Source organism: Streptopelia decaocto (genome assembly GCF_964273445.1).
Source record: "Streptopelia decaocto genome assembly, chromosome: 15".
NCBI classification, from domain to species: Eukaryota; Metazoa; Chordata; class Aves; order Columbiformes; family Columbidae; genus Streptopelia; species Streptopelia decaocto.
Window position 1 is genome coordinate 12126152 of NC_138670.1, and position 285153 is coordinate 12411304.

The following is a 285153-nucleotide window of genomic DNA, read 5'->3' on the forward strand; positions in this document are numbered from 1 at the left end:
ATGCAGAGTCGATTAATAGGATGGGAAAGCAACAAGTTATCTAGATTGCTTCAGTACAGTCCCTTGACCCTGATACGAAGATGCCAAAGACAGGAAACAAAGAAAGCAAATATGGTTGTGATGAGGCTTGATGTGAGAACCAAACCTGCATGAAGCCTCACATGAAAACGTTCACCTGCTGCAATTTTTTTTTCTCTAATGGACACCTTTGATGTGACACAGATATCCATACATGACTACTGGAAAATAGCCTTGATGTTCGGTTAAATTTTGGTTAAAAAAGCATTTTTTCTTAAGAGAAGCCTTGGCATGATAACATAGGGTTAAATGGTAGGAAAGCAAATAATTAGACTCCGAAGGGATTTACAGCAAAGAAACTCTGGAGAGGCCAGGATATCATCCATGGCTTCCCACAGGCAGGTCCAGCTAGCAGAGCACAGTCTAAGACCAGCTCACAGGGAAGTTTTGCCTGGGCCTCAGTGGGACACATGAAGCGTGTTGTTTCATGAATTTCTGCTGAAGATTCTCTAGTTTTACAATTCGTTCACTGAGTAGCTGCTATCACAGCCAGTGGGCCTCACACGGCTATCTCACTGGAGCCACAGCTGTACACTGCTGCTTTGTAGAGCAGGCCTTAGTAAAAAAATAATACACAGGAAAAGTCAATTTTCTATCTCTCTTCTAGAAGAACAGCAAAACATGGAAACAGTTCCATATTGGAAAGGGTAGTCTGCCCAATATCAGCAAACAGATATTATATTCATTACCTTTTGGGCACCCAAAACTGGACCTCAAAATCTGCCTCAGAGGCAGACACATCTAACCACCTTTAAAGATCTCGGTTACCCACCACACTGGGAAACACAAGGGCTGGGAGGCAGATGTGCACTCTTGGAATCCCACTGTGACCAGGATTTCTGTATTCAGTTACTGTCTCAACAAAGACATTTGTAAAATGAAGCTGTCTTCACCCTCCCCCTTCTCTCTTGCTGCATTAGTGGTATCTATTTTTGGTTGGGTTTTTTTTAAAGTGTTCCACTTAGAACATTTCGTTATGTTCTTTGCCACAGTGCTCCAGACCTCTGTGCTCAGGATGCAGGCAGAGTGTACCTGACTCCTTTTACAGAAAGCTGGAATCAGAAAGGAGTCCTCCTTGACTTACAAATTCCTGTCTTTTAAGTCTTAGCAAACTGAATATAAGCAGGGCAGAAAAACCTTGCTGATCTGGATGCTTTTATTTTGTGTAATCTTTTGTACATACCAAATATTATATTGCTTTAATTATTCTAGTGTAATTAAAATGGTAACATTCCTATTCACCTATGCACATGTACAGAGAATACTGAAGACTTATATTAACAACTATACCTCAACAGAAACTGTTATACTTTGGTACCAGTACAAGAGCATTTACAGTATAGTACATGTGCTACTATTTTATAAGGAAAAAAATCACACCCTTGTTCAATCAGTTTTACCTACAGAAAACCTCCATGCAGACAAAACCCTGGGAGCAGAAGGGAGTTGAGAGACCTTGTTTTCCTGCCCCTCCACCACCCCGGGACGTGCCGCTGGCTGCGGCTGTGATGAGGTGTGGGTTGCCCTCTAGTGATGCAATGTTCCTATCTTTGGAAATAACATTTTTGCTTCCCATGTGGCTTTTGAGGTCTCTGGACAAAACAGCAGTTTGTGGCGTAAGCAAAGCAAAGCAGTTAAAAGTATTAGCAATAATAGCACCACATCCTCAGCCGTGGGGAAAAAGAGGCGTTGTGCACATGTCAGTTGGCTGGTTTGAGTCTGCTTTTGTGACAGGACGATGTGGACCGAGGCTGCAGAAGGAGCCTCATGCACAGCAGCTTTATCAGAAGGAATATTTCTGTGACAGCTACCTAGGAAGAAAAAGGGACACTGAGGGAAGGGTGGCCTGAGCCCTTTTAACCTTTGGTTAATGACTGTCTCTGGTAGAAAGTCTTGTCTGGCAAGGTGCATTTAAAGATGGGCCTCTAATGGGCAAGAATGTAAGAGCAGAAGCACTAGGTACAGGTAAGAAGGCTGTAGATGAGGAAGCAGCAACCCAGTGCTTGAGTGGTCAATGGGGCACAGGCTCTAACTTCAAATCAGTCCTTAGTTGTTGGGGAATATATTTACACAAGGCTGTAGTTTCTATTTGTTTCTCATGCCCCTGATTTCCAGTAGACAGGTGATGCTTACATGCACTGAACACTGCCAGTCCAAGGCCTCAGCTCCTGTTCAGAGCCATTCTCCTGCTTCTCATGAACCCCACGATCAGACCCTCCACCTGAGCTTGGAAAAGCAGCAGCAATTAGGAAAAGCCTTTCATCATTCTGCAGGCACAGAATGCAAGTGACATTGATATACAACGGAAAGCGAGTAGGAAGCACACACCAGAGACGTTCTGCAGCACACCGACATCTGTGAGGACGCTGTCATTTCCCAGCAGCTAGGCAGGGATTCTTCAACAGACCCCCCAAAGGATACTAAGGAATTTCCAAACCGAGCTGTTACTGTCAGTACCAACTTCAGTAAATCCTAATTTCTTCTAATTGTTAAGGATCACAAGGTACTTGCCATACTGGAAGCGTTCACTCAGGTAAACCTGGCCAAATTTGAGTTAGCGTACCTATCTTCATGTTCAGCTGAGTATCTTCTTTTCTAGAGGTTTTAGAGCAGCTTAGAAGAGCCAGGCCCAAGGGGAACGGAGTGTGCCCTTGTACGGCTGGATCGGCTCCATCGCAATGATTCCATTCCACGAGAGGTCACTGCCAATCTGTGCCCTGTGCCTCTGCCAGGACGCAGCAGAGAATGGCTGCTGCCTCCTCGTTGGCACCAGAGCAGCATCGCTGTGCCAGACACAAACCAGAAGATCACTTCCCGAAAGGAGAGCTACGGCCAAGAGTCCAGCTGCACCGCCTTCAAAACGCAGGAAAAACACGGAGCATCAGAAAAGCACTGTGGAACACGGCAATTAAAGCTCATCTATACGCTAACCAGGATTAAGTCAGCTTTAAGACACTACAACCAAAGGAGATACTGTGCGCACAGTTTTGTGTTGAAATAATTGTCAGAGTAAATCAAAACAGATTTTTGTTAATTTAGTTCAAGGTGTAAGTAGACAAGCCCTTGCTTTTAGAATCACAGTAGAAGAAACAAATTAAACTTGCCTCCAAGATAAGCAGTAAATATTTTTATGTGCTCGGGATCCCACTGAACTAGACCTGAAATCCATCAGGCAAACTCTCTTACATTATACCAATAATGGCAAAAAACTTGGTGGCATTCATCATTTACTTTTAAAATGTCAAACAAGAATGCAAGAATGATAGCCCAGCAACATTGCTGCTGCTGTCAGCATCTCATTTAATCAATGGAGATGTTAATTCTAATAATGTCCTGGACTCCATTTAATTTTGATTACATCACTGTTTTTTCTCAAATTGTGCACTGCTCAGGTTTACAAATAAGTGCTTTGTATTTGATATTGTCTTTCTCCTTGAATTCTCTTGAATCTTTTTCTCTGCCACTTATACTTTTGCTTATTTGGCTGAGATTTGAAAAGCGAAAGCCCCATCTGCTCTGATACTGAAGATCCAACAGTATATTTAATTTTGAATAGCCATTTGCCCTAGATTCTTGGTTACGATTCTGCCCACGGATGATATTCACAGCATGCTAGTTCCATTGTCACCTCCTTTCCCCTAGACGTCAGTGCATTTCAGTGACACTATCAAATATGAAATACCGCTATTCTTGATGCATCTTCTATTCTTGATTTTTTTTTCAGCTCTTTCGATCTCCTACCATTTACATAGCTTCCTTTCTTTAATGCCAATAATCCAAGCTAAACTACACTGCGAGTCAATAGGGAAAATAGCGCCAGACTTTGTACAGTAAGAAAAAATAAATTATCTGGTGTCTTAGCTGTTCAGCAGCTTCTATGAAAGCAAATAAAACAATGTTCCTCATTATTTGAAGCATAACAGGCAATTCCTTTCAGGAGACAAGTTGCAGGTTATCGCTAGTGAAATTATATTTCTTCTTTAAGGGTCAGCAGCTCTTTTAGGGTCCTTCCCACCCTTCTCCACCCTCCATGAAATGGATTTTAAAACAGAAGATAGAAAAACACAGTCATTTGTCTTGATTGTATGAGTAAAATTATCCTCCAACATAAGCACACAGATATGCTACATTCAAGTTGAATGTGGCCAGAAGGGATGAAAATTAAAAAAAAAAGGAAAGAATTAAAATAAAAGCAAATGGAGAAATGGCAAACTAGGAAATACAGCTTTTAAAATAGCTCCTGTTGTGATTACAGGGCTTGAAAACCACTTGAATGCTTCTTCAGAGATGATAAACATTCTGGCAGTAATCTTGTGAAATTCAGGTCTGATACTTTTTTAATAGCAGATTGCTGAGTGTTTTAAATACCAGTTCAGTAATTAAAAGTCCAGTTGTTTTATGTAGAAGCAGATTAAGAGTGTTTCCATACTTGCTGCTTTGCCTCTAAAGCCAGAACGATAACGCTGTCAAAAAACAGGTGCTATTGCAACAATCTTCCTAGATTTTACTGGGACTTAAAAATTTATATCTGTTTATGTTAATATTATGTTAATAATATATCAGTTTTGCTAAAGACACATAAAATTTATATGTGATTTCCCAACACACACGAATGTATGAAAGTGGTCCCAAGGCTCAAATTCTGTATAATTGCCTCTGCGGCAGAGTTCATCCTTCTCACACAGGTACTATAACTAATTTATTACATGTGTCTTATGTCTGAGCTTGTCAGCACTTAATTATATCCTAGAGAACCAGCCTGTCTGTCCTGACAAACCACTGCTCTCCACGTTGCTGTTCTTATTAGGACATGGAACACTTGTAGCTTCACTTTATCTAACCAGTAACACAACAGCAAATCAGCTCGGGAGGGACCGAAGGCTCCTGGAAGCCCGAGCTGCCCCATGTAAATGGAGCATAAGGTTTGCAGCCACTTTTGGCGTTTCTGAAAAACAGCCGCAGCTGGGACTCGAACCTTTGGTTTTGCAACTGCTAGTCAGGCAAACTCACTCCAACCACCAGGCTGGAAACTGTATTCACACACGTACTTACATACACAGGCTCTTGTTTTTAAAGCATTCAATCTGACCAAAATTCATGTAGTTTAAGGCCAGTATAGGCCTTTAAGTAGCTTTATCTGGCCTTTTAAAATCAAGCAGCTGTGTTTCAGTCACTTACATAGTTGATCACCTCAACATGTGTTTTCCTAAAGTATATCTTTCCAGAAAGGCTTGTGGTTTAGATTCATAACAAAGTGCCAGTTTTCAGACCTTGAGAATCAGTACAAGGTAACTTCAGCTGAACGATGTAAAATTTCCAGTGGCTGCAATAATGCAACTTAAAATGTGCCATTTCGCAGAATTATTCTGGTTTGTTTTGTTTAAGCTTTTCACCAGTAACTATTTGACCTCACTTTTAGCAGAGTTTTGTGTGATATGCAAAGATAGGGTCAATCTGGCCATTATAAATGGTGCAGTTTAAATTAGACACAGTGAAGCACTCAGTGCAGGGCAGCACTACTTAAATTATTAATTGCTAAATATATTTTCACTCACCCACCTTTTTTTCCACTGCCACTATGGACACCCCACTTTTCCATTTTCATCACAAACATACCCACCCTTTGCTCGAAGAGCTGATCCCTGTAAAGCCACAATTTCTGTGCACTCCCCTCTTCCAAGGAAACACCAAGATTGTAGGGAGGACCAGTATGTTTGGGTTTGGATGCTACCTCTTACTGGGAAAAAAGGAAGTGGATATTCCCCCTTTGTGTGAAAAACCCCAGGCAGGCCACATACATGCAGGAACAGACACAAGAATATGCCTTGTCACATAAACTTCTACACATACAGCAGCACTGAACCTTTGAATAATTCACACAGCCTGAAAGTGGCTTAAAGACAGCACTTCTGGATAGTTTAATGTCTATGCCAATAAAACCATTGGTTGAGCTGGTCTTTTTAATGCTTTGTGTGCCTTGGATCACACTTTTACTACATGCAGTAGTGTATCTTTGAAGGCAGCAAAGCTTTTGGATTGGCACAGTTATAGTGCTGGGTGAATTGTAACATCCTGGAAAATCCCTTTTAAATGCCAGACTAGGACTTGGAACACGTCCAAGCATTTGCAGCAGGCACAGCAAAACAGCTTTTGGAATTTAGCCTCCGTACTATGCAGACACTTAAAACGGTATAGACACGTTCAGTAAAGCTAAGAGCACTTGAAGTCAATCAGCATAAAATAACCCGGGACACTGGATTAACTGGTGTAAGATTCTGTAGAGGGAAATTATGTGCTTGCCTGCTGGGCGAACAGGGGAGGGGAAGATTGCTTGGGAAGCCAAGCCTCAGGTTGATAATAAACACACTTCCAGCAATACCAATTCTTCCGCAGTGGCTGGATAGGGATTTCTGGAGGAAGCCTTTTTAACTAGGAGAAGTTCCAGCTGTTGTTTGCAGGGACTAATAGTCTGAGGATCCCAATTGATAATGAGAGCAGATCTCATTGTGCAATGTGCTGCTTCTCACGCTAGCGAGAGCAACCTCCTTGCTGGCAGCTCCAGAGAAGCTGTTCTAGCACCAGGCTGCCAGCTGGTAGGGAACTTTGGGATGATCCCCTGCCACCATTCTCGGCTCGAGCAGGAACCCTACAGCTACAAACTCATTGGGACCTTCCCCAAAATCCATATGCCTGTAGCTCTAAGTTCCTACAGATCCCTAAACCAGATCTGCCTGGTTATAAGTAGCTCATTTGCTTTTAGGTGAAGAGCAGCTACAAAAATTCAAGCCAAGTCCCTCAATGGCCTTTCCAAAATTAGCTTGTTTACAGAAATTAAAACTAATCCTGTTTTATATTAAATTTCTGAGTCCTGCAAATGAATGGTCAAGCTGTGGGCACTGCAGAGCAGGCTCAGGTTTTGTTACAAATAGCTATACAGCTTTAAAGCAGTCTTTGCCCTAGGAACGCCTCCCTTCGCTGTTATACCTTGTGTTACACTGTCATTAGCCAGCTCAGTGCTTTGAAGGTATATTGTCTGGTACACTTGGGCAACACTGGCAGGTTTTGCAGTGTCTTGCATTCTAGTTTTTATAAGTATTTCTGAATCGCACAGCTTTAAGAATTGTCTTTGCAAGTGCTAAGGTATGGGCTTATAACAAATAGTTAGAATTTATAGGGCTGCTACTGCCATGCTTATTGCAATGCAAAGTTAGTGATAAGAATGCGTGCTCTGCTTCCACGCCCCTTCCTGATACTCCGATGTCACCTTTATTTGTTGTTATCTTTGCAAAATGAGCCAGTATTAAAGTGTATCCCTATCCTTTGCTTTCTACCATCCACTCCTCAATGGCTGTAGCAATATCTTCAGGCACATGACAATCACTTCTCACGCATTCCTCTTTGTGACTTACAGTAGTCACCACAGATCATTTTCCAAGTGATGATAGAAAAACTTGCATTTCTCTTCTTTGATTAGACTAAGAAATGCTAGAGAGGCAGAAATGCTAGAGACACTTGGAAACATTTCCAAGAGTTGGCTTCTCTACCTGGCACAGATCATAGCTGTTTGGTGATTTGAGCCCTTCCCACACTTAAAACTTCAGCAGAGCTCAGCATCTGATACCTTGGGGCTCCTGTTGTTGCTGTTCATCGGAGATACTACCAAAAAAGACAGACTGCTTTAAGCCAGGTGGCACAAACTAATGGAAATGAGGAAGCCACAAACTCATTTACAGCTTTGAGAGCTTTGCTTAATACTTATTCACTAGAAGTAAATCGCTAGATACGAAGCCTTAGTGGTTTGTGATATTAGTACACAAATACATTTTAGAAACATATATTTCATCATCCATGACAAAATAACATAAGGATAACACTACAGGAAAAAGAAAAAGAAGTTGTTACATAAATTAAAGCACCCTTCTGTGCTCACTAAGTTTTATACAAATGGTCTACTGAGCATCTAGTATGATGCAAGCTTGTATTTAATGCAGTGTTAACTGATCTACGGTTGCATCTTGTGCAATTCTCATGTCCCAAAAAGGCTAAAATGCCAGGGTTTCAGCAGCGTGGAAGGGAAAAAGAGAAAAGCAAGCACGGATGTGATAGTGTGGATGAGCAACTGATGACAAATGGAACAATGTAAACCATTTCTTTACTGTGTTCTAAAAAAATGAAAGTTGAGAGTCATCAACTCACCAAGAACAAATCTGTTTTTCCCCAGCTCCTGGAAAAGCTCCTTTTTCTGTATAACTCTAGAACAGCTGTGTGCCACTGGGACAGAGAGGTTCTGTGATCCTATAAAGATGATGCCCAGTGGCTAAGGCACAACATAAGCCATGTTCAATATGAGAAACAGATCTTGAGCTCCACTCGTGAACCTGGGAAATCAATGCAGCGGGATGCTGTGTCCACAGATAAATAGATGTGGTTTATATGCAAGGCAGAAACTGCAGGTCATGAATGCACATGTCAAACCTCCATTTGTTGTGATACATCCTTTTGCAACTTAGGTTTTTGTGGCATTTATAGCTATTCAGGTGCCAAAAGCATGGGTAACATAAAAGATTAGATAGTGGGCAGAGCAATAATACTCTAATACACAGGCTGAGTAAGACAGAGACAAATCCCAGACTTATGGGAAACCACAGGTGACAGCAGATGAAAACAAACACTTGATGTGGCAATAGAGTATCCACCTGCTCGCTTCCACCCTGGCCCATGTACAGTGCTCCTAAGTGTCCTGTTTTGTGACAATTTCTGCTTTTCGGGTAGACTTTTTTTTTTAATTAGACATTTACATGGACTGCTGTTTCCTTAGAGGACATGGGAAGCTTGGAGCCCATCAGCATAATCAGCATACTGCACAGAAAATGTTTAGATTATTTTTGCTTGCATGCAGTATTTGACACATAGCCAAGTGAAATTTCATCTACTGAGATAAAGATCATCCCAGTGATTTACTTATCTTTGCATGGACATTACAAGCTCCATAGCTTTTATCCACAAATTTTGAAAGCTTATGGTCCATTTTTTCCAGGTCATTAATGAATATAAGATTATAATTTCAACAGTAAACCCTAGAATGCTCAATTGCTATTTTTGTTTCACTGCAAGATTCCCCATTCCCCATAGCTATTTTTCCTAATACTGCCTTTTGTGTTGAAACCATCCATTTAACCTCCTGTTCTAAGGGCTGTCATATAGTTGTTATCTTTGTGTCAAAACAGTGAAGATTCCAGACAGGATGTAAATTCATATTACAGAGTCCTCCTCAGTATTTGTCAAAGTTCTGGCTCTAAAAGGTCATCTGAAGATGTGTTCACAAAAAAAAATACTGTTGGCCAAACTTGGAAATAATTCAAGGGGTTTAGGCTTTAACTGGAAGCATTTACTTTTGAAGTAACGCAAAGGAAAGCCTCCAGAGCTTTTCCCCTTTTCCCTCCAAGAGAATTTTTAGGTCTTGACTAGCATATACAAACAAAAGATGATTGATTATAATATTCATCCTCTACCATTTGTTTCGTTTATTAAGCACTTGGGAAGCGGCAAAAAAATGTAAACCAAAATCAATTCCTAATATTTCATGTGCAAGAGAGGAAAATCTTTGTGTAGAATGCTCTGATAGTCCTATAAAAATGTTCTATCTGGAAAATAACAGCAGCTCTTTGGGAAAGGGATTTGCTGTTGAGATGACTGACTGCCCAAATCCTTTCTCAGAGTCCGTGATTCATACCTGTGAGCCCTCAGTTGGGAACTGAAGACATTGAGCCGACTCATTCCGTTACCAGCACACCACTAACAGGATATTACCCCGGAGTTTCACGGAGCTCTCTCGTTCTGTTGATGGCAGATGTTAGCACATGCTGACAGACAACGTGCAACTTCTCTTGCTTCACATCGCTAAGAAAGAGACTCCCACTGGGAAACTCTCTATACCTGGTACCATAAAGACACGAGTAAATTGTCAATTTTTATAACCAAAAAATCAATTTAATCCTCTTATGCTCAATCATCCTAAACTGGCAATGCTGCCCCATGCACAGATACTCTACAACCACCCACTCACACAGAAGAGCAGCATCTAAGGTAGTTTTTGCTGATGGACAGTTAACTACCTCAGCAATGGGACAAAATTAAAACTTATTTACGCCAAATACCGTGTCATTCTGAAAGATGCAATCCTGTTTACTCTTACTGCACTGGCAGCCAAGCTCCAACTGCCCCAGATGGAGCAGATTAATTCTGCTGCATTCCTCCTCTCTGAACATCATTCACTGATCGTGGCTCTGCAGTCCAAAGGCTTCGACTATCAGAAATTATGGTATTTATTAATTCTCATTCTACATTTAAGATTGGTGATAGCTTAAAGAGTACGGTTATATCTGTTACAAGGTCAGAGTCATAAAACAGTATGCACAATAAATGAGGCCAGCTGTGCTCATCTTGAATCCCGTGTCACTGGGGAAAAAAAAGTGTCCTCCAGAACGGAAGCACAAACCAAGCGTATGGAAAGCAGAATTGGAGAGACCACCGCAAAACAAGCATATTCCATTTTCCCTTCAGAGGCCTCCCATCTGGAACAGCACGGGGACGAGGACAGTTGACGCTGTTTGTGGCCCATTGCTAGCAGTAGTCTGCCATCTGCCGATCCACGCAGCTGTGTTTACAGCCTTCAAGGTAAAGCGCTCATCCATCTTTCCTCCTAGCCTGCTCCTATTTCAGTGCACGCTGGTACAGGAGGATATGAAATGCAGCATCTAGTCATCTCTGCTACAGCCAAGCAGAAGCCAAAACCACAGGATATCAAAGTGCAGCTGACCATTGCATTAGGATGCTTGGATCTCTGTCAAAAAGCCATTCCCCAAACTTACAGCTTTGAACCACAAAAAAACCAGACAGTTTACCCAAAAGCAGATTCCTGCAACCAACAGAAAGTGGTTATTGCTACAGGCCAACAAACTCTTGCCTTTCTTGGTACTGCTCAAGCTGCCGAGGAGTTCCAGCCTCTAGCAGAGTTAACCCCTTCTTCCCATACAGACAGTTCCTTCATTTGCGATGTGCAGTTATTTACTCCCCCCTGCTCAGAGCAATTCTTCCTGAGCACAAGTACTGACAGAGCATGTGGCAACTCCATTCGCTGCATGGGGCCAGCTGTACAATTCCATTATGCAAATGACAATGCCGATAATTAAAAGTGTTTATCAAGTAACCACAGAGGAACAGGGCGCTCCTCCATGACTAAGCTGCACTCTTCATCATCATGGGACTATATAACATGCCTATCTGTTATGTTTGCTGCAATTGTCTTAGGGGTTATCCAAAACACTAGCTTCCAGTCGGTGTTTTTCAAGGATATGAATGACTTTCATAGGATGTTGACAAAATAAGGGGTCTGGCATGTGCAATTTGGCATATAACAGCTGGAAATTAGTTTTAAAATCCAGCCTATTTCTCCTTTCTTTTCTAAAGAAATGCACTTTTGAAACACAAGAGCTTAATCTAGAAAAATAGAAGGACATGCCTGTCCAGGTCATATGCAGAAAAGAAGTTTCTATGTGACCTATTGTCATGTTGGTGTTTTCTTAGACCTCTTTCAAGAAAAAAGACAAAAACTTACAGAAAATTATAAATCAAGATGGCTTTTCAGTACCCACCAGCAATGTAAAGTCTAAAAGGAAGGAAGAATAGAATTAAGTACTAAATAAACTCTGAAACTGTTTGACTTTCACATAGGGATATAATATCACAGATTTTTCACTCACAGCCACTTTCTATAAATGGAATTCAAGGGCAAACTGATGTAGAATTCATCTGAATGGAAAAATTACAGAAAACAAAAACAGGAGTGAGTTCAGAAATTTCAGAGCAAAGAAACCAAAACAGGTCAACAAGCAGAGAAGTTCTGAGAGAGGGACCAGCCGGGGAGTCTGGAAAACATGTCCCATTTGTCCATATTGCCTGAGCAGTAACAACATTCATTTCACCCACCCAGTGACTTCATCCTATACTTGAGTAACTGGCCACCTTTGGAAGGACCTGAGGTTTTACTTCACATACCTATGAAGAACTATTGCCATGTCTTTGATTAGCTTTAAGGTTCCAGCTGTGATTTGACAAGAGAATAAAACTCTAACCTAGCAAGTGACTGGCAAGCACACCAAAAAGCTATCAGAGTGTAAAACCTGTTCTTTGTGACTCAGATTGTATTTAAACTGGCACCTCTGAAGTTCACCAAAATTATTTTGTCAAAAATGATTAACAATTTGCCAAAACCAAAACAAACTGAGTAATGCTTTTGATGATCCTGGTAAGACTCTTCAATAAAATGTTATGGTCAACATTTTACAGCTGTCCTGTCACCCAGTTGCCAGCACTTTAAAAATAACAAAGATCTAGATTTGATTTTTAATGAAGTTATTTTACCCCTTCCTTGCTACAAATAGTATATGCTATTTCCTATATTTTGTCTTTTTAGGGGGGTAAGAAGAGTGACAACACCAGCACAAAAAGTAAGTGGGAACCAGCCAAGAACAGATTTAGAGAGAAATTAGGAAAAGCTTTCCTAACCATCAGACAGATGAGGTTCTCTAACAGCTTTCCAGTTCTGCAGTGATGCCAAAATGGCACAACCATTTGTTAAAAGTAGTTAGTAAATTTACTGAAGACACAGTATGACCTTGATATCAAATGCCTAAACTTGATGATGTGGGTTCACACGGCCAGAGCAAATGCCTCATGATTCTTCTTCACAACCATGCCATGGGTCAGATATTTGATCCTGGGCATCTCACTTGACTTTCATATGGTTCCCTGTTCCATAAAGATCTTGGAGAGCTTCATTGGATAATACTTTAAGCAGGCTAGCACTCTTCAAGTATAAGCAACGTAAGAGAAAAACAGATTTACTTACATGTATAAACATCCTTGACTAGTGCTGACAGTTGTTAATTGCCACCTCTGTTATTTTTTTCTTCCCCTTAGAAAACATGGTCCTCAACATATTTTAGACAGAATTTATTGAATAATATTTTGAGGTGGGGGGAAAGAGAGAGAAAAGGTGACTGAAAATGTTGCAGTCAGTTGCAACTGTTAAAATGTGTCTCCCTGGCAGCTTCATTTGGAGGAAAAATATAATCTCCAGTAAAAGTGATTTATCACAATGACACATCTCAATGCAGAGCTCAGCAAGAGCTACTTAATACACACACAAAAATGAGAATGAGAGGCAGGACACAGAGGAGAATAAAAACCCTTGTTTTTCTGATACCTTCACAAATTACAGTTCTCCATTCCTCACAAAAAGGGCAGCTTTCTCACCGGGCTCCCAATCCAATGCTCTGTCAAATGCACATTAGCCATTCATGACTTTTTTAATTGAAAAAGATTTATTCTTTTACATTTGTTTTTATTCAGAGTGAGTTCAAAAAAAAAAAAGCATCGTGCAAAAATTTTGAGAAAAAAATACCAAAAATTCTAAAGGTTTAGGATAGCGCAGTATATGTCTCCTGATGGTGTGACTTGCTTGGTGCACAGACAGGACTGTTCAAGTGCTAAAATGAACCAGCAGTGTGAGACCAAAACATCCTCACAGCTCCTTTCCCCTCTGTGAAGGAGTTCATTAAAATATCTTCCCTTGCAAGATGAGAACTGGCCAGGTGACAACTCAGATTTAAATCATCAGATCCTGTCAAGGTTTCTTAAGAGGAAAAAACCACATGTGTAGCACTTAAAAGCTCAGCATCGTGCCAGCACCAAGAACCACTAGTATCGATCTACCTGCTAAAGAATGTCTCCATAAACTCACCTGCAGCATAATCCTCAAAACAAGGCCAGCTATTCAGTCTTGTGCCCTAAGCAAAATCCTACAAAGGAAGACAGTTCTATTTGGCATTGCTTGCTATAGGTAGAGCAAAGCCCAAAAGGGCCCGACAGAGCCTGACAAAGCCCAAAAGTGCTTGACAAAGCCCAACAGGCTCTGACAGAGGTGGACAGAGCCCAACTAATCCTGACAGGGCCCATCAGGGCCCGACAGAGCCCAACAGGGTCCAATAGAACCTTACAGGGTCCAATAGAGCCCAACAAAGCCCAACAGGATCCAGCAGAGCCCTTCAAAGCCTAACTCCTCAACACAGCCTGACAGAGCGTGGCAGAGCCCTACAGAGCCTGACAGAGCCCAACAAAGCTTGACTGGGCTTGACAGAGCATGACAGGGCCCAACAGAGCCCAGCAAAGCCTGACTGGGCTCGACAGGGCCTGACAGGACTTGAAAAAGTCCTACAGGACCCAAAAGAGCCCAACAGAGCTTGACAAAATGCTACAAAGCCTGACAGAGCCTGATAGGGCCCGACAAAGCCCTACAGAACCGGAAAGGGCTCCACAAAGCCACACAGAGCCCAATAGGGATCCACAAAGCATGACAGGGCTTGACAGGGACAGATAGGGCCTGAGAGGGCTCGACGAAGCCCGACAGAGCCTGACAGGGCTTGACAAAGCCCGAAAAAGCCTGACGGAGGCCAATAGGATCCGACAGAGCCTGACCGGGCCTGAGAGGGCCTGACAGAGCCCTTCAAAGCCTGAGAAAGCTTGATAGAGCCCAACAAAGCTCGACTGTGTTGACAGAGCCCAACATAGCCCAACAAAATTTGACAGAGCCCAGCAGAGCCAAACAAAGGTAGACAGGGCCCAACAGAGCCCTACAGAACCTGACAAGGTTTTACAAAGCCTGACAGGGTCTGACAGAGCCTGACAAAGCCCAGCAGAGCCCAACAGGCTTTAGCATCAGTGCTACACATGCTATAGCATCAGTGCATCCTGCTTTTAAATTAGCTCAGGTGTGGTTTAAACTGTAAAAATAAGGGATGCTGCAGAACTTTAGAAACCTGAGGACACAGTTCCCTTCAGAGATCAAATTTACGGATGTTCTATTCAACAGCACTTCCTAAAAAAAAAAAAAAAAAAAAAAAAAAAATCCTCAGTAGGCACAAACTCTTGTTAGTAGTTGCATTGGTATAAAAGTAGAGTCATTCCACTACCTTGTGTTCTTATCAACTTAAATTAAAAAAAAAAAAAAAGATTATTTATGCAGCTTGGTTCCAGATTTTCAGGTCTGTCAAAAAGAAAAGCTGGGGAAAGAATTAAAATAGCAGCAAAATTATGGAGGGAACACTGTTTTTGTCTCCTGCTCTACCAAGTACTCCAGTATAAAACAACAGAACCAGCACCAAGCAATAGCAGAACAGCAGAGTTTGTGGGAGTTCAGTAAAACAAAGCACACAGATTAAACAAGGAAATCAGTGAAGTGTCAGAAAAAGCTGCTACTTGAATACTGCATAAACATTTTTAATATAGTAATATACATTTATTTATTCAAATAAATCTTAAGCGATCAATAGCAAAACACAGATCAATTAAGACCTTAATGGTAAGCAACTGAAAACGACTACAGTTAGATCTGTTGCTGCCTTGTATACAAAATACCAAAAGAATTGCCCAACAGATGCAATAATAAACAAACTATCAAATGATGAAACAGTTTCCTGGCCGGGCTTTCTCTGCCAAATCTCTGCCTGGAGAGGACTTTTATGTCCATGTAATAAAGCCTCAAAATTATGGACTTACAAAGGAAACAGCTGCTTAACCATCATGGTAATGACTCTGGTCAGACTGCGGAGCACCCAACCTTGAGGCTGCAGCTCAGGGCACCCGTCTCGTGCAACACACGATGACACCAAGATGGAACTGGATTAGTGTCATTGCACAGAGCCTGTAGCTGACTCACCTGTATCAGTTGTCACAAGACAGGCTGAGGAACAGGTCCGAGCAGTGGGTTTGGCTGATGGTGTGACAGGTCATCCCAGGAAGGATTAAAGGCTGTGTGTGTGTGTGTGTGTTCAACACAGGCCATGTGGCACCAGCATAAGATAGAGTGGGATACTGGAGGTGACCCATTGTGGCCCATCTCACATATCCTACTGCTTGTGGTGGTTTTTAGCCTATACTGAGAGTTAGTGTGGGTCAGGTTCTTCTTCTACTGCCCTCCAAAGCTCACCCAGGTGCCACACTGAGAAATCATCTTAGGCTCCAAGGGCGGAGACCTTCCCTCTAACACCTGAATATTAAGGCTTAAATCATCATTGTTGCACTTCTGTCATCCCAAGGGCCTACAGACCTTAAATCAATCCTGAGCACACTGCTGTTCATCTTACTGATGAGTCTCATTGATCTCCACAGAGAGTGATGCTGGCCCATCTGCTTCAGTAGAACTGGTTCTACAAAGAGAGAGCAGTGTCCTGTCCGAAGTACAATATGTCCTCTAGCAGACATCATAGTTGGGGCAAATCTAGATAAAAACTAGTTGACTGCCTTTCTCGTGGTGATCTGGCAACTTGGGAGTGGTCAAACCTAGAAAGCATAAAAAATACCGCTTCCCACAGTTGCTACTTTCCATATTTATCTTGATCACCTATATAACTATGAATAGTCACAAAGACAACACTCCCCAAATTCTTATGCTCACATTATCCAATAGATGGAGGCTGAGAGTCCCATTACCACAGATCCTGCACTAAGTTGTGGAAAGCAGCAAAACAAAATAACAAAGTGCTTTGGCTTTCACAGAAGTTATTATTTTGACACATACACACCTGAGATAAAACCATCAACTATTTATTCAGCACCTGACAAAGGGTACCACTCACTAACAACATCTGCCATGTAATTCCGTACTGGCACAACCATTTTTGACTCAGCGATCTGCAGTGTTAATTGCACAGCATCACCTATAAAGAGCATCCACAGTGCACAGAAGTGTTTATTTATAAACTGCTCATTCCAGCTAAAAGAGCACTTGGGCTGTAAAAGTTGCTCCAACACTCATATGCACAATAGGGTGCTTTTAAACGTGTCAACTGTCAAATACATTTCCTGACAAAGTGATTGCTGATATGATATTAGATAATATCTGTATGAATGGAGCTGAGCATAGCTCGTAAGAGACCGGGACAGCAGCATTTCAGGCAGCAGACAACAGATTAGAGACAAGTGACAAGGCTGATCTCTGCAGCTGCAATTAACTGTCTTTCCTTCAGCCTCTCCTGCACAGTTCCAAAAGGGCTACGTTTTCCTCCTGCTGCTGAAGGTTGATTAGCAGTCAGGTGGGGAGAGGCTCTGGGGATGGCATGACGCATTAATTAAATCACTTCTACCAGCTAAGTGATGACACTTTGATTCATAGCAGAGCTCATTCAACTAGACGCTGGCATTTCCTGGGCACCAAGATGAGGAAAAGTCAAGCTGTGAAAGCAGGTGGGAGAAGAGGGGATGCGCACAGAAAGGAAAAAGAACAAAATGTGAAGTAAATACTTGCAGCTTGTAGAGACCATTTTCAAAACAGAGTGCTTGCAGAAGCACTGGGAATGACCATGAAACATGAGCTGAAAATTATTTAATTCATGTTGCTTATACAGAGAAGATTTCATTTTGTCTGCATCTATAAGAAAATCTACTTTAGGAGAGACTCTTGTAAAAATCTCTCAAATTAAACATAACATGCCTTATTTCATTACATAAGTCAGTACTATCTTCAGGTACAACAGCAGCAATCTCAGACAGAGAAGACACAAGTCTCCAGAAAGCAAAGCAGGACAGGGATCCAGGGACCAGTTTGAGCTGCTGCGCCCCAGCCCACTCCTGCTGCATTATCTGACAAGTCTGATGTCTCCTAAACACTGTGTTTCAATTTCTCTCTCTGCCAAAGGGCGATAATGTTATTTCACCAACCTTTGTAAAGGGTCACCTTTATCCAACTTTATCTATTTTGTTTAGGATTTTGACATTTGAAAAGGCTAACTTAAACAGTCTTCCTATTAGAAGGCTTCTCATTTGGTGACAAGTCTACATATTCTTCCTTGTGAACCTTGTGGTCAAAAATCAAATCTGCACAAGGGAGAAAATACTTCTACACTCTGGAATTTGAAAGAGGTCAAAGCATGATTAGCATCACAGCAATATTTCACTCCCTCTTCTGAGTCAAACATGCGTTGGTAATTCTTGGATTACTCTTTTCTTTGAAAACCTCAAGCAAGCATTTTAGAACACTTAAGATCCAAAAAATTCCACTATACAGGCCTGTGAAATTTTTCAGTGAGACATATCTTTTTTTTTTTTTTTTTTTTTATTCTGTGGGGTGAACATCACATTTATTTTTTTAATAAAAGCTATTTAAAAGATATGCAAATTTTTAGCAAGAATCATTTTGGACCTCTTAAACTACACCAGGCTAAATCTCATTTCATACATGGAGAGGGAACATTAAAGGAAAACATCAAACAGTAAGGCTGATTCAGAGGATGTATTCCTTTTAGTCAATATTGCTGTCTTCCTAGTTAACCTGTGTTGCTACAGCACACAATGGCCTCAGACGAGACTGAGGTCACGTCATGGTAGTTGCTTATAAGAAGATTTAATAAAAAGAAAATTCTTATTCACTAACCTTTCAGTAACAAACAACAACAAAAAAAAACCACGAACAAACCACCTCTACTGATATGGCTCCCCTAGCAGTAACCAGTAGCAAAATGACTGCCCTTATTGTAAATCCAAATTTCGATCACTAAAAAAACCTCATGAGCCTCTTTGTTTGAGACATGCATCACGTACATTTGTCTTATTAACTTTTACTTATCTAAATAATATTTCTTCTTTCAGCTCAAAGCCTTGCTGTGTCTTCTATACACAATTTCCACCTCTCAATACTTCATCTCATTTATAGGTGCGATTACTGTTACACTTGACAATACCTTGAACTTTCCTAGCATACCCCCTACGACCTCCAAGTGCTTTATGGCTAATTTATTGTGGAAGTCAGACGTGAGAGTTCCTATCCAGAAGCAGCACCAACACAAATTTGGATCATAAAGGAACTCTGTAGCAGACCACTACCTAGACCAACGTTTAACCAATATAATTTGTCCTTGTTAATGTTGTATAATTTATTTGAATTCTTTTGCATCATTGGCTCTTAATAACAAAAGATTTTATTTAACACTGAATTTGGTGTGTAGCCAGGTGGTGGCTGGAAAAAAGCTAGCTTGCTTTTAAATAGATCTACATGCATCTCCTTTTCATCATTAGAATAAATTTCCAGAGAGGTGAGCAGAGGTTTAGCTGCATGACTCTCATTAATGTTAACTTTATTTCAGTAATGAGGTGAAAGCACAATCACTGGAGCCAATATAATCAGAGTGATGAGACAAAAGTCTGCTGCTGTAAATGCTGCTGAAGATGGTGACACTGACAATATTGATAGGTAAGGAAAAATACATGTCAGTAGCAAAACGATGCAGAGAGAGTAAAGACCTTGCTTTTACATATAGCAGTAAAAGTTAAGACTGACAGAACTGTTGCACTGATGTGGATGCACTGACACCAGGCAGACAACTAACAGTCCTGTCCCCTTAAAAATCATTTAGGAAAGATAAGGAGGATTAACATGGTAGCAAAAAGGGAATGTTGAGATAAAAGAGAACAGCAGGTGTAGAAAATCAAAAGCTATTGGTGACAGCCCCAGAAGACAATCTCAGTAATCTATTGCACCAGAAAGACCTTATATAATGAAATGTGTGAGAGCCATCATGCCATTGCACTCCATTACTTTAGTTAATAGAATGATCTGAACAGAACAAGGCTAGGAAGAATTTTATAGTAATTAGCAAACCTGTTAGTGCTCATTTTTCTTCTGTGCAACACAGGAACAAAAGAAAAGCAGACACAGCTATTAAGGGAAACCGACAGGAAGGAAAAGTGGGAAGGCAGACAATGAGTTGGGTACCTCTGCAGAAATAAAAAATAAAGATTACTCTTTTTTTATTACAAAACTGGCATACAAGGATTTTTAGCTTTGCACTAAAAAAAAATATGCTGCCATATGAACACTACTAAATATATAGCACATAATCATCAACATCCAAGTACTACTAATAGAGAAGGAGCAGAGGAAACATAATGTATACATCCACTCCATATAATTCTTGCAACATTCAGTACCACTGTAAGTAGTTCAGTATAACTTCACCCAGAAACCACAAGCGCAGCTTTTTTAAAATCATGTGGAACTGATCCACTGCAAGCTGTTTGTACTGAATCCATGATTTTAACCTTATAGCTACAAATGAAGTGTATTTATAATGACACGAACAAGATGTGCCCTTTTCACTTGATTTCAGCATCTAACCGACCCTCTGAAGACTGGAGCAAAACTGCTCTGAAATCAGTGATGCTCAGCAGAGAAGCTGGGTGGTAAACCCTCTCACTTTTTGGATCAAGTCAAAACATATTTGGTTTTGCCATCCCAGTTTGCTGCATTGCCCTAGTCACTGTTATTGCAGATATCCAACCACAGCAAGCAGAGCCCTGATCAATATGTCTTTGTTGTGTGGCTCTGAATTAACTACATCTCACTTCCCTTTGACAGCGACACACATCACATGCAGCTGCTGCTTCCACGAGGAGAAACACGAATTCTGGAAAGCATATTCATTATCTGGTTGTTAAAAGCAACGGAGCATGCAAGCCTCACCCTGCCTGGGTTACCCGAGAAATCAACACCCCCGTTTGATTAAGTGACTGCCAGCTAGTCACCTCCTCACTCTAACCTTGACGTGGCAGGGCTGTGACAAGCACATAAAGTGTGTCATCACAAAATGTTTCCCTGATGCTCACAAATAGACGGCTTAATTTGTTTTAATAGCCTAGTCCTTGCAGCATTTCCACTGCAAACTCTGGTTTTGAGGACGGAATATATCAGCTCTTTCTACAAAATCCACCTGCAAAGCCAGCTGGCAGACAGCCAGGGAGAATCCTGATGAGGTCCAAAGCTCTCAGTCTTGATCCAAAATACAACACTCGATATATACCAAAGGAATTCTACCTCACCTCCTTCCACCATTTTTTCAGTTGTAGGACTCAGAATCAGAAAAAAAAATGACTTCATAAAAATTGCAGTTCCTTAACAGATCTTCTGTAGCTGAGTATTACTTGTATACCAAAAAAACCCTGAATGAATTTCCTTTTCATACACAGAAGCAACTAAAGTCCTTATAGGGTAAGGTTTGATTTTTATTTCACTCATCTTGTAGAAACAGCAGCGCTGTTGGTCACCAGCTCCTACGATATTTTCATGGATCTCATAATATTTGCTGCTTTATTTCCAGCAGCTCCAGCAGCTGCTGGAGTAAGGTGACCACATAGAAACCTCAGTTTTTACACAAGAAAGAAAAATGAAACCTCTACAATTGCAGAGAGGAACTCAGACCTTTGAAACTTCATTAGTCCATCTTCAGAAGATACACAAGCACAGTTTTCACTTACTTTTAAATTTATTTGGCTGTTAGGAGTGGACCAGTGATTGCTGAACACTAAGACTTAAAACTCTCAGCCTTCAACACCGCTGCTTGGGTCCATATATCACCAGTAAATCACCTCACTTCCACCTGCAAAGCTTTTATAAATAGGAATATGCATGATATGGATAGAACCCAGCCTGAATTTACAAACTAGCAGCAGAGGAAAAAAGCATGTTGAGTACTGAGAACTAGTCTTCCCAGGTGTGACTAAGCAAAAGTGATAATTGTTTATATATCTTTTTAGAATTACTTTTCAGCATCGGGCTGGGCTTCCCATACAGTGAGATGAGGGTTAACAAGCACAACTCATCTGGGCTCATTTTTGAAATAATAAAAAAATTTTAGGTAACTACTCAAAAAAAAAAAAAAAAAAAAAAAAACACGCTTGGCTGATCCTGGTGCCATTTTGGCATTACAACAAATAAAACTTTTCACAAAGAAAGATTGAAACCAGAAAGCGTATACACCTTTCTAAGTCATATTTCTCCTGCAAGTAAGCCTCACCTGCTGTGGACATCATAATCAGAACAAATGCCTTCTTTGGCAACCTAGGGATTTTCAGTAACTTTCAGATAAATTCAAAACTCTTGTTACTGAAAAAGTAACTGTATGCTTACCAAAGCAAACCCCACACATTTGAGATGCACTTGTCCAGCATTCAGGTCCAGGATCTGAGTTCTTAGGGACAAATGCAACATTAATTGGAAAATTCCTACTCTATTTCCAAGCTCAATTGAGCACAGGTGCCAAGAAACACTAGTTTTCTCTCCTGAAACTTTGGATGGGTATGCCTTTTAACATGCACTGAAACCATGGTAGCATGAAATTTTGCATAGATTCTCAATGCAAAGGGGGACTGAGACACTGGAAAGCTATGGCAAGCACAGACTAAAGTGGAGTGAAGGGGAAAAAAGGAGCAGAGAGATATCCCATTACCTGAAAAGCAAGAGAGAGTGCTACGCTACCTCTACTCAGAAAAGCAACTTTTCCTCCAAGAGGGAGAACTCCTACTATTCTATTTCAGCCTTCAGTACCCACAGCTGAGACAGATCCAAGGCAGAGCTGGGGAAGGGAGAAAAGGTACAGGGGCCTGAGGAAAGGAGAAGAAACAAAAAAATAAATAAAAGAAACGAGAGCAGTCAGTGAGCTGAGAGAAGATTAAACAGGTTTAGGGGTGGCAGGAGGTTAAAAAGCAGAACCACAGAATCTGCGGTGAGGGGATGGGAACACGGAGGAGGAAATGGGGCTGTGAGGGGCTGAACACCCCGAGAGCAGAGGTGACTGTGATCACCCGCCACAGGCCCCAAGCACGACGGACACGACCCTTGGGCAACAGGGAGGTTAAAACTTAACTACACATTAAAATACAGCCTAGTGCATGTTTAACAAAAAAAAAAACAAAAACAAAAACAAAAAAAAAAAAACGCAGCAGGCTCACTCAGCTATAGTCAATCAGAGGAAGCTTCTACAAGAGTGTAAACAAAACTACTGCTGAAAGAAAGCAGCACCTCAAAGCCTACAGGCGCTCGACTGGACCTCGACTGCCGCCTTACCTCGTTCTGCCCTGGCGGAGCCACCACTGAGGAATCACCGGGCGGCACCGGTGGGCAGCGGGGCAGAGAGCGCTCCAGCCGCGGCCATGGAGCTCTGTCAACAGCCGGAGACCGGCCTGAGAACCACGGGTGCCCTGTCCTGTCCGAGAGCCTCGTCCCTGCGTCCGATTCTTTACCACAGCAGCCACCTCAACCCAGGGCTTCCCTCACACCGCACTGGGCAGAACGGGGGAGCGTGAGGGGAAAAGGGCGGGAAGCGGCGCCGAGCGCGGAGGCAGCGCAGGGCCGGGGAGCTCACCCTGTGCCGCGGCATCTAACCCGCACCACGGAACCTCGGCTGTGCAGCCGCCCCAGCCTCGATGGCAGAGCCCTCCCCTCACACCTCCAGCGCCGGGCTGGCGAGGAGGAGCCTTTTCCACTGCCCTGTCAGAGCGCAGGGGCAGAGCAGCCCTGCTGAGGGCTGAGGAGAAGCCGCCATGATGGGTCAGCATGCTGGGCAGGACTCTCCCGTTCCCCCAATACTGTGAGAGACAGATTTTTTTCAATTATTATCAACAGCTGTCAATCAGGTTGCCCCAGTACCATGGCCATTTTCCCACATTAGTACCCAACAGCTTGAAAACAACAGCCCCCAAAGATGAGTTTATTTTGTGGGGCTGGGTGGCCAGCCTAAAAGTGCAGAGGTACTGAAAGTGCAGGGGTAATTCCAGATAGACACTCCACACGTTTTCCTGCAGCAATGTAATGATTTGTGTGTACTTTTAGGTTTGCTGCCTTTTGCCAAGAGAAATTCAGCTCTGGGGCCATCGCCAGCCCGGCTGCACAGACCAGCTTTATCCAAGTGCTGTGGTAACCTCTGCTGGCTGATCCTCGCTGTTACACCCGGTAAAACAGGCTGTGAGAAGACAAAAAGACATCACAAGAGGTATATTACGCTTGCTTATACTTTTGTGTGCATTTACTACCACATACGATTTATTTTTTTTTATTTAATGTGGTTTTTTTAACGCATCAGTAATTTAGATAAATTAGGACCCTGTTTTTCTGTGTATGAAAACGTTTATTTCCTCAGAAAGCACATTTATTACTAAGCAGCTCTGTGACTGTAGTTTGAAAATAATCTGCATTTTTCAGTTTGAATATGTGGATGCAGCATACCCAGTGTCATCCTACACAGCTGATAGATACATTTTTATGCATATGATAATGTTAATAGCTAAGGATGCTACTCTGTTTTAAAACAAACATATCACACCTGTAACTTATACCCAACCTTATCCCTGTTCTTCAAATGGTGATATTTCATATCTGTGTAAGACAGGTATTACTCATATCAATAGGTACATTAAAGCCCCCAGGTGAGCCTGTGGTCAGCAGCTGTAAGAGCTACAAAAGTAAATTGTCTTTTTACACAGAGGAGTTTAAAAATCTAAACAGATTTTGTGCGGGACAGGAACAGAATATGGACAATTGACATGTGATTCGCATTCACTGTCATTCCTGTTAGTGTGTCTTAACTCTGTAGGTTCATGCAGAGAGACAGAAAACCTGGGATAAATAAGGATAAATGAAAGCTGGGTTTTATTGGAAGCTTCCACTAAATTGGCAAGAAACCAGGTGTTTGTCCTCATTTTAACCACTAACAGCAGAAACAGATTAATTGTAATCTCATCAATGAAAAACCTAACACTGGCCTCCCATTCCATTTGCAATTACAGCTTGTGATCTTCTATCCCCTTAATTGAAACACAGCTAGAAAAGCTTCTACAAGGCAAGCTTTTCAACCAGAAATATTTATTTTCTCTACTCTGCAACTTCGTGTTATCTTACCATAGGCACAACAGCAGAACACAGCAAACATACTTCAGTCTAAAGGCATCATGAGAATTCTTGCTTAAGACCTATACTTCTAATTTACCAAGAACCATGATTTCCAAGGAAAAAAATCTGTGGTCTTCAAAGGGGAAAACATCAGGTAGACAGTATGCGTGTTTCTACAAGTCAGACCTTATTTGACCACAAATACTAGATAAAACTACCTGTTTAATTAGCCATGGATCAAAAATGAAGAACTAAGTACTTTCCCATCATTCCCTACAAGTTTTGAGGTTGGCATTTTTCCCCCGCTGCATATAGTTAACTGTTTGCCTCAGGTTATTAAAAAAAAAAAAAAGGGCTCTTATTAAAGCACCAATAATTTGCTGAACTCCATCTTTTGTGGAACTTGCTGAGTTAGAAAATTCCTTTTCACCTCCTCCCCCACCTCTCCTTGACTAGAACAACTGAAGAACAAATATCACATTATGGTGCTAGGTTAAAGGATCTAGGATGTTTGCAGTTTAAGAGACCAGCACAAGACAGAACAAATCCTAAAGCTCAAGCCTGTCCAGCTAAATGACAAGTAAAAAAGAAAAAATAAAGAAGGCATTTGCTTTTTAAAAGCATATCAGAACAAAGACTCATGTTTAGGATTTGCTGTGCTTAGTGCTTTCTATGCAAAAATTTATCACTAACATAGTTTCTTAGCAAGTTCTCCAAGCAATTGGAGCCTGAACACATACAGGAGATAAGAGTGAAGAATTGCCACTACAATGAGCAAGATTCTGAGAATGCAGAAACTGTGATCAGAACTCATCAACTGTTTAGCATTGGACTCAAGCCACAAGTCTGCTTTTGCCTTTTCAGAACTCCAGCCTGTCACAATAAGAATTTTAATGCAATTCTCCATGTACCATCCCAGTGGAGCGGTACAACAGATTCTTTCGAGGCCAGTGGCTCAAGTTTAAATTGAGCTAACGTAGCAGTTACTGCTTTGCCCCTCTGCCATAGATTACAGGCAAATACTATACCTGTTCCTCACTAATGTCAGCTGCTACCATTTCTCACTAGCATTAATATTCTTGTAAACTACAGAAATCAAGGAGTACACAACCCATTCAATTATCCCTAGCGCTGACCTCTGTGCAGATAAGCAGAGCTGGTCGCTCCATCAAATGCTCTCATTAAATCTGCTGCCAAGCACAAGTCAACAGCTTGAGGATCTTGTCTGTCTGACAAATAGAGATGTCAGGCAGCCACTGACAACCACAGGATGCCAGAGGGACGGACATCACTTAAACCACACAGGAGCATTACCAAGAAACACAGATTTGACATTTCTCACTTTATCTTCACAACATGAAGCAATCATTTGAATTTTTTCCCTCCTCAATCCACTTTTGCAAAGGGCCGGACCTGTCTGTGCACCGCTGAGAGAAGCATGTGCTTTTCTTAGATTGACATCAAATTCCCCAATTCCCTCTACTTGCTTACCTTTACTACATGTATTCAAATCAGTGCCCCTCCCTGCATTCTTCAAATTTGTCTTTTGGTACAGTTGTCTTGTAATTCAGGGAAAGACATGAGATCAGGCAGTATTTTGGAACACAGATAATTTTTTAATGATTTAACATACAGTACAAACACTAGTTGAACAGCTCAACAGCCAGGGAGGGAAGATGCAGTTTCTGTCCCACTGAACAGACAATGGTCACAATGCACTTCTGATCACATCCTGTTTTTCTAGAAGAGAAAGGGGCCAGGAATTCCCACTAATGTTGTCTGAATCAGGTTGGTTCTTATGATTTCTTACAACTCCTGCTTCAAGCAGCGGTATCACCTGCTAAGGAATTAACACCAAGTGGGAAAAGAAAGCAAGGGCAAGCCATCAGTGTCTTGATCTCATCAGTCACAGTGCAACAACGTGAAATGCTGGAAAACATCTCAGCAGGAATGCTACAACAGACCAACCTGATGGCCTTACCCAAGAAAAACAGTTATGAAGTGCTGGAACAGAGGTGAAGAATCTGTTTGACACTGAAAAGAGAAGTAACCTCTGCTACCCTCTGAAGGGAGCATGTCACACTGCATCTTCACGCTGTATCGTGTCTGCTGCAGCAAGTTGCCGTAGGATGGCAGCAAAGGGGAGACATTTTCAGCTGGATAAACTGCTAATGCCAAAGCTTTTAAGCTTTTGGAGAAACAAGATTTTTCAAGAGAATCTGCTGACAGAACCATTATCACACTTGATGACTTCTGGGAAAGAACAATGAAAACAATGCAAGTGGATTTTATCAGATGGCTGGTAACTAGTTCCTGTTTATATGATATGTAATTGCAATAGCATTCTCCAGATCTTTTGCATCAGGGAATTCTACCACTGTGCTTGTTTTTTGCTGGATTTTTTTTAAGCCTCTGTAGATTGTTTTATTGTGTTTAGGGAATAGGAAGTATCAGTTTAAACAAGCTAAGTCAAAATCACGGAGGAGATGAATAGGATAAAAACAAGAGAAATGAGGCTCTGCATATAGAAAAGAATAGCTCCATTTTGTCTAGTGCTTGGACTTTCCCCAGTGACTTGCAGGGTGAGCACAAATTTAGGCAGCATTTGACAGTTTCTCTAACCATCTTTTCAGTGTTGAGTGGCCTTAAGAGCGAGGCAGTTTAAACTGGAGCTTTAGAGAGTTAGGAGAACCAACCCCGTGCTAGTGCCATTCTGATCACACTGAAATTCCAGAGTAGCAAGTATGTCAAACACCAAACCAAACCCATCACGACTGTTTAAACTCATGCAACACAGTTGTCCTCAAGAAAGGGCTTGCACCGTGTTCTGACATTCTAATTACTTAATGCACAAGGACATCACTAAACTGAAATCCTAGAACAACTCCACCCTTTTGCCTCCTGCACAAACAGGAATGCGCTACATTTGAATTACCAAGGCCTGAACAAGTTCAAACAAATCTTCAGTGCTCCCTGTCAGAAAGCAGATTAGCAGAGAGCTGTTTAGAAGACTAAGACTCCTCTTTGAGGAAACTGTTGCAAAGAAACAAGGGAAGTGTTTAGAGGCAATAAACATCCCATCCCAGGCAGATCCCTGCTCTTCTGTCATGCTATGTGACTTTGACAGAATAACAACTCCATTGGAGTTCGGAATGCTTTAAACTCACTAAGAGGAACATGAGCACTATAGTGACAAATCCCCGTACAATTCCTTCAGACTAAGGAGGAAAAAAAACAGCCAATTTTAGTCAGGATCTAAAATATCCTTTCTACCTGACCTAACAAAACGGGGACTGAAAGGCATCAACAACTAGCCATGCAAAGCATCAATACTTGCAGCTAGGAATCCATATAAAATGAATAAATAATTCATAATTACATACACAGCATATACTGTGCATGGCAAGAAGTGCTCCAGAGAGAGAAGCGCAACAGGCATGCTTTACCCTCTAAAAGCAAAAATCCTCCTATTATTACTGTTACTCTGGAAAGTGTCTGGACTGCAGAGACACAATTGAACCACTATGTACAAAGCTACAACAGATTTTTTTTTTCCTATGATGTTTTATAGCCTAGATCAACTCTGTCCATCCTAAAATTTAGGGGAAGTATTAAAAGAATGTACTAGTACTCTAGTACAGTACTAGTACTCTAAAGCATAACAAACTGAAGAAGGATTCAATCCTGAAGAACTTAAGTCCCCTGCTTAAACCGTGCACCTCTGGGTTCATGCCCAGAAACAACGTAAGCCATTTACACCGAGGCTCCTTCAAAGCACCAGCTGCTGTCTTGCTCTTTTGGATTCCAATCTCCAGTTCCTTCTCTTTGTTGCTTACATCAGCCAGCTTTCAAACAGGCAGAAGCTCCGGGGGATATTCGCCATAACAATATTTTGCAATTGGATCTCTATAGGTGTTTTCATGCTGCACACTCTGTCAGGAAGAAGAAGAGAAGCTTTAACAATACACACATATTGAAACAATACATCCTCCCTTCACTGAGGGCCAAAACCCAGACTTTGATACATATGCAAAACACTTCCAAAATTCTTCTGCACATTAGAGTATCATCTGGAGTCAAACATCACCACACTCCTACCACATAAAAGGAAGTTGCTCTAATATAGCACTTTAATATTGAACTACACCTAGAACCTAATTTTCAAGAGGCTATCCAAGTAGGTAGGAACAGATTCGACATTAACAAAAAAATCATATACACTTAGGCAGTATTGTCAAATGCCCTAAGCAAGTTATAATGAAGGTCCTACTTGAGATGTGGGCATTTTTTTTTTGATAAAGCTAGAGTTCAGATACTACAGGTAAAAAAACCCCACTCCTTCAAATACATTTGGCACGATATCTTTTGTTTGCAATCTATTGCTATATTAAATACTCAAGCTGCATGACATCTCCAGCAGCACTTTTCAAGAGGGCCAATGCTTGCTTAGACCAAAAATTCTGGTAAAATAACATGGGTAACAGAAGTTCCCCACTCTTCTTAAAACACCAAAAAATTACAACACACTTTGAGTTACTATGCAGACGATTGTCAGCACGTGGCAAGTTTAAAGAGATAGCTCAGATAGCATTCTGAAGCTGCTGGGAACAACTCCCCCAGTTCTTACCCTTACAAGATCTTCACCAGTCATTGAACTCAGCTGGTCTCCTTTTAGTTAACCTGCTCTAAATATGCACTTTGCCCTTCATTTACTGCTGATGTTACTATTTCACCTTAAAAAAAATAAAAATCAGAGGATTGCCTTCAGATTAGCTCTTAGCCATAGCTTCAGCATTTATGAGAACACCCATGTGCACGCAAGCACAAGAGACCAGCCATTCATGGGACCAAGCCCCAATTTTCAATGGCACTTTTTAGGTGTTTTTCCATTTTTGAGCCCTGAACATGCACTTGTGTCTTACCTGTGATGAGGTCCTACATTTCGCCAGACACAACTCAAAGCGATCTTCCACTGCCATGAAGAGGTTTTGGAAAGCAATTGCTGCCCGGTTCAAGAAACGTTCCAGAAGATGTTGCTAAAATGGTTAGCAAAAAATATAACAAAACAAAAAAACCCCCACAAACATCATACTTCAGCAAGGAGTAACCAAAGTCTACCTTAACCTACACAGCTCAAGTATCAGAGGAATAGTAAGCAACTCTACTTAAAATTTCTAGCAAGCATCACAAGGTTAACATGTCACAGAACCTCAGCAGTAGGAAGAAAAGAACACAGGGAAGTACAAATTGCAAAACTGATACTGGCTGGAATAGCTTTTCTGCAATCATTTCTCTCCAGCAAATGCAATTCTCCTGAAGTTTAAACATTTTGCCAGGCTCCCAGTATTTCCTCTCAAAGGTGGGAAGAACATTTTTTTTTTAGAAGCTTTATTTACAGCTTGCTGTATGATCATTGCAGGCTTTCCTCATCCTTCCAAGAAAAAAAACTGGCCCCTCTAAGGGAAAAGCTCCTCACAAACAAGCACTTTTAGCCACATAGGAACCTGAGAACACCCAAAAAGCAAGAGAGAGTCACCACACCTTGCTGGGCTGCAGGCAACAGGACACGCAACACTCGTACACGCTGCAGCAGCCGTTGGGAAGGCAGCTCTCGCAGCTGTACAGCTTTGTATTGGGTACATTGACATTACAACAGCCATTGACCAGAAGGTCCTTCCTCTCACAGATGTAGCCTGAAAAACAAAAACAGTATGACCAATTGGCAAGACATACTCATTTGTACATTCTATAGAAATGCTGCAGTAAGATTCACATTACTTAAGAACAGGCTTATTTATCATTAGTAGATTATGATCCCCTGGATTTGGCTGAAGTCCTAAGTAGCAATTACTTTAAATAACACTTGGACATAGAGCTGAGTTTTACTACAGCCTGGTGTTACCTGTACGACCATTATGTATCTACTCTACTACGCTGCACATGCAATAGGAGTCTTTAAATGCAGAATATTTAAGTTCTGATTCTTTTCAACATAATTCATTGTAGTGGTCAGAAGGGGAAGGGTGATCAGTGATGACTGTACTGGAGAAATTTATGACGTAAGTTCTTTCAACTTGTCTGCATCAGGATAATTCTCTTTACAGTTCCATATGAAGAGACGTAAATTTATCCACACAGGATAGCTGTAATGTTCATTGTTGAGAGGAATCCTTAACAGTATAGAACCACAGCGTATGTCCTTAGGGAAACTACTACCACAGTGTTAGACTGTGAAAAATCTCTGTGATTTCAGAGACCTTAGTCAATCATCAGTAAGCATATTTCAAGTGGTGCTTAAACTTAATATTGATGCAAATCACAGAAGATGTGGTGGTTTTCTTACAGCCTTGATTTCTGGTCAATAAAGGCCCAGTGTCCGAGCAACAGGCACATCTGCAGATGGCAAAAAAAAGCTCCATACACTTAAAACCAGTGGTTAATTTGAGAACCTGCAAGAGATATCCTTGGGTTTACAAGGGTCAGGTGAGCCTGTTACTGGGACTGAGCTCTAGTTACACCAGTCTGGAGGTGCCTCCACACAAGGCCAATCAGGTGTCCCCGATTACTCTCCCTAACATACCTGGCAGTAGGAATACACTGCAGGGAGGTACGAACAGCTCTGGAAGCAACCGCACTAAATTGAGCAGGGCTCAGTGTTTGAGTTCTGTGCAAAGGTGACTGGAGTTCTTTGAGTCTAAGGTGGTCCTGGAAACAACAGAGCCACACTCCTAAGCCAAGTCCAGTGGGACCCAAGCCTGCTGTGCACAGAATCTAAACTGCAGAACCTGCAGCTATTGCAAAATTAATCCAGTCTGAGAATAAAATGCCAACAACTAAGGTTCTGCATTAAGAATGCCTTAATAAGGCACAGTTCTTACTGGGAAGTGCTATCAGTAACTGGACAGGCAAACATTCAACACTGCAATACGCAGAATAAATTCTTAGTGTCAAGTATACCCAGTTCATCTGTAATGAGGAGCTTCCCCTGCACAGAATTCCTGCACTGGTTACTCAGCTGACTGCTGTTTCCCGAACTGAACTTCACCTTCCACGCGATCGGCTGCTCGTGCTCTTGCACTTGGAGGAGGTTCCGATCTCTCACTGTCCTTTCTTCCTGCAAGGAAAGACAGCAATGCCACCAAACGCACAAGTTCCTTCTGCCGTTCCAGTCCACATGCTTTTCCCACAATTAAAAATGCTTAGTAATTGTAAACTCCACAGAACAGGAAATGCACAATGGAGTGAGCAACATCTGAGTTGCAGTAGCTCACTTGTTGCTACATGCAGCATGAGAGCAACATAACCCCATAAAACATGGGTGTGCAAGTTCACTATGGGATCAGCTCACACAGCCAGACTCCGTTACTACAACCACAAAAGCTGTATATACTAATTAAATAACCGTAGCTACACATATTTCTCTTTTCCAAGTCCTTTGCTAGTGGAATTACAGTTCACAAGAGATATTACAACAGAATCATCAGGTCAATTCAAGTTGTTTGGTTTTTTTTTTCCCCAGTTTTGGTTCAAAACACTCTTGCTGTCAAATATAATATCGCTTTTTTAAACTCTTGGCTTTATTTAATGATGACGATGTAATTCTTACAGCAACATATCCCAGGAGTTCAGTGACAGCACTTAAAGAACAAAAGCAATCCTGGGATAAGGGATTTCTCTAACCGGGCCCGCACGTCCCGCCGGGGGCTCCGGGGAGGGCACTGACCTGCTTGAAGGTGCTGCTGAGGAAGTAGACGAGGGAGAGCCCGAGGACGAGGCCGAGGACCCAGCGCTTCCTCAGCAGCCGCCGCCACAGCACCGCTCCCCAGGGCACCATGGCGGCCCCGAGCCCGCGGGGTGGGCCCTCAGCCCCCCGCCGCCGCGCTCGCCCGCCGCAGGGGACGGTGCTGAGCCGGGACCGGCATCCCCGGCTCGGGCGGAGGGAGGAAAGAGCGAGAGCGAGCCCCTGGCTCCCACCCCAGGAACGCAACCCAAGCGCTTCCGCCCGCCGGGGGGCGGGGGAGGCGGAACCGCGGATGTGCGTGCGCGGAGGAGGCGCGGCCAGGGCGGGGCGGGGCCGCACGGTAGGTACGGGCCACCCGGCCTCCTTGGCTGGGCTTTCTGCACCCCAAACCCGGCCTTTTCCCGCCCCCGCTGGGCCATTTAGCCACAGACTCCAGCGGGAATCTCCTTCCCAGACCTAATTGGAATAAAAAGGCTCCACCTGTGTCTCTCTGTGTGTGTACATATGTGTATGTATGTAACTGTTTATAGATATATATATGTGTGTGTGCATATATACTGTTTCCCCAAAAATAAGGCAAGGTCTTATATTAATTTTTGCTCCAAAAGATGTGTTAGGTGTTATTTTCAGGGGATGCCTTATTTTGCCATGAACCTGTATTGTTTTGGGTCTCGTGGGGTCTCTTGAGCGTGATCCTTTGGGGGGTGTCTGCCTTTCTTGCTGAAGGGTCTGTCTGTCCTGCTGCATTCTGTTGCCAATTAATTTTACTTTTTTTTACATGTATAGCTGCCTGGATGCAATTTAAATTGACTTTCTTAATGAACTGTAACTAGGGCTTATTTTTGGAGTAGGGCTTATATTTTGAGTATCCTCAAAAATCCTGGAAGATCATTCTAGGGCTTATTTTCGGGGAAAAAAGGTATAAATAAATTTATGTATATATGTATTTAGCAGACACAGACATGTGTTTGTGTATAGACAAGGAAGGCAGAATACAGCCCAGCGGGTGCCTGTGCAGCAAGCAAGGCTGTAGGTGTGGATCCCAGAGGAAAACAGCCTTATTGGATTGTGCACACGTGCAGGGGTTGAAGCACCAAGGGTTCCTGCTCTTCTCTGCCTTTCCCAAGGAGATGGGGAGATGGAGAGATGGAACTCACCGTGCTATGGTGAAAATGACTCTATGCCTGTGCTTCTTACAGATGCACCTGTTTGGGCACGGTGATCCAGGTTCCTTACAGTCATCCAGCTTGAAGACCTGTGATGGGTTTGAAATTTGGACCAACGTCGATTATCTGAAGGACTCGCATGTGTGAGATGTCTGCACCCTCTTGAGCTTCCCTGTCTCCCACCGTGGCACCTTGTACCTCTGGTTAAACCTGTCGTTCAGGTACTGTTAAAAAAACATGTGTTACAAGATGAAAACCCCTAATCCAGAAAAGGCAGGACCAGTCAGTATTGAAGCTGAGTGCCTTTTGGAACAAAGTCCATTTAAATTCTTTTGGATCGTAAATCTGTAGGGCTCTGCGCAGAACAGAGGATTACATCTCATGAAGTCCTGCATCTTCAGTACTTAGCACTCATGTCACTGTCCCTTTCATGGCTGATGCCAAAAGAAAAAAGTGTCTCCCCATAGAGCCGCATGTGCCTTTACAGAATATAGATATAGGGCTACACATTTATTTAAATGTTATAAATAATGTCATAACTTTTGATATTCAAAAGTATTCTCAAAAGCCTTTTACGTTTTATTCAGTAGCTATCGTAGTCGAGGACTGAGTAGGAGCAGACTTCAATATTTAAAGGATATCTCTCTAAATCTTCTATGAAATGCCTGTGGGCACCTGGACAAATCACTTGCAAAACTAGCCCATTTATACAACTAATATAACATAAAGCAGTGTCAGACTATTCGCCAGGGACTTTGTGCTGTGCCTTGGTGATGATAATTCTGTGTTCTTCTTTGCTTTTGAATTACCTTTATTTTAAAAAAGTGTAATGCATTTGCAGTTGCTCCCTTAAGATTAGACACTTAAAAGCAGAGAATTAAATAACAAAACAAAGAACTTCTCTCCTTGTTCTAGAAAAAGTTCCTCAAGTTAATGCAATTTCAATACCTTCTTATTTCTCACTCCAGACCTTACTTGATTTCTGCTGGCAATTCTAGAATATGGAGCAGGAAGATGTGATCTTTTGCATGTCTGCGTATTATTTATAACCATTGTGCAGAGTTTGCTAATGGCATTTTTGTGGTTTAAAGAGATGGGTTGCTTATTTAAAAGAATATTATCATGACCTGATTGTATTTTTTCAGAAAAAAATGTTTCTACATTTTTCTTTTTTTTTCCCTCCCTCTGGGTTTTGCTTTACAAAGGAAGTTTCTTCAGAAGAGGAAGAAGGGATTTCATTTCCAGACAGCGTATGCTGATTCACATGCCACATCGAGAGCTACTGTTCATTGTCCTCAAGTTCTTCATCAAAACATGTCACAGCACAGCGGGACGCCCCCTGTGACTGCCACACAGCGCAGAAGGGGATCTGACTAGTTCCTGCCCTGCCTGGAGACCTGTTGACGTGCACTCCCATTTGCCAGTTGAAAACTGTTCCATCGCCAGTGTGCTGAGAAACAAGTGTGAGCTTGAGGGTCTGTTTCAGAGAAGCACATGGTTTATACCAGCCATGTCACCAGCCGGATGGGCTCCACAACCCTCTGACTCTGTGGGGCTTTGTTAGTCGTCGCACTAGGAATCGTTGACCTACAACGTTCATGTTGAGTGTGTTGTGTTTTAAGGTTTTGAGGAAAATGCAGAGACGACATAGCAGCAACACTGACAACGCTCCTCCTGAAAGGTACAGCTTTCTCTTTCTTTTTTTCCTCCGTTTTCCTCTCCAGAGGGGAATGTTCTGATTAAAGTGCATGGTGTGTTTTAGAAGATGAAAGCTCAAAAAGTGCATGTAGTGTAGCCAGGCGTTGTGCTTGAGTTTAGAGACAGATTGACTTTCCTCCTCCATGTCAGTTATGGACTGCTGTGAACTACAGTGTTTCAGGTTTCACAGTCCAGCATGGCACATATGGAGACGGTTGGCTTAGCATCAGCAGGACATTTTGGAGCGCTACATGAACAAATTACAGCACAGTCCCATGGGAATCCTGGGCACTGTCAATCTGAAAGGATACACCTATATTAAAAATAAAAAAAACAACACATTTATACTTCTGTTATTAAGGTGCTTAAAAAGTCTGCTGGTCTGAAACTCCCAACTACTATGATAGTATTTTGTAAAGATCTTGGGTGATCCTTTACATTATCCCAGAATCTGTACCTAGCTTCATGTATGTGAATATTTAGAAATAGAATACCTCTAATTCATTTCTGTAATTATCACATCAGCAAGGAAGGCTTGCCACTGTTGTTGTTCTGGTACTAAATATTCCTTTGCGCTTTCCCAGGGTTAGAGCGTGACCTTTTTTTTTCCTAAAGAAGAAGCTAATCTAATTACTCTAAGACAAAGATGGAACTAACGAGTATCATTTCTCTGGCTAAACTGAGATTGTAAGTGAAAGATGCTGATCACAAGCAGTCACTAAGTATTTTGTAGTGGTTTTGCAGGTAGAGGTGAAGATTGATGTCATGACCTCTTCTAGCACAGTACCATTCTTAGTTTCAGGGAAACAGAAAGCTTCAACTTTTTCTGCATGATGCCTCCTCTGAAGCCTCAGTGCAGCCTGTGGTTTTTACATGAGCAGACAAGTCTGGGGCTTGAGAGGCACGTAAGATGTTGTATGGGCCATCTCATCTGCAGTGTAGAGCTCTTGGAGTCTGTACAAACTTGTAAGGCACTTTAGAATCTGTTTGAATGGTTAAAATGTATTCAGGGTAGCTGTCTGTTACTGAGAGCAAAAGATAAGCAGAGTAATGTCAATTGCTTTTTAGAAATACATCTGCTTTTTAACAGGGTAAATGCATGTTGTCACTAACATAGGCTGAAGGTTTTCTAGCTGTAGAATTAAATGCAATTGCCACTGGTCTCCGCTTCTGTTGACTTCAGCGGACTCAGAATTAAATCTTTGTTTGTTTTTAAATATGTTCCTGATTAATTCCTTCCTGCTGAAAGCATAGTCTTGTGTCTTGGTAGTATTGCTCCAAACAATACTTGTGCTTTTATCTGTAACATTGGGTCCCACCCAGTTTGTTTGTTATATTCCCAGATGTAAGTACTGTCACATTATGTCCCTGTCTTGTATGTACATCCCTAAATTGTAACATTAGGCTTAAAATCCGAGATCTGGTTGATGAATATTTTGAACCAAAAAGAGATGTGCAGTGTCTTGTTGACTTGATTCCTTGCTGGAGCCTGTGGAGAGACATTGGGAATGGGGTGTAGCTATAAAAAGCCTTATTAGGAGTTTACTTAGAGCGAAGGTATGCCCAGAGAGGTCTGAAGCTCTCTCTGGAGTGAGACGAAAGGCAGTGCTCTCTGCCCTGTGAGATGCCTGGGGAGGCTTTTGAACCCATGGGAGAAAGAGGGTTAAGGGCCCTGTGTGTGCTGCATGTGCTGTCTCACTTGTGACCACTATTTCTAAAGTTAGAGATCTCCAAGGATTAAAATCAAGAGAGACCAAACTCTGCGACGTGCCTTGTGTACTTTGCCTCTTGCTGAGCTTTATATATACTTTATTCTTCTTTTACTTAGAAAGGTATTTGCTGTTTGCCAGGCATTTACTGCCTAATTATTTTTCTACTTGTTACCTGTATTGTTCCCTGTCATCTAAACTGTCCATGTATTCATTTCAGTACCACAGTACTGAGTTCAGGCGAAGAAAGACTATTTTCTCTTGGTATTAGGATGAAGATAGTTAAGACTTTCTTTTTGGAATCTGGCTATAATCCAAGAAGCTCAGAAAAGAATCAGTGCCAGATCTAATTCTGTCCAGTGCCCAGTAATTTGGGTTTCTGAGAGTATCAAAATAAAATAATTTCTCCTGACCCATGAGCACGTCCTTCACTTTTAGTATTTGTTGCATCATGGTCACACAAGCAGCTCTGAATGTTTTTCTTCCCCAGTTGACTCTGTCTGTTGTTTGTGTTATTCACCAGTAGGCAAGCAGCCATCATCCTGAAATAAAGACAAATTTGGGGGATAGGTAATTTCTTTGAGTTAGCTTGATTAATTTGTTTATATATAATGACCTGTCTTGGTTGTGCTGTGTAAAGTTACTTGGGGTTTTGTATGCTTTTCTTTATATGTTAAAATATTTATAGAAGATGATGGATTTGGTATCATATGTCTTATTTCTTTTGTCCCCCCAAAAGTAAAGAGGATGCTTGGGAACTCTGTTCCTTAGATAAAGGAGCTGGTGTATTTTGATCAGTCCTTTAGAACTACTCTGATCTTACCTTAGGAGTCTGGTTACTGGCCTCTAGTTCTGTAACTGTGACTTTCCAACAGCAAATAGAGAGAAAAGCACCTGTCATCTGGAGACCTACATATTCTAATAGTGTGTGAGGAGCTCTTAAATGACTACAGTCAGGACTGGGCTAAAAGACTGTTTAATGACTTTTCTCTAATCTCCATCCACTGCAGAAACCGGAGCCAAACAGTCAGTTCTGAAACCAGCGTGGATGAAAGCGGAGTTTTTGAAAGTCTGAAGGCCGAAGCTTCCTCACCGCAACAGCTGTTCTCAGGCCTGGCAGGAATTCCGTCAGGCACCATCACAGCCACGCCGTTCCAGTCAGGTTTGGTTCTGGGCTCTTCTGCAGGCGGTGGGGAGGTTTTCATTCAGATGCCAGCCCCGAGGGAGGAAGGGGCCAGTCGTACGGAAGGAGCCCCGTTTCACCACCGGCAGTCGTCACATCATTTCCACCACGGCCACCACCGGGGTTCATCTCTGCTACACATGGCAGGAGGGGACCGCCACGGGCATGCTGAAGAAGGCAGTGACGAACAGGCTGGGACTCCAGCCCCAGCTCTTTCCGAGTTAAAAGCTGTGATCGGCTGGCTGCAGAAGGGACTTCCCTTCATCTTGATCCTTCTGGCAAAAGTTTGTTTCCAGCATAAGCTTGGTAAGCATCTCTCCTTTCTGGATTGTAAGAGGGTGGTTCGGAAGCGTTATCATGCTGTGGTGTCTGATATATTTATCCATATGACAGTGTCTAGAGGTAGTCTAGCATGAAGGGGATATATCCAAATGTGCAGGATAATGCATTTGATAAATCCACCCTACTTTTGGTCCAAGCTGTTTTCATCTGTGTCAGTCCCATCAGTTTCCTGTCCTGGGAGATCTGATCTGTACCTTTCCCTAATCTCTCCTTGACATTCCTGTAGGGGCTGAGGATGCTACCAAGGTTTCTCCCACAGACCTCTCTCTAGGAGAGATGGGGAGAGCTCAGGTTGGTGATGAGCAAAGGCTTCTGTGTAGCACAGAAGGGTCCAAAGGGATGAGACACTCCTATAGCTGGAAGGATCATAGTTGTGAAATCAAACCAAACAGTTACATCCTACAGTCAAGATCTTTAGAGTTCCCTAAAGAATATGTCTGTCCAGGTTTCTTTAACAGTATAATACCTGAGTATTTCATCCCCTCAATAGTCACATAAAATCTATTAATCTAATCCTTCTCTTACTATGGAATTTTATGTATAGCATAGCTGAGGATCTTACTCATTGTGGGAGTGGTATGCTGAGATTATTATCCCAGGGAAGCCAATAACGCTTGAGTTTAGTCCACTTACCATTCTGCCAGCATGCCCAAAAACAGGTGTCGATTCATGTCTACAACATCTTGTTCTTTGAACCTGGTATCATGTATGGTTTTGAAAGTGCACCCTGTCCTCCATGAGCTGCTGAACTGCTATTGTAATATTGTCATGGAGCTGAGTTCTGTTTACACAGTACAGCCCCAACTTACGGCACTTGGCTTCTCCTTTGGCACAGAACCTGACATTAGGACGGAGTGTCTGTATTGGGCTGGGGGCCAAGTGCTCACTGCAGCACCTTCATTTTCATTTAGTTTGAATCTGAACTTCTTACGAGTCCAGACTGCCCTGGTTTAGTCACCTATATATTTTAATTCTCAGTGCACCCAGCATATCACCCAGTAATTTTTTTTCTAAGCTTGAGATGCTGACACCAAATGGTTTAGGACCGCAGATCCTCCTGCCCAGCATCACATACTTAGACAGTGCCTTTCCCCACAGGGATTGCTGTATGCATTGGGATGGCCAGCACCTTCGCCTACGCCAACTCGACGCTCCGAGAACAGGTTGCTCTGAAGGTGAGTACAGCTTCTTACAATCTGTCAGAATAAGAGCTGTAATCTTCGCTTTCTCTTCTTCCTGCTCCCCATTGATACTCTCCCACCATTTCCATCCTGCTCTTTTGTGAAAGTGTGACTCGATAAAACAAAGAGAGGAAAATCAGGGATTTTGTAATCTGCTTGTGGCTCTGCCACTTCAAGCTCTTGTCTGTGCCTTAGTTCCCCATTATGTACAGTAGAGGTGCTGAAATCTATTTCACTAGCTAACGATGAGAATTGATTAGGATTTAGATAATGTTTTGAGATGTTCAGCTGAAGGATTTTGTACATGTATTACTTGTTGGAATATTAGAATGCTCTGTTGATAATATGCTTAAAATACAAAGAAACCAGCAGATCTTTTCAGGCCTTATGATCTTTCATGTCAGCAGAATATTTCAACAGCACTAAAAACACAAGACTAGAATTGCTTTTTTGCAAAAATGACATGGGTGGCACAAGTGTATATTTATATCTACTAGCAGCAGTGGAATAAATGTGATACGATGCTGAATGAACAGATAAATTGCACAATCATGTAATAGATTGCTGTTGCCTTGCACTTTGCACTTCTGTCTTTCTAGCACTGTGCCCCTTAATCCCCCTGCTTTAAATCTCAACCTAACATCCCTGGCTGTTGAATCACTGCAAAGAGCTATTTTCATAATATATCATCTCACAAGAAAAATGCTGGTGTTTTTCATTCCAGGAGTAAAATTTACTCTCCAGAATTACACTGGACCAAGACCCAGGACAAGATCTTCTGCCATCCAGCTTCCGTCTATAATGTTCCATGTCTATTGAAATGCAAAATTTGCACTTCTTTTGACCTTTAATTATTCCTCCAACCAAAAATGCTTGTTCTAGAACCTCCATGCATTCAGATACCATGCATAGGTGCTGCATGTAATGATGGGTTATGTTACATTTGATTTAGTTATGCCACCTTCTAAGTGACTTTGGATCTATTTGTCAAACATTCCTTTGATGAGGTGTCATTCAAAATGGGTAACAGCTCAGAATTACAGTACAATATATGGAATTGATTTTTTTTCTTCTTTTTTAATCTGCTTGTCAAGCTGCATTTTATGTATCAGGAGAATTTAGATGTCCCAAGAAAGATCCCTACTCTGAAAAATGTGTTTTGCAAGTAAGGCTGTCATTTTCACCATTGTATTTTGATTAATTTCTCTGAAGTTGCTTTATTTGAAAAGGTTAGGTGAGAGCCATTTCCGCTTGTCTTTGTATACGTCTTTACCTAGCAGCCTCTTTCTGAGTCTCAGCCCTATGTAAATAAACTAATTACTGAAGACTTAGTTGCGTATTTGTGTCCCCTGAGGTGGTCTTGCGTTGTTTCAGCAGCTAAAGGCTCAGAGTGCAACCCTTGAGACTTTGGAATTTATCTTTGCTCCTTTTTCTTGCTCAGGAGAAGAGGTCCGTGTTGGTTGTCTTCTGGATCCTGGCCTTTCTCACCGGGAACACCTTTTACTTGCTTTACACATTCAGCTCTCAGCAGCTGTACAACAGGTGGGCAAAATTGACATTGTACGTGATGGAAGCAAGTGGTAATTGTCAGAGAGGAAAAGAGGGAAGCCCACTTTTCCCACACTTTGAGAGGAAGTGTGCATATTTAAGGTATCTGCTGTCTTTGTTAAATCTTTTAATACCTTTCAATGGAGGAAAATAATGTCAGCATAGCCAGGTCTGAATGGACCAGGCTGTGATGTTGCAATTTTTTTTCTGTATCGAAGCAGGGTGGATACTTTTTTATAGTGGGATTTCTGAATTTCCATTCTGACCATGGAACAGAATGAAGAACTGAACATGAAGTACTGAACATGAAGAATAGGTCTTAGAAGCAGATAAGAAACTGACCCATGGATTTTCCTCTTCCTGAAATGTTTTCTTTTCCCTTCATTCTATCCAGCTTTGAGTCTATTACAGGAAATAAACCAGAGGTGAAATAGTAGTGTTTTCCTTCAGTGTCCTCAGGGCTTGAAGGCATTTGGATCTGAGATAGTTAAGATAGCCTCCATTTTCAAATTCTGAATAAAGCGGTGCTCAAATACAGAAAAGTTAGTACCCATGGATTTGGTTCAGTACTACCCCTACTTATTATAAAGCAGGGATTAAATGGCAGATAGGAAGCAAAGATACAGAACTTAAATGAGGCAATGTTAGTAGAATAAACAGGAAGAAATGGAGCAATATCAAACCTAGTTACTTGAGAAAATAGTTTTGATATTAGTAGCTAAGACTGTCTGAATTATCTTCCCAATGAAAATTTGATTTGTCCCGCTGAAGGGGACTTAGAACTTCAGACTGAAGACACAATGTGTGTAACACACATCTGTTGGGTTATGGCTCGATGGCTCTTGGGTGTGTTTTTTCTGTGGTTTATTTTATTGCATCCCTGCTTCTTCCCACCAACACTGTCTATGCAGTGCAGGAGTCAAGGTCTGCCCTGGTATCCTTTGGAATTGCCCATAATGGATTTGGGTTTGAACGTTGGAAAGCTGGGGATGCAAACACTTCTAGAAAAGGGGGGGAGATGAGAAGGCTTTTATGTGTGGGTCCAAATGAGAGGTGGCAAGTGTGGGACACTGTATGGGGCCTTTGGAGGGGATGGAAAAGAGAAACAGGTATGGCAGCAGAGTGTGAGAATATTAAGAAGAAATTTGCACCACACCGAAAGAGTGCGGCCCAAAAAGAAGGATAAGTTTAAAAGCATGAATGGGTTTAGTTTAAGATAAAGGATATATAATCTAAAAGAAAAGGGTTTCAGCAAATTGGGGGCATCCTGTTTAGGGTGTCGTTTATTAACAGTGAGGAGACTGGGCAAGAGCTTCACAAAAAAGCCCTATTTCTGCAAGTGTTGTGGTGCCTGCTGTATTGTGCTTGGGCTAGTGTGGGGACCTGAGACTATTCATGAGGGAGGCCTGTGAAATTAGAAGTAGCTGCTTTGGTTTTGTTTCTTTCCAGCTTATTTTTCATTTCCTGATTTATTTATTTTTGCTTTTTTTTTCTAGTGCATGAATAGTAGTAAAGTCTCTGATTCTGTTTCTGTTTTTAGGGTGTAATTTTACCTGTTGTGCTGTGCCAGTGTTGTGAGTATTTTAAATTCACGTTCAGGCTTTTCATTTTGGGTTGGTTATTTCACTTTTGGATTTTGTTGTTGTTAAGTTTTTGCTTTCTACCATGAGGCTTTAGTAGGTAAATATCCTGAAGAGGAATCCTGGTCTTTCAGTCTGAGTAGGGTCCAGTCCTCATTGCTGCTCAGGTCAGTAGCTCCTTCCCACCACTATATGAAGTTCTGCTGCCCTGGGCTCCCCTTCTTTAAAGAGCAAACGTTCAGCCCAGTCAATAACACTATGTAAGGGGCATTACTTTTTTGATCTTTGGTTCAGGTAAGAGTTGCTAATTAACACAGCCCAGCTCTCGGTCTGCTGCAGACAGTGGCAACGCAGTGTCAGAGCATGACGCACCTCAAGTTCTGACTTGTCTGCTGTGTCTAATACACCACTTGGTTTCACACACATGAGTAGCTTCAAGCTATGCTCAGGGGAGCAACACACAATGGCCTTGACTTGGCCATGACTTCCCCAAGGTATCGTAACCACCGATGACTTGGACTTCAACAGAAAATCTTTTACAGTCAGATCTGATAGAGCAAGCTCATGGACTTACAGCACCATCATTGGACAAAAGGCTCTTTTGGATTGCAGGTTATGGAGACTGCAGTCTTCCAAAGCAGGTTTTGTACATGTTTGGGTCCTGGTTTTGGATAGTGGGCAAGGCTGCTGACCTCAGTGGAAATGGGCAAGAATAAAATCAAGAGGCTCAGAGGAACCATGGGACTCATTTGTATGTCTTATTCCTATTGCCCTTGAGAACTTTGTGGAAGTTCAGTGCGGTTTCTAGGCTTTCTCTAGCCAGCAGTGGATACAGCTGGTGGCAAGAAGCTTCAGCGAGGTTCTCCTCATTGGTATTTGAGCCTTCTTGTCATGCTTTTCAGCCTCATATTTCTGAAACCCAACCTTGAGAGGCTGGACTTCTTTGACCTGATGTGGATTGTGGGGATCGCAGACTTTGTACTGAAGTACCTCACCATAGCGTTGAAATGCCTGATTGTTGCCCTGCCTAAGATCATCCTAGCTGTCAAGTCAAAGGTAAGAGTCTCTTTTCTTCTTGATGTTTACATGTCATTGATAATCTGATACCTTTACAACATGTTCACAGCATGAAATATGGGTGGAAGAATAAAAATAATACAATCTCTGATAAAACTTTGGCAGAAAGTCACCTGAGTAGTGAGTTTTGGGTTTTGAGCCATCGCAGACCTAAGCAAGGGTTTGGTAATGCCAGCAAGTAATTATAGTCCAGAGAGAGGTAAGCATCGCCTGAAAACTAATAGGTACTAGCAATGAGATAATTGCTTTTCAGTTTGACTGTGTTCCAAGTCTTGTTTTCTGAGTAATCTCTGTAAACAGATATTTCTGAAGCACAAATCTCTTCATTTAATGAAAAGAAATTGCAAGTACTTGTCTCTTTGGCTTTCCACTTGGGTCAAAGCAGCAATGGTATTAAATTGAAGCTACTGATACCACAGAAGACAGTGCCAGTTTTAAGCATGGATGAAGAAATATTTTAACTAAGTGGTTAACATACTTAAATGTTTATAAAATCATATGTAGACTAGGTCTAACTTTTGAAACTTTCTCACCACATTCTCTCTCTTGAAATACCTTCTCGTATTTTTTTGGTCACGCAGATCTGTCATGTCGCCCCTTCCTCTGCTAAACAGTGTCTACATTTCAGTGGCAAATGTAGCAATGTGTATTGTTTGCCTTTGGTAAAGAAACTTTTTGGCAGCTAAAGGGACTAAACACACTATATAGATGCACGATATTATTAATCACTGAATCTCAGGCAGGGCACTTAAGGGGATATCTAAACTGGGAATAGTTTTGCTTACAAATGACATGGGTGGCAGGGGAGTTGAGCCGTTTGTTCCTGCACAGCAGGGCTATATGAGATGGTTATTAATTTATTTCTGGCAATTGTCCAGCTCTTTTTTTTCCTTCATCTTCTATTATTATTATTATTTTATTTTGGGAGATTAATGTGCTAGGTCAGAGCATAATCCAGCCTGGGGAGGGAGGGTAAAGTGATGTGAATAGTCTTCCCAAGATAAATTGCAGCATTGGAAAAGGTTCACAGCCTTTGCTTGCTTGTCTGAGAGCTATCCCAAGTACTCATTAATCCTTGTCGGGAGAGAAGAAAGAGAAGGGGTCTTTATTTGCAGCTACAGTGGGAGGCTGGTAGGACCACATCTGTCAAGGGCCTATAATGACTCAGAGCACAGATGCTTCATTTTTAATACCTTTTTCTGGATAGCAATATTTCTCACTTTTTTTAAGTCCTTTTTTGTCTTAGGATGCTGTTGATGGTCTCAATATCCCTTGACATCTGAGACTCCTGTTACCTACCTCTGTGGATCTGGATTTATTTTTATCCCCCTCTCTGCACTGCATCCATTAAGCCAACCAGGGATGAGATCTGGTGTAACAAATTAAACAAGATCAAACTGGGATGGGAGAGCTCCAAGAGAACCCCAGGATGCCACAGAAATTGTAACCGGTAACCACATAGCTGAGTGCTTTCCCTGAGCTTGAAGACCCAGCTTACTTCTTAGGCCAGCTCAATGTGACACATCTTAATTTTCAGATGATTTTTTTTTTTTTAATGTAAGCTTTTTCTGAGCTAGAACATTTCTATTGCACTTTAGACACATCAACCAAATTCCTATCAAGTTATTTGTTATCTGCTATCTTAATACTTGCCAGACACAAAGTTACTCTCTTCTTCCCCATGTGCTTGTTGTGGTGTTTCTGCTTGAAGCCCAGCTTGTCGTTTATGAACTCCTAGATGGCTGTCACTTAGTGGTAGCAGGTAGAAAGCTGCTGGAGAAATATAAATTAGTCACAGAGTAGAGCTAGAAGGTGTTTTTGAGATACATACATATATATACATACTGAGAATTAACTTGTCAGAACAGCAGCCTCTAGCTCCCCACAATACAGGGCCTGAAGCTGTCAATTGGATTAAGGTTTTTAATCCTCATAGCACCTTGCTGGCAGTCAGTAATAGATGATAAAATTTGCCCATAGATGAGATATCTTATCTCCCCCTCAGTTCTCTATAGAATGAACATCACCAATTTTTTGAGTCTTTTCTTAGAGATCATTAATTCTAGATCGTATTATTCTCTTCTGGACTGTCTTCCATCCCTCCTGTTTTCCAGGTCTTTTCTCCAGTCTGTCAAGATGAGTTTGGATTATAATCCTTCTTTCCAGTGCGTTTTACAGCCTTTCCCAGTTTGGTGTCAGCTGCACATTTGATAAGCATTCTCTGTTCCATCAAGATCATTAATGAAAATAGGGAGTACTACTGAACTCCACTTATCTTAGTTAGATGCATCTTTTAATTTTGACAATGCGTACATTACAATTTTGGGCTAGAGCACTCTGTTCCCCAGTCTGAAATACCTGGATCATGTCTTTCTAGTATGGCCCCATCACAGGAAGGTCAACATTTGGTTTAAAATGACATCAAGAACCATCTTGGATTTGTAGCATCAGTTTACCTTTTAACTGAGAAAAAGCAAAGTAAAAATAAAAGGCAGAAAAAGAGGTTTGTCTTTGCAATCAGAATACAGAGAACAGTAAACATGATAATGAGCGCTTAAAGGGTGAATCATGAAGACTGCTGTATTATCAGGTTACTAGCCAGAGTTCTCCAAGCTTGAATAACTCAGAAATGGAATATCCCTGCAAGCAACCCCTCCAAAGAATGAGGAAAGATTGAAAAATTGGCAAGATAATCCCCGACTTTCCCAGGTTCCAAACCAGCTCAGAAAACAGAGCTGCCCCAAGAGGCTGTGAGACAGTTGGGCTGGAAGGCAGGGAAAGAAGAGCTTGCAAATAGAGGAAAAAAGCAGAAAAAGGAAGGTAACCCCAACATCAGACTCTGATCTTACACCTCTGCAGTTAGCGGGAGAAGGATCATACCTGTGGCCAAGGGTGTCCCCTCCTCCCCAGGGGCTGCCAGGGGCACATCCAGCTGAGTACAAGTTTTAATAGCAGCTGGGCTCATAATTTCTTTGGAAAGGGGGCTTGGCTCCCACCCTGCATGCTGAAGGCTCTCCATTAAAAAAAGGCAAATAAGATCATTTGGTTCAATATAAAATGAATTAAAGTAAATTAAACTGCAGGAGCCATGTGGCCTGCAGAGCCCTCCATTGTTGTACGCACATAAATGGCAGCTTTTCATTTTCACTGCTAAGGAATGACAGCTTGAGGGGGGTGGAATTAAAAATAAGGAAATAAATAATAAAAAGACGCAGTTGCCAAAGATTTCGTTTAGGAAATCCCAGATGCCTGCAAGTCTCCCATCCCCTCCTCATGGCGTTGTCAGCAATCTAAGCTGATGTCCTGGAGAAGGAAGTGAAGCATGGTGGGGGGGAACCAAACGGTAAGAAACTGGTATCCCATGTTGTTTTATATATACATACATATATCCTTATCTCTATAGGGGAGAGAGATACCAAGGACATGTGTTTTTCCAACGGTCTTGGAAAACAGTACGTAAGAAAGATCCTAAGTAAGACTTTTTGTGTACCAAATACAGATGTGCAACCAAGTTAAAAGTGGCTGCATTTCTAGAAGACTGAAAATTCAAAAGAAAGACACTAACATTTGTCTGTTGAAAACATAGCATGAAATTCATGTTGAATAAATACTTAACAGTTTTGTTTGAAAACTAGATCTAGACATTGCAAGTTAGGTTTCTTTGTGGCAAGACTGGCATTACTCATGTACTCATGTTTTCCTTTGTGCTGTTCAAATGGTGTCAGTGGCAAGTGTACAAAAGTAGTCCACACTAGCACTGTGAACTCACTGCATCTTTGAAAATATATGAAATATTTGCTTGGGTTGTGTTTTGGTTTGAAGTACCATCTCATCAAATCTGGTTGGAGGACCCTTGGCCCATATGTGACAGCCATTCTTTACAGTTTTGCACTCAGACTCTGGACCAGATCCCTTTTTCAGGCACGTACTATGTTTCCTAGCATAGATGGATACAGCTCTGCCATCTAAACTATACATTAAGCTTTCTATACACCTTCTGAAACTGCACCTTGGACTTGAAATATCAGAATGTCTTTTGCACAATGTTTTGAATCATTCAGCTGAAGCAAACTTCAGGCAATATATTAGTGTCAGCTGATCTGTGATAACTGTGTATCCTGTGAGTCTGAAGCTACTAAGACTTGATTTTGAGTAGCCCCAGTGCTCTTCTGTGTTCTAATGGAGCACAAGCCTGTCCACAGTTACTTTGGTTCTTGTGTCCCCACCTGTTCCTGTCTCTGTGCACAGCTTTGTTCAACTAAATTGTTATTGTAAGGAACATGAGCACTTAAAATGATGATAATTGTTCTGCCTCCATCTTGTGTCAGAGCTCAGCTCCATGGGAGACCATGGCCCTGCATGGATTTTCACCAGCATCCTCTGTACCACAGTCCTGTTTACTGCTCCTACCCAACACCATATATTGGCAACATGACCTGCAATCCCAGCAGAGCCTGCTCTCCTCTGATCCAAATTGCCAGCAGGTCTCAAAAGTTTTTTTCCCAGCATCTTCCTGTTTCAGAATATGTCCTAATGCTGCTGGCAACAGAACAAGTGAGACTTGGATCCTCCCTTGAGTGCTAATCACAACTTACAGTTGCCTCATTGCAACTTCTCTCACTTCTTTTGCATCCCGTTTTAATTCCGCTGTGTAAAACCTTAGCATGCCTTTCTGTTTCCTTCTGTGGAGGCAAACGTGCACACATATGCAAAGCCTTATGTCAGAAGAGACTAGAAAGTTAACACTCAGGCTATGCGGGAATTAACATTGCTTCTGCAGCTGCGGTTTGCCCCCTTTGTTGTGTATATATTATGTTTCAATTTTTAATTGTGTGACTCCATGTTATTTTTCTGTAAGACTCCTTCCATCTGTCACCAGTGTGTGCTGTGCCCCACGGATGAAGCAAGGTGAGGTGCTGAAAGAAGCTCTTGCGGAAACTGGAAAGTGCATAGAGAACAAAGAGACCATTGGAAGGAGAACGTTCTACAAGTTATAGTTGAATGCCACACCAGAGAATTCAATTCCATCCTTTTCTTTGCCAAATAATTCCTGTGTGATTCTAGAAAAGCCGTGTACAGCTGCAAACTGAAGTCAGTGGTTTAGCTTTTAATGGTAACCTGATCTATAAAATTAAGTGCTTTACAAAAAGTCTGATCCCAGACATCTCCATTTGGACACCAAAACAACCTTACCTTAACCTTAGTGTTTCCACATCTCACATTTTCATTTAGAAAGTGCAGAGAACAGCTGTCCCTGATGTCAGCCAACAATGTGAAAATAAGGAGGTTTTAAAATCTTTTACTGTAGCAGTGATGTCATTAAAAGAATGAAGACATTTTATTAATTTGCTGCTCTGAGCAGAGCTCAAATAGCATGAAGTGATAGGATGCAGACCTGCCATCAAGTAATGAGGCTGTAACAAAATAGTAAAGAGTCACATGCTTAATGAGTACCACTGAACCTCAAAAAATAGTATGTGCTGACATCATTACACTCCATAGTACTGCACGGTCAGAAGGAAAACTGCAATTATATGAAAATCCTGCATTCTGTGCATGATTTAAAATGTAAAAATGCTCTTTGTGATGAAGAAGGCTGAGGGAAATGGAAGGAAACACATGAGTAATTGATTTAGTTTTTAAAAAAGCATTCTGGGGAAAAAAAAGTCAAAGTCCCATCCCTATAGAGCGTAATCAACAGAAGATTCCCAGATTTACATGGATTTTTATAAAAAAGGAAAAGTCACCTAACACAACACAGCCTTATTTCAAGCTGTTGTTCTGAGTCAGATACACAGGAGAAATAATTGTACTTGTGTATAATTAACACAAAGTTTTTACTAATCTTGGTAAGCAATAGCTGAATTACTTTAGCTGATGTTTTCAGACAAAATACAGCTTGAGTCAAGTATTTGGCTTTGAAAACTTCAGCCTAGATATCCAAGATATAAAAAAGCTGATAAGCATAAAACAGGTGTAGTGAGTGTGCTTCCAAGCGATGAGCACCATCTACAATAAATTCCTGTTATCAGAAGGCTAAATTTCGCTGCTCAAATTATGGGGAACAACCCGTGTTTTCTAAGTTTCTGGCTCAGAAGGAAGACGCTGCTTCTGCCGCAGCCCTTCGTAGAATTACTTCTGATTTTCTAGGCGCTTTTCCTAGTTTAAAAAAGGGCTGGTGTGTTGCACTGGGGACTGAGATGCCCGGCAAGCCTTGCTTTTCTGTGATCATTTGCTGGAGCACTAGTTCTCTTCTAAAGGATGCTCAGCCATCCTTGTATTGCTGCCCTCCTCCTTGCTGTGATCACCTTGAGCTTAATCAACAAGCCTCAAATAATCAAGTGGGTGATATTAATGGGCTGAATGGAGAGATGCATCCCTTTAAAACAAACTACACTCCGGTGAGGGTCTTTACAAGTATCTAGCTGCTTAGAAATCCCAATACTCTGCAGTTAGCCCTGAAAACTGAAGATTTGCATTAGAGAAAGGAATTATGAAAGCTTTGTAAAGGGTGGAGATTTTGGGGTGAGGAAATGGAAATTTGTCACTTGCTGCATGTTCATTTTAGAGCCACCGTCTGTCACTTCCAGTTCCACAGCCTGTCTGGACCTCTAGGTCTGCCTGTGACCCATTTTTCCTTAAGTTGTGCTGTGACCTCTAGTGTTCTAGCACCTCAAAAGCTTCTGTTGTAGAAGAATTTCAGCTTTGATGCCCCAAATGCTGGATCCAGAGGTCCCATCTGATGCAATGAGAAAGTAAGCAGTGACCTGTCCCAGCCCAGCCTGCTAGGGAAGAGATAAATAAGATGCTAAATAAGAGATGATGAGCATGAGCCTGGTGGGAGGTACAAGTCTGAGGAGGAAAAAATAAAATACAAACAGTTTGGTGCCTTTAGCTTGCTGATGGCTTTCATCAGAGCTGGGGATGAGGGAGAAAGAAGTGACAGCATAGTCATTAGCAGCCTGCGACCCTCTGTCACAGGGGCTCCTAAAATAAACGATGATTATATTGAAGCAGGAGGCTGGATAGAGACCTCTGTGCTAATTTAATAAATTGCTTGCATTTAGGAGCCCAGATTGTTGCTGTTACATTTTTGCTATGTGATGCCACCTGGGATTAACAAGGAGGAGGGGATGGGGGCGGGGGGAAGAGGAAGAAAGCAGCTCAGGTCCGTTAGCAACCACTGGTGTGACCTCACTCCTTGTCCCGGGGGGGAAATGAGATCATGAGAATGCCAGAGCTCTCTGAAGGATTCGATTTGTTCGGTACATCAGGATGGCCTGCCCGATGATCTCATCCCCGAGACCCGAGGGAAGGGCGCGAGCCGCCGCCAGCCTCACGGACTGCGGAGGACTTAATCCCCACTTCCAAATCTCTCCAATTAACAACTGACCTGAGATGACATCACTGATGACAAAGCTAACTGGGACAGCACAGCAAAATTCCAGGGGAATTTCCTCTTCTCCGCGATCTTATCAAATAAAGGAATTTTGACATTTCAAAAGCAAATCTTTCAGTCCAGATAATGAATGTCACTGCAGATTAAGCATCGTAGTGGGCTCACAGCTTGCCCTGACTGAGTGCCCTGTCACCAGGGTGGGACAGAACATAAACAGGTCCTCATTAAGACTGAGGGGCCCTAAATCAGCCTTATTTAGCCAGCTTCTCAGCCCTAGTCTTACTTTAAAATAGAAATTACATGATAAGATAAGAAAAATCCCTTTCAGTTGTTGCACAGTTGTAGTAGCCCAGGAGGGAGTCTGTTACCTTGGAGGTATCCTTCAAGGAAGGAAATCTTGCTCTAATAACTGGAGTACACACCAGAAGGGCAAGGACAGCTTTAGTGAAGGTTTACAAAGGATGTTGCCCATTCTTCAAATCTCTTTTGAGAGAGAAGTGTTTCAACGAGCATACTTTCACCATTTTCTTCCTTAAAATCCTGGGGAACATTTGGTATCTCTGAGTTCAAAAATGCTTTGAGGGTTTGTTTTTGTGGTGGGTTTGTTTTTGTTGTTGGTTGGTTTGGTTTTGGTTTTTGTGGTGGTGTTGTTTTCCCCAGAGTCATTTTTTTCTGTGTACTGTACAAAATCCAACATACCCAAGTGGAACGGGAAGGATACTGGAAAACTGGTAATTATTTTGATTCTTTAGGATCGTCTAGAAAGTTGTTAGGATGACTGATCTCACCTTACATTTAAATCTTTATACCTTCAGAAGGAGGTATAGGATCAAAGAGGCTTGCCTTTCGTTCTTTTTCTCATTATTAATAGTATCTACAGTTTACATCATTTTCAGCCCTGTAAATCTTAACTTCTGCTGCCAACATTCCATAGCATTGCACAGATATGCAGTAAGGTGCATATCCATAACCTGCTCTGAAAGTTTAAGATTCAAAAGTGTAGAATAGCTGTATAAATGACAGAGCAAGAGGAACACTAAGAAACAATTAAGTGATAGCTGTCCTCTCTAGGCACTGACTTGAATCGCTGCAGAGAATGCTGCACCTCATGGGTACTGGTCTTTTCACCATTTAACAGAGAGCATGGGTGGTCAGTGAACAAAAGTCCCATACATTTCAAGCCATGTACCTGTTAAGGGCTTTTCTTTTGGCTCCCTGATAGTAATAAGGTATCACTTGTTTGCCTGTTTTCCAGGGAAAGTTTTACCTGGTTATTGAGGAGCTGAGCCAGCTGTTCCGCTCCCTCGTCCCCATCCAGCTGTGGTACAAATACATCATGGGAGATGATCCATCTAGCAGCTACTTCCTGGGTGGGATCCTGATCATCCTGTACAGCCTCTGCAAGGCAAGTACCACCTCATTAATAACCTTTCTGGGAGCTGTAGCAAGAGCAGAGAAAGCAGCACAGCTGAGGGAACAAAGACACCTTTTGATTGTTGCTGTCACTACCCAGGAACAGAAGCTGCAGCAGCTGGGGACAAAATGTGCTTTAGTTGCCAAAGCATTTTGCTTCGCCAGTGTGTGGGCATTGGTGAGCTTGAGGAAGATCTGTGACTGCTCATGTAGTGTTGCATCAGGCTGATGAGGTCATTGCTGCTTTCTAATACTTTTCATTAAAGGCTGGAGGAGAACGGGAGTGGAGTCTTGGGGAAACAGTACTGGAAGAGAAATCAGCTATCCCCAGGCTTCTAGAGGCAATACCAAAAGGAAGGTTGCAAACAGTTAAATGTTTCTCTCTAAGCCTTCCTCTGCCTTTCAAGGCACTCACAGCACTGAGTGCAGCAGGGTGAGAGAGAGAATCATCCAAGTCCTGCCGAAATAAAGTTCATACTGGTCCCACTTTGGTTCCTGGTCTGGCTGATAGAAGCCCAGGATCTCAGCGATAGACAAGAGTAATTAATGTTTCCTTAAAAATAAGAATGCTAAGAGCACAAAGTCTGCCTGTACAATTGTAAATGAATAAGTGTGACTTATTTAGAAGAGTCCTAAGTCTGAGGTCTAGAAATAGTCTTATTTCTAATTGTGTGTTGAACCCTGCCAAGGGACAGGGCAGTAGCTGAAGCAAACAGTGATATACCTGTGTTATCCCTCCCTCTGAGAAAGGCCAAGTGGGTCAGGCTTGCTGCAGCCCTGGTACTTGTTTCTGCCTACAGAAAAGGGACTATAGCTTTTCAGACTGAAGAACAGAGAAGAGAGAATATATCTGAGCTGAAAACAGCTCAAAGGTGCTAATGGATTGCTGGGCAATACACAATAATGCTATAGCTCTTATGTGATACATGGCTGCAGTTGCAGCTACATCTTGTATAGGAATGGGGCAACACAACCCCTGCTGTCAAGGAATTTAGAGTTTTTGTAGTTAGGACAGGCAGAGGAGGTCATGGGAAGTGACTTGGTCACAGCAGGTCTGATCACACCAGAAACAGAGCAAACAGTGCCAGAATAGAAGACACATGAGACCAGCGTAGCTCCCTGCACACCCACATGTTCTGTTAGCTGCATGTTTCCTGCTCTTTGCTCTGTGAGAGGCTTGTTGCCCCTTTCAAACATGTTGCTGTCTGGATCCCCTCTAGACAACAGCATCCAACCCTTCTGTGCCCTTCTGTCTTGTGAGGTCAGGTATACAAATCACAATTACAATAACAGATTTCAGGTGATCTTTCTGGTATCCCTTCTTGCAAAAGTTACTTATCACCTGCAGTTCCACATGCCACTTCTTATATCTGGAGAAATCGTAGTGTGAAGAAGCACTGGGGTCCACCTGCTCCTTGGAGAAAGGAAAGCCAAGCACAAAACCACAGCTGGCAGAGCAAGGGCCTCACCAGCCAGGGCCCAGCCCCACAGCACCCAGATGAGGGAACAGGGCAGGCCTGGGGCGATAACCAGGTTCAAAGAGTCCAGGTGTTCAGGTAGCACAATAGGTCCAAGATAAAACCCAAACATCAATCCACAGGTCATGATGGGGTCTGATGGAAACAGCTGGGGTCAGATACAGTCCAGGAATTGCAGCACAAAGCCACAGTGGTGAAACAGGCTAAAGGATACTCTTTGTGGGGGATGTTCAGAGCAGTAGGATCTTTAGCAAGGCACAGCCATAACTTAGCTTAAAAGTAGCACTTGCACAGCTCACATACAAGCTGAGGCCTTCAAGGCTGAGTTTAAGTAGAGCCCCTGGCTCATGGGCAGGGATTGTGGGTGGAGACCCCAGGTGAGGCTTGTCGGCACCTGAAGGCCTATTAGGCCATGGCACATGGGTGCAACTAGTTCTTTCTGAGTTCGCCTGGTATTTGTTTATTATGAAGCCTTTGTAGATTGTGTTGTGATAGTCTGCATTGGAAAAGCAGCCTGATTTTGAAAAGTTCTGCTGATCTGATAGTTGGAAGCTCCATGAGGAGAAAATTACAGCTATTTACTGGCCTTGGCTGTAACTTAGGACTAGGACTGTGGGGCACACTTGTATGAAAGTGCCTTGGCTACAGCCTGTGCCTCTAAGGTATGTGTTTCTTCCTTTAATTCATCTATTTTATCAGTGGTTTAAATGGATGGATAGGCCAGCTGAAGGGTGGTGGCTCTGGGAACATATCCCAGGTCACTGTGTGGCAGCTACTTAGTGTCACAGATGTGTCCAGGCTGGCATTAGACCTCTGCACAGTAAAGACTTTACCTGGAAGCAAAGGAAAAGAGGGAGCACACTCTTCTAATACAGATCACAACATACTAAGTGTGTGCATCCCATTTACAATCACAAGGGTTGCAGGTCTAATTCCTTGCCTGAGACACTGAAAATATACCCAAAGGAGTCCACATTAGCAAAGCCACAAACCACATTAGAAAAACCACAGAAGCCAATTTGGCACTCAGACCTTCTGTGCTCCTGGCAAAAATCCAGGGCTCAGCCAGGGCCACGTCCCCTTCGCCTACACAAAGGGCAGGCTCAACTTCAGTGCAGCTGGTGGGAGCTGTCGTGGTGTCTCTCTCTGGCATGTGTGAACACAAACCTCTGATTTTGGCAAAGAAATCCCAAATGTTCATCATTAAGGGCATCCAGGTTGTACTTTTTTTCCCTATCCCGCACATAACTGCTCACTGTGAACGCAATTGTTGCAATCCTATTGCTAGCAGGATGACTGATGCAACATAGACTTTGGTGTGGCGGGTGGTAAATTGATCTTAAAGAGACAACTGAAACGTGAATCTTTTGGGGGTATAGGAAACTCCGGAGGAAAAAAATCAAAGTGGGGAAATAGATGGAGATAAAAGGGGACATCAGAGCCAGAGCAAAGGCACTAGAAGTCATGCTATAAGCAAAGCAACCAGAAAAAGCTGTGAACTGGACTGTAGGAAAGAGCTGATCCCTGTCCTTGTTAGAAGATAAAAAGTCTGTAGCAGTCGGCAGCTTCGAGTGCTGGTTGCTGACTGAAAGCATTACTGGTAGGACCCCGAGAGCCTTTTTACGTGCTGACTGGAAGCATTATTGGTGCCTTCATTTGATTCCACATCTATTGCACGATGATCTCATTGGCATTCCCTGCAGTGAGCCCACTTAATCATGCTAACCAAAAAAAAAAATAGAAAGCCAGCTCCAGGCATTGTGGTGCCTTTGTACTGCTGGTCCAGTGCAGTTCTGCATATTCTGCATCACACCTTCCTCTGCCCTCGCTCGGGTTAGAAATGAAAAGGTCCTGCTATGTCATCTGGCCCTTCTCCCAACTGATGCAGGGCTGTTCTTTGCACAATCATTTCTTCATATCTTGTCTAGTTCATAGTGTCTTTGTCCCTGTGTCCTGCCAGACAGGGAAGATGAAGGTGGCATTCCAGATTAGGTTTGTCAAGCTGTTTTCCTTTTTATTAGTACTGTGTCTTCACTTTAAGAATGCTGAGTGTGTTCAGCCCTTTGATATTTGTAGGCAGTTTATCATCTTTTCCCCTCGCTTTTGTACTGCTCAGCCAAGCTGTAAATATTTATATCTTTCAGTCTCTTTTCAGAAATCAGTTTCTGCCGGCTCATTTTCTGCTCTTCTCTGAACTGCTTTTAGTCTTTAATGAGGAGCCCTGAATGAGCACGGCTCTGCAAGTGCAGTTACATCACATTTACTGGGCAATGGAGGAAGCGGGAGAGAAAAGGACCTGGTGGTGCCCCTGCTGTTGTCCATCCTGGGGTGGATTAGAAGGGGGTGGTCAGTAGGTCAGAGAGGTTCTCCTGCCCCTCTGCTCTGCCCTGGGGAGACCACACCTGGAATATTGTGTCCAGTTGTGGCCCCTCAGTTCCAGCAGGACAGGGAACTGCTGGAGAGAGTCCAGCGCAACCACCAAGATGCTGAAGGGAGTGGAGCATCTCCCGTGTGAGGAAAGGCTGAGGGAGCTGGGGCTCTGGAGCTGGACAAGAGGACACTGAGGGGGGACTCATTCCTGGGGATCAGTGTGGAAAGGGGGAGTGTCAGGAGGATGGAGCCAGGCTCTTCTGGGTGACAACCAGCGACAGGACAAGGGGCAATGGGTGCAAACTGGAACACAGGAGGTTCCACTTGAATATGAGAAGAAACTTGTTCGCGGTGAGGGTGGCAGAGCCTGGCCCAGGCTGCCCAGGGAGGTTGTGGAGTCTCCTTCTGTGCAGACATTCCAACCCGCCTGGACACCTTCCTGTGTAACCTCATCTGGGTGTTCCTGCTCCATGGGGGGATTGCACTGGATGAGCTTTCCAGGTCCCTTCCAATCCCTGACATTCTGGGATTCTGTGATCCTTGGGTGTCTGCAAAGTACGGAGGTGCTGGAAACTCGCTCCCTTCCTGGTGTTTGAAATTTCTCACTCTTTAGGCGGATGGGAACAACTCCATCCTGCTCCTCATTCCTCAGACTGTTCTTCTCTTGGCAGCATTTAATCACTGCACTCTGCTAAATTGCTCTGCAGCATGACAAGCAATTTCCACTTCTTTCATAATATCACCTGGGTGTTAAAATGCCAAGCAGTGTGGTAGAGCCATGGGTCCATTCAGCCCTTTCCTACCTACCGGGGTTGGGCAGTTTACTCTGCCGCAATCTCCTCATGTCTGCACCTCTTTCTCTCCTGAATTGCCCCTGATCACAGTCCATTGCTACCAGAGCTTTTCTGGTTACCCTTCTGTACTGTCAATTCTCATCAATTACATATTTCGTGATCACTATGAAATCTTTTTTGGCACCATTGTTTCTTAGAATTTTTGTTCCCTCCAAGTATCCATTTGGAGAAACTGTGCCGCATGTTTCCTGTGTTTCTGGACTGTACACACACAGACGCTGTCTGAAAGTCATCTAAAATGGAATGTCTTTATTGCAGTCTTTTGACATCTGCGGTCGTGTGGGAAGTGTCCGGAAGGCACTGAAGGTCCTTTGCACCCCACAGGTAGGTAGTCACATGTATTAGACCAGTTTCATAGGTGAAATCTTGTTATTATTGAATGATGGAGTTGACAATTACTCAGTGTGTCAGGTCTGTAGAATAAAATTTGTTGTCCTGTGTCTGGATAAGCTGGTGTCTCTTGTCAGGGATGTTAGGAACATTTTCTCATAGCTGGTCTGGCCTGTTTTGTCTAATTGGAAGCCCCGTGTAATAAGTATTAATCCATGGAGGCCCAAACCGCAAGAAGCTGACAAAACTTTGTAGTGCAGAGTGTGAGAAAGACTTTGAATAGGGATATGTAGAGCCTGCTGTGCAGTGACGTTAAAACAGATCCCACATTTGTGGTGGTTTAACTGCAGCTGGCAACTAACCCCACACAGCCACTCATTCACCACCCCCCGCTGGGATGGGGGAGAGAATCAGCAGAGAAAAAGTGAGAAAACTCGTAGGTTGGGATAAAGACAGTTTAATAGGTAAAGCAAAAGCCCTGCATTGATGTCATACTGTGCAGGGTATCCCCTGGTCGGCTGGGGTCAGCTGTCCCCACTGTGTCCCCTCCCAGCTCCTCGTGCACCCCCAGCCCACTTGCTGGTGGGGTGAGGAGCAGAAAAGGCCTTGACTGTGTAAGTGCCGCTCAGCAATAATGAAAACATCCCTGAATTATCAGCTGTTTGCAGCACAAACCCAACCCACAGCCCTGTACTGGCTGCTGTGGAGAAAACTGCCTCTGCCCCAGCCAAACCCAGCACACGAGAGCTGCCCCAGGCACAGCATTATGCGGTCCTGATATTTAGATCTGCTGCAGTGAAATACTGCAACTTGTATTTTAAAATGGTCAAACCAAGGACTGTAGAGCAAAGGAACATAACATCATAGAAGTTTGTTAGAGCTCGCCTTGCTTATTCTGTGGGCTTGGGCTGGTCATTTTTCCTCAGTGTGTTTCCATTTCCCCTATTACTGTTACAACAGGAGAAGCAACATTTACCTTCCACGTATTTAAAAAGTAGAGAAGCCTGTGGGTTCAGCTGCTGTTATTCTTTCTTCTATTGTCTAACTTGCTAATAATAATACCTCCCGCTATCTAAACACCTCTGCAAATGATGCTGAATTAATCCTTTCAGCTCCCTGTTGAGCTCATTAAATTTCATTATCATTGCTCCGCAAGTGGAGGCACTAAAAGATGGAGTCAGCTCGGGGGGAAAACAAAACAGAGACCACAGAGCTCCAGACTCCCTGTGTTGTGTGTGCTGGTGCCCAAAGCTCCCTTCCCCATACACAGCGACATGACACCGGTGTCTCTCCCAGGCCGTGCAGGGAATCTGGGTGTGAAAAACAATGTCTGTGTGGATGCTTAGCCACAAACCAGGTTATCTTCAAACTCTTGGACACTGGGGTTTTTTTGCATCTCTCCCTGACAGACCTACGGAGTTCGTGCCACCAGCCAGCAGTGCAGCGAGGCAGGTGACATCTGTGCCATTTGCCAAGCAGAATTCAAGGAACCTTTGATCCTTATGTGCCAGGTAAGACCCCGAACTTCCCCTGTCAGGCTCCCCCGTTGGCATTCCTGTGGTTTATTTCTGCAGCTGGGGAGAGGCACAGGTAGCTTGAGAACTTCTACAATTATTTGCTTGGTCTTGATCGAGTGAATATTTATTGCCAGAGATGCACGAGAGCTGGGCCACTCGTGCACCTGATGAGTGAGATGGAAAAGAGCAGCCCTGTGGTCCAGGGCCTGCAGTTGGCAGTCCAGACCTTGGATCTAGAGCGCAAGACATTTTTATCTGACCCTTGGGGAGACTGGCTGGTCAACAGGCCAACCAAATTACGATCAGAGGGGCACAGATCCAGCCTGGGCCCGATAGGATGCATGAGGACTGATGCAGCACCGTGTAATTACAGTCTGGCCTCTGAACGCCTGGCCAGGAATAAAAGTAGTTCTGCCTGTAGAAGTTGGGCGCTGCTGCCAGCACCTGGGAATTGTTTTGTTTCTCATTTGGTAAACACTGGCAAAACCTAGAGCTTAAGAACGGCATCCTCAGAGTAATGCAGCAGTCATAGAATCATAGAATCATTTCAGGTGGAAGAGACCCTCAGGATCATCGAGTCCTAACCTGGTGCTGGTAAAACCCGGCAAACACACCGCGCTGCCCTGGGTTCTGTTGATGTACCAGAGGGCAGCTGAAGGTATCGCAAGGTGATGCTTCCCCAAGATTTTCTCTTCAGTTGCTTCTGACCCGGTCACACTTGGTCTATTGGAAGCTGAAATTTTCCATCCCAGAGCCTGTCTCTGGCTGATGTGTGGGAGCCTGCAGGAAAAGCTCAGGCAGAATGATTCAGCTTTTTCTGGGGATGGAATTGGTGGGATATCTGCTCTCTTGTGATATCGGCATAGAGCTCAAAAGCCTTTTTCTGGAGAGCTTTAACATTCTTATGCTTTGTAACAAGGTTATCAAATTAAAGCAAGTAGGTCACGTGTGCATCAAAAGTGCTGTTCCTCTGAACATCTGTGCAGATGTTACCAAGCTGTAAGCCCCAGAGAAACTATCTTTGTATGTGCTTATCAGAGTCGAGATTTTGAGGAGTAACATTTCTGTTGATTCCACATGTTGAGCACGTCTCAGCTTCTTACAGCTTCTAATTCTCCCTTCTTGCCGTATTGCCTAGGAGTTGAACTCAGTCATCTTTATGGGTTCCTTCCAACTCAGGACATTCTATGATTCTATTCCTACTCTTCCAGTCTGGGGTGGATGGGTCGTGTGCTGGACAGTCATCCCTCCTCATCTCTGTTAGTAGCTCTCTGTAGAAATGAGAGGAGATAAGGGATTAGAACTGACACTTATAGAGAAGGGAAAAGTGCGACTGCAAAGCTTCTGACTAGGAGTGGGTGATGTTAGCAGAAAAAAAACAAATGCAATAAGGAATAGGGGAAAGAAAAGGGGTTGTTTGGGCTAAGACCTGTAAAATAACCCAGGGAATTGAGGATGGGAACAGGATAGGCAAAAACCCTCTGAGCTGCTTTGTCAGCCCAAGTGTTGTCGGCCTTTTTAATGTTTCTTTCTACAGCTATATTAAGAAACGATGTAATATATCATTAGCTTTGGCAGACTGACGTACTAGTAATGCTGGGATTTATTTTTCGTACCATGTGAATGCTGCTGATCAGCTGCATTGTCCGCCTGAACTGGAATCCTTCCTTGCTCCCATCGCTGTCCTACAGAGTATGCACATGTAGGGACAGACCGGACCTTGACGATGCCCTTTTGTCCCCGCAGCATGTGTTCTGTGAAGAATGCCTCTGCCTCTGGTTCGACAGGGAGAAGACCTGTCCTCTTTGTCGCTCTGTCACAGTAGAAACCCTGCGATGCTGGAAAGACGGCACCACCTCTGCTCATTTCCAGGTGTATTAAACCCAGTATCTACGGACAAATGGAATAACACGTGCAAAGAGAAGGAAAAGCTGGAAGACCTGGTGATCCCACACCCCTATTTAGTTGCCTGTGGGTCTGTTTTCCAATAGCCAACATAATAATTTTGACTAATCGGAAACTTTATCCTCAAAGGCGAGGGAGATGTTTTACGTTATGGCAAACTCCGTGGCTAAATTACAGCCAAGGTTTTTTCTTGGTTGTAAACTGCCTGGGATGTTTCCTTTTTTTTCTGTCCTTTTAGTATAGATAAAGATTGTGTGTATAAGGAAAGCATACTGTGAATTGCATGTGTATAACCTGGTATACTGGAAAAATCTGTCCCCTCTGGCTCAGAACATTGATTTTTCACATTAAATAGCGCTAACTTCCCTGAATCTGTAACTCCAGAGTATCACACTGTTGTTCTTCCAAAACACTGTTTCAGAACCACCAAATTTTCTTTGGGGTCAGAGAAATGTCACTTCTCAGCAGCCATGTTTTTGCAGTTGATTCCACAAATTGCAAATGTTGTTATCATGACAAAATCTCAAGGAACTTGGGAAAGACCGTGCTAGTGAAGCTGGAAATGACGCTTGCTTTTCTCAGGAAGGTTTGTGCTCTTTAACTTTCATGCTCAGCCTTTCTGATTTCCTAGCGTATGGAGAGAACAGAGAGAGGCAAGTAGAGACTGAAGTCCAGTTGGGTTTGACTAGGTGGAAAGTTGAGATCCTAACCAAGAGAACGTCGCCAATTCAGGTATCTCTGCAACATGTGCAGCCACTTCAGACAAGGTGTCCTGGCTTTGAAAACCGGTACTGCTCAGCATCCAGAACCTGCCTGGGTCCAAAAGCAAACAAAATGTGCTCACACAGCACAGAACCCATAGAGCACAGCTGGTACCAGCAATGTAGGGACATCCAGACACAGGCTCCCCCCGCAGAGCCTGGGTTTAGTCAGATTGATGAGTTCAAGGGCAGAATTACAGAGGCAGCTGCATTGCTTCTGGAGCCAGCCTGGCTTACACCCGGGCTGGATAATCCACCTGTGGTGGTGGAGGCATGATGGTAACACCTTCACTTCGGAAAAAGCTCTTCAAGGAGATACCTCGGACTGTTAACAGAATTAACACAGAGTCCCAGAATGTCAGGGGTTGGAAGGGACCTGGAAAGCTCATCCAGTGCAATCCCCCCATGGAGCAGGAGCACCCAGATGAGGTTACACAGGAAGGTGTCCAGGCGGGTTGGAATGTCTGCACAGAAGGAGACTCCACAACCCCCCTGGGCAGCCTGGGCCAGGCTCTGACACCCTCACCGCGAACAAGTTTCTTCTCAGATTTAAGTGGAACCTCCTGTGTTCCAGTTTGCATCCATTGGCCCTTGTCCTGTCACTGGTTGTCACCAGAAGAGCCTGGCTCCATCCTCCTGACACTCCCCCTTTCCATATTGATCCCCAGGAATGAGTCCCCCCTCAGTGTCCTCTTGTCCAGCTCCAGAGCCCCAGCTCCCTCAGCCTTTCCTCACACGGGAGATGCTCCACTCCCTTCAGCATCTTGGTGGCTGCACTGGACTCTCTCCAGCAGTTCCCTGTCCTGCTGGAACTGAGGGGCCACAACTGGACACAATATTGCAGGTGTGGTCTCCCCAGGGCAGAGCAGAGGGGCAGGAGAACCTCTCTGACCTACTGACCACCCCCTTCTAACCCACCCCAGGTACCATTGGCTTCCTGGCCACAAGGGCCCAGTGCTGGCTCATGGTCACCCTGCTGTCCCCAGGACCCCCAGGTCCCTTTCCCCTACACTGCTCTGCAACAGGTCGTTCCCCAACTTATACTGGAACCTGGGGTTGTTCCTGCCCAGATACAAGACTCTACACACTTCATATTGCCCCCGTTTCCATCTCTGCTGAGGGGGCCACATGGCGCTTGTGTGCAAATGGAGTTGCTGTCTGTTCGCTGGAGCTTTGTCTTTCACTAAACCTGGAGAAAGTGCCTCATTAGGCACTTGTGGCATCTTCCGTGCTCATTACTATGGAAATGGCCGTAAGGTTACAATCCCACTTGAGTGGATAATCAGGAGGAACCGTACCTGGGGGAAATGAACCCGTGTGTGTGGATGTAACTGACTGCGCCTTCCCTTCCTGCTGTGCGACTCCACAGGGAGGAGAATTAAAGCAAACAGGAGCTCATGGTAACAGGATTAAGGCTGAACATTTATTTGGAAATAGTAGTTCAGTATGACTAGAGGAGAAACGGGGAGCGGCAGAGCCTGAGCGGGGAAGATGGTCCAAATCTGGCCTGAGAGCTACAGGGAAGTTAAGGAAGAAAAGCTTGACTTTCTAAAATAAAGTGATGTGATTCTTGTCAAATGGATCCCCTGAAATTGGAGAATGAAGCCAAGGAATCCAGGGGCCATCTCTGATGGGAACAGCCTTTTTGGGATGGGGGAAGAGAGTTCACTAGGAAGGAAGCAGGGTTTTCAGTGGCCATGAAGATGTTATGTACACTAGTCTGATATATTCACCAGGAAAAGGGAAAATTACTCTGTGGACACTCAGTTTATTAAAAGTTTCAGCGATGGTTTTCAGGGCAATGCCAATTAATTAAAGGGTTGGTGGTATTTGCTTTGAAAATGTTTGAAAAGCCACCTCTAATTCTTATTATTTTTCTAAATGCTCCTGGAAAACATGGATATTTATTCTACTGGAAGCATAACAAAGATCATCTTAATTCCTGCAAGGCAGAAGAATTTACTAGAGGCCACTATTATATAGCTGTTAAATTAAACCACCATCCTTCAGCCCTTATTCTTTGGGCGCGGCCGCGGTGGCAGGAGCGGCTCTGTGAAGGGTTTGGCCGGCGGGACAGCTCTGCTTTCCCATACAACACCACTCCTGGACCAGAAAACGTACAGGGGGAACTTCAGCTCTAATGACAAGTGATGAGAAATGTCTGTTGATTTCCACGGGGAAACAGGGTTGTGGAAAGAAATTATTCTCTCAGAAAGGAAATAAAACTCAGAGCCTTTTTTTCACCATTGAACAGTTATTTTTCTTTTTTTTTTTTTTAATAAAGTCATTATAAATATGTACAAAGAGTCTCAGCATATGAAATTCCTTTTACAAAAGAGAGAAGCCACATCCAACCATGACCAGGAGCCTTCATGAACTGGGATGATCAGCAGGGAGCAGAGGGGGGAAACTCGCACAGTGACTCTGCAAGAGTTTAAATCCAAACAGTCCTAAAGCGGGAATGTGCAGGGAGCTGCGTATTCACCGCGTCTCCTCTGGGTTATCCCGTTAGCAACGCGCCTGGGAGCAGACGGGAAAACCTGCAAATGTCCTAAGGACTGAAGGTGATGGGAAGATCTTTATCTTGGGATAAACTCTGGTCTTTGAATGGATTGGAAAGGTTGTGCTGTGATAGCCCTGAATGCATTGTAGCTGGTTTTGCTCTCTGCTTAGGTGGCGTCTGTAACTAATAACAGATGTAACTAATAATGGCAGTTCAACCCCCAGATGCTTTCAGTGAATATTTGTCAAGCTCCAGAGTCACTTGCTGTAAATATTAAAAAACCTGCGAAATTCAAGTACTCAAGTATTCATGCACTTGAACGCTGTAGAAGTGTCATTGGAGTTACACAAAAATTCACTCTTGTATTCAAATAAAGATTGTCAAAAATAATAATAATAATCACCTGTTTCGTATTTTGTAGTTTTATATGGAAATTCTACAGGTTTGAGTGGCCCAGTCCACTTTCCTGCACAGCTGCTCAGGGCAGAGCTGGTCGGAAGAACCGAGTTTGGAGCAAACGCTGATGGATTCTCATCACGCAGCCAGAGCACGAGCCAAGGCAGGAGGGAAGAACCACGGGAGTGTCTTAGGCTGGGAACAGGGATGGGTTAACACCCATACGGTGAGCAAAGCCGGGCTTTAGAATGAAAAGGACAGACTTAAAGACCAAGGTAGGAGCAGCAAGCGAGGATTCCTCTCCTCCAGTCAGACTAGCTGATCTACTAGGCTCTTCCTAAGGATTTCCTAAGCTTTTGGATTCTGAAATAACATGGGCAGTGTCTCCTCTCCTCACCTGTTGTACCAAGAGAGATTAACAAGTCTCGCTCAGCACGCAGCAAGCGGTGCCTCGCAAAGCGTCACACAAGAATGAGGCTGATCTTGGATTCAAAATCAAATCTGCCATTAGTAAATTTGCTCTAAGAAACGTTGTGAAGGTAGAATACCTTCCATGTGCTCTAAGCAAATTTGTGAAGGTCAATACCTTCCTGTTGTGGAGGTAGGATACAGCCAGGAGGCTTCGACATGGACCAAAAAATGTGAGTCCAGCATTCAACGTGGAGCCACAGGTAGTTGTACATAACTCAGCCTTCTGTCACGCTGACGGACAGCTGGTTTAAAACCACTTGTAGGAAAATTGAAATGAAGGTAGGTTTGCTATTCTGCCCTCATCACGAACTCTTTTGTAAGTGCTAGTGCAGCTTTTCAGAGGCAAGGATCTTTAGTTTTGCTTCCCCATTGTCCATCGTTCCCCACAAAGTGACACTCTCCTCTGGCTGCTCCCCCTGCGAGGACGACAGGACAGCAACACTCAACCAAACGGGTCCGTCTGGGGGAAACGTGCCCGATTCCAAGGTGCACGTGGACACAGACACTGCACCCGTTTCACCAAATCAGGTTGTGATCTTTTTCCCTAGAAGGTATCGCTGCTGCTTTTGCAGTGGTGGTAAGACCCTGGTAATCTTAGCTTGATATAGAAACGAAGCAAATTCACAAATCAGATTAAACTGATTTAACGAGTGTTTCTGATTCAAGTAAATTGCTTTAGTAATGGGCTTCAGGGTAATTTCTGCATGCTCTGAAGCAGCAGTAGGATGGGTTTCTCATTCCTCACTGATTTTGATGATTTGCTTTATGTTTTTATCAGGTGATGCCTCTCCTGGGCACATGAAAGTGTCTGACACAGGAGGCATCGCTGTTCCTGCACAATACAGGAGGTAGAACTGCTCCCATTCCCTATTTTTATAACTACTGACAATAATTCTAAGGTAGAAGAGGAATTTGGAATTGAAGGGCTAAATTCTGGCCTGGGTGTAACACTGCACACAGCAGTGCCATCTTACGATTAATTTGCCCAAAGGACTTGTTTTCACAGGCAGGGGGAGAGGAGATGACTCGCAGTCCACACTAGGCTGCTTTTCGAACTTGAAATACGAAGTTCCAATATGCGGTGGGAGCCGTCTTGGTGGAGTGCCGCTTTAAAAATTAATAAAGACTTTCCTCACAGCCACATTATGCGGCGTTCTATATAGACTATGATCTCATAACCTCCTCCTCTGCCTGCTGAAACCTAAGCTGAGCTCTATTTTTTCATTTTGAGAGCCATCCTCAGTCTTGTGGAGGCGCGACTGCAGAGCCGATCAAAATCAATGACTTCTTGGCTGCTGGAAAAATAAAGAGCAAGAGGAACTGTGCTGGTTTCCTACCCCTTGGTGCGGTACAGAAACCCCCCGTCTCACACAGCGGCTGCAATACAGTCCGGACAGCGCTAGGGGAGTACACAGCATGCTGTCTTTTCCAATACAAACACCAACCCGGGTTAAATCAGAGCTTTTAAAAAGGATAAAAACACCCCTTGTCAAAAAACAGAGGCATTCAAGAATAGCAATTATACCAGAAAATGTAAGGCTTTGACAAATACATACCCTCTAGTCAGTCATTTGATGTATGTACAGTGAGTGCTGGCTCTGAAGTGCTGGTAAGCTGTTTCTCTAGCAAAGCTTGCTTGACCCAGCAACTAAGAGATGAAAGTCTCCAAAACTCAACCCTCAGTTCACATGAAACATCTGATTTAGAACTAAAAAGTGAAGCGAATCAGGATTAAAGCAGGATTTGGGGTGCTGGACCCGCTCTTGTTTGTGCTTGGGAAGCACCATGGATTTGGTGGTTGTTTTATGGAAATCACGATGGGAATGTTGGGAACCACCAAGGAGGAGACTGAGCAGGCGGTTCTGGGGTTTGGGGTTTTTGCAGAGAGGCCTGTCCAGCGAGGGGCAGGGCCGAGGGACATTGGTCCGTCACTTTGCTACTGAGGTTGATGACAATTCAAGGGGCTTTCCCAAGGTGAGGATACCACAGTAAGAACAGAACCTCCCTTTTGCTGTGCTGTGCTGTGGCAGGGGAGTCGCCTCTTTGGGAAAAACGCTACAAAAAGGCTCAGAGGCAAAGAGCCGGCGTGGCAGAACCCACGGCCGTGCAAACCGCACAGGAGATGCAAAGGAAAACGGAGTAACGCAGATTCCAAGTGAGATGTTGATTCAACATCCAGAACTCCGGAGCTAATACCTGGTACAGGTGAGGGATTTTGGAGAGTCTCCAGCCAGCCTGTGTTGTGGGTACACACACAGGGTGGGGACAGTTCTGGGGGTCCTGCAGGCCGCGTGTCCTGTGTAGCAAAGTGACGCATCCAGTCTTCCCCAATCAATTGTTTTCTGTTCAAATCGGACTTGTCCAACCCCATAAACACAATTTCACTCATTCGAGTGATTTGCAGCAAGTTGTATTTTTAAGACTATGTCAGATCCAGCAGTCAGTGACCCAGCACTCGCAACCCTGCTGAAATCAGCGGCGGCTCCTCCTCTGGAAGAATTCTTACTGATTTCAGCAGGAGACGAGCCAGGATTGAGGGCAGGATGCCGAGTGTTACTGAGCATTGGGCCAAAACTGGCAGGAAAACGTTTTATTGGTCCCTGTGGTTCTGAGGCCACCCAAACTCTATCACAGCCAAACTACACACTGAGCTACACGATCCCCCCCAGCACTGCACATCATATAAAGTAGAGGAAGGTTATTCATTAGGAACAATTCGCTCTTCCAGCATCGCCCTTTCTGCTGTTTGTGAACTGACTGGGATCAATAATACCCACAAATATGTGCGCAGGGGGCCAAAACACATCGGTGAATATTTGATAAAGGGAGAATTTAGCTTTTAGATTTCTTAGAAACATTTCTTCTGCAGTAGCGAAAAACACTTGGACATCGTGGCCACTCGGCTCGTTCCTTGGCTGGGCGAGGGTTAGGAAGCATTTTTAACAGACAGGGAGCCAAACTTCCTTGGGAAATTGGGTTGTTAACATTCCCTTATGCCTTTGAGAATTCCCTCCTGCCATGGGAGGTGCAAATATCTGAAGCTGGGAAAAATTTCTTGGGAAAAATGTTTCTAAAACAATGTGTGTCATAATTACTGTAAATAGCATCTGGAAGGTGTCCTGAATGTGACAGGTAAGTTTTGGCTGCAAGAAAAAACCAAAAAGTGCTCAGTACTAGACTGAGAAAAGCCCTTTGACTTGTAAGGCCAAGTTCTCCTGTTATCCCATAGTCTGTTGATGAGCGGAGATGCAGTTCCCAGGATCTCAAAGCAGCGGGAGGAGAACACGCAGCCCCGGAGCTGCAGGCCGTGCGGCAGGAGCTCACTCTGACTGCACGCTGCGCCAAAAAGCCCTGCTGGGTGTCTGCTGCCTCAGTGAGTGCTGCTTCCCCAGCTCCGAACCGTCACAAGAGTTAACAAACTGCCCCAAAGAAAATGAGTTTTATAAAGCTCTGGGTTAGATTCTTTGTTTTGTCTTAATTTATGCAGAGATTGAAAGAAAGAAAAAAAAAAATAGCACCTTCTCAACAAGTATTATTTTTTGCTATCTTGTGTATAAATATTAATAACCAAAATAGATTTCTCCTTGTCCCATGTTTCAGAACATCCTCTTGGGGAAACTGTAGCACCACAGAGAGGCGGTTTAGCCCCAGACAAATATTAAATGTAGCACCAGACAAACTAAAGTCATAAGAACAGCTTCTCTCACCTGGTGCTATAGCGCTTAATATATACACACACAAACTGGCTGTTGTCCAAGCTGCCAAGCACCTGTTCCCCCACCACCCAGCCTGGGACGTGCCCATTTTGCAGCGAGTTTGGTCTCTCAATACATTACTTAACTCCGGATGGACAGATTACTTTTCATCCTGCTGCATTGAAAGGAATGTTTATGTTGCCATAAACAAGGTGCAGTGGAGAAAACGCTAACGGCACAGCGAGGACATCACTAATCTTTTGACTCAGACTGCAGGAGCACGAATGCTCAGACCACCATCATCTACAAGGAATGTTGCTTACGTTCTCAACAAGGCATGCACGTTTTAACGTATGCATACAGGAGGGTTTACATTCTTCTATATATAAGCATGTATGTGTCTCTGGTTTGCTGCTGGGCCCTTGAACAGCTCCTTCCGTGCAAATCCTTCTTCACGTTGCCCAAAGCACTTCCAACATCTTCCACTTCTTTCTTTCTCTCCACTCTTCACAGCTGCTGCTCGGGCTCTGGATTCCCTGGAGGAAAAGGGGAAACAATTTTCTCCAAGGGCACAGGGTTTTCTCCAGCCTAAGAAAGGAAAAGAATTGTGTTTGGTTTTAATTATATTGATGCATTGCTTACAGTAAAAGCTTCTTTTAAATTTATGCTTGAACCCTCCTGCTAAATTTACCGACGAGAAGAGGTGTATAATTTATGGGGAGGATGGTTTTGTGGTTCAACACGAGATTGCGCCTTTACCCCTGGGCTATGGCAGGATTGCTGGTGAGCTCTCCTTTTGCAAAGCTCGTTCTTTTGGGTGCTCCATCTTCATTCGCATCGTGTTAACAAAAATGCTAAGTTTTCGGGAAGCTGTTAACTTTGTTCCAGGTAGGCAACGGGTGCGCTGAGTACCACAGGAGGCGGGCAGAGCTCACTCATTCCTGGTTCTGCCACTGATTAGATTTGTGGCCTCGGGCAAACCACTCCTTGCAGTTGCTGCTGGAAAATGAGGGCAGTAATAACTTATTTGCCTCAGAGGTGGGCTGCAAGCCTTAATTAATAAAGTGCTCAGGGAAAGGCACCCATCTAAGTGCAAATTAGCAAGAGAGGTGCCCAAGGGGCATCTGCTCTGAAACTCCCATTTCCCGTATTTCTAGCGCCATTGGCTGGGGTGGATCCCATCTTTCCGACTGCCTTGTCTGCCTCGCCGAGACTGGGACAATGACAATCTGGTGAAAACCTCCATGGAGAAACCTCTGCCGGCCGCCTGCCGGTGATTTCACCAGCTGGGAGAAAGGAGGGGGGAGCAGCTGACTGTGCAACTGCATGGGCTGTGGAGTCAGAGCATCACTAGGGCCGGCAAACAGCTCTGGGCAGATTCCCATTGGCATCGCTCTGCTGCAAGCCCGGGATCAGTTCCCCTCCTCCCGCACTGCCCCGCGGGTTATGCAGCGTGAAGGTTCTCAGGATCCTGGTGCTGCCGCGGATTCTGAGTAACCTCCAGCATCTCTGGTTCAGCCTCACAAGACTGAACCGTATCTGCGTTATCCCAGTTAGTGCCAGCTGCTCCAGCGCGCCGGACGGGGCAATCAGAACCTCCCTTCCCTCCCTTCGCAGTTTCACTTTCTAGTGTTGGGGCATCTGAGGCAACAGCGAAAACAGCCCAAGGGACTAGAGCCAGAATGGATCAGCTAGAACAGCAGCACATTTTACTTGTCTTGCTGCGATCAAGGCTAAGCCACACAGTTTCTACAGCTTCTACATCTGCACATGCACAGACTTTCACACCCCCCTACTCTCGGGAAGCACCAGAGGTGTTTTACGAGGGTTTTTTGCAGAGAGGTTGGAACGTGTCCCCGTTGGGCCCCCTGGGATCTCAGCACAACCGCACGCTCGGGTCTAGGCTGGCGCTGAGCGGACGGACAGACAGACAGACGGCACCACGGCTCGCTCCAGACACGCACAACGTCACCAGGAGGAGATCTGGGCACCTGCATTTCTCACACAAGATGAATTTACAGAAAGGTCGTCATAATTCACCCTGTCACTGGGAAATTGGGGCACGACCTGAGGTGGTGTGGAGAAACCGGGCTGGCGATGCGGAGGAGGAGCCTGTGACGCGGTTGCTTACCCTCAAAGAGGTGAGGTATTTACTCGGGTTACACTGAAATAAAGACTTCAGGAGTCGATGAAAGGATTTCCTCCAAAGCAAAACCATCTAATCCTTATTTATTATTTCTCCTGTAGCAGCACTTCCAAACGGCAGCTACGAACCCCTGTCCTGCTGTGCCACCGATGGCCTGCAACAGATCATCCGTGCTGGCGTTACATTTTACAAACTGTCACTCCGTGTCACTTAAAGTACAGAAAATCTTTAGAAACCTGTAAAAGTTGATAAATCCTAGACCGTCTTGAACTCTGAGCCATAAATCTGCTCTGGGGCAGGCAAAGCGTAGCGTTTATGCATCTCACAAGCCCTATTCTAAGAGCTTAAATGGCTCTTAAGTTTTGCATCAGCCCCGCGCTGGCTTTCTGCATGAAGGTGAGTTTCATGGAAAGAATAAAAGAGAAGCCCAGAACCCTGGCCTTCAGCCCATCTTGCAATAAAGCGATTTTGAATATCCTAAGCTGTGTTAAAGCCATTTCTGGGTGCATATTGGCTGCATTGCCAGTATCTGACTCATTAATGGAATATAGTTGGAGCCAAATTCTGATCTCATTTACAGCGCTGTAAATCCAGGGCAACCCAGTTGACTTCGGTGGAGTTCCTCCAAATTTCCCACAATAGGTACTCGGCAGATAGATCAAAATTTGGTACTTCGGGGCTGAAAAAGGCTGAGGAAAACCAAACAACATCCCATTTGTAATACTGGGGTTGATAGTAAATTAGAGTGCCAGCATAACCCCTCCGTAGAGCTGCTGAAACATCATTTATTTTACATGTCATTCTTATAACGCTGCAACTTTTGGGAGGGATTGTCCATTATTAGTAAAGTTTTTTATTATTTAAAAAAAAAATAAGAACTCTAGCTGAGTTCCTATATAAAAAATGCAGTGTCTTTTGAAAACATGCACTGAAGTGCTAAAGGAACAAAAATCACTTGCTTTGAAATCTCTCATGGGAAGCACCGTTCCCTTTGGTGACATATCCCCCTCTTCCTGGTTGTTTCGGGAGATGCAGCTTCTGCTCAGAAAATTGCTCTTATTCATTGCACCTATTAAGCAATAAGGTTGGGAGACAACAAATCACATTGGCTGATATTTGCGAAACCATCTCAGCCAGGCTCGACACATCCCGTCGCTTTTAATAGATACGGGCGTCTCGTCTTCGCAATTACTTTGAACTCCACAGCCTTAAATCCTACGGTTTTATCACACAGCCTGCTAAGCTGCTGTTTACCAGGGAAAAAAGCCGCTCTTCTCTGGGATGCTGAGTAGGACGGGCATGAAATGACTCAGGTAGGGGGTCCTTAGTCTCATCTCAGCATTTCTGTGACTAATCTTTATTCGGAGACAGGACGCAAAGCCGTGCTTGGGTACCACGGGCATAAAGCCGTCGGAGAATCTGAGCGCGTGTCCCCTAAAGTGGTTCTGCTCACAGCTAACGTGTCAGCCTGTGACTTCTTGATTTAAATGGGTTACACAGGCAATTCGGTTGGCACGTGTTGCACTCCTAATAAAATAACAGTTATTGATATATTTAAAGAAAAGAAACCTATCCAAGGGCTTGGATTGCCGAGGGAAAGCTCGCGGCAGGGACAAAACGAGGCACGCTCGCTTCCTTCCTCACACAGCAGCAGGTTAATGAGAAAACAAGGGCTGGGCAAGCGCCCCGACAAATTCCCGAGCAGCCTGCATCCGTGTATGCTCACACTTCATTAGCGGCTCCGCGGGAGGCGGAAGGGTAACTTGGAAGCCCAAAAAACAATTAGGAGGGGGTTCGAGAGGCAAGAGAAGAGTAGAACTACTAGGAAAGAACTCCAAAGAATGGTGTGTCTGGGAGATCTTAGCACAGACTTAGACTTAGACTGAGATCTTAGACTGAGGAACCCGGAGACGGTGAAGAAACAAGTTGGGGCTCCAATCTTGCCCCAAAGAAGCGGCCGGCTTGGCCACAGTCCCCCTGCAGAAAGAGGCATTTTGGGACAGCTGTTTATTTTTGAAAACTCCGCTGCTTGTTTATTATGCAAGTTAACACTGAAGGTTTTTCCTTGTGCAATTTAACTGTGAAGTTGGGGCAAGGGTGGCGGGGACCTTTGGTGGTTTTGAGCAGGACGCTCGCCCCTAGGATGAGCAGCCTCCTCTTCCTTCGCTATCTGGGAGGATAAACACCAGCGCTCGCCTGTTTGTGTCAGGGATGCACAGGGGGTGCAACAGGCTGAGTGTTCGTCCTCCCGCACTCCCGCGGCTCACCCTGAGCGCCTCCGCTCGGTCCCGCGCTGGCTGCAGCGCCTCTGGTCCTTCATTTGCTTTGCACTCCTGCACAGCTCAGCGTGACATCTCCAGAAATCTTATCAACCTGATTTTAATACAGATAATTAACTGCACAGAGACTTTGGACAGAGTGGCTCTGCATGAACCTCGCAGCAAACAGTGGGGGGAATTACTGGCAACACAGTGGGCACGGAACCAGGCTGGTGAAGCTGGCAGAGACAAGCAGGGTTTGATTTTAATACACTGCCACTTCTGAACTAATAGAGCGAAATACGAGTGACACTGTATGCCAAACTGGCACGTGACAACTATACTTCATGCCCTGGCTGGCTATTTCAAGGTGATGTCAGATTATACATTATAAAACTGCCATTTGCAAAGCATTCATCCCCAAATCCCAAGCACGATCCACAGAAACAAGAAGTCGGTCACATGCAGTGGCCCTAATGCTGCTTTCAGTGGAAGCAGCCAGGGGCTGGGCGAGCAGAAGTTCCCTGGTGCACGGGATTAGTCCCTCGGCTGCACTGGTGTGTGAGGCCACAAGGACCTGAGGGAACAACTACCAACCCTCTTCCTCAGAAACAGTACGTACACACACGGCCACCAATGCAAAACGCCATCACCCCTTGGAAAAGCAGAGTGAACTCGCGTAGTAAGCCAAGCTGGAACTGGCCTTTAACGTCTCTGTCCCTTCTACAACCACCACATCACAAGACAAATGCTGACTTTGCAGCCTGTTTATTAAGTGCACAAATTACTCTCCTCTTACGAGCTGTTCTGTGAAATCCCAAGATCACAAGTGCTCAGAGCCTGGACTACCCACCTTGTTGCAGAACAATGTTATACTCACTGCAGAGTGTCCCTGAAGATGGCAGAAAAAACATTTATTTTGTTCAGAAATACTCTGCTGAGTTAATAAAACGCTGCTGTCTTACCACATCTCTAAGTCTAACCCAGCTTACTGCAATATCACTTGGGCTCTGAGATACTACAGATGATCAGATGCTTCAACTGGTGTGAGCAAACTACTAGTGAGAAAGAAAAGATTCTTAATGGCAAAAATAACTCAGGCACTGAGTTGTAGATGATATATTTAATGACTCTGGGGTTACATTGTATTCTCATCTGCAGCTTGGTCACTTGTGCCTTAGGAGCCGGACAGGTCAGGCCGCTGTGCATGGGGGCACCCAGGAGGCTGTTCCCAGCTCATTACTCTCCCACATCTGGCCCCTGTATCCCTGAAATTGCTTCACACCCCACACGAGGATCTTCTTTCCAGACCCTTACATTTGTACTTGTGTCCGGGAAGCCCCAGGGCATGTGGAGGAAGCTCAGCACGTCCTGTCTGCGGCAGCCTTTGAAGGATTGTGCTCGCCCTGGTTGTGTTGAGGATGACGCTTTGCTTTTCTGTAGTGTCTTTATCAAAGGCGGTTATTGTTGGGCCTGAAGTGCAGAAAGGCAGAAGGCGGTGAGGCCTCCACAGAGTCAACAGCAGAAGAGATTGGGAAAAAAAATGTCTGCCTAACCAAAGCTACGTGAACCTTCGCAAAAACTAAAAATCCAAACAGCTTTATCCTCGCGGGACGACCGGGGAGTCTGGACCGAGTGTGTGCACGTGGGGCCAGCGAACCGGTTCCCTCTGCCAGCACCTCTCACCTGCCACCTTCTCTACGTGGGACAAAGTCCCCAGCTGAGCGGGGAGGAAATTCCCTGGGGTTGTTAGAAAGAAAAGGACACCTGAGACACTCTGTAAGGGAGATCACTGCAGTCCCTGTGGATTTCAACTTCTTGAGCAGGCAAGCAAGGCAGACAAGTGGGTTTGCTTCCAAACACTGGAACCAAACTTGCCACAAGCTGAGGGGAAGGGAAAGATCTCTAAGCTCTGCTCCTGACCACAGCCCCACGTCTCTAACCGCTGCCCCACACCACCGACATTCTCCATCCCGGAGCCTCATACCTCTGTGCTGATGATTTTATAGAAACTGAGGCTTTGATTCAGCACAAAGGAAGCTTTCCAAGGGTAAGCAGCTGAACCTGCTGACAGTCGCAGCAGTCGTGGCTCAGACAGATGACAACAATGCCCCCCCATATACCAGCGCATGTACACACACACACATACAGTGGGAACTCACATACCTGCTGGAAAACCCTACTTTTAAACTCGCTCAAACCCCATACTTTTCCCCACACCATACATATATATCTAATTGTATTTCATGCACCTAAAAAGCAAGCAAGACATTTTGCAATACAAGACCTGACTTCCAACAGCCAAGATCTGGCCCAAGAGTTGCAAACAGCCCAGTTAAGCTGAAAGCTGCACAAGGTCAGCCCAGTTGGTGGCATTTTTCAACTGATTTTAAGCTCTTGTCGAGACCCTAACCAAGGTGGTGGGATATGAGCGCACACTGAAAGTTAGACATGCACTTAAGGTCCTTCCTGAACACAGACAGACATTGGGGGACAAAAATGTAATTTAAAGCACCCAAAATAGAAGCCCTTGCTCCTCATGTTTGTGGGGAGAAACCCACATCCCAAAACCCCTGAGGTGACCCCAGGTATGCTCAGTATCCGAGTGCTGCAGGGCTGAGGGTGCAGACCTGTCCCTCCCAGCCCAAGAGCTGTCACGGGGGTGACAACAAAAGTTACAGAACCATTTCCCTTCTGTTGGTTTGCTCGATGGCTCTGGAGCACATTGGGGGCTCTAGGAACCAGCAGTAACTGGGCTTGGATGCTTTTCCACGGCTGGTGGCTTGGGACCCAGCTTAGGGAAAGCACATTATCCGAAACACAGAGCCAGGCACAGCCTGCCAAAGTCCAAGACTGTCCCACTGGATGGTCCTGTGGGGACATCCCACCACCTAGGGACCACAACGATGGGGGCCCTGCAGCACCCATGGGTCTAAAGGCCACCAGGCAGGACACAGAAGTTCCTCTGCTCACAAGAGGGCTGGAGGCTTGGCAGGCACAGGTGTGTGGCCGGGCCAGGAGGCTGTGAGTGTCCTCTGTCCCCATGGTCTGGCAGTCCAGCTGACACAGGACCTGCTCCAATCCCCCTGAGCTGCCCTGTGCCGCTGCCACTGGGGCCACAGGCTCACCTAGTGTGGGCACAGGGCTGAAAGTGCCCTGTGAGAGCACAGATCATCTGGGTGGAGGGGAGGTCCCAGGCTGGAAGCCATGGAAGTTTGGGGAAGGGGAAAGGGGGTGTTTGGGGAGTCCTGGGACAGGGGACTTTGATGAGAGAAGAGAGGAGAGAGGAGAGAGGAGGGAGGAGGGAGGAGGGAGGAGAGAGGAGAGGTGCGATCTGGCAGCCGCTGCCTGTACCGCCGGTACCCACAGCCCGCCATCAGCCGCCACAGCCCCGCGAGTACCGCGGACAGCGCTGCGCCGGGCCGGCCCCGCAGCCGGGCCCCGGCCGGACCGAGCCGCGTCCCTGGTCCCTGGGCTGGACACAGCCGGGTCCCCGGGCCGCACCGAGCCGGACCCGGGCCGTACCCTGCCGGGCCGGACCGCCCCATGCCGACCCGCGGCGTATCGGGCTGTACCGACCCCTGCCCTGTGGTGCCGCACCGGGCGGTACCGGACGCTGCCGCTCCGTTCCACACCGCACCGCTCCGTTCCGTGCCCTCACGGCCGCCCCGCCGCCGCCCCCCCTCGTCCCCGTCCCCGTCCCCCGGCGCCGTGCCGACCTGTTGCGCGTCCCGCCTGCTCCCCGCTCCGGCCAGCGCCCGTCTCTCCTAGAGGCTCCTCCTGCGGATCAGCCAGGCCAGCGCGGCCGCGGGCGGCAGGGCGCACAGCAGGCACACCACGGCGGCCAAGCGGCGGGCGGCCCCGTGGCCCCGGCCCCGCGCCTTGCGCCGCGCCGCCCGCTGCTCCAGCTCATCGCCCAGGCGGCGCAGGCGGGCGGCGACCAGGCGGGCGGCGGCCGAGGGCCGTGCGGCGCGGCCGGGGCTGCAGGGGCAGGGCGCGGGGGGGCCGCCGTGCAGCGCGCAGGGGCACATGGCTGCGCCGCCGCTCGCCGCCGAGTGCCGCGGCGTGTGCGGGCGGGCGGGCGGGCCGGGGCGGCGGCGGGCGGGGGCCGGGGGGGTTACATCATCCCCCGCGGGGCGGCGCTCGGCCGCGGGGAGCGGGGGGGCGGCGACGGGTGGGGGGAGTTTGCGGAGGGGGGACGGTGTGCGGATGGGGGGGACAGTGGGGGATCTGAGGGAAAGCGCGGGATGGGGGGACTTGTGGGGAGCAGAGGGTTTGTGTAGTGGGACGTTAGTTGTCTAGGGATGGTGTGGGAGTTTGACAGGACAGCGCAGGGATGGAGGGGCAGTGTGGGGATGCAGGTGACAACATGGGATGGAGGGGACTGTGTGGGGATGCAGGTGATAGTGTGGGATGGAGGGGACAGTGTGGAGATACAAGGGACAATATGGGATGGAAGGGACCATGTGGGGACACAGGTGACAGTGTGGGATGGAGGGGACGGTGTGGGGATGCAGGTGACAACATGGGATGGAGGGGACTGTGTGGGGATGCAGGTGATAGTGTGGGATGGAGGGGACAGTGTGGAGATAAAAGGGACAATATGGGATGGAAGGGACCATGTGGGGACACAGGTGACAGTGTGGGATGGAGGGGACGGTGTGGGGATGCAGGGGAGTGTGGGGATGCAGGGGACAACATGAGATGAAGGCGACAGTGTGGGGATGCAGGTGACAGTGTGGGGATGCAGGTGACAGTGTGGGATGGAGGGACAGTGTGGGGATGCAGGTGACAACATGGGATGGAGGGGACCGTGTGGGGATGGAGGGGACCGTGTGGGGATGGAGGGGACCGTGTGGGGATGGAGGGGACAACACAGGATGGAGGGCACTGTGTGGGGATGCAGGTGATAGTGTGGGATGGAGGGGACAGTGTGGAGATACAAGGGACAATATGGGATGGAAGGGACCATGTGGGGACACAGGTGACAGTGTGGGATGGAGGGGACGGTGTGGGGATGCAGGGGAGTGTGGGGATGCAGGGGACAACATGAGATGAAGGCGACAGTGTGGGGATGCAGGTGACAGTGCAGAATGGAGGGGACAGTGTGGGATGCAGGCGACAGTGTGGAGATGCAGAGGGCAGTGAGGGGATTACACAGAGCTGGAGGGGATTTCATCACCCAACGCATTACCGATTCTGATCACATTTTGGGTGGCCAAGGCAGGACTGCACACCCCCCGGGTACTCACCCAGGGGGATGCAGAGCCCCCCCAGCCGTCAGGGTGCAGGAGTTGGGCTGGGACCCGCAGGCAGATCTCCCCATCACACATCCAGCCCTGGGGTGGCAGCAGGGGCTCCCTGTGGGGCAGGATTCACCCCAAAGTGATTCATTTCTTTTCCACCTGGGCAGGGAGGCTGCTGCCACCGTCTCAGCAGGTCACCCTGATATTGCAAAGGGCTCCAAGGAGGCCCTCCTGGGGCTCAGCACCTCCGCAGCCCGCCTGCCCTCCCCAGAGCAGCCCTGCATCCCGACACAGGGAAAGCTCCTGCTCTGCAGCCCCTCACCGCAGCCCAGGGAGATCCTGCAAGTTCACATGGCTGTTTTGCAGGGAAAACAAACCATATGTGGGGTTTCTACATCCAGGAAACCCTCCTCAAAATGAGGCAGTTCGTGTTTTTCCTAGGATCCAAAATGCCTGCTCATTAATTTGGGTTCTGTAACCTGCATGAGCAGCAACAAGCTGCAAAGGAGAAAAGACAGCAAGTGGTCTCTGATGCTGCTGAATGGCATCGGCTGGAGGTGGGTGTGAGGGCGGAGGTGCTTTGGCACGAGCTGCTGAGAGCAAGGCCACAGATTTTATCATGTTGACCAGTGCCCAGCTGTTTGATTTGCATGGACAAGTATCGCTTACCTGTTTTATTTCCCCAAGTGCTTCACAGAAGTTGTGCTGAAGACTTAAACACTCGCAGCTTTTCCACTCAGCAGCTGGACCGGCTGAAGCAGCAGCAGCTCCGCAGCTGCGTTTCGGTGTTTGGGTTTCGCCGTCATTTGAAATGCAGATTTTAAGCAACAAGGTGAGTTGAGGCTGCAGGGCTGAGGAGCAAATGTCATTTCGTCCCCAAAGCGCCACGCAAGCAGCAGCTCCGGGGCTGTGGCGGCCGCAGGAGGTGGCGGTTGCGGTTCGGGGGGCGCGATGGTCGCGGTGCGGGGCAGGACCAGCCCTGCCCGCGGGTCTGGTTCACACCTGGCCAACGAGACGGGTGGAAGAAATGGGCTGACTGGTGCCTGTCATCCGACGGGAGAACAATGTGTCTCTGCGCCTCCTCTGTGGGCAATGGCCCCCTCAGTGGTGACTCCTCTGCTTTTCTGGGAGCGCATTTCCCCTGTGGGCCCACACAGACTGGCCATGGCTGGGAGGCAGCTGAGGGCTTCCCACCAGGACTCACTGCGACCCTCAGCACCAGCGGCTCTCCCAGGCCGGGCTGTGGCCCCGTGGCCTCTGGCAGGTCCCTTGGCCTCCACCGCTCCCTCGTGTGCCCGACGTCCGCGGGCAGCCCCCGCACTCACACCCGCCCCGGGCCCACAAAATGGCGGCCGGCGGCCCCTGTCAGCCGGGCCCGGAGCCTGTAGGAACCTTCGTGCGGCGGAACGCGCGGGAGCGGGGGCCGGTTTCCGTGCCGGGCCCGCGGGAGGCTGGGCCGGGCCCGGCCCCGCCGCCATGGCCGAGGGCTCGGCGGAGCTGGAGCTGTTCCGCCGCCAATGGCGGGAGGAGCTGGCGGGGGGCGCCAAGCGGCGGCGGCGGGAGGCGGCGGCGGAGCCCCCGGCGGAGCCCCCGGCGGAGCCCGAGAGCCGCCGCCGCGCGGAGCCGCCCGAGCCGGGCTACCTGGCGCTGGCCCGCGGGCTGCTGGACGGCGGCGGCCCGCCCGGCCCGGCCCCGCGCAGCCCGGCCCCCGCCCGCCCCGCCGGGCAGCCCGCGGGGGACGGGGGCGGCGACGGCGACGACCTGTTGGGGCAGCTCATCCGGGACCTGGTAGGGCTGGCGGCGCTGGGGTCGGTGCCGCGGGAGCCGGGGGGTTGTGGGTTTGGAGCCGGGGGGCGGTGGGGCCGCTCTGAGGGGAGCGGAGCGGTGACCTCGTTAATGTTTATCAATATATAAAGGGTGAGTGTCAGGAGGATGGAGCCAGGCTGTTCTCAGTGACAACCAGTGATAGGACAAGGGGCAGTGGGTGCCAACTGGAACACAGGAGTTTCCACTTGAATATGAGAAGAAGCTTCTTCCTGGTGAGGATGGCAGAGCCTGGCCCAGGCTGCCCAGGGGGGTTGTGGAGTCTCCTTCTCTGCAGACATTCCAACCCGCCTGGACACCTTCCTGTGTAACCTCATCTGGGTGTTCCTGCTCCATGGGGGGATTGACCTGGATGAGCTTTCCAGGGCCCTTCAACCCCTGACACTCTGGGATCCTGTGAAGGGCCCGGTTGTGCCTCAGCCCCGGGATGGGGCGAGTTCTGGGTTCCCATGAGCTTGTTTGTAGCCTCAGCTTCTGAATATGTTTCATCTGGCAAGGTTTTAACCCTTCAAAATATTTTCTTCTCATGAGATTTTTTTTTTTTCTCTTAAATATTTTGTTGTTTATTCAGGCTATTCGGTGCATTAAGGTAATTAATGACATCCTGCCTTGTGCCACAGCAGCGTAGTAAGAAAACAAGTCTTAATTCTTTAAATAAATGAGTTAATTTGGAAATAGTCTTAAATACAGTTCTGAACCAGATAAAAGTTATTTTGGTAAATCCTCTAAATGTGATAGAGATTTTATTTACAGTGTAGGAAAACTAGGGGGGAAACCCATTTTCTTGCTTTTCACTAACCTAACCGCAACTAATTACTCTTTGCTTAAAAAAAAAAATTAAAAGGAACAGATTACATTTCTGTCTGCAAGGCACAAATTAATCCATTTACAGAATTAGTGCTCCATTAGCACACGGGAGCCCCAATCAGTCTCGGAGGGGATGGTGGTATTTGAGTTTTGGATTAATTCCAGTACTTTGCGAACAGGCTGGTGCTGACTTAACGTCACCGCTTGGTTTGCAGGGGTGAGCAATGAGCTATAGACAAACTGCGGGACCTTTGGGGGTGTACGAAGGGAAGACCTTGCTCTGTCTCTAGTGTTAAGGTTTCATTAGGGTGGAATCAGCGTGAGATGTTGCTTGTGCTTTGTCACGGGCTTGTGCTTACAGTTTGACTCTTAGCAGGTTAGTTTACTCTTACTATTTAGTTTACTCTTCACTCTTAGCAGGCTAGTTAAAAAAATATATATATGTAGTTGTTTGTTCTCTTTTTTCATCATTTTTTTCACGAGAGCACTGTCCGTCTTGACTGTTGTGTCTGTATCTATCCATAAGCAGCCTGTCCTTCCAATGATAACTTTTTGCAGACAGAGCAGGTTCTGCTGGTTGGACACAAGTCAGCTCTGATTTGGACGCGATATATTCGTAGCGGTGCTGTGCCTGAGCTCATAAGCCCGGAGCTAATTAGCCTTGCCGAATGGCTCATCTTATTTGTTTGGGCAGCGCGTCGCTCTGAAATGGTTCTGCAGCTCCTGGATCCGAGCGGGTTCACATCTGGCCAGCTCGGGCTCCGCCTGCGTGTGGCCGCGATGTGCTCTCACAGCTCCTGTTATGTTTGTCTTTGGTCTCCCCTTTGGAAACAGATGCAATTTGAAGCGCATGAAAGCAAATCCACAGCAGGGAGCGGAGCCGGTGATCCTTGTGCAGGGGGAAAAGGAGCCGTTCGTTTGTGCTGGAAAACTGGAAGCGAGGAGGGAGGGGAGCAGAAATGTTGACTACAGGTCTGGCTTAAGTAACTTTAGAGCAAGCGCAAGGTTCTAGTGTTTGTAGATTAGTGCTGTCTTCCTAAAAAGGCCTAATAGGAAAATTGCCCATATTTCTGCTTTCTAAGCATTTACCTAGCGTATAATGCCTTTTGCTTTAAAAACTTTCATGCAACTGTACTATCCAATGGTTTCCCTGTGTAACTGTGCTTCAAATAAATCCAGCCTTGCCTGTTTTTGCAGCTTCATTGGCACATCCAGGTTTAAATGAGACAGGGGTAGCTGTAGAAGAGACCTGCAAAGAAATAAAGGTGCCAAGAGGCAGGGGATGATCCTGCTTTGGGATCTGCCTGGTTTCCTGAGGGCAAACAGTGGACACAGGTTTTAACTGAGCAGCTGGGTTTGTGTGTGAGATTGATGGGGATGATCAGGTGTTTGGTATGGAAACCAGGGAAAAACGCTCCAGAGCAAAACTTCGGAATAGGTGGCATAGAAATGGTCAGAATGGGCTGATTTTTGCACTCTCTTATATATTATAATGATTTAGAACAGAAATGAAGGAGAAGACAAATCTTGATAACTGCAGGAAGAAGATTTAATAATTATGTAGTTAAACAGAAAAGCATCTAGATAAAAATGTATGTGTGCATTTAGCTGTTAGATTAAAGTGATGGATTCGCTGGTTTTATTTTTTGGGGGTACTTAATCAGTTGAAGTAGCAATTCTTTCAGCACATTTAATCTTAAAAAGACATTTATATGTTGCTAATTAAAGACAAACAAACTAACATCATCCTCATTCAGCTTTATATAAAACATTTGTTTATTTTTCTTCATCTGCATTTGAAAGTGAAAATAATAATGGGCGTATGTCTTCAAAGTGCTGAGGTTTTGGTCTTTCTGATGCTGAAACTTTAGATGGATTTTTCTTACTAGAACCTGTGTCTTGTTTTCCTCTGCCATCTGACTATGGATAAATCTTAGTTCTTGATTTGCTTTAAGCTCCACTTGGCCACATAAAATTCTTTACCCGACATGGCTCAGAGAAAACAAAGAGCAGCTCGGGTACCTTCACGCCACTGTGGTCTGTCTGATGTTGTGCAGTTATGGGATGGAGAGACAGAATTACTTCTTCATTTTGATGGAAACGAGGTGGCACCGAAGATACAACATCCTTTCTTTGTACTATGGGAACTTTTGCAACTGTCTAGCTGTGTGTTGAAGAAGCCTAACAAATGATTTTCTCCTTTTTCTTTTCAGAATGAAATAAATGAGGTTCCATTCTTTGATATCCAGCTGCCTTATGAACTGGCACTGAAGATATTCCAGTACCTGGGCAAGGCTGAATTGGGAAGGTGTGCTCAGGTCAGTGCTGCTGACAGTTTGCATCTCTGATACGATGTAGAATTGGCAGAAATAGTCAAGAAACAGGCACCTTGATGCAGAGATGTGTTGTAATTCAGCTGATTGTGCTTTTACTTATTGGAAATACTTCCAAAGCTGAATATTGAAAAAATAATAATAAATGAGCTGGATTTATAGCTTGCAGTTGAGTAGAGTTGAATAAAACATTTGTGGCTTGGACAAAAGTGAAGCTGTCAAATTTAAAATAACTACTTGCAAAGATTTTTTGATTCAAGTGAATGTATTTAGGAACAAGTGAGCATCTTGCTGCAGTATTTAGAACATGGTACTCTGCGGAGTTAAAGGTGTGGAAACAAAGCTGTTCCCCCTCAGTTTTCAGTGTGTGACTTGAACCGTAGAAGTTGTCTGTGGTAATTTCATGTGAGGGCAAATTCTTAAATGACACTGATTTCCTCCTCCCCCTGCAAAGGGTTTGTTTTTCTTTGGTGATAGTTTAAGATAATGCTTTCACCAGTGTGAAAAACATGGTGTGTAATTTACGTGTAGCTGTAAACTGCCTGTCCCTTTAGGTGGCTTTACTAACTTAGAAACATACACACCTGGCTACACTTAGGAGGGTTCAGCCCACACTATTTAGCCTCTTTATGTCCTTTCTTCACACATTGGGTGATTAACGTCCTCTCTGAAGGAATCTGTTAAGCAAACTTAATGGGCAAGTGCTGATTACCCTGTGAAATGGAGTGGAAGATTGAGAATATTCTCCCATGACCACTATTTAGTGTTTTGGGCTGGTGTTCATTGAATTCTTACATATAAAGGACATCTTGCGACTTCCCAAAAATCCAACCAAACCCATTCTTTGTGTTACGCTCGAATCACACCGTGGACTGTTTGTCAGAGCAAAAAAACTCAGTAACACGTAAAAATTGAAAAGTGACAGCATGTAGCTTTGTGGATAGTAAATGAGACACCAAGTGGCACATGCATTGAACAGAAATTGGGCTTTTTATGTCCAGTATGAGCAAGTTATTGTGTTAAATAGGTACAGGTGGTTATTGCTTAAATCGTTCACTTGCTAATACTTTTAGGAACAAGAACTGATGAAGGGCTGCTCTCTTTTCTCTGTGCTTGGGCTGCACTTCATTTCTCTCTCGCTTACTTTGCTTTTTAACTCGTAATTGTTCTTATAAGATGTGCTTAACACTGAGAAAATTGTCCATGTTTCTTATTCACCTCCCCAGAGCGAGTCAGTTGGTTCTCCATGGCAGCTCACAGGTAGCCGAGCAAATGCCTGATGTTTTACTGGGCTTTCCGAACAAGATGAATATCAAATGCTTTTAGTGCACAACTGGCTTCTCTTTTAAGTGTTCAAATAAAAAGCAAAGCAATAAAAATAAGTACCATTTTCATTTTTCTCTTGGTGATTTTGTTTTTTTTTTTTTGGGGGGAGGCCTCCTCTGTTAAGTGGAAAGCCCTGCTGCTTTATGGCGATGTCGTAGAAAGGGTTTTTTATTAAGGTGCCTTGGGATTTTAGTGAAATTGGGCCCGTTAGTGGAATTGGCATCGTGAACCATAGGAGTGCCTTTGGAGAAAACCTGTTTGCTTTGCTCTTTGTGCCAAATTGGTAACCAAATAATAGTAAAGTAGCCTGACTGTGGAGCCTCTTTGAGATTTAATCACACCACAGGCTGTCGTGGAGAACTTTAATTTCACCCTGATATTTCCCCCCACCTCAGCTTTTCTTTGATTTTTTGGAATTAGTACTATAAAGCACAAACTATCTGTGATGAGCAGGTTTGAGAACAGTCTCTCCTTCCTCATCGTGATGGAGAGGGAAAAGAAAAACAATCGCTTGGGACGCCACAAGTGTGAGAGATTGAAACGCATCAGGGCTTCTTGGGTTATTTGGGGCTGATCCTGCAGATATGTACAATTAACTGGCCTTTAGACTCTCAGCTTTGCGATAAGGTAATGTGTCTTATCTATGAACTTCTCCATATACAGTTGTCACTGCTTACTAGTAAATACCAGAGGCTGCAGATATTGCGTTTTGTGGTGCAAAATACTTCTCGACAGTATTTAATGAAATATAACAAGGGGAAAGTGTAGAGTCTTGCATCTGGACAGGAACAACCCCAGGTTCCAGTATAAGTTGGGGAACGACCTGTTAGAGAGCAGCGTAGGGGAAAGGGACCTGGGGGTCCTGGGGACAGCAGGGTGACCATGAGCCAGCACTGGGCCCTTGTGGCCAGGAAGCCAATGGTACCTGGGGTGGGTTAGAAGGGGGTGGTCAGTAGGTCAGAGAGGTTCTCCTGCCCCTCTGCTCTGCCCTGGGGAGACCACACCTGGAATCTTGTGTCCAGTTGTGGCCCCTCAGTTCCAGCAGGACAGGGAACTGCTGGAGAGAGTCCAGCGCAGCCACCAAGATGCTGAAGGGAGTGGAGCATCTCCCGTGTGAGGAAAGGCTGAGGGAGCTGGGGCTCTGGAGCTGGACAAGAGGACACTGAGGGGTGACCACATTAATGTTCACAGATATCTAAAGGGTGAGTGTCAGGAGGATGGAGCCAGGCTCTTCTGGGTGACAACCAGTGACAGGACAAGGGGCAATGGGTGCAAACTGGAACACAGGAGGTTCCACTTGAATATGAGAAGAAACTTGTTCCCAGTGAAGGTGCGAGAGCCTGGCCCAGGCTGCCCAGGGGGCTTGTGGAGTCTCCTTCTGTGCAGACATTCCAACCCGCCTGGACACCTTCCTGTGTAACCTCATCTGGGTGTTCCTGCTCCATGGGGGGATTGCACTGGATGAGCTTTCCAGGTCCCTTCCAACCCCTGACATTCTGGGATTCTGTGATACTGAATCTCTTGACTGTATGTACTGAATCTCGGCAATGCTAAGGCAGTTTTATTTCTGAACAAATCAGTGGGAAATTGCCTTGAACTGTTCACGTTTTCATCTGAGAGATGGTTTAGAAGTGTTTACCAACACAACACTTGTGTATGTATCTAGGACAAGGGAGCCTGTTTCTAGGAATTTAAGAATTAATTGTCTTGCATAGATCAAGAATTTCAGATGTTTTCCTCTAGAGCTTCTGGCATTGTCAAACTTTTAGTATTTATACTTTTAAAAATAGAAAATCTAATGTGTTTTTTAAGCATACATTCGCATTGAGGTTGTGTATGGGTAAAATCAATCATCCATCCTCCTCGTAGAGAGAGAGCAGAGCAACGGGTGGATCAGGATATCCTGGGCTCAGCATGAGACCTAAAATAACATTATGGCTGTAAATTGAAAAGATGAGCAGCTTCCACCTGGTAAATGTGCATCTGAATAGCTTCGGATTAAATACTGCTTGGTGCTGCGTATTGTACTGAATTGACAGTCCAGATATTTTGAATTGAGGCTCCTGGCTTCAGCGAATGAACCTTGAATATGTCTTTGTGTGACTAGGGAAGAAAATAAACCTCATGAAACAAAGACGGTTTATCAGATAGAGTGAGATGAATAAACCTCCAGGAGGATTTGAGCCAGTTGATTTAGACAGGATTAGAAGAAATTTAGGATTTGATGGAAGAGGTGGGGTTATTTATTGGGTTTTTTCTCTTTCTTGGGGTAAAAAAAAATCCCCCAAAGGCAAAACCTGTGTCAGCAAAAGCCTTTGAAGTCCTTTGGAGCGTTATTACTTGCTGAACTCTAAGATATAAAACTGTTCCTGTGTGGAGCTCAGGGGAAACCAAAGTTTCTTTGTTGAGAGCCGTAGTAAAAAGATAATAGGAAAAGTAAAGACAAAATTTAATCGGGGACTCGAAACCTATAAAGGACCCTGTAAGGTGTTGTCATTGATTGTTGCTGGAGTTTCTACATAGTATAGATTCGGAAATAATTCTGTTCATTGTTTATTAAGAGCTTTGCGCCTCCCGGTGACTCCCCGAGCAGCAGAACGTACGGGTGCGTATCAATAAAGCCGTAACGCTCCGGCTTTCGGGGCCTCACCTGCAACTCGAAGTCAAGCAGATCTAATAAAGCTGACTCCGAGCCAAAGCCTGGTTTTAATGCGGTGGCTCACAGTGGCGCTGTAAAGCGAAATGCTTGAGACACTTTTATTAGAGGTTTCTTGCAGCTGGGGCTCGCTCAGTGGGGCTTTTACAGGGGCTCGTCGTGCCAGTTTTGGTGCATTAAGAAAAGGCCGCGTTAGGGACCCTTTGGAAATTCATGCTTGTAAAGCAGCAGGATTCGGTGTAATTTGATTAAAAAAAAAATCATAATAGGATAGGATCTTTATTCCCCTTGAATGTTTGCTCCTGAAAGTCAAAAAGCCACTCTAAATTTGATGTAGTCCCCCCCCGTTTTTTTTTATTACTGTCTTTGTAAAATGCTTTTAAGACCTTGAAAGCAGAAAGGTCTGTGCAACATTGTCTGTTTTGGCAAACTCCAAAGGTGTGCGGGTTTGGCTTTTTTTTTTTAAGGAAGGCAAGAGCTGCTGTAATTTGGCTTTGTTTGGGCATGTGTCTGTCCCCCATCCCCTCAGTGTCAGCCGAACGTGCCGCTGTGACCGGAGGGGACAGAGGACAGAGGTGCCGTCACTTGACCGGCTGCTCCGCTCCTGCACAACAGCTGCTTTTTTGTGTGTGTCAGCAAAAGGCTGGGTGTTTCTTCTTTATTTTTCCTTCTTTGAACAATAATGTATGGATTTATGTTACTCTAAAACCAAATTGAGAGCAAATTCCCCACTAAACTGTTGCGGTTTGAAATTGGGATTGCCTTTTTTTTTTGCTTTTGACCTTTCTGAGTGTTCCCCTATAGGGACAGGAGCATTAAGCGCTGGTTTTACTATTACAGGATGATGTATAATGCTCAAGGAGACTCAGTGCTGTTTCTATCACTCGTAAGGCAGCTACAATTGCCCTACCCAGGTTGTTTTCTTTGTCTGCTGATGGAAGGGGATTGTATGTCTGCTAGTTTGAATCAAAGTCTTTTGTTGAATAACTAGAATATTAGCTCTGCTGGACTTGGATATTCCTGTTTGTGAGCTGCTCTTATATGTCAGTATCAAATCTTTCAAAAATATGCAGGTTACTCAGTCCACCAGAATTTTTTCTCCCATATTATTATTATTTTTGTCTTTGGAACAAACAGATCATGAGATTCATCTTATGATGCAATTCTTGATTCCTTGCAGCTTGTTGGGTTTTGAGAGCAGGGATGACAGACGTGTGTTGTTACAGCAAGACCAACAGGCAACACAATGTAAAGGAGACGACTGGGACCTTTGGAGAGTTTTCCAGGGGAACCTCTGGCCATGTGCGCTGTCCCAATTTGGGGACGACAGAGCGTGCGAGGAGGTTTGGGACCACATGCACAAGATGTTTTTTGCATTTACTGTGACCCAAGGAGACCCGCGGGAGCGGGTCCAGAGAAGAGCAACAAGACTGGGGAAGGGACTTGAACACAAGCCCTATGGGGAGAGGCTGAGGGAGCTGGGCTTGTTCAGTCTGGAGAAGAGGAGGCTTAGAGCTGAGCTCAGCACTCTCTAGAACTACCTGAAGGGCAGTTCTAGCCAGGTGGGGATTGGGCTCTTCTCCCAGGCATCAGCAATAGGACAAGGGGCCATGGGCTTCAACTCTGCCAGGGGAAATTGAGACTGGAGATTAGAAAGCAATTCTGTGCAGAGAGAGTGGTCAGGATTGGAATGGCTGCCCAGGGAGGTGCTGGACTCACCGGCCCTGGAGGTTTTGAAACTGAGACTGGACATGGCACTTAGTGCCATGATCTAGTGAACAGACTGGAGTTGGACCAAGGGTTGGACTGGATGATCTCTGAGGGCTTTTCCAACTGAGTCCATTCTGTGATTCTGTAAAACAGGGCTGTGCTGATGGGGGATTTCTAGACCTCGGCTCCCGTCTCCATGCGATTTGGGGCTGACTACTTAGTCTTGGCCCGATGCCGCGTTAGATTCAGCAGACTGAGGCGCACGCACTTCCAAATTGTCACGTGCAAAATGTTACAGATCATGTACGAACTCAGAGATCGCTTCATTTATTGAAGGCGGGGGTGCTGTTTCCCTAACCTCTCGGTAAACCGCACTGCACGCTGTGTTTCTCCAGCCCCTTGTGTTCTGCAGGGACTTCTTCCAAATCTGTACCAGCCGGCGGGAACTCATAATTTCACTATTCCCTGTGATATATAATTTTGTGAAGCTATAATTTCAGTATTCCCCACGTTATATAATTTTGTGAAGCTATACTTTGTATTTGAAAGCTGTAGTTTTAAGAAGTCTGAAGCAAGACGTGCATGGTAATGATAAAATACAAAGGAGATTAGTCTTATAAAATAGAGAATGGGTAATATTTCATCTTGCACCTCCCTGTTCCATGTTGTATCTGTGTGTAAATGTGGAATGAATGGCAAGGAAACATGGAGATGTGGGCCTGTGAGCTGGTATCGATGGGAGACCTGGATTCTTGGTGTAATCTTGGGACCGAAATGGGCATTAGATGCTTAATTGCAAGTTGCTAAAAATGATGTCAGTCTGAGGTGGGTTTTTGTAATCCTTTGGAAACAGCGTGGAATTGATTGCTGCTTTCATCCGGAGCAGTTTTCATTGGTTACATCTGTGTTTTTTTTAAATTAAGAATAACAGAGAACAAATGCTACTCAAGTTGGCTCTTACCTCTTGAATCTTTAATTCGAAGCCCACAATTGATTATGATGAAGCTGTTCTCTCCGAAATGGACAGCAACTTGAGGCTACTTGAAAAACTTAATAATTCATTCCTATTTATGCACACTGTAATACAATAGGTTATAAATCACCAATGTCCTACACCTAATCAGGCATTGTCAGTAGGAATTTAGAGATGTAGTGCTGTGATCCCAGAGCTTTTCTTGGCTACAAATATGAAAATAAATTCATATTTTTGGTCTAAACTTACAATGCTGTCTTAATTGTTTTCTTGCTTTATTTCCTTCAAGATTTTCTAATACACTGACATTTCATTTTGGTGGGGTGGCCACTGTGGGGTGGGGTGTCCATGTTGACCTTTAGGGGAGTGGAAACTCAGTTTTTTTCCAAAAGAAGCCACAAAAACCAAGTATTTTGTTAAAAGGGTGGTTGTTTTTTTTCCATATTGTCAGTAGTATATTTGTTTAGGTAAGTATTTAGTCTCAGTGCAGGTCTGTATTGTTTCATATGTGTATATTTCAGATGTTATTTAAATAACTTTATATTAAGTGTGATTTTTACTTTAACATTGTGATATATATATAAATATATATATATATTAATATAAAAATTTGATTTCTAGGTCAGCAGGACATGGAAAATACTCGCAGAAGACGAAGTGCTGTGGTACCGGTTGTGCCAGCAGGAGGGATACCTGTTAGATACGAGCATCTCAGAGCGTTCCTGCTGGAAGCTCGTCCTCAGGAGCTGCCGTGCCAGAGAGCGCGCTCTGAAAACCAACTGGAAGGTACAAGGGAATTGATTCTATTGAATGGGATCCGTTTACCGTAGAAAAATGGCAACCTGGTTCAAGCAAGTGGTAGCGAAAAGCTGGTCTTTGGTGTCACACCTTTTTGCTGGTGGAGACGGGAAAGCTGCTGAAGGGTTGATGAGGCTTTGCCCAAGCTGCAAAACCTTTTTTCTCCTCAATGACTGATTATTTTGAGAGTGAGTCTGTTTGCTCTTCTACTGCATTGACTTCAGCAAGAGATGTTTATACATCAACCATCCCTTGATAGTGACAATCAGCTTTACAGATAAAGGCTCTTTCCCCTGCTTATTACATACCCCTGCTAAAGAAAAAGCTTTTTGTTTAATTGTTCTGATAGTTATTTCTCTACCTGCATATTATGAATGATAATGAAGAGTGCTTGCTGCTTTCTCCTTCATTTCTGTCTGTAAATATTCCAGGAGGCAAACATAGAATAGATGGGTCTTATCTCAGCTGCTCTGCAACTTGTCAGTAGCAACAGTAAAGCTCGGAGATTTCCAAGAAGCAGCAAATGAACTTGGTTGATGAATTTGTTGCGATTCCAACGCCCTTTCTTGTCTTTTTGTGCAGAACCGCATTGGTGCCGTGAGCCAGCTGCAGTACGAGCTGGGAAAAATCCTTTGTGACGTGCATTCCTGGGATGGAGTTGTTATTGCTGGGTGAGTACGAGGGTGCGTCATGCTTGTTTCATCCTCGCTGTTTGAGGGCTCGAGTGCTGCTTTTTAGCAAATCCAAAAGAAACGTCCCTTTGGGGAAACAAGCGTGCGTTTTTCTGACTGCAGTTCCTTTGTGGGTGAGGGAGATTGTCCTTAAAGCGACTGATAATGGTGCTTATCTGCGAGTCATTTGAGCAGAGCAAATTTTTATCTCATGTGCATATAGTCCCTGTAAAGGCAATAGTACTTTCTGATGAACTGTATCTATTTTGCTGCGGAAACACCCAGAATGTATTAAATATTGTAGACTGAAAAATGCTCTTTTTATTATTTTTTCCGTAAAAATCTCGTAATCACAAGGATATTCTTGTGTGCTGTGGCAAGGTAAGTTCAGAAGGAGTATTACTTTTCTCCATTGTTATTTAAAATAAATTTGGGAGGGTGGAAAACACCCAAAACCCAGAGGAACTCAAGCTTTTCATTTCCGAATATAAAGCTTTGCTGGGACCTTGAGTTAATGTTAACTATTCATTGATTTAATGTTAACTATTCATTTGCTTCACACATACATTGTTGAGAACCCCCCAAACTCTTGGAAGAGGTTGCTGTGACTTTAAGGCTTCACTGTATTCTGCTTGGGTTTTCCACGTTCAGTAATTAGAGCCCTCCAGAAGAAGTCATGTGAATAACTAGAAATTATATCATCATGGGGGCTGAGGACATTGTCCTTAACATGCCAGAGTTCTGTATTTTGTCGTAGCGCTTCATGTTAGTGTTGTGCTTTTGTGTTGTGGAAGTAGAGAAAACTATTTATAAAAAATACTGGAAAATTAACTCATTGGTTATAAGGAAGGGGCCTTGAAATAGATTGTATGTGGGTAACTCCTATATACGTTGAAATACTTTTGAATGCTGTTGGGCAAGCGAGAGCGGAAATCTAAACCAGCGAACGGCAGGAGGGGAGTTTTAATATTTGATGGGTTAGTATTAATTCTGCATTTGGAAGTCTCTGTTCTCTCTGCCATCCTATTAATTGTTGCTTCATTTCTCTGCTTTTCACGCGATGAGTTCGCTGCTGTACCTGTTGATTTCTTTCGTGCCCCTCTCTTGGGCAGTGAGTCTGCCTTCCTGTATCTGTTCCACTGTCTCTAATGAAATCTCTTGGATGTTATTTTGGGAGCCAGAAACCCCATTTGTCTCCAGGCTGCTGCCAAAACCTCCAGCTCTTCTTTTGCTTCACTTTCTCCATTGTATTTATATCCAAACATGCAGTAGGTAGGCAGCACAAATGTAACTTCTAAAACATGTGTTAAACTCCAATAGTCTGTATTTTAGCTTGATGTACTATGGAAGTTTGGTTTATTTAGTTGCACACTTTTTGTGTTGGTTCCCCAGCTCCTCCAATATCTCTTGATTCTTTTGATGAATTTGCTTCAGTTGTCATGGTGAAGGGAGGGGGGAAATAATTTAGGTTCCTGTAAGACTCATAATAGGTGAGCAGGTGAGAGACCACTGGGGGAAAAGCTGCACATGCGTATCCATTAGCAAAAGTGATGTTATGGGTTTCAGTCAAATTACTTTCTGGTAATTACCCTTCTCTGAGAAAATGAATTTTATTTTTGATAAAACATGGGCAAAATCAGACTTTACCTGGTTAGTACATGAACTGTTTAGTATATTATAACACAACAATCACATTGATCCCTTTGCGGTTTACGACTCGCCCTTCACTCTGCTTTGGTAGCTTGAGATATCCGAAAGCATCTCCTGAATTGCTGCAAGAGGGAAACTGTGCTGTGAATCTCACCCAAAAGACAATGAATTTGTTGTTCTGCCAGTGATGATCCAAGTCTGCAAGAGGGTACCACACTGTGACACCCCCCGGTAACAGCTCATGGGACGTCATGGTAAATATCAAACAAGACAGACCTACAGTTATAACTGAAACTCCCGAGGACATTAGCAGGGTGTGCAGGGAAAGACTTTATTCATTATGTGTGTTTGATAAGTATGGAGGAATTTGTTGGGGTTTTGTTTGTTTGTTTTTAAATCCAAACATAACCCTTCTTTTTGTTTTTTTTTTTTTTTCCCCAGCTTATAGTGTTGTACTTAATGGCATTGCGCTTGCAAATTTGTCATAAGAGTGTAATGAATCTGGTGATCAATAGCTGGCTGTTGCGTTCTTGCAGTCCTGAAGAAGTAATTTAATAGCTGAGGTTAACAGAAGTCAATTTTCTTCTCGGTATAAATATCAATTATCTGTTGCATTTAATGATTATATCTTCAGTTTCACAAACACTTATGTTCTTGGCTTTACATGTGAATAATCATAGATTACAGTGACACTTGCCATGTACATAAAGCTAAACAGACACGTGACTTTGCGAGACTTGAGAAGCTGGCGATGATCTTAAAGCTGATTTTGTCTGTGGCATTTCCCGGGATTTTCAAAGCAGTGGCTGCTGGCATCATTGACCTTTCTTTCTTTTGTAGTCGGGTTGCTGCAAAAATTAAGGCCGCTCAGTTTTTAGCAGGTTTTTTGATGTCTGACTCTGCGGAGCAGCTGTGATGCTCTGGCTCGGCCTAGGCAGGCCAGGCAGGCGTTAAACTCTGTCTTTAGAGCTGGAAGCTGTGGCAGGACACAGCGGCTGCTCCCTGCTTCCAGGAGCTCCCACTCGGCATCTCGGAACATCAGAGAATTGGTATAAAAATCTAAAAAAAGGGGTGGCAAGAGAAGGTTCTCCAGCGGAAATACTGGGGCTGTGGCGTATGTGGGGTCTTGGAGCGAGCCTGGGAACAATCTGATTTGGACTCTGATAGACCTGATCTTGTGTTCTTCACTATACTGCTCCAAACTCTGCTGGGAAGCAGAATAATCTTTATTTTAGCTGCTGGAGAGCTTTTTTCTTTCCGAGAAGGAATTTGTACGGGCTGTAGGCAGAGTGACTTAAAATAGCAGCTACAAGTGTAATACACAGAGGCATGGTTTGCCTGAACTGGTTCAGGAGCGGGTCTCTCTGTTAACTAAAAGATTAACTACTCAGGGTTAGCTCTCCCTTAGAAAAATACACCTATTTCACGCACTCTCTGTTGTCTCCGCGCTGCTGCCAAAGCTGGAGCCAGAAGATGGCACAATATCAAGGATTGATGAAGTGCAACCTGAGCTGCGAGTTGACGGTGGCTGCGAGCGGCTCCTCTTGCTCCGAGCGCCCTGCATTTACTGCCTGACATCAGATAATTCAATCTGGCCCGCGTGCAGAGCATCTTGTGTTTATCATTAAAATTTCATCCCGGCGGTTACGATGCTTGTTTTCTGGGTCAGACCTCGAATCCCTTTTCATTTGAGACAGCGGTGTTTGTGGTTACCTCACTCCCAATCAATGTTGTATTCGCCAGCCTTTCTACAGTTACACGTCTCAAAGGAGCTTCTTTAAAGGGATATTGTCCTCCCCCCTCTCCATATTCAATTCAAATGTAGTTTCTTCTCCAAGTCAGAGTTTACTTAAAGCAATTATATGTCTGCTCACTTGGCTTTTATGAATTACTACTGATGATTAGGTTTGCTGTACCTAACACTATATGTTTGCTTTCAGTACAGAATGCCTGGATTTCTTCACCGTTTGATAATAAAATCTTCGATATATGTTTGGTTTTTTGTTAAGCAAGCACATGTTCAGATAGTAAAATTGCTGGTTTTTTTCTTGGCAGCGTTGCCATACGCTGATGGGCATTTGTAGGCAGAGATTGGGTCTTCTGGAGATACTGATCTCAGAGCATGTATCTGCTCCTGGTTTGAACAGTGCTCTCATTACGCTGTGGGTCCTGTGATGTAACATGTTGTGAGGCTGTTTTGCTGTCTGACTGTGTGAAAATACTGGCTGTATGTATTATATGTGTATATATGTGTATGTAAGTCTGACTGCATGAAATACTGAACATGTGGCTGGGTGGTAAACTTGCCTGGTGTCAGTGGCGATCATCTCGCCCCGTTAAACCGCACCAAGTCTGCTGTGAGTCAGGGTGATGGTTTATTGTGCGTTGTTTTAACTCCTTTATGCTTGTGGAAGGGGCACCGCGGCTTTACTGCTGCTGATGGTGGCTCTGAAAGCTTCCCGAATGAAAATACACAGGAGAGATCCACAGTCAGTCAACCCCTCCAAAGGCCCAGAGATATAAAGGTATCTACTTTGTCTTTTTTCAGTCGTCTTTGACCAAAAAAAGAGTGGCAGACCGATAGTTTAGAGTTTGCATAAATGGAGGTTTAAGGGCAAAGTCCAGTCTGGCAGACGCTGCCTGGAGTCCCCGCATCCCTGACAGACTCAGCTGGGGATCAACCCCTGGTTCTTCACTTTACATTTTAACTTCAGCCTTTTTCCTCCTGCCCCCAGTAAGTACTGTCCTCTTTCCTAGACTTCTTATTTTCTTGTGTTAGCGCTGGTGAGATTCATTTGCTCTGAGCACCTCCATAAATCAACAGGCGGACGCTTCCTCCCCTGCCAGGTTGGAGCACACCTGGCGCAGGTGGGATTCCTCCACATGATGCTAGAAAAAGGTGATGAGAAGCAAAAGAAAACTACCTAACTATCCTCCGTGCTTTGGGGAATCATCTCTTTTTGAGGTAGTGTCACATTTTGATTCCCTCGTACTGAGAAACTAAACGCACTGAAATAATTTTCATGAAGTTGTCTTTGTGCTGAAGTTATAGGGGAGTTGCTATTTAAACACTGCAGCACTTTGGAACAATTTGAGCCTTTCAATTTCAGTCTTTATGAGCAATAAGCATATATGTCTTTATGACATATAAGGAGCTGCTACTATATGGTAGATTTCTTTGTTCTCTAGATCACCTCCTGCTCTGCCTTCCTCTTGCTCAAAGGTGACCTGCAAATGACTTTTTTTTTAAGAAATGGGCTTGCCACTCTTTTTAGCTTTATAATGATGTGTGAAACTAGCCCGAAAGGCTCAAAAACACTTTTCTGCACTTTTAAAACTTCATGTCAACTCTCATCTAATTTGGTTTTCTTGCTATAGGGCTTGTGGGCTATTCTCAAGGTATTTCTTATTAGCTCTTGCATCTTAATTCACCGTGCAGACCCGAGGAAACCAAAATATTAATTAGTAATGAAAATGAATAAAAGTTAACAAACTGAAGGCTTAAACCGCCTGAATAAACCCCTGCCTTATTTAATTGCTTGAATGTCACTTGTTTAATGGCACAACTTTGATAGAGTTTTCCCTCCCCACCCAGCGACTCACCCTGGATGTAAAACAAAGTGGAAGACAGAGGTAAAAGTATTTGCCTTTTTCCTTCAACCTTCCCCAAGCCCCTCTTCACTCTTCGCTCATTCTCATCATCGTTAAGAAGTAATAAGTGTCAGACCTTTTGTTTGAAGCGAGGGTTGAAACCGGGATGACATCATGAGTTCAGAGAGGTCGGAGTTAGGGAAGGTTGTGTTAAGTGACACACACATTGGCTTCTCTGTCATCTTGTGAAAAAAGAGCCTTTCAGGTGAAACCAATAGCAGAAGCTTGATACCGACCCTTTGTGAAAGCTGCTTTTCCAGCCTGAAGTTCTTGCTTTACCTGTGGCTTTACCTGTGGCTTTACCTGTGGCTTTACCTGTGGCTTTACCTGTGGCTTTACCTGTGGCTTTACCTGTGGCTTTACGGGATGCAGAGGAACACGTTGCTGCAGGGAGATGTGCCAGCGTGTAGCGATGCCCAGTGTGATGAAGTCATGGTATTAATAGTTAATTTTGAGCTCGTGAAGCCTGGTTTTCTGCTGAGGCCACACAAACCCATCCTTTTTCTAGTAAGCTTGAACATTTCATTTTCACACACAACCCACCAGCCTCTGGGCTGTTGCCATCAGTGCTTGGAGTTTGGTGGTACTTTTCCCCTCTGCTGTTTGCAGTATGGTGCAGTTTGTGTTCCTTCCAACATGTAAACGTGTTGGTTTACATCATCTTCAAATGGTGTTTCCTCCCCTGCATCTGAAACTGGAGCCATTGTTTCATTCATTGTATTATGTGTTTGTCTTTTGTGAATTAATAGGGCTGAGGGACCAGATCCTTCCCAAATTGTGTCGTAATTCCTCATGAATTCTTTTGAAAATATTATTATGGGCAGTACCCATAGTACTATTAATGTTTCCTTGGTCAGAGCATCTGTTTAATTAATGGGCCTGGTTGATGCAACCCACTGGAACCTCGATGTAAATGATGGGAGATTGTTGGCCTTAAAAAAGAAAGTTACTAGAGTCAGTTTGACTTTCCTTAACTTCTGCTTTTGTAAGTGTTCATTAAAATGTTTTGCCTACCATATAACCCTTTGGCTTGTTTCTGTTCCCTTGGTATGACATTTGCATGCACTTGAAATTAATAAGAAAGCGAGGCACGCAGAAGCACTTTAGGATGGTGAAATGTTAATTTTGTTACAGATAACCCACTTTCTAGAGCTCCGATTTCCTAAATAAGGCCTTGAGAAGAAAGGAATAAGCTCGGTTTCTGTGAGCGTGGTCTGCAGATGGACGTGTGTCGATGGATTGGGAAGTCAAGTTCCCAGCAGAAGATGTTGGGAACTGATTTGAAGGATGCCCAGAATGTATTTCCTACATGTCAAGTCTTCAAATATTTCCAGATCCTCTTTGGTACAAGTTAATCGCTCTTCTTCATCGCTGCACTCGTATATTGAGCAACCCGAAATAATGTTTGGGTGTCATCAGGGACATTACTTTTCCACTCTACATTCTTCTACCACTGTTAGGATTATTTCCAATGCTGGTTTTGGTTATACCGCATCTGGGTTGTTTGGGGTTTTGTTTGTATTTTGTGGTGTAGCTTTCTGCCAAGCTATGTAATAGCAATTTTTTTTCTCTTTTCTGATCCAATTCTATTAATTTTGGTTTTATCATTGTGTTATTTATATCTTCTTGTGCCATATAAAGTAGTTTTTTACTCCGTTGTTGCTACTAGACTGTTTCTCCTGATTCCTTCCCTTAAGGAAATATATCTGAGCAGCCCATCTTTATCTCTCATTTCAGAGAAGAATTGTGGGTATAAAGAAGGTATTAGAATAATTCCAATAATTTCCATTTAATAATCTCAGTGACTGAGGTACCTTCCAACTTGTGGTGTTTTTGATGAAGAGGTTTTTATATAAATTGAACATTATGAATTATCACTTTCTTGAGCCTTATAGGGAAGATGAAGCTGTAGGAGCAATTTGAACCAACTCACAAAGGTGTTTGGGCTTGGGTTTGCATGTTTAATTGGGCTTTATTCTTAAGCCTACAGAGCGGGTCACTGAGTAGATATTTTAATTAACCACATGAAGAACTGCTTAGTTGCTTTTAGTGGAATTAGGATGAAAGGTCTTGAGATGCTTCTTGTAGCAAGACAATGCAAAATACTCATTATTTTCCTTGCTTATCAACAGGCATCCGTTTAAATAGAGCTATAGTTGGACATTGTTACTTGAGCAAAATTCCTACCGACTTCAATAAAATGCATTGACATTGTAAGGACTTCGTAATCAGATCTTTTGAGCATTAACAGATGGTCACCGACTGCCTGAAAGAAAGTTGTGGGGTTTGTTTTGTTTTGTTGATCACTGCAGGTATCTGGAAACTGAACAGACTTTGCCTTCTGGAAATCAAACCTGACTGTGAAACAAAGGGTTTATTTTTCCCTTTCCCCTTCCTTATTGTTTTCTTGCTATTAATTTTTTAGAGAAAATATGGAAAACATAAACTGATTTCTAACGTGCCTTATCAAAAATCTTTGGTGTTCAGACCAACTTAGTGTAGGAAGACTTGCCCTGGAGTGGGATGCTTGAGGCAGCCTGCAGAACAGACCAACACCGGCGTCTTCTTTCAGCAGAAACCCAACGACGATGTAGTTGACCCGCTTGTTTGAGGTGGAATTCTGCGGTGCCAGCAGTAAGCGAGCCACAAAAGTGAGCGGTTTGTCTTTGCTGCTGCCATGGGCTGAATGCACAGAGTCTCGACTGTTCTCAAAATGTTCATGTTAACAGTTTTTCTTTGTGTATTTGTCAGTTTATATATTAGTTGCAGTTGTACTTTGCACAAACACTAATTAGACAGCCATCAACACTCAGGGCCAAAGGCTTACTAACAATGCAACTGTGATAGCAGTGTCTTAATTGGTTGAGTATAATTGTCATTAGGCAGCGATAAAGACATCTGGGGCTCTGGAGAGAGATCAGCCTCTCCCTCCTCTATCCCAAATTTGTTCTGGCTGTCGCCATCCAACACGGTCGAGCTTTTTCAGATGTGACTCTGTGTTTTGACCAGTTTCCTGATGTTTTTCTCCTTGTGAAGTCGTCCTCCACTTCAGCAGCACTTCATTAGAGCCCGTGTGCTCTGCGCTTCGCCACCTGCTTCCCAGCCACCGCGGGACATCGGCGGCTTCTCACCCCAGCTCCTTCTCCTTCCACTGGCATGAGAGGGCACGCGGAAACGCTTCATCTCATTGCCACATTACTGCCCATAAAAAGTAGTTGAAATGTTTTTGATTACGTTTTGATACGTTCCACCTATTGTTGCTCCGTTTCAGCAAGTTTTTTATGCGTGTCTGTAAAGCTTAAGCTGGATTTGCAGACTAATTTTTACAGATGTGTACGTACGTGTCCGGAGTTACAGACCTGGCTTGTCGAAGAGAAGTATAATTAGAAAAGGATAGTTAGAAAAATATAGCACTTGTCATTCTCTTGCTGCTACTTCTCATGTGGATAAACTGAGATGTTCAGCAGAACAAGAGCAGAGTGAAGTGTAGGTCTGTGCTGAACGCTAAAGTTGTGTCTGGTGAGGAGGGACAGACACACAGACCCAGAGCCGAAATCCATGGGGATGAAACACCTTGGAACGCATTGGAGTGTCTGGAGAGGGGAGACCTGGGGTTGTGACCAACAGCCTTTTTCTGTTGTGCTCCAGAAAGTAAGACTTAGAACAGCCTTTCTAGATGAAGTAAATCAGGCGAGAACTCGGAATTTGTAGGTGTTGGGGTGTGGTTTGGGCTTGGTATTGTGTTTTGGGTTGTTTTTGAGAAAGTGGCGTATATTAGACATTGGAGTATTTACCTGCCGCTGCAATAATCATCTCAATACACCCATCGGGAGGAAAAAGCAGCAGCTGAATGCTCTTGGTGTGATAGCAAATAGAATGTATTTGTTGTTATATTAAACAGAAAGATTTGAGGGTTTTTTTATTCATTCCAGCAGAAAGTTCTGTTGGCTTTCCATAGCCATTGTGACAGAAAAATCAGTAACTGAAGGAGTTTGGAGGACTGTGCCTGTTCTCGGGCAAAAGACTTATCCTGGGTGCGTTCATTCAGGAGCTGGTAATCCAAACCCATTTCCACGGCAAAGCATAAAGACTGTTGTGGTAGGAAATGAAGAGGAATGCTGAAATTATCTAGAAATAGGTCTGTACAGTGCAGCGTGTTCTTCTCTTCAGCCATCTATATTGACTGGCAGATTTGCCAATTATCTGCAATAAAGCAGCCTTTTTATTTTTTTACAGCAAGGCAATGCTTTAATAGTTTAAAAGCCTTTTGTTGTGGTTACAAATTGAAAGTGTGGTGCTCTTTACAACAGCATTAGAAGCGGGGAGTGGAACTATTAAATTTTTTAGTCCTGAATTGGCTTCATGTGTGTTTGAAATTCTTCCAGTTCAGTCCTGGTCCAGTCCCAGTGTACGCTGGAAACGGGCAGGCGGTGGCGATGGCCAACCGAGCGTGTTGTCAGCCGAGGAGATGCTTTATATCTCCCATTTTCCCATGCTGGTTCCCTGCCCAGACCTGGATCTCCACTTGTGTTTCCAGCCTGGACTTGTCACATCTCTTCACATCCTTTAGGTTCGCCTCGTGGGACTGAGATAGAATCACGGAACGGTTTGGGTTGGGAGGACCTTCCCAGCTCCCCCAGTGCCCCCCTGCCATGACAGGGACATCTGCACCAGCTCAGGTTGCTCAGAGCCCCGTCCAGCCTGGCCTGGGATGTCTCCAGGGATGGTTCAGCCACCACCTCTCTGGCCAACCTGGGCCAGGCTCTCACCACCCTCAGGGCAACAATTTCTTCCTCATGTCCAGCCTGAATCTCCCTCCTTTAGTTTAAAACCATCACCCCTTGTCCTGTCGCAAACAGGCCCTGCTCAAACGTCTGTCTCCATGTTTCTGATCATCCTCTTTCGAGCACTGAGAAGCTCTTGTGTTCAACAGGTCCTTGCTGGGGTGGAAGAGCAGCTCAGCTTCATGGGGAGAAGTAAAAGCTCTTCAGCATGTACCTGTCCATCAATGGAGAGGAAGGGCTGAGGATGAGGAGGCTGCTCTGATGCAGAGCCTGCCAAGCAGAGACAGTTCTTCTGTTTAAGTCCCACCACAGAATTTGATTCAAATTTATTTCTAACTGGTAGTTGGAAATGTTTGGTGGTTCTGTGCCAGTTTGAGCCCAGCTATAGAGGTGGTTCAGGTTCTTCTGCAGGAAGAAAGAATGGTTCAGACTGAATTTAGGCTTCGTTGAATTCTCAGGGAAGATTAATTTAAGCGCTTCTTGTGCTCCTGTGATGTTGGATCTTTAATTCCAAGACTGTGATGCTCATGTCTTGAGCCCTGGATCACTTGTGTTACACACTGTGTAGAAAAACCAGAAGCAGAGTGCTCACAGAATTAGGCAGCCCTGTGTCTCTTCTCTACTCCTGTTTTTCTATTTTCTCCATCTATTAGTCCTTTTTACATTCCCAGACTGGACTATATGACAGTGAACATGTATGTGCATGAAGAGGAGATGCTGGTCTTGCATGTTTGGGGATGAAAATGAATATTCTGTCAGTTCTGTCAGTTCTACCAGTGCCTTGACTCTTGCTTTTCAGGGTCATATAGTGACAAGAGAACTTTGGTTTCCCTCTTGAGAATAATGTGCTACCCTTTGCAGTTAGAAGTTTTAAAACATGAACCCAACCAACTCAGACACAAAGGGATACAAAAAGCAGCTCAAAATTGAAATGCTTCCGAAGTGTTCCGTGTGTCTCCTGCTGAGCGGGACTGCAACAGATCTGCAATTACCTGCCCCGTTGTGCTTTATCTCCGATTTTAACATTGGCTGAAATGAGCACTTCTCAGTTTTGTAACTAAAGATAGATATTGTGGGCTAATCTGAGCTGCTTATTTGGTCCAAAAGGAAATGTTTTGCATTGCTTTAGGGAAGCTTACTTTATGATCTTTTCTTTTAAATAATGCTGCTATAAATTGGAAATGAAAACAGGATTCATAGAGGAATTTGGGGCCTCATTTGCAGAGGGAGGAAAGGGGAAAAGCGCCATCCCACCCTCTTCTCTCATTTCCTTCTGTGTTACCGTGTAAAGCTCTGAAGAGGAATCGGGGTGACAAGGACACAGCTTCAGCGCAGAGGATTAATGTGCGTCTCTTCCTGCTCGACAGATCTCGCCGCCCCCTCAGGCACTTTAATTAGTTGTATAAAGTGGAGCATTTTCACCCAGAGCTGTTGGCATTCACCTGCTCCCAAGTTCCTGTACCCCAGTGCTCCCCAAAGACCCCGATCAGAGTCCAGCTCCAGCATCTTCTAAATCTGTATTAAGCACCTTCCTTCATCTCCTTTGTAAATAACTGTTGTCTTATTTTCCTCATAAACACAGGACAGCCAGCTTTCTAACCTGTAGACCTTTGCAGCTTATCAGAATCAGTGCAGCTTATCAGAACCATCACAACAAAGCTGACAGAGCAGGAGGGACCCTTCATTTTCCAACAGAATCGAAGTCTTGGGTATGGCAGAAAAAGACACTTTAGACTATTTAACTGTGTTAATTGTCACAGTGCTGTCAAAACTTCTCTTAAAAAGTTATCGAACTGCTCCAAATAGCTTGAACTGTGTTCTTTGACCAGTTGTAAAGGGAGTTTCTCCTTTACTTTGCCTGCAGTGTTTTTTATTTTAATAGCGTGCTGTATGGCACGGAACAGTTTCCGCGTCGCTTGCTGTGTTACAACCTTCATTTATTTAGATGTATTCACTATTGTCTAAGAAGTTGAGTTATATTTTTTCTGATTTTCTGGCAACCATAATTTGATGTTAAACTATAGTTTTCCTGATGTTTCAGTGAGAGCACCTTCTGCCAAGAAGGCAGCAGTGCCTTAATTCTAAATACAACACTTAATTGTATTAATAAATTAATTAGTCTTCAGAGATGTAGGCATCTGTTGATGAGGCATTATAAAGTTTCTTTCTATAAAGAGCAGCAGGTTGGTTGGGTGTTTGCGTGTGAGTGCTTATATGCATGTACATAAATACTCTGATTAAACAGCCTTTCCTTGGCACCACCACAATCACAGATTTTTAAAGACTGAAAGGAAACGCTTTGAAGTTTTGCCATGATGTAATTTAGGCTCGTTACTGATTATCTTTCTTCCCTTGAGCCCGGCTGTCCTTGCATGCTACAAGTAAAGCTAATATCAATAGCTGGTAACCGTGGTAGCTCAGCCGTGTTGTTCTTGTAGCTCCAATTTACCTGCCTGTCTTAGTAGAATTAATGCTGCGTTCAGTAAATAGAAATAAAGTGAGCAGAATTGATGGGCTTGTACACAGAGTGTGTAAACAGGGGGAGAGTCAGTCTAGGAGCTGTAAAAGGCATTGGGTTTTAAACCACAACTCGTGTTTCTTCCTCCCTTCTCCTGCAGCTCCCTCTTCTCAGCTGTTTTTTGGGATGAATAATGGCTTTCTCTTCCAGATACACATCAGGAGAGGTGAGGCTGTGGGACACTCGCACCTGGGATTACACAGCCCCCATCCTGGAAGCGGCACACGGTCCCGGCGATGCTGGACCTCGGCCACGCGTCTCCTGTGTGAGGATAAGCAGCTCGCTGGCTGTCGCGGCTCACGAGGACGGTGAGTAACCACAGCTCTCCTCCCCATCTAAAGAACAAGGCTTTACAAAAACGAAGCAGCTGTGCTCAGCTTTTTGTGTGTCTGTAATCCTGCGTCTACACACACACGCACACACTCGCTTTTATGTGAGAAAGAAGTTGGCCAATAACCCTAAATGCATTAGGAGGCACTGGAACACAGCTCCCATTAAAACTGGTGCTTAATTCCTACTGGAGCTCCTGCGCAAAGTGCCAGGGGTTAGTCCAGCCAAACTATCTTAAGCAAATAACTTGTTTTGCTATAAAAATATTAAATGTTCTTCCCCCAGCTTTCTCCTCTGTCCAGAACTCCCTTGGGGCTCTGTGGGGTTTTGTAATGGGAATACTGGTAAACTTGCATGTCTGATTAATGTGCGTCCTCTCTTGCTCTTGGCATTGTGTATGGATGCATGTTTTCTTAGCTGAAATATTGGTTTGCAGTGGTGGGTTATTATATAGAGAGAAATAAAACCTGTGACCTAATATTTAATGAAAACATAATAAAATCCTGGTTACATGCATTGTTTTAAATGCTTAGATGTTTATATAATGGGCAACAAGAGCCAGAGACCAACCGTACATCTACTGGACATGGGACTAGCAATTAAAGTCAGGTTTGGGCTGATCCCATTGGGATCCCAGGCTGAGTTGCTCAGGCAGAACTCAACTCCTATCGTCTTTCTTGATTTGACACTTAAAAACCTCTCCTCGGGGATGAATAAAGAGCATTTTCAAAGTTAGGGAGCTTTGTACACATACTGCCTTTGATCCCGGCATTTCTGCACGGGGAAACAAAACCAAAGATGGGTAATCCAAACAAAATCTCTTATCCATATGTTTTATTTTAGAAGTAAATTAAATGCTTTATATGTGAAAACAATTGTTTTAAGATGATCAACATCCTTAGCTGTTTTTTTTCATGTGGATCATGCTGGAATGTTTTTCTGTGGATATAAATTGTTGGTAGGCAACGCTTTCCGACAACAACAATTCTGATGTTACAGAATACTCATTATTTACTCGAGTCATAGAAAATTATAACTCAATGATAGTTTTAATGTTGGCTTTTTGTCCAGCGTGCCAGACAATGACTAGCAGAGGGTCTTTGTTTTCTAGTCTCCCACTGACTAATCTAATAATTTGTCAAAGGGGTTTTTCCTGTCATAGTCTTGTTGCGAGTCCTCTGTGCGCTGGGACTAAACCAGTTTGCAGAAAGCCCGGCTTCTTTTATTCTTTTGGGTAGAGACTTTAATGGGCTCTGTGATACGGCAGTTACTCTGATTTGAGAAGCCCGGTCAGAACAGATTCGTTTCTATGTGAACAGGGAATTGTAAAGACCCGTTTTAGAAACGTTCACTAACCGCAATCTGAAAGCGTTTATTTACAGTTCGGCGGAGAGAATTCTAAACTCGGCAAGGATGACTTTGAAGAGAATGCGTTTGATTGTTCTTTGTTGTACTTTTCCAGTTCCCTTTTCTCTTTGTTTGTAAGTTTGACTAAGGCAGAGGAACCATCTGCTGGTGTTGGAGGTGGTGCTGTCGGGCAGAGTCGAGGCTTCCCTGGCGAATCCCTGCCTCGCAGACTCGTCCCCATAACATCAGTTTCTCCCAGTTCACCAGAGCTCACGCAGCGATGTCCTTGGCATCCGATCACAGGGAAGAACTAACAGACAGACTCCGCTCGCGCTCTTTTGCTGCTTTGCTGGTAGCAAACGCTTCCCGAGGCATATGAAATATAGGAAGGAGAAAGATTTATATGTATATTTTTTCTGGTCTTACTGGGATGCCTGCGTCCAAAGCGAATTGTAACTCTGCGATGGCACTAAAGGAAAAATTGATTTGTGACTTCTGGTGAATGTTTCCGACGGCGTCAGCCTCTGAGAAACAAGGTAAATGAGGGGAAAATGTGTGGGGAGAAAATGAAGTTCCCTCCGCCCGTGCCAGCGCTCAGCGGGGCCGCTGGATGTACACCTGGGGCAACGGGACTTGGCAACTTGATCCACAGTTGTGATTTTTGAATTCCGACCCACTGGCCTCATATTTCTTCTGCCTTGTTTCCTATTGTCAGCACTGGCAGGCCTCCAGTTTGATTTTACCACTAATTGTGTTGCACGTTACCGCACTGAAATGAATCAAATCAAAATGCTTTTCCTGGAGCATTAGATAAAGCAGGCGAGGGTTCTGGGTAATGAGCAGATGCTGCTAATGCAGGGACAGAGGAGGTCTTGCCAGGACTCCATCTGCTCCATGCTTGCCTGGCTTTGGCTGCGAGCCACAGCTTTTGGGAAACAGCAGTCTACTTTAGCCATCACCCTACCCCCAGCCTCCAGAATCTCGGAGTTTGACTTGAAAACAATGTGCTGCAGCAAGAAAACTTACTTTTCTTCTCATTTTTAAATGCTGCGCTTCATACTCGTGTAGGCACAGAGGGGAGATGCTGCGCTGTCAGCCTTCGTGGTGGTGCTTGGAGACCCAGCAGGAGGAGTGAGTTGGTACTTCACAAGTTGCAGAGTAGCGACCTGGAGCAAAGGAAGGTGGTTTCTGCAGGGACCAGAAGCGCTCTTGCTTGTTGGCAGGCTCCAGGAAGGGAATTTTGGCAGCGCTGCTTTCTGGGATGGGAAATCTGCCGTGTTGTCCGTTCTGATGCCCTTAGAGCCGCTTGCGGGTGTTGTCCCTTCTGTACCCTCCTTGCAAAGAATTTGTTTGGAGTTATCCCTAAGTGCCAGGACATGCTGTAGGGTGGGAAGAGCAGGGACACCAGCGAGCTGGAATAAAGGAAGAGTTTTTTGAAGCATGCGGTAGTATAATATATTTATTTCCATCAGATACATACAGGTGGATGCAAAACTCTTGGTTTGGGTAAATAGCATGTGATTTCACATCATGTTAAGGTGAGTCAGCCTCTTGAGTACCCAGGGTGGGGACAAAATACCGACTATCTCGTCTGTGGCTTTTCTGACGGACTGTACAGTGATGGTGTCGATTGGAAATCTCTGTAAGAGTGATGGAGATTAAACCTGGTGCAAACTGATGTGGTCATTGTAACATAAAGGCACAACTCTTACAACTAAGGTTCAATCTCTCACTGTTCAGTATGGTAAGTAGCTTGCTGTACCTGCTGAAAGTTGAGAAACCGCAGTGCAATGAACATAAAATGCAACATTTTAGTCAATAAACACCAGGCATCTGCTAAGGTCGAGCTGGCTGTGTGTTGGTGCTCCCTCTGACTAGAAAAGCTTTTGGGAGAAACTCCAAGATAAGCAGCTTGGAGACTTCAGGCTGGTGCTCGTTTCCTCCTGTGTGTTTTAACTGTCTGTACTTCGTAGTATAATGTTATCTGAAAATTATAAGGCTATAAATTAATGTTCCCAGCTTAGAGGGGAAAAAAATGCATGTAAGAAGTGTTTTCAAAAGGTGAAAAAGAATTTTGTTCTGTTGAAATTGAGTTAGGAAATGTCAGGACTGTGACCCACAACCAGGAAAAACATCACGTAGACAACGTGGATTGAGCAGCTTCTGTCCTTCCCGTGCTATTGCGCTCAGAAGCTGAAGGGTGCGAGCATGAAAATACACAAAATTCTGTCTTTTTTAAAATGTATTTTTGCAGATAACACCCACATAGATTGCTCTACGTCTTTCCTGAGGCTGGCAGCACCGTGCAAGTGCTAGGGCTGGCAGGTGAAGGGCTGATGTAATGGGATCTACACTGAAGCGCGGCCGTCCCTGCGATGGCCCACGGGTTCCCTGGTGGTGATCGGCTCTTCGCTCGCTCTTAGGAGGAGCTGCGACATAAAATCATAGCATCATTTTGCTTGGAAAAGACCTTTAAGGTCATTGTGTCAAACCGTTAACACCGAATACATGCTGTATTACGCTGGAGAACGCAGCCAGTGTATTTACAAGTGTGATTTAACATTTTTCCCCTCTATGTTCAAGCTGCCTTTCCCCGTTACAGGATTAGAGTATTTCATAGGAAAAGAAATGCTTTTTTCCTTTTTTTTGCGGCAAAAGTGTTGCTTTTTACACCAGAGAAAGCCATGTGAAAACAGATGTAAAACCCAGCTGTTTTTGCAGGATTTTGTGCTTCCAGCGGGGGATAGACCAGAGACAGGCACCGTGAACAGAACCGTCCACCTTTGTTCCCAGCCCTTCACCTCCGGTACCGCGGGAGCTGTGTCAGACTGGCTGGTGCCTCCGAAATTGGAGCACTGGCGGGATCAGCAGCGCGCTGCGTACGGCACAATAGGCTCACAGCAAAACATTTTAACCAAATACCTCAAAATCTAGAGTGAATTGCAATAAATGGGCCTTCCATCAGGCCACATTTCAACAATGTATTGAGTTAGAAGTTACAAACCTGAATTCTTTGTACAATCTGGGCCAAAGTGCTAAACAAGAAGACTTGCACAGCGATTGTAATGTCAAGTGTCAAAACCGTCTTCATCAGCATCTTGTACTTCATTCTTTTCCTTGGGCCAAGGTGAAATATAAGCCAGCTCTAAAGCCTAAATCATTTTGAGGTGTTATTGTTAAATTAGAATAATCACAACTGTGGTGCGGATTTTAGCATGCTGTGAAAGCGTTGCTTGTAATTTTGATTTCATGGCTTTCTAACACTTTTAAGATTACAGTGTTAAAAAAGAACAATGATACTGTATGCTTGCAACCTTAACTTCACCTTAGCATAGATATTGCTTTGGAAATGAAGTGCTGGTCAGTGCTGGAGGCAGGAAGATCGACTATGGAGAGCAGTGATCTCATCTGCACTGGTAAATCTTACGCCTCATTTTTTTATGTTGCCATACTAATAACTTTACCTGTAACGATGGCTTTTTGTTGCTCTTACACAGACATGATTGACCGTTGCAAAGGCTCGGATGCTAATAAATACATTTTGCTGTGTCTGCCATGAAGCACAAAATATTCTGAGTAGCACTTTCAGACCTGGTAGCTTTACCTATTGATAAATACAGTGGAGTGTTTGTTTTTTCTGTGTAAAACCTGATAATATTTTCCTGCACGAATGCATATACCTCTTTTGATAGTGCATTTCCACAGCCGATGGAGGATGTATCTACAGAATCAGACTCTCTCTTGGAGGAGGGGACAAGCAAATAGTTGTTCATCCTAATGCAAGAAAATAGTATTTCTCTTTGCATTCCTTCTGAACTCTCCTTTTTGCTATTTATATTGTGCTCCTTCATTAAACAGATGTTACCTTACAAGTCACTTGGGTTGTTTTTGTTACCAGGGATGTTTTCACACCATATTGTGTATCAAATTGCACACACTGTGTTTGCCCGATTTAAGATATTTTGGGTGGATTTTGCTATTGAACATCTGGCAAAATAAATTGAAGTACCTGTCTCCAATTGATTGTACTATTGCATGAGCCGTTTTCACTGCCTTCTGTTTTATGGTCGAGATGCAATAATAATAATAATAGTGGCTGCTTTGCCCAAATTTAGAGAGCAGAACTCCAGATTCTGGGTTTCCCAGCTTGCCTGCGTGGCAAGAAGAGGGTTCTTTGGCTTGAATATTTTATTGGTATTTTGCAGAACTTTCATGCGTTAATAAACTCTGTTAAACGCATTGAAATGCTCATCACAGACGTGTAAATAAAAGATTTCACTGCAAGCAAGGCAGCTTTACCTTCGCAAATTGGTCTTTAATTGGGATAAATGTTCCGTTTAAACAAACTGAAGTTGACAGTACTCTGAGCTTGGCAGCGATATTCATTGTCTGATGAAAAAGTCCAGTTCAAACATCTGTGATCTGACATCACCACAATCTTTTATCACTGATATTGGTTTCCTTCTTTCAATCATCTGTCCTGGGGTGAAACTTCTTCCCTTTTCTTTGTTTGAATTTGCAGCGAGGACTCTGCGAAGCCTCCGCTGGGGCTGCCAAGGGAATTGGAGCCCGTGCCGTCCATTTGTATTTGTTAACTCGTTTGAAGCGTGTGTGTGATGCGAGCGAACGTTCTGGTTTTCAAAACCAGTTCAGCAGTTATTTACCTTTCAAGCAATTAACATAATTACCATTATGCTAAGAAGTAGTTTTGGGAAGTTCTGCTCTGAGCCCTTATGACTCCACCGGGACAGTTTTAGTCGGGACTTATCTTTTTGATGGAAGCCTAATTGCAGTTTTGGCTTTGTGTAAACAAACAGAGGCAGCTAATTGTTTAGGCAAATAGCAGATTAATTTAAATATGCATCCCTAATAAAACAAAAATGGTCCCCATTATGGTACCCATTCCCATGGCGAGGAATATAAATATTCAGTGGGAGTGCCATTAGACAGGGATCTTAAGGATTATCTGCATTATTTCACATGGCTAGCACTTTCCAGCTACCGAATAATCTTTACAAAAGCAAACATAAATCAATTTAAACTCATTTAGATCCCATTTCGCTATGCGCAGTTTCATTACCACACTCTTGCTTCGCCTCCTTTGGGACGCGGGAGGAGTGTTTGCGAACTGGCACCGGTGCCCGTCCCCAGCTGCCTGTCAGGGCTTTTATGTCTCCTTTGAAGGAGCAGCTCCCATTAATCAATTCATCATTAATGGCCAAGGCTTATCCAGCCCTATCCATCGCATCTCAAGATTGCTCCTCCGTTAATTCCGTGCAAAGGTGGCCCTGAAGTCTCCGATTCCGTCTGGCCCTTCTGGTCCGTCATACACTCGCCATTGCTTCAGGTTGCGCTTATCCAGATTATTGCTCTAATGTTCCGTGCTTTTGAGTAGATTATTGGTGATTTGCGCTGGGAAAAAAAGCGATTTGTGTCTTGTTCCTTTGCATTTTCTGTTGTTTTTTCTTTGCGGAGTGTCAGGATTCGGAGCTTTGCTGCTGGTTGTAAACTATTTGAAATGGTGTTAAACTCCCTGGTTTGTTTGCTGTGTGCAGGGCTTCAGATTCTTTACTTCAAAACTTTTCTCTGTGCAAAACTTTTCAGGGTGGGTTCTGCCTCACTGGTTTTATTGGTAATTGAGGGTGAGTGTGTAGCAGAATAAAAATGTAGGTGTCTGTTTAAGTCTGAGCTTCTCCAAATGTGGAAAAGTGGGAGCATTCAAGCAGTCTTCATCATGGTAGATAACAATGCTATCTAAAGTTAAAAAATTCCGAATTGCTATGAGAGCAATGAGCTTCTAATGCCAGAGCCCCTAATTCTGAGAAGTTTCCTCTGACCCTGTTATGTGGTGCTGTGCAATGTCCTGAAGTTCTGGTTTCCTGCCCTACACTCTCTTTGTATTAGCATCATCCATTAGAATGCTTAAAAACTTTCATCTTTAAATGATCTTTGAATGTTTTGTTGAATTCCGAGGTGACACATAGTGTTTATTTTGGTTTTGTGTGCAGGAACCGTTAGCGTGTGGAGCCTGATGCTGGGCCGGGAGCCCATCCATCGCTACCAGCACAACCAGAGCGTCCAGGCTTTAGCTCTGGGCTCAGCGGGCGCCACGGTGGCCACGGCGTCCGGCTTCGAGGTCAAGGTGGAAAGCGCCGACGACAGAGGATTCTGGCAAACGACAGGAACATTTGAAATCCAGAAACTGGTGAGTCTTCGGCCTACTTACATTTGAGAAGAAACTTCTTCTCAGTAAGGGTGACAGAACACTGGACCAGGCTGCCCAGGGAGGTTGTGGAGTCTCCTTCTGTGCAGACATTGCAACCCGCCTGGACACCTTCCTGTGTAACCTCATCTGGGTGTTCCTGCTCCATGGGGGGATTGCACTGGATGAGCTTTCCAGGTCCCTTCAACCCCTCACATTCTGGGATTCTGTATGATACTCAGCTTCATTCCAGGAGCTCCCGATCCTCCCATTATTTTTGGTACAGTTAAGAGGTATCTTATAAAAATCTTTCAAGAGCTTTGATAAAGCTTCAGTTATTTATTTCTGCCTATTTTCTCCAACACCTGTCTCCACAGCAAGCACCATGTTTCAGAGTGGTGTGCTCCTGAGTACATGTAGTAATCCATCATGCTTACCATCATTTTCACTGTGAGAAGTAATTTAGGGCTAAAGAGTGTTTTCTGGATATATTTTTAGATAATGAGTTGTTTTAAATATAATCATTTTAGTTTCTCTTCATTCCTTTATTATACTGCACAATACCAGAGCACTATCATAAAACAGAATAAGAAAAACAAAGATGCTGAGAATACTTTTGACCGTGTTAAATAGCTCAATTGTAAAGAAAAAAGATAAATTAATATTTTTAAACAAAGCGGTGACAAGAGAACTAATACTCAAGTAAAATGAACTAGATAACGGCGTTATCAGCTAGAGGCAGAGATTTTGCAGCGGGTTAATGGCTGAGCCTTTCCTCACTGAAGAGCGAGGGTGAAATACTGGCTTAAGCTACAAGTGAAAATGAGTACAAGTCCATATGGTGCAGGAGGTTGGCTGCTTTTAATTACTTTTTTTTTTGTCAACGTTAAACTACGTTGGCTCATTTTGTAAATCAGTTTTCTCGCGTAGAATTGGAGCACAAACGCGAGGTCTCGTTCCAGATCAACGCTATCTGATTAATTCTGAGGCAGGATATTGCAGCCGAGCTAATAGCATCACTTGCGAAGCCGTAACTGGTCGTGCAGCTTCTTCAGGTTGCACCTTCTGTCACTGAAGTTTTGAGATTATTTTAATTAGAAATCCAAAGCTGTCCCATTCTCTGAAGTTCTTTATGTCTCAGTGTAGCGATGCTTTTTTGAAAGGTGAAGTGCATAGGAATAAATAGAGTTTTGCAGCTTTTCTCCTGGTTGCGAAGGTGGTGGGTATGAAGCTGCCGTTTAAACCGCTCCTGATTTAAACCACTCCTCTTTCAAAGCGAAGTCTTAAAATACTTAAATCCCCAAACATTTAAGAGGTTTCCCAGTAAAAAAATGTTAAAACACCACCACGCAATCCATTGTAGTTGGATCCATTTTACTCTTGCGTCTCGCTGTGAAATGTCAGTTTGCCACACGTGACAGACGGACACTCAGGACACCACGCTCCCTTCTAAGGCCGGGTCAGAGATCAGCTGTGCTGTTAAGCGGTTTAAACCCTTCCCATACTGAGACTTGTCAGCAGCACCTTAACTTTATTTCCTGAAATGGGGAGAGCAACATCATTCTGGTCTTGTGACAGAGGATGGGGGAACTGAAAATATGACTGTTCAAGAGATGTGGGAGGACTTTTCTATTGATTTAGCATATATATACATACACATACATTTCAGGGTAAGCATCAGCTATTCCACTTCCATTGCATGGATGTGGTGCCTCTCCTGGAGCACTGTATTCACATTCTCACCACAATAATTGCTTCATGAGCTTTAACCTCATGACTTTCTATCCTTCATCTGAATTAGTCCATTAAGTCTCGCTCCTTTCATGTGACATTTTGGTGTGTTCTCATTAGTTTTTCAAATGGGCTAATTTGAAAGACTCCAAGCTCGGTTTCAGCAGACGAGCTAAACTTGCACAAGTTCAGAAATAAAATTGATCCTTGGTCTTGGTCTGAAATTAATCCATAATTGGGATGATTCAGGACAGCCAATAACCATGCATTGGTAGTTTGTTCAGTTTAGCGTGTGGCGGTAATGATGTAAAAGAATTTTTGTCTGTAATAAAAATAAAAAGTCTGTTCTTTTTAGGTCAACTTCCTTAATCTGGTTCCAGATGTTACGGGGAGCCCAGTGACAATAGCAGCTGCCGAAGACATTGTCTATCTCCTGAAAGCACAAGTTCCTGGCAAAGTTCTCCATTCTGTCTATGGTCAGCCCGTCACGTGTCTCGACGTGTCTGCTCATGAAGCAGCTTTTGGGGTGAAAAACTTCGGCTGGTTATTGAATGAGCCAAACCAGGTATTTCATTTTGCTTTTTTGGTAAGATTTTTATACCTTCATAATTAACAAGGGGAAAAAGAGTTCATGCTACTGATCATTTCCTTCCCTGCTACTCAGCTTTTGGCAGTAGATGGAAGACGTTTTTGTAATGCAATAACCTGATGCTTCTCTTAGTTTTCTCCCCGTGGGCTGAAGTAGGGATGTTGTTCAGCTAATGAGGTTCACTGTAAATATTTTGCATTCTCTGCTCCTCGGCGAGTCCCGGCTCCTCCAGCTGTACAGCAGTGTTCCTCTAGGGGGAACTCGTCTCAAAAAAACCCCCAAAACCCCTAAAAACCCTAATAAACAACCCCTGCCCAAAAAGCCAAAGCATCCCTTAGCCTTTCTGATGAGGAATCCACATGTCATTGCTGTTGTGCAATCTTAGGAGGATGCTTCTGTTTTGTAGTGCACATGAGTTTTTGAACTGAGTTCCTCCCAACGTGGTGATGAGGGTGGTGTGACTGTCATGTTAAGGGAAGCTCGATGATAATCATAGGTTTGAAGCCCCTGTAGCACAGTCTGTTTCTTTTAGCAGGTAGATCAAAACTGGACTGTTTTTCTAACCCTGCTGAAGACTCACAGCTGAGGCCTCTAATGCAGCTGTTCTCAAACTTCTCTGCTTGCATGAGGGACTATTTTGGGCCTGCGGACCCAAATAAATGTATAAATAATTGTATTTTGTTGGCAGAATCCTGCCTGAGATCCTGGACACAGCCCCGCTCCAGGGCAGGGATGAAGCTGCAGAAAGACCTGTTTCCAGATGCCTTGAGGAGAGTTTCTGTCCCATTCCTGCATCCTCCCTAACTTTCCCGCTCTGTGATTTGCATTTTGGGGGATTATACTTCAGGGCCATCAGCAAAGAGAGAAGGAGGTGGAGAGGAAAGCAGGAGGTGAGCGCCCAGATGAAAGGAGCTGTGGTCTGTAGGGTACAAATGCAGCGTTTTGTTTGGCAAGCAACTAGAACAGCAACGCTTTATTTAGGGCTGCCCGTGTGTTAGGAATAAATGTGTCCAGCTGCTTCTAATTTCCCCTTAAAATTCACTTTCACGGGGGAAATGCTGAGACCACCATAAATACCTCTAGGGCTGAGACACGCTGCGAGGCCGTGCTGGCTTTATTAATTCCTTTGCTGTCCTAATCCAATTCTTTTTCCCTCCAGAGGTGGGAGGTTAAAAGGTAAAATTGCCTCATTCAGGGGCATTACATCGGTGATCACCTTTGCGCCTCGTCAAGGAACAGAGAAATCTACTTAGACCCCCGAGCGCCGCTCTGTAAAGCCGGACATGTTTCCTAATGTAGTTCCGAAGTATTTGGCGTTTGGTGGCAGATCATATTAAGCCGCGCATCCTAATCAGGGAGATGGGACCGAAGTCGTCCAGACGGCCGGCGTGTGTTTGACAACGACGCTCGCTTGGCATCGCTGCACCAGCTGACATCACGCCGGAAATTAATTACTAATGTCTATTATGATAATGATTCGCCTCGCGCAGACGTGAAGGGACTTCGCATTGGCTGATTATGCTGGTCACAAGTTGACAATCTGTCTTTAGGAGAGCTTTTTGGTCTCCGAAATGTAGCAGTGAAGAATTCCAGCCCCGTTTGCTGCTGCCTGTGTTGCTGTAGCAGGAAAACTGAGGGGTTTTTTCCCAGTTTGGTGTTTTCTTTGTTTTTCCCAAGGGATATTCATTTTTTTTTAGCATAAGCTGCCAATCCTAATGCTACTGCCTAGTAACTGCTTTCTAATGAAAAGATTGTTAAGGAAACCATCTTCTTCCCTCTCTCTTTTTTAATCGTTGTCTAATTTTAACCAAATTTGACAGCAGAGTAGAGATCTGAGGCATAAATTTTGTAGGAACTTTTATGTTGAAGAGGAGAAAAACATCAAATCCGTTGCATAGACTTGCCTGTTGTTAGACAGACATCGGTGCAGGAGAGAGGGGAGAATATAAATGCTTCATCTGTGAGAAGTTCAGCTTCATTAAGCATCAAACAGCACAAGCGTGATGCTGTTTGTTGAAAGTTCGTTTGGTGCTCTTGGAACTCTTTATGTTAAGCTAAGAGAAGTTTCTTTAGTAAGGGTTATTTCAACTGTATTAACTCAACGTGGAATGTACCATCTTCCTTAAATTCCAAATTATTGAAATGCTGAGGTCTGTCTTCCCATTGAGGGTCATATGTAGCTAATAATATAGACCAGATAATGACCCACGGGGACAACCCTTGCGCTGGCTTTGCCTTTCAGCCTAAATCAATGCTCGTGGCGTCCGGCGAACATACCTTGAAGGACGGTCTAATGAACAGCGTATTATTGTGTCAAGCGGTTGGGAGACCCGCGATCCCAACGCTGCAGCAGCATCGCAAAGTCTCGGCGTTCACATTTTGGGTTTGAGCATCGTACGTAGAATTAAATCCACAGATTTAAACGAGGGCTGGCTTTGGTCCTCTTCATGTCAGGGTATAAACCTCTTGAACAGGTAGCACTGTAAGCATCAGGATTAACATCGTCTGGTTTCTGATGCAGTAATCTCACTGATGGTGGGATCTGACCGAAGCTTTTCTCATAGTTGGTATATTTATAAGCTGCTCTGAATTGCCTGTCTGCTATCAAGTCAGTCTGGTCACCTGCTGTAGCTTCAGGTGAGCACTCTCCTGCTTGTGGATTATTCTATGAAATGTATAGGTGCTTTATTCTCTTGAGGGTAAGAGAATATTTCAAAATGTAGTTGAAATAATGTATTCCTGAGCTCTTAGTGATAGAAGATAATCAACACAAGAGGATTTGTTTGGGTTTTTTCCGACCAAATAAATAGTTCTTTATGTGCTGTGTGTATTATAAGACACTGTTCAGGATACGTCTGTGGTTTTAGTTGCTTTGTGCGTGAATTTGAACCTTACGTCAGAACAGACAGATGGAGAAGAAAGGAGCAAAGGGACAGTGGTGGTTTTTAGAGCTTCCAACACAGAAAGAGGTTAAATATGTTGAGGTCCAATGTCTTGGGAGTTGTTTGTTATGCTGTCGCCTTTTCATCTGTTTTGAGCTGGCGATTGGCTTGTCCTTGATGAAATGCCGTTCAGCATCACCCATCCCTTCTCATCAGCTGTTGAAATACTGCCTTGTGTTGCCCCTGTATTTAATGTTTCCACGGAGTTCTTCAACTGCTTGCTAATGTGAGCGTATCCAGTAGAATTAACCACTTGAAATGGATGTTATGAGCTAATATTAACTGAAAAAAAAATTAAATAATCATTTAAATTGCATTTCATACTCTACAGTCTCTCTTGGATGATGTATTTAGGTCATAGCTACTTTATATAAGCCACTACATCTTTCTTGCACCTTGTTTTAACTAAAATCCTCCTCTTTTTTAGCTGGTGAACTTGCGTTGTCTTTTCTGCTGTTGTAATATCTCCAGTTCTCATAGAGTTCCAAAGACTTCAAATACTTTAATCTTGATTTTTCTTATTTAAGAAATGGGAGCGTGTTTTCAGTTTTGTTAACCACTGCGGCCCTCGCGAAGGGTTGAGTTTGCATTAAATTCATCTTGATGTGCTCTTGTTTTCACACTAGTAGGAGGGCAGGTCTTACCAATGGCTGAATTTGAACATCTGGGACTTACCCAAACGTTTCTCTTTGGGGAGCTATAGGACTGTGGAGTCTTGGCAGATCTTTGGAGGTGAAGGGTGGTTTAAATACCTTTTTCTTTATAAACTCTTTGGTGGCACGTGTGAGAGACAGAACTCTTTATGAGGATCTGAACTGTGTAAATTTTATGGTCAGGCACTGAAAGAAATACAGTTCAGCAGAGACACCACAAGTTTTCCTTGCCTGATGTACTGGTTAACCCCTCCCTTGCTGAAAAGTAACCATCATCCATTTGGGATTTTTTATGTTTGTAAATTATGAAAAGTATTTTGCAAGTTAAAAAATATAGATATAGATGTATAGATATAAGGATCCCTTTTGTATTGGCTAATGTTAATGACGTTCTGCCTTTTTTTCCCTGTTTGGACATTAATATGAATACCTCAGAATTGGCACAACTGCTTAGGTAAGTGTCTCAGGTTTTGAAAATGTAGTTACTAGAATGTGCCTTGAGAATTCAAGGTGATAGTCTGTGACACCAAGAGAATTTATTCCACTTTAAAAACTACCCCACCGTCCTTTTACCTGTCCTGTCCGTAGGTTAGGGCAAGTATGGGGTTTTTGGCTTAGGACTTATTCTTTAGTGAGCAGGTGTTTCATAGAGTCATAGAATCATTTCAGTTGAAAGAGACCCTCAGGATCATCGGGTCCAACCATAACCCAACCCATGTCCTGAGAACCTCGTCCGTCTGTCCAACCCTCCAGGGATGGTGACTCCAGCACTGCCCTGGGCAGCCTGTTCCAATGCCCCACAGCACTTTGGGGAAGAAATTGTTCCCACATCCAACCTCAACCTCCCCTGGCGCAACTTGAGGCCGTTTCCTCTGGTCCTATCACTTTCTATTTGGGAGAAGAGACCAACACCCTCCACGCTCCAAGCTCCTTTCAGGCAGTTGTAGACAGATAAGGTCTCTCCTCAGCTCCTGTTCTCCAGCTGAACCCCCAGCTCCCTCAACCGCTCCCATCACACTTGTGCTCCAGGCACAGTGATGTTTATCAGTGGATAAACACAATACCCTTTCATCTCTGCATACCAGTATGTTTCCATCAGCCTTGAGCGGCGGGTCCTGGTTCCAGGTCCCAGCACAGTCTGTCCCCATCCCCGTGGGGCTGGCAGAGCCGCGGCCGCTGGCAGAGCCCCCAGGGCTGGAACCGCGCGGGTTGCAGGTGCCTTGGCAGAACCTGCACCGCACTTGGCTCTTCTTCCCCCTGCCAGCTTGGACTCTTCCTTTTTGACTCCAGTCAAACGAAAACTTTCAAGGAAAAACCAAACTCCACTTGTCTTCAGCATCACATCCAACTTTTACAGCAGGGGTGGATGTTTGGAGGCGCAAATCGTGAGTATCGCTGGGATTTTTTGCTGCTGGATTGGCTGCGAGCTGTTTATATGGTTATTTTTGCAGCGGGTCTTTCAGCATTGCTCGAGGCCGCTTGGTGCAGCTCAATGCCTGCGAAATAATCCGAGTTCTCGTTTGCCAGCGTCAAGTCACCTTTAGGATGGCATGAAAGTCAATTTTCCACATGCTTGGAGAAACAGTCGTGTTACCAGCTTTACACAATGACTTATATCTGGCAAGAACTTGCAAAATAGTCTCTCTGGCTGATTGTCAAAAATTACATCATATTGGAGTAAACTGCTTTTAAATCAAACATCCATTATTCATGTATATTAACTGCTTTTCTCTAGGTTTTTTTTTTTTTTACTGGCTGTTTTGTGTTTGATTTACTCTTTTTCTCTCTCTCTGATTGTCTGTCTGTCTCTCTCAGCTGCTCCTTTTAAATCTTAGCTCATCTTCAAATTTATGGAGCCAGAACACTTATCTCTGTGTGCAAGTATCAATATGCTGACCTTGCATTTGTTACTAGTAAAATTTTGTTGTTGTTGTTGCAGTGTTATGTGCCATATTTACAGTAGGCAATTCAATACATTTGCACTGGGAAACTGTGCCCCCGAGGCTTGTAAACTTGGAAAATATTCTTTTTCCACATCCCTTTAGAAATAAAATTCAAAATTGCACTAGTGTGTGCCATATGCTGTGCTTAATTTGATGACTTCTGCCGCAAGTGCATATGAAATACCCTCTTGCTTTTGTAAATAGTGTATCTACATTGAATTGAATGGTTTTGACCTGAGCAAAAGCCAGATCGCTTTGTATTCGTGGTGGGCTTGAAATTTCACGACCCTTTCTTTTGTCGGCGATGTTTGGGTGCGTTCAGGCAATGCTGCTTCTAGTTGGCAGAAGGAAAGGGGGAGAAACATAATCTGAAAATAAATGCAAATTCTGTTCCCAGTTTTCCTGCTTGTTCCTCTGCCTCTTTGAGCAACTTGGTTTTGTTTGTTCTGATCCTCTGTCTCTAAAACAACACCCACAACAACCCCCTGCAGCGCTCCAGACTGGCGCAGAGTGGCTGGAGAGCAGTCGGGCAGAAAGGGACCTGGGGGACTAATGGACAGGAAGCTCAGCATGAGCCACCAGTGTGCCCAGGTGGCCAAGAAGGCCAATGGTGTCCTGTCCTGTATCCAAACCAGCGTGGTCAGCAGGACAAGGGCAGGGATCCTTCCCCTGTGCTCTGCATTGGGGAGGCCACACCTGGAGTATTGTGTTCAGTTCTGGGCCCTCAGGTCAGGAAAGAGATTGAAGTGCTGGAGCGGGTCCAGAGAAGAGCAACAAGACTGGGGAAGGGACTTGAACACAAGCCCTATGGGGAGAGGCTGAGGGAGCTGGGCTTGTTCAGTCTGGAGAAGAGGAGGCTTAGAGCTGAGCTCAGCACTCTCTAGAACTACCTGAAGGGCAGTTCCAGCCAGGTGGGGATTGGGCTCTTCTCCCAGGCATCAGCAATAGGACAAGGGCCATGGGCTTCAACTCTGCCAGGGGAAATTGAGGCTGGAGATGAGAAAGCAATTCTGTGCAGAGAGAGTGGTCAGGCATTGGAATGGCTGCCCAGGGAGGTGCTGGACTCACTGGCCCTGGAGGTTTTTAACCTGAGACTGGACGTGGCACTTAGTGCCATGATCTAGTGAACAGACTGGAGTTGGACCAAGGGTTGGACTGGATGATCTCTGAGGGCTTTTCCAACCCAGTCCATTCTGTGATTCTGTAAAATGATGGTTAGAAACCTCTGTCTTAGATGGTTCTTTATGAGAAAGCCATTCTTGAATGTATCCTGTGCGTCATTCAGTAAGGAGAAGGATGTAGGGTTTGCGTGTGGTTTTACAGTGTACTTTTCGCTGATATTTATGATGCTCCGTTCAACACTTCATCTAAATAATAACTAAATACACTATATATACAGACTGCTTCACCCAGTTCTGAGAGAGAGCCCAGCTTTCACCAGCTGTGCGATGCGGTAACTTGTGACAAGAGCAGAAACGCGATGGCCGTTTCACGGAGCCGTTGCCGCTGGCTTCCCGCCAGGACGGTGGGTTGAACACCCCTGCTCTTGTTGAAAGCACCACAGGCTCTTGGATAACAAGTGCTTGGGGATTTGTTGTTTTAATGTCCCATCCAAAAAAGACATCTCCGACTACGCAGGATCCCGAAGCACCTGCTGGCGTCTTGGACGCGCATGGGCGAGTTCCATCAACAGCATTGCCTTCCATGCCTTGGTTTTTCTTGGAAGTGTCTCAACCAGAGCACATCGCCCACACTTGACCTCGCTTAGCTGCGAGATGTAACAAAGTTCCCAGCTTCGCTATTCTGTCCACAGAGATTTTGATTCTTTGTGAATTAATTTAGTCTTCTTGGACAGCATTTAAAGAGAGTTCCTGGTACCCGCTGCTCTGCCATTTCCTCAAGTACACTAACTTGTCCTTTTTTCCTCTGCCCGCTCTCATCAGCGCACCAACTTCTCAGTGCATCTCGCCCAGAACAATGGCCACAGGTTGAGACTGGCCCAACTTGCCCAGTAAAGAGGGAAATTAGTCTAATGCACTGCCTTAACAAAAGAGAGAGTATAAGCATGAATAATTAATACCGCTAGTCTGTGGCAATTGGATAAAATGAAGTCCCATTTGCTCAGCCTTATTAAAAGAGAGAGGGAGAGATGGTAAAGGTCGTTAAGGGACTTGTAACATGGAAAGAACCACCTCTGAGATGGATAATGTGTTTTCTAATCTCTGTGGTCTTTAACTAAACATAATGGTAAAGGTACTCTGGCTATTTCTGGCTTGTTGAATTATTAAGCATTCTGGGAGATTGCTTGGCTCCCATCCAATAACTTAAGACTTTTTCGTTTGAACAATGTTAATAGGTAACGCTTTTTGTTTTGCGCGTTAGGTCCTGGTACGTCTGCACGGGGTATTTAGTGCTTGGGGGAAGGGATGCTCGTTAGCGTGTCATCCCAGGGCACTTCATTTCACACCCAAATGCTCTTGGTTCACTTACCTTCAGTTCTGTACCTATTAGGTCACTGGTCTTGGGTGTCCATTATAGGATTATAAATATCTTTAAAAGGGTAATCCCTTTGCAGTGTGCATTATAGGATTATAAACCTCCTCAAGATCTTACGCTTTATCTGCCCTTTCACATACAGGCCCTTATTTCAAGTCCCTATTGACCAGGTATTTTTATTCTTTTCCCTTGGCCTTTGTAAAGAAAATCCTGGTTGCCTTGGGATATGATAGGAGAGCTCATCAGAAGCAACTCCAAGATTGTCATCAGAATGCTTTTAAAACCCCTGTCTTCCAGAAATTATTATTCAGCCTTAAAAAAGCATTCGGAGGTCCTTCTGTTTCTTTACCTGTCGGTTTGTCAGGATGAGGTTTGGAAATTCATTTGCAAGACCATGAAATTGCTCAAGACAGAAGGAGAGTTTAAAGACGGGTAAAACCCGGATACTGCGAATCGCAAAGACAATCATTCTTGCAACGATATGGCTAATTGGCTAGAAATACACCTGTGCGTTATAAAATTAAAACCCAAAACCAACTCAACGATCTTTAAAAAAATGAAGGCTAATGTGAGAAGGGAGTAGGAGAAGATAAGAGAGAAAAGCTTTTCTTCCAGTTTTGTGTATCTGAACTTTTATTGTTTACGGAGTCTCTTAGACACAAACACTTTAAATTGGTGGCCAGTTGCAGGAGAAATGCATAATTTTTCAGCTGACGCTGCCTACAGGTCTAAAATCAAGACTGCAAACAGGACAATATGTAAAACAAGGGAATCTTTAAATACTATTGCCGCAAAATAGGGGAAGCAATTTTTCATTCTAGTCTTTCATGGCCATAACTGAATTTTCAAGTATGTATCATATGTTTATAGGATAGATGGGAGCTCTGGACGTTTAGATAAAATGAATAGTTTATGGATGTTCGCTTGAAGCATTAGCCCCACGGGAGTTGGAAGAAGCACTTGCCCCAGGGCTGGTTCAGAACCCCGATTGGGACCCGATCCTTCATTGTTCCGAAGTTGAATTCAGCAGTTTATTGACTTCGTCTTTTGTTCAGAACTTTCCAAGGAGAAATTCAATTGCCAGGCACAGAAATTAATTTCCTTTGCATGGAAAACTGTGCAAAGTACCTTTGCCAGAACGTCATTATCTCTGGGTTTGGTTCGTGAGCTGTTGGAAGCTGCGCCGCGAGTGCGAACAGGCTGTAAATTGGTCTTTACCTTGAAGACCAACGTTTTCATGCGGTTTGTAGCGACTTTTTAAAGGTGTGGAAGCTTAAATTTATTTTTTAGCAGCTTAAGTCTTAAGTCTCTGTGCAAAAGTAGAGTCTGCCTTGCTCTACAGAGCTTGGGTGAAATTGCTTTGGGGTTTTTGGTCTAAAGCATGGAAAGTTATATTTTAAAGGTATTTGAGGCAGATAGCGTCACAAAGACAAGGCTGGGAAAGAGTTGGGGAATTGTAAATATTATAGACAACTGAGAAGGTGTTGATTCTAATGGGGAGTTCATAATATGGCTCAATAAAACCTGCTCTTTCGTTGGGTGAAATGGCAAGTGGAGGAAACCTGCAAATTCTCTGCCTTTCTTTGCAGTATTCGTAGAGGTTTTTAAAGCCTCACTTTTGTTGCCTAGAGGCACCCATCACAAAATGATCCCCTCCTGCTCTCTTAATTCAGCCTTTCACATGCTTATTAAAATTGCACAGATAGGTAAATAAAAGGCCAGGCAGCATCGCTGTCGCTGGACTGGCAAATGCTTAAATAATATGTACACATAGCGTCGTATTTATTAAGCTGCATGGGGATATAATTAGAACAGTAGAAATTAAGAAATTAACCCAATGCCGATGTTGCCATGGAAGCCATAAGGTTTTTTCCTGATGTTTTAGCTACTGTTCCTCTCTTCACGGTCATAGATCTCCTTTAAATTAAAGAGGCATCACCATGAAATTGAATAGTGTTTGTAAAGTTATGTAAGACCAGGTGATGTGCTGAGCTCCACTGGGCTTTGACCAGCACATTTTTCTATTTCTAAAAATACCTCCTTTCCTAAATCGAAAGGCCCGAGTAGATAAATTTCATCTGGCCGCACAGGACGGACAGTGAAGGCGATGAAAGCGATGGCTGCACCGAGCAGAGCAGGGCGAGCAGACGGAAACAACTCGTCCCTCTCTTCCAGTCTCTGATCGAATCATCTTGGATGTTACTTAAAATAAGAGTTGTTTTTATTCCTTTCCCATCTGAGCTGCCACTTCAGATGTAACGGAACGTTTCCCTTCATCTGTTTCCGCCGCGGGATCGGCACAGGAGCGATCAGCAGGGCCTGTCAGCGCTGAGTCAGTTCTGCTCGGCTGTTTTTTTGCTTATTTGATTGAATCTGTCTCGCACAGTCCATCTGCCTAAACCTGCCACATCGTGGTTGTTTGCTTTTCCTATTTTAGATATTAAAATCAATGTGGGAACTATTTGCTTTTCCACGTAAGCCTCAAAGATTTGACTGGGAGCTGTACCTGTCCGATGCTGGTTGGCAGGAACGTCACGTCCCTGCTTCTGGATGGATTCCATCCCGAAACTTGGTTTCCTTATTTCTGAGGGCGTTGTTGCCCTTCTTAATAAGGATACATCTGTATCTTGGTTGTGGATTAGCACATTGAGAAACGAGTCCTGCAAACCCTCTGTGCTCTGCTTTATGCTGCGGCAGAGCGTGGTGGTTGTGCTCACGCTACATTAGCTGCTGTTTGTTCTCTTTCTGCCAGATTCTTCTTTACGATCTGGAAACAAGTCAGTGTCTGAAGAAGATGGGCAACTCCATAGGTGACTTTACGTGTGTCAACCTCCAGAACAGTCCTCCAAACATGCTCGTTTCGGGCAATAAAGACAGAAGGTAGGTACAACCAAGAGCTGTAACCCAGCACCAATTAGCTTCCTTCTTGTCCTGCTGTCCTACATCTGGACCTGCTTGAATTTGTTTCTCCTCTAATGCTTCAAATGCAGCCTGCGTGAACTTCAGGATCAAACTATTAGGTAATAGTTGGATGTGGCTGCCAGTTTGCTTTGTTTCAGAAAGCTCCATGGGAAGACTTTCTTTTTAAGCCATTTGGTGGACACAGTTGGTGTACAGCCCAGCGAGACCACTTGGAATATCTTCCACTTCCCCACCACCACCCGCAAAATTAGTTTGGCATTTAAAAGCTCACTTTCTGATATTAAAAAAATAACCTAAGGGATGAATGATGTAGGATGAGATGGGTCCGGCTGCCAAATGATGTCAAGAGTGTATTTCGGAACACTGTGATGTCCCTCAGGTGACAAAAAAAAGAGACTTTCATATGAACAGATTCCAGCTTCTATTTAGCTGATTAGCAGCTTTCTCTTTAACTCCTTGGCTTGGGGAGTAGGATTTTCCCAGCACAATATCTGGTGCCAGGAACGGACGCGCTGGGAACAGCCAGCGCGAAAGGATTAAAGTGCTTAAAAAGACCCTTTGAGTCCAATTTTTAGCTTTTTCTTCTTTTTTTGTTGGCTGGTTGTTTGCGGGTTCTGATCCAGTGCACCAAAGGAGACGTGGGGTGGCGAGGAGCCAGCCCCTAATGGCTCCCGGTTCCTTCCCCCTCCGCTGGGCAGCGGGCTGCAGGTGGTTGGTCTGGTGTGGCGGTGGGGATCAGATTGTGAGGCGGGTATTTCCCTTTGCCAAATCCCAGACCTCTGTCCCGCCAGCGCGGCAGCTTGCAAAAATGATTATTTTGTCAAACAGCTCCTTTTTTTTTCCCTTCTCGGTGAATAGGTAGCGCAAGCAAACCTCACGCTTCCTCAGCAAAGAGGGTAAAGGAAATATCTGAAGTTTGAGACGTCTGGTTGAATCCTTGGGAGTTTTTTTTCCCCTAAAAAGTAGATAATTGATTTTCCAAAGCACCCTGGTAAAACTACCTCCAGTTTTGATCTCTTGCACAATGACTGGAGAGAGATAAAGTTGATAACCCTTAAGTAATATTGAAATCTACTCCATACCAGAGTAAACGTTTGTGCCCTTTCCCCTCCAAAGAGCTTTTCAGGTTTTCAGCTCAAGCACAGACCTGAGTTCAAGGGGTTGCCCATCACTAAAATAGCAAGAAGCTGGAAATCAATAGTCCGGCAAATAAGTTTGGCATCAGAAGGCAAGACCATGGTGTCTCAGAGGTCAGTTCCTTGTGTGGTGCTGCACCAACGGCATCCACACGTGGGATGGGGCTGGAACACCTGTAGCCTTGTTATGGAGCAAGTGTACAAAACAGGGGCCTTGGGAAGACGTATTGCTTGAGTTAAATATAGCAATTTCACCATTTATACTACTATATGCTATTCTTTTATTCAACGACATGATTTTGAGAAGTAACACTCATAAAATATTTTGGGTAGAACCTGTAAAACCTGTCTTTCCATCAGAAAATCCTCCTGAAGCATCGCTGGTGGGTTTGGTCACTTAGCTGTGCTCTGCATTGGTGGGAGATCTGGAAACGGGGAGCGTGAGCTGATGCACCACACACCAGCACCTGGTTTCTTGGTGGAACCTGAGGCCAGCGAGTAGCGCTGGGAAAGCAAACATATGGCAAACCCAGTGTGTGTGATCGCTGAAGGATGCAGATCAAAACATGTATTTCATGCTCTCCTTAAGGCAAGTGAGTGTTGTAAGGTAATCTGACAGGAGAGGCAAAGCCCAGTCACGAGAACACCTTCCTCGTGGCTCCTCGAGCTGGGACGGATGCGACGCCCCCGCTGAGCCCAGCTGTTGAGGCGGGAGGTTCGGGCCATGCCAGGGCCGCATTAGAGCATCCCATTAGATTTGCAAAATGCTTTTCCTTTTGTTTTGTTTGTTTTTTTTTTTTAATAAAGCACATCTAAACAACTCAAGTGCTTCCCAGAGTGTGCCAGAATGGCCACCTGCCTGAAACCTGGGCCCTCGCTAATGAAATAACCAGGACACGATCAGATCTTCGTTTCCAACTGTGCTTGCGAACAGCAGAGGCTTTGATTTCTGTGCAGAACACATGCGGGAAGACAGGGAGAGCGCTGGGTGTGAACACTTCCAAAATCCCCCATCCTTCCCCAAAGCACAGCTCTAACACAGAGCCAAAGCTGCTCTCTGCTGGAGGTGGAGAAAGCCAGAAGTTCTTTTCGCCATCAGCAACTGTTGTGGGGTTTTCCAGTGGGCGGCCGCAGAGCCACACAACGTGTGCTTCTCGCTCCCTTCAGCATGTTCTGCAAGTCAGATGTTGCCGTGCTGGAGTTTTGGACTGTTTTGCTGCCTTTTATTTCAGTGTGTTATTTGTAAAATCATATGATGCAATTGCCATGTGAGAACGGAAAAGGAGAGACCCGCAGCACTGTTAGGATCATGGCAGGGGTACGGAATAAAGTACAGTTAATGTGTTGGAACAAGTGTGTTTTGGCTTTTTCTGGAATTAATGTGTACTTGGTGGGTTTATTCTTGATGGCCATCAGCTGGGAGGAACTTCTCTGGCTTCTTTTCAAATCTGAGATCAGTATTTTCCCTTTACTTTTGTTTTCACTCGCTGCATTATTCTGTAATTCACTCATGTACTTTGCTTCACCTTGACATAAAAGGATCAAAACCCATACTCCTTTGTGATATGTACTGGATTTAAAACTTAACACCATCAGCTTTAGCTGTTTCTGTGGGCTTGGTGCAGTGGTTGAAATCTAAGCTCCTTTTCTACAGTTCTGCTTCATTAAACATAGCCTGGTTTTTGATCCATTTCTCTTCAAAATGCCTTGACTGAGCGATCGATGATCTCTGGAACATCTGACATACCTAAAAGCTGCCCACAGTCACTGGTCGTGTTTTCGAAGTCTTTTCAGAAGAGACACTGGTTGCTGGGTGCTTGTGGATAGATTTGTTTCAATATTGGTGAATAACTCAAGCATATAAACCTGTGATTTCCTAGACTTGTCTCTTGAATTGCTCACATTTAGTCTCCTCATCAATCTTTGTAATAGTAATTCTTTCCTTGATCCTCAGTGTTATTACCCCTAGGCCATAGTGGCCATGAGTCCAGTATCCAGGGGTAGGACGAGTTAGCGGTGGCCCCAAAACACTGTCCTTTATACCTCTCAGCACCGCTGATGCTTGGGGAGGCAGAGAGAGAAGAGCTGTCTCCAAATTTCACTTGCAGTTTCTATCACCTTGGACTTAATAAAGAGACAGAGACGTCCTGTATGGTGTGAAAACTCTGCCTCAAAAGATCTTCCATCATAGACATCAGTGTGAATACTTGGTGGTGAAACAGCGTCAACCCTGTTGGATTTCTGTCCTGGTGGTGGCCGTGGGACTCCTGGTATCCTGCATTGTCATAACCCCACAAGTATTGATGCTCTTGGTGCCCCCAGCCTGTAGATCCACAGCTGCTTTTATCTGTTCCTCGTTGTCTTTCCCTTAGGGTCAGGGTGTTCGATCTCCGCAGCGGCGAGTCCTTGTGCTCCGTCTATGCCCACCAGTTAGGAGTGTCCGCGGTGCAGATGGACGACTGGAAGATCGTCAGCGGAGGAGAAGAGGGCTTGGTGTGCGTCTGGGACCAGCGCATGGGCACCAAGCTCTGGGAAATGCACGCCAGGTAATTTAATCCTTTTGGGGTCTTATTGCAAAGGTGTTGATTGGGTCTGGCCAACTGGAGGGACACGGGAATGGGATGATCCACCACCAAAATGAGAATGTGCCCATGGCTAAAGCTTCTGAGAGTTCTGTTTGTTTTCCTGTGATTTGGGAACAGATTGTCTCCCCACCTGGAGTCCTGCGCCTGGTTCTTCGTGTGCCCTTTGGCTGCCGTAGCTTTTTACTCATTACTTAAAATAGCGCTTCAGTTGGCCTAAGGGAGCGTGGAAATGCTTTTCCCTGGGTTTTCCATTAGTATCTTCTCCCTGGCCCATCCCCAACCAGTATTTGCTTTATCAAACCTTGGATTTTAAATGCCACACTACTGGCTGCTGTCTTCGGAGCAGCTGGTTCTGGTTCTCTCCGTCTGCTGTATCCTCACACGATACCTGCGTTGCTGTTCAGCTCGTACCCGCGTTCCCTGCGCAGTGACGGGCAAAGCCGGGCTGGTACTGATGCTCACTGAAGTATTGAAATACCAGTTTGTTCCGAAAGCACGAGCAGTACAGCATCGAAAGTACAAACAGCGATCAGTATCCTGGAGTTGCAGAGAACTGTTGGTTGCTACAGCCAAATTATTATTTCAAGGGAAAATTCCCAGGGAGTCAGCTTTGAATAAATGAAGGATTTAGCCCCTTGTAAGTCTGAGTGGTACTTAATAAAATGCTGAGATAAATCCTGATTTTTTTTCTTAATGCATTTTCCCCAAAGATGAGGCATTTACAGTCAGAGAAGTTCAAGTTGGATTTGGCATTGATTAATAGCAGGTATCTCCTTCTCTTTTGACCCTGTGAATTATAAAGCCTGTTGTGATGCAGCTGATGCATTAAGGACAATATTGCATTGATTACCTCCTGGAGCAGCACTAATGAGCGTGCCAAGGAGGAGAGCAGGTCTGCTGAGCTTTGGGGGTGTACTAAAAGTGAAATCATTAGATTAAGCATTTAAAATACTGTTTAATCTATACAGGAATCAGGAGGGATCACTTCAATCAAAAAGGCCTCCAGAGATAAGGTGTGTGTGGTGTTATCTGTGCCCACAGCCCCGTGTTGTGGATGGAAAGCAAGGGCAGAAGCCAAGGGAGGTGACAGGAGACACGTTAGGGTCAAGGAGATGAGCTGTCGTAATCTGAGAAGATAAGTTACTGCTACTTGAACAGTAAATCCTGTTAATATGGTTCAGCGTTAGTTGATTTACCAGTGAGAGGAAAAGAAAAGAAGAACAGACCTGCATCTCTTACAGCTCATGTGCTGCCAATTTTCTGGCGTCCCCGTGTGTTCTGGTAAGAGCCCACTAGATGGGGATAAAAGCTCCAGATATCTGCTCCAGACAGGGGAAGAGCCGAAGGTGCATATTCTCAGTCTCTGACCATAGAGAGGCCGTTGATTTATATTATTTCTTCTTTAATCCAGAGCTATTCCTTTCCTGCACCTGCCTTGTAGGAGTCTAACGCAGGTGGCATCTCACCCAGTGCTGTGGGTTATTTTTCAGGCATCCAGTCCGCCATGTCTGGTTTAATTCTCACAGCCTCATCACCGCAAACATCCCTGATGAGAAAAGCCCCCGGGGCGGCAGCATCACGGACGACGACCTTACCGCGCACCGCAAGTGAGTAAACCCGCGCCAAAGGGCAGGATTGTTGGCGCTGCGAAGATCTGCTCTGTTGTATATTTTTAAATGACACCTGAGTCATGATCCAGAGCAGTAATAGAGAAGGTATAGCATCTAAAAGATAAAAAAAGGTTAAACAAAAGGCTTTCAAAACCATCAGTGGATTGGCTCTTGATTTTCTTCTGAGCACCAAAAAAATCATTTCTTTTTCAGCATGGTGATATAAAGGGCACTGAAGCCAGAGAGGGAACACAGCCCTTTCCTTGCTTTAATTATTAGTAGTGATATCTCCTCCTAAAGGAAAACCACTGGTGTTTAAACTCCAAGTTGTGGTATTTGCATCTCAGATGGCTGTTAGCATCTCTAATTGAACTATCAGACTACAATATACGTATCTTCCCCTTCCTGAATACACTAGAGATGTCTCGGCTGATGACAGTCACATCTCGGCAGCGCTGAAGTGAATGATTCGCTGTTGCTTTCATTTCCAGGGCCCGATGGGATCCCTGGAAGGAGGCAGGAGGGAGCTTTTCCTGTTCAAACTGCACAGACAGCCCTAGCGCAGAAGGGTTTTTATATTCAGCTTCTGAAGCGTCGAATTTTGATCCTTTATGGCAATCTCTAACTTTGTTAGTGTCCCCCGTCGAAATATATAATTAAGGTAAAATGTTGTGCCCTGGTTGTGTTTCGTACAGGCACCGAGGGATCATTTACGCCTATGACTTCTCGGTGGACCAGCTGGCTGTGGAAAGCGTCATTCCGATTTGCCGCTCGTCCTACGATGAAGTGACTGGTTACAACTACAACGTTGGCCTCGCCGTTCCCTACGATAACATTTAGGGAACCCGCTTCGCTTGGCTCCTGTGGTCCAGCCCCTCTGCCAAGTACCTGACCAGCGGCCACAAGAAGTTCCGCAAGGGACAAGCGCTGAAGAGGTGGCGTTAGCTGCAGGCACGTCAAATGGGCTGAGTGTTGGCCGAAAACGTGGGGACGTGAAGCAGAACGGAGAGGATGGCTGCCCTCGGGCACAGCGCTGAAATAAGTTGCTGCGCAAATGTTCAGAAGTCCGCTGTGGTGGAACGGAGAGGCTGAAGAGAGAAGGGGAACAGTACGTTTCAGCGTCAATGAAAACGTTCTTCCTGCTGCTCGTGGGACAAACGCTGCTGGTCCCATCTTGGCCAAGGACACAATTGGGAAGCGAGAGCCCTGAGTGGCAAAACGCTGAAGCGATGGGAGCACGTTGAGGAGCTCATGCCTGTTCTGAGAGGGGAAAAAACCACCCAGGACTTGGAAACAGCATCTTGCTGAGCCACATGTTTGAAACTTCTTTCCTTCTAATGAGCTGCTCATTCTTTTCCTTGGATCAGGATGTGTCTGGGAACAGGACCAAGAGGGCTGGGAGAGGAGAGGGTGATGGAGAGAGGGAAGCTTGGCCTCGGCCAGGCTGGGCACGTGGGAGCTCAGCAGGCCACATGGATCAAAATGATTTTAAATTAAATTATTTTTGTAAATCTCTAAAATTCCAGATTAAATGTTTTCTAATTGTACGTGTGTGTGTTTGTGACTTTTTTGTCCATAGGTCTTATAGGCTGAACTAGCCCCTGTGCACTGTCTCAGGTTAGTTGTCAGGTGTGTTTTTGCTGGATCGTGCCCTTTCACAGCACCAGGTGGCTGGGACTTGAGTTTCTGACTCTGTCCTCATTTTGGAGCTGGGAATTTATCATATAGGTGTCATGAAGCAGAAAACGAAACCCAGGTTGCACTGACCAAGATAGAGCCAGTTTGGCGAACAAGAGCTCGAGTCCTGCACAGGTACGTTTTACTGGTTTAAAACTCTTGTGCTTTGCCCTTGTAAACTTACTGGTGCAAACCAAAGCCACATAAATCAAGTTTAAATTGAGGTTAAGTTTTAACTTAACACCTTTTTGCTGGCTTAATGGAATCAATTGAGGAGTGCAGTGCGGAGCAGGAGAGCTTCGTGCTGCCCTCCTGCCCGGGGAGACACGTTTCACAGCTCTTCGTTGGCTTTGGCTCTGGACTTCTCGGCATCTTTCACCTTGAACAAGAAGTTCAAGGGGCAAAGATCTGTCTGACCAATAAATTGTATCTTTTTATAAAGCTTTGGTTGTCTTTTCTTTCTTTCTCTGGCCTCCTGAGAAGCCAGCTCCCTCCCTCCATTCCTGGAAGAGTGAGAAGTGTCATGGATATGCAGTATGGACAACAGCTCAGCTGAAAACTGTCAAATAAATAATAGTTTCTGTAGCACAAATGATTTTGTGGGTTGCTCCAGCCCTGTGGCTTCTGTCACAGTTCTCTGTGCTCTGACCTGCAGCTCTGTCTCAATAACACCCTTGGCTCGTTCCACCTGTCACTCTCCCCGTCTCACCCCAGTATCTCGGGGCAGCTTTGTTCTTTCTTCATCTCCTTGCAGCAAGTAGCAGATCAGTTTGTCTTGTGCCCACCTCTGCCATTCCCCTGTGCTGCCCCCGGGTCATTTCCTCACACTGAGGGTCACTGAGCTGCCAGAAAACGGTGTTTTGCAGCACCCACATTTATAGAGATGTTCACTTCTTTATGTGGGGAAGACTCACATGGACCCATTGGGGCCCGCAGATCAACCCATCCAGATCCCAGCTGGCATCACCTCCAGCGGAGAAAGAAATTGTCCCCACAGCCACCGTTTGGTTGCTCGCGGTCTGGATGCGGCTCCTCGGGGGGGTCGGAGGGTGGTCCTTTTGGTCTGTTTTTCCTGTTGCCAGAATTCATTTAGGAAGGTTGTACCACAGCAGAAGATTGTGTATGTATTTAACGCGCATTCGTAATGCAAATGAGGGCACTCAGGCTGCTGGAGAGCATCCATGTTGGAGTTTAATTTTTGTTTTGTAACGGGATGTTGTCCTACTTCACTGGGTAGTCATTAATACGGCGCTGAAGTGGGTGCTGGAGTGTAGCAAACGCAATCGTGGCTGTTCACGTCCTTGCCAGGGTTCGCTGACATGTAAATGGAGCCTCTTCAAGAGCAAGAATGGAGTCAGCATTAAGTCTTTGTCAGAGATAGATGCCACCTTCCGATTTCCCATCTGGGGGCTCCCTAGGACGTGTTAGTGCCACCAGTTTGCAGCAGGTGGGGGTGAAGCTCGACTCCTGTCTCAGGAGAGCCTGTTGTGTCCCCAGGCAGAGGTTGGATTGGGGGTGACGGTCCCATATTGGGACCATGGTGCCATCCGCCAGGTGACCATCAGGGGGGCTGGGTAGCTGGGGACACCTAAAAATCAAATAGCAGCAAAGGAGGTAGAAGTTTGGGGTAAAGAGCCTCAAGAACAACTCCTGGCTTCTGCTCTTGATGACAGTGATCCTTAGCACAAAGGAGATGGCTGTTGTCTTCATGAGAAGGATCCCTGGATATAAGCATCTTCCTTACTGTTCTCCAAAGAGAATAGATGATCAAAGGGTGAAGCTGTTACCAAGCTCTGGAGCTCTGACTTCAGTGAAAACCGATGGGTGGTGAAGAGCTGTCCCTCCACATGTGTGGGGTCCAAGCCACCAGCAAAGGCCGCAAGAAAGGGCTTTTTGTGTCTATTTTGTGTCCTTGGCCACCTTGGCAGTGGGGGAAGAGCAATTCCAGTGTTTCGTGGGCTGCTGCCCCTCTCCCAGTGCTGAGGAGAGCTGGGAGGAGGAACAGCTGCTGCTTCGGTGCAGTGAGGGGCTGGGGGGGTCTCAGCTTGGGGATTGGGCAGGGACTCCCCTGCACAGGTTGGTGCTGACACAGCACAGCTGGGTATGAGCCCAGGAGATGGAGGTGGCCAGAGGAGCAAGAGCAGAACCGGACTAAGAGGGGTGTAAGAGAAGGGGGGTGGTCAGTAGGTCAGAGAGGTTCTCCTGCCCCTCTGCTCTGCCCTGGGGAGACCACACCTGGAATATTGTGTCCAGTTGTGGCCCCTCAGTTCCAGCAGGACAGGGAACTGCTGGAGAGAGTCCAGCGCAGCCACCAAGATGCTGGAGGGAGTGGAGCATCTCCCGTGTGAGGAAAGGCTGAGGGAGCTGGGGCTCTGGAGCTGGACAAGAGGAGACTGAGGGGGGACTCATTCCTGGGGATCAAGATGGAAAGGGGGAGTGTCAGGAGGATGGAGCCAGGCTCTTCTGGGTGACAACCAGTGACAGGACAAGGGGCAATGGGTGCAAACTGGAACACAGGAGGTTCCACTTGAATATGAGAAGAAACTTGTTGGGGGTGAGGGTGTCAGAGCCTGGCCCAGGCTGCCCAGAGCGGGTGTGGAGTCTCCTTCTGTGAGACATTCAAACCGCCTGGACCCACCTGTGTGATCTGCTCTGTGACCCTGCGTGAGCAGGGCTGGGCTGGGGATCTACAGAGCTCCTGCAACCCAACCAGACTGGGATTGTGTGACAGGCTGCGTGGGAATCGCTGGGAGCTCCACCACCACTTTCCCCCCCAGCCCTGCCTGCAGCCCTGGCACCAACCCTGGCTCTGCCACCCAGCCCAGGCTGAGCACCACAACTGCTCAGCCAAGGCCACCGGTGCCAGCAGCGCTGTCCCAGCCTTGCCACGGTGACATCCCACGTGTGGGACTGCAAGATGGGACTGCCTCCATTCCCACGGGTTCCTCCAAAGCTGGACCAGCCCCAGCCGGTCCCTGGTGCCACCGAGCAGGCCAGGGCTGGTTGCAGGGTGTCCTGGCAGCTCAGTGTGGCTGCTGTCCCGCTGCTGTCCCCGATCAGCCCCCAGTGCAGGGGCTGTGGGTCAGCAGCTCTGAGCAGAGAGCGGGGCTTTGCGGGGGGGCAAAGCTGCAAAAGCCCGTGAGGGTAGGTCCCTATTTCCATGCTCAGTGCGGGGCTGCCTGGGCAGTGCAGAAACCACCGTTAACACGGAGCAGAGAGAGAAACTGTCCATGCTGGGCACTCACTGCCCATGGGGGGACAGAAGGGGTGGCACAGGGCTGTGCATCGCTCACCGCAGGCTTCGCTTGTGGCTGCTTGCTGTGGTGGGGGCTATTTTGCCACTGAGCATACATATTACCGGGAGAACCTATTTTTTGATAAAACAAACAAATCTTTCCAGCTTTTCTAAAAATAGCCATTGCCCTTTTTTTCTCCCCCCACTTCCCTTCCCAGCTCAGGCTGCCTTAGAGACAGAAATCCGCCTCGAGCCATCCAGTTATTAATACCAGTAAACAAACCCTTATCTCCGGTGCCTTGTTCTAGCAGGAACACGTGGGGGCGGGAGGCACCCGGCTGCCGGGAGCCCACGTCCCCATGTCCCCGCATCCCCGCTGCCTGTGCCCCAGCCCCGTGGTGGGGCTGGATGTGAACCCCCATCCCCAGCACAGTCCCCACCGCTCCCCGTGCCCGGCAGACACAGCTCAGGTGCCTGGTTTGGGTTTAAATCGAGGTTTTTCCTCATGCTGCTACCACCTTCACCAGCTTGTGTATCTCATGGGATGCGACTGGCCGTCCAGGTGCGGATGTTGCTGCCTTCACCCCTCAGCATCCCCATCGCTGCCTGCACACGGTCCCCATGGCACGGCATCGGGGGGCTCCCCGCACAAGTCGGGCAGCCCTTTCCCCATGGCAGAGGCTAAAAATTCAGATTTAAGTGGACGTGAGGATTGTGGAGGTTTTCTGCACAGGGAAAGACCTCACCAGGCTTTGGGTGATGGGCGGACGGAGTATTTCTCAGCAAGGAGTAAAAAGAGAAATACCTTTTATTACAGATAAAAGCCTCTTATGTTTCTAGAGAGCAGAAGGCAGCCCTACCACGGGACAGGCACAAAGCGCTTGGTGCCAGGAACATGGAGCTGCGGCAGAGTCCTCTTCCTCCCCCACCTGCTCCTCCTCCTCCTCTGGCTCCCCGGAGGTGGCTGGAGCTCAGTAGCAGTGCGCGATGGTCTCCATGTTGAGGAAGCGAACGTGCATCTTGGTTTCGATGTCGATCCCCTGCCACATCTGCAAGGGGAAGGGGCTGAGCAGGGCCGGCAGCCGAATGCCGTGGTCCCTGCGGCCACCCGGTGCCCTCCTCCTGGGGACACGAGCGGAGATGCCACCAACCTTAAGGAAGTCTTCAAAGGTGATGCCCTCGTACACCTGGTCCGGCCCCTGTGCACAGCAAGAGAGAGAAGGTGACAGCTGCCCTCAGGGGTCTTGGGACACTGTGTCACAAGGCTGGGTCCCCTGGGGCTGTGGGACACGTCTCCCATGGGCGCTGTGCCCCATGGCCAGCCCAGAATTGGTTCCCAGAGCCACCATGGCTGCAAGGAGCTGCGTTTTTCATAAGCACTAAAGCCCCAAGTACTGAGGATGGTGCTTTATGGGGTGCTGCTTGCTTATCCTCCTTGACTCTTATAATGGAAAACAACGCCCCAAAAAACCCTGAAAGCTTCTGCCTGTGAAAAAAATAATCGGTAACCAAAGCAGCTTGGGGACAGGGAAGATGCCTCGGGCAGGGCAGACACCTTCCAGCCCTGTCTTGATACCATCTGTGTATCTCTGTGCCATGGTAGAGCAAGGAACCGGCTCCCACCATTTGTCCCACACAGATGCTGGCCGCCTCCATCATGGCCCCGTCAGCGATGGACCGCGCCGACTCCTTCTCCAGGTGGGGGTTCCCCGACAGCAGCTCCTCCACCACCTACAAGGCAGCAGGTCAAGCTGAGGGCCGGGAATTCGGTGGTGCTGGGGCAGGAGGGACCATACGTTACATTTCTGTACTCCTGCAGCGTGATCTTCCCGTCGTGGTCTGAGTCGTACATGTGGAAGAGGACTGGGGAGAGGAACACGGCAGGGTCAGGGGAGCCCTGTCCCATCACTGAATCATAGAATAGATTGGGTTGAAGGGACCTTCCCAGCTCCCCCAGTGCCCCCCCTGCCATGACAGGGACATCTGCACCAGCTCAGGTTGCTCAGAGCCCCGTCCAGCCTGGCCTGGGATGTCTCCAGGGATGGTTCAGCCACCACCTCTCTGGCCAACCTGGGCCAGGCTCTCACCACCCTCAGGGCAACAATTTCTTCCTCATGTCCAGCCTGAATCTCCCTCCTTTAGTTTAAAACCATCACCCCTTGGCCTATCAACCCTCTGACCCCCAGCCCCGGGCTTTGCATAAGCCTCACATTTGAGTTTCTCTTTGCGGAAGCGATCGAGCTGCTCCTCGTCCATGTTCATCTCGATGGGTCTGAAGTAGGACATGATGGTCAGGAAGTCTTCGAAGTTTATCTCATCCGCCAGCCCATCTGACTCTGGCCGCAGGTTCCTGCCGAGAGCGGAGCCGCTGGTGACAGAGAACTGACACCCCCCAGCCACCCCCACCTCCCGCAGAGCCCAGCGTGTCCCTTGGCAAAACTTTAGGACTGTTTTTTCCCTAAGACTTAGCTTTAATGTCTGTAATTTTTACCCTGGCTCCCTCCCAGCCTTCAAGGAGAAGATCTTTGCCCTCCTGCTTCTGCAGGATAAACCAATTACCCCTGACCCTCCCGGCAGCACCGTGGATGTTCTTACCGCTTGTCGAAAAAGGCATGAACGATTTTGGCCCTAATCGGGTTGAACTCCAGGTCAGGGATGCTGTCGAAATTCTCCTTGCTGCAAAGGAAACACAGACAGCCCAAAATGTAAAGGGAGCCGCAGAGGAGGGAGATGCTGTGACAGCCACTGAAGGGCTGGAGCAGAAGCCCTGACCCCATTCTTTCAAAGGAATGCTGGGTAAAAAAAAGGAGGTTTTGCATGAAAAACCCCTTTTTGCCTCAATTCAGAGTGAAATCAAGCTGTGCTACTGCATCAGTCTGTGCTTGGTGGAGCTACAAGGGATTTTTGTCTCCACTAAAATGGGTCTTTGGGGAGCTCTGGGTCACAGCAGCCTGGGGCTGATGTTTGGGCTCTTTGCACGGTTTTCAGACAGTTTTCCCAGGCACACGGGGTTGGGCGAGGTGGGGAAGGAGCTTCTGCCGCCCCCCGTGCCCTGGGCTCCCTCTGCCTTTGCATCTCGCTGCCGCTGGGCTGTGCGGCACCGGCACCAGCACCGGTCAAGCCGGGGCTGGGTGTTTTGCCATCAACTTTTTACAAAGCAAATGAGCCAAGAAATAATCTCCGCTGTGGCGGACGCAGAGGGCAGCTGGGCTCCCCGGCTCCTCGCGTGGCTGGTGCCGCCGGTCGGGTGTGCCGGAGCTTTCCTGAGCGCAGCTTTGGTGAACCTGCAAAGACACTGAGGATGGGGAAAAGGGCAAGTGCAGCAGGAACGTCTCACTTCCCTCCCCAAAACTGATTTTAAGGCTGGAGAAAAACAAGATATTCGGCAAGAGCAACACTGCTCTCAGGCTACATCTTTGCCGCTCATTTTTCCTCCTATTATTTGCAATCCTAGAATAGTTTGGGTTTGAGGGCCCTTCCCAGCTCCCCCAGTGCCCCCCCTGCCATGACAGGGACATCTGCACCAGCTCAGGTTGCTCAGAGCCCCGTCCAGCCTGGCCTGGGATGTCTCCAGGGATGGTTCAGCCACCAGCTCTCTGGCCAACCTGGGCCAGGCTCTCACCACCCTCAGGGCAACAATTTCTTCCTTGCATCTAATCTAAATCTCCCCTCTTCCAGTTTAAAGCCATCACCCTTGTCCTGTCACTATGTGCCATCATAGAAAAGTCCTTCTCCAATTAAATTTTACAGTGAAAATTTTAAGTATTAACTCAAATTATTTAAGATATCATATAATCTCTTTTCTCTATTTGTTTACAGCTTTGATATTTTACATCTTTACGGGAAAATGTATTTCTAAATTCCTATTTTGTTAAGGGTTATAGTCTGAGCATTCACAAAAAGGAGTGAAAATACACATGTATGAAAAAGAACAATGGAGTCATATGAAGCTAAAAGTCTTTCAGGTTAGGTTTTATAATGAAATTATAATATTCAACTAGGTATGAGACTAATCAGCCTAATCAAACTCTGTCAATATAAAATGGTGAGATATCTGAGCTGGAAACTATGAACTGTAACTGCAGTGCCGGGCTGCAGAGAGCAGCTCAGCGCGGCCGGGGTGGTGGGAAGGACCCAGGACCAGGTGCACCCTGGGGACCCGGCTCCCCAAACTGGCACCTTTGCCAGCCTGGGGGACGCAGGTGCTGGGGGAGCTCTGGGCAGCCCCCGCGGGACAGGGATGGAATCACAGAGTCATTTTGGTTGGAAGAGACCCTCAGGATCATCGAGTTCAACCATAACCCAACTCTAGCACTAACCCATGTCCCTGAGAACCTCATCTAAATGCCTTTTCAACCCCTCCAGGGATGGTGACTCCACCATTGCCCTGGGCAGCCTGTTCCAATGTCACGAAGATGGGGATGAGATGATGGAGATGGAGATGGAGATGGAGATGGAGATGGAGATGGAGATGGAGATGGAGATGGAGATGGATGCGCCATACCGGATGGTCAGCTGGTCGCGGCTCAGCTGCTTGAATCGCCGGTGCAGGTGCTCGATCTGCTCTGACGTGACTGTCAGTGGGGAAAATAGAGAGGTGATGTGGTTGGAAAGAGGTGACAGGGGGAAAAGAGAGAGGAGACAAGGGTGATACCCCTGGGGAACAGTCCTTGGGGACCCCATCTGCAGGGCTCCTGTCCTGCCCACTGCCACAAGGAGATCAGGGGGCACCAAAACCTGCCACTAAACTCAATCCATGGGGACACCAAAGCCCACCCTGTCCAGCGACAGCCTTCCTGCTCCTGCATTCCCTCCGGCAGCCTTGGGCACTTCTTGGCACAGTTGTCCCCATCCCCATCTCCCTTTGTTGGCGCTATGCAGCCCTGCAAGGTCCATCCTGCTCCATTGGTCCCTGGGTTCTGTGTCCCTTGCTGCGAGGTGGGTGACACGGTGATGGCGAGGGCTGGTTTGTGACCAGCCCCCTGGTCACTGCCCAGCATGGCACAGCGGGATCCCACCCCCCCCCAGTTTAGGATCCACAGACCCTGCAAACAGGCTTGACCCTTTAATCTGGGGTTTGCTGGCAGCCTGGGCAGGAGCTGTGCCCTGGGAGTGCATCTCAACCTGCTTTCTGCTGAGAAGTTAATGCGCTCATGGCCACAGCCATGAGGGGGGAGACAGAAAATAAAGCTAAACAGATAAAAAGAAAAGCCCAGAGCTGAGGACAACCCGCAGTGTCTTGCCAGGGCCGAGGAAAGGCTGAACATGCAGGAGATGCAGCGGCACCCAAAGAGCAAAGCCGGGTTTTGAAACAGCTGCTGCTTGAGCAAAGCCGGGACGTGGGAGCCTGGGACCATCAGCCTGGGCTCTGGGCTGGAGGCAGAGCCTGTCAGCTTTGCTTTGAGCCCCCAAAATGCTGAGGGTACAGCGTGAGGCTCAGCAGCATCTCTTCACCTCTTTCATCCCATGCCACAGGCTAGTTGATTTTTTCCCAGCTACTCTCTACAGGCTGTAACCAAGCTCTACAAACCCCGGGAGACTTGCAGAGCCTGACTCTCTTGTACAAATATTGACAGTAGCAATTCCCAGGAGCCAGGGAAGCGGCTTTCAGTGCTGTTCACATGGGATGGCGGCGTCTGTCTGGGCACCACCTGGACCCCGCGCTCAAGGCGGCTCCAACCAGGTCATCAGCCTTTCCCGGCGATGCGGAGAAGGATAAAATCACGTTAAAGTGTAATTGAGGGGTTGCAAACGGTTAACCACTGCAGCTGAAAGACAACAGGTCAATGCTGAGCTAGCGTGCTCGCTGGCTGGCTCCCTCTCTCTCTTTTATTATGTTTAAATAATGTCCTCTGCTCCGTTTCTCTCTGCTGTTTCGCAGCCTTGAAATAGAAACGGTATCGATCAGCGAGGCTGAGCCGTTAGAGCCCTCTGTTAATGGACTGGGAAACCCATCTGTGCTGCTGGGGCTCAGTGTCTGCCCAGATCTCTGGTCCCTTTGCAGGATGAGGCCATTTGAACCCCCTGGACCAACTTTGGGGGTCCCCCCTCTGAACCCACTGGGCCCTCAGGCTGCACAGACACCACTAATTCACCCATTTGATGTTTTTTCCCTAGCGCCTCTCTGCCTGGTGCTCTGCTGCTGTTCACACACACACACACAAACTTTCTCTGGTCTTTGCTTTCCAATTTTGGCCACAGAGAAGTGACCTTTCGCTTTTTCCCGTGACAACATGGCCGTCACCATGGGAGCAGCTGGGCCACCGAGCCTTCAGCATCAGCTGGGACTTGGTCACACACCAAAAATCTTTGATCTCTTGGAAAAATATTTCCTGGGCGCTGACATGACAAAAATGTGGGGTCAGTGGCTGGATGCTCATGGTCGGTCCAGCCCCTCTCCCCATCCAGCTGCAAGGCAAAAAAGAGGGATCTTCCTCGCTGTTTCCCCAAAGCCATGTCTTTGCGGCACAGGCAGCTCTCCGAGGACGGCACCGTCCTGCCAAGGGCAGCAGCACTCAGCTGCTTTCCAATAAAAAAGAAGCAAAGCCGCACCTACACGAAGGGCAAAGGCTTTTCTGCGAGCAGGACTGGCTCAAGGGCAGCACAGGCTGCTGGTACTGAGCATCATCCCCAGCGCTCTGATGCTGCAGGCCCATGTCTGAGCACGGTAACCTGCGCTATAGGGGGAAAAAAAGGGCATTTAAAACAAAGGGTGTTGGGTTTGCTGTTTCCCAGCCTGCAGCAGTTTGTAGGGGTGTTCCCCAGGAAGAGATGTGCTGGGGGGGCTCAGCCCCCATTGCCCTGTGCTTTGCATCACTGGACTGGCTTGGGTGCAAAAAAGATTGTATTGTCCCAGGAAGAGCCACTTCAGCTCCGGGCAGACACCGCTGCTGCTGCTTCGTAATAGGGCATGTGGCAGCAAGGACAGGAACTGGTCCTGATGGTCCTGAGCAGACAATAATGGGCTCCCCTGTTGCTTTTGGGGAGGGAGAAGGCAAAGGAACATGCCATGGGCACGTCCTGGGGAGCTGCAGGGACCATTGCCCTGCCCCTGCCCTTCCCAAGGCCCAAGGGTGGCCGCAATGCCCTCCACGCAATGCCCACAGTTGGAAGCCTGGGGCAAACTTGCATTCCCCAGGTTTTTCCAGCAGCAGCCACAGCACCGTGGGAGCCCTGTGAGTCCTGCTGGTCCTGGCACAGGGTCATTGCAACTCCCGCCACCCCCAACTTCTGGTTTCGGTGAGACTTTTTCTGGGTGTTGTCTCTATAAACCCTTATCTGGAGTGATTCCTGGGGCACTCAGGTGTGGGGCAGGTGCTGGAGAAAGGCTCGTGGGCACAATCTGCACGGGAGGTGCCTGGTACAGGCAGCCTGGCAGCACCGGTGCGGCAGGATCCCCAGGTTAGGGTGTCCCCAAAACAACCTCCTCCCACTGTGGGCTCCCCGGCTCTGCCTGCGTGCAGGCCTGAGCTCACCCCGCGTGCTGCAGAGCTCAGCGCTTGCTGGAGAAGCAGCGAGAGGGGAGGAAGCGCGATGTGACCATAGGGTTGGGGAGAAGGGGCTGGATCGCCCCCAAGCCCAGCACATCCTTTGGGTAGGAGAAGAGCCTCCACTGCCCCCTCCATCCCAGCTGGGGGAGTCGCGGGGGAGCGCCCCAGCGCTGGGCACATCCTGGGGAACCCTGGAGCGATGACATTTCCCAGGAGGGACAGGACCACCAGCACCGAGCCCAGCTTGGAGCCCTGGGCCACGTCCCCCCTGCAAACCCCCGCCCGTCCCTTCTCCCCGCACCGCCGGGCGTTACACCCGCACCGGCCCCGCCAGCATCGCCGGTGGCTCCTGGGCACAGCAGCGACGCGGGGACAATTTCTCGCAGTGGCAGCGTGGGTGGGCAAAGCGCTGCTGGGGCTCACACGTGTGCGGCACCGGGGGTGCATCCCTGCGGGTCACACGGCTGCATGTCCCCCCCCCACCGCCCTGGTGACATGCCAGCACCTCCGGGTGACATTCCTACATCTCCCCCCCACCCCATCGTCCCCGGTGACATGCCTGCATCCCCCCGCACCGCCGCCGGTGACATGCCAGCAGCTCCAGGTGACACGCCTGCCCCCCCCGCCCGGTGACATGTCTGCATCCCCCCCCTCCCGCCCCGCAGCTGACATGTCCTACACACCCCCCCCCCCGGTGACATGTCCCCTGCAGGGCCGGCCAGCCCGTGTCCCCTGGGGGGTGCGCGGCGGTGGGGCAGGAGGGCTCCGGGCGCGGGGGGAGAAGCGGGCAGGGCCCGGCCAAGGTGCCCCCGGGGCGGGCTGCTCCTGCCCCCGCGGCGGGCGATACTCACAGCCGGTCCTGTCGGCCAACTCCCGCATCTCGGCGGGCACGGAGTGCGCGGAGCCCATGCCGGGCCGGGCCGGGCCGCTGCACCGGCCGCCGCCGCCGCTGCTGTCGCTTATAAGGGCGGGCGCGGCGGGGAGGGAGGAGGCGGCAGCGCGGCTCCTCCGGGTCCCTAAGCAACCCGCTCCGCCGCGCCATCATTAGGCTCCAGAGTTAACAGCCCCCCCCGCCATGTGCTGGTGGCACTTGCAGCCCCTGGCCGGGCCCACTCATGCTGGGACCAGTCCCTAGGAGATGGGCACAGAGTGGCCCCACGGCCCCCCCACTCCCTGCCCAGCCTGGGCTGGGGTCTCCCCTGTTGCAGCAGGAACCCCAGTTCTCATGTGAGCCCTCCAGCTTCTCCCAGCTGGAGACCACAGGGACCCAGGAAGCTGGGAAGAGACCCAGGGGTGACACAGAGTCCCCTCAAAAGCAAGAACCCCCAGCAGAGGCGCTGGCTGCCACCCCGGGGTGCAGGAACAGTGGGGAGGCAGCACCCAGCAGGTCTGGCGGGGCCCGGTGCAGAGGTGGGTGTTTCTGTCACCGTGTCTCTCGGTGCCAGACTGGGCTCCGGCACTGGCAGCGACACGTCAGCCTCCCACGGGCGCAGGGAAGAGCAAACACGTTCCGGAGCCAGCGCCGCAGTTTGGGAGAGGCGGCTCAGGAAGCACAGCACGCGAGGACAGGAGGGAGCAAGTCAGGGTGGTTTATTTTTATTTAAAGCCAAATACAAACAGGACAAGAATCAAATAATTTCCAGCCTCCAGCTGCCCCAGATCCAATAAAACACCTGTTTCATGTTTTTAAAAAAAGGATAAAGGAGAGATGTCCCCATGCTGCAGCCTCAGCTGTCACCCTGGGCCAGGACCTGGGGAGACAATTAATCTTCTGTATCTTTTCACCCAGCCCAGGTGTCCCCAGCCAAAGGAGATGGGTAGGAAAGAGGGGTGACACCAACGCAGCCAGTCCCCGTGTCGTCACAGTGGGGAAGAGCCACAGCCAGGCTGTGACATCCCTTGGAGATGTTCAACACCAGGCAGGACAATACCCTGCACAACCCAGAGCGAACCTGAACATGGTCTGGAAGGGACCAGAAGACCCAAATAGGTCTTTCCTCCCTTTTCCCTCCCACACTCAGCAGCAAAGCCCTAGAAGATGCAGCTCGCCCCTGGCCAGAGTCCGGGCTGGCTGCTGCATGGGGCATCTGCTTTTCCTGTAGAGGTTGGTGGCAAACTGCCACGGTTTGTCACAGAGGCCACACGCCATGCCCTCGGCTCTACGGGTTGTCAGGGCACCCCTCCCGTGTGTCCCCACTGGCCCCATGTGTCACCTCCCTGCGCCCTTTCCCTAATGAACCAGACAACAATTACTACTTGCTCCTGCCCTCTCTTCCTCCCCTCTGTATTTTTTTCCTTCACCCTCCAGAGAGCCATTTCAAGGCGGTGGCACCCTGGCTGTCCTGTCCACAGGACAGATGGCCGATGACACAGAAAAGATGGTGTTGGCTGCAGGAAATTCACCCCTCTGCGGCATGGGACCCAGGATGAGGAGAGCTGGGCACTGCACCAGACCAGAGGTGGCAACTGCACCTTCTCCAGAAAGCAGAACGTCCCTTCTCCCAGGTGAGCTCTCCGTAGACATGACAGGACAAACTGGGATGTATGTGCATCTTTAACATACACAGATTCACGTGGACCCAGACATTACTCACGGACGTGAACTTTTGAGGATCCACCGCTGGCTTCTTTGGGAGATGGTGGCTGCAAAGACACCCGGGCTGCCAGGAGGAGGGGACAGAAGAGCCACCCGAGGGACCACCCATCACCTAGAGGTGACCTCCACCAACCAGCGGTGTGCCCTGGCTGCGCTGGACCACGAATGCTCAGCCCGCAGGAACAGAGGTTGCTCAAGTGGGGATACAGATGTGGGGTTTTCAGTTTTCCCCGAGGGCCCTGGGGCTGAGGTCTCCACAGCTGCACACACACACACAGCTGGGAATTCCTCCTCACAAAGACTCAATGCACAGCGTGCAAGACAGAACGCAGTAACGGGCACGTCGAACCAAACCGGAGCAAAACGGGGGAGCCTTCCACACTCTTTCCTTTGGTTTTGTCTGAAATCCCAAAATGGGACTTGGACGCTGTGTTGATGGTTTGCGGTGCCTACCCAACACGCCTCCATCTCTTCCCAATTTGGCACGTACGAGGGGGTGTCTGCGCTCCTGGACGCCACCAGCACCCACATAACTGTGCGCCAATGCGGTCAGCACAGCACAGCAGGCAGGCAGTCCTGTCTGGGGACGCAGTTCCTCTACAAAACGTCTGTCGAAGCGACGAGAGGTTTTAGCAACAGGGCTGGCTGGGTCGCCTTGTGTACTCAAGTCACTTGCAGTCTGTCCCCTATTGCACCAGAACGCTCCCCTTTTGCACCCCAAGCGAAAAGGGAAACAGCAGAGTCTGGGGGTGGGGGAAACGTGTGTGAACCGCGTGAGGAGCAGCTCCCACATCTCCTTGGCCAGACTCTGAATTTGCAGAGTATAAACACGGAGTGGCTTCTGTGTTTAGAGGCCAAAATAATGGGCTCCTGCTGGCTGCTCTGGGACCCCCACGTTAAAGCACACAGCACATTTTCACACGGGTTAGATCAGCGCTGTCCAGCCTCAGTTTCCAGAGGAACTTTGGGCAGGTTTCTGTTGACTCCTGTGGCTTTTTTAATGGTGCAATCCTTCCCGAGGCAGCACCTCTTGCTCAGGACTCCTACGAGCTCGGTATGCGGCAATTCTCCATGCACTTGAGAGGAGCAAGGTGTCGGCAGACTGCCCGTTTGGCAGAGAGGAGCACAAAGCCCCAGGAAACTCACTGGTATCTGTGCTGTCACAGAGCCGCCCTTGTCAAAGCTGAGGCTGGGAATGGAGAGCCCAGGTCCTGGCCCTGCAGGGCTGTTCTCAGCCACCAGCACCAACCCTGTGACTCCACAACCCCATCCCCAACCTTGCATCCCTGCTGGGGATCTTTTGAGATCTGCTTTCAACCCTTAAAGCCCTCAGAAACAAGAGATGGATATTAAGATTTTGCCTAATGATCCCCTACCCTGCTTTCAGTTGGACCCATTCTGCTTCTGCAGAAATTCTTCAGCCTCCCCCCGCTCTCCAAGTTCAACACCAACTTCACAGACAGTTCTCCTGGGAGTACAGCACCTCCACCGCTCCTCAGCACCAAAACACCAGCACAGCTCCTCTTCCTAAAGCACCCGGAGCCCTGCAGACCCACCACCACTCTGCTGGCAGAAGCGCTGGGCTTTCCGTGTTTATTTCTCACATTTAATCAGTGCTTAATATTGCAAGAGGATGGCATGCAGTTCAAGCATTCTTTTAAGAGGTGGGCTGTGTGATTTCAAATGGCGATACCTGAAGGGCTACAATAGGCTAAGAGCATCCATCTAATTCTATAGGGCATGGTTCCTAATGCTCATCTCTGGCGTAACTACGGTTTTGCAAGGGGACAGTGACAGGAGACAGCAGCTGCACCCGGTCTGTAGATGTTGCTTCAGAAAGCACAAAGATATGTACGCGCAAACACTGTGTCACTCTGCAGCCCCATAATACCCGAACCCAGAGGAAAACCTTTGCTGCAGTGGCTGTCTGGGTCTTTATGTCATGTTATAATAAAATCCATGTGCCTTGAGCTGTTAAAGCTCTTTTCTTCTGGGCAGCAGAGTCTGCGCTCCCCTAAAGTCCATTCACTTTTGGCAAAAAGGAAGAAGGACTCAAGCTGCAGGAATTAACATCTCTCTTCTGTACATGGTTTGGCTGACTCCAAGGTTGGCCAGTTTCCAGTCATGATGCCATTATATAATATTGCATAAATACCTATAGATCGGAGACAGCAGCGAGGGGAAGCTCCCCATACATCAAAGTCATTGTGGCACTGACCTCAAGGCTTCCATGAAACAGTGCTGTGAGGTTCAAAATCATGCTGGGAGCTCTCACGGGGGTGCCGAAGATCCTGTCTTGGACATACACAATGAACAGATCAAAAAAAAAGGTGAGAACATGGAGTGGGTGTGTTTGGCAGGCGCGGAAAAGGGCTAACAGCTCATCTTCTGCTTTGGGAGAGTTTGTCTCATCAGCAAGGCGCCCAAGTGGGCCTCAGTGTTAGCCCTGCACCGGTTTTGTTGCCAGGGCCCATAAGGATATTCAGAATTGGAATGGTAGCTCTATGAATAATCAGACTACAGAGGTGAAGCAAAACCTTAGCAAAAATTCAGACTGGAAAAGACAACAATGAAACATAAGAGAGTTTAAAAACTATCACCTGCATGAGATATACTTTAAAAACAAACAAACAACAAACCCCAACCAAACGAAAACTCACAACACTGCAAGGACAAGTAACTTCCTTCTCTGCAAGAGGGGGGTTCTTCCATATTCCACATCAGGGATCTCACAGTGTCGACCTTCTGGGCAAGACAATCACAGAACGAGTAGCATGCGCAAATCCTCCCAAAAGACTTCCTAGCACGACCGGCCCTGCAAGATCCTTACGCTTGGTCTCAACTACCAACGCGTCCCTGTGCCTTTGGGCCTTGCAGGCAGGCAATGGAAAGATGCTATAGCACCGGTTACAAAGTTCAATGCAGTTTTCAATGCATTAAGCCGAAGGATTGTCGCCAAACTTGCCTTCCACGCAAGTTTTGCAAAGAGGGTAAAGCTACACTCCAGCTGCTTCTGTGCTCACAATGCTTTTTGCACTCACTCCTTGCCTGAGCTGTAGATCATCTGAACTGTGACACGTGTCAGGTCCATGTCCTCTGGGTACCGAATTTCTAGCTCGGTATTTGCTAGGTAGTGAATGCCTGTAAACTCTGAAAAATAGCGGCCGATGTCAGGGTGAGGGATCTCTCGAGGCTCAGAGTTATATTCCAGGTTCTCTGTTAGGAAAGAAAAGAAGTTATCACCACATGAAATGCTTGCTACAAGGCAATAAATCCTGCACCTCTCTCAAGTCTTGTTTCTGGCTCTAGAAACACCGCCTGCTGATAAGATAAAAAAAAAATAACAAAAACAATCCAGGAAACATGTACAGAGTGTGTCAGTACAACTGCTCACAGAGCCGCATCTCTTAAGTGATGCTGACGCCGTTTACTCATTGCATGAAAACTACTTTATGCCTGATCACATTGTCTGACGTTGGGTTAGAGAAGGAGGACACTGTTGGTCACAAATCTTGGTTGTATGCACAGGGAGAAGCTGCTGCCGCTGAGCTCTGATCCCTCAAGCCCCATGAGAGATGAGTTTCCAGAAGGGACCTTCTCAAACGCTCCAAGGTGAGGGTGACTGCACAAGGTTGTCCTGGCAGAGGAGTCAAGTGTTTTCTTGCTGCTCTTCAACCACGTTAAGTCACCAGTCTGGTTTTCAAGCAAAATTAGCTTTTCTAAATCCAAACTTCCCAAAGCTAAGAGAAAGTGCCCAAGAAGAGCACATTAATTCCTTCCGAGAGTGCCCCATTTCCTCCTTTGTACTAAAAGAGGACCTGATTAAGCACAAGAGTTAATCAGCGCAGAAGCACTGGCATTAAAACACGAAGGTGACCCAGGCTGAGGGCCCCTTTGCTCCCGCAGTATCTGTATAACGCAGCGCGAGCGGGAGGCAGCCCGGCAGCAAATCACAGGCGCAGGTGCCCTGCAGCGGTCCCGAAATGATGTCATTTTTTCCAGCACGGTGCCAGACACACAGGTAGAAACCAAAGCTGCCGGCATCCCAAAGCCTGACTTATCTGCAAGGCAGGGCAGGCACAAGATGGGATGCAGAGAACGTAATTCAGCTGTCAATCAAACTATTCAGTTCACTACAGAGAGCACATACAAGTCAATATAAATCCATACAGGCTCTTGGAAGCTGCTGTATATTGGTGTGCGCAGCCAAAAGCACGAGAGCTTTCTGCACTTCACTGGGCTGGTGCAATACTACGGGCTTGCAAAGTACCTTTTTCATATACTGCACCACTGCGGGAAAACAATTTGCACTCCAATCTGCTCTGCAGAAGCAGCGAGCTGTGCACAGAGGGAAAAACACAGCGGAAAAAGAAGCTGGCAGGGGGGAAGAGACCGAGGCAAGCAAGTTTGGCACAAGGTGAGGAGCCTGAGAAATATGCTGACTACAAGTTTTCAAACCACAGATATCTGGCCTGTGCTGCCACAAAGGAAAAAAGGAGTCGACAGGTAGATACTAAACTCACTGTATGAAACCGGTGTTTAGTTACAGCTCCACCTACAAATGTACAGGAAGGACTCAAAGTGAGGTACAATTAACTATAATAAGCTTGGTGTTATTTCTGAGCTGGTTAGCTAAAGCTCTGCATGCAGATTTAAGATTTTATAAGTAAAAAACTAACATCGCCTCCCCAGAGTCAGGTCACTAAGTTACGAAATAGTCCCTTCCCAAATGAGCTGGGGATGTATTTGAGAGGGAACACTCGGTAGCAAGGCAGCAAGATTTCAGCAAGCAAGGACAAACCGTTCAGTTTTCCCCAGCAATATCAAAACACTTGGATGCCAGAGGGATGATTGTGTCAACCTACAGCTTGGCTAAAATACTCTGTGCTCTGGAACCAACCAGCATTGTACTCGTTTATAAACAATTAGACAAAAGATATGAGAGATGACTCAGCCCCAGAAGTGCCGTGGCCAATTATCTGATTAGTTTTCACAGATGCGTGTTCTAATACCAACCCATGGCACACACAGATTTTTAGTTTTTTAAGACTTCAGGAAGCTAAATACTGCCTAACATGAGCCATAAGGCTAAGCTCTGATATTCACAGACCCCACTTCTAGACTGTGCTTTTGCAAGAAAGGTTGGACTAGATGATCCTCGAAATCCCTTCCAACCTGGTATTCTCTGACCGATTTTCTTGCACTACTGAATAGAAAGTAACATTCAGGATATTGAGAAACACCTGCACTTTAAACCTACAAAGATAGGAGCGTCCCCTACTGTAAAACCACCTCTTGCTCACATGCACAGGACGAGGACGTGCTGGGGAATACATCCCTGAGTGAAAGAGCTGAGCCGCATTTTGTCCAGCATTTCACCTCCAGCAGCTTCTACATCTTGTCTTAGCAAAACACAGTCGGGCTGTGCAGCTGCCCTGCCAGCTGGATGGGATGTCTCCGTGTCACAAGGAGAAGAACAAATATGAGGAAAGAAACACTCTGTTTACAACAGATTGAGTTACAAACATATAAGTCTTTTTCCCCTTTTGAATCTCACTTGAACACATCTTGTATCTTAACCTCATATCCTGACCATCAGACATGAATCTCCTTTCTTACAGTGTGTTGCATAAAGAATGGGTGACAGAGATTTCACAAATGCAAAGAGGTTTAGAAGAGACGTTCACTTTTGTCCCTTTCTTATGCGAGGTGGCACTAAAAGCCACGCTACGTGTTCTCTGGGAGCTTGGCATGTGCAGTCTCTTGATGAGAGAACCGTGCCCTGGCAAGCAAAGCCTGGGTGCTCCCTCACTAGATCCTATTTTGAGGCCCTGCCCAAAGCACACCTACAATTTCAAAGAACAAGAGCTGGTGACAGAACTTCAGACTTCAGAAAAAGGTGAATTACTTCTCTCAGAAGCAGCAATCACGGTTTACACCATAAAACCAATCATGTCCAAAGCACATTTCTTGGGCAAGAAGAGACTACACCAGAGTGCTCCTTGATGTTCATTCCTATCAGGCCATGAATTCAAGATCATCTTCCACCCTTTTAGTTTATGTTTCATACTTAAAGTGTTAATCATTTAAGCATCCCTCTCTCCTAACGTATTTCTAAACAGATAGTAAACACAGGAGAGTCCTACTCACCTTGAGCAGCGTATCTGCAAGAACCATCTTCCACCAGCACGTTGTAGAAAGGCTGGTGGGGGCCATGGGTAAGGCTGTGGACGTTCATATTCCGGATCCATTCATGCCCCATCATGCAGGCGGGATCCCAGCCATAAATCACGCAGTTATAGCCGTATCTAATTAAAAAAAATTGCACACCAAAGACTGTGAAAACTCCAGGGCCAGCTCTTTTTCCTCAAGATTAATAAAGCACAGACTGGATAGGAGCCTCCTGTGAGTTGGCACAAGGAGAGGACAAGAGGGGAAAAAACCAATCAATTCAAAAAGATTGTGTGTATATGCGTGTGTATTTTGAGGTGGAGGGAAACGACTAGGAGTGGCTGGATAGATAGACAGGAACAAACAGCTGAGGACAAAGAAACCAAACAGGAGCAAGAAAGGAGAATGGGAGAGAGAGGAAGAAGGAAACGAGAAACAGGGAGGGAAACAACCATCCTACTGTGTCATGCAATCCCTTCTGAGCCCATCGCACAGACGTGGTAATCCCAGTGCTGAACTCCCAGAAACAAAGCCATCGTTATTTTCAGATTGTTTATGCGATTAATCGCGAGGTATTATAACTGTCACACCCTTAAAATACGCTCTAGATGTCTTGTTGAGTCGGAGGAGAGGCCAGAGCAGCACAGTGCTGGCATGTCACTCTGGCAGAGTAGTGCAGACAGGAACACAAAGCCTCTGTGCAGCGCAGGAAGGGGGGATAATAATAGCACAGGGAGAGATTAATAAGCTGTCTTAGGAATCTTACAATCCCTTTTGAAGTCGACTCTTCCACGGTCCCTCATTAACTGATTATTGATGTTTCTTCGAGAGCTCTGGGCTGTGGAAATTTTAGCTGTGTGATATGTGATGACTCAGACAAGTCACCTCACAAACTCTCCTCTGCGAGCAAACAGCAGTGAACACGCTCGCTCTCTCAAAGGACAGACAGAGCTGCTCCCGTTTTCCTACGACGTACATGGCACAGATGCACATCTGGTACTTTCCATTCCAGGTACCTCCTTGCCAGACAAAACCACATCTCGTTACTGTCAGAACAAACACTTCTGCCTAATGTGAGGAAGGTTTTGAAGAGCTCACCTCTTGTGTTTCATAATGAGCCCGATGGAAAAGCAGACGTCTTTGTGCTTCTCATCTGAACGGTACTTCACCTCAGGTCCCACCTCCTCCTTCCGGCGTTCAATATGCTCCAGAGTATGTTGAACCAAGTACCCGACAGCCCCATGCTGGGATGGGTCCAAAGCCTGAATATGCTGCAAGATGTCCAGAACCTTCAGCAACCAAACCAAAGAGACAGATTCAGAACAAGTCTCTGCTGCAGTCCAACACTTACACATATATGTTGCGTTAGTGCCCAGGCCTAGAGGTCTCCCACAGGAGTTTTCCAGAGAGGACTGAGAACCTTTTCTCCAGTTACAGGCTCCCAAGGAGTTCTTCACACTTGCTCAGCCTGTAGAAACTGCAACTGGTCCTTTTCCATTTGTAAAGCTCCCTACTTGCAAGGAAGGGCAGCGTTGAGCAAAGTAACTCCCTAGAACTAAGTCATACAAGTTAATTGCGTCACATTTGCTGCACTGACGAGACCCTTTCAAGGTGTATGAAATGCTAAGAGAAAACTGTTGCTAGTCTCCCAAAATGCTGCTGTGAAGTGACTCCAGATGATTTCTGCTGTACTCGAGAACAAATATTTTAGTTTAAAAGAGCTCCTCAGCACATCTGCGGGAGCCTGGCAGAGGAAAAATGGAGCAGCACAGAAGGAAACGCAGATAATCTCTATGATGTTATACCATGAAATAGTGAACGAGACAGAGAGCCTGCTTGTCTCAGGATGACTAAAGAACACCAACTTTAAACGTGCTTTCAAGGCAGCAAACCCTGTAGATCCAGAAAACCAGCCCAGCAACACCCTCTGGCACACTTTCTTTCCTGCTCTTAACAAAACTATTGTCTAAACAGGTTGGGAAAAGACAGATGCATCTGTCCCAACATCAAATACCCCAAGTGCTGCCACAGTTCTAAAATGTGAAACACCATAGCACCTGGCAAAATGATTTTCACCTTGATCACACATGCTGGGAGTTTTGGTCAACCCTAAGTTCAGAGCAGCAGCAGAAGAGGAACAGAAATCTCAGGCATGAGCATCAGCCAAGAGGTGAAGAAAATTATTTCAGAAAAAGAAAGGTGAGTAATGAGGTATGAGAAGAAGAAACACAGCTCAGGCTTCTCGGTCACCTTAATTCTCTGACAGGCACCTTAAGAAGGATGTGAAAATCCCCAAAAATCCCACAGAAAGGGGGACAGTGACCATAGCTTCTTGGCAATTTAATTTACTGTTATTTGCAGACATTTAGGACAAATTCCGGGTAGCCTTGCTTGACTTTTAAGATTCTGTACCACTTTCCGTAAATCTGTCAGACCTCTATTAAAACCAGCATCCCCTGTTCTGTCAGACACAGCGTTCTCCCTGACTTAGCTACAAACCCACCCGACACCCTGGAATGACTGGGTGCATTATGAGGATGCAATACTGAGAAGTCCAAATTTGCCCATTTTCAGTGCACCTGGAATGTAAACCTCAGCCATGGGCCTGTATTATTTGTCTGAGGGGCAGCAAAATGCAAGTATGTAAAGCCTCGATGCTTTACAAACACATCACTGAGTGCCAGAAAGGGGAAGGAAGATCTTGCAGCGTTTCACTGAGCTGTCCCCTATTTACGTATAGTTGCCACTTCAGCTCAGTGAGTCCCCCTGTACACAATTCCTTAGTTTGTGCTTTCCTGTGGCAACCCTAAAATTTGCCGCCATAAGAAAGGAAAGGCAAACTTATGTTCTTCAAAAGGAAGGCAGCTTGTAAGCCTTGGTACCTTCCTTCCCATTTTCCCAAGACTCAAGTCGCTACGCTAAAGGTGACATTAAAAAAGAATCCCAAGGACAGGAATATTAAGTTGCTTTTTCACATGAGCCACTGCTTGTGTGGCTGAGGTTTTCTGAGAACAGTTTTGATCATAATTATAAAAGATAACTTCCTGCAAGTTTTCTGATAAGGTAATTGCTCCTTTTATACAAGTCCATGAGGAGTTTTACCACCACTCCCACAATCTAGGCGTAAACCAAAGAAAATGCCCTCAGAACTTACAGAACTTACAACCACAGTATCGGTTGCAAGACAAGCTGTCAGACTTGGGCAGTAAATCATAAATTATGACTCAGACTCGAGGCTGCTCACAAGTATCCCCCAGGGCAAGCAAGGATCATCCTCTTTTCCCTGCTTCGTATAGTACAAATTGATTCTCTGAAACACGATAACCCGTTTAATTGTGTTTATTACAGAAGCAACTTGTGGCAGACTGTAATGCAAGCTGACGTAGTCCAAAAAAAAACCAACAAAACAAAAAAAAAAAAAAAAAAAAAAAAATCAATAGACTTGTGTTGATAGCATTTAGCCTAACAGAAAACATACGGGCGGCGAGGTACCTTTTCTGGCCAGATTCCCAGGTGGAAGTATAACCTGGCCTGGAGCATCAGATGCTGCACGTTGTCCGGATACATGGCCAGGTACAGATCCAACGAGTCTCTCAGTAGTTGGTAAGACTGATCAGTGCTTTCCCTGCCAGGAAAAAAGCAGCACAATCTTAAGGCTAGCTCCTCAACCCCTACCCCCGGTACTCTGATTTACAGGGATAGTCACAAAAAATGACGCTACACACATGCTCATTCAATCAGAGTGACTTCAGCACTGACTGTCTCTTGTCACACCCAACAGTCTGCTCAGGAGGAAAAACAGGACACAACTGACCATTGGGCTCTACCCTCCCACTTCACTGGTATTCTACTTGGTCAAATAATCCTACACAGACAATTCACTCTCCAAACCATTTTCTTTTGAAATCTGCTTTTGTTCCCCTAGCTTAATTCAACCTAAAGCAATCCCTGCACTCTGGGATTTCTTTTTATGGCTACTTGGGAAAGTGATTATCAGGGGTATTAGAAAATAAGACCAGATTTTCTACAAACCAACAGTAACTATGAAACTGCCAGTGGGTTGTGTTTACCAGATCATAAAAGGCCTCAGCTCTTAAGGGAACAGTGGGCACTCCCTATCAGCTTTTCACAGAGAAATAAACTATCTGTCCATTTGCTTGTGGGGAACTAGTTTTACTAGATATTCTTGTTTCCACGTAATACTGCTGCAGGTGATTAGAAGCAACTAAATGCAACATGACATCCAGAATTTTCATGATCCCCTGGGGCGACTGACACCTTTTTAAAGCGCTCACTCAGTATCAGACACACAGACACTCTCCTTACAGGCCAGATGATCCTCAACTCACCTCTTGCCGAGGTTTAAGAGATTTCCCACCATCCGCTGCAAGACCTCTTTGGAAGTCACCACTCCGTAGAACTCTTCTGTCACATGGTGGCCAATTAGGTACTCGCACTCCTTCACCGTCAGCTGCTTCCCCTTCCCAAAGGCATCGATGTAGGTGTAGTCAAAAATATCTGTGCTTCTAATGAATCAACACAGAAGCAAACAGCACAAAACCTAAATTGTGATGATGGGTCTCATGGTAAAGCATGATTACCTATTTTTGTTCTTCCCTTAGCACTTTCAAGCTTGTTTTTAAAAGCAGCGTCATTCACACCTCAGCTCCCTCCCAAAAAGAGATCACCTGCCACCTTCTCTCTCCTCCCAGCTGCTTCTTCAGGTAAACATATGTTTTTTCCTTCAGATATTTTCAGGTTTGCTGCATCTACTGCTAGATTATATTATGACACTGCATCAGAAAGTGTAACAGAGCCCACACATACAACATCTGAAGCCTAGTGCCAAAATACCCAGTGCACACAAAACCACCACCTTCAACTGGACTGCTGATGTCATTCACAAAATAGATTTCTGTAAACTGATCATGACCTGGTCAAAGAGGTATCCTGCACTGACTCAGAGAATTAAATGAATGTATGGAACAACAGCAATGGTCTCTAGCTGCTGTTCTGTATGAAAGGTCATATGAAATCAGCACCTTCTATCTTATTTTCAGTTTTCCATTATTTTCTTCAATAAGAGAAACATGACTCATGTTTGCTATTATTTCACACTCAAAATCTGTTCTCATTCATCATCAGGAGAGCTGAGTTCTGGGAAAACTTCTTCAGAGGTCTGATCTTGTCTTCCATATAGGTTATAATTAGATGGAAAATAATTAAACATTCTGGTATACGTCTGGAGCTGTAAATGCTTTCTGGCTTCTATTACTGTGGACACAACTTCGAAATTCAGCAGATCACTTACCCTTCTTTTCCTTGACACCATCGCAGTAGAAAATGGCTGGGGAAGTTGACAGGTTCAAGTTTGACTCCCAGCTGCCTGGCAATTGTTAAATAAAGCACAGACAAACTGATGGGAATTCCCGTCCTGCGGATCAAAACCTGGGGGATAAGAATGTGATAAAAACACATGGGATATTAAGAAAAACACGAACCCCTAAGGTTCGATTTCACAAATGAAAAATACTGTGTGCTAATGTACTGCCACCCAGCGAGACCTGGACAGGCTGGAGAGTTGGATGGGGAAAAATTTAATGAAATATAACAAGGGCAAGTGTAGAGTCTTGTATCTGGGCAGGAACAACCCCAGGTTCCAGTGTAAGTTTGGGAATGACCTGTTAGAGAGCAGTGTAGGGGAAAGGGACCTGGGGGTCCTGGGGACAGCAGGGTGACCATGAGCCAGCACTGGGCCCTTGTGGCCAGGAAGCCAATGGTACCTGGGGTGGGTTAGAAGGGGGTGGTCAGTAGGTCAGAGAGGTTCTCCTGCCCCTCTGCTCTGCCCTGGGGAGACCACACCTGGAATATTGTGTCCAGTTGTGGCCCCTCAGTTCCAGCAGGACAGGGAACTGCTGGAGAGAGTCCAGCGCAGCCACCAAGATGCTGAAGGGAGTGGAGCATCTCCCGTGTGAGGAAAGGCTGAGGGAGCTGGGGCTCTGGAGCTGGACAAGAGGACACTGAGGGGTGACTCATTCATGGGGATCAATATGGAAAGGGGGAGTGTCAGGAGGATGGAGCCAGGCTCTTCTCGGTGACAACCAGTGATAGGACAAGGGGCAATGGATACAAACTGGAACACAGGAGGTTCCACTTAAATTTGAGAAGAAACAACTTCTCGGTGAGGGTATCAGAACACTGGAACAGGCTGCCCAGGGAGGTTGTGGAGTCTCCTTCTGTGCAGACATTCCAACCCGCCTGGACACCTTCCTGTGTAACCTCATCTGGGTGTTCCTGCTCCGGCGGGGGGATTGGACTGGATGAGCTTTTGAGGTTCCTTCCAATCCCTGACATGCTGTGATTCTGTGATATACCAACTTGAGAGAATATGCACTAAATGATGACATCATATTGACTTACAGCGAGTTGTTCTTCCGAGAAAAATATTTGTCTGACTACATCTGGACTAATAAATCTACAAACAGAATTTCTCAAGCCTGGCAGCCCCTGCTTTTTCTCCAACATATACATACCTGGTGAATGTATGAATTCAGGGAGTTATAGTAATCCAGCTCGTTCCCTTTGTATTTTAACTGCTCATACAGGACGCAATTCATAGCATCAAGCACCTGCCGCTGAAGCTCCACTTCTGGAACCAGGACCTCTCCTAAAAACAGACACAAAGAAACACAGACTGAGAAAACAAGTGTTCTTAACATTTGTGCAATTAGCCTTTTAGCAAAATTCTTCATATGGGCTAAGAACACAAGAGATCCATCTCAATTCAGATTCAGCGCTGCCTCGCTTCCTTCTGTAGCTGAAGGACTTGATCCCCTGTCTCACAGCTCTGCTACACACATCAAGACTTCAGAGACAAATGGGAACAAAAACAAGAAGAATTCCCCTCCCAGTCCTTTTTGCTAAAACAGCATCAGACAGACAGGCAATCCTGGGCTATGGAGTTCCTGTGACTGAACAAACGGCTATTTCCTGACTGATGCTTTAAGCAAATGTCAGAATACGCTTGCCAGGGGATAAAGAACAACAGCTCTTTAAGCCATGATAATTCAACAGCTGTTTCACCTTGTCTGCCTGTATTGAGACTTGCAGAAATGCTCTGCAGTAAAACATGTATTTCTGTACAGTACCTGCCTTGGAAGCCAAGCTGGGGTGCCTTGGATTTTTCGTCCGCAGGACTTTGCGCACTTTATCTGTGATATCATCCACCTGCGCCTGGACGCTTTTTAAGCAGATGTCTGACAGCGGGTTACAGTACTGGTCAATTAAAACAGCACCTGGAAAAAACAAACTATATAAGAAACAGGACTTCAGTTTTTTTTTCTTTGCTTAGTTTTATCTGTTCTAAATTCCAGGCATGCAGCAAGCAATTGCAGCAGAACACAGGAGCTTTCTTTTTAAAATTTATCGCATAAAATGCAAAGAATAAGCTGACACGATAAATACCATTTAAATCCAGTATTCACCTCTCCACCATCTTCATAAGATTTGTACATTGAGCAGGTATTCTGCTAAACCAGGCTTAACCATCCAGCTCTCCAGTTCCACTGCATCCCCTGGCAACCTCTCAACTTACAGTTGTTATTCAGAGCCTGAAACAATCTCCACTTCTGATTTCTTCCTGCCATATCCCCCATAGCTATCATTCTTGCTCATCATTCCATCTACCACTACATTCATCTTTCTCTTCCACGCCTGCTCTCCATCTTCATGTCAAAAACCCGCTATAATAGAACACATTTTCATTTTTCTTCTGCCCAAGCCTCTTCTGTCAAACTTTTGCAGCAAAAAAAATAGCCCTTTCTCAGGATCTTCTCCTTGTCATTTCATCACCATCGCTCTTTCCAAAGCCTGCCTATTTTTCAATCTTTGGAATCAACTGTATCCACTTGCAGGAACTTTGCCTGGATCATACCTCTTCCAGCTTCCTATGCTGCTTTGTTAGCCCGTCCGTGACAGGCCTGATCAAGGATTTCAGCAGGACTCCAAGTCATGTCTTCTTTGCCCAGTGCTCTCCATGCTGAGCAGGTGAAGTTTCCCACCAGACTACCTGTTGGTGCTCTCACGGTACCTCCATGGCAGACAAATGCATTTATTTGTGAACCACATGATTAAGTCACACAATTAACTGTCTCAGTTGTTTCCAGTTAAAGCTGCTTTTGGCTTCTCCTTCTTGCCTTAACACAGTCCTTTCTTCCAAGTCTACTGCCACTAACAAGAACCAGTTTTGGTGTTAGAGACTCCTTTGTGTGACATTTTTGAGGTATATACCAAGAGTAAGGGACTCTTCTATATACACCGGCAGCTTTCGATCCACTCATAAGACCTTCTTCTCCATCAGAAGCTTGAAGAAGAGAACAAACCCGGCGGACACAAATTGCGGAAAAGCCTTTTCTTTCTTCATATCTGGTGCCTTCCCACCATGACATTGGACATTTCTCTGTTGCTTTTCAGCTCACCTGTCCGTATGCAATTATTCAAGCGTACAGCACTGACAGAATCTAACGGAATCCTGAGATTCTGATGCAACACTGTGCAACTACGGCAAGATTTGAAGGATTTCAGGCACATCAAAAATCCAAATTTAATTCTGCGTTGTCCAAGCGCTAGTTGAAATATAAACAAGGAAGGCTCTTTCCAAATAAAGCAATGACGGAAAGCTGTCATTAAGTGTTTTACATGGGACTTCTGCCAAAGGCTTACCCTCCAAAAACGACTGCCGATCAGTCGGGCGTTGAAGATACTCCTTCAGGTTTTTTAGTATATTCTGTTGCCGTAAGAAGTATAGAATTTTCTTTGCATAGTACTTCCAGGTGAGACCTTTCCTGCATATTGAAACACAAAGAGCTGTATTGCCCTGAGCAAGCACTTTAAGGGTGAACATTTGATTTAACTTTTCCAGTGAATACAGGTTTACAATTCAGATTGTTGCTTTTTTAACAAGTTTAACAACACCACTATCACTGATGAGTCAACCAAAAAGGTCAATGTTAAGAGGAAACTCATTAAAAAACCCTGCAATATAGGACACTTGCAAAACATTTCAAATTTTTATCCTATCACCAATATATAATTTTGAGAAGATATAGTATCATGGGAAACAACACAAGTCATAATTAAAGTAGCTCAGGAATATCTGGTTAAAATCCTATACTTCATTCTTAAAACACTAGCCTCTGTTTGACTGGTTCCCTCCAAAAATCAAACTATCCCCTCACCATTAACAAGAAATTGATGAGGACACAAATGTAGGTCCAATAGTATTCAGAAGAATAAACAAAATCCCCATAGGAAAAACACCTCTGCTGCTCTGAACAGGCAAGAACAGATCAATAGTTGGTCTGTAGATCATACAGCCCAAAACCTTACAGCTTTTATAGTAAAGCCCCTTCTTTTTCTAAATTAACAAGTGAAGGAGAGTGCCCAAGAAGCAACAGAGCTGGTTATTATCCAGGTAAGTTTGAAAAGGTCACCTGAATATGACAGACCAATGTTCTTCAGAAAAAAACCTTTTTCCCTGCTTACATTTCCTCTCCTCCAGACTGCCGGTAAAAATCAGCCTTCTCCATCCTGCTGGCCAGGAGAACAATCAAACCTCATCACATTTATCCTCTTCCAATAAATCGGGATGCTCAATAGGGACAACTGCTTTATTGGGATACCTTCCAGGGAAATGATTTAGCCTACTGCTCCTGCGCAGTAATGGCGACAGCTTCATCAGGGTGTACTTAGCATCAATTCTGCTTTATCGGGAGGCAACTGGCTGGTGCAAAGGCTCAAAAGCTTTTCATCCAGTTGTCAAATGGGAGATGTTCAGTCCCAGTTCAAATAAAGAAAATAATAAAATGGATGTGAAAAAAGCAAAAATGAGATGATTGCCATTACAGTTACGGTTTGTTTTTCAAGCTCTACTAACAGTCCCTTTAATCAAGGCTATTAGACCCCATTAAGAGCAATCTATCGCTGCTTTGTAGCACAGCAAAATCAGCATGGTTTATATGCTACCAGCAGAAAAACCTTCAATTAAAGCAGTGACTTATTCATCTTGCCCAGTGTTAACTGTAGTGATGGGAATACCTAGGCAGGTGCCAACCAGAAGTTTTATTTACCTGCTTGGCATTTCATCTGTCTGAATTACTTACAGAACTGCAAATTTTGCAGTGGCTGAATTAAACTCAGTTGCTTATTTGGGGACAAAAATTGTACCAACCTATGGAGCTAAGAAAAGCAATAAGAAGATGGGGGAAAGGAAAAACAAAGGCTGTAATTTCATGATAGGTGACAATCCTCAGGGACTATTCCTGCTTTCCTCCAGTGCTGTGGCCTCATCCAGCAAATCAGTTCAGCAAACTGATCCAGATTTAAATAAAAAAGGAATGGAAGGATGGGAACTTCTTAAACCAAAACTACAACAGAGAAGGGGGCGCGTGGAACATGTCTCAAGTGATGGCATGAAGTAGCAAGGCAACAAGTAACAATCCACAACACAAAGCCAGGTGACCTTCTTCTTGTAGAACACAGCAATACTTCTCAGCCTTGGTCAGCCTGGGGATGTTGTTTTACAAGTGACAAAAGGACAGAAGCCGAGGGCAGGTGTTTACCACAGTACCATTCTCCTTTAATTGGTGAAAGGGGAAAAACCCCTTCCATTTCTAACCCCTCTCTTTCTTACCTTCCTTCCATGTTAAGGATACACATCAGTTCATCCTCAAAAAAATGACTTGGGCACCCGAGCGTCTCAATGTCACTGAATCCATCACAGGGGACCTGTCAAACCAGACAATGAATTATGCAGAGCCCAACAGATTCTTCCCAAAAGAACATAATCACAGAATATCATAAAAAGTCTCAAAACCAATTTTGTTCTATTTTTTTAAATTTATCTAAGATCTTAAAAATGTCCAGCTCACCAAATACTCATAGTCTCTGCTCCATGGAATTACTGCAATTTGAGCTAAACAAAACAGTGTCCAGGACTCCTCCAGCGGGTGTATGGACCAGCCCAAGTGTATCAGATCTTACGCAGACTGGGCCCAAGCTGAAAGTAATTTTAGGGTGGAATCAACTCTGGTTGACCAAACCTCTACATATGCTCCTCGGTGTAGCAAACTGCTCCTGAGGAAAGAAATGAAGGACCAGAAACCTTCATTTCAGCCTGAAACCTACACTTAAAAACCTCACCTGATGAAGCAATAATGACAAGTGCTAACCCACAGTTACCAGTGTGTTGCTAGAACCGTATTTTTTGAAACAACCTGGTTTGAACTGTAAGAAATATTCCCACTTTCAAGCTTGTCAGTATAGGACATGGGCTAACAGAGGAAAAAGCAACTCCCATTATACTGTATCTTAGTGGACATTCCACAGGCTCTAGTGAAAGTAGATTGAAAATCTCTTCCCCTCAGTTCTAAGTAGGGCATCAAGCTGCAGTTTCCAGCCCCACAGGAGATGATCCTCATTCACAGAATCCCAGAATGTCAGGGATTGGAAGGAACCTCAAAAGCTCATCCAGTGCAATCCCCCCATGGAGCAGGAACACCCAGATGAGGTTACACAGGAAGGTGTCCAGGCGGGTTGGAATGTCTGCAGAGAAGGAGACTCCACAACCTCCCTGGGCAGCCTGGGCCAGTGTCCTGATACCCTCACTGAGAAGTTGTTTCTTCTCAAATTTAAGTGGAACCTCTTGTGTTCCAGTTTGAACCCATTACCCCTTGTCCTACCGTTGGTTATCACCGAGAAGAGCCTGGCTTCAATCTCCTGACACTCACCTTTTATATATTTGTAAACATTAATAAGGTCATCCCTCAGTCTCCTCCAAGCTCCAGAGCCCCAGCTCCCTCAGCCTTTCCTCCCACGGGAGATGCTCCACTCCCTTCAGCATCTTGGTGGCTGCGCTGGACTCCCTCCAGCAGTTCCCTGTCCTGCTGGAACTGAGGGGCCCAGAACTGGTGTTGCTGACTGGTCTCTCAGTCTTTGCACATGTGATTAAAACAGTAGGAAACCAGGAGCCTCTGCCCCAGTTATTAATGCCCTGACACACATTTCTTCACGGTCAAATGTCCAACTGTTGTAGCTACAGCTGAACAATTCAAAAAGAACAGTTTAGAGAGACGCAGCTCCAAACACTCTACTGGCCCCACAGCCTTTTTCTCCAGGGGTGCAAACCCAGGTGCCAGCCCTTGGTTAAAATCAGATAAGATTTCAACACAGGTCTCCTATGTCTTAGGGGAATTCTCTACTGGACCACAACATATTCACAAATGAGCCACAGAGGGGTAGCCCTTCAGTCGCTCTTGTGTGAACTTCTTAGACCAGCCAAAGTTACAGGCAGCATTTATTCCTATTATTTCACAGAATTTCAGGCTGACTCAAATTGTACGGCTAGCCAAAACCCACAGCCACCGACTAAGCAAACAGACAATGAAATAACTGTTGATTCTCAAACACGTTAGACAAGATTTTCACCTTATTCACACTGAATGCAAAAGCATCTTGATGTCATGGCTGTGCAAAAAACTTCAATAATATACTTCACAATTCACTGAACCTATTGCGCTTTGATCCTGTTTTCAAATGACTTCTGCCAACTCGCAGAACATATCCTTGCACACGGTCTGCAGTGAGATAAATTCATATGTGTAAACAAGCCATCGGTCCCTCAGAAGTTCCCAGAGCCGGTCTGAACACGCAGCAACAAAGAAAGAGCTTTTAAAGCTGCAGCAGCAACAGCTGAATGTTGCGTGCAGTTTGCACCTTTGGATTTTGAACTGTCTCTCTCCCTTTTTGGCTGGTGCTCTAGCATTTCCACACAAAGTGAGGAAATAGGCATTTTCTGAATGGATAGCTGAAAAGATGTGAAGAAAGAGGAAAAACAAACTAATAAAAATACTAAACAAGAAGTTGGGCTGTTGCACATACATAGAGACGACTTACATGTTCTGAAAAGAACCTTTTGGAGAATGATGCTACAATTCTCTGGGCTTCTAGACCAGCGTTGTGCCGTGCTTTGTACTCTTCAAGCCAGCTGACACCGTCTGTGTGGCTGTAATACTTCAGCAGTGACGGCCACCTACACAAGACAGCAGTGAAAAGGTTCATTAGTATTTCAACATCACTGAGAACCTCCAGAAGTGTCTAATGTATATTGTAACCATGTGAATCGAGGGGCTGAGACATTGCCAAGACACAGTACAACTTTAAATGTAGTTGTATGAATTAATACAATGACTGACTCAAGCAACAAAGCATAAATCCGATGGATTTCACCTGTGTATTTATTATTATTTAGCAGTAAGCTCTCCTGAAGTCTTCCAACAGGAAACCTTCAAAGGCTCAAAGGTATTTCAACATCTAAATATCCTAAACACTTTTGAGATTGATAAGAGGAGTAAAGGTATCACATTAGTAGAAAAGATGCAGAGTTTTATAATAAAAAAGCTTGCCATTCTGAAGATATATCACATTTAAACTAACCCGTCATCTAACAGACTGAGAATTCACTGTCCTGTCTTCTTCCTACTGCCTTGTGGGTCTAGTTAATAGGATGCACAAAAAGGAGCTCCCTCTATTGCCCTCGCTGGCGGCAACATCTACTGGAGGAAAACAGAATTCTGAAGTGAAACTGTGACAACTAAATGCCTTTGCAGATCATTTTTAATGCAAGAAATAATTATTTAAAAAAAACCCTCAAGCCTTTACAATAAAAGAAAGCTGTACCTGCTTTATTGAGTCTAAAAATCCCAAAGCTAAAACACCCTCTACAGTTTACTAGGAAGTGTTTCAAGTGAAAACCTGCAAGTATTATTTTGGGGACTATTAGCAGCAGCACCTTTTCTATTAAAGTGGGCACGTGGTGCCACAACACAGCCCTGTGCAATAAAATCCGAGCCAGCGCAGCAATACCCACGACGGTTCTGAAGACACCAAGATCATTCGTATCTGAAACACGAAGAAGAATCAGCACAGATGGAAATATTTTGGACAGCATGGGAAAGCAAACAGAGAGAAAAGCCTCTTGTAATTTACAGAGAGGTCCGTTTCACATTTTGCAATTCTGTTAATTATTACTGGTTTTTACAAAACATTTTCCTTCAAGTAGGTAGATTGCCTTAGGTTCTTTTCAGGTTATAAATATTTTATACATACATATATATAAATATATATGTACTTTTATATATCTTTATAAATAGAGAGAACACCAAATGTTTAAATCACTAGTTCTGTATAAAAATTGTTACCAATTGACCAAAATGTAGAGTTATGTCCACCTACACAGGGATGATACTTCATTACTAGTTAATAATAAAACTCCACTGCAATTGCAGTTACAAAATAACATCAAAGGCTAACCAAGTAACTTCACATTACATAACAACCGCTCTCCTCATAGATCCCTGGCCGCTCATCTACCGCTGAAACGCAGTCACGTCATACTAACAATTACAATCATTTATTTTAGGATGAGAACGAATAATTTCCTGGATTGAAATTATACTGAAAATTTTAGGGTGATAAAGCACAGTTGCTCACAATGAAATCCAGCCAGGACAACAAGGTCAATGTGCAAACTCCTGCCAAAGGTTCTGTTATCAAAGACAGAGAGGGTGGCAGTGTATGGTAATCACCTACCACACTCCATTTCAGCTGTTGGATCTCAACCATTTTTAAACTTTCAGGTTCACTTCAGAAATTAAGAGCCACTGAATCAGTGAAAGGATCTGGCCGGCCATCCCAAGCCATAATTCAGTGAATTGGGGTGGCTGCAATTGTCCGGCAGCCTTTTTCAACCGTGAAAAGAGAATCACTCCTTCAACTGAGCTATGCTAAATTTTAGAAGCCAACTGGTGATTAGAGAAAGCAATATTCCTACTTTTTCTGTGCCAAAACAGACAAAACGAGGTAGCAAATGAGTGTGTGCTATTCCAGACAGGTTGGCAGCCCCAGTGAAGAGGTGGCATTTATAGAACTGCTGAAACCAGCGTAGCATAAGCGATACAACACTCACACTGTATTTCCAACTAAAGTATTAATAGGTTCCCCGGTTACAACAGAGCTCTGCCCTCACCAGGTGCCCTGTGACAGCCTTTGAGGGAAAATAAACCCACAAGCAGCACAAATCCATCCAAAGGATTTTGGTTGCTGTGGAAATAACTCTCCCAAAAGCACCACAAATCAACACCACTGCAGAGTATTAGTCCTGGGACAGGACAAGTCTCGGCGGTTACTTTGGAAGCTGCCAGCTATAGCTGCCTACCGGGGAGGTCAATCCACAACTCCACCGTGCGTGTGGCCCTATGTCCATAACATGGACACCAGGTTGGATGTGCCATGAACCACAGGCCCAGCTGTGGAAAGGGTTGAAAAGATTGATTTTCCCTAAGCGACAAGGCTCAGCCCACGGAATTCAGGAGGGGAAGCAGCCCGGCCGCAGTCCCTGCGGGGAAGGACACCCGCATCTCCTGACCCCTTAGACACACAGCAAAAAGCTGCAGGGTTCATCCAGCTCATGGTTCAGACTGGATATCTGGAAACGTTTCTTTCCCAAAGGGCTGTGGGGCATTGGAACAGGCTGCCCAGGGCAGTGCTGGAGTCACCATCCCTGGAGGGCTGGACAGACGGACATGAGGTTCTCAGGACATGCGGCAGTGCTGGGGGTGAGGAACGGTTGGACTCGATCTTGAGGGTCTTTTCCGATCAAAGTGATTCTATGATGGTTTCAGCATGCAACTTGCGAAGCCGAGGAGACAAACATGGGGTGTGGGGGGGGCACTTCAGCCCCCCAGGCCCTCCCAGGCCTTTGCACGCAGGACACTGTCCCCGGTGCCCCTGAACCCCCCGGGCAGGCCCCGCCTGCGCTGACACGGCCCGCGGGGCGCTGAGCAGACCCCGGGCACCTCTCGCCCGCCTTCCCCGAGCCGCGTCCAGCCAGCGCAGCCCCCGGAGGGCCGGGCCGGGCCGCGCTGCCCACCTGAGGCGGAAGCGCTCCCGCCACACCTTCCCGCGGGGCTGGCACGCCTCCCGCAGCCGGCGGCAAGTGCACGACACCCGCCCGATGTCGGCGGCTCCCAGCACGTCGCAACAGAGGATCAGCTCCAGCAGCTCGCCCGGCAGGTCCGTCAGGCCCATCCCGTCGGGCTCAGGCCCCCCCGGTGCCGCCGCCGCCGGGCCCGGGCTCTCCGCCGCCGCCATGTTGGCTGTTTACCTGCCCGGGGAGGGGTTAGGGAGCGTCTGCCGCTTCCGGCGCAGAGCGAAGGCGGAGGAACGGCCCAGGGAGCGTCTGCCAAGTGCCGCCGCGCCGGAACGCGCAGAACGGAGCGAAGCGGCGCTTTCTCCCATGTAGGCACTAGGGAGCGTCTGACAAGTGTCGCGGCGCAGAGCGGAGCGCGGCGCCACTCCGGGTCATAGCAGCGGCGGGGCCTAGGGAGCGTCTGCAAAGTTCCTATCCGCCGAGGGGACCCTTAGTGTCTGCAAACGGCGGCTGCTCCCCCGACCCCGATAGAGCTGGGCGGGCAGTTAGAGCCCGGGGCCGACCCCGCGTCCGGGGCAGGGTGCAGGGAGCCGGGGCTGTGCAAGTGTTTTGTGCCTGTCTGCCCTGGGCTGACAGGGCTTAGGGCGGCAGAGGTGGAATGCGGTGCAACGCTGCCACAGTGTCTGAGGTGACACCTGAGGTGCCACCTCAATGTCAGCAGGAGCACCTGAGGTAATGCCACCGCCATGCCTGTGGCAGCACCTGAAGTAACGCTGCCGCCATGGCTTTGGTAACGTAACGCCTGAGGGAATGCCACGTCCATGTCAGCAGCAGCACCTGAGGTATCACTGCCATCATCTCTGCGGCAGCACCTGAGGTGACACCGCTGCCATGTCTGAGGTGACACTGCTGCCATGTCTGAGGTGACACCGCTGCCATGTCTGAGGTGACACCGCTGCCATGTCTGAGGTGACACCGCTGCCATGTCTGAGGTAACAACGTGGCCATGTCTGAGGTGACACTGCAGCCATGTCTGAGGTGACACCGCTGCCATGTCTGAGGTAACACTGCTACCATGTCTGAGGTGACACCGCTGCCATGTCTGAGGTAACACTGCTACCATGTCTGAGGTGACACCGCTGCCATGTCTGAGGTAACACTGCTACCATGTCTGAGGTGGCACTGCAGCCATGTCTGAGGTAACAACGTGGCCATGTCTGAGGTAACACTGCTACCATGTCTGAGGTGGCACTGCAGCCATGTCTGAGGTGACACCGCTGCCATGTCTGAGGTGACACCGCTGCCATGTCTGAGGTAACACTGCTACCATGTCTGAGGTGGCACTGCAGCCATGTCTGAGGTAACAACGTGGCCATGTCTGAGGTGACACCGCTGCCATGCCTCAGGTAACACCACCGCAGTGACCGAGGTGACGCTGCTGCCATGTCTGAGGCAGCACCACCATGGTCTCCGAGACAACTCTGTGGTGATGTCTGAGGTGTAACCGCAGCAATGTCTGTGGTCAAACCACCGCTGTGTCCCAGGTGACACGGCAGCCACGTTCCCCTCACGCCAGCCGGGGAACAGCCCTTCGCTCCCGCACACCGACGCCTTCCATCCTCCTGCCCGCTCCTTGCAAAAAACCTGGGGTCTATCTGCCCTGATCACATTCCTGGTAATCTGTCCTGCTGCTCTTGAGGGAGCACTAAGAAGTGAACTCTTTAATAAAGGCAGATTAGCACCCCGTTACAACAGCACGCTGCCTTCCCATGCAAAAAGCCGCGTCCATACTTGTGGCTCTTTCTCCTCTACATGTGCAGCTGTTATTTTTGCCAGCCGGGCTGCTTGAGTGGCATTTTCCCAGTGGACATGGTATAAACAATGTGAAACATAAAATGCTGTGACTCAAGCAACCTTACAAGAACGTGTTTCTGTCTTGCAGATAAATAGATGATGCCATCATCCTATTTATAGTGCCCTGGCATTACAGGTAGCGAACCAGAGCAAAGCCAAGATATCCAGAGAGGCCTTTCGGCACAAAAACCCCAGAGATAAAAGAATGAGGTCCACCAGATTTTCGTTCACTTTTTTATTTTGACTGTAATGCAAACAGGCATAAGTATTCCATAAAATCAGAAGATCGGAACTATATAGAAAGAGGTGCATGCTTCAGAACAACGTGGATATCTTGCAAACAGAGCCAGAGTCAGTCCGAAAGAGGGGGCTGGAGTACATTGTACGAATGGCAAAGATTTTAGCAGCATTAAGAGCTCAGAGGTAGGGGAAAACCATGTTTCTGACCGCTTAAAGCACTGGTATGATCAAACACAACACCGGCTCATCCCTGCTCCCATCGTCCCCACCCCTTTACTCAGAAAAAACCCACCTTAGGATCACACGGAAAGCTACAAAATAAGCTACTCCCTCCCCCCCAACACATACCTGTCTTATGGGATGCAAAGTGAGAGTAAAGACAAGGTGCCAGATTTAACTCACGGCATCATTTTATAAACCCAATGAAGGCACAGTGACATGAGGAGGTGTGGAGGGAGGGAGGGAGGAAGGACCAAAGAACAGCGAGAGGCTGGAGCCCCATCGGGCAGAGCAGAATTAACCCACAGCCGAAGAGTTTAGAAAAACCTCTGTGATGGAAAGTTTGGGACTTGCCTGCCCCAAAACTGCAGCCCTTCACAGACCGGCCCCCTTTCTCATCTGGGCATGACTGCTCTGCATGAAAAAGGCCACCAGAAAAAAAAACAAAACCAAAACCAAACAAATCCAAACCAACCTTTGAGGCTTATGCTTTTCAAAGGTGCCTAAGGGAACCGAGGGAATGAATCCCTGTTATAAAAATTAATTGGCACTGAATATCAGATTCCCTGGGCGGCTGGCAGAACTCATGTTTCTAAGCACATGCAATCTCCAAAGCAATGAGTCCTGGCTGAAAGTCATCGTATTCCTGCCTGGGGAATTGTGTGCACTCTGCAAGAGCTGGGGATGGTGCTGCAGACCAGGGAACTCAAGCTCTTTTCAGCGTGCAGATCCCAGGGTTTTTTGAAGGCATTTCAAGGCAGCAGAGCACATTTAACCTTGGGAATTGTGGACATTGGCCTATTTCGTAGAATTCTAGCAAAGCAGGAATTTTGCATTGAATTTCATTGGCTTCAAAGCCATCACTTCAATGCTGGGTACGGGGAGATTCTGAAACATCATCTTCTGCTTCTGCAAATCCTGTCGAGTACTGTTAAGTATATTTTGTTAAGACATGATTCCATGCCATGATCACACAGAGAGAAAAATTAAAAAGCAGGTTCAAAAGCAAGTAGTGCTAATGCCTCTTGTTGGAATTGAGTATATATTAAGGCAGTTTTCTTGCCCTTGGAAAAATTTAAAATCTTCATTAGCAATTATTTTGGGAACAAAATACTTGATTTAATCCAAAACAGTTTGATATACTCTTTGTTTGCTTTCCCAATGCCTGAAAACGAACAAAAAGAAGCCCCAAATTGGTTGCTCTTTTAGACCAAGTTTTTTAGTATCTAATCTTTAAACTTCTAAAGTATTAAGAACGCCCCTGGAAGAAAAATACTTTTCTCGGTGTTATTCTCTAGCAGATTTCTGAGGAAGCCCCGCAGACCTGTGTGCAGACGCTGCAGTCGGGCCGTGCAGGACTCTCGCCGCAGCCCAGCACCACGCTCCAGCTTCTGCGCAGCCCCACAACTGCTCCTCAAGCTTCGACCCGTGGACACAAGAGAAGCCACCAGTGTCTTGGCATTTTCTTGCTTTTGAAGTGCTTTCTCCTTCTTCCCTCCCTGAAATCTGGCCAGGTAGGTACATGAATAAGGCAGGAAAGCGGCAGCCCTCACAGTGAGGCACTCTCACTGCTAAACAAGCTGCGACTGCTCAGCTACAAACTCACAATCTGTTTTTTCTTTATTATTTGTCTCCTGTGATTCGATGGCTCAAACTTCCATCACAGCCAAACATCTGTAGGGGTGGAGGCCAGGAGTTTCTAGTCTGCTTCACTCCTGGCATGGCAGGAAAAAGGCATATCTGCATTACAATACTTCAGTATTTCATTAGTTGCCCTTCTACACGTGCTAAATTCAAGCCAATTTCAACATCTGGTAAGGTCTGTTTTACTTCTGGAACCAAGTGCTTTAAAGCAGCAATCTCATCAGCTTTCTCCAGCTCCCCTGATTTCCTATTAAATACACACGGCTGTATGGAAGAAGCTCGAGCTCAGATCTCCCTGTTGAGGGTAGATTTCGAATGAATTGCTAAGAGTCATGCATTGCAGGCAAGTGCAAGTGCAGATCGACACACGCAAAAACACTGCTGTCACAAAATTGCTGCCGCTGCTGTGAAAGTTTGATCCCACAAGCTGCTGAAATCCCCAGCGCCACTGAAGCCGGTGGGTGCAGAAGGTGTTTTGTATCTGTGAGAACTCAGATTCTAGATTAATTTAATCCAAGTTTGGTAATACAGTTTTCAAGAGTGTTTAGCACTGGCCAAATTTTGCTCTTCCTGTTATAGCAGAAGAAATTGTTATAACAAAGACAGAATTATGGCAAAGTTGAATGGTCCTGGAAATGTGTCTCCATCTGTTCTGTAAAGGGACTGTGCTCCCCTCTGGAACTATCAAAGCAATTGCAAAGTAATCAGGGCAATTCTGAAGCTGAGAAGTGGTCCCCAGTGAAAGCAGGAACAAAATTTAGTTTTAAGCATAAAATTCTCCTTCCGAAAAACGCTGGGAACTCTCTGCAGCTTCCCCACAGGTATAAATCAGAGGACTAATGGCTTCAGTGGTCATGAAGTTGGGAGGCAGCAGCTTTGGCTTGGGCTTAGTGCAAGTCCATGAGGCTTCAGCAAAAACATGCCCTCTCTCCCCAAACAGTGTGGTAAAAATGTGGTTTCCAGTATGCGGCGGGTGTTCACAGACCCATGGTGCTTGCAGAAGGTTGTGTCTGGTTTGCACCCTCACTCTAACCCTGCTCTGCCTCCGTTCCCCTATAGAGCCCCATCAGTGGGAGACTAATTAGCAAGCAGGGCTCTAAGTTTGCTCTCAGGGGGAACTTGCCCAGCAAGAATTTAATTTATAAAATGATGTTTACTGTTCCCCTCAGCGCCCAGGCTCTGCGTGCAAGGAGCGTCTCTGCAGAGAGCAGGATTGGGAGGTCACCCCTGGTGCAAGAGTCTTCCCAGCACAAGGCACTGTAAGTCTGTTGCTGTCCCCATGACTCACCCTTGCTGAGCAGCTCGCTGCACCTTTTGGCTGGGCCGGCAGGGCTGAGAAGGAGAAAGGAGGGATCTCCAGGGGGATCTCCGGAGAAAAGCAGTGAAGGGAAACTGGGTTACAGCCCAGGATGGGGCGAGAGGTGTCGCGTATGGAGAGTAAAGGAACTAAAGAGCAATCCCATTTAAACTAGACACAGGTTCACACAGCTCCTGTCTCTTCCCATCTCCTCTTCTGTGTAGGTACAATCACATTTGCTCAGGACACAACTGCAGATTTGCCACCTGCGCATAGACACATTGGCTCACACTGCTCTGGGTGTGAACAGAGTCCCCTGCTTGTCCCTGGGGATGCATAGGCACAGGACAGGGGACAGGGAGCGAGGACAGCCCAACCCCAAACCCCATTTCTCTGGCCAGTATGGATGCGGCTGGCTCGGTTCCTCTAGTGCAACGAGCTCAGGCCTGCCCAGCATCGATTGTGGAGCTGTCATCTTTGCGAGTCTACTCCTGGTGACAGAAGTCTCATTATTTTCCCGCTGTCTGTCATAAACAGAAGAACAACAAACTCCCAGGCAGTCCTTCTGGGGAGATGAAACCTTTGCAGTCATCAGCAACACAGACAGTAGATACCCTTGCACTCTATGAACAACTTGTTTTTCCCTGTTAGTGGACACAGCAGGTTGCGAAAACAGAGAACCATTTCCCACGAGTTTTCGAGTTCCTATATAACTTTCTCCGAACATGGAAAAACCTACAAATTAGAATCTTCAAGAAAAAAAAAACTCATTTCACCATGTCTTGAAAAATCAAATCTGTTTAGGAAGAGCCTCTTTAAGTTTAATCCCTGGGAGGGAAAAGGAGCTGAGCTGTTGCAAAAGCAGCAGTGACAGACATCCTCCATCAGGACATCGGATCAGGCTGGGTGTCCATCACGTCCAGTGTCCCCTCACCGCAGGAGCCACATGGGGCTGTGCAGGAGCCCAGACAGGGAGCAGCCACCCAGAGGTGACGGGTTTGTGAACCAAGTGCCCGAGACACAACCCCTGTGTGCATGACACCCCGAGCAGCTCGTGGCACTGATCTGCAGCAGACCCCACCTCGATCTCTGCTGTTTACCCATGCCGGAGATATTGTACCTACACCCACATGTCAGAAATGTCACACTGAGATGAGCAGAGTCGAAACAACTGGTGGAAGAGCCACATTTGTGGGATGATAAAGCAGATCCACAAGTTTATTTCCCCCTTTGCTGTGGGAGAAAATGAAACTCGAGAGGAGTGCGAAGCCCCTGCAGGTAAGACGGATGAAGTTAGGACGTCTGAGACTGACTCAACCAAAAACAATGAATCAAAATTCCCAGTGGTGCACCTTGTGAGGAGCAAACGGTCCCACTCAGGCAGAGGGAGCAGAGAGGCAGCTCGGAGCCCTTGGGGACATATTGACTTCATGGACCCTCCCGGCAGGGAGGGGGTTTCTTCTCCAGGGCCTGGCAGGCAGGCTGGCCTTAAAACAGCATTTCCCTTCCAAAGAGCTCTGAAGAACTCACCCACTCACAAAGCCTGTTGAGGTGGTCTTGCCTGTCTGCCCTGCACAGACCCTTTTGGAGATCCCATTGATGGTGATGCACGCACCCCGGTCCCTGCTCTGCTGTGCTTCCTGCTGCTTTCACTGGTGGTTGAAGTGGACGAGGGACATGCAGGTGGCAGTATTTGGGGTGCAGGAAAAGCAAAGCCAATTCATCCCAGACACAGACTGAAGCAGCAATATGACTTCCAGCTGTGAGAATGTATAGTGATACCGGCAGAAGGCAGCACAGGAGAAAACGAATTGCCAGCAACGCAGGATGAGCTGGGAAGAGGATGAAGACAAGGGCATTTCTTTGGGCACTACCTCCTCTTCAGTTCTCATCGCTCCTTCTGCTTAAAGGAGGACCCGAGCCTAAAGTCCAAAGTCAGAATAAAATTTCCCAGAAAGAGGAGATGGGTTTGAATCTGTTTTTTAGCTCTATTTCTGCAGCTGTAGGACTGGGGGTTTGGGCCAGGCCAGGGAGCAGGACCTCTGCCCAAACTCACACATCCCAGCAGCAAAGGGACCTGGTTCTCCCACACGCTGCCTGCCCTGGGATTTGGGCACAACCCACAGAGGTGGAGCAGGGGCTGCCCTATTTCCTGTCCTGTCCTGCTTTCACTTCCAGGCCACAAAGTCCCCAAGCGGGGACACAAACCCAGCCTTGCACCTGGCTCCGACCACCCCGCCAGCCCAGCGAGCTCGGCTCTGGCCGCATCGTGGCAGCAGTCATTCGCATTGTGCACCGATGCTCTGCTGCGACCAACAAAACCGAGACCTGGATCTTGAATTCTCCCAGTGCCTGGATGCCTTTTGCTCCTGGATTTTGGGCTGGAGCTGCTTCAAGCATTCAGGAAGTCAAAGATGCAGAAGATGGTCACAGCACATGGAGATGTGGCCGAGCCACAGGAAAGGGCAGGAGGTGTTGGCTGAGGGTGTGGACAGCCTGGGGCCAGGGGAGCCAGCACGGCTTGTACCACGGGCTGGGAGGGCAGCAAACCTCCTGCAGTGATTTTAGTTCTGATTTTGGCTTAGGGAAGTTAATCCCAGCCCTCTGAAAGCAAAGCTCACTATTGCAGCTCCTGGACAAACCCCCTGCTGTCACTGGTGCAGGTGCTTTACTCCATAGAAGCACCAGCACGCAGTGCAGCAGAGCAGGGGCAGGAGGAAAGGATCAGCACCTAGCAGCTTAAAACATCAACACCGTCTCCTTGCCTCCAATAAGACACAGTCATGCCCTGCTGTCCTCGTTCTGGCAGCGAGGGCAGACGGACCTTCTTCAGGGTGAGGAAGGCAGGAGGAGGAAGGACACACAAGGTCAGAATGCTTTACCTCACAGATAGCTTTTCTCTGTTAAAGAGACTGGGACCTTTCTGTGATCGTGTTCACAGATTGCTTTCAGGGCCAGATTTTTGCAGTGGGGCTGATGTGTGAGTGTGTCAGAGCCCAGAATCACGCAGCATCTTTGCAGCCGATCTCACCTCCCTTCTCACATGAGATGTCCTGGCAGAGACAGCTCGTGCCGCTGGCAGGTGGCGCAGAGCCTGCAGAGGGGACGCGCTTGCAACCGAGATGCCACATGTATTTCTTTTGGCAGGCAGGTCGCTCAGTGCTGGCACTTGCTGCTCCCAAAGGTGTGGAAGTGGCTGGGTCTGCTGTCCCAGAACTGCTCATGAGACTGTGCTAAGGTGGAGCTGATGCTCTCTGGGATTTCAAAAGTCCTTGGTTGGCACCTCCTCACCAGGAGCCTCCATAACCCTCCAAGTGCTGCCTGAGTGCTTCTGCACTCAGAATAATGGGGGTTAGTTTTGGTCAGAATTAGGACTTCCAAATAGGCTTTGTTACCAGGAGGCTGGAGCTGCTTCTCTCGCATCCTTGTGGTTTTCCAGTCTCACCTGGGAGGAGGTTCACACATTCACAGCATGCAAAGCGCTGGGATGCAGCCGGTCCCTGTGTCTCCCACCAGCATCACGGCTGCAGATCACAGATCTCCTGGAAAGCCTTCTGGAGGACAGCCTGGCCAAGCAGCACTCATTGCCAGGAGTTTTTTCCCCTAAGATACACATCGGCCTGTGTGTTCAGTGCTTGGCTCCTCGGCGGGAGGACTTTCATGCCAGCGAAAGTCGGGACTGAGCAAAAGGAGGGGTTCGTGGGGAACAGGGAGCAGAGATGGAGGCAAACACAACACAGAGTCCATTTAGGAGAAACCACGATGTGTGAATCAGAGACATCCAACCCTTCAGATCAAAATAGACACATTGGTACCCACGCTTTGGGGATGAACAGAGTTCATAGGCATGAGGGCATTGCACATCGTCTGCCCCCAGCCTCGGGTGTGCACCCAGGTCTGTGCAAGTCCAAAGGAAAGCCAAGAAAATGCAAAGATTCAGCCAAGCCCTGACCTGGGGAAAAGGGGAGCCTGGGGGAAACAGCCCCAGCTCTGGTCAAGCAACAAAGACCTTGCTATTGCCCAGCCCCTGCCACCTCTGCTCTCCCCCAAAACACCAAAAACATAGATGATCACAAAGGTGGTGATTTCATGCAGATGCAAAATGCCCTTATGAGAAGAAGGAAAAATGTGAAGTTCTGTTAAGAGCCACGGCAGATTATAAAGCCATCGTACTTTAGTGGGGAAATCTGGGGAAAACCAGGGAAACAGGGTGAAAAGAAATGGCCACAGGACAAGAGCAAGAGAAAGAGGAAGAAAAGGAAATAAAAATCATCATCATCATCATCAGGACACAACAACAGGACAAGAGACAGAGCGCTTCCCATGGGCAGTTCCCCGCGGAAAAGGAGCCACCGTGTCCGTGAAATACAAAACCCAGTGCCCTCTGGCTGGAGGGGCCAGCAGGTGCTGGGACTGGTTTGGCATCCCCTTGGGGCGAAGGGTCCGGTTAGGAGCAGAAAACCCTGCAAGGGAAAGGGGAGAAAGGCCAAGCTTAGAGCGATGAGGAGCACCTAGGTCTAAGCACTTCCCAAGGGACCATGTTGTAGATGGGAATTTACAGAGCCCTTTGCAGGTGGGTGAGATGAGCAGGTAGGTGACTCTTATCCCAACCTAGAGATGAGAAACTGAGGCACTCTGTGTACAGTGCAGACCTCAGAGTATGGGTTGTGTTGGAGAAGGTGCTGCAACCCCAGCTGCTGAGGGGCAGGACTGGGGACAAGGGAGATTCAGGCCAGACATGAGGAAGAAATTGTTGGCCCTGAGGGTGGTGAGAGCCTGGCCCAGGTTGGCCAGAGAGGTGGTGGCTGAACCATCCCTGGAGACATCCCAGGCCAGGCTGGACGGGGCTCTGAGCAACCTGAGCTGGTGAAGATGTCCCTGTCATGGCAGGGGGGGCACTGGGGGAGCTGGGAAGGTCCCTTCAACCCAAACCCTTCTGTGATTTTATGATCCATGCAACCGCCCATCCCTTCTGCTAAATAATCCTGCTCAGCCAGGGAAAATCCTGCCAAGGCAGAGCTGAGCAAATGGCAGGACACGGTGGAGCAGAAACAAACATAGCAAATGTCAAGGTTCTTTTACTTCTTTTGGTTGTTTTTACACTAGTGGAAAGAAAAGTCTCTAGATCTTTCCTAACCAGGCACGCAGCAGCCTGGAGACCTCTCGAACCGCGGGTACCTGCTGCCGCACCCATGGAACCAGCCAGGCCCCCCCAGCCAGAACTGGAGCTGGAGGGAGCCCCCCCTGCCATGGATCCTGCAAACCTTGTAACCATGATCCGCTGGCGGCCGTCTGGGGAGCAGAGACAGACGGCAGGCAGGACTTTTGCTTTGCACCCCCATTGGGATGGGATTATCAGGGCTGAGCACATTGGTACAGTGGGTGCAATAACCCAGGAATGCCAGGGGGATTTGTCCCGGCAAGGTGACAGCTATTTCAGAGAGACCGCCAGGCTGCAGCCACGGCTTCCAGTGCAAAAATCAAATATCTTGTCTCAGCCTCTGCTATAAGAAGGACCACATGTGTGCAAAAGTTAAAGCTCCCTTCCCCATCCCACAGCCCACGTGCTTGGGAGATCATCGCAGGGGTTAAAATAAACACGTCAACTCACTCGTCCGTATCTTTTTTGCTCTCCTCGATGAATGCAATAGACTCAGATCTAAGGCGGTTAGTCACTTCGTATGTACGCAGGGTGACTCCAAAAATATCCTCGTGGTACCGGCTGTCATCCTGAAACAGAGGATGGCAGAGGGGCAGTGGAAAAAGGATATTTACAGAAAAAAAAAAAAGAACATTTACAAAAAAGAAGAATATTTACAAACAGTTGGCACTGCTGCAGCACCAGAAAGCTGCCATGTTGTGAGTAGGTACCAAACACACATCAAGTGTCCTAGGGCCTGTCACAAGAGCTGGTGGGACAGGAGGGGCAGGGACAAGCAGGGAGGTGACATGACCTTCCCAAAGGCACACTGTGGAGTGGTGGCGGAGCTGCTCAGTGCATTAGACCTCAACTGCTGCAACCCAAGGACTGCCTGGCTGTCAGGGGGACAAGGAGCTTGAGGTCAGCTCACATACATGAGATTTGGTGGCAAACCAATGAAAAATGTGGTTCTGGGCCCCCTTGGCTCCTGGGTGGAGTGTGGGGACATGCTTCAGTCCTGTAGGAATCAGGCTGAGTGGTCCTCCTGGGCAGAAGCAGAGCGGTTTGAGCATCTGTCCTTGGGCCTGTGTCCCAACCTGAGCTCACTTCTGCTTCAGCTGCAATGTCAGCAGCAACATGTTTGCCCAGGGGCAGCATTCAACCAGATGGACAGACAGAGGAGATTTCGGGAGGGGGATGCTCACACTGCCCTGTTAGCTTGCTGCAACGATGGAGGGACAGCGGGGACTTAACCAGGTGAACAAGCCCTGCCTGGGCTACCTAGGATGCCCCAAAAGAGCTTGTAGCAGCGCTCAGCACAGCACCAGGCTCATTGTGGGTGCCCAGCGCAGGCTGGGAGGGGTGCAGCCCGGAGCAGAGCTCCTGCACCACCGGTGAACTCCACTGCACACCCAGACCTTCCGCAGATCACGCTCCCAACCCTGCCCGGGTGCAGGCAGTGTGTGAGGGAACTGCAGACCCCCCCAGCACCCGTTTCCTCTGTGCTGCCTGTTCTGCAGGAGGAGGCACCAGGTGCAGCGCCCGTGGCAGCAGCTCGCCCGGTGTCTGGCGGTGCAGACGCGACTCACCCGCAGCTTGCTGATGAAAGCTCCTGCCTCCTCCACTGACAGCTGGCCCTGCTGCCTCACGATGCGCTGAATGGTCTTCAGGACGTCCCCTGCCATGGTGACATCCCCGCAGACGTAGATGTGGCCTCCTTGCTCCTTCAGTGCTTTGAACACAGTTTGGGCCAGCTGCTCCTGTAACACGTCCTGCACGTATTTCTGAGGGAGGAGGTGGGAGCGGAGATTAACTACAGCTCATAGAATCACAGAATGTCCTAAGCTGGAAGGGACCTGCAAGGATCATAGAATCCAACTCCTGTCCCTGCACATGAGAACTGCAATATTCCCACCATGTGTCTGAGGACGTTGTCCAGTCTCTTCTTGAACACTGTCAGGCTTGGAGCCATGACACCTCCCTGGGGAGCCTGTTCCAGTATCCAGCATCCTCTGGGTGAAGCATCTTTTCCTAATGTCCAGTCTAAACCTCTCCTGGCACATCTTCGTGCCATTCCCTCAGGTCCTGCAGGTTCTCAGCCCCGTCCACCTGTACACTCTGGCCAGTTTCATGTGCACCAGCTGCCTTCGAGGCAGCTGTGCAATGTGGCCACCTCTTTGGGGAAGCATCCCTGCACCTTGCAGCACCCACAAGGAGAGAAAAGAGATGAGGAAAGCAGCAAAGCATCATTTTGCTCTTGCATCTTCACACCTCTACTATATATAGAATCACAGAATAGTTTGGGTTGAAGGGACCTTCCCAGCTCCCCCAGTGCCCCCCCTGCCATGAGCAGGGACATCTGCACCAGCTCAGGTTGCTCAGAGCCCCGTCCAGCCTGGCCTGGGATGTCTCCAGGGATGGTTCAGCCACCAACTCTCTGGCCAACCTGGGCCAGGCTCTCACCACCCTCAGGGACAACAATTTCTTCTGCACGTATGGCCTGAATCTCCCCTCCTTTAGTTTAAAACCATCCTATCGCAAGAGTCTGTCCCTGTCTTTCTTATCAGCCCCTTTTAAGTATGGAAAGGCCACAATAAGGTCTCCCCAGAGCCTTCTCTTATCCAGGCTGAACATATATCTCGTTGCCACGCCTGCTCGTGTGGCAGTAGGAATTTGGAGCAGATGTTCATGCTGGCGCTGGGCCACCCCACTGGTGACACCACTCCTTGCCCACCTGCTCAGGAGGTTGTGCCCGGTGAGCACAGCTGCAGCCCTCCCAGGCAAAGTGTGAGTGATGTGGGGACATGTTCAGGCTGGAGCAGGGATGGGGATGGGCCCTGGGAACTGGGGTGCACTGGGAAGGGCATGATCCTGTACCTTTATGCAACAAGAGCACCCCAGCACCTAAGCTACTGTGGCTTCACCAAGGAAACAGCATCTCCACACTGTACTGGCCATGGCTACCCATGGCCACACACCAGGACCGGAGCGGTCCCATCACACACCTTTGGTTTGTCCGGTTCCCGGGAATAGGCTGTGTACAGCTCTCTGAAGACACCTTGGGTTTTGGCAAAGAGCGTCTCCTCTTTGTAAATGTGGTCAATCCTGGACTGTCGGCAGCCGAACACCAGGACCATAGGACAAGGCTTCAGACCTGGGGCACAGACAGGGGAAGCAATTAGCCCAGGAATCACCGATACCTGATTTCTGCAAGCCACCACCCTCCAGAGCTGGCAGCAGCCACAACAACCAGTGTCAGGCTGCCAGGAGCTTTCCCCGGCCAAACTGGGAGGGAGGAAAAACCAGCAAGGAAGACAGAACACACTGACTGGCTGAGCCTGGGAATCACATGGCAGGGGCTCTGTGCCAGGTTTTGGGGAGAAATTAAACTCTTTTTTTTTTTTTTTTACCTAAATGGTCTAAATGACAAGTGAAAAATCTGTTTTTACATAAAAACAATGCCAAAGTTATATTTCTGCCATAAGAACTTGCAAAGTTTTACAAAAGGATTTTCACGGCGTTTGTTTTGGGAACTTGGGCAGATCTCCAAGTCTGCTTTGAGGAGCCCTTTGCCTTCCAGGGCAGACTGGACCTCCTTCTCTGCACCACCAGCCCAGGGTGAGCTGAGGAAGAGGAGGAAGAAGCATCAACCCACCTTTGTGCTGGATTTCAAAAAGCCGCTGCTGCCAGAAGCTGCGGAAAGGGGCGATGCCGGTGCCGGGGCCGATGAGGATGCAGGGAACCTGCGGGTCCTGGGGCAGGTGGAACCCGGGTGCGCTGCACACATGGAAGGTGTCAGTTTAACCCAAGAGGGATGATCCCCCAGCCCACAGCAAGCTGAGACACCACCCAGAGAAGGAGAGGTAGAAAACAAGGAGAAATCCCAGAAAAATATATTTTAGCACAGAAGAACTGCATCCAAGAGGGACCCATTTGCTCACAAATCCAGCCCTGTTTTCTTCACTCCCTTAGTGCTTTGCAAAGAAGAGCAGAGGGCAAAGAGCTCATCCTGCAAGGGGGCTCACCCTTGTGTGGACCACTTACCCTCTCACAAAACAGGGCACCACTTCATCGGTCTGTATCCGATTGAGCCAAGAGGAGCAGACCCCGTGGTGGATTGGTCCTTCTCCATCTAGGAGGGGAGAGAAGGAGATCTGTGCTTGACACACCAGCCAACCACTCCAGTTACTTTATTTTCTGAAACCCTCCCTGCTACTTTCCACATGAATGCTGCACTGAAAACGTGAGTATCTCTGTGTCCATCCCCCATGAACTTGGTGGAAGTTTGGCACTTAGAACCCTCTGTGGAGCTACCCAAGTTCCCCCAGGAGCCAGCCCTGGGATACCTGGACCTTCACAATCCTTAGGACACACCCAGCTTCAATTTGGTCCTTTTGGGCAGAAGCAGCATCACGCCGTGGTGCTTCCAGGTACAAACCCTCTATGGCAACCCCAGGTGAATGGCCAGAGTCCTCCCCTGTGTCCTGCTGCTGCAGGAGTGATGGGGCTGTGTCCACCTACATCACAACCAGGGCCATGTGGCCACATCAGTGCTTGCACAGGGACAGAAGTCTGGCTGGTCATGGCAGTGTGGACTTCATTGTGTGCACAAAAATGATCTCATGTGGAGCTTGGAGCCACTGTGGCTGGTACCTGACCCAGACCTGGCACCTCTGTAATACACTGATGGATGGCCATTCTCCATAACGTGGGCCAGCAGTGGCACGGGTTGAAGGAATCTTGTCTTTGCAGCAGGCAGAAAGGCTTTAAAACACCATCTCTCTGCCAAAGACCTTGTGGCGTTGCCCATGTGCAAACACTTTTCCCCTGCTCCCCACCCCGAGCCTGTCTCCACTGCCCCCTGCGCGAGTGCGGTACCTCTGGTGCGATACGAGACCACAGCCACGGTGAGGTGGACCTCGCCTGGGTACATCTCCGGGGAGGAGCTGATGGAGTAGTAGCGCGGTTGGAGGAGGGGGAGCTGTGTGAGCAGCAGCGTGGAGGGCATCTGCACGGAGGGGAACTCCTCCAGCACCTCCACGATGGTGGGGTTCTTGGACCACTTCCATTCCTCGTACTCCTGCAAGCCCTGCAGCCAGGGAAGGAGTGGGGAGAGAGCTGCAGCATCAACCTCTTCCAAGCCATGTCCCTCCACCAATGTCCCACCAGACCTATAGCAAAGCTGGGGCGGGTGGCATGAAGGCAGGAGCTCTGCTGTCACAGGTAGAGACTCAACACAAACACAGTGTGGGGTGAAAGTGCCCTGGGGCTGTGATTGTCCCCAGGGCCTTGAGGAACTTGGGGTCTTTACCTTGCTAAGGACCTGCAGACGTTTCTTCTCCTTGTCACTGGTGGCTAACAAAGCAAACTGCTGCAGCAGCAGGGGGGTGGGAGGGGTGGTGATGTCCAAATAGTATTTAAAAGCCTGGAAGATGGTACATGGTGGGACACGGTTCTCGTCTGTCCAGTTGCTGATGACACCTGCCAGGAGGGAATTCAGCACAACCAGGGGATCAGCTGAGCATAAGAGCCAAGTTGGATAAATCTTTGCTTTCCTTCCCCCTTATCAGCTCTATGACAGTGAATGATGAAGAGCTGGAAAGAAGAGTCAATGAGATATCCTTGTGCCACAAGTGAGATGCTGTACAATGAGCACAAATTGTCTGATACTCCACCACCTTCAGCCTTGGTCTCTCCAAGTTAACTAATACTGTTTTCCACCTCCTGTTACACTGTACATGGCAGTAGGGTATCAGACTTATCCCTGAAATACAGCATTGGGATGGTCCATCAAGATCCCTGAATTCTTCTTTCCAGTTCTAGACGTTTTGTCACAAGAGCATGTACTGACAGGACAAGGGGTGTTGGCTTTAAACTGAAAGAGGGGAGATTTAGATTAGACATAAGGAAGAAATTCTTCCCCATGAAGGTGGTGAGGCACTGGAACAGCTACCCAGAAAATTGTGGATGCCCCATCCCTAGAGACATTCAAGGCCAGGCTGGATGGGGCTTTGAGCAGCCTGGTCTAGTGGAAGGTGTCCCTCCCTGTGGCAGGAGGGGTTGGAACCACAGGATCTTTAAGGTCCCTTCCAACTCAATGAGCAATGACTCTGTGCAGAGGAAGGTTGAAGAAGGTGTGCCCAATCCAGGCAAATACACCAGTGAGATGGGAACTGATTTCTCCTGGGGGCCACCTCCCTTCCCAAGGAGCTACAAGAACCACTCCAAGGGAGAGGTGAGGAGAGAGGCCACCTCTACATAGAAGTGTCCCTGGTTACCTAGAGCTGTGTTCCTCTCCTCCAGGAGCTCCACCTTCACCAGCTGGTTGGCTGGGGGAGCATCTTCAAGCCTGTCGATCAAAGCATTGACCAAGTCTTCATGGTTCCCTGGAAACACGCCCAAGTGGTCCCCGGGCAGGTACTGCAGTTCCTGGTGTCCGTTGGTGTGGAGACGCACGAAAATTGTCAGGCGACTACAGGAACAGGAGAAAAAGCAGGATGGGTTTTGGGGGAGATCTTCAGGGAGATGCTGAGCTCCGGCCTCAGGAGCCGCTGGTTGTGCTGGGCAGTGGTGGCACGTCCAAGCCCTGGTGGCTGGCTGAGCACGTCCCCAAAGTCACAGCAAGAAAGGACACTGCAGTGGCCACCTCCCTTCACCGCTGACTCACCCTCAGGGACTTTTTAAAAGGGAAAAAGCAGTTTAACCTCTTGCTTCAGCAATTTTATCCTCTTTTTTTTCCTTTTTTTTTTGTTTTTGCATGTGCCCCACCACTCCAGCAGTGCAGCCACCCGTGTTCTCATCCTTACAGGCGGGAGGCTCATTTCTGTACCAGCAGATTTCACCGGGTAAGAAGGCAGGAAACATCCTTCCCTGGGTCAATGGGGCTTCCAGCGTTGGTCATAATTTGCACAAAGATGCAATCCATGGGACATTTAGGGGTCAAGGGATATTTGTAGCACCGTGTGCAGGGATGCTTTGGTGCACCATGAGTAACTGCAGCTCCCTGGACAGCTGCATCAGTGCTTAAAAGGGGCTGATAAGAAAGATAGGGACAGACCTTTCAGCAGAGCCTCTTGTGACAGGACAAGGAGTGATGGTTTTAAACTAAAGGAAGGAGATTCAGGACAGACATGAGGAAGAAATTGTTGCCCTGAGGGTGGTGAGAGCCTGGCCCAGGTTGGCCAGAGAGGTGGTGGCTGAACCATCCCTGGAGACATCCCAGGCCAGGCTGGACGGGGCTCTGAGCAACCTGAGCTGGTGCAGATGTCCCTGCTCATGGCAGGGGGGGCACTGGGGGAGCCGGGAAGGTCCCTCCAACCCAAACCATCCTGTGATTCTATTCCATGATGCTATGATCTCTTACCTGGACTTTGGGCTCTGCAGGTTCTGCCGTGTGATAAGCCGGGCTGCATAGACGCGTTTTTTGTGGATGCTGTACAGTCCTGCAGAGAAGAACAGTCATGAAGCAACGCAGCAGAGTGTGGCCAAGGCAGGTGGCCTCTGGCATTTGCAGGGCTGTTGGCCACCACGCTTCAGACTGGAACTGTCACTAGAGGACAATGGGCTCAATGACTCTCCTGTCCCCATCTCCTGCAAAGCTTCAGCGAGCCCAGGGGATCCAAAACCTCAGGGGGAAACCCAACACCTGTCCCTTGTGTTAGTGACCGAGGAGGACAGAGAAACCACACGCACGAGGCGCAGGGATGTGCCCTCACGTGCAGGAACGCACCTCTCGCTGCCAGAACCACCCGAATTCGGGAAGATCTGAACCGGTGCGGCAGATCATCCACTGCAGGAGCCGTGCTGAGTGGCCAGGTGTCGGTGGGCTGGACCTGCCATTGTACCGCCATGCTCAGCCGAGCAGCATTTGGACACAGTGAGCTTGGAAAGCTCCCAGGTTTCCAGCTCTTTGCTTCAGAAAATGGGGTCAGGAGGAGGGAGATCAGATCAGATCTCAACATCTCTGTTACAGAATCAAGCAGGGACCAGCCAGAGGGGCATGAGACCTTCACAAACTGTTCCTACAGCATGAGATGGAGGGGAAAAGATAGACTGAAAAGTTGGGCATTTAACACAGAATAAGGATGTTTGGCCCCTTTCTCCCCACTTGAGCCCACTATGTCTTCTCCACCTGCCCCACACCCAGATCACCTTGGGGTGACCCCACCTTCATACCTTGTGTGAGCTCTGGGGCCTCGGCCACGTAAGTCAGGCGAAATTTGCTCCTCTTCCAGCTCCGGTCGTTGCTGATGAGGGAGTTGTTCGCTTTCTCAATGTTGACGTCGTCCCCCACGCAGAACACGTCGCACGCTGCCTGCAGCACACACCAGCCTCTCAGGCACCTCCCCGCTGCCCCTTGGCTTCCTGACCCAGCCACACAACCTCCCTTTTCCCTCCCCACCTCAGCCAACACAGGGAGGAGGTGGCCCCAATGCCATAGGGCTATAGCAGAGGCCATGGGCATGTCCTGTGGTGCCCACCCCCACCAGGCGTCTGGGATAACACGGGAGTTCAACATTCAGCTCTGGCAGTCAGCACAAAACGGACTGTCAGCTCCACCAAAACATGGAGAACTTCTTTATTGTGAGCCAGGGTGATGGGCGGGTGTCCTGGTGTAGGGAAGGAGATGCAAGGAGATGCTGGATTTTGTTCCTGCTCAAACCAGCAGCTTTGCTCTGTCCCTGTGTCCTTCCCTCCCTGCTCCTCCCTGGAGCACCAGGGATGCGAGTTACCTTGAAGACCTTCTTGGCCCAGGTCCTGAAGGACTCCTCTTGGCCACAGAGCTCATCCCCTTCTCCCATGCGGAGGATCCTCTCTCCACCCAGCTCCTCCAGGAGCGTGTCCACTGCCCGGGCAAAGGCGCAGAAGTGGGGGTACGCTCGGGACCCCAGCCCAAAGACAGAGAACCTGGGGAAAGGTGGCACGGCTGTGGACACCAAGCTGGGAGGGACGTGGACATCTCTCCCTCACACACCACTATGGCCAACACCAGCATGAGGGAGCATGGAGGGATCTGCTTCTGGCAAGAATACATCATATTTTAGGAAAGAATGAGCTGCAGTAGGAGAAAGGGGCTCCGTGCAGCACCAGCTCCTGCTCTGTCCCTTCTGCAGCAAGAAATTGTCACCTCCCGCCCCAACCCACTTACCTGACATTAGCCAGGGGCCCTGTGCTCTCGAAGTTGTCCCTGGAGTCGGGGCCATCGCTTGAGGATTTCCGTGCATCCGAGTAAGAGGAAACGCTGTTGAAACGAACCTTGTAGCTCCTGTGAACAGCAACAGCATCAAGTATTAACCGTGATGACCATGTGCACGTGGGTCCCACCGGGCTGCATGTCAGGAGGGGACCACCAGGCTGCGGAGGAGATGAAATCAGAGCAGGCTCAAGCTCAGGGCTCAATATTTCATGAGCAGGTACTGTGATCAGTGTCTGGAGCAGAGAAAAGTGCTCCCTCCTGGAGATAAGCCATAGCAGCCCATATAGAATCATAGAATCATTTAAGTTGGAAAAGCCCCTCAAGATCATCAAGTCCAACTGTTCCCCCACCCCTGTCCCTGCCCCATGTCCTGAGAACCTCATCTCCGTCTGTTCAACCCTCCAGGGATGGTGACTCCAGCACTGTCCTGTGCAGCCTGTTCCAATGCCCAACAGCCCTTTGGGGAAGAAATTGTTCCCAAGATCCAAACTCAACCTCTCCTGCTGCAATTTGAGGCCATATGTTGCACCCCGCCAGCTGGAGCTGGTTTACTACATGGGGTCTGCCTGTCACCTCAGCTGTTGGCCACCACATTGTCCCCAGTGGTGCAGAGGTGGCAGGACCTTTGGCTCTCCCTGTCCTTCCCTGACTGCACACAAGGTCGGGTGTACGTCTGAACAGATGTTCTGAAGGTTTTTTCATTCATAGCAAGTAAAAAAAAAAACACAGAGTGAGAGCAGGGGTGATGAGGAGGGGGAAAGGGAGGGGAGAAAAAAAATCTGACAACAGCAGAAGTATTTCTGAATTGAACCATCTTCAAAAATTGCTCTACACAAGAGTTTCTAAATATACTGCCCGAGCAATGCAGCAGTGGTGTGTGGATGAGTCACAGCATCCTCCAGCACTGACATATTCAGGAGACAACCCCTGAGCTAAACATCTGCCCGGGTCGTAGAGCCCCGTGCTCCCCCTCTGCTCCGGAGCCTCCTCCTCTCTGCCCCGACAGCAGGTCCTTAAATACAGAAGGATCATTCAGGCCAGACATGAGGAAGAAATTGTTGTCCCTGAGGGTGGTGAGAGCCTGGCCCAGGTTGGCCAGAGAGGTGGTGGCTGAACCATCCCTGGAGACATCCCAGGCCAGGCTGGACGGGGCTCTGAGCAACCTGAGCTGGTGCAGATGTCCCTGCTCATGGCAGGGGGGGCACTGGGGGAGCTGGGAAGGGCCCTTTCCACCCAGATTATTCTGTGATTGTGAATGCCTCTGAAAACACGTGGCAAACCCTTGCTGTAAGACACGAGGAACCAAATATACAACTGGGCCATGATTGGAGAGCCACAACTGCAGTGCCCTAGCAGGCTCCTTGAGACATGGTGGCTTCCAGAGGCCACCAATCCCCACACTGCGGGGTCTCAGCCACCCTCAACATCCCCAGGTGGACATGGAGCTGGGAGCTCATGCGATGCAGGGGCAGGAGCTGCTCCCTCCAGACCTTTCCACCAGGCTGACTCTGCTCCTCTTCCCTAGAACATCTTCTCCAGGGCGCCTTTTCTCATTGCAAAAGCTTTTTTTCATGCTTAACTTCAGCATCTCTTCCTACCGTACAGAGCCATGACCTCTTGGCCTGTCCTGGGGGGGGCACAGGGAGTAATTTATTCCCTCCACCTCTGCAGTCACCTTTGCTGTATGTGAAGTGTGCTACTGCACTGCATTTCTTTCTCCTCTGCTTCACATAAAACAGCTCTCACCCTTTTGATCCATCCTCGCAGGTCGCTGTTTCCAGCTCTCTGACCATTTTTGCTGTCAGGTAACCAAGCCACAGGCAGTCTCGGCTCTTAGAAACTCCTGCCAGTCCCTTAAATTCCATTCAGAGGTGACTGGCCCAGCCGGCACCCAGCTCAGGTGCTTTTGTCCTCCTTAAACCTGCCAGGCTTGCCATGGGTGGCACCTCCGCACCCAACCCAGCCCCAAAAAGGGAAGATCCTTGGGGTGAGAACCACGTGCAAAACGCCCCTTTCTCCATCCAGACACCTCCTGGGCAGCCTGCATGTCCCGTTTTGTCAGCTGTCCCCATTAAGGCACAAGGCTATTAGACACCTAATGGGTTTTTGGCTGGCGAGCCCTGCGGGATCCATCAGATGACTTGGCTGCACAGCCAGGAGATCACTTTGGAGCTGCTGCTTCACCAGCAGCAGACAGGTACAAATCGGTCCCTGCCCAGCGCTGTTTGTCACCACTCGGGCAGAAAGTCAGGGCTTCGGTGCCCGGTGTAAATTGCACAGCATCTCTGGCCAGTGCTAATTCTTCCTTAATTAAGGAGCAGCCTTTTGCCAATTGTGAGCATCACTGTGTTAACTCAGGAGAGACTCCAGAGCAGTGTCCCAGTTAAGCAAAATACATTGTATTTAACAGCTAAAGTAAGAGGAGGCCCCAAATGATTAACACTTTGCCAGCTGCCCTCACTTCCCAGTCTCCTGGACACGCAACAAGATGCTCGAGGTTCATCTTCCACCAATGGGCGATTTTCTAAAACCCCAGACCCGGTCTCCAAGATACCAGTTCCAGACTCAGTGTTACAGACATCACAGCTGGAATTTATCACAGTTCTTATTTTCCCTAGAAATATTATGACATGATGCAAGAAGTTAAATTTGGTTCTCAAGCCTTACCCCACCTACATCCACATAGCTAGGATCTCCCTTCTACCTCCAGATCTTACTATTTGGGTGTCTCCTGGACAGCCCCAGCACTTGGATTCAATGATCTGCGGGGAATTCCTGCTTTTATATATATATATATGTTAATATATGTATATATATATTTTTTTTTTTTACATATATATATATATATGTATTTTTTTTTTTTTTTAAATAGATGCCTGGCTCTTACAGCTGAAAAGAGAAAGTTTACAATGCCAGCCCAGGGAATTACAAGCTGGAATCCACAGCCATGCCTGACTTGGTGCTTTTGTCCTCCCTGGGACCTCCACCTCCTCCATCCCCTGGTTCTCCAGGCAGGTTCCACCCCTTGGACCTTTGCAAACTTGACGCCCACATGAGGATTTCACACTCCCTTCCAAGAGGAGGGACGCAGAGGAGCAGGCTGTCCTGGCTGTGGGAAGAATGGGTGGAAAAGAGGGGTTTGGGGTGCTCTTACTTTCTCTCCTCCAGGTTGGAGTTGGGATTCTTCATCTCCATTAACGCACAGCCAAATTTCTGCAGAGAAGAAATTTTTAAAAAGCTGTCAGTTCTGGCAACATCTACAGGAACCAGAGCAGTGAACAACACCTTGGGACGTTCCTGTCCAGGCTGGGCAAAACCAGGATGTTCCTCCCCATTCCTCACTGCCTGTGTCCCCACATCAGTCACCCACCCCTGTGCCCTGTCCTACCTCTCCGTTCTCAGGTGGGTCTCCATTGCCAAAGGTGCTGGTGACCACCAGGACCATGGTTTCATGCTCTAGGTGCACGATATCATATTCGTCCATGGACATGACCTGGGAGCGACAGAGATGTTGTTATAGCAAGAGGCCTTTGGTGGGGAGATCTACCCCCAGCCACTCTCCTGGGATGGACCCCAGTCCACCCGAAGATGGGAGCAGCGTATCCTCACAGAGATCTCCACACAGGGAGCGTGAGAACAAGAGCTTTAAGGAACATGGACAAACTATGGGGCTACCATCTGAAAGGCAGTAGACATACGTATGCTACAAAGCCTGCAGGACCTGGAAATCAGATGGAAAAATTCCTGTGCAGGCTTCAATCCAGACCCACAATGTCCAGTCCTAGGAGGTGCTGAAGCCCCTTGGCAGCTGGGAAGCTCCACACGATCTGTGTATTTTCCCAAAGCCACGTATCTCATTGGGCCGCCCAGATGCGCACATTATTTTGCAGGGGCTGGGAGCCGGTACGATACCTTGGCATCGAAAGCGTGCTTGAAGATTTCACACAGCGTTTTTGCATAGACCTGCGACTTCCCTGTTTCTGTGGCGTACAGGATGGTCGCTTTGACTCTCTTGGCCATGGCCTGTCCCATCAGCTTGGCTGAGAACTTCACAGCCCTAGGAAGGAAGAATAAATCCTGATAAGATACCTTGCTTCTTTGTTGGCACTTCTAGCCCAGACTAGTCACATCGTGTTATTTTTATTAAATGGACATTCTGCCTTAAAAACTGCAACATCATTTTTTTTTTTGCTGTTATGTGCCAAACAGGGAAGCTGTGGAAGAGTCTGTCTGTCTTGACTTGTCAGAGAGGAAGATGAGATGGGGGGCTTGAAAAAGAGCTGAAATATCTGCCCGGGTGTAGGGAGGAAAATGCTAAACCAAGTGCAGAGGTCCTCTTTCTGCAGGGACACAGAAGCAGAAGAATGAGAGGCAGTAGCTGCTGAACTCAGTGACCAGATAACCTCAAAGGCAAAGCTGTAGACCAGCCTCTCCATCTCTTCATGTCTTTAAATCCTACCTGGCTGCCATTCTGCAGGAGGTGACTGAGCTGAGCAGGAGTGCCTGGGCTCCACACATCACACACGAAGCCCCAGGACAAGCAGAAGGTCAGACCAGGCTGTCGTCCCTTTGATTTGCACTCCGGTGACATTATGAACTTGACTCAGAGGAACAGCCATTGCGAGGCTGAGAGGTTGCACATTTATTTGAGTGTTCGCAGGGCTGTGTCTAGCCGGCTGCCTCCTGCGTCTGCAATCGTGACTAGAAGCATTTGCTCTGGTTTTCCCCACCGTCTGGGCTCTGACAGGAGGGCAGAGGGGCCCAGAAAGGTCACCAGTCTCTCTAATAATGGCCAAGGTGATGCAGCACTAGAAACACTGGCTCCTTGTCAACGCTAGTGCTGCCAGGTAGGCATTGAATCATTTTGGTTGGAAGAGCCCCTCAAGATCATCCAGTCCAACCATTCCCCCACCCCTGGCACTGCCCCATGTCCCTGAGAACCTCATGTCCGTCTGTCCAACCCTCCAGGGATGGTGACTCCAGCACTGCCCTGGGCAGCCTGTTCCAATGCCCCACAGCCCTTTGGGGAAGAAATTGTTCCCCACATCCAACCTCAACCTCCCCTGGCGCAACTTGAGGCCGTTTCCTCTCATCCTATCATCAGTGGGAGCACAGTGATGAGGGACACGAGCCAGCTTTGGGGTGCACAGTGGGGCACCAGACCCAATGTGGGAAATTTGTTATTTTAGAGCCATTCATAAGCACAACATTATTCTTTCTAAGTGCAGAATATCTTCACATTTTCTAAATGGACCATCAAACCTTTATATAGAGCCACCAGAAAGGTGGGTCTGGATTTAGCCTGATACGTTGCAATAGGGAAGGGGCAGTTTCTGGGGTGTCTGAGAGAGCACAAAGCACCTCTGCAGCCTTTGCAAGAACAAGGGCTGCTTGATTCACTTCTGTGGGGTGATCAGACCCTGCCCTGGGCAATCAAGTTCAGCAGGACTCCAGCATCCCCTTCAGAGGAGCTGTGGGGAATGGAGATGGAGATGGACCAGTCACGCTGGCAGGAGAAGAGAAGCCCAGCTTCCCCCTGCCCCTCCTGCCGGGAGGGAGGAAATCACTTGGGGGACACAAAAACAAAAGAGGAGGAAAGAAGAGGTAGAAACCCCACCAGGCTGGTATGTTTTGCCTCCTCCGGGCAGCTCCCCTTCATGCCAAAGTCAGCCTCAGGAGCTGTTATATTATTGATATTTGCTGCTATACAGTCACTCCTCAGCATCATTCTCCATGTTGAAGTTGCCCATTTGCTTTCATGTGACGGTAGTGCCGCTTGTCCCCAAGGCTTACCCTGTCCCTAAGGGAGAGAAGGGGCAGGGACTGCAGGTTTGAAGGCTCAGATTTGGCCAGAACCAGCACAGCCTGTCTGAACAGGCACCAAAATCCTGCTGCAACCAGTGCCAAGTGGAACACTCAGGGCTGCGGGTCTCAGTCTGCGTCTTGTTCAGCTGATTAGCTCAGATCCAGGTAGGATTAATGGTGAATTACAAAAATAATTCCTCTCCTCTACATCAGGGACAATAGGGTTGTTTTTTTTTTAATTACCTGCCATGCTCACATTTTTATAAAATCATTCATCAGTCGCACACACACAACTAAAAGCATTGTTTCTCCTGACTCAATGGCTCAATTAATCTTCCTGTGCTCTCCAGCAGCCCCGGGCTGCAGCCCAAACCTGGGCACCGGTGTAAGCCCCAGGAGCACATCCAATCACGTTTATGGATGCTCCATGGAAAACACCTTCAAAAGAGGTGACAGCTGAAGAGTGGGAACAAACTGATGGCAGGGACTTGGGGAAACTGAAGCGTGGGGAGATGCTGTGAACAGCACAAGGCCACCTGGCAGCCTAGCCACAGGTACTGGGGCAGACCTGGACCTTTCCAGTCTTGGCCTAGGGCTCTGCTGTGGAGCCACAGCTCCTACAAGAACCTCTCTGCCAATGGCCCGTGGGGGAGACATTTGGGCCATGATAAGCCAAAAGGTCCAAATTACACTCCATTCCTACACCCCTAGGAGATTTGGTGGGGAGAGGGACTCCCCATCACTAGGTGTCATCTGGCCATGAAATCCAAATCTGAGTTCAGCCCTGATCCATCTGCTACTTGTCAGGAGATTCCTCATTCCCATTTCCCCGCTCCTTGCAAAGAGGGTGTTTGGAGGTTTAGACACGCACTGGAGACAAGTGCTCCTCAAGTAGCTAAGGAGTTGGTGAGGAAAAGAGAAATATGGACAGGAGTTTCACCTCGCTGGTGCCAGCATGGCCCTGGACAGTGGTGTGTGATGTCCCTGGAGGCTGTGAAAGGAGAAACGGGCAATATACCCCCAAAGAAGTGAGAAAGCCCTTCATGAGCATCTCCACATTAGTGGAGAATGAACCAGCTTGGGAGAAGATAGTATATGCAACATCTGGTATTCACCTGGATGCACAGCTTTTGGTGGTCTCATGAGGTGTTTAAAAGGCTGCCTGTTTCTCCAAATGTCCTTCTTGGTGGCTAAAGCCTCCAGTGGCCTGAGATCCAGGCTCACAACCCATCAGTTTGCACACATCCATACGGCAGCACCATCAAACAACCCAACCGCCCAAAAGCAGGACCAGCCCCAAACCCTTCACGGCTTTTCAGAGCCCACTGGTGCTTACTTTGCTAACTTCTTAAAGCCAATGGCCCTCTTCTTGGTGGGTGTTCCATTGACCCCTTTCCAGACGTGGGTGTTCCAAGGGTCCGGCTAGGAGAGAAAACAGCAGCAGCAGCTGATGGGCTTTGCTCAGAGCTTTGAGAAATGCCCTACGGCAGCATGGAGTGTTGAATTCCTCAAGTCATGAAGGGGAGGACTAGCTGGCCTCTTCTGCATCTTCTCTATAGGTCCCTGGTCTATGAGCCCCATGGGTTTCTTGGGGAAGCTGGGCAATGGAGTATGCACAGAAAAAATGGCAATACAATAGAATTATAGAACTACAGAATCGTTTTGGTTGGAGACACCCTCAAGCTCATCAAGTCCAACCATTCCCCCACCCCTGGCACGGCCCCATGTCTTGAGAACCTCATCTGCGTCTGCCCAACCCTCCAGGGATGGTGACTCCAGCACTGCCCTGGGCAGCCTGTTCCAATGCCCCACAGCCCTTTGGCGAAGAAATTGTTCCCACATCCAACCTCAACCTCCCCTGGTGCAACTTGAGGCCGTGTCCTCTGCTCCTGGTGCTTGTTCCTGGGGAGCAGAGCCCGACCCCCCCTGGCTCCAAGCTCCTTTCAGGCAGTTCAGAGATCAGAAGGTCTCCCCTCAGCTCCTGTTCTCCAGCTGAACCCCCAGGTCCCTCAGCCGCTCCCATCACACTTGTGCTCCAGCCCCTCACCAGCTCCGTTCCCTTCTCTCAACTCTATAATAAAACCTTTCTGGCTTGTAACAGCATCTGGCCAAATGCTTTCTCACCTCTGAGATGAGTATTAATGTGCCACAGGCAAAAAGAAAGCAGGCAATGCCAGAAGGGAGGAAGCAATAAAAACAAATCTTTCCCTCTCCCGACCCACAGCTTTTTTTATTCCCTGTGGGAAAGGGAGGCAGCTGAAGTAAGGAACAAGCACACAGGAGCTAATTCAGTGCCCTGGCAGGCATCTGTCTGTAATCAGGGCCAGGAACCATCGGGGCTCCTGGTGGGTTGGTTCTAGAAATGAACAGGCTGCTCCTGGTTTGTGATTGTTGCTTAAGGGCTCTTGACTAAAGGTCACATTGTGTGAAAACCACCGGAGCAGGGATGGTTGGCTAATGAGGATGTGTTTGCTTAGAGCTGTTTTTCTCATGGTTTGAAGTGTTAAATACTCCAGCACCAGCATTGCAAAGTCGCTGCTTGGCCTGCTGAGCAGGAGTCCCCCCATCAAACTGTTGGATCCCCAAGCTGGCAGGAGCTATCCACTCAAACCAGCAGGCTGGAGAGGGGAGGGGTATGGTGACCACCAGTTCATATCCTCACCAAGCCATCAAAACGCAAAATTAGGTGCTTCCAAAGGGAGGGGAATCTGGTTAATTCTGCTTCCAAGGTTAAAAGCTGGGGCCTCAGGCATCCCATGTCCCCATGGAGGGGCAAGAAGCCATGGTCCTGGGAAACAGTACAATATCCAGGGGGTTATTACCCCACAGAAGGGGGAAACACCGATTAGGCTTGTACATGGTCTTTATTGCCTTGAGGGCAGCTTGTTGATGGGACTAGATGACAGAATCACAGGATCATTTTGGTTGGAAAAGCCCCTCAAGATCATCGAGTCCAACCATAACCCACCCTGGCACTGCCCCATGTCCTGAGAACCTCATCTCTGTCTGTCCAACCCTCCAGGGATGGTGACTCCAGCACTGCCCTGGGCAGCCTGTTCCAATGCCCAACAGCCCTTTGGGGAAGAAATTGTTCCCACATCCAACCTCAACCTCCCCTGGTGCAACCTGAGGCCGTTTCCTCTCGCCTTATCACTTGCTACTCGGGAGAAGAGACCAACACCTTTCATGCTCCAACCTCCTTTCACAGGCAGTTGCAGAGAGCAAGAAGGTCTCCCCTCAGCTCCTGTTCTCCAGAATAAACCACCCCAGCTCCCTCAGCCGCTCCCCAGCACACTTGTGCTCCATGATGTCCCTCCCCTTCCTGTGTACACTGACCTCCTGCTCCCACCCTGCTCTTGGCTCTACCTCTGGGCACCCAGCACTGCTAGAATGTACCTGGTACTCAAAGGAGGGTGTGAGACGGTAGTTGAGCATTTCCTGATGGAAAACTGGGGTGATGCTGCCGGACATTGGTGGGACAATCCACACCCAGTCGGCAGGACAACCTCCACGGCATCGGTACTCGTTCTCCATGTGCTTGATGAAGGACTCGGTGGCTGAGTGGTGATCCACAATGGTCACCTTGTCACACTGTTGGAGGGAGAAGAGAGCAGAGCCAACAACTGTGGGTTAATACTCCCCAGAAAGTGAAAGCCAAAATTCTATATTTGCAGTTGTTTGACCCAAATATGCCACATTCTTGTAGTCTTACAGGACTGTGCCTTTGGAGATGACACTGACTGCTGACCCTTGTCTTCCGAAGGAGCACAGTCACTGAGCAACGCTATTTTCCAGGGCTGAGATGCTGCCCTTGTCTTTCATGAGTAGATACGCTATGGGATGGCTGTTTTTCCTGTTATTTGTCATGGGCCAAGTAAATACTGCGATGGCGTGGACGGGATGGAGCACGCCCTGCTCAGCCCCTTGGGGAACTCTTTCATGGCTTGCACAACTCCAGGAGCATCTCTGAGCCAGCTCTGGGAAGAACTCCCACCCTTTACAGTTGTGTTGCCAAGAACGAGTTCTGCTACTCCAACTTTAAGTGCAGGTCGAGGGAGAACCTGGGCTGATTCTTGCCTCATGGATGGGACAGAAGTGCTGGATCTCGCCCCCTTGGGACACTCCCTCTGGACCAGCAGAGCTCAGGCACTTGTAGTGATGGCTTCACAACATCCAGGGCACAGAGATTATTAAATTTCACTGCAGGCTCCTGGAATGACCCAAAACTAGGAGGATGCAGCCCAATTTCAGTTGAGTGTAGCAGCTGCTGCCATTGTCCTTGGGCAGATGTCTCCATACTCATTCCATCCAGTGCTTGCATCCCTCAAGCCTGACCCAAACACAACAGAGTCCTACTATGCAGGTACCTGGAAGCTGTACAACACAGCAATGTTGATCTCCACCAGGGCCTGATCCTTCCACAGCGAGGAGGTTTTCCTCATATCCAGATTCATTTTCTTGGCCACTTGCTGTAACAAAACATGGTAGAAAGCGAACACATGTAATGGCCGAGAACCAAGGACTGAAGATCTCTGCCTGGGGAGTGGAACCCAAAGGAGGTTGAGGCTGACACAAGGCAGCTGCAGGGCAGGGCAGCATAACTGGCTGATGTTTTCCCTTCCTTCGAGAGATGTGGACCTGCTCTTTCCTCTCCTTGAGAGAGGCATGGCCAGTTTGGTCTCCCTTCCTTCCCCAGGCACAGGAAGATGACTAAATGCTGCTGAAAAGGGCCATTGAGAATGGTTTCTCTTTCTGAGAGTAGAAATCATAGAATCACAGTTGCTGGGAGAGACCCTCAAGCTCATCAAACTCAACTGTTCCCCCACCCCCGGCACTGCCCCATGTCCTGAGAACCTCATCTCCGTCTGTCCAACCCTCCAGGGATGGTGACTCCAGCACTGCCCTGGGCAGCCTGTTCCAATGCCCCACAGCCCTTTGGGGAAGAAATTGTTCCCCACATCCAACCTCAACCTCCCCTGGCGCAACTTGAGGCCGTTTCCTCTGCTCCTGGCGCTTGTTCCTGGGGAGCAGAGCCCGACCCCCCTGGCTCCAAGCTCCTTTCAGGCAGTTCAGAGATCAGAAGGTCTCCCCTCAGCTCCTGCTCTCCAGCTGAACCCCCCAGGTCCCTCAGCCGCTCCCATCACACTTGTGCTCCAGCCCCTCACCAGCTCCGTTCCCTTCTCTCAACTCGCTCCAGCTCCTCAAGGCCTTTCTTGGCATGAGGGGCCCAAAACTGCCCCCAGGATGCGAGGCTGCTGATCCATGTGCTGGGAAGAACAGACCCTTGCACCCCTTCCCATGCCAGACCTCCCGCTGCTCCTAAACTCTGTTCTTTCTCAACCCGTTTCTTCTACTTGGAGACCTTCCCCCAGATGCTACCACAGATGGGCACATACACGCACACACACTCACTCTCACCCCGCTGGTTTTCAGGCACCTGGGTAGGGATGCAGCTCCTCCACATAACACAACACGTCCCTTGGCAGGGCAGAAGAGCTCCCTTGATGGGTGCAGATCCCCTGCACCAACACCTCCCCATGACCTGGCTTTGTCCTGACTCACTGTGTCCCCAAGTGTGGGGAGTCCCTGAGCCATGGGAGAGCACTCCAGAGGGACCCTGTGGGCTCAGGTGTCCCAGGTGTCTCAGCCACCTCTCAGCCCCACCACATCTTAGCACTTGACCTCAGTCAAGCACATGACCCTCTGAGCCATAAGATGCTTTGAGAATCCTATGGGGAGCTCAATAGACATCACACTCGCTGTGTTAGATACCAGCTGGCTCCATGGGACACAAAGAAACTTGCCAGCCCATCACACCCTGACCATGTGGCTCCAGGAGAATGGAACCGCCCTGTCTTAGAGACACTTGGATGTCCTGCACTCTCCCACTCAAGGCAACACTCTGCCAGTGTCCTGCCTGTTCCCCAGTACCTTCACACACACCTGTGGCCCCTTAGGAGCTCCTGGCACCCTCAAGGAGGGGAATTACCTCCAGTATGTTGTAGCGAGAGTTGTCACAGTAGTCCCGGACCCCAATTTCTGTGCCCATGTACCAGCCGCTGAAGGGGCAGGCGGAAAACTCCAAGCCACCGATCTCGAGGAGCATGTTGGAAACCGCTGGCAGACTGTACCACTTCAGGCCCAGGTCCTTAAACCATTCAAACCTGCCGGGACATGAGAGGGTGAGGCGACCAGCTAGACCTCCCCTGGCCAATGCAGGCAGGGGAATGGAGGACGTTACTTTGCTACCAGCCACCAGGCTGAGAGACATGTGAGCAGAGTAGATCCTGGAGGCAACATCTCCCTCAGCAGCTGTTTATGGGGAAAAAGCAATAGATCGGGAGTGGTACAGAGTGGCCTAAGTTCTGAGAGACTTCAAGGAAAGGAAAAACATCCCTGAGACAAAGGATGTGACTTTTTTCCACCTCCAGGCTCTGCCAACTTTGTATCAGAGATGGGAGAGGAACTGAAAGAGGGTCTTGACTAAAGCACCCAAGCCACAGCAAAGAAAAGCCAAGGACACAAGGTGACTTAGTGTGAAACCAGAGGAGCTGAGTCCCGCTGATCCCCTCCGGCAGTTTTAGGGCTTATTCTGACTTACTTGGGATGGCGGATGGGCACTTCCAGCACAAGCTCTGGAGGGATCTCAAAGAGCTCTGGGTCATTGCCGTTGGCTTGGAGGAGCAGAGGCAGGACATCGAAGCGCCCGTACGGAGCCTTCCAGCCTTGCTGAATGCAGATCTACAGGCAAAACAAAAGTGGGGTTTAGACATTCCAGCAAATCATCTGCTCTTCAAGCATTCTGGGCAGGGACTTGCACAGCGCTGAGCAGTGGCTTCTAACAGCATCTCTGCTCAGCCCTTACAGCCAAGTGATAACTTCCATCCAAGGGATCTACAACACAGGGCTGCCTGTCACAGCCAAGCCAGGACCATGTGAGGGGTATATGGGCTGAAAATGAACCTAGAATCATAGAATCATTTTGGTTGGAAAAAACCTTTCAGATCATTGTGTCCAACTATTAGCCCAGCACTGTCAAGTCCACCTCTAAACCATGTCCCTAAGTACCTCATCTCTACGTCTTTTAGACCCCTCCAGGGATGGTGACTCCACCACTGCCCTGGGCAGCCAAACTGATCCCCAGGTAGGATCAGAGCTCTGAAAAAGCTGTTTACCCTATTTGTGCCCATCATGGTGAAGGAGAAAACGGGTAAGAAAAGCAGGGGAGTTTGGAAAGAGCTGATCAGAGCACTGGTGCTGTGTGTGCAGTGCCATGAGGCAAAAGGCAAATCTCATTCCTGATGCTCAATGGCCCAGGTCAGCAGTGGGCACCATGTCCTCCTCTGTCAGCACCACCAGCCAATCCCTTCTCAGCAAAAAGCAAAAGGAGATAAGAGTCTTTCAGTGCAGCTATGGCCAGCTGTGCACAACTGGAAAAAGCTTTTATTCCTGGGAAAATATCCAAAGGTGAGACAAATCCAGCCCCACTTCATGGTGCTTCAGTAGGTGTGATAAACCCTGCTTGGCCCAGCATGTTCCTCACTCCTGGGATGGTCACAGAATCATAGAATCACAGAATGGTTTGGGTTGAAGGGACCTTCCAAGGTCATCCATCCAACCCCTGCCATGACAGGGACATCTGCACCAGCTCAGGTTGCTCAGAGCCCCGTCCAGCCTGGCCCTCTCTGGCCAACCTGGGCCAGGCTCTCACCACCCTCAAGGGCAACAATTTCTTCCTCATGTCCGGCCTGAATCTCCCTCTTTTAGTTTCAAACCATCACCCCTTGTCCTATTGCAACAGGCCCTGCTCAAATGTCTGTCCCCATCTTTCTCATTGGTCCATTTTAAGTACAGACAGGGCACAATAAGGTCTCCCTGGAACTTCTCCAGGCTGAACATCCCAACTCTCTCAGCTTGGTCAGACCTTCTCCACACCCCCACCAGCCCCATGCCCATGGTGCCCAGGAAGGTGCTTCAGCTGGTACCTCTGTCAGCTCCACGTTTGCAGGGTCTCCCAGGATGGTGCCGTCGGGCTGTTTGTAGCCGGCGTAGCGGATGAGCTGGGTGTTCCAGATGCGGAAATCGTGCTTGCTGTCTGTCCGCTGTGGGAAGATAGTGATAGCAGATCTGGAAGGAAGATGTAGGGCTGGTGAACGCTGAGGACATTGCAGTGGCACAGGACAAGGGTCATCAGAGCAAGGAGAAATACTGGGACCACCACGACACCTTCCCCTGATATCAGGTCCCTCTAACGATCCCTGGGGCAGGTACTGGCTACAACCATCTCCTTAGTCAATGTCAGCAAGGCCCTGAGCTGGGTTCCCACACATACAGAGTCCTTCGGATATTAACCGTGTGGCTCACCTGAGGTTGCCTTTGTTGGTGGCATATTTGATGTGGTTGCAGATATAATTGAACATCCCATGGGCTGTGGTGCAGTCCCGGGCATCGAACACCTGAAAGAGTGAAAGTAATTGTGGTAACGCTACAAGATGCTCCAGCTCCTAGGGCAGAGCCAAGCAGAAGAAACACAGCACAGGGAAAGCTCTAGAGGCTTTCTCTGTCTTTACAACATGTGGATGTCTAATTCAGCTGCCCCTTCTGCTTTGGAAAAGTGAGTCATCTGCTGCTCCAGCAAAACCTCCTCAGTGCAGTGCTCTCAACCTGTTGCTATTCCTGACTTATCCACCAACAGTTCTGGTTTCTGCTCTTCATCTCTTGTAGACCAAAACTTGAAGCTCAGTCAGGCCTGAGATCCACTGAGAGGATGGGTTTGGGTTGGAAGGGACCTTCAAAGCTCATCTAGTCCAACCCCCTGCCACAAGCAGGGACATCTTCAACCAAACCAGGAGCCCTGTCCAACCTGATCTTGAGTGTTTCCAGGAATGGGACATCTACAAAAGGATGGGGAAACCAAGAAAGAGGGTCAACAGGAGGCTTGAAGGCAACTTCTTGCAGAAATGGCTCCTCCCAGGGTTCAGATATGCCAAAACAAACAGTGGAAGAGACGAACTGAAGGCTGCGCTGGGAGTGAAGGAGACCCAGCCTCAGGCAGTACCAAACCCTGTGTGAAGCAGCCACAAGAACTGCTCAGCAGAACCTGAGCTGTACTCCAGGTTACAGAGAGTGGCATCATCTCCATACCAAGGGATTCCATCAGAGATCACCAATTTAGATCCTACCTTACGCTTTCAGCTACTCAGAAGGGCACTGAGCCAAAGCTTCTCCTGCCGTCACATCTCTGTACCAAGGATGAGTGTGTCCTGCTGCCTCTCTTCAGGCAGAACAACAGTTTTGGAAGCAGCATGTAAGATATTGGAGCAGTATCTGATTTTGGAAAATCTCCAGAGCGTCACATTCTAGTTGGCCCCATTTCAGACACAGACACCTCAGCTACACCAACCCCACAGCTGCTTTTCCAGACTCCCCAGCCTGTGCACCCCCCAAGCTGTCAAGGAGAAGGTACCTGATGCGGGCTGAACAGCCCCAACCGTACCTCTGCTGGGCTTCCCTGGGTATTGGAAGAGCAAGATTTGCTCCTCTAGAACTTCAGTGCATCCTTGGCCAGGCAACCTGCCAGCTGTGCTGGTGCTCACCTGCAGCTTGGACCACTGGATCCTGCCCACGCAGCGGGCTGCGTTTCTCCAGGCGTGCTTGGCTCCGTAGATCAGCTCTGTGTCCCGCAGCTGGTAGGTGTCAGTGGCTTCAATCTCCTTGGTCACTTCCTCCAGCCTTTCCATGTGGGCTTTGGAGCCAGATCTGCATGTGTGGGGAACAGAGGAGGTGTCAGTCAGCAACCCAGGTGGAGGGCAGGGAATCCTGCTGCTTACACCTGGGCACGAGTTCTTTCTTTCTTGAGCACAGAACAGATGACCAAACTCAAATGGGAGAGGTCAGGAATTTGCACGGAGGTACATAAAAAATGCTGGGAATGAAACTCTCCTGAAGAAGCAGCTGAATGTGGAGGAGCACAGGCTCACCCTGCTTTGACTCCCCGGTGTGAAGGATCAGATCATATGGAACATTGAATCAGAGAATCATTTAGGTTGGAATTGACCCTCAAGATCATGGAGTCCAAGTGTTCCCCCACCCCTGGCACTGCCCCATGTCCTGAGAACCTCATCTCCGTCTGTCCAACCCTCCAGGGATGGTGACTCCAGCACTGCCCTGGGCAGCCTGTTCCAATGCCCCACAGCCCTTTGGGGAAGAAATTGTTCCCACATCCAACCTCAACCTCTCCTGGCACAACTTATGGCCATTACCTATCATCCTATCACTTGCTACTTGGGAGAAGACCAACACCCTCCATGCTACAGCCTCCTCAACATCTCCTACAACATTTCAGCATAAGCAGCAGCCAGGGCCTGCGACCTTCTCCAGCCAATACTTACCTCTTTATGGAGGAGTAGTACTGGTCAATGAAGTCCTTAGCCAAGAGGAGCACCTCTTCTTTTGTCCTGGTATCTTCTGGCTTGCGGACATGCTGGCTGGGGGTCATTACTGAGCCCATGCATATCTGCTCAGTGCACGCGGTGGACTGAGGAGACAGAAGGAGACACACGTGTCTTGGGTTACTGCAGTGCTTTTGGTTACATGAGCTGGGCTGGGGGAAGTCAATAATTAGCCATGCAGAAGTCAGTGGCATCTTTGAGAAACAAGGATATTTCCAGCTTAGCTGTTTTCATACCTATGGGTAACATGTAAGACAGCTCAAGCGTGTGCTGTCATCTCTCGTCCCCCCCGATACGGACAATTGGGGCTCATGATATTCTTGCCCCAGGTTGGCATGAAGTCATGTGCTTTTCCTGATTTATCCCAGATGGGCTCCCCTCTCACCCAGCTTATTGCACCAGATGTTTGAAATTCAGCCACCACCAGAGACAAGAAGCCTGGCCTAAAATCATCCAGTTCTGCATTCCCAGGTGACGCCACCTTGGAAACACCGTGTGATCCACTCCATTGTGCTCAGACAACTTTTGGCCAGACCTATCAAGTCTACTCACCATCGCCGTCTTGAGGTGCAGCGTGTCGTGAAGCACGGAGCCTGTCTCCCAGTTCTTGATTTTGAAAAACCGCGGGCATTTGGAAGGACTTCCATTCACTGTGTTCTTAGTCGGGGACTGCCGCCCAGATGGCGGTGGCTGGACAAGAACCAGGCACGAGGTTAGTATTTGTCAATGAGATACAGGAAAAGGGCCACAAAACAACAAGCAGCATCTTGTATTAGTGGATGCCTATGCTTAAATCCTAGTGATAATATGTTAAGACAAGGTATATGATCCAAATATTGGCATCCTACAGTGGAGCGACCAACTCTCAATGCAACTGAGAAGTCACCTCTGTTTACAGAAGAGCCAAACCTGTAGACTGAGAGTTAAAAAACAGAGAAACGACTTAGGAGAACATCATGTTCAAGTTTCCCAGTGGAAGATTTACCTCTCTAAAATGTATTAGATTTTTTTTTAAGGAGCTTCACCTGCTCAGATTTTACACGTGCCAAACTCTGCCTCACTAGTACGAGCACTATGAGATAGACCTAACAGCCCATCATTCCTCTGAGCAAGCCAACAGCACATCTCCTTTGATATCAATGCTGCAAGATTGTAGGAATAAGGATGGATAAATTATGCAAGTGGGAGGGTTGCTGAATTATGCATAGTTGGGTACTTTAATCTCAGCTCTGAATCTCTGCATCACGGTGTGCTCATCCAGCACATCTTGAGTTATAAGCCAGCGTAAAGAGGAGGCTCAGCCAGTAGAGAGCTTGTCAGGAGAAGAGCTGGCTGCAAGAGCTTGTGTTTGCACATTTTCAGATAATATCTTTTATTTCTACTGTGACCCTTATTTACCCCAAGCACTTAAAGAGCAATTAGTGTCTGCCAGCATGTCAGGGGACAGCGAGATCTGCAGTGCTGCTGGGAAGCAGAGACAATTCTTTTAGAATCAGATGTTACAGTAGGGTGGAATTAGTCACCGCAATCACTACAGTGTTGCTGCAGGTTTCAAGGGGAGACTTGATCCCATACCAGAGTGTCCTGTCAAAGCCTCCATCACTTAGAGGCTTACAGGTCCGCAAAGAAAATCTGGGCTTGGACCAACTTTTGATACGGTCTTCCTACGTGAATCCTGGAGCTCATGTCCCTTTCTAATCCACCTGCAAGGTTTTTAAAGATGGCACCGACTTCAGCAGAGCTGTGCAGTGTCTCACTCTGCTTTTTGGTGGTTCTGGGCTCACGTCCCAGCTGCAGCACAAATCCAGCATCGCAGCCCAAAGAACCAACTGAAGAAGAACCAGCACACAGTGGAAGAAGGTCTTGTTCCAGAACAAGCACTTTTGCTAATGAGCAAACCCGGGGGGGGAAAACAACAGGGGCCACTAGGATGACAAAAGCAGATGAGGCTCCAGATCTAACTAGTTCTTTGTTTTTCTGAAGCAGAGGGAGATTGATGCCTGATTAATTGCAAGACTGATGCCCCTCCAGGCACCGCTCCATTGCTCTGGTGGCAATGTTGGCCACATTTTTTGCCCAGTCCTTGTTTTTACCATATACTCCACACTTTTTTCCCCTGGAAAACAGAGATTTTGCTGTCAAGCAGCCTGAGGCTCACAGTGTAACATCACACGCTAAAACAGATGCTGGGAACAGAGAGGATGGAGTGGGAGAGGTTTATATTGTGACCCCTTTGTAGGACCCTCTTTGGTCCTCACAGTTTCCAAAAACCACTCTCTGCACACCACAGGCTGTGCTGTCACGGGTCACTGTGACATTCCTCATGTCACAAGTCCTGTGATCTTCCCAAGGAGTGCTTTGAAGTCCCTGGAGCCAGATGACCACACAGTGGATCTCAGCTTCTCCTTTCCAGACTGCAGAAAACAAATATAAGACTTCAGACAGAGCTGAAAACCAGTAGGAAATAAAAAAGGACCTCCTAGATGTAGTCCTGGAATATCATTAAGTCGGTTTTGTTTTTTGTTTTGGGGAATCTGACCTGAATTATGGCACTGGAAGTAACTGGTCATTTAATTCTGCTTGCTTTACCCTTTTAAGAGAATTAAACCATTCCTGAGGCACCAACAGCATCCTGTGCTCTCTGAACCAACCTGGGCCACCGTTAGGATGGAAGGGGATAATTTGCCACTTTTCTCCTGAACATGATTACTCAGAGCAGCTCCATGAGACTGGTAAAATATAACTGCAGACTGCTGCTCAAAAACGCAAACAAAACCAACCCTCACCTGTACCTCCGCCTGCCAGGCAGCAGACACCAAGCAGAGTGTGTTGGATGTATCCAGCACCAGGTTTTTGTTCTGATTTAGTTTTAATTTGCTGATGGGGCTTTGGTGCAGCTTAGGAGATGTGTGGCTAAACCACATCTTGCAAGAGCAGATCTGGCCAAGAGCCTGTTATGAATCCAGATCTAGCAATGACCCCATCTTTGGAGCGAGCAAGCTCATGGTCCAAGCTGGTGGACATCAGTTGCTTAACCTCTGCCTGCAGATGTTCTACCTTCAACCTCTCTCAAAGCTTCTCCCTTTCCTTTCTGTATTTTCCCTGCAGAACTAGCAGGGTTTGAATCTTTGCCGAAAAAGGGTCACAGTGCAGAGACACAACGAATTCCTGGGATGCCATTGGGGCTGGAGCAGCCGAGGTGACACCACCTACAAGAGAGCGGGGTGCCAGATCTAACAGCAGCTGTGGAGAGAGCAACACCCAGCAGAAACTGGGAAAGAGCTTTGTGTGTGTGTGTGGATGCCTTTCCTGTGCAGCGCAGCTGAAGCCAAATATTACCCCTGCTTCTGTCAGGGAGGTTGCGTGAGATCCTTTCATGCTTTAATTAGGCAGCTGTGATATTAGTGACTCAAGAGTGGGACAAACGGAGAGACAAACGTAGCGGTTGGGGCGCACATGCATTATGCAAACATCTTTTCCAAGGGAGCGCGTTGGCACTTATCGTCAGGCTGCAGCTTGCGAGCTGTCTGCGGCTCGCACAGACGCCGGGCAGAAACACGCCCAGCCCCAGGATGGCGGGGAGCACCTCCCGTGCTGTGGACCCCAGGGGGCTCCATGGCTCCTCAGCTTTCCACCCGCATCCCAGCTGGGTGGCAGGGGTCCCCGTGACCGCAGCGTATGTCACCCTGTGACAGTGGGAGGATGAGGTCTGCAGCATTAGCCCTGGTTGTGGATATATTGGCACGCTGGCATTTCCTTCCAGACTGCATTAACCCTTCTAGCTGAAAGCGTGTTTTTCGCTTTTATAAAGCTGTAAATCATTCTTACAAGTGCAGAGCTGATATGACTCTCCCTGGTAGCTACACGGATGCAAAATCCACTGGTTACCCTGGACCTCCTGACAAATCCACCTGTATGGACTGAAATGCAACTTGCATAGGATCTGGGTTGGGGTGAACATAGCAACTTTCTGTGGGTCAGGTTTAGGGTCAGGGGACTGGGCTCCCGGTGAACAAGCAAAGCACACTGCCTGATTTTGCAAATAGAAGAGGGGTAGGGATCAATGACTAACGGGTCTTTTAGCACCTTATTACAAGCCTCAGTGAGAATTCCCCACCTGGGCAAGTGAATCCACCAAATCCTGCTTTAAAGAACAACGTTTATAGAAAGCTTGCACTTGTCTTGACTTGCCCCTTGTTAACAGTATTTATTGCAGCTTGCAAGAAGTTCGGTTGCTTGACAGCCTGGGGAACGGCTGCAGGGAGCATGGGGGAAAACCAAACTGCCTCCAGAAGAGCAGGCATACCAGTCTGGGGATAAGAAGGATCAAAAGAAAGCTGCACATCTAGTGAAAAAGAAAAAAAAATTAAAGAGTTTAATATCAGCTTAAGACTGGGGGTTTTGGCAGCCTTAACACGGCGAGAAATTAAGCTCTGAACACTGAAGGTTATAAAGTGCTTGTAGACAGACATGTACTTGCAAGGAGCTTAGCAAAGGAGGCAGGGACAGCATCTTTCCAGAGCTGGGGCAAAGGGACCGGAGCTGTGACCTGTCCTTGGGCTCATGATACCTGCCACAGCGAATTAACAGTGCGGTGGGACATGGGGATGCCCGGGGTGCCGATGTAGGACAATACTCAGCATTAGGTTGTCTGTGCTGAGCTGCAGCCAGGCGAGGGGAGGGTGGAAATCATTCCCAACTACATCTAAGCACCCAACCAGGTTGGTTAAAACCTGGTCAGGAGCTTCTCAGCCACCCCGTGTGTGCATCAGCACCCACACAGTGGGTGTCGTGTGTCCCATGAGCCTCCGACACTGTGCATGCTGAAAACATGCACACAGGCATCGTTCGTTCTGTTCAGGAGTCCCAGGAGTTAAGAGTTAAGCCACTGGAGCCAAGACCATGTCACCTCCATGGGCATGAAGGGACCACGTCACCTTGTGTGACCTCACCCCTTACTTCTGGCTTTGCATCTTGCAAAATGCCCATGAAATGGGAAAACATCCCCTGGCAGAGCTGTGGGAGGTGATGCTGGACACTGCTGGGTGTCAAGGTCACGGTCAACATCTGGGGGGCAGCCACATCACGAGTGGCACCCACCCTGGGGTGGTCTGCACTTGAGGACATTCCCGAGCTGAGGAAATACTGATTTTCTCCGAATTCTTCATACGACTATTTAATCACTTTTCTGGAAAACAGTCCTCACTACGTCATCTGGAGAAATATAGTGGGACAAGGGGACCAGACAGGCCCCAGACTGGTCCCCCGTGTCCTGCCCTGCTCCTGGTTAATCCCATCAGGGAGATACGTATGCCTGAACAGGCTCATCGGTGCACACGCAGGTCATGTTTTCCCTGGGGTGATCTTTCCGCCCCGTCAGGGTCTGCCTTACATCTCTGGCTTTGCTACTAGGTGGACTTAATCCACTTTTGGCAAGGGAGCCAAGGGAGAATTTATGTCTGTAGAGCGTGAGGAGATGAAAAGGCACCGTACAACATATTATCTGAAGTGCTCTATTGAATTACCGTCATATAAATCTAGAAGAACTTAACGATGCAACTCGGCTTTTTGCCACAAAAAGGGATGATGATCCCAAGGGAGGTTTCATAGTCCTGGTCCCTGGCTGTGCTCCCGTCCCGTTCTGGCCCCTTGGGTGACAAGCATCGTTCTCCAGTGACCTACAACCTGCCTGAACCACGGGGAATTCAGCTTCTGGACCAAATGGGCTCTACGTCCCATTACCTCTTGGGATCAAAGGTCTTCAGGGTAGTTCTTGCAGGTTCTTCATGGTGTGAGAACCCACCAGGATGGGTCATGTCCCCCAAAGCCCCTTCCCACCCAAAGCAGCACAAGACATGGGCTCTTACCTGGTCTGCTTCAGAGTAGGGGTTGTTCAGGACCATGGGCACGTTGCTCTTCCCCCACAGGTCACCGAGGACACGGTCATTCTCCATCCGGGCCGGTAAGGCTTTCTGTGGCTTGTTTTCCCCTTCCCTGAAACTAAAGGGTTAAAAACAATTTGGGTGAATGGGCTGGGGGGTGGCTGGGTGGTGGGACCAGGTCCCACATCGATGGCTCTGGGACCTGCTCCAGCTGCTTCCCGCAGGAGCGAAAACTCACACATCACCCGTGGGAGGGAGGAAACACATTGCCTCCACCAAGGCAATGAATCACCGCGGCGAGGACAACCCAAACACAATGGAAATTTCACCACCCGAGTGAGTGCGGTGCCTGCAAAACAGCGGGAAAGCCCCACACTGGCTCTAGTGGGGTCACACACCGGACCCTCTGCACCCCAAAACCCAAACTGGAGCCCCGTGAAAGCAAGCACGGAGCTGCGGGAAGGAGACCCGCATGCACTTCCAGCTGCAAAACCCCGTTGCAAAACCTCATAGCAAAATCTGATAGCAAAACCAGCTGGGTTTGCAGAGCAGCTTGGTGTTTATGAGCTGAAGAGAGGGGAAAAAAAAAGCCAAGAAAAAATAGGTGGCTCCCAAGAGGAAGAGACAGCGCTCTCTCCTCTTCCTGACCTTTACTGATGCTGCAAATGCTGGCGAGTGCAAGCGACTTTATTCCAGTGAACTGATGGATTGCCTCCATGGAACCGGGGGTATTGGTAAGACTGAGGATGCCTCAGCGCTATCTCCCCTGGCCTGTGCAGTGAGATGGGTGTAACTCATGGTGCACAGAGTCTACAACGCACGTTTTGTCTGGAGAACATACCACGGGACATCAGTGAGGCTGCTAAATGCCATGCAGGCAGGTGATGGAAAACCACTGCCACACGAGCTCTCACAAAACAGAAAAACAAATGGGGTTTGGAGACGTGACATTCAAAGAAGACGGGCTGAGGCATCTACACCGATGGCATCAACCACCCATGTGGGACCACGTGTGGGATGGAGCTCTGTGGGGCCACAGGATGCAATGGGCTCACGCCCACGTTGCCTTCACCCTTGCTCAACAGCCCATCCAGGCAGCACACCCTGGCAATTGTTTTCCTCCCACTGTCAGTTCTTAAAAGTCTTCCAGATGCCCACTGAAGTCAATAATGAGCTTTCCCACTAATGACAGTGGGCTCTGGGCACCGACCAAAGTAGGACACATGCGCTCAGGGCACAATTCACACCAGCACGGTGCTCTTGACACCATCTCAGGAAGATACAGATGTAAACCAAATGCAGTTTCACAATCCCTCTTGCCCCCCAGCTTGTGTCTTTAGGTATGGCTTAAGGAAAACGCTCCACTTAAAGATGATCTCCCTGTGCTCTAAGCTTTCTGTAGTTTTTCTACCTTTACTGAGCAATGCTCAGCTGCCAAAACATGACACCAGGCTGCTGGACACCTTCCAAACATTGGCTGCCTTGGGGTGAAAGTGGCCAGCTGGGTGTAAGTGAGGGGGTACAAGTGCAATAGGTGCAGTTTTGACTGGGTTTTCTATACCCCCAGGCAAAACAAAAAGAAAAAGCTGGTTTTTTGTGACTTGGCTCCTACGAGTACATGAAAGGGTTTCAATCAGATAAACCACAAGAAACCCCACCCGCTGCACCACACAGCAGCAGCCAAAGACAACAGGTCCTGGGTCTCTGCTACACAGTGGCAGCCACGGCACTCCTGGGGCTGGGAACAATGATGAACTGCACTGTACCTGCTCTGCTCTACGTCAGCCCACCCCAAGTGAAGCGTAGGGTCTCCTGACACCTCCAGCCTAACTTCACCCAGAGAATTCTAGCAGCAAGAGAGAGAATTAGCAGGATGAAAATTCAGCCAGTCTGGCTCTTCTCCCTATATTAAGGCCAGCTATTAAATTCCTTGAAAACACTCATTTCCATGCCTGCACACCCCTGTTCTCTTACCCTGAGCCCCATGAGAGTAGGTCAGTGCAGAGTCACGGAGCACACGGAATGATGAGCACACATGAGCCATCACATGTAGCTTCCAATGTGCTACTCCCTGTGACTGGCCCAAAATCAAGACACAAGCACTAAATCCATAGAATCACGAAATCATTTTGGTTGGAAAAGCCCCTCAAGATCATTGAGTTCAACCATAACCCACACCTGGCACTGCCCCATGTCCTGAGAACCTCATGTCCATCTGTCCAACCCTCCAGGGATGGTGACTCCAGCACTGCCCTGGGCAGCCTGTTCCAATGCCCCACAGCCCTTTGGGGAAGAAATTGTTCCCAGATCCAACCTCAACCTCCCCTGGCGCAACTTGAGGCCGTTTCCTCTGCTCCTGGCGCTTGTTCCTGGGGAGCAGAGCCCGACCCCCCTGACTCCAAGCTCCTTTCAGGCAGTTCAGAGATCAGAAGGTCTCCCCTCAGCTCCTGTTCTCCAGGCAATGGAAGAAGGTGATGGAAGAAATCCCTTGGCTGTACTGGTGCCTGGGGCTCAGCAGAGGGAACCTGCCTCCTGGGACACAGCCTTTGCCTCTCTGCAGACAGGAGCGGCTTGGGCAGACAGACCCCAACGTGCCAGATATCCCACAGGTGCCTCCAAATGACACTGAGCACTCCCCGCAGGCAGCTGGCATGACCCGCCCCTTCCAGGAAGGTGTTTGCGAGCCCATCTAAATGGGCACCTGCCAGCATGAGGGAACCTCGGAGAGAAGTTCATCACTCGGTAGCAGCAGTGGCTGGGAGGCTGCATGCATAATCTCATTGTCTGCACACCAGCAAAGCCATAAATGCCGTTACGTGTGCCAATGGCACGGAAAAAAGACCATATGCTTGAACTAAATCATCACTGTTGCTGGTTACTTTGTCTACTCCACTGGAGCAGGTCCCTGCTCCCATTTACTGGCCCCGAGCATCACTTGACAGCAAGATGTTCCGTCCTGAGGAACAGCAAAGTCCAGGTGGGTGCTAAGGGCTGGATGCTCAGGAGCAAACACTCCACATCCCGTTGCATGTTTGCAACTGGGGCAGAAACGGGTTGTGTATCACTGTTCCCAATGGACTTACAGCTGTGGGAACGAGGCAACGAGGTGCTGCCCTCCCCCTGAGTCTGTGCTCTAAACCCACAGCCGAGTGGAGCTGCAACAAAGCCATTAGACCCAACTCCCGGTTGTATTTCTTGGCGTTGTGCTGCGGTTTGCTCGGTGTGGGGTGAGGAGGGGCTGTGGGTGCGTGTCCCTGCGCAGACCTCTCCCGGATGACGCTGCCCAGAAGTATCCGGCTCTGTCTTTTGGAGAGAAACAGGGAGAGAAAAGCCCATTCAGAGCAGCCGCAGCCTCACCCCAGATGGGGGAAAAAAAATTTAAAGAAATCAATTGCTTCATTTTACAAATATTTCCTGCCCATTTCTTGTAAGTGCCTTGTTTGCGAGCCCAGGCAGGAACAGGGTCTTTTGGGTCAGTTATTTTCCTCTCTTGCCTTGGCTTCCCCAGCCAGCAGCAGTGATGCAGGGTGACCTGCCACGTTCATAGGAGAATGTCACTCGCACGCTCCAGGAGCCTGGCCAGATGGTGAAAACACCGTGCCCGAGCTCAGCTCCAGAGAGCATTTCCAAAAGCACTTTATCAACAGGAGAGCCCGAATGGACATTCACGGGGTGATGGGGGGATGCGGTTCCCCCAAGGGGTGTTTTGAGGCAGGAGCAGCCCCATCCCCAGCTCTGCAGTGGAGTGGGGAGCTTGGGCACTTTGGGGCATTGAACAGGATTTTTTAAATCACCGCTTAGTGTCTTTGAAGAACTGGAAGTGATGCTGCAGGTCTGTCCTCAGAGACACCTGTTTGGCCAGATCCAGGATCCAGAGATCCCTCTCTGACCTGGTCCTCCTGCCAGATCTATTAAATAGTATTAGTGAGATCTCTTGGATCTAACGGAGGTTTTTAGGAAGGGACCCCATCTGAGGGCATCTTTTGTTCTGAAAGCAAGATTTGTTACTTATAAAAAGGAAGAGGGATCCTGCCCTCCCCCACTGGTGCGCAGGCAGAACCTCGGATGCTGCCCCACCTCACAAAGAGCATCTGGCTGCTCAGAGAAATGAGAGGCACCACTGTTTTCTTTTGACTAATTTGATGATGTTGCAGTGCTCAGAGTGATGAAGCAGAAGGGAAGTTGCTGAGACAGCCCTTTGAGAAATTTTTCCAAAAAGAAAGAAGAAAAATAAAAAGAGCAAAAAGAAAGTTTGTCGCTTCGCTTCTTTCAATTTACTTGGCAGAAGAATCTGATTTCCCAGGCGGAGATGAGAGGCACCACTCGCCACCGCAGTCCCCAGGGGCCAATTTGGAAGAACTGATAATGATGCGCAGTCCACACTCCGATGACGGCTCTCGTGTCATGATGCCAATCGGGATAGATTCCTTCCAACCCTTGTCTAGGTGGCTGAAAACCCTACGCTGGTGCTTGGGCTTGTGAGCTTGGGACGCTCACATGTGCACACCTTGCTTACTTTGAGCTTTGGATGAAAAATCCCTTGGTTTTACCTTTTTCCCCCCTCTCCTGGTGTGTCCTTGGAGACGGCAGCAAAGCTCTGCTGTGCATTGCTCCTCCTTCCAGTGCTAGAGGATGGAGTAAATGGCTTTTGCCTCACCTTTCTTTCACCCCATGGAAAACCGGACTCCAGAGGGCATTGCGTCCTCAGAAGTTAATATTTCCTTTCTATCATGATGCTGGAGGATCTCACAAGCTGAATTGTTGGAAGATGTGCTGGCTGCAGACTCCTTGCCTTGAGGGTTAAAGCAAGATCTGGCACAACAGCACACGTTTGGGGGAGAGGTGGGAAAAGAGATGGGGCAGGAGCTACAATTTGCAGGGTGCAGAGGATGGAGGAGAGCTCAGGAAATGTTGGAGCCAGAAGGAATAACTCCAAAAGGTGGGATGCGGCAGTGGGACCAGCTTGCCTGGAGCTGGTGGTTGCCGAGCTATCAAAGCAAGAAAACACTTCCTAAAAGAGAAGTGGGAGCTTGAATGGCACTGAAGGAAGAGGACAAAAGCCTCGCCAACAAGCACATGGCACGGCTTGAAGAAGGCCTAGCACCCTCAGAAGGTCAGAGCATGGCTGGGCTGTGCTCAGTGCTGGGATTAGGGACTAACGAGCTGAACAAGCTGCACGGAGCGGCTTTGGAGACAGACCTATGAAATACGAGGCTGGTAAATGCCATTGTGTAGGCATCAACAGATAAAGACCTGGGAAGAGATCCAAGCGATCCCAAAGTCCCACTGGCATTGTTTGAGATTCAGCCAGTGTCAGATGCAACCTGTAGCTGCCACGCTCATCCCTACCCAAAGAGCACCCGGAGGATTCCAGCCTCGGCATCTCATCTGGAGGCCAAACGTGATTCAGATCTGTCAGGAGACCACAGGCTCGTACATGGGCCATGGGTTTGTCTGCTGGGACCACGTACAAGGAGAGCAGCCACCCCATGGGATGCAAGAGGCAGCACCAGTACAGAGTGGGTGAAGGATGCTCTGGAGACTGGTCCAAAAGGGCTCCACGGGGTATATTTGGGTGGAATATGCTGTTTGAAGGCACAAAATGCCTCTCTAGATGCAACTGATGTATTATAGTCGGAGTGATGAGGAGGAAGAATCTGCAGAGGGAGCAAGGGAGGGTTACTCACCGCCAAAGCTTCCTCCTTCACCATTTGCAGAACGGCAATAACATGATAGTTTCAGGGAAACCTTTTCATTTCAGAGGTTTTAAAGTTTCATGTCCAAGTACGGAATAATGAAGACATCAGAAATGCAAATGAAATGTTTTGAGCAACACAAAGAGATTTTTGGCTGCGGCGAAGGAGGTGGGAGGAAGAGAATTTTCTTTTCGAGAACTGCAAAATTACGGGGTTTGTTCCAATGCAGGATGGAGCCTGAAACCTTGAAACCCTTCATAAACAGAATTCCTGCTCTCAGCACACTTCTCCCTCTCAGGGCTGCTGATGCTGCTTTTTGGACCAAAACTGCCATGTTTCCATCATGCTGTTCATGTTATGGAATAGACCTGAGAGGAAAAATAAACACTGGCAACTCGGTGGGGGGGAGAGGGAGGGAAGATGGGACCTGACAATCTCCCTAGAGCTCCGAGGGAAAAACAGACCCAGGTTAGCTGGCAGCGAGTGAATCAAACTCTATTTTTGTTTTCTAGCCCACGGTGAGCCTCGTGGCAGAAATGCCAGCTCTCATCATACCTTGCGCCCCTCTTCCATGCTCGGGTTTAGGATCGACTTCACTGCAGATGGCTTGAGCTGAGTAGCAGACACTGAGCCGTGGCTGCAGCCCATCCCACGGGCATGACCATGGACCTGGGGCACTTTACAGCTGGAAATGAGCTGGAAGTAAAAGCCAGGTCACTGCCGGGACAACAGCCCCAGAGAGTGCAGACCAGGGCTGCAGGGATGCAGATAAACTGATGTTTTCCCCCAGTGCAAACTTAGAATCAAAGAATAGTTTGGGTTTGAGGGACCTTCCCAGCTCCCCCAGTGCCCCCCATGCCATGACAGGGACATCTGCACCAGCTCAGGTTGCTCAGAGCCCCATCCACCCTGGCCTGGGATGTCTCCAGGGATGGTTCAGCCACCACCTCTTTGGGCAACCTGGGCCAGGCTCTCACCACCCTCAGGGCAACAATTTCTTCCTCATGTCCAGCCTGAATCTCCCTCCTTTAGTTTAAAACCATCACCCCTTCTTCTATCGTGCCTATTGGAAACTTCACAATTCCCAGTTTTCCTTGCAAGTGACATTAGAGACATGGGGTGGAAGCCCAAAGCATCAGGTGTGATTGGAATCATTTTTGGCAAAGGTCACCTCAAACAAGAAGCGTTTGGCTCCCTTTGCATAAACCTCACACTTATACCAGCCCTTTCTGCCCTGGGAAAGCTGTCACAGCTCTGCCAGCCAGTCCGGCTTTGCAAAGCGCTGCTGGCTGCGAAGGTCAGCACCACGAGAGGACAGGGTTGATCCCATCTCCAACTGAATTGATGGCCAAGTCATCCAGGCTGTGGGTGTCCAGCTCAACCTTGAGCAAGGTTTTTCACCCTCCTGCTGTCTAGGTTGAGCTCTATTCCTGTTCTGACTAACGCTGGCTTTGCTTGCTCCCCCCAGCCGGGAGCAGTCACAGCCTACAATGTGAGAGCCACATCAATCTGATCTGGATTACTTAAATTTTGTGGGCATTTCCTTGGCCTCAATCAACACATTCTCTCCAGTTATCCGCTCCCCATCACTTCCCGACCTCTCTATGTTTCTCCTATGGACCAAGAACACTCCAGCTGTAGAAGACCTTCACGATGCCCCAGCTCTGTCTGAGATCAAGCCGGGGAGATGAATCATCTCCAGCCCGTCGCAGGAGTGGGAGGAAAGACGGCTGCGAAATGCCCTTTACCCAGCAGAGCAGCTCTCGACAAGTTTTCCCTGCAGTATATATCTTTTCCCACTTCTCCGCTCCAGCCCAGGGCTTCTCGCTCATCTGGAGTCCGACCGCTGCAGCTTTTCATCAAGGAGACTGAAGATGAATTTCGACTGAGAAGTGGATTTTCAGTCCCGAGGTACATAGATTACATAGACTTTTTTTTAAAGGATATTTTAAAAAATTAAGTGAGTGGAGCTTTGGTGAAGTACCCACTTCACTAATATTCTTGCTGGTTTGAGATCCTTCAGTTTAAGTCAATTTAAAGCGTCTGGGTTTAATCTCTTCATGAAAAGAAGAGACTACTCGAAGAAAAATCACATTTTTCATCCTTTCCCCAAGCCAGAGCAGAATTTCCTCAGACAACCTGCACTGGTGGCACAGGATGGGGTCACTGGGGGCCGGTCTGAAGGGTGATGTTGTGCCTTGTATCAATGCTCAGGATTGTGCCATCGGGGGCTTCACCAGATTGTGTCCCCCAGCTCCATCACAGCAGTTGTAAAAAACCAGAGGGACAGAAGAGATTTTTAAGCACCCTGGCACATTTTCTCAGACTTGTGGTCAAGCCCAACCCCTTCAGGGTCTCAATTCTTCGGTTGCTTAAACCAGGGCCCCCCAGGGTTGGGTGTGTGCTGATTAAAGGACACGGGCAGGGAGCCCTCAGCCTTCCCAGGGGTTAAATTACCTCCTATTGCCCAGCAGAGACTAAACCCAGCAGTTTCGGAAAGCAGACAAATGCAAAAAGCAGCGTGCTGAGACCTGGGGATGTGCGAGGGGACAGCAGGGAAGGATGTCCCCAAGTGCGCCCTGTCCCACCGCTCGTCCCCGGCCACCTGCCACCCGCCGGCGGCAACGAGCTGAGATGATGTTTTGTCTCTGCTCTGACTCAGTGTGATCACCCTAACGGGCTTTGAGTGACCGTGTCCTCCGCGGATAAGATGCGCCCTTTGGGAGAGAGCAGAAACGACGGCACGAAAACAACTGAAAATGGTAAAAAATCGACGGAAAACACAGAGCGTGGGTGTTGGTTTGTGATGGGGGAGATTAGGCGCTGAGCTGAGCAGGGAACCCACCGCAGGGATCCTGCTCGTCCCCAGCCAACAGCTCTGCCTTTCGTACCTTTCATGCCTTTCATTGTTTCTGATAAAAGATAAATAAATACCATTTTTTTTCTCTTCCCTGAGGAAACAGGTGCAGCAAAGGAACTTGAAGTTACAAATTCCTCTGTCACTGAGCCGAGAACAACAAACCCTCCTGAAAAAAAATCCTCCTGGTTTATACAGCCAAGTCCATAACCGAGGGCAGCCCCAACCCGCTGCGGCACTTGACACGACTAAAATGTGTTCGGGGACTTGGGGAAAGGCAACGGGAGCAGGTGACTTATCATTGCTAATAAACGGCCAGGAGGCGAGAGAGCTGGTACAAAAGAAAAACAGCTACTGACAACATCCTGCAAAGCATGAGGGGCTACGGGGAGCTGCTTCGGCTCAGAGCGATGGTCTGTATGGCAGGGAGATGCTGAGCAAGATCAGGAGGGCAACACCCCCCCCACGGCCCTTTGCAGGAGCAGAAAGCAGAAACGAAGTGGTTCCGTCCGCAGGATGGGACTTCACCCTTCTCAAGAAGGATGGGACTAGCATCCAAATGTCCCCACCCTCGTGATATGGATGTACACATATTGAAACGATTAGCCTGATCAAGAAAGGGCCGAGGGGGTGAACAGCATTTCAACACAGGATGGGCATTTCTTAGCCCTTGATGGGAAATGTTTCCCCCTTTCCCAGAAGAAGGAGGCACCCCAGGCAGGTCCCACCACCCTTGCACAGAGGTTCCCTGTGATTTCAGTGGGAGCTGCACTGGGGCTCCCCCACCCCCTCCCCAAATCCAGAGCCCGACTGTTAACATCGCAGAAGGTTTTGGAACTCATTTGTCCTGGGAAGCATCGTGCTCTGCCGGTCTGACCTTCCTTCTCCCTCTCCAGCAGTTAATCAATAGTAGATTTCAAGGGGAGAGCTCCGAAACAGAACAGCAAGGGCAGACATGACCATAAATCTGATTTGGCGGATGAGGAAAATGAGGCATGGGATTTTGTTTAAAATTTAAAACCAAATGAGATCGAGAACACAGAAGAGAAACAAATCCTAGCCTAGCCCACCATCCACCACATTGCACAGCCCAGCTTCCACGAAACATCGCTCCTGCTGTCTCCCCGATTTCCCATGTTTTCATCTTTCCCCCTTTCTTCCACCATCTACTCTTAATTTTTCATTTCTTTTATCTTCCCCTCATCATCCACGACCTCCCCCCCTTTCTTTTCTTTGCATCCCTTTCTCCCCATCTCCATCCTGCTGCGTCAGAGAGCAGCCGTTTCTGCAGAGGTGCCCACCAACACTGAAAACAGCCACCTTAGGCAGCCAAAACCACCACATTTCACCAAATGTAAAAAAAAATGTATTTAGGGACCTACCAGTCCACCTGGACTTCTATATCTCTTGTCTCTACCTTGGAGGGTGCATCTCCATCGCCGTCCTTACTGCTGCTCTTCAGGAGATCCAGAACGGGCTCGATTTCTTTGAGCAGTTCATTATCTTCCACGCCACCGTTGAGACAAGGGTGACCACAGGCACCCTCCTTCCCCTTCCCAGCGTCCTGCCCTTTGCTGCCGGTAACGACGCCGTTAACGTGGACCATCGGCTCTGCCTCTCGCCCGAACTCTCTTGTCCACAGGGAGCCCATGGTGCGGTCGGCTGCTGGCTGCTCTTTGCCGTGCGGGTTTGGATTGGACAAGTCAACGGCCTTTGGAGCCAGGCAGAGGGGTCTGGTGACACGGATGGTTTTTGGTGTCCCGTCACCTGCAAAAGTGGTCTCCAGGTGAGTGGTGAAGCCCTCAGGGCCCCGCAGGATGAGGACCACGTAGGTCTCGGAGGCGATGCTTCTCAGTATCTCCAGTGCTGTCTCATAGCTCACGTCCACCAGGGGCTTGCCATTGACAGCTAAAATGATGTCCCCAGCTTGGATGAGGCCACTCTGCTCCGCGGCCCCTCCCCGGATCAGGTCGGAGATGATGACGGGTGGCTTGCTGACGCGCTCCTTCACCAGGAAACCGAGGCCGCCCACCTTGCGCTTGAAGAGCCTCACCGAGATGACGTTGGGCTGGATCTGCTGCACGCTGAACACATTCTCTTCCATGGCAGCCTCGGACTTCAACGCCCTTTGTGTGCAGAGAAATTCACTGCTTGAGATGTTTAACCATGCCGGGGCAGGGAAAGAGAAAATATTTGGCTTTTAAGCAACTGGTCTTATTGCAAAACTCCTCTGGGCTGCGGCTGCAGGTTGGATTTCTGCAGCATTCTGTCCCAAAGTGACGCCTTGGGCAAAACAGGGTTTATCAGTGGTGGAAAGCACGGCAAGGGGCAGGGCGGGCAGCGCTGGGCATGGAAGGGGCTGGAGCGGACAACATGCCAGCTTCCCAGTCAGCCTCTGGTCCTGCGCTGGGCAGAGAGGGGCAGGCAGCCCGCTGGCTTCATTGGCATCCCTGCAAAGGGTCCGTGCGCTTCTTCAGCTAGAAAGAGAAAAAAAAATAACAAAGGAGAAAGAAAAGTGAGAGAAGGCAGGCATAAGCACCGCTCAGCACGGGGCTCGGCACGCCACAGACACCCCCATGCATCAGCACGTCCCCACAGATGTCACCCCCCGGGCTGCGGTTGGGAGACAGGCTGCCGCCTCCCAGTGCTCTGGGCTTTGTTTCCTCCGCTCCCCCTGCGAAAAATCGGCACCATCTGTTTGGCGGGGGCCGGGGAAGCACGGGGGGGAATGGGGGAGCCCTGGGAGGGGCTGCTGGGCAGCCTCACTCGGACCCTCCCCGCTTTGCCATTGGGTTGTGAGCAAAAATCAAAGCCCTGTGCAAGCAAGTGGTGCAAAGGAGTCGAGCCGCATGGAGCTCAGCAAGCGAGTTTTGCCGGCTGAAGATCTTGTCTGCGTGTGCTTTCCAGAGTATCCGACAACCTGATGGTTGAGATCGGTCAGGGTGACCAGACAGGAGACATACATCCCTGCCCAGGTGAAACTCGTTCCACGGGTGCTTTCACACCGTGGTTTTCGGTGCTTCAGGAGAGTCGCAGCCACAAGCAAAATGGGGCATTAGAAGAGACACCCAGCTCCCCTCACCCTGAGTTATAGCAAAGCACTGAGGATGGCAACCGCTTTTAAGCCTGGTTGCAGGGATCACAGCCTCTGCTCCTCCTCTCCCCATGTTCCAACCCCGGCGCGGGGATGCGGGAGGCAAACTTGCACTCCCCTGTGCCCAGCCCTGCCATCCAGTTCTGAACAGCTCCCAAACAAACTGATGGAAAACCATCTAGAGAAGATGCGATGAGTTTAGCCGGCTCTCGGGGGAACCTCATCCAGCTGCGCTTGACTTTCTACAGCCCTCGCGTGGCATGGGGAGCCACGTCTCATTGACTCCTGATGGGACCCTGGCTCTTACATGCATACGCTTAGGTTGGAGAACTTCACCTCCCAAATCCTCTCTGCGTTCCCCTCCTGTTTGTTAAATGCTCTGGAGAACATTTCTCTCCGGGACTGTGCCCTGACATTTAACAACAAGCTGAAACGCAGATGCCCATTTTTCCTTTTTAAAATCCAAATTATGGGGAGCGAACAGAGGGCACCAGATCTGCAGGCTGGAGGCACCGACGTGCCAAGGAAAACACTCTCCTGTCTCCCAGAAGCAGCACGTTCCAACAGCAAGTCCCCCTCTGCCAGGAGCTCCCTCCAGCACCCGGACGGGAAAAACAGGGGTCTGAGGAGCAGGGCAGTGACACCAGCCCCGGCATTAATTCACTGGAGTATTTTAATCCTCATGTGATGAAGGCTGCTGACCCCAGCCTGGCTTTTTACAGGCAAGTAAAGAATAAAGCAATTAGAGCCCGATAACCCAAGCCAACAGATTTAACCCGAATTGCCCTTCTCCTGCCATTACTCAGCCCTGTGGAGCAGTAGCAGTGTACAAAGGGTTAAATGCCACCTGCGTTAGTGGGGAGTCACCTCCTCAAGGGCTAATTAGCCCAGGTGACATAAGCCCTGATTGCTGCATGAGTTCCCACAAGTGACCCTGGCCAGAGGTGGCTGGAGCGGGACCTGGGCCAGCCCCAATGGACTGTGTCATCTCCCGGGGCTTGGGCCAGCTGAGCATGACATCTCCAGATCCTGGGGCCACCTGGGGAGGGAAGGCCACGTATTTGGGGAGGAAGGAGGAAAACAGAGGTCTACTTGGATAGGGAAGGTCCCTGTCCCTTCGCAGCCCTTCCCCAGCCAGACCCTGCTGTCATTGGCAGCCAAGCCTCCTCCTCGTTCACAGCCGAGAGCCCTTTGGCTCTTTGGTGCCAGGGCCAAACCACAGGACCAGCTTCTTTCTCCTTGCACAGGGTCTGTCGTTTCCTCACCCCACTCCCAGCAGCCCACCAACACTGTCCCCGCTGTCCCCCCGCATCCCCCAGCCCCCTTGCTGGTCCCACTGCCAACCACGTCACTGTCACCCTAATGCCTGGGCAGCCACTGATTCACACAGGACTCGGATCTAACGCATTATCTGATGCTGTAAGGATGAACAAGGCTTTAAAATGGGTGTAAGAACCACACGAGTGCAGGACTATCAGCTCCCCTGGCCAGTGGACAACCCTGTTATTTGCTCTGGATTAGTCACCAGTTCCATAGTGCTCATGAGCTCCTGGCAGTCGGTGAAGTCGTGTTCGCATGATCCCATCTCAGTGGGGCCAGGGACATCTTGGGGACGCTCAACACGAGCTCCTGTTCCTGCTGGGCTGGCACGTGTCCCCGGCAGCTCCCACAGGCAGATGTTCAACAGCTGGAGGAGATGATGTTTTTCAGCCCAGCTCAACCGCTGTGATGCTGAACTCACTGGAAAGGGCCCTCACCCACCCCAAAAAGCTAAGGAACCCCAAAGTGTTTACAGTTCCTCACTCTACTCCCACCCGGCAAATTTCCACTTCTTTCCTCCCAAAAGCTTCTAGCAAAGCTCATATTTTGCTTCATACGCACAGCTCCAGCCTGCAAGATCCCAGGGAACATTATTGCTGGTGCATGTCGTTCCTCATCCCCAAAACCCACCAACATCTCAGCATTTCTTACAAGTGTGAAGAGGATAAAAAAACCCCACAGATTCTAGGTGATACTTAATCACCCAGCCAGGGATTTCTCCAAAATGGGGGTGAGCATCAGCATGTCCCATACAGACAAGAGGGCGACTCGTTCCCAGACCTCGGATGCTCTCGCCCATGAGTGATTGGGGTATCCTTGTGGTTTCCTTCCAAATCAGGACATTCTATGATTCTATGATGTCCCCCCACTTCAGCTACAGGCTCTGCAGCAGCAGCTGGGGACAATTGGAAGACAGGGAATGACCTTATTCACTTGTTCAGGATTTTTTTTCCAATCTCTCAAACTCCAGCCTTTATTTCCTACTTCTCAGCCACTCTCCGGAGTAAGGAAAGTCAGAAAAGACCCAGCAGCAGAGGAGCAGGCAGGAGGGCAACCTGTGTCTAAGCCCCTGACCCTTCTGCTTCTTTGGAGAAGAGCTGGACAAGAATTTTCATATAATCATAGAACTATTTAGGTTGGAAAATATCCTTAAGATCATCAAGTCCAACCTTTTTCCAGCTACAAAATCTTGCATAAATTCAGACTGAAGATGGGAGGGAAAGGTTCAGGGCAGGAGAATACAGCAGGGGACACATGGAGCACAGGGGAGATTTCCCCGGACACCCAGCATGGGTCAGGGCTTCCCAGGGTGACCCGGGACATCTGCAGCTCTGTTCCCAAAGGGGCACGTTTCAGATGAAACTCGAAAGATTTAATCCCCGTGCAAAGTGATGGGGAGATGCCGTCTGCTCGCAGCGCGGGTGGCTGAGCTGCGCTGGGCTCTGCTGAGCTCAGTTCTCCCCACGAGCATCATTAAGAGTCTGATTGATGAACCCAAGCGCAGTAATAGGTTTCCCAGGTCATACATTTAAAGCTACTGGAAGTGTCACGTCTAACTGCTTAAAACCAGCGAGAGCAGCACCAGGGCGAGTGCTACGTAGATGGAAACACTGACTTCACCCCAAAGGACAGCTGGAGGTGGTCAATGCCGTGTACAAAGCCGCTCACCCCATGTGAACAAACCTCCACGGATGGTGCCATCCCACTCCCTGCCTCAGTTTCCCTCCCCTTCCAGAGCATAAAACCACCTCAGTTTACAGAAGAGCAACAAACCCTGCAGAGCTGTGAACTTCTCGCACCCCAGACAAGCGTTACGAAAAGCGTTAGCTCTGATCCCGACACCGATCCGCGCTGACATGGCTTGTTTGGAGCTTTAATCAGCGTCGGGCAGAGCAGCAGAACAGGCTCCCCCACGGCAGCGATGAAGGCGTTTGCTTAACGAACAAGCCCTACAAAAACTAATAACAAAAAGCTTTTAGAGTCACCAGATAACATTTCAAGCAACAAACTCCAGCACATATGTTAATTGGATGATTTGATTTAGAAAGCGAAGCGGAGGAGAAATAAATCTTAGGAGCTTAACACAATCTCTTAACTCTCCCAGCCAGGAGCCGCAGGCGATGGGGAGCGGGGACGGACCCAACACCGGCCGTTCGGTGGGGGCACCCAGGTTGTCCTTGCCCTCCCAAATCCATTTTGAGTCTTGTCTTCACTGCGGTAATGGCTTACATTTCTACGTGCCAACTTTAAATGGACACCATTGTCTTATTTAATTAGTTTTTGTGGGATTTATAGCATTCAACGAAGAACCCCAAGGGCTGATGGATTTATGCCCGTTTAATTTTTACGACCCATGGAGCGTCAGTGAATCTGATGAGGAGCAATGGGATACAACATATGCACAGTTACTGTAAACCTGCGTGTTTGTGCATCTGAAAATGGAGCATTAAAGTGATTCACTGGCAGCCAGCTCACTCCTGCCAGCAGTTCAGTGCTCAGCTCCCGTTCGGTTCAGACCAGCGCCACGGTGTATCCACATACACGGCCTTTTAATTCTGAGAATATATAGACAATGTTCCCCCTGTTGTCTCTAATTACCCACCTTCCATCAACCTTGCCAAAAGCCGTCTGGGAAGGAGGGAGCCCTTTTTCCTTCACAACCAAATGCTCTCCCCTTCTCCCTTCCCACTCCCAGCCCATAAAGCTGGAAAGTGGCTATTTCACCTGGGTCACGCCATTTTTTTCACCTCCAATAAAGCTGATTTGCACCTAGGAGTGAGTTGAATAAGAGGCACTTCACCATCTGTACAACACCCTGGATGCTGCAGAGATGCTGGACCAGTCCTCGTGGCCACGGGAACCAGCGGGTTTGGGAAGGATGATGCTGGAGGGATGAAACATCGAGGTCTCAGCCCTGGAGACCCCCTGGCCTCCCCCACATCAGCAGTGTGTGGGTGTTCTCACTGAAAACATGCCTGGCACTGGTAAAAGAACAGTTAGGAAAAACAAATGCTTAGCTGCTCATGGACACATCACTGGGCTGAAGCTGCCCCAAAGCCTGCACATTTATCCAAATCCTGACACTTATTTTCATGTTCATCCCAACTGCCCCTCTCCAGGGAATTAAATGGCCAGGGAAAGCCTAGTCCTAGCTGGACTATATATGATCATTGTAGATCCCTTCTAACTGAAATTATTCTGTTCTTGTACTGTATTTTATTCTATTCGGGCTGGCATCCTGCACACTTCTAGTCACAGAGCGGCAACACTAGAGGAGGCAAAACCACCCCGAAACTTTGCAGTAATTCAATGAAGTCTCTCATTCCTCTCCCCTTCTCTCCATCCGATACAAGCGGCATCTCTCTGAGCAGACCGTAGGCAACACATTTTAATGTTGCCAAGACAACTGTGTTGACAAAATTCCCCCTTTTTCAGATGCCAGAAGCTGGGTTTTGTTTTAATTTGGAGTTCAAGGCTTAGCATATTTCAGTAACACGCCTGCCATTTCTCTTTTACTGTTTCGTACAATATTTCCTTGACGCCTGTGGTGTGCGGCTGAAACAGAGTTTAGATAAAACCGTCAATTCTGCTGCTAACTCCATCTAAAACTGATGTTCTTATTAGGGCTCAGCCCATCTGTAAAACATAAATTTCACCACCATCAATTTGCCAAGGGATTGGAATTACACCAGCGACTCCAGTTTGACAAATAGGACCTGTGTTAACACAACGCCACTTTGTCCTAAATGACAAAATAGGTAGATAGGAAATAAATGAGAAAATGCCACTTGATAGATGGCACCGAAATCCAATCGCAGCACACAGGGGGGAAAAAAGAAAATATAGAAAAAGGGAATTTAAAAGTCGCAGCAGGTTGGCTGGAGCTGTAATAGCTCCAGAGCCGCCAGCCGGCATCAATAAAGCCAGCGGCAGATCTCGCAGCTCACGTCGGTCCAGGAATTCAACTCCCAGCTCGGTTCTGCGACTCACGTTCTCATCCCCTCCTTTGCTGCTGACTCCCCAAAATCCTTCCAGCACGGCATTAAATTTTCCTACTCTAACAAGCCAGCGGGAGAAGTAGCTCAATTAGGACACTAAATAGCAATAAACCTTATTGTCACTGATTTTCAGTGAGAGTGACTCATATCTCTATTTAAAAACCTTGGGAGAACATCAGGCTCCTCACGGCACAAGCCTGGGTTCCTCGGGCTGGAGGCACCAGGTCCCTGTGAAATCCTGATGCTGAACAGGTTGCAGGATTTTCTCCATCCCCCAAGCATCCCTACCACCTTCTCCAACATCAAAAGGTGCAGGAGGACCAGAGGTGCGATTCCCCACCGATTAATCTGATATATGGAGCCACAGCAGAGCTCTCACCCTCTTTGCACCCACATCCTAGGTGGCTGCGCAAAATAAAAAGAAGAAGATAATTTGTTCCCCTGAGTTTCCATCTGCACTTTTCTTAAGATTTTGCATTAGCACTTGTTGCCATAGTATCAATGACAGCGGCAAAGTTCTCCGTGGGTCTCCTGGGACCTGCTCCTGGTCCCACGGAGGGCTCTGGCTCTAATTCAAGCAGGATTGGGCTGGGGGGATGATGTGGTGTTTTCTGCTACCTGATTTTAGCTAAAGGTGCTGCTGGCGATAGGAAGGTTGTTGCTTAGGGGCAGCACCAGCCACATCGCCCTCACTCCACCAGCATCCCTGACCACGGCCCCGTTCGGGGCTGGGTGTGTGACACGGTGGCCAGAAAACGCGTGAGGCAGGGAGTAGAAATTGGTCCCCTTCCCCCATGGGACAGTCCTGCGCTGGTGATGCTGAAGAAGCCCCAGTCCCTACCTTGAAAACAGATTGGTTTTTCCCCACACCAGAGGATTTTGCCTTCCCGAGACCCTGCTTCTCAATACGGGCATTGTGGAGGGTGGCAGCTGTGGGACAGGTTGTCACACCGGGGCCACCATGGTCCCACCACACTGCAGTGGGGCTGGAGCTCTCAGCCCAGATGTGCCAGGGATGTTTCCAAGGACACGTTCATTTTGATGAACTGCTCTGAAAAGACAGAGCTTTCCTGACTTTCAGGGCGAGGAAGAACTGCACGTTTTCAGCACGGCTGCAAACATAAGCCTGAGACTCTGCAAAATGGGATTAAGACAAGCCTACCCTAGAAGGGCTTTGCAAGATCTCATTAAGCATTTCTGAATTGTCACATAAAAAAGGAGCTATGAAAAGAGTTGCCTTAGAAGAAATCCCTCCAGTTCTGTCTCTACACACCCAGTACTCGCAGGTTTCCACGCTCTGCATATAGAACCAACATATTGATACCATATGGGCTTTCCAGACCGTGCGTTTCTCGTGCCCGCAGCCAGATCCCAAGCACTCGCTTGGCATCATATCAGCACTTTGCTCCCCTTGCTTTCCAGCTGCGACCCGGGGGGCGCCGGGTCAGGTACCACATCGCACAGTTAATTCAGGACAAGCGGATGGACATAAACACGTTTCATCCAGCTTCAGCCAGACGGTGACTTACAGAGCTTTTCCCTTTTTGGGACACAATATGTTTATTTTTGGCTACATACGAGAGATCAGATCACATATATAGATTTGATTGAATGCACAGATACAACCAGAACAGCATGAGAGAGCAAAGGCATTTTTAGCTTCATTTGGAGCCGCCTCTCAAAACCGGTTCCTTGCTATCAGGGTTGTATTTCTTTAGTAAAAATTGATGGTATCAACAAGTATCAAACAATATTCTTGTTACTCAGGAAAGGTAAATGCTAATCTATGCCAGTGAAGCTCATGTGACTTATCAGTTACTATATATAGTTGTTTTCAGGCACTGATTTAGGCAATCTGGCAGATTTCCTAAGCCCTTGTACTGATACACCACTGAAACAAAAAATACAACACACACAAGCAAAGCAGGGGGGAAAAGATTCCGATGGGGCTAAAATGTCCCTGAGGGTCAGGGAGGACCAAACCCTCCCCATCGGCAAACACACAACATTGTCTGCAAGTGAGGATTCAGCCCAAAGCCCTCTGCCTAAGATGGCCTCTGCGGTACTCGCTCTCAATAGCCGTGCTGATGGAGGGAATAAACAGAATTCAGAAGGCACAAAGACTTGTCGCTCTCCTTTGCTCAGGAGGGAATGCAAATGCTTCTCCCAGTGCAGGTATCTGATCAGAGAAATGTGTCCTCAAAACCCACGTCTGTGTAAGACGAGACTCTGTACTGGGAGTTTGTTTGCAAACATACGCACGTTTTAAAATTGGAGAGTGTGTGAGTGAGTTTGTAGCAGCTTTTAAGAAAATATTCTGGGTACTAGAAGCTAAGAAGAAAATAGGGGGGAGGAAGAAATTGCTGCTGCAAACTCAAACTCTTGAAAATAAGACTTCCCCACCTGAGACCTTTAAAAGGAGAAGCACAGCCAACCAAGATGTGCAGATAGAAATCTCCAGGAGAGTGTTATTTTGAACAGCCCCCTGTCCCAAAAGAGTCCCCACAGCTTTTGTGCAATCAGCCCTGCAGATCCCGCTCCACCAGCTGCCTGAGCCGTCAGCATTTGGGGACACAGAAGAGGAAGAGGAGCTGGCTTTTAAAGCATTTGAAGCACTTGAGCCCCCCCATCACTGCGACTGCCCCTCGCAATCTCCCACATCTCCCGCTCCAGACAGCCTGTGCTCCCCCGGGGAGGAAGGAGACACTTCCCATGCATTTCAGTGAGAGGCGGATCAGCTCCTCCGGGACTCAGCAGATAATTGTCAAGTTGCCTGCCAGAATTTCCTCCTGACAGTCAGAACTTGAAAGCGTTGGAAGAAAATGTCTGCACCTGGGCTGTGGAGTCAGCATGCTCAAGGGAGCGCGGGGCTGAGGCAGGGAAAGGCTGTGGATGGGGTGACACGCACCCACCCCAGCACCAGATGCTCCAGCTGTGCATACACAAAGGTCTTTTTTCCTCCACTTTGCCAGTGAAAACCTAAAGCTTTCTACTATCTACTGCAAACCAAGCCAAGAGCGAGACCACAGGCAGGGCAGGCAGGGCTCATCTCCTTTGATCCATGCGACGACTCCCTTCTGCATTTCAAGCCCATCAGAGGGGATGCTGGGGGTCCTTGGTGCATGGGTGGGGAAGGGACGAGATCCAGACTGACCCCCGGCTCTCCCTGCAGGACGGGAACCAGCAGTGAAGGGACATCCCAGGGCTTCACTCGGGGACTGGAGGAGCATCGGGGTGTCCCTTCCCCACCCCGGGCTGGATGGAGATCTTGCTCCCAGCCCAGTGCCCTGGGGATGGTGGGGACACCCCGATCCCGTGGGACAGGGGGAACAGCAGGGGCAGGACCCGGCGTGGGTCACCCTCCCACCCCAGCACTGGGGCGTGACGGCACCTCCGTCCGCCCAGATCCCGGGTTTTGGCGGGGGGCCGGGGCTCCGGTCGAGCGGCGGCGGCGTTCAGCACCCGGGACAGCTCCAGCATCGCCCGCCGCGGGGGGGGGGAAGGGGGCGAGAACAGCCCTGGCCCTGCCCGTCCACGCGAGAAACTGCCCCCCACCCCCGGGAAACTGCACCCCAACAGCCCCCCCCCCGCCCGGGAAAAACCGCCCCCTCCCCAGTCAAACCGCCCCTGGCACGACTGTCCCCTGCCCTCCACAGGCAGATCCCACCCGGACCCACCCAGCCTGCCCCGGTCCCGTTCCTTTCCCTCCCCGGGCAAACTGCCGGCTGTCCCGGGCACGCTGCCCAATGCTCCCTCCTGCCTTCCCTGGCCAAATTGGCTCCCTGCCCCTCACCCCGCCCCCGGTAAACTGTCCACCCGTGCAAGCGGCCCCCCCCTCGCCCCATTCAAACTTGCTGTAAAGAGTTGCGGGGGAGGGAGATAACAGCCAGCTTCTCTCCGCTCCCCGCAGCTGGCTCAGCGCCCCCAGCCCGGCGGGCACGGAGGCGGTGGAGGAAGTTTTGCGGCGGATCCCCAGGGTGCGGAGTGGCGGGGGGAGATCGGGACCGACCGCGGCGACCGACGGGCAGCACGGTCCCGGGGGGACGGGTGGGATCCGCGTCTCGGCGCGGTCACCCCCGGCTTCACTGCCCGGCAAAACAGCTTTAACCGGGCAGAACCCACGCGTGTCCCCCACTCCCCTCCCCGCGGGACCCGGGGGCAGCTCGCCCAGCTCAGGCTCCTGCAGCCGGGGGCAGAGCCCGGCTACCCACACCGGTGGGGCTGGAGACGCGCTGTTACCCCCTACCCCCGTAACCCAGCCAAGGGCACAGCGGAGCGGCGCAGCCCCGGCGGGGAAAGCGCGTCCGACGGGCGCCCGAGGGAGCGCACGGTCCCGCGGGGCTCCGCGTTCCCCCTGCCCCGCCGCGAAGTTTCCCGGAGAAGCGGGGCTGGGGGCAGCCCGCCCGCCGCCCCACCTACCGTGCGGCGGAGTGGAGCCGTCCCCGTCCCCGTCCCTGTCCCCGTCCCCGCCCGGCGCATCCCTCCCGGTGGCTCCGGAGGGACGGAGCCCGGCGCGGCGCTGGGCGGGCAGGGAGGGAGCCAGTCCTCGCTGCGCCCCTTTATCCCAGCATCACCGAAACGAATCCGCTTTGACGTCCAACCAGGGTTTTTATGGGTGTGGAGCGAGCCGGTGCAGCCCTCATTAGGAGACACTCTGCTCTCCAAATCATACATCTTTTATATAACCTCATTTCCAGCGTGGCTTTTCTTCCCCCTCCCTCCTCTTACCGGGGAGCATCACCCCCCGCCCAGCTCCCCCACCAATTAAAGAGCCAAGAGACACCCCCTTTGCCCCCACTTGTTGCCTGGATGCTCCGCTCTGCTGCCCACGGGCCACCTCAGCATTCCCCGAGGGAGCGGGGGCTCTGCCTGCCCCGTCCCCCACCCAGCTCCACCACCAGCTGCCTCTGTGCCCCTGGAAAACCGCAGTCTCCTCACCTCCCTGCTCCCCCCTGGGTTATGCTCTGGGGGCTCCATAGAAGCCCCCCCCCATTTCCCTGACAGGGGTCAGCCCTTCCTGCTAAGTCTGCCCCTGTCCTCGCCTCTCTCTGTGCCCAGGGCAGGTGCCACCAGCCCCATGGGGTCCCCCAGTCCTGAGCCAGGCAATGCTGCACGCAGGGACAGCCCTGTCCCTCTCCCAGGTGCCCACACCTCCTCTGCCAGAGCCAAACCCGGGTTGCACACAGGGGAGGGAGTAAAGGGGCTCCTCTTCACCCCATTTCCCCTTCTGACTCTTTACCTGCCCCTAGTAAGGGCCCAGTGCAGACCGAGGCTTGACATCAGTCTCGAGGCTTTGCAATTGCGCTCATTCCCATGGCAACAAACACACACACAATTATAGATATATAATATTATATAAACCCAAGTGGGTTCTCGGGCAGGAGTGCAAGGTTCACCTGCTCACAGCCTCCTCCCAAGCCTGGGGGCAACTGCCACCAGAGCATGGAGAGGTGGCTTCAGCCTGGTGATGATGCACTGGCCGTGGATGGCTGGTGGCTCCAGGAGCCAGTGGCCCCAGGCAGCCCCTGCCTGCCCCACCACCTCTCTGGAGGCAGGCAAAGAAAGCGCCGCACAGCAGGCAATTCAATTGCAAAACTTCCCACAGGGAAAAGGAAACCGAGCAGCCCTGTTCCTCACCAGCACAGAGGGAGTTTTGCAGAGGTGGCGAAAGGGAGAGGATAGGCAAACACAGCAGAAGAACTGGGGCTGGGGCTGCTTCTCCCCTACTCCCCCCCTCCATACCTCAAGCTGTAAGGCACTGTCTGGGGCTAATGAAAACATGATTATGCTTATTTAGATGTGGGAGGACTAATCTAATAGCGAGCTACCCAACGACATCTGCTCTGATCCACTGGGCAGGGAAACCTACCCCGTGGAGGGACGAGCATACCGGCAAAGAAGGGCTTTGTGACCCTGCCACAGGCTGAACATTGTAGCTTCAGCACAGGCTAAGAAAAGTCCAAAACCTTCTCTTTGCACGGCTCCCATTGGGGCTAGTGATTAGCAGGAGAACTGGACCGATCCCCCTAGGATGGGGGTGCAAACAGACAGGGATGAGGCTGATGGGTGCGATGGACTGGTGGGATGTTCAAGGGAACCCCACGCTTCCAAAGCCACCCTGACACACGACACAAGCTCCTGCTACCTGCACATTGCTGCTTCTCTGCCCTCCTGCCAGCGAGACAGATCTATGGAAGGCAAAACGCTGCTGGGGGAGCAAAGCCCTGGCTGCTTGGGTGCTGGGATCTGGGCACACGGGGCTCCCTGCGCTACTCCAGGATCCAGCTCACCCACCACACGCTCACCCGCCCGAGCTGCATCCTCGGCAGGATCCCAGCCCGCTCCGCTAGCCCCAAGCTTGAGGCAATTAGATGAGCTGTGCTCATCCATGAGCCACGACTGCACCACTTTCTTCATCGGCAGAAAACTTAATGGGACAACGCTCATTTTTGTATCATCTGAAGCTTCACTGAAGCCCATAAATCTGGGTGAGCCAGGAGCAAAGCATCAGTACGAGAAGGGAGCTGCAGGCTTGTACATGTCCTGTGCATACCCCTGAACCAGGGATGAGCCCCAGGTTGCCTTTTTCTCCAGCTGATAGCCATGAGTCAGCCTGGAGGTTCATAAACAACTAATGAGACAGATGTTGGTCTGTAAATGATGGAGCGTGACCCTCTCCAGCCCATCTGCACCCAGTGAGCCCATTCCCACACAGCTCCTGGTGTGACTGCAAACATTTGCACCTTCCTTCCTCCAGCAAAGAGCATTTGTGGAGAGAATTTCTCCATGGGGAGCGTGCTCCTGTAATCCTGCCTCATCCTACTTGGGCAGCCGAGAGCCCCAGAGAAGAGACCCCCACTCTGGAGAAGCCCCCCCATACCCAGCCCAGCCTTGTCCATGGAAGTTGTTTCTTCCCTTCTCACAGCTGGAAGCAAATGCAAGCGATGCTACCAAGCAAGTTATCCCCAAAACTGCTGGAAAGAGGGAACAGCCTCCTCCCTACCCCTCACACAGCTGCTCCCCGCTTCCCTCTCTCCTCGGAAATCAGCTCAGCGCCGATCGCTCCTGGCCATATGCTGCCAGCGGTTCGAGATGCCAAATATAAACACAGCCGCTAATGCTCACCCAAGTTTCCTTCCCTCCCCACCCTGAATCTGAGTATTTTCCCCTCTCCTGCTGCCGTTTGCCCTCACCCACCTCTCTTTCAGGAGCTGGTGGTGGCTGTGGCTCCAGCGAGGAGCTGGGCTGTGTATCAAGGAGCTGGCGATGGGTCCCTCTCCAGGGCAAGCGGTTGGGGGGTCGCAGCCCGGCGGTGGGAACGTGCCGCTCGGGATGCTCAGCTCGCTAAGATCCTCAGGAAACCGCGGCCTCGGCACAGATCACACACACAATATCCCCGGCAGCCGCGGCTCGGGAGTTAGCCGGCTGCTATTTCTATGCAACTCGAAACGTGTTCGAGGGATTACTGCCCGGGGAATAAAGAAACGGCTAAACATATTTATGCTGAAGCTTAAGGAGCCTATGTAACTGCACACACACAGACAGCTGAGAGGGGGGTCTGGCACGGAGACTGCGGCGATTTGGGACAAATCCCAGGATTGTCTGTCCGTGTTCTAGTTTAGAGCAAGTGCCTTTGCTGGCGCTTGCCTAGAGGTGGCAGTGAGCCTTCGCGCTTGTCCTGGCCCCGAGCAGAGCAGCAGGGCCTGGGGTGTCCCCAGCTGAGCTGGAGCTTTGCATTCTCACCCCACAGGTGAAGTTTTGGCTGTGGGCACAAATATAGGTAGAGGGTCCCGCTGCCTCCTCCCTTGGTCCCCCCGCATATGCTGCACACCCTGGGCTTGGGGGGTTGTTTGGCATCATCCTCCCTGCAAGGTGCACGGGGAAAAAATTGGGGTGTGATTAAATCCAGACTGCCTCAAAAAACAAGAGCCAAGGGAGCTGCGTTTTAAGAGACATCCCTGTGCCAGCTCCAAGGCATATTTGGGGTCAAATCTTTGCTCTCCACTTTCAGAAGCTCTGAGTGACCAGACAGAGACATAAAGTTAATCAGCACAAACATCGATTTCAGCTTTTCCCCAAAAACACCCTCCCTTCCAACAAGACACCTGTAAATCCCACTGAAAACCAAACATTATGTCTGAAACCTCCCTGAACTGGGGGTTACAGTTCAAAACATGCTGCTGGAAAGATTTTTTCCAAGTGTATGTCACTGCCTCCAAGGATATAAAGTGGGTTATAAAGGGTGATCTCTCTCTCACACGTACACGTGGGCACGTACGCGCACACAAAATCTAATAAAAAGATATTAGTCGAAGAGTATTTGGCTTCTGGCATTCAACTAACTCCAGCTTCGTACAGACACCAAAGAAATGAAATTATGGGAGCACACAAACAAGAAATTCCAAGGGGATGAATTAACGTTTCATCGCTGTTACAGGGCAGAGAAGTACCTGTCTGTCTTCCCTTGTGTTTGTACTTCAAAATGTGAACCCCCTACCTTTGACAGCCACAGCAGCATGTTTCCTCCACCCAAGCCTTACCATCTTTCCATCAAAATTGCTTTCATTATCACTTTAAGGACACGTTGGCGGTCTAACAAACACACCCAAGTTCAAGGACTTCTTGTAAATCTGGGTCTAATTTAGACAGATTTAAAAAAAAAACCAACCAAACTAAACACCTGCTTTAAGATCTTGCTGAAAGGGGTTCGAGTTACTTCTGGGTGATTCAGATGCAAACCCTGTTTTGAAACACGAGTGCCTGAGCCATCCAGCAGCAGCTGGAAGTTTGGGGGCAGATGCTCGGCAGCGGCGGAGCGACACGACTCCACTGAGATCAGCAGAATTGAGATCATTAGAGCCAGCTAAAACCAGCCACTTCTCCCTGCTTTATACCATCTGAGTCCCTGTTTCCAGCCTGCTCCTTCCTAGCAGGATCAACCCCCCTGCCTCAAATGGTATCTTTTAACCTTTGGGTCAATTATTGGGGTAATTACAAATTAGAAAAATCACTTTTGTGTCAACCTTAAGCAGTATATTTAGAGATTTATTTTTATTTTTACTATTAAGTGACACATTTCAGAGGACTGTAGGTTAAAGACTCTTTTAAAAAAGACCTAAATCCCTAATCTTAAATGAAAAGTTATCACCGGAGGACCCGGGGGTGGGTGGTGACAAAGGCAGGAAAGGGCCCTGCGTCAAGCAGCGCCCTGGGTAAATAGGGCCGGGGCTCGGAGCAGCCTGACAAGCCTGATAAGCCAAATCTGCAAAGCATTCATTGCAAAAAAAGAACACAAAGCAAACCCAAAAGCAGAGAAACAGCTGCTGTCGAGTTCTTAATTTCTAAAAAAGAGCAAGAAAAAAGAAGAAGCCAAAAATACTCCGCTACCCACCAGCAAAGCCCCCCATGTGTCTCCCCGCAGGACGGGTGGGGAGGGAGGATCCAGCATCCCTGGTGCCCCCCAGACCCGCTGAAATGAAATGGAGTATTTGAGGCAGCCCACGAGGAGGAACGAGCTCCATCACATCACCCAGCCCGGATGGAGCAGCAAAGTGATGCAGCCCCAGCTGCAAAGACCAAAGCAAAGGCGAGAACGTGGAAGGCTGATCCCAGCCCCCAAATTACTCACAGCCCCAGAAGAGAAAAATATAACAAATAAAAATAAAGCAACCCTTGAGGGATGTGCAAGCGTAGGGGGACACAAAGACATCGGTCACCCACCTCTGAATCAGCCACATTTGGTCACGGCCAAACAGCAACCAAGGTTCTCTCCCAGCCTAAACGTGTGAGTCAGCAGCTCCCCAAAAAAAGGGAGAAAAACAAGAAGTCGAGAGACAGAACTGTGGGTTTTTTCTCCCCCTTTTCTTCCATGAAGCAAACAAAAGAGACACGGCACTCAGCCTTCCCACCGACTGGGGAGAAGTTTGCAGCAGCTATGCCAGGAATTTAGATTTATTTCTGGAATCACTTTAATGGGATATTGAAACGCTGCTGTAATTTAAAGGTATTAAACAGCTTCTCCTGGTTAAACCGCGATGAAGCAAACCCTTGAGAAACCGCTTCACTTTGAGCTGACCAGCACAGCCGCAGCCAGGAGAGCTCAACAGCACAATGCAAAGCCATGGCAGCAGGATTGAACATGCCAGGCCCTGACTCCGCAGCTTTTTGGCTACCTCCAGACACTGCTCACCCTCAGTGATTCACCTACCTCCAGGCCACAAGGGGCTCCCACAACCAAATCTTGGCCCAGCCACAACCCCTTTGGTTTGAGGCTCCTGAAATCAGGGTGACCCCACTAACGAAGGGGAATTAGGGCTGAGCTGCTCATCGGTGTCACCTGCAAGAGCTTCCTTAGCACCCGATCCCTGAGCAGAGCTGATGTTGGATCTAATAGGGTTGATGGAAACTTTGCCTGTGGTTGAAACCATCCCTGGTGTTTCCTTGTGAGATCACCGGTGCCACATGGATTTCAGTCCAAATCTCAGTGTCTTGCTCATTCCAGCCACCTGGGACCCATTTTCATACAAATCACAACATCTTATTCTTGAAGTCTCAACCCTTCCATTACACTGGGTCAAAATTAGCTGGGTTTGTTAGGATGGGGTAGATGGATAAACACAGCACAGCTGGATAAACCTGTTTCCTTAGGAAAGTGGTATCAAAGGTACCTTTAAAAAAAAGAAAAACCAACTCCCCAAACCTTCTAGAGTTTTGGTGCTGTTGGAGAAGGGAAATTGTACCTGTGTTTAAAAGCTGGAGGATCTCCACTTCTCAATATCTCCAGTGGGTGATGGTAACTCCAGCAAGGGTGGCATCGTTACCCCCAAAACTCAAACCAGCTGCTTTTGGGGGTTAAAATCTGTTTTCTTCCCTCTTTAGCTGGAGTTCCCCTCCCAGGCTGGGCCATGGGTAAGTCCCAGCAAGGAGAGGTTTCCTGATGGGCTCACACAGCCCAGTCCTGAGATCCTGCCCAGTTTGTTGAGGGAAAAGGTGAAATCCCAGGAAATCCTGGCTCTCCATGCCAGGGCAACGCTGGAGGGGCCCTGACTGCTTTTATGTCCAGCCTCCCGCCTTCCCCGCTGCGTTTTAACATGCTTTGACTCTTACGAGACGACTCGGTTAAGTCTGGATTAAATTGATTGCTGCGATGTTAACATCTGACCTCGGGTTTAGCCGGCAGCAGCGATGCGCTTTAGGGCTTTACCTAACGAGCTTGTGGATATCCTCGCCGTTCCGTGCCGCTTTGTGCGGAGCCGGGTGGTGATTTATCCGCCGGCCCCCGGGTCACGGCTGTGGGACTCGCTGCTCTGCAGCTCTGCAGCTCCATCTGCTTGAGCTTCTGCTCCCAGCCCAGCTCTGGACCTGATGCATCCCACCTTGTCCCCAAAGTGGGGGGTGTGAGGTTCCAGTGGGAATAGTGCCACCATCACCCTCAGGCACTTTCAAAGGCCACTGTGGCACAGGGGACAGTCCCTTGGCCATCAGGCCGCTAGCAGAAGCCCTTTGGCCATAGAAGTTGGGTTGTGGTTTTGACTCTTCAAGACTTCACCACTGTCCCCAGTGTCACCACTGTATGTCAGATGGGTTGAATCCTCCTCTCACCTCACCACTAAACATCAAAGAGCCCAAGCAGGAGAATGGAGACCCACAGGTTTTGTCCCTGCGTTGGTAAAGCAGGACAGACCAAGCCCCATCACACCCATCTCCATCCCAGCAACATTTCCTGCTCTGTGAGACCGATATCGAACGGTCCTGGGTCAGAAAGGAGCACAGGTCCTCAGAAGGTACCAGGAGAGCTGGCAGCCAAAACACTCCGATTTTTACCTTCTTTTTAGCAAGTTTATTTTCCTCTCCTTCATTTGAGGGAGGCATTTGCAGCAAGAGCAGCTGATGGCCTGGAAACAGGCTGTGAGTTAGGAGCAGGAGGTACATGTCCATGCGGCCCAAGGGGAAGCTTTGTGGCTAAAAACATAGTGAACAGGCAAACAGCACAGCAAATGAAGAAACCACTTTGGATCTGTGAAGCACTACCCCGTGAAACGCTTGAAAACAACCACCCGTCTCACCAATCCCCATTCGATCAAGGGGGAAACTGAGGCACAGAAGGGGCCAGGGTCAGCCAGCAAATTTGCAGCACCCTGGAAGCAAATTTCAAAGCAAAAAATAATCAGATCAAAGCACTTTTCTTTCTCCTCACCTGCCTGCTAGATGAGAGACCAGGCTTGGGCTTTTCACTGGGGGTTGAAGGACCATCAGGAATCCCTGGAGCAGGGGATGGCTGGAAAACACTTGCTCAAAGCATCAACCATGGCTGGCGAAACCCAGCCTGGGACTTGGCAAACCAAAAGCTTCTGTTTGCCATTCAGACAGGAATAAATTAGAGAGGCAGACACTCGGAAAGAAAAGAAAAATCCCGCAAGCAAGATCAAGCAAGAAAAGAGCTGTTGCGAAACACCAAGTTGCAGCAGGCGGATCTCTTTGGGCTGCATCAAAAGCTTCCAGCCCCAAACTGGTCCCCAGCAGAGAGGCCGCACTGGCGCAAGCAATGGAGCGGAGAGCCCAGCCCTGCCCCAGGGGAGGCTGGCTGCTCATTCCGGGGTGAAATGAGGCCAATTTGGGACATTCGGGAGCACCTGCATGCAAGCTGATGGAGGAGAAGGGGAGGGACGTGGCCTTAGCAGAGGCTGCGGTTGCACCAGTTGCACTACTGGTGGCTGACCCAGTGACCAAGGTCACACTGGTCCTGTACCCAGGTGTGTCACCTGTGCCACCCAAATGTCACTCCTGCCACCAATGCCACCCCTGGGGGCTCAGCAGTGGGGACTCCCACCTTGTTGGGGAGCAAAGGGTCACACCAGTGCTCCCCAGAGCCCCTCGCTGGGAGCAAGAGGGGCTGTTTGAATCAGAAACACGTTGTCTTATGGATTTTGGGAGGGCAGCTCTTCCCAGGGAAGGGGTGTTTGATGCAGCTGTCCCCACGTGTCCCTGGGGGAGCAACTGTCCCCATCTGCTGGCACAGCGTGGGGACAGTGGTCCAGCAGGAACAGTGGATGGTCTTTGAGCTCATGGCAGCTTCCACCACAGGTTTTCACAAAAAAACCCCTGCTTTTTGCAGGTCATCTCTGCCCTGGCTTCACCGCAGCCAAAGCACCAGGGCTGCAGTGACACTGGTGTCCCACTGCCAAACTGGGACAGGACTGGTGCTGAGCTGCCCCAGCCCTGCATCCCTCCCTGCAGACTCTGCCTGCAAATACACCCCTGAGACCTCCTGGGGCAGAGCTGGAGGCTGCTGGCTTGTCCCCCTTGTAGCTAAAAGTCAGAGCAAAACACACCTTGGATGCTCCTTGGTGTAAGTTCAGCTTCCCTACAAAGAAATCACTGTCTTTCTAAGGTGTGTTTTCTCCCTGCAGCCTGTTTCCCCTTCCCTGCTGGTTCGTAAAGAAGTCTCTCTCACCTTCGCTGAATTTTGGAGCAACATCTCAACCTCAAATGTGTTTTTTGTTGCTCTCAGGGTTCTATCAACCCCCCGTAGAGGAGGACAGGGCAGCCGATTGTCCTGAGCTGCAGCAACCTGGCATATCTGAGAGCTCTTCACTTCTTCGATGCCATCGAGATGGATGGAGCCTGAGACAGGCTTCCCCCTCCCCTTCTTCTTTATCTCTATTTTTTTCTTCCCCCCCGACCTTCTATTCCCACTGGCCAAGAACATTTAGTCTGGCCGGGAAAAGGAAATCTCATTACAGAATTACGGCTCATTTAGCAGGTCCCGCTGGAAGCCCTGCAATAACCACTGGCTTCCTAACAGGATTAGCCAGGGGCTGAACCTCCCCATCTCGCTGCCGTCGGCTCTGCTCCCACCACGGCTCGAGGACCCCAGAAAACCCCGAGCAGCCCTGGGAGCCAAGATGCAGTTGGACAAGGAGAAGGAAAGATCAAGAAGAGCCAAAGACCGAGGCTTTGCGAACATGTGCACTGCTAGCAGAGGTTTGAGCAGATGTTATCCCAGGCTCTCCAGCTACAAATCCCACTTTTTTCCAGCTACAAATCCCACTTTGTTTTGCTTTCTTGGCCTCTTCCAGCCTGATGGATCATTCTCACTCAATGGTGCATGTTGAAGGAGAAGCACAAGCAAGATGTCGGAGTAATGCAAGTTCTGCCACAGCATCTACTGGGACATACCCTGTGTGCTACACCTGAACCAGTACTGAGATGCTTGTCTAAATTGGTGGAGGGTCCTTCTGATGTCAGTCTTGGAGTCTACATGGACATTAAGGTTTTCAATTGGCATCACATTGCACAGTAACACGTTTTCTCGGATCAGCTCTCTGTCATTAAGAGTGTTTAGAACAAATAATTCAGAGGAGAAGTTCAAGAAGGAAGCCAAGTTATGAGGGGCCACCAGAACAGCCGAGATCAGGCTTTGCCTTCAGTGATGCTGAAATCTCTTTGCTTGCCCCATCCCTGCCCCCACTCAATACCAGGAAGATATGGTGAAAGAGCAATAAATTGTGCATGAAACCACCTCTGTGATTTCACAGGGGTGAACATCTGCCTCTTGTCACAAATGTGCTTCCAGCCTTTCATTACCACACCAGTCTGTACATGGAGAGAAAGCCAACGCTGTCCCCAGCAGCAGCTGCAGAGATGTCGGGCTGAGGATGGCAAATCCAGCTTTCCCAACCCAGCCTGGAGCCGGCAGCACGCTTGGCAAAGCAGGAACATTGCAAAACACTTCTGCCTACAATGACCGATGAATTCGATGGGAATTGTCTCAGTGGCATCACTCCAAGTGTTACCTTGGAAAGAAGGAGTGTGAAACATGGGGAGGATTTGCCCGGTTTGCCTTCACTTGGAGCCAGGAGAGGTAACACAGCTTTGGTCTCACCAAAAGTAAGAAGCAGGAAACTGGGTTAACCAAGTTTGCCAAGACTCTGCTCTCACGTACTTTACTCCAGCACATATCTACTCGACCTTATTCCATCACACATCTGCTACAGGGAGCTTTGGCTATGGCAGAGCCCACACCAACAACCATAGGGTGCAGTCCTGCAGATGGCCAGGTCCTCTGGGACTGTAACCTGCTCTGGTCCTTCTCCGGTGAGGGGTGGGAGCCCTGGACAGGCTGAGAGAGTTGGGGTGTTCAGCTGGAGAAGAGAAACTCCAGGTAGACCTTATTGCAGCCTTTCTGTACTTAGAAGGGGCCGATAAGAAAGACGGGGACAGACTTTTGAGCAGGGCCTGTTGCGATAGGACAAGGGGTGATGGTTTTAAACTAAAGGAGGGAGATTCAGGCCGGACATGAGGAAGAAATTGTTGTCCCTGAGGGTGGTGAGAGCCTGGCCCAGGTTGGCCAGAGAGGTGGTGGCTGAACCATCCCTGGAGACATCCCAGGCCAGGCTGGACGGGGCTCTGAGCAACCTGAGCTGGTGCAGATGTCCCTGCTCATGGCAGGGGGGACACTGGGGGAGCCGGGAAGGTCTTTCCAACCCAAACTGTTCTGTGATTCTATGGCAGGTGTTGGAGCCCATCACAGCTTCACCTCCAGCCACGTCTCTCCTCTCTGACAGCACAAGGAGCCCAGAACATTGACTCCCAACTTTGATGCTCCAAATGAGCTGAGGTGGCTGAGAAACATCATTATACTGAAGGAAATAAAAGGCCACATAGGGTTGTTTTTTCAAGACAGAGCACCGCAGCCCTGTCCCCATGGCTCCCACGCTGTTCCAGCTCCACCAGCAGAGGTTTCCATCATTAGCAAACTTTTGTCTGCAGGTGAAGGGATGCGGTGGCCTTCACACCGCTGCTAACGAAGCTGCGTGGGCAGTGGTTAAATGCTGGGGGTCAGGTAGCAGCAGCAAGTGGAGGTTTGTGCTCGCAGGGCGAGAGGGATGCTCCCACCGAGGTGGTGGGGACATCATGGGTTTTGCACGACCAGCCTGGTGACAAAGCACGGGGCGAAGAGAAAAGCTGTGGGAAGCGAGGAGGGAGGGATGATGCAGAGCCGGCAGCAGGAAAAGTTTCGCTCAGGCACGCACTGTGTAATTCAGTTTGCAGCGTCTCGCTGAAGCCAAGGATTGAGTAAGAGGCCAAAAGGGATGAGGCGGTGATGTGGCTAATGAGAATATGCAGGCTGGAATCATCCCTGCTGGCAAGAGCACCCAGCAGGGGTGTGAACCCCCTTTCCACCAGCCTTGGATCACTGGGAACACAGGGGGATGAGAGATGAGCTCTGTCTGTCAGTCTGTCTGTCCTGGGTACTGGCAGTGAGGGGCACAGGATGGGCAGGGGGAGGCACCACTTGTGCAGGGATGCTCTCACTCCCTCAGTGCAGAAATTGCCATTGTACTAGTTCCTGCAGCTTTGGGGAGGATTGTTTAGCCCATTTTGGCTGCGGATGGAGCTGGCGCAGAGGTGTGAACACTCTGCCTTCCTCTGAGCATCATCACCCTTCCCAGCATCGCTCCCTACCACTGCTGTGCAGGACAGAAATGTGACTTGGAGAGCTGGGAATGAAGAAGTCTGACTTTCTAACATAACCATGTACAACATCCAAGAGCATCAGCCACCGCAGAGGAGATACGGGCCTGAGCCGGGAAACCTGTTCGGCAGCAAGTCTTGCTACAGCTACACCCCATACCCTGCCCAACTCTTCACCCCACCCTCTTTGCCATTTTCTCTCTCTTCTTTGTTTGTTTGGCCATCCAAGCATTTCTCAGCAGATACAGGGTCTGGCAGCCCCAAAACTTTCCCTGGGGAAGAAGTTCTGGCATCCAGCGGCCAAGTCAGGAGATTCTGGAAAGCTGCTCTGAGCCTGTCTCATCTCAGGACTTGACATATCACCGCTGTCCATTTCCCTTCCCAAGGAAATCTGATTTGGTCCAAAGTTTATAGTTTCAGTGACCTAATCCCAGCATAGTTGTTCCTGTTTCCCTTTAATTTACTGCCACAGCTTGTATTAATTGATGTATTGCAGAGGGCTTGAGCCAAGCTAATTGTTTTAGAAAAAGAAAAAAAAAAAAGAAGAAAAAAAGAAAGAAAGGGAGATGTGAGGTCCCTTAGTGGATTACGAAGGTATTGGAATGGGGAACCGGCAGCCACCAGAAAACTGTGATAGCTCCAAAGAGGAGAGGTGGAGGCTGTCCAGGCTGCTGCTTGCAAGATGCCATCATGCTCCCTGCAAACAGAAATATCTTCCCTGGGCTGCCCTTGAGGAGAGAGGCAAGCTGAGGGAGAGGAGGGCTGGGATGGCCAATCTGCTCCGCTGGGGCTGCCGTCACCCCCCGGCTCTGTCCTCGCCCAAGGGTGCTGCTGTCGCTGGGTGATGCTCGGGATCACAGGAGCGTCCCAAGGGCAGGACAAAGGCAAATGTCACCCATTGTCCAGCAAGAGTGATCTAGGGAACCTCAGCCTGCTCAGCTTGTCTGAGAAGGGGATGGAGCGAATCCTCCTGGAAGCTGTTTCCATCTATGATGGACAAGAGGGGCATTGGGAACTGCCAGCAGGGATTTGTCGGGTATAAATCATGGCCAATGGACCAGATCACCTTCCTGGGCGAGATGATGGGCTCCGTGGACCAAGGCAAAGCAGTGCAAGCTGCATAACTTCACTTTAGCGAGGCCTTTGACATGATCTCCTGTAGTATCATAGAATCACGGAATCATTTTGGTTGAAAAAGCCCCTCTAGCTCATCGAGTCCAACCGTTCCCCCAGCCCCGGCACTGTCCCATGTCCTGAGAACCTCATGTCTGTCTGTCCAACCCTCCAGGGATGGTGACTCCAGCACTGCCCTGGGCAGCCTGTTCCAATGCCCCACAGCCCTTTGGGGAAGAAATTGTTCCCACATCCAACCTCAACCTCCCCTGGCGCAACTTGAGTCCATTTGTTGCATCCCTCCAGCTGGACCCCAACACCCTCCAAACCACAACACCGTCCCATTAAAGTTTTCCAGGCAAGAAACTTGTTCCTTGTTGTTTTCCTGAACAAAATCACCCCCCTTTGCATAAATCAGCCCTGGCTCTTTCAGCGTGGCTCTCATGGAGAGGTTGATTTATTCGGGAGCAACACAGGGAGTTTCCAGATTAACACTAATTGCTCTCCCAAATTACTTAATAGTTTAAATTGCAGTCCTCTCTTTGGAAATCATCTCAGACAGTTCAATAAAAAACTATCAGTGGAGAGACAACTGCAAATTGATAAAGTCTTCGAGACGCGGCTAATATCATTGCTGTCTGGCAAATTTATTCATCTGAAACAAAACGAGGAGGATAAACACCCTCACTCCGTGAGGAAGACACCGCCTGTTACTGAGTTGCTCAATTTTCTCTTCCAGAGATGCTCTTATTACTTGGAGAGAACCGCAACACGCCTGAAACAAGGCAGCCGACTGCGGCGTTGGCGAATAAACAGCACCCGCCTTTTCATGGCAGAGAAAAAACAAGACTTAAAAAAATATAACAATAATGATAATAAAAATAATAATACAGCAAATGCTTGGGCTGGTTGTGGTGGAGGCAGGGGCTGGTGCTGCCCTCAGGGGGCTTCTGGGATGCAGGAGCCGGCTGGTGGGCACCGAGCTCCTGTGGGCTTGAAATTGTCACCCAGGAGGGGACGGGAAAACTTGTTTCATTTTGGCCTTTTCCCAATTTCCCAGCCCCTCCGGGGGCAGGAGATGCGATGTGGCTGGTGGAGGGGTGAGGGGAGGCCAGGGCAGGGCTGGGCTGGGGGGAAAGGCAGATGTGTTGTGGGGGGCTCAGCATCCTCCCGCTGTGGGGAAAAGGGGGGCTGCTGGGGACACAACCCTGGCAAAGAGCTTTAAAACAGCCTAAAGGTGCAGGACCAAAAGTGCAGGTGCAAAGGAAGCATGAGGGTGGTTTGGGGAGGTGCAGAGAAGGACAGACACCACCAGCACACCCTCCACCCTGCATTATTTTGGGGCTCGCTTGGAGCATCCCCTCCACTGTGCAATATTTTGGAGCTTACTGGGAGCATCCTCTCCACCCTGCATTATTTTGGGGCTCGCTTGGAGCATCCCCTCCACTGTGCAATATTTTGGGGCTTACTGGGAGCATCCTCTCCACCCTGCATTATTTTGGGGCTCACTGGGAGCATCCCCTCCACTCTGCAATATTTTGGGGCTCACTGGGAGCATCCCCTCCACCCTGCAATATTTTGGGGCTCACTGGGAGCATCCCCTCCACTGCACAATATTTTGGGGCTCACTTGGAGCATCCCCTTCACCCTGCAATATTTTGGGGCTTACTGGGAGCATCCTCTCCACCCTGCAATATTTTGGGGCTCACTGGGAACATCATCTCTGCCATGCAATAATTTGGGCTGAGAGCATCCAAATATTTGGGGGTCACAGTGCAGCCCGGGAAGACGTGTACCCTGGGTCAGGGAGGGCCTCAGCACCAGCACAGTGGTGGCCAGACTGGGGTGACCCCACTTACCGACAGCCCCCCAGGACCCTGCACACCCCCTCCCATCCAGCCAAGCTCCCACTCCCCCCCATGGCACATGGTCACCCACCCTCCCTGGGGTCAAGAGAGTTGCTCATTTCCTCTGGTGTTATATACATTTCTGGAAGGTTTGGCCAGAGGGTGGGGGGGGAAACAGGGTCTTTGCTGACACCGTTTGATGGGCAAGTGGTTCAGACCCATCTGCCTGTGACACAAACCCTTTCCGCACCAGGTCCCCTCTGGTCCCTGGCACAGAGCATCACACTGTAAATCACAGCAAGACACTGCTCAGTGGGTCACAGAAGGGGCTTAGATGCAACGTTCTCAAAGAAGAGAGAAAAAACAAACCAGTTATTTCCCCGGAGAGTGGTACGGGAGTGAGGGAGTTACCAGGAGCCGCGGCCCAGCACGGTGCCAGGAGCCACAGGGATTTGAGAGAAAGCCCGGCCGATGGCTGCCATCTGCTCCTGGCACCTCGTGCCACTGCCGGAGCCCAAAAGCACACGGGTGCACGGAGCAAACAAACAGCAGCCAGCCCTGCTCCCGCCACAGCCGCCCCGAAGCAGGGGGAAGGTGCAGGCAGCAGGGGCAGAGCTGGGCACCGAGAAGCAGCAGCACAGTCATAACATCATAAAATAGTTTGGGTTAGAAGGGACCTTCAAAGCTCATCCAGTCCAACCCCCTGCCATCATCAGGGACACCTTCAGCCAGATCAGGCTGCCAAACTGCCGAAGCCCTTTGGGGTGTTCAAAGGTCTGCGAAACATCACCCACATCGGTGGCTTCACAGCTGGGGGCACATCTCCCTGTCCCTCATGGGGTGGCTGGGGAGGCAGCAGGAGGGATGGGGAGCTGTGGGGTGCCCAAGGATGCACTGACAGCATCAGTTCCCTGCGCTATGGCAACCAAAACACCTATGCCAAAAGATAACCTCGGGCAGGGACTCATTCTCCCAAGGACACGCGGAAGTTCCTGGGGTGCAGCCGAGTGGGGGGACATGGTGACGGAACCCACGCTAAAGGGCACGGTGACCTGCAGGGACACGCCTTTGATATCCCCCTGTGCAGGGAACAGCGGCGTGGAGATCCATCTCCATCCCTCCAGGAACGTGTCCAAGGGAACCAGCTTGGCAAAGCAGCCAATTAAAGCAAGAAACGGGCAAACGGCGAGCGCCGGCACATGGCCTCCGGTGGCCTCCGAGCCGCGGGGGAGAGCGGCCGAGTTTCCTGACCCACATCCCAACACCCCCCGGGGCTGAAAGAAAGAAAAACCCTTTAAAAAAAATAAAGTCTCATTCATCATTCAGCCTCTGTTTGTTTTCTGCACTCCGCTAAGCTCAAACAAGCAAAACAGATTAGCTGGGCTCATTTGTTTCCTACTTAATTACACCTCTTCGGCGCTGATGTAATATTTCAAGATTTGGGTTGCTAAGGCTGAAAATCCACCTGCCCCCCTCCCACACCCACCTTGGCTTTTCATTCCCATCATGAAAAAGCCCAGATGGTTTTTTGGGTTTTTTTTTTTGCAAAAAAAGCCCCTCTAATTATTGAGGAATTCAACGCTCTGAATTCAGAAGCTGCCAGCGAGCGCTCAGGTTGTCAGAAGCAGATGGACGACGACTCCAGCTTTTGATCACAGTCTCCGAATCCCAAAAATCAAGGAGAAGTGTGTGTGGGGGGGTGGGTAAGGACCCCACATCTGCAGCCGCACACAGCCCCGGATAACTTCAGTCATTCCCCCCCCCCGGCTCAGAATTGCTTTGGCATCAATAGGACTTCCCAGGAAGCCGGAGCAGCTGCGTGCCGACGCGGTTTGCAGGATGAGGCTCTTGCTGGATGGGGGAAGGAGCTCACGCCTCCCTGCAAAAGCTGCTGCACAGGCTGGGGGGGCTTCCCCCCCACCCCCAGATGCTTTTATTCCTCCAGACCCCACGGCCACCCCTCTGTGCCCCACATCACTTTGCCCATGTGCTGAACATTTGCTGTGGTTAATCAAAGCAGAGCACACCTCACCAGCATGTGGCATGGAGGAGAAGCTAAAGGTCCCAAAAGATGCACATGTGGGGGATTTTTAGGCTTCCAGTGTATAAAATGACTCTGCAGACCCCAACCCACTAACCCGCTGAGCTGAAGGAGCTACCGATCTCCTGCTCCAGCCAAAGGGATGGTGACAACATCACTGGCCCCCACCCACCCTGCAAAGGCCAAACATAAAATGATTTTGGTTGGAATCCGAAGCCCCTCAAGATCAAGAATCCAACCATAACCCACCCCGGCACTGCCCCATGTCCTGAGAACCTCATGTCCATCTGTCCAGTCCTCCAGGGATGGTGACTCCAGCACTGCCCTGGGCAGCCTGTTCCAATGCCCCACAGCCCTTTGGGGAAGAAATTGTTCCCCAGATCCAACCTTAACCTCCCCTGGCGCAACTTGAGGCCGTTTCCTCTGCTCCTGGTGCTTGTTCCATGGGAGGAGGGATGTAACAAGTGATGCACATGGAGAGTTGGAGACAAGAAGTGATCCCTCCTGGGCTAAGGGAACATCAGGAGATGGGGAGGTGGGGACAAGCTGACCCCCACAATCCCCTCCTGAACAAACCATGGTGTCCCCAGGCTTGGAAACCTCCCAGCTGGGTGGGACCCAAAGACATTCACTCCCCGCAACCACTCAGATCCACCCCCATCCTCCCCCCACCCACCCCACAGGTCTCCCCATCCTTACTTGTGTCCGCAGAGCTCTGGGCATCGTGCCCCGCTCGCCCCCGCCGCAGATGCCGCTTGGCCGAGGCCCCCACTGTCCCCCCCGCGGGGTTTCAGCCCCAAAAGTAAGAGCAAACAAAAGGCATAGACCGACTCCATCGCTCCGGAGCCGTCCGAAGGGCTTTGCCGGCGGTGGAGCGGGCGGGGGGGGGGGACAGGGGGAGCTGCGGGGGGGCTGCGTGCACAGTGCTGAGCCGGCTGCGCGGCCACAACCAGCTTCCCACGGTGGCATTCGCCCTCAGCGGGGCCCTGCGGTGTCCCCGTCCCCCACCCAGGGCATGGCCAGCGCCTCCCAGGACTCACGCTGCCCATCACCCCAACCAGGGTGTCCCCTTGGGCTCCCCAGGGCTGGGACGAGGTGGGGACATTGCTCCTGGTTTTAAGTGACCAAAATACCCGCAGACTGTCTGCGGCAACAACCGGCGGCTGATGGAGGAGTTTGGTTATTCAATAACTTTTAACCTCCCCACATGGAAGCCGCCTAATGGCACAAGCTGTGGGGTTTTATTTCAGCCAGTTTTCAGGCATTTAGTGGTTTGGGGTCTGTCTCTCCCTCAGAACAACTGGTAAGGTTGGAAAAGAGGGTAAGAGTGAGAGCAAGCAACAGATTTAGGTTCAAAACATGCAATTAATGGGAAAAAATAAGGAGAAAGCCCAGCAGACCCTGGGTGCTGTAGAAACAGGCTGTATGTCCCTCCCGGGGACATGTGAACAGGGACCAGGACCTTCCCCTCTGCAAAATGCTCTTTGCAAAGCAGAACAAGTCACAGACTCAGGGACAAGGCTGCTTCCACACCACAGCAAGGGTCTTTTTGCCTTAGACCAAAGGAATTACATATGTGTATAAGGAAGGAGTTGGTTTGTTAGCCCAGCCCCAGCAGAGCAGGCAAGGAGCTCTCGTCCTTGACGCAGCAGCGGGGTTTTGTTTAAACTTCACCTTCCCGGCTCGATCAGGAGATAACGGGTCTTTCCGGGCATCTTGAAGGGGTTTGCATTGATTTTTTTCTCAGCTACAAAGCGAGGGAGAGCAGAAAGGTGCGCATGGGCTCCTTGCAGCGGTTCCAGCCCCTGCGTGATGCAAAGTCAGGTGCAACCAGAGAATTAGGATGCATCCAAGAGTTGCTACATTAATTAAACCAGTGCTTCAAGATAAAATAATCAGCAAGGACACTATTGTCTTCTCTGCCCTCCAGTCTCCCCATCCAGCATCTGACCAGCGATGGGAGAGCCGCACCTTGATTCAGGATCAGGTCTGGCTGTTGCAAAGCTCCTGAGCTTCCCCAGCTCGGCCAGTGCAGAGGAAATTTGCTATTTTCTTTAAATTTAAGAGACTTTAACCCTAAGCAGGAGCCCTTCAGCCCTGAGCAGGGAGGGGTGCTCTTGACCCTGGCTTTGCACCATGGCTGTGGCTCTCTTGCCCAGAGCCTCAGCGCAACCCCAAGGAACCCAAACCTTGTAAAATCAAAATAGTTTTGAAAGCATCCTGCCCTGCTTGCTGTCAACACCTAGTGAGCAGGTCCCTGCTGCACTTCACACGAGCCCTTCCCGTCCCAAGGTGACTCAGATGCTGCTCTCGAGAGCAGGGGTGTTCTGCTGCACGTCCTCCCATTGCTCACCATTCACCAGCTAAACCGCGCTTTGATCTGGCTGTGAGCAATTTAACCCGGTGTTTTCCTCCTCCAAAGATGGTGAGTCCCCTTTGCTCTGCACCAGGGACATTTTACCAACAAGTCTCCATGCAAAATACTTCTGAGAAACCGCCTTGGAGCAGAGGCATTGGGGAAATTCAGTGTTTCTGCCTTTACATCCCCAGCTCCAGCTTCCCAGGAGAAGCAGAATCCATCCCTGCCCATCAACCGGCATCACAGAAACAAGGTGGGGACAGGTGAAAATGATGCTGTGCACCCTTATACAGGAAAATTTTATAATTGACTAAAGGCATTGAGAGAAGGGGCTTGGACACCTCCAGCAGAACAGGAGATCTGGAGGGATGCAGCATGGGCAGCAGCTCCTGCAGTGGCAGTTGGTATTTTATCAGCCTCCCAAACATTTGCAGGCAAATGTTTGCTTTCCCCACTTTATTTCCAAAGGCAAGAGGGTTTTGAGCCTCTGCAACAGTTTTTATAGAAACATTTTGGTTGGAAAACCCCTCAAGATCATCGAGTCCAACCATTAACCCACCCCGGCACTGCCCCATGTCCTGAGAACCTCATGTCCGTCTGTCCAACCCTCCAGGGATGGTGACTCCAGCACTGCCCTGGGCAGCCTGTTCCAATGCCCCACAGCCCTTTGGGGAAGAAATTGTTCCCCACATCCAACCTCAACCTCCCCTGGCGCAACTTGAGGCCGTTTCCTCTGCTCCTGGCGCTTGTTCCTGGGGAGCAGAGCCCGACCCCCCCTGGCTCCAAGCTCCTTTCAGGCAGTTCAGAGATCAGAAGGTCTCCCCTCAGCTCCTGTTGTCCAGCTGAACCCCCCAGGTCCCTCAGCCGCTCCCATCACACTTGTGCTCCAGACCAGTTTCATTACCCTTCATCTGCCCCTTTAGGAGCTGGACATGACCTTCCCAGCCATTCAGCCTCCAAATTCCCCCCCTTAAAAAGCACAACAGACACCCCAGCACACATCCCCACAGCAGAGCCCCATTCAGCATCACCCAGCCCAGGGTCTGAACCCATCACCATGTCCCCTTGCTCACCGCTGGGTCCAGGGACAGTCCCTGTGTTGTTCCCCTGGGAAAAACAGTCCCACGATGCTCCCCAGGAGGCTGAGTCTGCACCCGCCAGGTGTGGGCAACCAGCACCCAGGGGCCCTTCTCCTGCCAGATGCATTGTATTTAAGGTGTGGGAGAAAATGCAAATAATGGGGCAATTTATTTTCCTCCCAGCACCCAGGGCAGGTTTGCTCCAAGACAAGCCCAGGGGCAGGACCTGGGGGAAACCAAGAGCATTTACCCAGTTGCAGAACAAGGGATCCCGAAGGCCAAAAGCTTCTCCTTCCCAGCACCGTGACTGCCCAGAGCCTCCCCCCATCCCTATGGATGTGGGGAGCAAATGGGAATCACAATGTGTGGGCTACAAAACCAATGCAGAGCCAAGGCACCAGTGTGGATGTGCTGCTGTAAATGCAAAATGAACTCAGAAGCAGCCGAACATGTTGGGTTTTTGGGGCTCCAGATAGGGAAAAGGGACATGTCGCCATGGGGTAGGATGCTATGGGCTAATTCAAGCAGCAAATTCCACCCCATGCAATGGGTGAGCAAGGAGCCATACCCAACCAGGATGCTGGAAAGGGGTTGCATGGAGCGAGCAGCTGAAAAGAAGAGAACGTTAGATTCTAACAAAGCAAGCAGCACGGGCAGGCTGAGGAAAGACCTGCTGCTCAGCAAACAACTTTCCCACACACATGCAGTCGCAAGCGTTATCACTCATCGGATTTGCAGGCCTGAAAATAGCCGGCAGCGGGTGAAACCCAACCCGGGCTTGGCCGCCGTGGTGGCACCGCTCAAATCGTAGCGTCCACGAGCCTGGGGGTGACTGACCCCTCCCACATCCCCCCCATCACAGGTTAGCAGCCAAGGCCACCAGAGGCTGGTGCTGCAACATCGACTCAGTGGTGCCAGCAGCCACAGGGGGACAGACGGTCCCCAAGCTTGGGCCATCCCCAGGTGCCTGTGGCCACAGCAGCCAGCAAACTCAGTGCTGCAAAAGCCCCCAAGATAAGAAGGTATTTATGGAGCATGATTTTCTAAGAGACCTTTACAAATCCCCTCACAGAATCACAGATGGTTTGTGTTGAAGGGCCCTTCCCAGCTCCCCCAGTGCCCCCCCTGCCATGACAGGGACATCTGCACCAGCTCAGGTTGCTCAGAGCCCCGTCCAGCCTGGCCTGGGATGTCTCCAGGGATGGTTCAGCCACCACCTCTCTGGCCAACCTGGGCCAGGTCTCACCACCCTCAGGGACAACAATTTCTTCCTCACATCTCACCTGAACACCCCATGAGCTTATAGAGTTGACCCATGACCTGGTATAACAACATGTTATATATATATATATATGTTCCAGGCATTCCCCTGCCTTGGCTGTGCAGGGGGTGATGTGGGCAGAAGCACTTGCTTTCATGCTTAGGGTCAAAAAATGGGGCTGCTGGCAGAGGGGGAAGGGAGGAGAGGCCGAAGGCTCACCCCCAGTGTCAGGTTGTTGGGCTGTTTCTCTCCACCAGCTGGAAATGGGGACGTGGTGTCACCAGGTACCACAGAGCATCCCTGTCCCATGGCTGCCCCTAGGATCAGGGGCATAGGGTCTTCCACTCACCCCCTGGAGACCTGCAGTGATGCTCAGAACCCTGACATGCCCAAACACATCACCCCGTGCCCCGAAGGGATGATTTCTCCTCCAGCTCTCTGGGTGCCAGCTGCCTAAATGCCACCCAGGTGAGCGCAGCCCTCCCGGTGCCCCGGCACAAACTCAGGGCTGCAGGCTTGTTTCCCAGGGGGACCATCAGCACTGTGGTCCCACTTCTACACCATGGGGACCTCACAGAGCACCCAACAGCAAGCGGGGGCCCTGACACCCCTCAACCCCCAGCCCAGGATTTGCAGCACAGACACAGAAAACCACCCTGTCCCAGTAAAACACAGAATAAATAAGTAGCTGCAAGGCACGGGAAAGCCTTCAGCCTGTTTTTCTACCTGGTGCTGCTGAGGATGCGGCTCTTTAACCCTCAGGGGAAGCTGCAGGTGCAAAGTTTAGGGTGAAAAAGCTGAGAATTGGGAATTGCTGCTCCTTCTCAGTGCTGCCAGGAGGAAAGGGTCCTGTGCTGGGAGACAGGCGGGAGCTCACGTCGTGTCTCCGGGCACAGGGCAAGGCAGGGGCTCAGGTTTCTGTCCCAGAGAGCAGCGTAAAAATAGAGGTGAGGAAAGGGAATCTGCTGAGTAACCGGACAGCGGGGCTGGGGCAGCCCCTTCCCCAGCAGCTGGGCGGGGAGGATGGAAACCCCAGGGCAAAGCACAGCAGGGAAGCCGGGCAGCTCCCTTATAGCCCTGGCTGCCATTAATCCTGCTAACGAGCTGGGTCTTTCTGCAAAGCGGGGATCAGCTCTGCTCCAGCTAAGAGCAGCAATCCTGTTAAAGGGTGGGTGGTCATGACAGAAGCGGCTAATTAGTCCATGCATCGTTGGCCGCCTGCCTGGGACTCCCCACAGCCCCCGGGATGCTCTTGGGGATATCTGTGATGGAGCAGGCTCTGGCTGTCCCAGTGTATCCTGCTCCTGGGGCAGGACAGCCCTTGATGAGCTAATAAAGCCCTAACGAAGGGCTGGAGCTGGGCTTTATTCCCCAGCCTGTGCCCACACATGCATCACCCAGGCAGGACCCCCCAAGTCCCTGCTGGGGTGGCTGTGGGAGGCTCAGCTCACCCCCCAGAAGGGACCAGCCCTGTGCTGCAGCAGCGAGAGCTCATTGAGGCTCCTGAGAAAGCCTGGGCGAGCCTGGGGAGGAAACATAAATTACAGGAGCTGAACAATACCCCATTGTGGGGCACTGCCACAGCCCCCCTGTGCCAGGGCAGCACCAGCCTGGGAGGGACCGGCACCAGCAGGATGGTCCAGGCCAGCGATGCAGAACCCCCACTAGCCCCATCCTGATTCTGGCTGTGTTAACTGGCAGCATTTTTCCTGCTCTGCAAACCCCCCCGGGCCCCCCCAGTGCGGTGCTGGGATGGGTGAGAGCACTGGCTGGGGCCACCACTGGTTCTCACCCCACAGGCTCAGGGCTCGGCTCCCTGCCAGGGTTTTTTCACCCAGTTCTGCTGGTGCAGAGTGGGGAGGGGAACCCAAACCTGCCGGCAGCCGACCCGGCCTGGAGCCATCCCTGAGGTGACAACGCAGTCCCCAGGGCCAGCAGCGGCTCATGGCCAGCATGCAGCTCTAACAGCCGGGTGCTGCAGCTTGGTGCTCACATATCTGATTGTTCTTTAAGTCAATAAAAAGCTTCAGCATGTGCTTTATTTTAGGGGCAGACAGGGAACTGTTGTGATAGGACAAGGGGTGATGGTTTTAAACTAAAGGAGGGAGATTCAGGCCGGACATGAGGAAGAAATCGTTGGCCCTGAGGGTGGTGAGAGCCTGGCCCAGGTTGGCCAGAGAGGTGGTGGCTGAACCATCCCTGGAGACATCCCAGGCCAGGCTGGACGGGGCTCTGAGCAACCTGAGCTGGTGCAGATGTCCCTGTCATGGCAGGGGGGGCACTGGGGGAGCTGGGGAGGCCCTTCAGCACAAACCCTTCTGTGAAGATACACGTGTGCAAAACCCCATTTGTCCAGAGGGAGGGTGGGTCACCCAAGAAGTACCCGGGACATGTGGGGACAGCTCTGAAGCCACCACGCCAGTGAAAACACAGATGCCCCCTGCTGCTCTTCTCCACCAACACTACTGACCCCACAAGAGTCAGTAGCCCAAAGCAAACCACTCCGTTTGCAGACTGTACCCCTGCACACCAGCTGGGGGGCTGCACCCCCATTGTGCCGATGCCACTGGCACCCAGTCCCGGGTGGGAGCAAAGTCCCCCCTGAGTGCCCATGGGCCCTCCCGGGAGCAGCGGCAGGAGGGCTGGAGATGAAGTCCTGGGGGTTCAGCTCCTCTTTCAATCCCTGCGTTTATTCTTTCCCTGTGAAATATTAATGGCTCGTGATTCATCAACGGCAAGAAGGAGATTACAGACACGTGTACGTATTCATGTGGCTCTCCCATACACACGCACACATATATATATGCAGATATATATTCAGAGGAGCCTGTAATCCACCACGGCTATTGTTCAGGCTGTTTTGGGGATATATTGCACACTTATCGCCAGCCTGGTGCTGGCATCTCATTAGCCACAAAGCCAGGAGCAAGCTTGGCATCCCTGAGCTGGGCTCAGCATCCCTGAGCTGGGCTCAGCAGGGGCTCAGCGCTGCCACCATCATTTCATTCAGCAGTTTTGTCCCTCAAGCACTGGAACAACCAGTGCTAACCAGTTACACTCCAGACTAGTGGGAGCCTTCCAGATTTACACCCAGGGAACCACCAGCAGAGTTTAACCCCCTGTTTATTGCACATATGGAGAGACGTTCACACCATGATGTAGCCATCGTCCCACTTAGCTTGCAAGGCATTGGGGGGTTGGAAAAGTCCCCAGCGTGGTGAGGGCACCTCTTTATCCCCAAATCTCCTGTTTCTGGCTGCTTTGGGAGCTCTGTGCCCCATCACAGCAGCCCCATTCCATCCGGCCTCGCCTTCCCCATCCCTTCCAGGAAAATCCCATGGCTGGCCCCGCTGCTGCTCCCTGCTCGGGATGAGCCTGGTCTAATTGCTCCCCGGCTCCTGCAGGCTTTGGAAGATGAAAAGCCCTCGACAGGAGAAGTGTTGAGTGTTCATGGTTTATTAATGGCGAGCCATCATTATTTTACCTTTCAAGTGATAGCGAGGAGGGAAGGGGGGCCAGGGGGAAGCGCCATGAACCTTCCCCAACTTTCTTCTCCGTCTCCTGCCATCGGGTACCACAAGCGAACGCCACGGCTGCTGCTTCCCAATGGGCTGTTTTACAGATTTATGGTGCACCCCCAGTAAAACAGCATGAGGGAAGCAAACAAATAAAGTGGCAGATGCGAGGAACCTCCAGTGCTTCATCACCAGGCTCAGCCGTCCCCATGGGGACCCGGCTGCGGAGGAGCATCCCCCCGGCACACCCCCGCACCAACCCCTCCGCCCAGCAGAGATTTATCCTCTGACTACCCCATAATTTGCCCAGTTGCCATGTTTTCGGCTGCCACGTTTCCCATCCAAATGTGAATTATTGTTCCCAAAGGGCTGACACCATGGAGAGAGAAACAAAGAGGGTTCGGCAGTGCCGTGTCTTCCCCTGAGCATCCCTGGATGAGATGCTGATGGAGGAGAGTGGTCCAGACCCCCCCATGGACAAATATTCCCCATCGCTAGGATGCAGAGCAAGCAGAGGGCAAGGGACACGGAGCAGCACGGGGGTGCAATGGTTTTCAAAGGTGGGGGTTTTTTGGCATGTTTTTCTTCTTTTTTTTATTGGCATAAATAATTCATACACTGTCACCTCACCAAACACTGCACGAGAAACCACGGGAACAAATGGCGATCCGTTTCTGCAGGTCACAGAGCTTCGCACCCAGTCAGACAGCTGAAATTATAAATACTTTCTTCAAGTGTAGAAAACGTTATAAATGTTACTGTACAAATTTACATCGGGGAGATCCATCGTGCTTTTCTCAGCGATTTTTTTGTTGTTGGTTCGTGGGTGATATTGGTGGGTTTTTTTGCACCAGAATCAACTGTTCTTTTCCAGTGACATGAGTTTTGCAACAACGACAACAAAATATATATATATATCTTTATGTATATATTTATAAAAAGAAAAGGGAAAGAGGAAAAGGGAAATGAAAGTCAGCTCATTCTGCAACAGTCAGAACTAACACAGAGAAAACAAAGCAGGCCACCAAGTTCAGTTTGAAACTGTACAGGATTTAGAGCTCGTTATATATGTATATATCTATATACATACATATAGAGATATGTATATATATTTATATATACCTTATGTACAGGAAAATGTAACAGCATACTTTACAGGGACCAGAAATTAAGAAGGCTTTTGCAGCTGACCAAGCTTCCCGAAGAATCGCTGTTGGCAAAAATAAAAAGATTAAAATAAATTAAAATAAATAAGTGGTGAAGAAAGGAGGAAGGAAGGCGACGGTGCCCAGTGGAGCGCCAGCCCATGGTGGGCTCGACCCAGGGCTCCCGCGGCACTCGGGGGTGCAGACGGTGTCGCCCAGACACCCCCCTTCACCTTGGCATGGCCAAAGAGACCAAGTAGGCACCGACCCTTCCATGGCATCTACCAAAGGTTGGGCAGCTCCTCCACCTCCAGGACATTCATTTCTGTCTTAAACCCAGCAGAACCTGCTCATCTTGGCTCCGGCCGTGGCCAAGTGCCAGGTCAGACCTCATCACCCCGGGAACCACCCGGCTGGTTGTGGCTCAGCAAGGATTTGGGTAATTTGCGGGGAAAGGTGGGGAGAAAAAGCAGAAGCAGGACCAGGGGATATCATTTAGCAGCCAAAGGAGGACATGGTGCTACGGGGCCGTGCAGCAACAGCCGTTCCATCACCACCCAGCCCCACGCAGCATTGAAATGCTGGAAAATATCCTTCAGGCAGCAGCGAGGTCGGGGGCTGGGGAGCTCGGGGAAGAGCTTCGGAGGGTGACCGAAAGGATGGAGCAGCTGAGAGCTGGAGAATGGGGCCAGAGAGCATCACTGGGGCTGCTCCGCTGCCAGAGCCCAGGGATGTAAAATAATGGAATCATTTTGGTTGGAAAAGCCCCTCAAGATCATCGAGTCCAACTGTTACCCCAGCCCTGGCACTGCCCCATGTCCTGAGAACCTCATGTCCATCTGTCCAACCCTCCAGGGATGGTGACTCCAGCACTGCCCTGGGCAGCCTGTTCCAATGCCCCACAGCCCTTTGGGGAAGAAATTGTTCCCCACATCCAACCTCAACCTCCCCTGGCGCAACTTGAGGCCGTTTCCTCTGCTCCTGGCGCTTGTTCCTGGGGAGCAGAGCCCGACCCCCCTGGCTCCAAGCTCCTTTCAGGCAGTTCAGAGATCAGAAGGTCTCCCCTCAGCTCCTGTTCTCCAGCTGAACCCCCCAGGTCCCTCAGCCGCTCCCATCACACTTGTGCTCCAGCCCCTTGCCCAGCACATCTACCCGGGGTTGGGGATGATTCTCTATATCTCAAGCTGCTGCTCAAAACACCAGTGGGCTAAAAGTGGCTCCACTCTCACCCGGCACAGCTGGAAATAGCCCGTGTCTCCTCTGGCTCCCACAGCTAAACTGAGCTGCCGGATGGACCTTCTCACTCCTTCGGATCTCCTATTAGAGGGCATTGTGGAGAGCTTCTCCCACATTCTCTCCCTGTTGAAGGGCTGGATATTTTTAAACTAAGGAAAAGAAAAACCCTCACAAAGCTGGAGTCAAAAAAACAAAGAAAAAAGTAACAAAAATAAAAAGTAAGATTTGTTGGTTTGCTTTTTTTTAATAATTAAGACTTTCAAAAATAAGAAGGCATGATGCAAATAACACGGCTGCATAAACAACCGTTGCTGCACTGAATGGAAGGGAAGGAGCTGCTCTTCTGAGCTAATTTATGATAAATGCAGGGCAGCTATTTTTCCATCGATACTATTGTGCAACGGCTCTGCTTGTAGCCTGGCTGAGACGTTATGGTGAGGAAACGGGGGGAGAGGAGGAGGGAGATGAGGGAAGAGTTGGCGAGATTTGTTGGCTCTAGGAGCAGTTGGCTCCTTTCAGATGCCCAAAAACCAGGGCAGCAACACTTGGCCAAGGCTGATGGAGAGCACCCCATGCTCCTGGTGAGGACCTGACACCGTGGAGTCACCAAACTAACAGGTTCATCAGTTCACTTGTTTCCTTGAGTCTCTGCCGATAAAATAGAGCAGGTATCTGCCAACAGCTGGCAAGACCCCATGGGGAGATAGGTCAAGGTAGAATCATAGAATCATTTTGGTTGGAAATGCCCCTCAAGATCATTGAGTCCAACCATAACCCACCCCTGGCACTGCCCCATGTCCCTGAGAACCTCATCTCCGTCTGTCCAACCCTCCAGGGATGGTGACTCCAGCACTGCCCTGGGCAGCCTGTTCCAATGCCCCACAGCCCTTTGGGGAAGAAACTGTTCCCCAGATCCAACCTCAACCTCCCCTGGCGCAACTTGAGGCTGTTTCCTCTTGTCTTATCACTGGCTACTTGGGAGAAGAGACCAACACCGTCCATGCTCCAGTCTCCTTTCAGGCAGTTGTAGAGAGTTAATGTGAGCCTTTCCAGGCAAGCAGAGGGCTTGGGGCACAGAGAGCAAACCCACAAGTCTTTAAAGATGGACATCGTACCTTAAACCATAAATCTGCGCAATGTCTACCAGGCTACATTTCATTGCCACCCCTGGTGCTGAGCATCATCCACAGTATCACCTCCTTCATCCTCCCAACAAGTTCCACTTGCTACTGCTCTCCTGGGAAGTTCACACCTACTTAGAAACTAAAGCCACCAAGTGAGAAGGACACCATCTTTCTACAGCAATTGCTTCATCTGAATGTGGTTTGGGGACTGGTGATTTCATGGTGTGACCTCCCCGTGCCTCCCTGGCAGCTGAGACCTCTGGCAATGGGGTTGTCCTACCTCTCACAGACCCCGCGATCACAGCAGGTGAAGGCATCGGTGAAAACTCAGAGAGTCTCTGAGGCTTTAGTGCAATGTTTATGGCACACGTGCGCACATGCGCAGAGGATGAGGAGGGAAGGGGTGGGACGGGGAGGACAGGCAGCAGAGGACTTCACTGGGGGGGGATGAAGAAGCTGGTTTGTGTTAGCGAAGGAAGAGGTGCGATGCAGAGGAGGCAGAGGGTGAGAAGCAATGGAGCATCCTTTGGGATGAGGATGATGCAGCATCACACCCAGGGGACCCCAACCCACCTGGTGCAGGGGACAACTAGCACAAACGAGGGCTCAGCCTGCCCTGGCTTGCTCGTCCTGCTTGGCCTTAGCATCAAAAGCAGATGTGGGTGATCCTGCCTCATTCCCACTTTGTGCAAAACATCTTAGAGCGAGATGCGACCACACAGCACAAAAAGTGCCCCAAAAGCATCACCAGGAGATGCATCCAGAGCCACCCCAGAGGTCAAACTCACCCCCCTGCTCCTGCCCACCTCCACTTTTAGGACTATGCACGTGTGCACATTTTAAGAAATAAAAGCACCTTCTTACACACCCCCACAATTAAAGTAACATCTCTCCCTAGCAGCAATTAGGTTTCTAATCTTCATTTACTTATGCTAAAGTGGTTCAAACATCAGCGAGAGGGAGTTAGAGGAGCAGCAAATAAACCAGGGCTGGTTAAGTTTGCAGAGCCTCATCATGTCTCCAAATTAAAGCTAACTTAGACTGTGATTGAATTATTCAGGATGGTTCCTGTCAAGCAATTATGCTCAATAAAGGCCTGAAAACGCAATTTGCTATCGTCTGTCGCTTGACAACTCATCTAACGGGCTCAGGGGCCCGTTCGCGCCGAGGGGGAGAGGGAAATACCAGCACGTGGTGATATTCAGATGGCAATACCAACTCTGAGATGCTGCCCAAAGAGCATCTTTTGGGGGGAAACCTGGGATTTGGCTGATGGAAGATGAAGATGCAGGGAAAAGTGGTCCTGGGGACAGCTGTTTGGGATGCTGAGACGGCCCCGGCTCCCGTGCGTGGGGCTGGGAAGGGAAACGCTGACTTTGTACAACCAGAGTCCATCCACATCCCCGGCAATGAGCCCAGGGAAGAAAGTAGGAGCAGTGAAGGACCCCAACATCAGCCAGTCCTGCTCTTCCTGACCCCAGAGCAACCCCAAACCGGGGCTTCGGCATTGCCTTTGGGAGCGAGGGTCAAAGCCAAGAGCAACGCCGCGCCACGGGGGAGTGAGAGGGAACGGCTCACTGATTAGATGTGCTAAATTAACAGGAATGTAGAGATGCGCCCTGGCGAGAGGGAGACCGGGCTGGGGGACATAAGTGGGTATGGCCGGGAGGTAGAGAAGCCACTTGTGAAAGGTCAGCGCTGCCCGTGACGGGGCTGCCGAGGCACCGGGGGAGCTGGACTCCTCCAGCTCTGGCTCTGCAGATGCATTTCCCCGCGGGTGGCAGCTAATAGCAGCGGCACTCCTGGCCCCCAGCAGGCTCCAGCGCTAAACTCATGAATCAGCAGCATTTCCCCCTTTTTTCATTAAAAATAATAATAATAATAGTAATAAAGGAAACAAAATAAACCCACCGAGAATCAAAAAACAACCCCTCTCCAAATGAGCATCAGGTGCACTGACTGTGCTGATGGGGATCAGAGGAGCCCTGGGGTGACACTGAAGCCACGGGCCACCCCTACTTGAGGGGAATCGGCCCAAGATCTGCCCCCGTGTTCATGTGAAACCGCCCGCTGTCCCCATCCCAGCGCAGCCGGGTGTCCCGGGGCTCGGCTGCCAGCTCGGCTCCTTGCAGAGGCTCCGCAGGGTGAAACAGCGCGGCATTGTCCTCATCCTGCCGTCGGCCCGCGGCGCCCGCTGCTCCTCCATAGCGTGGGGTAGGAAGTGGAGAGGAAGAGGAGAACCGCAGGGGGATAAAGGCACCATCCCTTAACTCCTCCTGTCACAGCCTGGAAGTGACAAAATATCACAGAGTCAGTGCTGGGCACTTTGTCCCACTGCACTGGGGGATTCGGCAGGGCAGCCCATGGCCAAAAGCCTCCCCGAATGGCTTTGCCATGGGGCTGGCCCCAAACGAAGTCATGCACCTTCTCAGCAGTCTGGTTTGGTTTTCCTGGCGCTGGCAGCTCTCAGGTTTAGCATTTTCTAGAGGGGTAAAAGTGCTTGCTAGGCACCACAAACCTCATCCCCATCGAACAGAATCATGGAATCCTAGAATTGTTTTGGTTGGAAGAGCCCCTCAAGATCATCGAGTCCAACCAGTAACCCAGCCCGGCACTAACCTGTGTCCCTGAGAACCTCATGTCCGTCTGTCCAACCCTCCAGGGATGGTGACTCCAGCACTGCCCTGGGCAGCCTGTTCCAATGCCCCACAGCCCTTTGGGGAAGAAATTATTCCCAGATCCAACCTCAACCTCCCCTGGCGCAACTTGAGGCCGTTTCCTCTGCTCCTGGCGCTTGTTCCTGGGGAGCAGAGCCCGACCCCCCTGGCTCCAAGCTCCTTTCAGGCAGTTCAGAGATCAGAAGGTCTCCCCTCAGCTCCTGTTCTCCAGCTGAACCCCCCAGGTCCCTCAGCCGCTCCCATCACACTTGTGCTCCAGCCCCTTCCCCAGCTCCATTGCCCTTCCAGGCTCTCCCAGCATCAGGACCCCAGAGGGTTTTTGCCCCCATCCCCTTCAAGCAGGGCTGGAAGAGCCCTCGGCGCCACAGCCCGGACACCTGGGCAAGCAGAATGCCAGGAACTAACAGAGGAACGCCAGGAACAAGAGGCCGGAGCCGGGTCCCTGAGGACGGAGGCAGCTGGGATGGGAAGCGAGTGCCGAGCTGGAGCATTCTCCCTCCTCTCACGCTCAGCAAGGAAGGGGCTGGTAATTACAGGGAAGCCGTGGGGCAGCCCAAGCTGGTGGCAGGCAGAGCGTGGCTCGGTGATTGCAAAAACCTTCCCCAGCCCAGCCGAGCAATTACACAGCCACTGCTTCGGGGTTCATCAACCTGCAGGTTCCTTGCCTGGCTGCTGGAGCCACCCCAGTGCCTGCTCGGAGCACGGATTGGTAATTAACTTCCCTCCTGATTAATGGCTGATGTTCCGGGTGATTTGGGGACCATCTGACCCTGACTTCGTGCTGCTCCCCAGAGCCCCAAGCACACCAGGGTGGGAGGGGACACTCCAGCAGCTTTCATTGTGCCTATAACCTTGAGGCTGCACAAATGAGGAATTGAGGAAGTTTGGTTATCAGATACAGGAGGAAAAATCGGCATCTTCCGGGTCCAAAAGGGATGCTTGAAGCAGCCTGAAGCATCCCCACTTCTCTCTGTTTTCTTCCCTCCCTCCATCCCCATTTCCAGCCTCCACACTCTGGGGATGCACTCCAGGAGAAGGAAAAATCCCCCCCGAATGCAGCCTCTGTGTGGGTTAGGCTTTTGGTCCTGTTTGTCACACTGTGATGAATTCAAGAGAAGAAAATGAGTTTCTAAGTGATTTTCCAGTATTTTGCCTGCTGTTACCACCAGGCCAGATCCCAAAGTCCTGACCGGGGACCCATTTACACTGCGTTCGCTGCGCCAGGGGGATGTGACTAAGCCAATGCAATGAAACGGAGAAGGACTTGGCCACGAGCTCTTTCCAGGGTAGAAGAGACCATGTTTTCTTCTCCCACCGCTGGAAGTTGCGATGGCTACACAGGCTATAGGTTTGGGGAGGGACCCTGATCAAGGCATCCCCACCAGCGACTAATCTGGGCAAAAGAAGGAAAAGCCACGTTTCCAGGAGGGAAAACCGCTGTGAGTGTTGTACACAGGCAGGCACTGGAGCCCTGGCCAATGTCCCCAAAGGAGATGTCCCCAAGGGCCTAGCCTGCCCCTGGATCTACCCTGCTTCTTCCTCCCGGCGCTGGTGGAGCACATCGCCACACTCCTCCTCATCCTCTCCTGCCACTGTCACTGGCTTTTTCACCCCAACAAGGACAGCCAGCATTGCAGTGACAAAGTGGCATGGGTACAGCACGCTGTTACCACCCTTCCCACCCACCCAGGTGGCATCAAATGCACCCACAGCTTGGCCCTGTGCTCCCCCGACACCAGCCATGACGTTGGGGTCTTAGGGGGCGCGGGCAGAGGGACAGGGACTTACTCTGCCGACTTCCAGAAGTGCCCGGGGTGGGAAAGGCGACGGTTGCGCTTTGGCAGTTTCTCCAGCATGTCCATGAGCTTGGTGAAGGTGGGTCTCTCCTCTTGCTCGTAGGCCCAGCAGAAGAGGAGGATGTCCTGCAGCCACAGGGGTGAGCACATGAGCAAACCTGGCCAGTCCCTGTCCCACCATGACTCCCGCACCCAATGACCACCCTGCGAGGACCCCACACCCTTGTGGGGAGGGGATGTGCAAGCTGGGCTGATGCTGGTGTCACAGCAGCATAGAATCATAGAATCATTTTGCTTGGAAAAGCCCCTCAAGATCATCGAGTCCAACCATAACCCACCCCTGGCACTGCCCCATGTCCTGAGAACCTCATCTCCGTCTGTCCAGCCCTCCAGGGATGGTGACTCCAGCACTGCCCTGGGCAGCCTGTTCCAATGCCCCACAGCCCTTTGGGGAAGAAATTGTTCCCACATCCAACCTCAACCTTCCCTGGCGCAACTTGAGGCCGTTTCCTCTGCTCCTGGTGCTTGTTCCTGGGGAGCAGAGCCCGACCCCCATGGCTTCAAGCTCCTTTCAGGCAGTTCAGAGATCAGAAGGTCTCCCCTCAGCTCCTGTTCTCCAGCTGAACCCCCAGGTCCCTCAGCCGCTCCCATCACACTTGTGCTCCAGCCCCTTCCCCAGCTCCGTTCGTTTCTATCCACAACAGGAAGATTTGGTGATTTAGGGGAATTTAACTCAAAATTTCCCAAAGCAGGAAGGTACTCGGAGTAGGACTGAGCCACACTGGCTGGGGACAGAGGGACAGGTCATGGGCAGCACAGCGTTTTTCCCAGAGAACCCTCCACCCAGGGCACATTCCCCCTCCCCGCACACCGATGCCCACGTGGCTCCAGCGCCTGCCCCCAAACCTACCGAGATCTCCTTGCCCATCCCGATCTGGCTGAGGTTGGGCTTCATTCCTCTTCCCACCTGCCAGATTATCGCCTCTGCCGGCTGCGTCTTGAAGGGCCATTCCCGTGCGTGGAGCTCGTACCAGATGGTGCTGTGGGGAGACAGTGGGGTCAGGGGATGGAAAGGCACCCCAGGTTGTGGGAACAGGGACACCTGGCCATCGCATTCACATCCATCACCTCTGCCTGCTCCAAAATCACCGACATCCATGAAATGTTTCACACCTGATACAACACCAGAGGTGCTCAGCCCTCATTATGGAGACAGCACCTCTCCCACTTTCCCGATGGGGAAACTGAGGCTGTCAACCGAGTGTCAGGGAAGGAAAAGCCTGAGCATTCCCTTTCGCTCTGAGTTTTCCCTTTTTCTTCTGCAAACAATCCATCCAAGCCATGGCATGGACCATCCCCGGTGCCCTCACCGGATGATGGCACACGTGGACCTGCGGCCATCTGCTGCTGCACCGCTCTTAGCACTAAGCCAGCCCCTCCTTTCCGTGAGGACACCCAAATCCAAGGGAATATCCCAAAATGAAGGCGTCTCCGGCCGATCTCTGGCCGCCCCCGCAGTTCTCCACCCCCGCTACCGCCTGGGAGTTCTGCATCCTTGTTTTCTGGCACCCGGAGCTGGATGAGCCCCGGCTCCCACAGCGCTGGCCCCAGTTTCCAAGGCAAATACCCTGGAGCTGCTTTTCCCTTCCAGGGATGGCATCACGGCTGGTTAAAGCAGAAAGACATGGGCTTGAAACGGCATTAAGGTGGAAAAATCTGGTGGAGGGGGTCTGATAAATGAAGGATCAGTCTTCAATAGGGGGTTTCCTGATGCTGGAAATCAGCTTTTGTGGTTTTGGAAAAATATGCACATTTCGGCTGTAAATCTGAAAAAATGTGAATAATGTGAGATGCCTGTTGGTGCTGCAGGTGTGGAGGAATCGGGGGCTGGAGAGGGGCAGGTCCTGGGGAAACAGGACAAGATGCTCCAGCAGCAGTGGGGATTTCGAAGGTGCCTCAGTGCCCCCAATGCAGCTCAATTCAAGTTTCTAGTTGGAGGTTTGGGACTTGATTTTTCCCCCTCCCACTTTGAGGCGCATCCAAAATCTCTGGGCTGCGTTTCCTGGGGTATGGATGGTGCTATAGAGAGGGGTTTGCTGCTCCATCTCCTTTTGTATGAGAAGACCACACGTTTAATATAATACTAATTATTGCTGTGATCTCTCAGGCTTCGGCAAGCACACATCACCAGCCTCAGCCCCCTACACTCCACCGCCCTCACACACACTTTAATTTAACATTTCTGCCGTCTTCTAGAGTCTTTAAAAGATCTTTTCCTCTTGCTGTCGCTGATCCTCAAATCCCTAAGGGGAAACAGTGATGGCAATAACCCTCCGGATCATCCCTGAGCCTCCCGGGCTCAGCCGAGGGCAGCAGAAACAAGAAAGGGGAAAAAATGTGGGAAAATCTTTTAATCTTTTAAGGAAACTCATGCTTTACGTAAGGGCAGAGCTTACACTTGAAAAAAAGGAAAAACTGAGTCTAAGTAACTGACTCTCACTTTGTTCAATACAATCCCTTAATTACTTCTCTATTTTTGTGCTAAAGTTATACCTCAGGGAAGGGGGGGAAAAAAGCGAGACCATTTCAGCTTTAATTACTGCGGTTTTGATGGAAATATCGCCTCCGATAACAGCCCCACGTGCACTAATCCCTGCAGCCTTTAAGGTGTCCATGAGAAAATTAATCTGCTGGGTAAAACCCCCAGCCCTCCTACATCTGCCTCCAGAAAGGTCTGATCAGGGCGACTGGGCTCCTGTTTGTGTTCAGATAACCGGCAGGAGTGATGAGCCGGATCACTGAAAGAGACTCATCAATTCTCCTCTTCTCGGTCTTTTGGCATCTTTTCCCACCACTGCCAGACCCCTGCAACCAGCTGCAGGGGAGAATCAGGGTGTCTGGGGGCTTCCAGATCTGTGTCCAAAACCCTCTGCATCCAGAGCATCTTTGCATTGGTACCCACCCCAGGAGGATGCAGGGGAGAGATTCTGTCAGGTTGCATCCCCAGGATGCTCTGGATCCTGCTGCCTGGAGACACCCTGGTCCATAGAATCACAGAATCATAGAATCATTTTGGTTGGAAAAGATGCTCAAGATCATTGAGTCCAACTGTTACCCACCCCTGGCACTGCCCCATGTCCCTGAGAACCTCATGTCCGTCTGTCCAACCCTCCAGGGATGGTGACTCCAGCACTGCCCTGGGCAGCCTGTTCCAATGCCCCACAGCCCTTTGGGGAAGAAATTGTTCCCCACATCCAACCTCAACCTCCCCTGGCGCAACTTGAGGCCGTTTCCTCTGCTCCTGGTGCTTGTTCCTGGGGAGCAGAGCCCGACCCCCCTGGCTCCAAGCTCCTTTCAGGCAGTTCAGAGATCAGAAGGTCTCCCCTCAGCTCCTGTTCTCCAGCTGAACCCCCAGGTCCCTCAGCCGCTCCCATCACACTTGTGCTCCAGCCCCTCAGCAGCTCCATTCCCTTCTAGCTACAACAGGAGGATTTAGTGATTGAGGGGAATTTAACTCAAGATTTCTCAAAACAGGAAAGTGCTCTGAACCCAGTGATGGGGATTCCCATGGTCAGCATCCCCTTGGCATTGCAGCAAGCGAACAGTGTCCCTGTCCCCTGCCGGCTGCTCAGAGCAGCTCACACATGACACAACCATGCTGGTTCTCTGCCACCCACCCGCCTGCCCCGCCACAGGGACTCACCCCAGGGCAAAGACATCCGAGTGCTTGGAGAAGGGCAGCTTGTCCTCCTCGGTGTCTGGCGAGAGCTGGCGGATGATCTCGGGGGCGAGGTGGCACAACCAGCCGTTCTGGATCCGCAGCTTGTTCTCTCGCCTGCCAAAACATGGAGCCAAAGCCTTGGGTGACACAGCAGGGGACATCACCACCATGCAAGCAGCCTCACCGCCCTCCACCATCTCCGCAGGACATATAAGCCTGGTTTTCCCTACAGCATCCTAGCAAATCTGAGTTTTAACCCTGCTCTGAGCAATGCCAGCAGGGTGGCTTTGTTCCTGTCCCTGCCAGGCGACAGGGCACAGTTTGGTCACAGGACGGTGGTGAGGGGGAGCTTTGGCTCTGCCAGGCTGGTGATGGGGACCCAGGGTCTGCTGCGGCCCTCACTGTGACCGTCACACCAAAACACCTTCAAAGCAAGGGGTAAATCCCACCAGCGCTGGCACCTGAACTGGTGTGAGCAGGAGGCAGGGCTGGGAATCTCTAAGGGTCTCTTCTGACCAAACCCACCCTATAATAATCACCTGGAAATCAGTGTTTTCAGGTGTTTCACCCCAAACAGCCTCTCCAGCCCACCTTGGTGTCCAAGCCTCCCATCCCATCACCAACAGGAGCAGCCTGGCTTTGTCACAATCACCCACCCCACGATATGTCGTGGCCAATCTCGCTGTGATGTTGCTATTAAATCTCAGGCTGCCACCCAAATATTTCACTTCATCTTTAATGGCACTCACCAGCCCCTCAGCTAACCTCAGCCATAGCTTTTTCATCCTCAAGGTCCCTCTGCTTGGTACAAACACATGAGGCTCCTTTGGCCAAGAGCTGAGGATGATAGCAGTTGCTGCTTCATCCTTCCCACCCTCCAGCAGGCACCCGGGATGCACCACTGGCATAAAAAGGGTCCCCAGGCAGGGACCACCAATGGTGGTAACACATTAAGCAGCTTGATCATGTGTCTGAGCGCAAATTCAGCAGCATAGTTTTGCAGGAGGTAACATAAACTGTCCCATGTCATGTCGGATTAGAGAAGGATGAGCCCACTGACTTGTACCAAGGGATTTCTCCCTGTTTATGCTTTGATGACCTCCCAAAGGTGGTGACACATATGGGGAAGGGATGGCTGGGAGGTCACCTGTCCCCTGAACTTCATCCTGGGGCCAAAATCCCAGAGCCCAGGGAATACCATCCAGGCACTGGTATCTCCATCCACCCCTGAGGAAGGATGACAAGCTCCCACCACAAACAGCTGGATGGATTGTGGCTGCGTGCACACAACAGGTACAATCCCAAGATGATGCAGTCTGGCTCATCCCAGCCATAAAACCACACCTGACCCCCAGCATCATCCCCAGAGGAGGAACCCCCTCCCTAGGGAAGGACACTGCCTGTCCAGGGAATTAACTGATTGAGCCTCCATAACCCCCTCCGGGGACTCGATGGCTCCTTGTCACCCTGCTGCGCCGGAGCCACCGCCGCAATCAGCAGCTCCGGCCAGACACGGACCCTGCAGTCACCAGGAGCCGGGGCCGAGAGCACTTTGGCACAGGGGGGAGACTTTCAGTTTCCCAGCTGGCTCCCGCCACCTCCTCCAGCCCTGCACGGCTCTTAATTACAAGCCGGCATTAAGCATCGGGGCAATTAGAGAGACGCGGAGGAGCTCGCTGTGTGTCTGCGGTGTCCACCCTCGGGCGGGCAGCGGGGAGCGGGACGCGGTGGGCAGCGCTCAGATCTGCTCCACCACCCGCAGCACGGCCAGGGTTCCACCTGCGGCTTTTATTGTTGCTCACTCAAGTGCTGAGATATCCCAGCAGTGGCATCCAGGGATGCTCCAGGGAGGGGATTTGGCTCCGCAGTTCCCCTCTGAGCCCCGTCCTGTCCCGCAGCAAAGCTCACGTACACCCGAACACACAGCTGCGGGTTTACGAGCTTCCAGCAACAAAGGCCGAGCTTTAGCGCAATCCCAAACGCGGCTCAATTGCAGCAATTTGAGGTTTTGTGACAAAAGTTTGCCTGGCTTCATAACTGACCCGGCTGCTTCCACCAGCAGAAAGCAGCACAACCAGCCAAGCGTCTGGCAAACCCACCCAAGGACGAGCCGCCCCAAGGAAAAAGCAAGAGCAGAAATGCTCCTCAGACTACTCAAGACCCACCCCATGCTCCTCCTAATTACAAAGCAGCCCTACCGAGCCAAATGATGTTTAAATAAGGAAGAAATAAATCTGATTTCATCAAAATAAGATGCCGGATTATGAAGTCTCTGCAGAAGGTATTTTAGTTGCGACAGCCATCTCATTTTTCAGCAGGACAAGCACGGCACGGCATGGACGGACACTGCGAACTTGTGCCAGGTGCTTCCACAAACTGAAGGTGACCCTGCTCTAGGAGGACAAGGAGGATTTTTAAGCCAGTGAAAACAGGCCAGTTTGTAGTTCTTGTTCACACCTGAAGCGACATCACCATCCTTAACTTGACGTGTAAAAATTTGCTCCCTTCTCCATACATGCTTGTCCTGCAGCCACACAAGCCTCCAAGGACCCAAACCTGGGCTTTATCATTCTTCTCCATCTGAGAAAAACATGAACAGCTAAAAAACACCAAACAAGACCAACCAAAAAACAACAACACAACACCCTAAGAAGGGAAATAAGACTTGTAGACGCTGCTTCAAAATTCATGGTGACCAATGACTGTGGATCCCCAAAACCTTCTCTCAGCTCTCCACCAGCAGAAGACACGTGTGCCACCAGCAGTCCATGGCAGCCACACCTCAGGACAGGAATTGCCTTATTTTCTTAATTTTTCTAGCAAAACACTCCTCATTTCTGCCCAGCCTTGCAAATCTGACCATCCTTCCTCTCCTGAGCAACCTTCTGGACTTTAACCCCCAGGTGACACCAGGATATTGATGGCCACACATTGATCTCCCCCATCGCATACCCCATTTCCCCAGCACCACCTCTCATTTTATCACCAGAGCATCTGTAAAGTTCCCAGCAAAGGTCCCCGGCAAAACTGAGCCATTTTTGCCCAAACCCTTTCAATGGAATGAGTTGCAACCTCATCCTGGCAGGACCCAAGTCCCAACCCCCCTGCCCAGCTGCTAAACCAGAGCCAAACCCCACGTCTCTGCTGCTGTTTCTTGGGCTTCCTGAGCTTTTCCCTAACTTTGTGCTAAAACCAGATGATATTTATTCAAGCGGAACGGAGAGGCTGGCTGCCCGGCTCGCCAGGATGGACAGAGGCGCTCGTTGCCTTTTCCTCTAATCCTTTAACCTCATCACACAGAAATTATTAAAAATATATATATAGTTTCCAAAGAGCATTTTATCTCTTGAGCATCTTTGCCGTAAAGCGATGATCGGCCATGACAAGCTCTCCAGCAACAAGCTGCATCGCATGGGGTGATGGAGACCAAAAGGAGCGGGAGGCGGGTACCACACTACCAGAGGAAACCTGCTCGAGCTGCCGGTGCCGATAACACCGCGCTTGGCCCAACCTCCTTTTGACACAAAGAGTTTAGCGAAAAGGCACTCTCCCACCGGGAAAAGTCAGCAACGCTCTTTTTATTTGTTTTAACAAATAATAAAAATATGACCTTTGTTCTTTTTCCCCTCTTCTGTTTCCTTTCCCTCCCCCCAGCTTTGCTTCTCTTCCTTTCCACGGCTGCTGAAAGTCTTTGCCCTGCCGTGGCTGGAGCTTGAAAACCTCACAAAGCACTGGGAAAAAAATACACCGCAACCAAACATTTAATAAGGAACATTTACCAAATGGACTTAATTCCAAATCCAAAGAGACCCAAAATGTCACAGTGTTGTAAATGTTCCGAGCTTGGCTCTCATTTTCTCTGTGTCTCGCTCCATGCCCTGGCTTGGCATGGACACCACGGCCAGATGTCTGCAGCACCCAAAAGGTCACCAGAGCAGCTGAGGGACAACCACGGGGACGGCACCGCTCGACCTGGCCTGTCGCTTCATCAGCCCAGAGGCAGGAGATGAAGCAGATGCGGGGGATTTATGATGGTGTTGGGAAAAGGCCAAGGAATGAGCCGGCTTTGCCAGCCCCAGTGAAACGGAGCCCAAGAAGCGTGTCCTGGCTGTTTTGGCCATGGAAATTATGTATCCGATGGGAAGAGGTTGGGTTCAAGAGACCCTGCCCGGGGCCAGGTCCTGTCTCTCCAAACCAAACAGCTGGAGACCTGCACAAAACATCATGCTCCTTCCTACCCATCAAAAGCAACTCTGCCTTCCTGATCATAGAATCAGAGAATCATTTTGGTTGGAAAAGAACCTCAAGATCATTGAGTCCAACCATAACCCAGCCCTGGCACTGCCCCATGTCTTGAGAACCTCATGTCCATCTGTCCAACCCTCCAGGGATGGTGACTCCAGCACTGCCCTGGGCAGCCTGTTCCAATGCCCCACAGCCCTTTGGGGAAGAAATTGTTCCCCACATCCAACCTCAACCTCCCCTGGCGCAACTTGAGGCCGTTTCCTCTGCTCCTGGCGCTTGTTCCTGGGGAGCAGAGCCCGACCCCCCCGGCTCCAAGCTCCTTTCAGGCAGTTCAGAGATCAGAAGGTCTCCCCTCAGCACTTGCAGGGGAGGTTTTTGGGCTCCCTCCCTGTGTTCTCAGCTCAACAGGGAGCTCTAGGGTATGTGGAGGAATGTCAGTATTTCCAGAACACCATGTCCTACCTGCCCGCTTGGAGAACTCCCGAGATGCTGAAGAGGCCGAAGTCCGTGATCACCACCTTCCCATTGTCATAGAAAACATTTTTTGACTTGAGATCCTTGTGAAGAATCCCCTTGGCGTGCAGGTAACCCATTCCCTAGGATGGAAAACAGAAAAAAATAACCCAAAATTCAAAAAGCAGCACAAATACATGAGATAATCCCAACACGAGGGCAGCCCCATGATTGCTGGGATGGGGAGACCCCGGCTGCCAGCATCCCTGTGCCGCGGCGGCACATCCACAATCCCGAACTATGTCTGGGCCACAGGCAAAGGCAGCACGTCCCCAAACGTCCCTGCAGACAGGGCAAGTGTCCGGGGAGGCCCCTGGTTTGGGGCGGGTGTCAGGTGATGCTCACAGAGCACGATGGGATCACAGTGTGGCTGTGACGGCACCTGCTCATCTTCCTGATTAGTAGGTTATGCAAGAAAAATTAGCAGCAAATCAAACTGCCAGTCGCTTTCCTGAAATCCTCCGCTGAGAAACTGATGATGATGATGTTTTCACCTTGGTTCTCTTTGGCGGCTGGGAGCAGAGGGGTAATAAGTCAAAGCTCTCCATCCCCATACCCTGACTGAGCCATTAGTGCTGCCCACGTGTGTGCTGGTACCATTAGCCGGGAAACAAGCACCGCGCAGGAGTCCTGCCTTCATTCTTATCCCCTAGGAAAAACTACTTGGTGGTTAATTAAAATCATTGTTAATGAGGAAAAAAAAAAAAAAAGCACCATGGGTGGGAAATCCAAATTCCCCTGCACTGGGCTTGTTTAGCATTGGCAAATCAAGCGGATTGCCGACAGCTCCGTGTGATGGATGTGCAGCCCAATGGGATAATCGGCTCTGGGAATGAGGAAGGTGATAAAAGCCATTTATCCTGAGATCAGTAGGGCTTCTGATGCTGCCTCGATTTTCATTCTAATAAGCAGACTAGGAGAACTTGGTGTAGAGGGAGCTACCAAAGAATAAATGCCAAACAGGCCAGCAAACTGTTGCTTTAGAGCAAATATCAGTTGTCCATCACCGACAAGTGATTGACAACTTGAAAGGCGCTGATAAGAAAGATGGGGACAGGGCCTGTTGCAATAGGACAAGGGGTGATGGTTTTAAACTAAAGGAGGGAGATTCAGGCCGGACATGAGGAAGAAATTGTTGGCCCTGAGGGTGGTGAGAGCCTGGCCCAGGTTGGCCAGAGAGGTGGTGGCTGAACCATCCCTGGAGACATCCCAGGCCAGGCTGGACGGGGCTCTGAGCAACCTGAGCTGGTGCAGATGTCCCTGTCATGGCAGGGGGGGCACTGGGGAGGGCCCTTCACCCCAAACTGTTCTGTGACTCTATCACATGGGAGGATTTATTAACTGGCTTTCCATGGGGATCCATCCTAGGTGTGATCTTTTCACTTTTATCATCATTAACTACGCATGCAGTGGAACAAGAAGATAGCTTTAAGTTTGGAGCTGACGTGGAGCTGGGAGGCATGATCCACATTTAGAAACTATCTGGAAAAATTGGGAATGCAACCTGAAAATCCCTGAGATCCTCAAACGCAAGGATAAGAGAGAAACCCTGAAGGTACCGAGGACTCAACAGCAGCACAGACCTGCAGGGCTCCGCTCCAGGGGCAGCAGGACAGGCTGGGGACAGCCAGGGACAGCATGCTGCTGGGGACAGCAAACACCCCCTCCCAGCACATCACAGGGGCCACATCCCAAAGGGCCTCTGCTAAAGGATGCTGGAGAAAGAAAAGGATTTGGGGGTCTTAAGATGCCACAGCTGGATGCCGGGACCATTCCAGGCACCGGGATTAATTATGGGGCTCCACGTCCCAGTACATGAAATAATGATGAGGTTTAAAAATCTGCTTTGAAATGTCACTGTCGCCTTCACAAAGCACCGGGGTTGTGCCAGGAACGACATTTTGATGCCATGAGCCTGTTCCTCCTGCAAGGTGCACCCATGGGGCAGGACCCGGCACCATGGGGATGTTCCACAGCCCCTCCCAGCACCCCAGGGTGACAGGAGGTGGCATCAGGGACTTTGCACCTATGCAATGGATGGGAATGCATATCCCATGCGATCAGAGGCAGCCAAGCCTTCGCTGAAGGTGTTTCTCAAGGAGCTCTGGGCAAAGCCAAATCCCTCGCCTCACTCCACAGGGTACCGCACAGATCCCACTGCAAATTCCAGCCCCGTCGCCTTTGCCTGCGGGATGATCTGTGAGAAAACACTCTCGGCCCAGTAATGCCTTAATTTGCTGGGCTGCCCAGTGTGTGTGAAAAGCCAGCTCCCTCTGCCGGCTTCGCTTCTTAAATAAATTAACTTTCGCCTCCAGAGGATCGCGGCAAAACGAGAGCCCTCGCACCCGCTAATCCCATAAACTCAATGGCTTCTCCTATCACAAACAGGGACGCAAAGGATAAAGGCAAATAACTGCCATGACCAGGTAGGGGAGCCAAAGCCTCCACCTGGTCCTGCCTCCGGCTCCTCTGGGTGATGCTGCCCCAACCCAAACCAAACCAAGATGTCAAGGTTTTCCTTCATTTCTCCATGCCAGCCACCTCCAAGTCCATCAAAACATCCATAACATCTGCTGATGGTTGACATGGAAATGTGAGAAGGCAAATAATCATAGAATAGTTTGGGTTTGAGGGCCCTTCCCAGCTCCCCCAGTGCCCCCCCTGCCATGACAGGGACATCTGCACCAGCTCAGGTTGCTCAGAGCCCCGTCCAGCCTGGCCTGGGATGTCTCCAGGGATGGTTCAGCCACCACCTCTCTGGCCAACCTGGGCCAGGCTCTCACCACCCTCAGGGCAACAATTTCTTCCTCGTGTCTGCCCTAGGCAGAGAAGCTGCTCCTCCTGGTGCACACCAGCAACGAGCCATGTGTTTGGGGGGCCTGAGACAGGAGCGTGATGGATCTATCCTGCAAGCAGGAGCTGTTGTCTTAAAATCCCTCCGGTGAGCAGGGAGAGCCTGTGCTGAGCACCCATGCAGCACAGCTTTGCCTTGGGACCTCTGCTCATTCCTATGGGGACCCAGGTTGGACCCAAAGTCCTTCTGCCCTGCAGTGGGTTGCAACAGGATCACCCAACCCCCGGGGTAACAACCAGCTCTACGGGCATTCATGCTGATTCGCTCCAGCAGATCTCACGGGTGAGGTTCTTCATGGTGATGCTTTCATCTCACAGATCCAGTGATGTTTCCCCAGCGCTAAGGATGCCTCGCAACACCACAAAGAGTTTGAGGTTTCCAGCCTTTTCCCAATGCACATGCAGCTGCAGAAGACAGCAATGTCATTCGCCTCATCCTCAAAACCCCAACCCACACGGAGCGATACAGCCCACACAGAGCGAGGGGCTGAACCGAGACATCACCTCCTGCTGGGAACATCTGGAGGTGAGAACCCCAAGTGCAAGAGTGGCAGACCTCAGGGGAAAAAAATGTGAGGTAAGCCTATGTGATGCCGGAGTTGTTTGCTCAGGGGGAAAATCCATCTTTAAAAAGCGGAAAATACAAATTACAAATAGAAATGAAGCAGAGAGGCCCTTGGCTGCCTCAGACACCCCAACTTACAAGCCAGAGTTTGCAAGAAGGTGCCACCACCTGGCTTTTGAGGCATCCTGTAGCCCTGACAGCATCACCCAACGGGCCCAGCAGCACCCCTGGGGCAGGTAGACCTGCTGGGTGCCTCAGGACAGCACAACAAAGACTCAGGGTTCATCTCCTGTGGCTTTTCCCGTCACCTCAACATGGGGCTCAGCCAGGTCACTGCTCCAAGATGCTAGTTGGATGTTGGTAGCTGTACGGGTGTTACAGCACCCGTACAGACATGGGCAGCCACAAACGTGGTTAAGCTTCTGTTCAACCATCAGCTCCTGCCTGGACCCCAGAGACTTTGGGGGAATTTAATGAATTTCCTTTAAAAACAGCATGCACTTTGCTAAATCTGGGTGTAAATAAACACAAAATAGGCAGTTTAATGTGACAGCTTAAGCATGGACAGGGAAACAGCACCATTCAGTTCATATTGCAGAACGCATTCTGGTCTATAACAAAGCTTTAGATATTGAAGGGGGTTTAAGATCTTCCAGAAAGCCAACTATTTTTCTTTACTTTTGTTTTCCACAAAGAAAGATGTTAAACATGAGCTCAGCCCCAGATGATGTGGCCTTGCTGGGGGCCAGAGGTGCTGGTTGACCTTGAGCAGGGCACATGGTCAATGTCACGGCTCTCATGGTGGGACACATGCCAGATACTTCTGGTATCATTTGGTGCTAAATATGTCTGGAATCACAGCACAACCCTCCTTTGGCAGACGGCTCAACACCTCTCAGGAAAACGAGCCGTCACGGACACTCACTGGGAAGCTCTGATGGCTCAGGACCCAACTTCCCGGCCACATGAGGATGCTCCCCAGCATCTATTTATATGATCACATCTGGAGTGCTGAACATGCACTTTGAGTCATCTCAGTGAAAGGAAAAGCTTTTTTAGCTCTGAAAAACACCCGTGTGCTCAGCCTCGTGGCACATACAGCTCCCTGCCACGAGCATCATGGCACCAGCTCCTCAACCGCCAGGATGCTCTCACTACTGAGACATGGAAACCTCACACCAACTGCACATTCTTATTCTTTTTCCAAAAGCGAAGGAACATCCAACTAGCAACTTGCTCACAGTAGCAAAGGCAGACTCAAATACCAGCACTCTGAAGGGGGAAGAGAAGCTGCGGCCTGGGCAGGAACAGCCCCAGGTTCCAGTGTAAGTTGGGGAATGACCTGTTATAGAGCAGTGTAGGGGAAAGGGACCTGGGGGTCCTGGGGACAGCAGGGTGACCATGAGCCAGCACTGGGCCCTTGTGGCCAGGAAGCCAATGGTACCTGGGGTGGGTTAGAAGGGGGTGGTCAGTAGGTCAGAGAGGTTCTCCTGCCCCTCTACTCTGCCCTGGGGAGACCACACCTGAAATATTGTGTCCAGTTGTGGCCCCTCAGTTCCAGCAGGACAGGGAACTGCTGGAGAGAGTCCAGCGCAGCCACCAAGATGCTGAAGGGAGTGGAGCATCTCCCGTGTGAGGAAAGGCTGAGGGAGCTGGGGCTCTGGAGCTGGACAAGAGGAGACTGAGGGGGGACTCATTCATGGGGATCAAGATGGAAAGGGGGAGCATCAGGAGGATGGAGCCAGGCTCTTCTGGTGACAACCAGTGACAGGACAAGGGGCAATGGGTGCAAACTGGAACACAGGAGGTTCCACTTAAATATGAGAAGAAACTTGTTCCGGGTGAGGGTGGCAGAGCCTGGCCCAGGCTGCCCAGGGAGGTTGTGGAGTCTCCTTCTGTGCAGACATTCCAACCCGCCTGGACACCTTCCTGTGTAACCTCATCTGGGTGTTCCTGCTCCATGGGGGGATTGCACTGGATGAGCTTTCCAGGTCCCTTCCAACCCCTGACATTCTGGGATTCTGTGTGATGAGCCCCAAGTTGCACAGGGAGCCCATGGGAAGCCTTGGAGCCACCCCAGCTCAGCTCAAACTGGGTGATGGAGGTCTAAGAGACCTGGATTTTAAAGCTGAGGTGCTATCCCACCCAGCCTCTTTGATTTCTTCACTCCTGCTCCATGGAGCAGCTTGGCTGGGTTCTCGAATGGATCTGGACCCTCACGGGTGCCCAGCTGTCCCCCCACCACTCTGTACCTTCACAATTTCTTGCGCTATCTGCCTCGTCTTGTTGACATCCAGGACAATTTTGGCATCTCTCACCACCGAGTAGAGAGTCCGTCCTTTGCACAGGCTGAAAGAACAGGAAAAGCGAAAGACAGAAACATGGTTTATAAAACCCCGCCGAGAAACATCCCCAAATTACAAAGGCAGCAGTTGTGTCAGGGAATTTTAAATAACCACAAGAGCTTTGGCTACATCTCAAGGCAGATTGAAGATTCCATGAGGAAACTGGGCGGTGTCCCCAGTTTGGCACTGGGAGGAGCGGGTGCTGCTCCCCAGTGTGTGCTGGTGCCACCACCGTGGTGTCGAGCCCTGTAAGGGGTGACCTGGGGATCCCCATGTCCCAGCCATGAGCAAAACCACTTGGTCCTCTCGCTTCAGACTTCTTGTGCTTCTTCCCTCAAGAGGATACAACACTCACAGATGTAACATGAGTCAAAAGAGGAAAGATGTGGAGGGGAAAAAAAAATAACAACAAATCCCAATGCACTGTACAATGTCCTCCAATTTTCCTTCTCGTACCAATTACAGTAAAATCTATTTACAGAGCCTTAATTACCAAAGGCAGCTGGAGGGGGAGGGGGGGATATAAACCAATTAAAATATATTGACATTTGAATATCATAATGGAGGACGTGGGTGGATGCTGCCTCGACTCCCGCCCACAAAAAAAGGGCTTTTTTGCTTTTCTATACCCTCCCACGCTCATTACAGGCAACTTTAGAATGATGAGACTGGATACCTGTGCCCAGAAAATAAAGCACCCAATACATACATCGGTAAAGATGCTTTGGCAACCACAGATGTTAATTTGATTCTGTTCTAGTTAACAAATCAGAAGTTACAGGATTGAATTCCTGCGTCCTCACTTGGCTCCACCACTTTCCCCTTATCCCGGGGATGCCAGTATGGACCAGTCTGGATTTGTCCCCGGGGAGATAATGGGTTTTGCCCTTTTTGGATGGAAACAACCAGCCTGAGCTGTTAGAAGGGCTGAGGAGCATCACACCGGATCACCCTGGGTTTACCTGGGTACCATGATGCTCAGAGGGGGTGGTTCGGACCTCCAGCTCGGGTGAGGAAGAAGAGGCAGAGCAAGGGATGAAGGGCAGCGGTGCTCAGCACAGCCCCATGGACAGGTGAGCAGCCCAGAGAAATCAGGAATACAACACCGTGATAAAGCCGCTCTTTTATCTTGGACCCCGTGGTGGCTCAGTGCAGAGCACTGAGGCAAAACCCCCAGGAGGCTGCACCGTGGAGACATTGAAGACAGCAACAACAGTCCCCAAAAAGCATAGGCTGTCACCGTTCCTCCATTCTTATCACACATCCCCTGGCCAAGACCATCACAAATAAGGTCCCTACGAGTGATTAAAATGTGATCCAGAAAGTGAGGATAACGCTTATTGGGAACAAACCTTGCTCGCTCCTCCAGAAGCTCATGGATACAAAAGACTCTCCTCTTCCTACGCTAAAAACTCCGTGGAGAGAGCACAATTTTCAGGTCAAGGAGGAATGGGACTGATCCAATATCTCATGGGTTTTGAAAGACAACAGCATAGAAGAGGCTCTTAAGGACATGGTTTAGTGCTAGACTTAGGTTGTGGTTGGACTCAGTGAACTTAAGGGTCTCTTCCAACCAAAATTATTCTATTATTCGAAGCACTTTATCATGGCTTGCATTGGGAATTACCTTGCTGGACACAAGCAAGGCACGACGGGGAGTTCAGAGCATCTTCGTACCCTCTAAGTGCCTCCTCGGTAACACTTTCCTTGCTGGGGTGTCTTGGCATGTCCCTGAGCAGCCCAGCTGGACTGGAAACCCCAGGCACCCGCAATTACGAACACCATCTCCCTCTAAAGCAGCTGATTCCTATCTCTTGCCATCGTTTGGCTGCAGTCATGGAGAAATATGAGTTTTTCTCAAGATTAGGATCCAAGCACTCAAACTGCTGCTTGGAAATAAGTGATAAAGACAACCCTTGGGTTTCTGCAACTGGAATTAAAGGGTGCAAAATAATGATGGACCACCTTCCCAGTATGGTTTTTTTTGCACTAATTTGCCAAATAGAGGTGTAATGCTTTAAGTTCCATGATGCAAAAGCCTTTCTGTCACCTCCCATGACCTGCCTGTGCACGAAGGGGCCCACCAGCTCCCCAGCAAATGCCTGTTTTCCCCCAGAGAAAACCCTTCCAGAAAGTTGCTTTTGGTCTGCATAAGTCAGGAATCGACTTTACAAACGCCACAAATAGATTAGCGAGGGAAGGGAGTTTGATTTCAGCCCTAAAGGGAGTTAAGAACAGCTGTTTTCCAGGAAAAAGGGTTGTTTAGAGAAAAAAACCCTCCAATTTCTGCCTATCTGAAGTGCAGAGATAACCCCAGGAGTGGAGCCCGCTGCCCCTTCCCGGCGAGATGCCCATCTCTTCATTTCATTTCCAGAGGAACATCACATTAACGGAGGCAGCGGGTGCACCCGGCGCCAGCCCCAGCACAGGGGCAGCGGCCACCGCTCAGCCCCGGGGTGGTGGCACCAGCACATGGTGAAGGACACTGGCACGGGATGTGCCACCTCTGCTCCCCAGACCCCAACGCAGCCCAGGTGCCTCTATCCTCCCCTCCATGAATAATTCCTCCAAATGAATTCAACTAGTGACAGCCACGTCGGTATTTGTTCGAGTTTTCTTGCTGGATAAGGAGCTGCCAACGCAGAGATAAAGCCCGGTTGATACCTATTTATGCAGCACCTGAGCCCATTCAGCCACCACCTGCACAACCTTTTCACGGCTAGAGCTCAACAATTTGGCTTCTTCACGTTCCTCCTCTGCCGTCAATCGCTCCCCGTTCGGGCACACAAAGCGCGGCTCCCGGGGCACGCACACCAGCTTCTGCCTCCCCGCTTCAAGAGGTCGACGCTGAGCCGCGGCATTGAAGTACCCGGGTGGCTGCGAGCGAGCGATGCCGCGGATCACACGGCCTGGGACGCCTACGCTTGACACCAGAAACAAAGGCAGACGGTTTGCGTCTTCAGCTTATTCACCGCTGAAGTATGTATTCATCACCGAATACTTGTCTTCTCCTCTTCAACCTCTCCATCCCAGAGCAAGGAGGTTGGTGACACATGCCATGTTGGCCAAAGCCCAGACAGAGCCAAGGGGCAGCAGGGACAGCCAGGATGGGCAGCTCGGGGATGTGCAGAGGTTCATCCCAGCACCCAGGGGTGCACCTCAACCCCCGGCGCAAACTCAGCTCCCAGTCGTGCCCCCAAACCAGGGACCCTTCAAAAGTCCTGGCCCCACGGCCCCATCCCGCTGCAGATACAAGTCTCTATTCAAAATGAGTTTTTGAAGTGTTCAGCCAAGCAAGCCAAATCCCAAATTGCTTTATAAACACTCTGCATTTCACCAGCGTGGGCTGAAGACATCAGCAACGGAAGCAAAGCCAAAGTGACTGAATAATTTGGGGGGGGTGGGGATGAGCAAGGAAGAGCTGGAGCCTCTTGATATTTTTTGCCATTCGATGGGAAAACAACCTCATCCATCCCCTCTTCATGGGGTTATTTTCCCCCTTCCTGCAATATTGATGGCCGTCACCTCTACATCGATGGCCATCACCTCTACATCGATGGCCATCACCTCTACATCGATGGCCGTCACCTTTACATCGATGGCCGTCACCTTTACATCAATGGCCGTCACCTCTACATTGATGTAGAGGTTCTACAGGGTTGAAGCCCTAAGCCTGGCTTTTGCTCAGGAGCAGGAATAACCTCTGAGCTGATGGTTACACACAAGTTGCAATGCCGTTACTTACCGGTGTTTTGTGCTTTTCTTCCCTCTGCCCAACCATCCACAGAAATGCCCATTAAATTAAATAGGATCATTTGAGCACCCCATAGTGATAAATGCCAGACCCCAGGAAGCTCATTACTTGCTCATATATTGATTTATGGGGAACCAGCTCAGATACCATGGTGATAGTCAGCACTATAAACCCAGGGGAGACACAGAAGGAGAGAAGGGGAATTAATAATAAGTACTTTAATATAAAAATACCTCTGCTAGCAGGTTACATCTGCACTTGAAGAAAGCCAGAGCAAAGGAGAGCCTGTCTAGATGCTTCCACTTTCCCCATCAGTTTACAGATTTTTACTATTTCACGGAGAAAAATCAATCTTTGGGGAATATTAAGAAAGATACGACCACAGCAAGCAGAGCCACTGAGCTGGGACTTATTTGATTTCATTGAGCAGGACTAACCACATAGGGAGCGGAGAACCGAGCAATGCACCCGCCTGCACGTGCCTGAGTTATTCAGGAACTTTTCCCGGGAAGCTGTTTCCATCTATTGGCTCGTTTTCCTCTTTTACCAACATCTGGCTACTGTGCTTTGGAGACGAGACAGCCCCAAAATGGAAAATTAAACATGGCTAGGAGGCCAGCAAAGGGAGAGGTTTGGGTTAATTTTTATCCCTAGCCTTTGTTTTCTTCAAAATCAATGGGAAATGTCGCACCCTTGCCGCACACTCGCTCTGCGACGCCGGCGTGGGGCACCATCCAGCTCAATGTCCCCAAGCCACCCCAAGGACAGAGGGGACAGCCAGGGTCACATCTCCATGAGCTGCAATGAGCGCGTTAGGTCTCAGTCTAAGGAGAAAGCTGGCATGTGTTGGACCACACATCTATATATATATACTTTTTAATGAAAAGCTTAGAGGGGCAATAAAAAAAGCTCAACTGGCTCCTGGGCCAGTTGTCCCTGCTGGGATGCCAGTAGCACCCAGTGCCAGCGGGGATGCAGGTCCTCCCAGCCCTGCCGAGGGATGCTCAGGACTGGTTTAAGTAGGATTTACCCTTCCCAAAACCTCCCCATGAAGTGAAGCAGCTCTTTTCTGAGACACACATACCCAGAGCCCCAGAATTCATCATGGAAACGTTTCGGCCCCAAGACCTACAACTTTCATTTCATTTCCCTTCTCTTTGCAGGAACTGCTTTCTCCTTTGCTCAGGTGGTTTCCTTCCTCCCCACGGCCCAGAGAAACCCCATCCACCCTCGCTGGACCATGACCAGGGGAGAAAGCAGCAGCCGAAACCTTCGCAGCATCACAGGGCCATGAGCTGCTGGACCAGAAACCATCAGCATCCACTAGAGCCCAGCCCCTCGGGTGCATCACTTGCCGGTGAAAACACTTTTCTCATTGAACTCTACCTCCAAATTAAACCCTTACACAAGTCTCCCAAAGCAACCCCATGGGGAGGCAGGGAATTCATCACCTGCCAGGAGGTTTTTGGCCACAGCAAAGCTCAGATCCCCAACTCAGAGCTCACAGCAACCCGGCTCCTGCTTGGCATGGAGCAAAATCACCGTGGGGAAATAGAAACACCCCGAAGAGATGATGCTCCCCTCACCCCTCACTCGCTATCTCTGTGCAGTGGAAGCACCGTCCTTTGATGGATATTACACTTAAGCAACAAAATTGTCCTCCCAGCAGCTGGCACGTGAGATAACTACAGCCAGCGCAGGCAAACGGCGAGGGCTGGAGGAGGAGGAGGAGGAGAAGGGGGATCAGCCTCCCCCAAAAGTACCTCCAACTCCATCGCGGCTTCGGAAAAAAAAATCAAGTTATTTAGAAAAAGCAAACTCCATGCATTTTTATTTGAAGGAGATAGTGTCAGAGGAGACGAGCTGTTCTCCAGCTGCAGGGAAAGGAGCTCAGAGACAGGTGAATGCAAAGCAGCCCCAGGGGCTTATCTAAAGCCCTGGTTGCAAACAAGTCATCCGAAAACACTCGCTGCTTCGGGCGGCACTTGCCGCCTTTTGGAAAGGTGCACTCGGAATCGGCTCCGAGAGGGCTGGCGCGGTGTATGGGGATGTGTGAAGGCGCTTTGACCTCTCCTTGCCTTTGAAGGAGATGAATATATTCCCTGCGCAGTGATCCTCCTGCTATTTTGAACCTCAGGAAGGAAAAGAAACTTAGGAAAAAAACAAGAAAAAACTTCTTTTGAAGCGAGGGAAGCAGCAAGTCTTTTGATCAAGAGAGCTGCTTCACTAGAACCCAGTTCCACTTTGGAAGAGTAATAATTATTATTATTAATAAAAAATTAATAATGTTGTGATGGGAGGGATCTATTTCCCTGGGCAGCCTCCCATTTGTCAAGGCAGGAGGGCGCCAGCATGTGGGTCCCCCCCCAACCTGTCCCTGATCCCAAAGAGGATCCCCAGCATTGCGGATGCTCAGGTAAAATAAGGAATCATGCTGAGATGTCACTCAATAGCGAGGGGAAGAGCTGGGACAAGTAGAAAGACGTGGTGGGACCATCTCTCAGTGGGGCACTTAATCCCAGGCTTTCCCTTAAACACCCGCTTAAATCCCTTCCTCTCCAGCAAAGTGCTTCAGTCCCGCTGCGGTAAGTGCTTTCCCATAGAAATCATGGCCAAAATAGAAATATTTTCAT

General features: G+C 48.6%; 8 protein-coding genes across 13 annotated transcripts in view; 2 read left to right on the plus strand and 6 right to left on the minus strand.

Moving 5' to 3' along the window:
- Positions 1-24596: 24596 nt before the first annotated feature.
- Positions 24597-32870, minus strand: SPRING1 (SREBF pathway regulator in golgi 1). The gene is made up of 5 exons (XM_082066271.1): positions 32577-32870; positions 31811-31967; positions 30395-30546; positions 29776-29889; positions 24597-28785 (listed from the first exon to the last, which is right to left on the minus strand). The coding sequence occupies exons 1-5, from the start codon at positions 32685-32687 to the stop codon at positions 28702-28704; spliced, it is 618 nt and encodes a 205-aa protein (XP_081922397.1). The 5' UTR covers positions 32688-32870; the 3' UTR covers positions 24597-28701.
- Positions 32871-32882: 12 nt separating this feature from the next.
- Positions 32883-62496, plus strand: RNFT2 (ring finger protein, transmembrane 2). Of its 4 annotated transcripts, none has more exons than XM_082066274.1 (11): positions 32883-32934; positions 33794-33981; positions 34966-35441; positions 38178-38656; positions 39791-39867; positions 41315-41415; positions 43904-44057; positions 52733-52882; positions 57851-57916; positions 59332-59433; positions 61186-62496. In XM_082066274.1, the coding sequence occupies exons 3-11, from the start codon at positions 35359-35361 to the stop codon at positions 61318-61320; spliced, it is 1347 nt and encodes a 448-aa protein (XP_081922400.1). In that variant the 5' UTR covers positions 32883-32934; positions 33794-33981; positions 34966-35358; the 3' UTR covers positions 61321-62496. The 4 variants fall into 4 exon arrangements, with proteins under 4 accessions (XP_081922400.1, XP_081922398.1, XP_081922401.1 ...); XM_082066272.1 differs by lacking the exon at positions 32883-32934 and adding an exon at positions 32956-33106; XM_082066275.1 differs by lacking the exon at positions 32883-32934 and adding an exon at positions 32956-33106 and having other exon boundaries at positions 34970-35441.
- Positions 62497-63191: 695 nt separating this feature from the next.
- On the minus strand, positions 63192-77605 carry HRK (harakiri, BCL2 interacting protein; the record flags this gene model as incomplete). Of its 2 annotated transcripts, XR_014185454.1 has the most annotated exons (3): positions 63192-65199; positions 69494-69758; positions 77294-77605. XR_014185454.1 is itself a non-coding variant. In XM_082066166.1 (2 exons), the coding sequence occupies one exon, from the start codon at positions 77603-77605 to the stop codon at positions 77342-77344; it is 264 nt and encodes an 87-aa protein (XP_081922292.1). In that variant the 3' UTR covers positions 68612-69758; positions 77294-77341. The 2 variants fall into 2 exon arrangements, 1 of the variants encoding a protein (XP_081922292.1); XM_082066166.1 differs by lacking the exon at positions 63192-65199 and having other exon boundaries at positions 68612-69758.
- Positions 77606-80277: 2672 nt separating this feature from the next.
- FBXW8 (F-box and WD repeat domain containing 8) lies at positions 80278-132554 on the plus strand. Its single transcript, XM_082066642.1, has 11 exons — positions 80278-80608; positions 83665-83769; positions 91071-91235; positions 91830-91918; positions 104672-104829; positions 112207-112403; positions 114487-114696; positions 125507-125634; positions 129185-129358; positions 130888-131004; positions 131703-132554. The coding sequence occupies exons 1-11, from the start codon at positions 80297-80299 to the stop codon at positions 131845-131847; spliced, it is 1800 nt and encodes a 599-aa protein (XP_081922768.1). The 5' UTR covers positions 80278-80296; the 3' UTR covers positions 131848-132554.
- Positions 132555-136723: 4169 nt separating this feature from the next.
- On the minus strand, positions 136724-144409 carry TESC (tescalcin). Its single transcript, XM_082066342.1, has 8 exons — positions 144261-144409; positions 140424-140493; positions 138515-138595; positions 138130-138269; positions 137721-137782; positions 137543-137650; positions 137071-137118; positions 136724-136968 (listed from the first exon to the last, which is right to left on the minus strand). Exons 1-8 carry the CDS (start codon positions 144316-144318, stop codon positions 136891-136893), a joined length of 645 nt encoding a protein of 214 aa, XP_081922468.1. The 5' UTR covers positions 144319-144409; the 3' UTR covers positions 136724-136890.
- A 4166-nt stretch (positions 144410-148575) lies between these two features.
- On the minus strand, positions 148576-168404 carry FBXO21 (F-box protein 21). The gene is made up of 12 exons (XM_082065979.1): positions 168162-168404; positions 165128-165263; positions 162867-162961; positions 160898-161019; positions 159325-159471; positions 158710-158843; positions 157488-157624; positions 156526-156702; positions 155669-155801; positions 153275-153465; positions 152156-152313; positions 148576-149221 (listed from the first exon to the last, which is right to left on the minus strand). The coding sequence occupies exons 1-12, from the start codon at positions 168380-168382 to the stop codon at positions 149043-149045; spliced, it is 1830 nt and encodes a 609-aa protein (XP_081922105.1). The 5' UTR covers positions 168383-168404; the 3' UTR covers positions 148576-149042.
- Positions 168405-179022: 10618 nt separating this feature from the next.
- Positions 179023-220546, minus strand: NOS1 (nitric oxide synthase 1; the record flags this gene model as incomplete). 2 transcript variants are annotated; one of them, XM_082065978.1, is made up of 27 exons in its annotated part: positions 179023-179145; positions 180145-180339; positions 181561-181709; positions 182211-182332; positions 182600-182687; positions 183434-183644; positions 183867-184036; positions 184834-185027; positions 185919-185997; positions 186731-186869; positions 187288-187462; positions 187704-187820; positions 190906-190964; positions 191140-191244; positions 191664-191808; positions 194893-194978; positions 196953-197147; positions 197924-198025; positions 199546-199720; positions 200158-200297; positions 201542-201683; positions 201921-202012; positions 203153-203315; positions 203948-204093; positions 204560-204697; positions 209875-210001; positions 219825-220546. In XM_082065978.1, the coding sequence occupies 27 exons, from the start codon at positions 220544-220546 to the stop codon at positions 179023-179025; spliced, it is 4299 nt and encodes a 1432-aa protein (XP_081922104.1). The 2 variants fall into 2 exon arrangements, with proteins under 2 accessions (XP_081922104.1, XP_081922103.1); XM_082065977.1 differs by having other exon boundaries at positions 209875-210007.
- Positions 220547-264512: 43966 nt separating this feature from the next.
- KSR2 (kinase suppressor of ras 2) overlaps positions 264513-285153 on the minus strand; it is a gene marked incomplete at both ends in the record, with an annotated part of 81129 nt that continues 60488 nt past the window's right edge. The window contains 5 exons of the mRNA XM_082066040.1: positions 264513-264650; positions 265435-265564; positions 268228-268359; positions 272953-273086; positions 278674-278770. Coding sequence (XP_081922166.1) covers positions 264513-264650; positions 265435-265564; positions 268228-268359; positions 272953-273086; positions 278674-278770 — 631 coding nt within the window. The remainder of the gene's footprint in view (positions 264651-265434; positions 265565-268227; positions 268360-272952; positions 273087-278673; positions 278771-285153) is intronic.

Excerpts from the sequence above, each read along its gene's own strand:
- SPRING1 (XM_082066271.1), bottom strand. The coding sequence starts at position 32,687 with ATGGTGCCCTGGGGAGCGGTGCTGTGGCGGCGGCTGCTGAGGAAGCGC. Across the intron at positions 31,968-32,576 it reads TCAGCAGCACCTTCAAGCAG|GAAGAAAGGACAGTGAGAGA; the intron begins GTCAGTGCCCTC and ends CTTTCCTTGCAG. Across the intron at positions 28,786-29,775 it reads AATGTAGGACCTCATCACAG|AGTGTGCAGCATGAAAACAC; the intron begins GTAAGACACAAG and ends TCTTCCTGACAG.
- RNFT2 (XM_082066274.1), top strand. The coding sequence starts at position 35,359 with ATGTTGAGTGTGTTGTGTTTTAAGGTTTTGAGGAAAATGCAGAGACGA. Across the intron at positions 35,442-38,177 it reads GACAACGCTCCTCCTGAAAG|AAACCGGAGCCAAACAGTCA; the intron begins GTACAGCTTTCT and ends CATCCACTGCAG. Across the intron at positions 41,416-43,903 it reads TCTCAGCAGCTGTACAACAG|CCTCATATTTCTGAAACCCA; the intron begins GTGGGCAAAATT and ends CATGCTTTTCAG.
- FBXW8 (XM_082066642.1), top strand. The coding sequence starts at position 80,297 with ATGGCCGAGGGCTCGGCGGAGCTGGAGCTGTTCCGCCGCCAATGGCGG. Across the intron at positions 91,236-91,829 it reads CTCTGAAAACCAACTGGAAG|AACCGCATTGGTGCCGTGAG; the intron begins GTACAAGGGAAT and ends CTTTTTGTGCAG. Across the intron at positions 131,005-131,702 it reads GACCTTACCGCGCACCGCAA|GCACCGAGGGATCATTTACG; the intron begins GTGAGTAAACCC and ends TGTTTCGTACAG.
- TESC (XM_082066342.1), bottom strand. The coding sequence starts at position 144,318 with ATGGGCTCCGCGCACTCCGTGCCCGCCGAGATGCGGGAGTTGGCCGAC. Across the intron at positions 140,494-144,260 it reads GTTGGCCGACAGGACCGGCT|TCACGTCAGAGCAGATCGAG; the intron begins GTGAGTATCGCC and ends CCCCACTGACAG. Across the intron at positions 138,270-138,514 it reads CATGCCTTTTTCGACAAGCG|GAACCTGCGGCCAGAGTCAG; the intron begins GTAAGAACATCC and ends CGCTCTCGGCAG.
- FBXO21 (XM_082065979.1), bottom strand. The coding sequence starts at position 168,382 with ATGGCGGCGGCGGAGAGCCCGGGCCCGGCGGCGGCGGCACCGGGGGGG. Across the intron at positions 157,625-158,709 it reads TGAATTCATACATTCACCAG|GTTTTGATCCGCAGGACGGG; the intron begins GTATGTATATGT and ends CTTATCCCCCAG. Across the intron at positions 156,703-157,487 it reads TGGTGTCAAGGAAAAGAAGG|AAGCACAGATATTTTTGACT; the intron begins GTAAGTGATCTG and ends TTGATTCATTAG.